Source organism: Mchenga conophoros, linkage group LG9 (assembly GCF_057382185.1).
Source record: "Mchenga conophoros isolate Kocher_MC1m ecotype Shallow Benthic linkage group LG9, M_conophoros_male_GT1.1, whole genome shotgun sequence".
NCBI classification, from domain to species: domain Eukaryota; kingdom Metazoa; phylum Chordata; class Actinopteri; order Cichliformes; family Cichlidae; genus Mchenga; species Mchenga conophoros.
In genome coordinates, this window is record NC_140534.1 from 32,627,178 (window position 1) to 32,882,453 (window position 255,276).

At 41.2% G+C, this 255,276-nt stretch overlaps 11 protein-coding genes and 1 pseudogene across 26 annotated transcripts in view; 4 read left to right on the forward strand and 8 right to left on the reverse strand.

The window, feature by feature from the left end:
- Nucleotides 1–1,183, reverse strand: part of LOC146567667 (uncharacterized) — an 11,104-nt gene extending 9,921 nt beyond the window's left edge. For 3 of the 4 annotated variants that reach the window (XM_085287627.1, XM_085287629.1, XM_085287625.1), the window contains exon 1: nt 1–33. This exon is cut by the window's left edge. The gene's annotated coding sequence lies outside the window, so the exon portion shown is untranslated. Of the gene's footprint in view, nt 34–790 lie in introns of those variants that run through there. The other variant, XM_085287626.1, reaches the window with a different exon arrangement.
- A 3,055-nt stretch (nt 1,184–4,238) lies between these two features.
- On the forward strand, nt 4,239–11,989 carry LOC146567668 (uncharacterized). Its single transcript, XM_085287624.1, has 3 exons — nt 4,239–4,388; nt 4,679–4,851; nt 9,698–11,989. The coding sequence occupies exon 3, from the start codon at nt 9,733–9,735 to the stop codon at nt 11,221–11,223; it is 1,491 nt and encodes a 496-aa protein (XP_085143750.1). The 5' UTR covers nt 4,239–4,388; nt 4,679–4,851; nt 9,698–9,732; the 3' UTR covers nt 11,224–11,989.
- Nucleotides 11,990–20,096: 8,107 nt separating this feature from the next.
- LOC146567669 (uncharacterized) lies at nt 20,097–25,348 on the forward strand. 4 transcript variants are annotated; one of them, XM_085287642.1, is made up of 4 exons: nt 20,097–20,255; nt 20,546–20,731; nt 21,749–21,808; nt 21,882–25,348. In XM_085287642.1, the coding sequence occupies exon 4, from the start codon at nt 21,917–21,919 to the stop codon at nt 23,171–23,173; it is 1,257 nt and encodes a 418-aa protein (XP_085143768.1). In that variant the 5' UTR covers nt 20,097–20,255; nt 20,546–20,731; nt 21,749–21,808; nt 21,882–21,916; the 3' UTR covers nt 23,174–25,348. The 4 variants fall into 4 exon arrangements, with proteins under 4 accessions (XP_085143768.1, XP_085143767.1, XP_085143766.1 ...); XM_085287641.1 differs by lacking the exon at nt 21,749–21,808 and having other exon boundaries at nt 20,097–20,317; XM_085287640.1 differs by lacking the exon at nt 21,749–21,808.
- A 12,997-nt stretch (nt 25,349–38,345) lies between these two features.
- On the forward strand, nt 38,346–43,489 carry LOC146567670 (uncharacterized). 4 transcript variants are annotated; one of them, XM_085287599.1, is made up of 4 exons: nt 38,346–38,486; nt 38,700–38,885; nt 40,327–40,386; nt 40,460–43,489. In XM_085287599.1, exon 4 carries the CDS (start codon nt 40,495–40,497, stop codon nt 42,535–42,537), a length of 2,043 nt encoding a protein of 680 aa, XP_085143725.1. In that variant the 5' UTR covers nt 38,346–38,486; nt 38,700–38,885; nt 40,327–40,386; nt 40,460–40,494; the 3' UTR covers nt 42,538–43,489. The 4 variants fall into 4 exon arrangements, with proteins under 4 accessions (XP_085143725.1, XP_085143722.1, XP_085143724.1 ...); XM_085287596.1 differs by lacking the exon at nt 40,327–40,386; XM_085287598.1 differs by lacking the exon at nt 40,327–40,386 and having other exon boundaries at nt 38,364–38,548.
- A 7,766-nt stretch (nt 43,490–51,255) lies between these two features.
- Nucleotides 51,256–68,268, reverse strand: LOC146567671 (uncharacterized). Its single transcript, XM_085287612.1, has 2 exons — nt 68,138–68,268; nt 51,256–54,443 (listed from the first exon to the last, which is right to left on the reverse strand). The coding sequence occupies exon 2, from the start codon at nt 54,436–54,438 to the stop codon at nt 52,765–52,767; it is 1,674 nt and encodes a 557-aa protein (XP_085143738.1). The 5' UTR covers nt 54,439–54,443; nt 68,138–68,268; the 3' UTR covers nt 51,256–52,764.
- A 2,209-nt stretch (nt 68,269–70,477) lies between these two features.
- On the reverse strand, nt 70,478–80,149 carry ssr1 (signal sequence receptor, alpha). 2 transcript variants are annotated; one of them, XM_085287569.1, is made up of 10 exons: nt 79,988–80,149; nt 76,577–76,704; nt 76,357–76,453; nt 76,154–76,257; nt 75,917–76,075; nt 75,672–75,748; nt 75,492–75,570; nt 75,172–75,265; nt 74,323–74,337; nt 70,478–73,317 (listed from the first exon to the last, which is right to left on the reverse strand). In XM_085287569.1, exons 1-10 carry the CDS (start codon nt 80,055–80,057, stop codon nt 73,250–73,252), a joined length of 891 nt encoding a protein of 296 aa, XP_085143695.1. In that variant the 5' UTR covers nt 80,058–80,149; the 3' UTR covers nt 70,478–73,249. The 2 variants fall into 2 exon arrangements, with proteins under 2 accessions (XP_085143695.1, XP_085143696.1); XM_085287570.1 differs by lacking the exon at nt 74,323–74,337 and having other exon boundaries at nt 79,988–80,147.
- Nucleotides 80,150–87,867: 7,718 nt separating this feature from the next.
- On the reverse strand, nt 87,868–163,643 carry LOC146567673 (uncharacterized). Of its 4 annotated transcripts, XM_085287571.1 has the most exons (77): nt 163,335–163,643; nt 161,445–161,725; nt 158,869–158,940; nt 155,223–155,324; nt 154,934–155,044; nt 154,653–154,763; nt 154,423–154,533; nt 154,100–154,210; nt 153,069–153,182; nt 152,661–152,771; nt 151,172–151,282; nt 150,868–150,978; nt 150,584–150,694; nt 148,957–149,067; nt 148,752–148,862; nt 146,906–147,016; nt 146,113–146,220; nt 145,649–145,759; nt 145,462–145,572; nt 144,965–145,075; nt 144,343–144,453; nt 143,975–144,085; nt 142,212–142,322; nt 141,802–141,912; nt 141,467–141,574; nt 141,080–141,187; nt 140,093–140,203; nt 139,784–139,894; nt 138,801–138,908; nt 138,438–138,548; nt 136,934–137,044; nt 136,143–136,253; nt 135,929–136,036; nt 134,931–135,041; nt 132,223–132,333; nt 131,341–131,451; nt 131,126–131,236; nt 130,930–131,040; nt 130,734–130,844; nt 130,451–130,558; nt 129,135–129,245; nt 128,299–128,409; nt 127,503–127,613; nt 127,288–127,398; nt 127,092–127,202; nt 126,894–127,004; nt 126,611–126,718; nt 125,859–125,969; nt 114,472–114,582; nt 114,244–114,354; nt 113,787–113,897; nt 111,632–111,739; nt 111,322–111,432; nt 110,996–111,103; nt 110,454–110,564; nt 109,449–109,559; nt 106,621–106,731; nt 105,047–105,148; nt 103,915–104,019; nt 103,670–103,783; nt 100,057–100,161; nt 99,573–99,677; nt 99,299–99,406; nt 98,368–98,478; nt 97,767–97,883; nt 97,578–97,688; nt 97,363–97,467; nt 97,166–97,270; nt 96,453–96,557; nt 96,154–96,246; nt 95,720–95,812; nt 94,999–95,103; nt 94,386–94,563; nt 93,690–93,782; nt 92,291–92,410; nt 91,891–92,021; nt 87,868–91,783 (listed from the first exon to the last, which is right to left on the reverse strand). In XM_085287571.1, exons 1-77 carry the CDS (start codon nt 163,357–163,359, stop codon nt 91,607–91,609), a joined length of 8,622 nt encoding a protein of 2,873 aa, XP_085143697.1. In that variant the 5' UTR covers nt 163,360–163,643; the 3' UTR covers nt 87,868–91,606. The 4 variants fall into 4 exon arrangements, with proteins under 4 accessions (XP_085143697.1, XP_085143698.1, XP_085143699.1 ...); XM_085287572.1 differs by lacking the exon at nt 92,291–92,410; XM_085287573.1 differs by lacking the exons at nt 92,291–92,410; nt 93,690–93,782.
- On the forward strand, nt 96,146–127,787 carry LOC146567674 (uncharacterized). The gene is made up of 6 exons (XM_085287653.1): nt 96,146–96,262; nt 118,787–118,918; nt 119,124–119,192; nt 119,432–119,512; nt 120,058–120,416; nt 127,618–127,787. The coding sequence occupies exons 2-6, from the start codon at nt 118,787–118,789 to the stop codon at nt 127,778–127,780; spliced, it is 804 nt and encodes a 267-aa protein (XP_085143779.1). The 5' UTR covers nt 96,146–96,262; the 3' UTR covers nt 127,781–127,787.
- A 53,427-nt stretch (nt 163,644–217,070) lies between the features above and the next one.
- On the reverse strand, nt 217,071–218,665 carry LOC146567675 (NACHT, LRR and PYD domains-containing protein 1a allele 5-like; annotated as a pseudogene).
- A 75-nt stretch (nt 218,666–218,740) lies between these two features.
- LOC146567676 (uncharacterized) lies at nt 218,741–223,886 on the reverse strand. Of its 2 annotated transcripts, none has more exons than XM_085287681.1 (2): nt 223,720–223,886; nt 218,741–220,125 (listed from the first exon to the last, which is right to left on the reverse strand). In XM_085287681.1, exon 2 carries the CDS (start codon nt 219,776–219,778, stop codon nt 218,744–218,746), a length of 1,035 nt encoding a protein of 344 aa, XP_085143807.1. In that variant the 5' UTR covers nt 219,779–220,125; nt 223,720–223,886; the 3' UTR covers nt 218,741–218,743. The 2 variants fall into 2 exon arrangements, 1 of the variants encoding a protein (XP_085143807.1); XR_014893967.1 differs by lacking the exon at nt 218,741–220,125 and adding an exon at nt 221,231–221,320.
- Nucleotides 223,887–225,025: 1,139 nt separating this feature from the next.
- On the reverse strand, nt 225,026–242,275 carry LOC146567677 (uncharacterized). 2 transcript variants are annotated; one of them, XM_085287682.1, is made up of 3 exons: nt 242,049–242,275; nt 238,114–238,149; nt 225,026–229,082 (listed from the first exon to the last, which is right to left on the reverse strand). In XM_085287682.1, the coding sequence occupies exon 3, from the start codon at nt 228,972–228,974 to the stop codon at nt 226,818–226,820; it is 2,157 nt and encodes a 718-aa protein (XP_085143808.1). In that variant the 5' UTR covers nt 228,975–229,082; nt 238,114–238,149; nt 242,049–242,275; the 3' UTR covers nt 225,026–226,817. The 2 variants fall into 2 exon arrangements, with proteins under 2 accessions (XP_085143808.1, XP_085143809.1); XM_085287683.1 differs by lacking the exon at nt 242,049–242,275 and adding an exon at nt 241,871–242,038.
- Nucleotides 242,276–246,531: 4,256 nt separating this feature from the next.
- LOC146567678 (caspase recruitment domain-containing protein 8-like) lies at nt 246,532–250,712 on the reverse strand. Its single transcript, XM_085285865.1, has 3 exons — nt 250,637–250,712; nt 249,354–250,478; nt 246,532–246,686 (listed from the first exon to the last, which is right to left on the reverse strand). Exons 1-3 carry the CDS (start codon nt 250,689–250,691, stop codon nt 246,532–246,534), a joined length of 1,335 nt encoding a protein of 444 aa, XP_085141991.1. The 5' UTR covers nt 250,692–250,712.
- Between the last annotated feature and the right edge of the window lie 4,564 nt (nt 250,713–255,276).

Consider the following 255,276-nt stretch of genomic DNA (forward strand, 5'->3'; position numbering starts at 1 on the left):
TCCATCCGCTCTTTTTTTCTACTTTCACCTGAAAAGAAATTGCCGAATCGTTTGACGTCATTGTCACGCTAACCCGTTACCCACGCGCTGCGCAGCCGTGACGATATGCGCTTCCGGTGTGAATATATCATAAACAAATCCACAGCAGAGTGAAGTACAGGAAGGTTTCCTTGTGTTCAGAGGCTGCTGAGCAGAGGAGGATTTAAAGATGTGCGTGAAATTGACGATCTGTCAGAATTATCTAGGCCAGCGTCTGGCTTTTATTGGCAGTGTGTAGAACAAACCCGATGACACGAACTGACAGAAAGCTAAAAGTCAACCAAACACATGCAACGTTGCAAAACCAGCTGTAAACCTGTGTGCTTATCACAGTAAACACAGCATCCTTTCTCTGTGTGTTTCGCATCATAAACTGACTTCTAAATAGATTTATTCTGAGCAACACAAACGATAAAAGATGGAATATTTTGCTGAAGCACAAAGTTTTCTGTCTTTAACCGTCTCAGTATTTTTCTTTCCTTGTTTTGCGGGATTTCTCCAAAACGTGTAGACCGCAGCTACTGACAGTCTGGTATAATAAGTAGTTTGTTGGGGTTGTGCAGGGCTCGTCTGCGTCACTCAGCAGCATCCATCAACATGTAATGGTAGCCGAAATGGCCAGTAGGTGTCAATGCGGGGATGGGTTTCTGATTATTTCAGACGGGTCGGATGTTGCAGTGTTTCACGCTTTGCACATTCAGGATCTACCCAAGACTAACCGAACTGACATTAAAGTTTGCTCAGTTCTTACCCTACAACCCACAAACCGAGAGAAGGGGTGAAGCTGGAAGCAGGGAGCAGAAACCCACGTGGTTATCTGTAGACCCATCCCATTTCCGGCGTATTCCACCGGACACGAAGCCAATAGCGCAGACAGGGCAGCACGAGAGTTGAGGGCAAGCACCAGAAAGAAGTCCCTCCTATCTCCTTTTCCTGATCACTTTACCTTAACACGGATGAAAAACGTCATGACGTGAAGGAAAGATGCGAAGATAGATAGATAGATAGATAGATAGATAGATAGATAGATAGATAGATAGATAGATAGATAGATAGATAGATAGATAGATAGATAGAGCCTCGCTACATGCTTCCTAACCGCGGCGGGGGATTGTCTGACCGGCTGGAGCGGCATCTAATAACAGACTCGCAAAATAAAGCAAAATAAAAACAAACCAACAAACACGAAAACACCAGACATTATGATACAGACTTATAATTTACACCGATGTTTTTTTTTTAATTCTATACACGTTAAGTGAGCGCGAGAGCCCTCGGTGCGCTTGCTTGTTGCTGAAGTCAAAGTAAACTTTATTGTCATCTCCGCTACATACAGAGAAACGAGACGACGAGGCTCCAGTTACAACAATGCAAGTAAACAAACAATAAATATAAGAAGAGTAAGAAAATAAATATACACATTAGGACTCGGGGTAAAGGATCAATAACAATTTAAAATGTATAATTTACAGTTTGATGATTTAAAGTCTCACACACAACCTGTTGAAGGGGGAGGGAGACCCGCTGCTTCCAGATAGAGCACATTTCATTCATAATGTTGTAAATGTAAGTCCATTATGTATTCATGATTTGCTCCTGGATTGTGCGAAGTCCCAGAAATAAACCTTAGACAAAGTGAATCTGTGAACTAAGGTGTAGGTCTGTTAGGTTATGTTGTGGTGATCCTCGTGTTGGGGGATTTGTGTTCATACTGGAGTGCAAAATTAAAACCAATGGAAGATGGAAAACCAACAACTTCCCACTACGATGAATCAAGGTTTGACCACATTGTTTTTGGAGCCAAATAAGGACCTCTTAATGATTGATAATTGAAGACCAAATAGTTTATTGATGATTTATATGATGATTATAAAATATTTGCTCTAATTTTAGCTAACAGACTTAAGATGGTTGTTGACTCGTTATTTATGAAACACAATCTGGCTTTATGCCCAAAAGACATATAACAATATCAGATTGGTTTTAGATATTCTGGATTATTCTGACCTAATAAATAGCAGTGGTTTCATATTATTTTTAGAGTTCTACAAGGCCTTCGACACGGTGAAGCATGAATTTATATTTCAAGCTCTAGATAGATATGGTTTTGGTACTTACTTTCTACGTTGATTAAAGCATTATAACAATAACAGCAGTGTCAAATTAACAAACAGTACTTCACCCAGATTTAACATACAAAGAGGGAAAAGACGAGGCTGTCCCAAAACAGGTGCCTGTACCTGTTTTAGTTAATTGCCCAACTATTGTTTAACCATATGAAGTCAAGCAATGTAAAAGGTATATCGCTAATTGGCAAAGATTTACACATAACACAGGTAGCTGATGACACTACATTATTCCTAAAAGATGAGTATCAAATTTCTATTGCTATTGAAACAATCTCCACATTTCTTAAAGTTTCTGGATTGTACTTGAATATTCCTAAATGTGAACTTATGGCAATAAAAGAATGTTCAAAAACAGCTTTGTGTAACCTTCCAATAAAACAAGAAGTTTGTTATTTAGGTATTTGAATAACCAAAAACCAGGAAAGAAGAATTGATCAAAATTATATCTAATTCTAGTGAAACTCAAACACAGATTTACTCTGTGGCTCTTAAGAGATTTATCATTAAAAGGCAGAGTATTAAAAACTAAAGCAGATGGCATCTCTCATCCTACATACGCTGCATTGGCATTGCACCTTGATAATAAACTCATAAAAGAGGTTGATAAGTTACTTTTCAACTTTATTTGGAAAAATAGGACACACTACATTTAAAAAAACAGTTCTTATGAACTCCTGTGTCAACGGAGGACTTAATATGTTAGATTTTAACACTCTAAATAACACATTCAAAATAAATTGGTTAAAAAAATCTAATTACTAATCCTACATCCATTTAGATACTATATCATGTTTTCTAAGTTAGGTGGCACTGATTTTTTCCTTACTTGTAATTTTAATATTCATAAAATCCCCATAAAAACCTCTGTTTTTCATCGCCAAGCTTTTTTTTTTTTAACATGGACTCTTATATAGAAGCAGAACTTTAGTCCACACAGTTATTATATGTAGAATAACAAGGATATCTTATATAAAAGAAAATCTCTCTTCTTAGGGAGTTGGTTTAGGAATAATATTGTTTTAGTCGACCAATTATTCAATTCCAATGGTATGCTTTTTTCCTATAAAACATTTTGTCTATATTTAATAATTTAGCTGTAAATCGTGATGATTATACAAAAACATTTGGCTCAAAACCATCACAGGTTTGTATGCTTTTTAAGAATAAACCTAACATCACTTCATTCCACAGGCCGTTGGCATCTTTATTATAAACTTTCGTTGGAAGATGTGCTTTTCTAAGAATTCTAAAAACAACAACAAATCTATCAGATCTTTATTTCAGGATAGTATAACCACAGAACCGTATGTAATTTTTTTTCTGGAACCGGTTGCCTGTCGATATTATGTGGAACGAAGTTTGGAAGACGAAGTTTTTAATTACCAACAAAGGTAAAGACATTTATTATAAATTAATACACAGAATTTACCCATCTAAAGATTATCTTCACAGCAAATTCAAATTAGACATTGATGCAAACTGCAGATTTTGTCAAAAGTGCAAGGAATCTACTATGCAGCTTTTTTGGTTTTGTAACCTTGTGCAAGACTTTTGGCCGAGATTATGTGTTTTTATCTCAGAAAATGTATTTAAAGGATTTGTACTGTTTTGGAACTATGTATTATTTGGTCTACAAAAACACCAAAGACATTTCAACATTGACAACAACAGATGTGTGATTAACTTGTTAATCTTAATGGCTAAATGTCATATTCACAAATCCAAACGTTTTGGAAGACATCCCTCTTTTTATGTATTTTCCTATGAGCTTGTGCAATATCTTAATTCAATTAAGAACTCTACTAACCCAAAAGCTATAAAAACTATGGTTGTGTGTAAAAAAAATGAAGATCCTTCAATCACTTTACTCTTTGCTTTGATCAGTTAAACTTTTCCCCCTAGCAGGTTCCCCCTGTAGGTTCTGAATAATGTTTATTTGTTTGTTTATTGTATACATTTTTTGGTAAGCATAACACCTATAATATAGTACTGTTTAACTCTAGTTTGTATTGTACTGATGTTTAAATAAAGGTTTGTAAAAAAAAAAGAAGAAGAAGAAGCAGCAGGGGGAGGAGACGAAGAGGAAGGAGGAGTGTGCGTACTGTGCTCTTTGCTGTGTCTTTCCGCCGTTTTAAAAATGGGCACTTTTTGAAGAACCCGCATCAAAGTATTGTGGAGAAGCGTCGTGTTAAATCTAATTGATGAACGGCAATTTGTCAGGTATGTATCGCAGCTGCGAAGACGAACGTACGTTCTCCTGCTAGGTTACAGCTGGTAGGAAGGTGCGTTCAGTGTCTCTTTGTAATTTTAAGTTTCCATATCAAACGAGATGAAAACAGTTATTTCTGGATGCGCAATTGTTCGCTGAGTTTGGTAAAAATGTGTTTTTGTAAACCACGTGATGATTTAAGTCATTTAATCTTTACAGAACATGTGAGCGAGGCTAAAAGAGCAATTTTTTATGTTTAGTAAACTGACGTTTCTAAATGTAACTGCTTTTATTTCATTAGTTCTGACGAGGACAGCTGAGTGATGTTGTTGGTGAGCTTGGATTAAATCATCTCTGTCCTCGTGGTGACTGACTTGGGGAGTGGAGGTCAGTGAGCCCATTGTCTCTGCTGGTCCGACTCCAACTACAAAGCCGGCCCGCTCGCCCCCTCCTGAGTCTGAGAGGAGATCCAGAGTAAGTCAGTTATAACTACACTGGTTGCTTAACTTTATCATTTTCTACAGGGTCTCTCTCTCTTAGCTCACTTTGGTTTGATTTCTGCCTTCTGTTTAGCCTCTCTGTTTGTCTGCCTCAGTACTTTAATGTTTTAAGAATAAGAATAGGAATAACTTTATTTATCCCGAGGGAAATTCTTTTGTCATGTACATGCTCAAAGCAGCAGGAGAGACAGACTTACTTTTATCATTTCAGTTAAACTCTTTGTTTCCCTTCATATGAAGGTGATGTCTGTGGAGTGATCTATGTGGAGATTGTGGGAAATACACATGTTGCAGTATTTCAATAAGTGTCAATAAATCAAGAAGCAAAATAATATTTAAACTAAAACACATTAAAAGAAGTGTTTTGCTTGTAACTGCATACGTGCCTGCACAGGGGCGGTTAGAACAGGATGTACTCAGGATGTGGCATACACGATCACGGGCCTCATAACGAACAACAGGAAACAGCTGTGGGTGAAAGGGTCTCGAAACTGCATTCTAAGTGTTGTAAAAAGCAGATGCAGCTAACTGTCGCTGATGCATGATATGTAACTTGCTCATGCATCTCGGGTGTGTACAACCCTTTAAATAAAGAAGTTCTCGTGCTTCCTCTTTTTCTCAGGGTTCCTGGGCTGTTGACCTGGTATTTTCAGTTCTTGTTCATTGTTTATCCTCTGCATGTTCTACTTCCTGTTTTATTGTGTTAGCCTTACTCTGTGCATTATGTTCTAGCTCCCTTCCCATTTATCATTAGTTCATTATGCTCAGCTGTTCTCTCACCTGTCTCTAGTCACTCATTTTTCAGCCTGTGTATTTATGTTCCTCAGTTCCACCAGTCCAGTGTCGTGTCATTGATGTTATGTTGTCGTTCCCGTCTGTGTTCAGTTATTTAGCCAGCCACTCAGTCTTTCAGTCAGCTAGTCAGTCTTGCCGTTGCTGCTTTGTCCATTCACTCGCACCAATAAATCCTCTTTGTTCTGCACCGTGAGTCCTGCGTTTGGGTCGTCTCTTCCACGCCTCCACACATCTGTGAGATCTACCCGACTACACTGAGGGTGGTATCGTGTACGTCTCCCACATATGTGCTTAATACATAATTGTTGTGTACTGGACCTGATCTGAGTCCAGTACACTTGTGTAAGCTGCTAACTCTTGTGATGGAGATTTCTTTATTTTATGTGTTGATCATATGTTTTGACAAAATGACTTTAGTAATATCTATAGTACATTTTGTGTGGCTTTGTTCTACATATAGGAAAACATCAAATATGTATTTCACAGGTTATTCCACACACAGATGGGTATTGTGAGTGAGTTGGACTGAAACTCCCAGGCACCATGAGACATGAGGCAGATAGTGAGACTCCTTCTCCTTATCTCCAGGGAGGAGGTGTTGAGATGAAAATATTTGAAGTGCCTCAATTCTATGCTTTATATTAACTAAAATGCCATATAAGCATATAGTGTAATATTAAGTGGCCCTGAAAAATAAAGACATTAGACTACGTGTCCTTGAGGGGTAGAATGCTGTAGACCAGCGGTCACCAACCTTTTTTGCACCACGGACCGGTTTATGCCCGACAATATTTTCACGGACCGGCCTTTAAGGTGTTGCAGATAAATACAACACAGTACTATTTAGATACAGAAACGTTTATATAATTATTTAGCCTTGTTGCACAAACATGCCTGCATAACTTAATAAATATAGAATTTGAAAAGTAACAAATGCTATCTAAAAAGATACACTAGCTACTAGATACATGTTCTGAAGAGTTTTGGCAAATAACCATTTGACATGTGCGTCTCACCTGCTCTTGTTCCATCTCTGTTCTGTCCTCATTCTCCTCTCCATCTCTCTCTCTGTTCCTCTCTCTCCCTCTTTGTGCTGACAATCAAGCCAAACACCAACATCATCAAATATACAGTTGAAACCAGATATTTATATACCCTTAAGATAAAAAAAAGATTTTTTAATTGTAACATCAAATCAGACTAAATGTTTATTTTTATAGATCGATAAATATAAAAACCATATTTGTTAACTTTAAGAGTAAAGAGAGAAACTATCTGTATTTCTTAATTGCAAATGGCACCAAATTGTATTCAAAATTGAGCCACACTTATGGAGCTCCACAATTATTTTCCTGGTGTTTTGGTTGACATCTCTTGATTTTCCCATGTCAAAGAAACAGGATCTGTGTTTTGCCTTATATGGATCCACAGGTGTGCCACCAATTTTCTCACATGGACTCTACGAACCAATCAGAAGCTTCTTCAGCTCAGAATAGAATCGTCTGGAGTTTTCTTATTAATTAACAATAAACTTAGTGCATATGTGCTCCTAAATTTGATGAAAGTGATAAAAAACAGAAAGCTCTGTCTCTCTTTATTCTGACATTTAACTAATTTAAAATATATTTCAATATTTATTTATCTAAAACAAAACAAGTTTACTCTAAATTGATTTTTAACAGTAAAAAAATGTTTTTATGTTTTCTCCCTAAAGTGTATCTAAATATCTGGTTTTAACTAGAGATGGACCGATCCGATATTACATATCGGTATCGGTCCGATACTGACCTAAATTACTGGATCGGATATCGGAGAAAAATAAAAAATGTAATCCGATCCATTAAATATCACGAAAGCACCTCACAAAACTTGCAACACGCCGTAACTCACCTCAGAACGTTAGCACGTCGGAGCAGTATGCATCACGTGATAGAGCGGCTGTGGCATGCGGGACCTGTCGGTGGTCTGGATAGCATGTGGAGCTTCGCTAGCAACCCGGCATTTCATCTCCGACAAAGTTATGTAAAGCAAGTGTGTAAGTCCATCTCTGAATGTTTGTAAAGCATTCCCACGTTAAGCTTAATAACCGATATATGGAGCGACTGCCTCTTCTTGCTGCTACTTCAATCATGAAACTGCTTAATGATCAGCTGATCGGCTTTTCTGTCGCGAGTCCGTGTCTCTTGTTTGTTTTTGGCCCACTTTGCACCAGAAAGAGGAAACCAGCGGCTGAACAACAGCAGCACGTTTAAGCTTGATCAGCTGTTGTTAGAATTTATTTAATATTACTTTCTACTCGAGGATCTTTTTCTACGTAGCTGACGCTGGTAACTGTCCAGGGGCGGATCTAGCAAAGTTTAGCCAGGGGGGCCGATAGGGCATGAACAGGGAAAAGGGGGCACAAAGACATACTTTTATTTCTGATTCTCATTTAAAATGTCTAGCTTTTAATAAATAATTATCTGACACCCAAAGTTTTATTCTGATGTAAAATATATAGAAGTCCAATACTGTATATAGTAACTATTAATTCTAATATACCCTAGTAAGCTATAGTGCTTTTTCCTTTGGGAAGGTACCATCTGTGCAGTCTGCAGTTCTGTTGAAGAAAGATGTTGAATCTATTTAATATTTCTTGAAAAATAATTGATTTCTGTGCATTTTTTTCACACTGCATCAAATTAAGGTTGATTACGTCGATTAAGCATCATGAGGTGGAGCGTGAGGGGTGGTTCCCTATTTTTTTATTTTTTTATTTTTGTTGTTGCTGGGAGTTGGAACCCTATTAGTTAGGTTGCTTAATATTTACGCTAAGTACTCTTTAAAATACCAGAATAGGGAGGATGGTGTAGGTTTAAGTTTATTAGATTGATCAGTATTGCTGAACTATGAAATATTTTTTTTGCATACAGGTATAACAGAATAGCTTTAGTGTTGTTGTTGTTTTAAACTTGATTATGAACTTATACAAAATGCAGCAAGATATTAAAAAAACAGTTTTATTGATTAAAAAATACTATATCGGATTCATATCGGTATCGGCAGATATCCAAATTTATGATATCGGTATCGGACATAAAAAAGTGGTATCGTGCCATCTCTAGTTTTAACTGTGAATATACTGCTGTGTATTGAAATTCCTCTTGTTTGGCATAGAATTATATTGAACAACATACACAGCATAATCAATAAGATAACATCTACCTAAGTTTTTTTCTTTGAAAGACGCCCCTTATGTCCATTGTTGTGTTCATCCGTACATAACTAAAAACAATTTAGAGTTATTTATTTAGCCGTGGAGGGTAACAACTAAAAATATGGAATAAACACACATGTAAGCTAAGACTCTCTAAAAAGAAAAACAGCATTGTTGTTCTGCTTTTCATTTTGCCATTTGTTGATTCACTCGAAGAGTGAGAAGCGTAATATGGGCCAAGTAATCAGTTTGATATCAATCTTTGGTGATACACCGTCATATTTACATTATTTGTACAATACGAGTGATTTGCTTTGGTACCTGGTTAAACTTAAGCTTTGCTCTGTCTGCAGCAAACTTGCAGGCAGCAGCTTCTCCCCCCTCGCTCACATGCGTAACTGCTGTCCTCAGCTAGTACCTGAGCTCGGGTCCTACCAAAATTAGGGGGAATTTACGACGGTGTGCAATGTGCTTCGAATGTTGTGTGTTGTTTTTGACAAGACCAAGAAAAAAGTCAGTCGAGACCAAGACCACGTAAAAGTTGTCTCAAGACGTCCAACTCTACTGGTACCTAAAAAAAGAAGATTTATACATGACGCACGTGAAAAGACCTAGGAAAACCGAGTTGACAATAAAAACGATAACAAAATAATGCTGAAAACCGATAAATGAGCTCACTTCAAATATTTACCACAGCATAGCGTCCCCAGGCACCTGAGACGTTTGGCAGATGGTGAAACTGTTTATCTTTGTGAGGTAAGAGGGGGCACTTGTGGATGAGCTGAAGGTATAGACCTGATGTCACTGTTTGGGTTCTTTGTCATTACAGGAAAAAGAAGTGAAAGCAGGCCGAAACCTCAGCACATGGATGACATCAACCAAAAACATCCAGCACCAGAAAGTAAAGATGAGCCAGCGGCGATCCCTGTGGAAAAGACTTTTCCTGCTATGAAGCAGCTCAGAAGACGCAAGTGCGCCAACAGGGAGGAGAGAAGCTTGAGCTGTGATCAGTGTGGAAAGACCTTTACTCAGATTGGTAGCTTAAAATCACATCAGCTGATCCACACCGGTGGGAAACCATTCAGCTGTGATCAGTGTGGAAAGTCTTTTACTCAGATTGGTCACTTGAAATCACATCAATTGATCCACACCGGTGTGAAACCATTTAGCTGTGAGCAGTGTGGGAAGTCTTTTACTCAAATTGGTAGCTTGAAATCACATCAGCTAATCCACACCGGTGTGAAACCATTCAGCTGTGATCAGTGTGAAAAGTCTTTTACTCAGATTGGTAGCTTAAAATCACATCAGCGGATCCACACCGGTGTGAAACCATTTAGCTGTGATCAGTGTGGAAAGTCTTTTACTCAGATTGGTAACTTGAAATCACATCAGCGGATCCACACCGGTGTGAAACCATTCAGCTGTGATCAGTGTGGAAAGACCTTTACTCAGATTTGTAACATGAAATCACATCAGTTGATCCACGCCGATGTGAAACCATTCAGCTGTCATCAGTGTGGAAAGACCTTTACTCATAGATCCAGCTTAAAAGAACATCAGGTTGTCCACAGCAAAGTTAAACCATTCAGCTGTGATCAGTGTGGGAAGACCTTTGCTCTGAGATGCATCTTAAAACAACATCAGGTCGTCCACACTGAATTTAAAGCTTTCAACTGTGATCAGTGTGGAAAGTCTTTTACTCAGATTGGTAGCTTGAAATCACATCAGCTGATCCATACCGGTGTGAAACCATTCAGCTGTGATCAGTGTGGAAAGTCTTTTACTCATATGTGTAACTTGAAATCACATCAGCTGATCCATACCGGTGTGAAACCATTTAGCTGTGATCAGTGTGGAAAGTCTTTTACACAGGTTAGTAGCTTGAAATCACATCAGCTGATCCATACCGGTGTGAAACCATTCAGCTGTGATCAGTGTGGAAAGTCTTTTACTCAGATTGGTAACTTGAAATCACATCAGCTGATCCACACGGGGGTGAAACCATTCAGCTGTGATCAGTGTGGAAAGTCTTTTACTCAGATTGGTAGCTTGAAATCACATCAGCGGATCCACACCGGTGTGAAACCATTCAGCTGTGAGCAGTGTGGGAAGACCTTTACTCATAGATCCAGCTTAAAAACACATCAGGTCGTCCACACTGAATTTAAAGCTTTCAACTGTGATCAGTGTGGAAAGTCTTTTACTCAAAAAGGTCACTTAGAGAGACATTATATGATCCATGTTGGAGTTAAATCATTTATCTGTGATCAGTGTGGAAAGTCTTTTACTGGGATTGATAGGTTAAAAATGCATCAGCGCATCCACAGTGGAGAGAAACCTTTCAGCCGTGACTAGTGCGGAAAATCTTTTACTGGCATTTGTCACTTAAAATCACATCAGCTCATCCACTCTGGTACTAAAAAATGTATGTGGTCAGTGTGGAAAGTCTTTCATCCATAACAAAAGTCTATTGAGGCATCAAAAGACCCACAAAGTGTCCTCCTGTGAGAAAAGGGGCAGACCAATGGGACATTACCCTGACAGGGTTCATTTGAACACAGTGGGAGAAACGGGGGTTCTGAACAAAAGTTCTTCTGGATGCTGCGTCAAACTTAAAAAGCTTGAGATCAGGCCTCACAGAATCGCAGCTTGTGTTCCATTTTGTTTCATGCATTTAATTGACTGGTGCATCTTTGTTGTCTTATATTTTGGCAAAAGTTTAGCAAGTTAAACTTCACTGGCTGTGTCCACAAACAGCATACAGACTTAACATTATTCCCATCTTCTGATAACAAGAAAAGGCTAAATGTCAGAACAGTTCACCTTCTGGGTCAAACTATCAGATCCGTTACTGTTTATTTGGCCATTCATCGTGAGGTAATTATCAGTGTCACTGCTGTGCCACTTCTGTTGCAGCTTACCAATGTGCAATGTGTTTTCATTGGTCCCTGTTGTCTTACAGGATGTGAGTCTGTTTTGATTCATGAAGAGACAAACCATGTTTTTTTTTTTATGTTGCACTGAAAATATTATTACTGTAAGTCGTAAATGTCTGTCATTTAACCAGGCAATATGTAAACACATTTACTTTATCCTATGAATAAAATGAATTAAGATGTAACGCATCTTTCTTATTGTCTGAAAAATTGCAGCCTGCGGTCCCAGCTGACTGTAACTTAGGTGTGGTGCCACCTTCTGGCAACACCATGGAGAATGTTTGTGGACCGTTTTGACCTTTTGATTCTTGTGTCTGGTCTTTTTGTGGGTCCCTATTCGCTTTAACAGCATCTCCAAGGATTTCAAACACCGATTCCTGCATCCTCAGGACATGTGGATTTGCTGAGGACACAATTTCTTTGAAGGAAGTACAGGAGATTAAAAGGATTTAATATAAAACACAGTAAAGATAAGGTTTATAGGGTATAATCAACGTAACGTTACAGGAAAAAAGTAGGCACAATTGAAAAGACAGAAATTATTATAGTATATAGAGACTAGTTGGACAATGTAGAAGAAGCAATTGAAGTGAAAGAGAAGAAGATTGTTGGGTCTGTGTTTCCACAAGCTCCACTAGTCTAGGGACTTATTCATCATGAGGAAAACAAGACAGTCAGCGATCGATCGATTTGCTTGCAAAGGAGGCCTCATCGGTATCTACCACAAAATGACCCCAAATCCGGCCTCCGCTTGCTGCCTTTTATTGCAAAAGCGCCTCCCACCGTAAACCCGCCAAATGGTTCTAAAACAAGACACTATGTGTCTGTATGTGTAAACATCTGTATGCATGTGCAAGAACGTGTGTGTGTGTGTGTGTGTGTGTGTGTGTGTGTGTGTCCATGACTTCCTGCTCACCAAAAGGATCATAAAAGCAGGAAACAACATCACAAGGAACAGATCTTCCAGAGAGAGTGCATCTGCAATAAAACCTCCCCCAGCACAGAGTGGGTGGAGACGTGGTCAGGATCAAAGGACTGGCTTGATCCTATAGATTGAACTAAGACCTAACAAATTTAAGAAACACAATGACAACATTCAACAATTAGACTTAAAGATATACAGTGGGGCAAAAAAGTATTTAGTCAGCCACCGATTGTGCAAGTTCCCCCACTTAAAATGATGACAGAGGTCAGTAATTTGCACCAGAGGTACACTTCAACTGTGAGAGACAGAATGTGAAAAAAAAATCCATGAATCCACATGGTAGGATTTGTAAAGAATTTATTCGTAAATTAGGGTGGAAAATAAGTGATTGGTGGTAATTGGTGGCAACAGTAGCAAGGCTGTTCATGCGGCCTCCCGCAGGTCCAGCAGCAGCAGCAAAACAGTTCAGGCAGCCTGCCACGGGTCCAGCAGCAGTGAAACAGTCTAGGCGGCCTGCTATGAGACCAGTGGCAGCAACGTTGCAGCTCAGGCAGTGACAACATAACGGCTCTGGTGGCTCTCAACAGCTCCTTAGCTGTTGGCCTGGAAAGTGGCCGGTGATTATGGGTCTTGGCTGATGGCTGGTGTTTTGCTGATAGACTTGGAAGCAGCGGTGCAGACCGTGCTGGATGAGGACGCGGCCAATCTCAAAGCATACTTTTCTGTCTACAGTTTTGGTGAAAGTTGTCTACTTGCAGGCCCACCTTGATTTTAACAAGATCTCGGAAAAATTCCAATATATTTTTAAATCACTAAATTGCACTGAGACTGCACTTTTAAGGATTTTTAATTATATTCTTTTAACTTTGGAATCCGGCAGCTGTCATGTATTTAATATATATTGCCCCTGTTGCCCTGGCAACAGACTTTAGAAAGGAGAAGTAAAGAAAAGAGGAAGTTCAGTGCAGAGCTGCACTGGAAATCTGACACAAAGAAAGAGGAACTGAGTAAACTGAGGGTGTGTGTGTGACGTAGCCAAACTAGACACATACAGTTTCATCTTATGATTTTTTCAGAGGTGTGGGTGCATGATAGCGCCTAACAGCTCCCCATTCCCGGGAATGCAAAATAAAGATCACTTTTTGAGTTAGACCACTTTGAGCCCGCCAAAAGAATGCAAGGAACCGAATTTAATACAGCCCTGCTGCCCTTTTATTGTTGGTCCTGTCAGCAGCTTTTGACACGGTCAACCATGACATCCTGTAATCACAGCTAGAATTTCATCCTGGACTAAAAGGATGTGCCCTCCAGTGGTTTCTGCCCTACTTGTCAGGAAGGTCTTTTTACATTAATATTGGCCTGGGGGAGATATAGGAGAGGTGGAGGAAGATCTCAGCCTTGGTGTCTATTGTCTTGTGTAGTCTGGAAGATGAGTTGATGACAGGTTGGGTGCAGTTTTCTCTGTGGTGGGGTCAGGTGGGCTGTCCCGGACTCTGTGGGGCCGGGCGGCGCTGCTGGGCCCAGGGAGGCATCCCCCTGGTGGGTTGCAGTGTATGGTATCCATACTCTGCAACCCACCAGGGGGATGCCTACCGGGTTCAGCGGAGGTGCTGGGCCCAGGGAGGGGCCACTTGCCCCTTCCTTCACTCCCCATCTCCAGCTGCCTCCCTCTTCTCGCTCCACCACAATCACCCACACATGCAGGGCCTTGGGGTAAAGGTGTGTCACCAGGGTGCAGAGGAGGCTACCCCCCCCCCCCCCCTTCTGTCCCCTTCCGGCTGCCTGTGTCTCAATTTTATCCCACAACTTAGACATTCACATTACTCACACTCTCATAACACATACATATAGGATCTTGGGGGTGGGCACGCTACACGGCATCCAGAAGACCATCAGGGTGTACACCTCACCTCTTGCCCACCTGTCAACTTTAAATACACATAGACATTGAGGGCTATCAGGAGGGGCTATGCGCTTACCTGCTGCTCTCTGGCAGGTAGCTCAATGCCCTCCTGGGTTTAAATGCACCTTAGAACACACATGCATCAACACTACGTATGAGTGGGCAGAGAGAGATTTGGAGTCTTCTCACACCCCCGTTCTCTGCAACCTGCTGGAGCGGGGGGGCTAGGAGGATGAGTTGGCCGTCCAATTGGGGTCTGGAGTGTGGGGCCTCCCTGCAGCTGCGGAGTCGGGGCGGTCTGCTTCTCTGCTTAAACCCCAGGGAAGAGGGTGTCACCACCTGTGCCTGGGTGCAGTTTCCACCTCCAAGGCAAGAGTACCTAGACCTGGGGTATAGAGTACGCTTGGGGAGTGTGATTGTGTGTAATGTGTCTATTTATGTCTGTCTCCACTTTTGGGTGAGTGTTGAGTAATCGCGTATGAGAGCATGAGGGTGGGAATGGATGTTTGTATCTGTGTGTGCCTGTATGTCTGTGTCGATATGTCAGGTCGGATATCAGATGCCACCTGTCTAGGAACATCTCAGGCCCTCCATGGTTTGGAGGCCTATCTCCCCCCACCACTTCCCCTGCCGGTGGAAGATCCCCTCAGACATCAGTGCATTGGTGGTTCTTTGTGTCCGGGGATGGGCGTCCAGGTACACACCGGCTCACTCCTGGTGGCTGCTTGTCGGGTCCTGGAGCCTGGGGCTTTTCTTTCACCCAATCATGTCTGTCCCGTGTGTAGCAAGTGAAAATAAAATAAAATAAACAATAAAAGCAAAGGTGAATCAAATACACCAATACGGCAAGGTGGGATGGTCCATTTGGTAAAGTAAATCTGTTGGGCATCTTCCTTTGCCTTTAGACAATAATTCTGATGGCAAAAGAACCAAACAGGACAGGCAGGGAAAAAAAGCAAAATATATGGGCCCCTAGCTCTAAAATAGCACCTCTTAAATATGTTGTACCTCCAGGCTCTTTTTTGGGTCCTGCCCTGTTTGCACTGTATTTGTTGTCATTGGGTTCCAACTTTTCGCGTTACAACATTTTATTCCACTGCTTTGCTGATGATTTCTAGATTTATCTGCCTTTAAAAGCAGGGTCACACCGTCCACAGCTTTTATTACGCTGCCTTGATGACATCAAACAGTGGATGTCTATAAAATTTCTACAGCTAAACCAAAACAAAACTGAAGTTATCATTGTCGGCAACATTGTCAATAATCACATCAATAGCACTCTGCCCCCTTTCCTCCAACTATAAGACACACATAAAAAACCTACCTTGTCTACCTCGATGTTTTTTTTTTAAATTGAATAAGCAGGTGAGTACAGTAGTCCAGTCCTGCTTCTTTCAGTTAAGACAGCTAGCCAAGGTAACACCGTACCTCCCCGCGAATGTCTTCGAACGTGTCATTCACCTTTTCCTTACTTGCAGATTGGACTACTGCAATTCATTGTATTTTGGTCTCAACCAGGCCTCCATTCATCGTCTTCTGATGGTCCAAAATGCAGGTACTCACCTGCTAACTGGTACCAAACAGAGAGAGCATATAAACCCACTTTTATTTTACCTACACTGGCTTCCTGTCTCCTACAGGATCCAACTAAAACTTTTACTTTTTGTTTTTAAGTCACTCAACGCCAAAGTCCCCTCTGACCTGTCTGAGCTCCTTTGTGTTTATGCTCCAGGAAAAACCATGTGTAGTCACTCAAGGTTAATGCTGCACATCCCACAGACTAATCTCAAATCTCTGCCATCTCTGTGGCAGGTCCCAGACTTTAGAATAGTCTTCTCTTAGATGTTAGATCTTCACAAACACTTGATGAATTTAAATCACTACTAAAGAAACAGTTTTATGCCCTGGCTTTTAACACACGGTCCCCCCCCCCCCCCCCCCCCCCCTCTTTTGGTGGTCCTCATCGGGTCCTCGTACTCTGGGGTCTCTGGATGTCTGGGGCCTGGATCTCCTCCATACCTGCTTCATGCCTTGGGGGACGGGGCTATGGCTCCCCACACTCCCTAGCAGATCGTTACATGGAGAAACCTTTGGAATACAAGCATGCTGATCCACACAGGTGTGCACACAGGTGTACACACGGGTGTTCACTAGTTTATTGTGATGGTGCTGCATTTATCATGTTGCCCTTTTTTTTTGTTTTCTCTTCTGTTTTTTTTCTCCATACAGGTGATCCAGGTGTTTTGTTTGTTTTTCTTTCTTTCTTCCCCCCTTCTCACCATCTCTTCTCCCCTTTGGTTTTCTTTCTCTCCCTCTCTTTCTTTCATTCTTTCTCCCTGTCCTATCCCCCAGTCATGTCTGTCCCGTTTGTAGCAACCGAAAATAAAATAAATACATAATTATAATAAAGGTCAATCAAATGGACCAATATGGCAAGGCCATGATGATCCACTTGGTAAAATAAATCCGCTTGGCATCTTTCTTGGCCTTAAGACAACAATTCTGATGGGTAAAGATCCAAATGGGACAACAACAACAACAACAAAAAAAGAATCTTCTAAATAACTCATGAAAGAATAAAGTTACGTTGAAACCAAAGGAAAAAAAAGTTTATGGACATTGAGAAGAGGGTTGAGAATAATGAAATGCTTACACAGAAATGTGACGAATACATTTCTGAAGTTGAACGCTACAACCGCTTTTCCTTTTCTGCCAGCAGAAAAGGAAAAGCTTCCCAAGATCTTAGACATTGCTCATCGAGTGGGGAAACCTAAACAAAATTACCGGAAACCCTTAGGGATCATCATCCAGTTCATGGATTGAAAGCTGCCAAGAACAATCCTTTCCTTCAAAATAATCATCTGCGGTTCACTGAAAACCTGATGAGAGAGGACAAAGAAAACAGACTGAAGCTGTGGCCCATTATAAAGAAAGCACGTGAAGAAGGGAAATCTGCTTACTTTGTTCAAGCAATGTAAAAGGCATATCGCTAATAGGCAAAGATTTACTCATAACACAGGTAGCTGATGACACTACATTATTCCTAAAAGATGAGTATCAAATTTCTATTGCTATTGAAACAATCTCAACATTTCTTAAAGTTTCTGGATTGTACTTGAATATTCCTAAATGTGAACTTATGGCAATAAAAGAATGTTCAAAAACAGCTTTGTGTAACCTTCCAATAAAACAAGAAGTTCGTTATTTAGGTATTTGAATAACCAAAAACCAGGAAAGAAGAATTGATCAAAATTCTATCTTATTCTAGTGAAACTCAAACACAGATTTACTCAGTGGCTCTTAAGAGATTTATCATTAAAAGGCAGAGTATTAAAAACTAAAGCAGATGCATCTGCTTTAGTTTGCATCTCTCGTCTTATTATGCTGCATTGGCATTTTACCTTGATAATAAAATCATAAAAGAGGTTGATAAGTTACTTTTCAACTTTACTTGGAAAAATAGGACACACTACATTAAAAAAACAGTTCTTATGAACTCCTGTGTCATGGAGGACTTACTGTGTTAGATTCTGACACTTGTGGGATTATAATATTACCTTATGCCATGTTAGACCCCTAATTAAAGATTGTGAATTATTATGTAGCTTTAGTTTGCATTATTCTCCTGAATTAGAAGAAGCTGATAACTATTACATTTGTTAAACTGATTTGCATTACATTAGACTGCTGATTTATTGTGAATGAATGATATTGTTTTATGATGCATTATACTGCTGAGTTATAAGAAATACTGTTCGCAGAAAGTCATCGCCTTATTTGTCTGATTAGAAGAGAACAGAATATATTGGAGTTTTCTGCCCCATCTCAGCAGGAGCAGATAAACAGGGAGCCAAGGTCGTAGCTTAGGCGCTGTGTGAGAGAAAGCATGTGAATGTTTAGGCTTTTATGATAAGGTGGGGGCCACTAGAGGCTATAAGAGTTTGATCAATGCTCCACCATTTTGAGATATGATGCTGTCTGCGTACGGTGTCCATCTCCCACGCGTGTGATCATTAAAATCATCGTTTGACTCAACCCGGCCGGACCAGTGTTGTTATTTTGGTTTTCCTCTTGTATCCATCCCCAATATTTGAATCCATAACACACTCTTAATAACACATTCAAAATAAATTGGTTAAAAAAATCGAATTACTAATTCTACATCCATTTGGAATACTATATATACCTATGTACATGTTTTCTAAGTTAGGTGGCACTGATTTTTTCCTTACTTGTAATTTTAATATTCATAAAATCCCCATAAAAACCTCTGTTTTTCATCGCCAAGCTTTTTTTTTTTTAGCATGGACTCTTATATAGAAGCAGAACTTTAGTCCGCACAGTTATTATATGTAGAATAACAAGGATATCTTATATAAAAGAAAATCTCTCTTCTTAGGGAGTTGGTTTAGGAATAATATTGTTTTAGTCGACCAATTATTCAATTCCAATGGTATGCTTTTTTCCTATAAAACATTTTGTCTATATTTAATAATTTAGCTGTAAATCGTGATGATTATACAAAAACATTTGGCTCAAAACCATCACAGGTTTGTATGCTTTTTAAGAATAAACCTAATATCACTTCATTCCACAGGCCGTTGGCATCTTTATTATAAACTTTTGTTGGAAGATGTGCTTTTCTAAGAATTCTAAAAACAACAACAAATCTATCAGATCTTTATTTCAGGATAGTATAACCACAGAACCGTATGTAATTTTTTTTCTGGAACCGGTTGCCTGTCGATATTATGTGGAACGAAGTTTGGAAGACGAAGTTTTTAATTACCAACAAAGTTAAAGACATTTATTATAAATTAATACACAGAATTTACCCATCTAAAGATTATCTTCAAAGCAAATTCAAATTAGACATTGATGCAAACTGCAGATTTTGTCAAAAGTGCAAGGAATCTACTATGCAGCTTTTTTGGTTTTGTAACCTTGTGCAAGACTTTTGGCCGAGATTATGTGTTTTTATCTCAGAAAATGTATTTAAAGGATTTGTACTGTTTTGGAACTATGTATTATTTGGTCTACAAAAACACCAAAGACATTTCAACATTGACAACAGATGTGTGATTAACTTGTTAATCTTAATGGCTAAATGTCATATTCACAAATCCAAACGTTTTGGAAGACATCCCTCTTTTTATGTATTTTCCTATGAGCTTGTGCAATATCTTAATTCAATTAAGAACTCTACTAACCCAAAAGCTATAAAAACTATGGTTGTGTGTAAAAAAAATGAAGATCCTTCAATCACTTTACTCTTTGCTTTAATCAGTTAAACTTTTCCCCCTAGCAGGTTCCCCCTGTAGGTTCTGAATAATGTTTATTTGTTTGTTTATTGTATACATTTTTTGTAAGCATAACACCTATAATATAGTACTGTTTAACTCTAGTTTGTATTGTACTGATGTTTAAATAAAGGTTTGTAAAAAAAAAAAGAAGAAGAAGAAGCAGCAGGGCGAGGAGACGAAGAAGAAGGAGGAGTGTGCGTACTGTGCTCTTTGCTGTGTCTTTCCGCCGTTTTAAAAATGGGCACTTTTTGAAGAACCCGCATCAAAGTATTGTGGAGAAGCGTCGTGTTAAATCTAATTGATGAACGGCTTTTTGTGAGGTATGTGTTGCAGCTGCGAAGACGAACGTACGTTCTCCTGCTAGGTTACAGCTGGTAGGAAGGTGCGTTCAGTGTGTCTTTGTAATTTTAAGTTTCCATGTCAAACGAGATAAAACAGTTATTTCTGGATGCGCAATTGTTCGCTGAGTTTGGTAAAAATCTGTTTTTGTAAACCACGTGATGATTTAAGTAATTTAATCTTTACAGAACATGTGAGCGAGGCTAATAGAGCAATATTTTTATGTTTAGTAAACTGACGTTTCTAAATGTAACTGCTTTTATTTCATTAGTTCTGACGAGGACAGCTGAGTGATGTTGTTGGTGAGCTTGGATTAAATCATCTCTAAACAAAGAGCTTGTCCTCGTGGTGACTGACTTGGGGAGTGGAGGTCAGTGAGCCCATTGTCTCTGCTGGTCCGACTCCAACTACAAAGCCGGCCCGCTCGCCCCCTCCTGAGTCTGAGAGGAGATCCAGAGTAAGTCAGTTATAACTACACTGGTTGCTTAACTTCATCATTTTCTACAGGGTCTCTCTCTCTTAGCTCACTTTGGTTTGATTTCTGCCTTCTGTTTAGCCTCTGTTTGTCTGCCTCAGGAACTTAATGTTTTATCATTTGAGTTACACTCTCTGTTTCCCTTCATATGAAGGTGATGTCTGTGGAGTGATCATGACTTCATTAAAAATCCTCTGTTTTCCTTTTCCACTTCTCTTCTTTCATATTCTTTCTGACGTCTTTTCTTGTGTAAGCTGCTAACTCTTGTGATGGACATTTCTTTATTTTATGTGTTGATCATATGTTTTGACAATATCACTTTAGTAATATCTATAGTACATTTTTTGTGACTTTGTTCTACATATAGGAAAACATCAAATATGTTATTCCACACACAGATGGGTATTGTGAGTGAGTTGGACTGACACTCCCAGGCACCATGAGACATGAGGCAGATAGTGAGACTCCTTATCTCCAGGGAGGAGGTGTTGAGATGAAAATATTTGAAGTGCCTCAATTCTATGCTGTATATTAACTAAAATGCCATATAACCATATAGTGTAGTATTAAGTGGACATGGCCATGAAAAATAAAGGCATTAGACTACGTGTCCTTGGGGGGTAGAAAGCTGTAGACTCTCGCCCACGCTTGCCTGTGAAAAACTAGATAACAGGGGACCATCTTCTAGTGGAGATGCATTATAACTCACCTGTGCATTATAATAAAAGGTGTTGATTGCAGCTGACAGTGTCTGCAGACTTTGATAACTGTGTGTCACCCTCGTGGTTAATCAGAGGGAAATCTGAGTCAGTGTGGATTTGGTTGTACAGCTCTCACACATACAACCTGAACTGCACATTGTAAGTGTGATGTTCTTCAGATTTGAACAAAGTAAAAACTAAAAAACTTTGAAGTCACACAAGCCAAAATTTTATTCACAATGTTGAACTTTTACTACTTTTATCCCCAAAATGAGCTCACTTCAAATATTTACCACAGCATAGCGTCCCCAGGCACCTGAGACGTTTGGCAGATGGTGAAACTGTTTATCTTTGTGAGGTAAGAGGGGGCACTTGTGGATGAGCTGAAGGTATAGACCTGATGTCACTGTTTGGGTTCTTTGTCATTACAGGAGAAAGAAGTGAAAGCAGGCCCAAACCTCAGCACATGGATGACATCAACCAAAAACATCCAGCACCAGAAAGTAAAGATGAGCCAGCGGCGATCCCTGTGGAAAAGACTTTTCCTGCTATGAAGCAGCCCAGAAGACGCAAGTGCGCCAACGGGGAGGACAGAAGCTTGAGCTGTGATCTGTGTGGAAAGTCTTTTACTCAGATTGGTCACTTGAAATCACATCAGCTGATCCACACCGGTGTGAAACCATTCAGCTGTGATCAGTGTGGAAAGACCTTTACTCATAGATGGAGCTTAAAAACACATCAGGTCATCCACACTGGATTTAAAGCTTTCAACTGTGATCAGTGTGAAAAGTCTTTTACTCAGAAAGGTCACTTAAGGAGACATTATATGATCCATGTTGGAGGTAAATCATTTGTCTGTGATCAGTGTGGAAAGTCTTTTACGGATAGAGATCACTTAGAGAGACATCAGGGCATCCACAGTGAAGTTAAACCTTTCACCTGTGATCAGTGTGGAAATTCTTTTACTGAGATTGATAGGTTAAAAAGACATCAGCTCATCCACAGTGGAGAGAAACCATTCAGTTGTGATCTGTGTGGAAAGTCATTTACTCAGATAGGCAATTTAAAAGTACATCAGCTCATCCACAGTGGAGATAAACCTCTCACCTGTGATCAGTGTGGAAAGGCTTTTGCTTACGTTAGTAACTTAAAAAGACATCAGCTCATCCACAGTGGAGCTAAACCCTTCAGCTGTGAGCAGTGTGGAAAGTCTTTTACTCACATTGCTGCCTTAAAATCACATCAGCTTATCCACTCTGGTACTAAACAATTTGTATGTGGTGACTGTGGAAAGGCTTATATTGAGATCGAAAGGTTAAAATCACATCAGCTCATCCACTCTGGAGTTACATCATTTAAATGTGGTCAATGTGGAAAGGCTTTTACTCACATGACTGGCTTAAAATCACATCAGCTGATCCACTCTGGTGCTAAACAATTTGTATGTGGTCAGTGTGGAAAGGCTTTTACTCACATGACTGGCTTAAAATCACATCAGCTGATCCACTCTGGTGCTAAACAATTTGTATGTGGTCACTGTGGAAAGGCTTTTACTCACATGACTGGCTTAAAATCACATCAGCTCACCCACTCTGGAGTTAAATCATTTGTATGTGGTCACTGTGGAAAGTCTTTCATCCATAAAACAAATCTATTGAGGCATCAGAAAACCCACAAAGTGTCCTCCTCTGAGAAAAGTGGCAGACCAATGGGACATTACTAGGGCTGCCACAAATGATTATTTTGATAGTCGACTAGTCACCGATTATTTTTGCAATTAGTCGACTAATCAGATCATGCATCCATTGGACGTAAAATGTACAGCATGCATCTGCTCTTATATAACTATCATGAGCTTACAGCTTTAAGTGTTTAAGGTCTGTGCTAACTAAGAATAGAGACAAGGTGATAGTTTATTAAATTTTAATGAAATGTGCAGATTGTTTCGGTGAAGTTTAATAAACTCCTTGCTAGGGATGGGTACCTGTATCCGGTGCCATGACGGCACCAGTTCTGACATAAACGGTAGTAACCAGACCGAAAAGAAGCGCTTATTTCGGTGCTTTTATTTTCCTGAGATGTCATACACTTTAGATTCTAGCCAATCATTTTACGTTTCTGAGGATAGTAGGCGGGTCCAGGTACGTACGTTCTTTTAGAGCAGGGCTACAGATTAAAAATGCCCAAGGCAAAGCGGTGAAAAGTCTGGCTGTACTTCACAGCAAAATATGCAAACTCAGCAGCCTGCAACAAGTGCTTTAAGGTGATACTTTGATACTGTCAAAGGAGGTAACACCTCGAATCCGATGAAACACCTGGCGACGCATAGCGTTTTTTTTTAAAGCCGAAAAATGCGCCGTATTTGAGAGCTTGCTGCGAGACCTCACACCGAGCACATCTACTGCGGGTGTGGTGCCTGTTATCAGACCCGGAGTTAGCAACATCCCCCAAAAACCCGAAGAGGGGAGTCCTGGCCCCTAGCCCTGCCAGTGTAGCAGAAATGATGACGGATGATGATGCAGCAGCAGCCGTGCTTCTCTGCATGAGTAGCTTAATGTTGTTCCTGTGTAATTTACGTTGAGTAGGCTAACCACATTATTACATTAATGCAGGTAAGGTGAACTAGCAAACATCATCATAGCTACATGCGGCTGTCCTCTTGTTTGATGGCAGATACTCCCTTCACCCTGGCCAAAAAGGCTAAAATGAACAAAGAAAAAGTGGAAAACAGTTAAACATGAGAGGTTTTTGGACCAATTTTGTGTTCTCCATTCTTTAAGCACCGGCACCGTTTCAAAAGTACCAGTTTGGCACCGGTATCGGATAAAACTTAAACGATACCCATCCCTACTCCTTGCTATCTAAAATATAACAGGACACCGGAGTATATTCTCGAGCATCTCACATTTCTGATAATCAGCTGTCTGCTTGATGTTTATTCAGCTGTGTAAAAACTATAACTTTAATCTCAGCCAAACCGATTTACTCAGGAACAAATAAAATACTGAAAAAAAGCCGAACAGTAACATTTTTAAGTTATCTAAGTGACTTATATATCATGTTTAACCTGAGTAGCAAAAGATGGCGGTGGGTTTGGAAACCATTTGCCGGGAGTCCGGTGTTCTCACCGGCTCCAGGGAGCCTGTAACCCCGGCTAGCTATCGAAGTCTCCGAAAACGTCGGAGCACTTTCAAAAAAATGTGGTGTCTTGATAAAGTGAGCAGATATTTGAAGTTTACACAGCTACATTCTCGCCTGAAAATATGTTAAACATTTACTTTGTGACCCAGAAAGAATGATAAGAATAAAACTGACTAGCTGCTGCCATTGTTGGAAACTGAGCTGGGCCACGCTATGAATTCTGGGACACAGCTTCTTCTTCTTCGGGGTTTAATGGCAGCTGTCATCCTTCTTCATGCAGTGCTGCCATCTTCTGTTTCAGTCCGTTATTACACTCTTAAATCCTACTACTTATTCCTGCGTCTTTTGGGATCTTACAAAGCTTCAAATGACGCGTTGACTATTAAATTAGTCGTTGGCGATTTTGATAGTCGACGTAATCGTGACTAGTCGACTAATCGTGGCAGACCAATGGGACATTACCCTGACGGGGTTCATTTGAACACAGTGGGAGAAACAGGGGTCTGAACAAAAGTTCTTCTGGATGCTGCGTCAAACTTAAAAAGCTTGAGATCAGGCTTCACAGAATTCAGCTTGTGTTCCAAGTTTAGCAAGTTACACTTCACTGGCTGTGTCCACAAACAGCATACAGAGCAAACATTACTCCCATCATCTGATCACAAGAAAAACAAAATGTCAGAACAGTTCACCTTCTGGGTCAAACTATCAGACCTGTTACTGTTTATTTTAGGAGTCCCCAATCCCAGTCCACGAGGGCCGGTGTCCCTGCAGGTTTTAGATCTCACTCTGGGTCAACACACCTGAATCACATGATTACTTCATTACCAGGCTTCTGGACAACGTCAAGACATGTTGAAGGGGATAATTTAACATTTTTAAATCATCTATGACGGATCAAGGACACCTCTAAACCCTGCAGGGACACCGGCCCTCGTGGACTGGGATTGGGGACCCCGTGTTTATTTGGCTATTCATCGTGAGGTAATTATCAGTGTGAGTGCACTTCTGTTGTAACTCACATGAAATGTGTTTTAAATGGGCTCTATTGTCTTACAATATTGTGTGAGTCTGTTTTGCTCCACAAAGACACAACCCCTCCTGCAATTTTTAATGTTACAGTAAAAAAAAAAAGGTAAATTGATAAATTTGTGTCATTTTTAAACGGGCAGTATGTGGAAAACTAAATATTTTCTTACCCATGTGTAAAGTTTTCAGTGGTCTGTGTTTTCTTACAGGATGTGAGTGTGTTTTGCTCCATGAAGAGACAAACCTACATTTTTTTATGTTGCAATAAAAATATTCTTATTGTAAGTCATAAATGTGTGTCATTTATGATAAAACTGACTTGCTGTCCCTTTGTTCCCGTGTACCTAAGTAATTGTGGGTAATATCTTGATGCATGCTCAATCATCCAGGTAAGGAAATCCCAGAAGTTGATTCTGTTCATCTGGACGTAGCGTTTTCAGTGGGACAAACATTTCGTCACTCATCCCAGATACTTCTTCAGTCTCAGCTGACTGCAGGTTTCTCCAATCTTATAAACACTACATTTGCATTGCAAAGAAAAGCGTCTGGACTTCTTTAAGTTAAGTCATCAGGGGGTCCTTTTGTCCCTCTGTGGGGGGTCACTCCCACTAGGTTTATATCTGGGACTCTCCACCATTTGACCTTAGAACTGAAGAAGCTTCTCGGATGAGAGGTGAAACATCTTCAAGTAACTTAAAGAAGTCCAGACGCTTTTCTTTGCAAGCTCCTTTGACTACGATGACCTGGATGACTGAGAACCTTCACAGACACACTACATTTGCATAATGAATGAACCCCCCAGCAGGCCTGAAGGTGCCTGGTTTGGGGGGGGGGGATTTCCAGGACAAAGGACTCAAAACAATATCAGAGCCTTAGTCCAAACAATTAAAAAACCCGGTTGCACCTCCAGCAGCAGCGGCACACAGTCCAACAAGCCAAGTTCTTGTGGCCAACTTGGTTGGTGGCAAATCCGGCAAGACCATTCAGGCGGCCTCCCATGGGTCCAGTGGCACCAAAACAGTCTAGGCGGCCTGTGATGAGACCAGTGGCAGCAGCATTGCGGCTCAGGCAGCTTGCCCCGGGTCCAGTGACAATGGTGTTACAGATCAACCGGCCTGCCCTGGGTCCAGTGGCAGTGATGACATAATGGCTCCGGTGGCTCTCAACAGCTCCTTAGCTGTTGGCCTGGAAAGTGGCCAGTGATTATTGGTCTTGGCTGATGGCTGGTGTTTCGCTGCTGGACTCGGAAGCAGCGGTGCAGTCGGTGCTGGATGAGGAAGCGGGTGTGCAGGTGTGGCAGGTATGGACAGCTCGCAGACCCCCGGTGCTCAAACCTCCGACTCAGGCAGAGTGGGACCATCCAGTGCGCAGATCCTCTGCGCTCAAACTTCCACCTCAGGTTGAGCGGGCACCTCTAGTGTGCAGACCCATGTAGCTCAAACCCCCAGATTGGGTTGAATGGCCCTCTCTGGCGCACAGACCCTCGGCCCTTAAACCTCTAGTTTGGGCTAAGCAGCCCATCTGGCACGCAGACCCCCAGAGCTCAAACCTCCAGCTCTGGCTGAGCAGACCCCTCTGGCTCGCAGACCCTTGACCCTTAAACCTCCAGCTCAGGCTGAGCGCTAATGCTAAGCTCCATTCCCAATCTGGATAGTTATCATCTGGTTATGTCTGGGGATTACAACCTGGTAATGGATTCTGTTTGGGATCGCTCTTCCCAATCTTTACTAAGACCTGTTATGTGACGGCTGTGTGCAGGCAGGAAAAAGACCCAAGGTGCAGACTCCGAAGACAGATGTGGCCCCTACTTACTGAGTGCTATTACAGACTGTAAATATGATCCAATCGTCATTTCTGATCATGCCCGGTTACAGAGGTGGGTCAAGTATCCAAAAATTGTACTCAAGTAAGAGTAGCATTACTTTGAAATATTATTACTCACGTAAAAGTGAAAAGTAGTCTTCAAAAAAGTTACTCGAGTAAGAGTAAAGTACTTGGTGAAAAGACTACTCAAGTAGCGAGTAACTGTTTGAAATGTCCGATTTATTTTATAAATGCTATCAGACAAACAAAAATAAATAAATATACAAATTTTAGTATTTCCAAAAGGAATATATGTAAAAACATCAACAAAATAAGGCACAACAATTCTAATTTCCAGATTTTCACAACATTTTTCAAACAAGCTTTTTTCACCAATACCTGCAGTAAATAATATAAATATATAAACAGTGCAAACAATTTCCAGTGACAAGATTTGCTGTAAACTTTATATTCATGTTTGCTCCAAATGCCACAGCAGCCTCAGAGAAAACAGAACGAGGCATCTTCAGCATATGTACATACAAGCCAGCTCAGTTTACCATAAATTGTATGGGTGTGAATCTATTTCTGCATATTTAGCAAAAATGTGCCATTTCTTCACTCAGTGAGGTGATGGTTAAGCTTCAGCAGCAGTTTGCTCTCAAGGTTCTTTCTGTGAAGCTGTGACTGTTTAGCAGTGAACAGGAGTCCTGCATGACTGAGAAGTCCTTCACAAGCTCCTGATGCAGGAAGAGCTGTATTGACTTTGATCGACAGCTTCTTGATGTGAGGAACGCCATACAATAGATCCACACCTCCAGTGAATGGACATGAAAGGTACCGCTCCAGCCCTGCTTCTGGCTTTCCTGACCCCATGGATCTATCATCTTAGTCGGTTAGGCTGCTGTTTGCGCTGGCATCATCCAGCTTTGTGTCTAGGTGATGTCTGATGAAGTTGAGACCTGTGGAAAGATGTATGGTTTTCAAAAGAATTGGGTCTCTTCATTATAGTGCTGTATACACTGCCAAGCTGCGGATGTTTGGCAAGAAGATTTGATCACACTGGAGATGTTTTTTTACTAACTCTTGTAGAAAAACAAAATCTTGTCGTTCATATCCCACACAAACAGTTTGCAGTGAATTCCAGATTAAGTTTAAAATAAGAACGCGTGCAAGGCGAAGCAGTGCTAGCCAATAGATCCTCCTGTTGGGCTGTTACTCTGGGAAAAGACGAGAAAGACGGTGATGGAAGCGTGACTGGAGCTGCGATGTAGCCTATATAATATTTATATTGTACGAACGTGATAATTCTGTATATTGTAATAATGTGATATTATATTGTTAAAAAACATGAAAGGTATATTGTTAAACAATATACTTTTCACTTTTCTTTTGCCTGGGTGGCAGCTCTACGCTTCCATATCCGAGGCTTTTCAATGTGGCCTCACAAAATTATCACGACTACAACAACCATGAAAAGAGTTGGATGGACATTGCTGCTCAATCACAGCTGCCTGGTCAGTGTTTTTCATTAGTAATTTAGCAAAGTTGACAGTGGTGGTGTGTGTCTGTGTGAGTGAGTGAAAGACAGAGAGGGAGAGCGAGAGATTGATTTTGTAGGATAAGCATTAGAGCTGGGCGATAGAACAATAACGAAATGTATTGCGAAATAACTTTTTCTCGATAGAAAAATTAAACTATTGCGATAGGCCTCATCTCTCTTGGACTCTTAAAAAAAAAGAGAACAGCCAATCCAAATTAAGTAGCGCAGAGAAGCGCTAATTCGTCATTTGGCTTTTGTCAGACTAAATTTTTAAAAGAACCAAGAGAGGCACTGAAAAGGATCTGCAACGGTGAGCTGTTTTGATTTGGGAGGATTTTCAAGCGGACCAACAGGGAAAGCCTGGCTTCCTTACTGTTGCAATTATTGGGTGCAGGTTCCTAGAAACTCAGTTTGGGTATTCTAGTGGGTGTTCTTCTTCATCTAAAGGCGTAAATATGATGTGGGGAACATGAACAGAAGCAGTGACTGCAACACTGCATGGCAGGTTCTAATCCCTACAGCATGTTGTGTCACCAGAAAGCAAAACTTTTCCTGTGATTTCTGGTAGATTTGGTTTGTTTGTTTGTTTGTTGGTTTTAGTACCAGGCTGATTTTGCCAGATAGGTTAGGGTTGTTTTCTTTTTGTAAGAGAAACACAGGTTTATTTTTTATATATATTTAGACATGTCCTGAACAAGGCCTAATATGTTTTGTTTGTAACAGTGCACTTAGGGGAAAAAAACCTGCCAGGTATCATCCCTCTGGGGGTGATATTTTGTGTGTTGATGATTTAAAAGCAGGCCTGCAAGATCGGGAGTAAAAGTGTTATAAAATACTTTAATTGAGAGCAAATATAAGGTGAGCTTCTCTAGATTACAATGGGCTTCCTAGTTCTGATGAGTTGACTCATGGGAGAGACCACGTGTCAAACGGAGGGATTCTAGGTTTAAACAATGTTTTCTATGTTTTCCATGAGTTTTTTCATGGTGTTTTTGTCCATGGCTTTTTACCGTGATTTGTGGGATTAACCGTTCATGTACAGGTATTAAACCTCTACAGGGGGGTTAAGTCCATGTTCAGATAAGGTTTTGATGATCTATAAGTAAACTTCACTGAACTGAAAGGAAAATGTGGTTTGAAGCCTCGCTTCTGTCAGTCTGCCCATGACTGTAGCTGCCTCCACCAGTGTGTGAATGTGAGAGTGAATGAATAGTGGCATTGTAAAGCGCTTTGAGGGTCTCGAAAAGTGCTATATAAATGCAATTCATTATTATTATTATTATTATTATGGTTGACGTGTTTTCTAAATGGTTAGAAGTTTTTCCTCCTAGTGAAGAGATACAGGTGCAGCAGCCAGAGTATTGCTGGAAGAAATCATCCCAAGGGTGGAATCTCCTGACTGAGTCTGCGTGCTGATCAGAAGTCTTCAGAGACCCAGCAAGAACAGGGACCATTCATAACAGAGCTGACAGCCCAGGCAGTGGTTAAGGTCAAAGGTCATGCGGTTTGGGGCCCTACTAGTCATCATGAGAAGATTCCAGAACCACAGCAATAACCATAAAGCTGCGTTGGAACGAGAGGGTGAGGGCTGAAAAGAGCCCCCTCCTCCAACAAGAGCGTGCTGAGCTCCAACTCAGCAACTGCAGAGTGAGACTCTGTGCCACCCAAGAGGGATCTGCGAATGAATGCAGATCACATCTGCTTAAAACAGCCAATCACTTTCCCTGGAAAGCTTAGTGTGTTTTTAAGTTACGGAGGTCGTTGTTGTGACGTTAATAATCATTTTATAAATTATATGCATTTACATGATTCTCCGAACATCACAAACTCTGTTAGAGTCCTGAGCATGAGTAAAAGTGATTGGAGTAATTATAGCATGCATGTTTTACAGCAACTTGTGTAGATTTTGTAGGGTAGGTAGACTGATTATCTAGCATGTCAGTTCCTGATGCGTAAGTGCATTAGGCCCTCATTGTCTGAGTAAACATAGTGTGGGATTATAATATGATCTTATGCCATGTTATACCCCTAATTAAAGATTGTGAAATCATTATGTAGTTTTAGTTTGTAGTATTCTCCTGAATTAGAAGAAGGTGATAACTATTACAGTTATTAAACTGATTTGTATTACGTTAGACTGCTGATTCAGTGTGAATGAATGATATTGTTTATGATGCATTATACTGCTGAGTTATAAGAAACACGGTTTTCAGAGAGTCAGGTCCTTGCTTTTTCTCATAGTGGAGGAGACAGAGAGCACATTCCACGGGAGACTACACCCCCACCGTTGTTGAAGGCAGACAAAATAGGGAGCCAAGGCCATAAGTCAGGCTCGCTAGGAGTTAGAAAGAATGTGAATGTTTAGGTTTTTATGACTAGGTGGGGGCCACTAGAGGCTATAAGAGTTTGAGTAACCCTCCACCAGTTTGAGATTTGCTGTGACCCTCTTCATGCATGTCTCCCCATCCGGATGGTTTGTGCTCATAAAGTGTTCAATTGTATGTAATAAAAGATTGTTGATTGAGCATTTGTACACCGAATATTGTCCGTCCTTCAGCCCAAAGATCGAAAGAATTGGGAGAATTTAACAATAGTAACAACAGTTGTGAGTTCTTTTGACATGTGTACTCAATTTTGACACATGTGACACCGTAAAGATTGGATTTTTGGTTTATCCCATTTCATTGAGGGATTTTGATCGGCCTCAAACATGCTGGAAGCACTAAAGAAGGAAGTCGTTCTTCCAGAGTTGTGGTTGTTTTGGTTTCCCCAATCACTGATGTGGGCACAGTAAAGATAATTGTAAATGCCTTGGAGAGGGTTCACACCTTTTAAACGGGCTGATGGCCCTACAATAGTAAAGAGTACAGTACGCTGCATAGACAGAGAGGAAAGATCTATAATTCTGTTGCAAAAAATCAATCCCTAATAACACTGGGGAAGAGGGTCTTTTACAGAAACAGTTAATAAATTGGGAGATTTAATGATAAAATAGGAAATATATCACACACCTAAAAACTTCCTTATCTTAACAACGGGTTCTTATGAGAGAGCAGCTTGATGTAACTAAGACATATAACCTGTCTATTTCATACATTCGAGAACAGTGGGAGAATGATTTGGGTGCTGTGGTGGCAGATTTCTTTTCTCATGTATTTATCACATATTTAATCATATCACATTAGTTATAGTAATATCACTTTCTCACTTTACTATAGTAAGAGCACTCCTGTCACTAGTTTACATGCATGTGGAAAGTTAACACAGTGAGGCCATTGTAATGGGAGACATTAAACAGATAGTGAGACTCCTTCTGCTTATCAGGGATGTAAATCCTTAGGTGACAGCCAAGCAGAAAACAAGGTCATAATTCTCTCTGTGAGGGAGGAGTTATAGCCCCCTGTGAGAGGGGCCAACATGTGAGGTTGTGGAATGTTCATTGTCTGTGTGGGCGGTGGCCACAATCCGGAGGTGGTCCTGGTGTTTCACTGGGATGCTCTCTCCACATCGCAATGTGTTTATTAAACCCACTTCAAATCAAGCTCGCTGGGTGTGTTGCAGGTTATTGTTAAATTTTCCACGACAGTGCCCAGCTGTCTGACAAAGAGTGAGATATGGCTCTTACCAGGGTCCATTCGTCTTCTATATGTTCAAGACACTCCCTAATACAATTCAAAGTGTTACACAGGTTACATTTTTCAAAAGTTAAACTAGCAAAAATATTTCCGAACATAGACATAGACCCATCGTGTGATAGATGCAAACAGACTCCAGCTACTTCCCTTCATATGTTTTGGTCCTGTCCGAAAATTGCTCTTTTCTGGTCATCATTTTTTGAAGTCATCTCTAAAGCCTATGCCTATAACATCTCGCCTCCCCCTTGGTGACAGTTTTTGGTTGTTTCTCTGGTATTGTGACTTCTGTTCCCCCTGCCCATTTACAGAGGGTTATTGCCTTTTTGTCATTATTAGCGAGACGCCTGATTTTATTTAAATGGAAGTCTACTACTGCTCCATCACACCACCGCTGGATAACGGATGTTATGCAAAATGTCAAACTGGAAAAAATCAGATGTACTCTGAACGGATCCATCGGCAAATTCCACACAACATGGGACCCTCTGTTAACATACGTCAACAATTTATCCGGTCTGGAACTGGAATCTTCAGTGTTTTTGTTTGCCCTAGAACAGTCCTGTAAAAACAATAGAGAGGTGCACCCCCCCCCCCCCTTTCTTTTTTTTTTGCTGTTGTTGCTGTGCTTTTTGTTTGTTTTTTTGTTTGTTTGTTTTTGCTTGTTTGTTTGTTTAGTGTTTTTGTTCCCTTTTCCTGTCTTGGTATTATCTGTATTTATGATCTGTGGGATTGTTGTTTTGTGGTTTTCTGTAAAATGATGCCCTTTATGTAAAATGATGCCCTTTAATGCCCTTCTAAAGAAGGGCATCAAAAAAGCCAAACACCATTACAAAAAGAAGGTAGAAGAACATTTCTCCAACTCCAACCCCCGACGCATGTGGCAAGGACTCCAGACCATCACAGACTACAGGACCACCAAACCTTCCCCCGCATCCTCTGATGTCTCCTTCCTCAATGAGCTCAACAACTTTTATGCTCGTTTTGAGCGAGGGAACCCCACAACCACAACCAAAGCAGACATGACGCCAGATCACCAACCTCTGACTCTCTCCCCCACCGATGTAGGAGCGGTGCTGAGCAGGATCAATGTCCACAAGGCTGCAGGTCCTGATGGCATCCCCGGGCGTGTTCTCAGAGCGTGTTCTGGGGAGCTTGCAGGAGTGCTCACAGACATATTCAATCTGTCCTTGGCCCACGCTGTGGTACCGGCCTGCTTCAAATCCACCTCCATCGTCCCGATACCCAAAAACTCCAACCCATCTTGCCTCAATGACTACCGCCCAGTAGCACTCACCCCCATCATCACTAAGTGCTTAGAGCAGCTGGTCCTAGCACACTTCAAATCCTGTCTCTCCCCCACCCTGGACCCCCACCAATTCGCATACCGCCAGAACAGGAGCACAGAGGATGCAGTCTCCATCGCACTGCACTCTGTCCTCTCACACCTGGACAACAACAACACCTACGCCAGAATGCTGTTTATAGACTTTAGTTCAGCGTTCAATACAATCCACCCCTCACAACTCATCAGGAAACTGACAGACCTGGGTATCAGTTCCCTCATCTGCAAATGGTTACTGGACTTCCTGACCAACCGCCCCCAACGTGTCCGGCTGGATAACCGCTGCTCATCTACAATCACGATGAACACCGGTGTACCACAAGGCTGTGTGATGAGCCCTTTCCTCTACTCCCTCTTCACCCACGACTGCAGACCGGCTGATGGTTCCAACACCATCATTAAGTTTGCAGATGACACCACGGTGATTGGCCTCATCAGTGACAACGATGAGGCCGCCTACAGGGAGGAGGTGGATCGTCTGGCTGAGTGGTGCGACACAAACAACCTGCTGCTTAACACCGAGAAGACCAAGGAGCTCATCGTGGACTACAGGAGGAATGCTGACCCACATCCACCCATCCACATTAAGGGGACAGCTGTGGAGCGTGTGAGCAGCTTCAAGTTCCTGGGAGTCCACATCTCCGAGGATCTCACCTGGACGACCAACTGCTCCAAGCTGGTCAAGAAGGCTCGCCAGCGCCTCTTCTTCTTGAGGACTCTGAGGAAGAACCACCTGTCCTCAGACATCCTGGTGAACTTCTATCGCTGCACCATCGAGAGCATCCTGACCAACTGTATAACAGTCTGGTACGGGAACTGCTCTGCCTCGGACCAGAAGGCGTTGCAGAGGGTCGTGAAAACTGCCCAGCGCATCGCCGGAGCACCACTTCCTGCCATAAAAGACATCTACAGGAAGCGGTGTCTGAAAAGGGCTGGGAAAATCATCAGAGACCCCAGTCACCCATCACATGGACTCTTCACCCTCCTGCCCTCTGGGAGGCGCCACAGGAGCCTTCGGACTAAGACCACCAGGTACTGGAACAGCTTCTTCCCCACAGCTGTCAGACTCCTGAACTCTGCCTCCTGACATCTGACCCACGTTAAACTCATGGACTGAACATACACAGACCCACAATGGACAACTGTACCCTCAAACACACAATAATAACATGGACTGAACCACCACTCACAACCACTAGCACTTTATATAGCCTCTGTAGAAACTATCCACACCCTCACTTATCTTAACTGCACTACTGTATAGCTCTGTGTAAATAATCATTCTGTACATTCGATAATCTTTAATCCTACAACCGTTTACAACTTGCATAGTTCCCATTTCTGTATAGCTGTATATCTCAGATTCTGTAAAGTTATTTATTTCATATTCTGTATAGTTTTTCATATTTATATCCTGTTCATAGCCTGTACATAGCTTGTACTCACTACAGCCTGTACATACTTATAGTTATAGAATATTCACAACATACTTCATACCGTGTACATTATAACATACCATAATAGACCCATTTCTGTAATATACTTACATATCTATACTATTGCTAATATATATTGTAATATATCTATATCATGGCTAAAGCACTTCTGGATGGATGCAAACTGCATTTCGTTGCCCTGTACCTGTGCATGTGCAATGACAATAAAGTTGAATTGTATTCTATTCTAAAATAATAAGAATGCTATGTATGATAATTGGGAAACTACAAGTGTTAAAAAAAAGAATTACTACTACATTGAAAGCTGTTATAGTACGCCTTAAACTCATAGACATTTGGAGATTCAAATATCCTCATTCCAAAACGTTTACTTAGTGCAACAATTCTAACTCGAGACATTCAAGGATAGACTTTTGGTTAGTTTGTGTCATGGTTCTGGGTCAGTGACCCAGTGTTTTTGATTTTGTACTCTTATTTTTGATAGTATGAATGATAACTGTTTGTGTTTTTGGTTTCCCAGTGTTTATTCTGTGCTCCCTTTGTTTTCTGTCGTCCCTGCCTGTATATCCCCTCTAGTGTAGTCAGGTCTCTGCGTTAAGCCTGCGTCTCTGAGTCTGTGTCTTTGCGTGTGTGTTTCCCGTTTTATTTTGAAGGTCCGTGTCTGATCTCAGTGTGTTCAGATTACGCTTCCTTGTCTCGTCAGTTCTGATTTCTCCCAGCTGTGCCCTCCTTCTGTGTCTCACACACTTCCCAGTGTATTTAAACCCTGTGTTTCTCTGAGTCAGTGTCACGTCGTTCCTCGTGCTGTGTGGAACTCCCTGTGTCTCCCTGAGTGTTTAGTTTGTCATTTTCCAGTTCAGTTTAGTTTGCTTTTGCTTTTGTATGCTTTTCCCGGCCAGCAAATAAAGCTGTGGTTTTGAGTTCATCCCTCGTGTCTAAGAGCCTGCATTTTGGGCCCAATTCCTGTCTGCCACACAGCGATTCATGACAGAGAAAGATGATGTGAAAAAGGATCTTAAAGAACTGATCTCAAACTATTGATCTAGAGCTCGAGAAAAATTAAAGTTTGCAAATAACTGGGAATTATTAAAATTTGAAATTGACAAATATTTAAGGAAGGTTGGCAGCCTTAACGTGAAATCGAAAAGATTAGAGGAAGAAAATACAATCTCTCAAATTGACACTAATTGAAGAGGATAAATTGAACCTTGCTAAATTACAAGATAAATTAGATGGCTTATACTCAGACAAAGCAAAAGGAGCTTTTATCAGATCCAGATCTTGAAGAAGGTGAGTGCAATTCCTATTATTTCTTCAGCTTAGAAAAGAAACACTCAAGCATAATATTAGCAAATTAATGATAAATGTGGTTATAACAGAGGATTACAGATTAATCTCTAAACTCTGTAGTCATTTCTATAAGGAATTTTTAGCTGTACATTTTCTCAGGAAGCTTCAGATCACCTCTTATAATTGCTGAATGTTAAATCTGTCAGCCAAGAAGATTCTATATTATGTGATCTACCCGTCTCATTAGAAGAAGTCACAGATGCAATTGGGCTATTAAAAATAATACATCTCCAGGCACAGATGATCATACTGCAGAATTATATAAAACTTTTTCTGAAGAGTTCTCTTCCTTTCTTCTTGAGGTTTTTGCTGAAAGCATATGAAACCACCAACTTCCCACTACGATGAATCAAGGTTTGACCACATTGTTTCTGAAGCAAAATAAGGACCTCTTAATGATTGATAATTGCGGACCAAATAGCTTATTAAACAATAATTAAAGAATACTTGCTCTAATTTTAGCTAACAGACTTAAGATGGTTGTTGACTCGGTTAATGATGAAAGACAATCTGGGTTTATGCCCAAAAGACATATAACAATATCAGATTGGTTTTAGATATTCTGGATTATTCTGATAAATAGCAGTGGTTTCATATTATTTTTAGAGTTCTACAAGGCCTTCGATACGGTGAAGCATGAATTTATATTTCAAGCTCTAGATAGATATGGTTTTGGTACTTACTTTCTACGGTGATTAAAACATTATAACAATAACAGCAGTATCAAATTAACAAACAGTACTTCACCCAGATTTAACATACAAAGAGGGAAAAGACGAGGCTGTCCCAAAACAGGTCCCTGTACCTGTTTTAGTTAATTGCCCAACTATTGTTCCTTCCAATAAAACAAGAAGTTCGTTATTTCGGTATTGTAATAACCAAAAACCAGGAAAGAAGAATTGATCAAATTTCTTATCTAATTCTAGTGAAACTCAAACACAGATTTACTCTGTGGCTCTTAAGAGATTTATCATTAAAAGGCAGAGTATTAAAAACTAAAGCAGAAGGTATCTCTCATCTTACATACGCTGCATTGGCATTGCACCTTGATAATAAACTCATAAAAGAGGTTGATAAGTTACTTTTCAACTTTATTTGGAAAAATAGGACACACTACATTTAAAAAACAGTTCTTATGAACTCCTGTGTCAATGGAGGACTTAATGTGTTCGATTTTAACACTCTAAATAACACATTCAAAATAAATTGGTTAAAAATATAATTACAAATCCTACATCCATTTGGATACTATACCTATGTACATGTTTTCTAAGGAAGGTGTCCTTACTTATAATTTTAATATTGATAAAATCCCTATATAAATCTCTGCATTTCATCGCCAAGCTTTTTTAGCATGGACTCTTATTTACAAACATGGTCTACACAAACACCAAAACCACAACAGATGTGTGATTAACTTGTTAATCTTAATGGTTAAATTTCATATTCACAAATCCAAATGTTTAGGAAGACATCCCTCTTTTTATGTTTTTTTTCCCACGAGCTTGTGCAATACCTTTAATATAGTGCTGTTTAATTCTATTTTGTATAATGATGTTTAAATAAAGGTTTGTAAAAAAAAAAGAAGAAGAAGAAGACAAAGAAGGAGGAGTGTGCGTACTGTGCTCTTTGCTGTGTCTTTCCGCCATTTTAAAAATGGGCACTTTTTGAAGAACCCGCATCAAAGTATTGTGGAGAAGCGTCGTGTTAAATCTAATTGATGAACGGCTTTTTGTGAGGTATGTGTTGCAGCTGCGAAGACGAACGTACGTTCTCCTGTTAGGTTACAGCTGGTAGGAAGGTGCGTTCAGTGTGTCTTTGTAATTTTAAGTTTCCATGTCAAACGAGATAAAACAGTTATTTCTGGATGCGCACTTGTTCGCTGAGTTTGGTAAAAATGTGTTTTTGTAAACCACTGACGTTTCTAAATGTAACTGCTTTTATTTCATTAGTTCTGACGAGGACAGCTGAATGATGTTGTTGGTGAGCTTGGATTAAATCATCTCTAAACAAAGAACTTGTCCTCGTGGTGACTGACTTGGGGAGTGGAGGTCAGTGAGCCCATTGTCTCTGCTGGTCCGACTCCAACTACAAAGCCGGCCCGCTCGCCCCCTCCTGAGTCTGAGAGGAGATCCAGAGTAAGTCAGTTATAACTACACTGGTTGCTTAACTTCATCATTTTCTACAGGGTCTCTCTCTCTTAGCTCACTTTGATTTGATTTCTCCCTTCTGTTTAGCCTCTCTGTCTGCCTCAGTACATTAATGTTTTATCATTTGAGATATGAAGGTGATGTCTGTGGATATTGTGGGAAATATACATGTAGCAGTATTTCAGTAAGTGTCAGTCAGTCAAGAAGCAAAAGAATATTTAAACTAAAACACACTAAAAGAAGTGTTTTGCTTGTAACTGCATAAGTTCCTGCACAGGGGCGGTTAGAACAGGATGTACTCAGGATGTGGCATACACGATCACGGGCCTCATAACGATCAACAGGAAACAGCTGGGGGTGAAAGGGTCTCGAAACGGCATTCTAAGTGTTGTAAAAAGGAACTTACTCATGCATCTTTAGCGTGTACAACCCTATAAAATAAAGAAGTTCTTGTCCTTCCTCTATGAGATCTACCAGACTACACTGAGGGTGGTATCGTGTACGTCTCCCACATATGTGCTTAATACATAATTGTTGTGTACTGGACCTGATCTGAGTATTGGTTGTTTGTTCTCAGCCCAACATAAAACAATCGGGACAAGAGGCTCAGCATGACCTCATTAAAAATCCACTTTTCTTCTTTCATATTCTTTCTGACGTCTTTTCTTGTGTAAGCTGCTAACTCTTGTGATGGAGATTTCTTTATTTTATGTGTTGATCATATGTTTTGACAAAATGACTTTAGTAGTATCTATAGTACATTTTGTGTGACTTGGTTCTACATATAGGAAAACATCAAATATGTATTTCACAGGTTATTCCACACACAGATGGGTATTGTGAGTGAGTTGGACTGACACTCCCAGGCACCATGAGACATTAGGCAGATAGTGAGACTCCTTATCTCCAGGAAGGAGGTGTTGAGATGAAATTATTTGAAGTGCCTCAATTCTATGCTGTATATTAACTAAAATGCCATATAACCGTATAGTGTAGTATTAAGTGGACATGGCCCTGAAAAATAAAGGCATTAGACTACGTGTCCTTGGGGGGTAGAAAGCTGTAGACTCTCGCCCACGCTTGCCTGTGAAAAACTAGATAACAGGGGACCATCTTCTAGTGGAGATGCATTATAACTCACCTGTGCATTAGAATAAAAGGTGTTGATTGCAGCTGACAGTGTCTGCAGACTTTGATAACTGTGACACCCTCGTGGTTAATCAGAGGGAAATCTGAGTCAGTGTGGATTTGGTTGTACAGCTCTCACACATACAACCTGAACTGCACATTGTAAGTGTGATGTTCTTCAAATTTGAACAAAGTAAAAACTAAAAAACTTTGAAGTCACACAAGCCAAAATTTTATTCACAATGTTGAACTTTTACTACTTTTATCGCCAAAATGAGCTCACTTCAAATGTTTACCACAGCATAGCGTCCCCAGGCACCTGAGACGTTTGGCAGATGGTGAAACTGTTTATCTTTGTGAGGTAAGAGGGGGCACTTGTGGATGAGCTGAAGGTATAGACCTGATGTCACTGTTTGGGTTCTTTGTCATTACAGGAGAAAGAAGTGAAAGCAGGCCCAAACCTGAGCACATGGATGACATCAACCAAAAACATCCAGCACCAGCAAGTAAAGATGAGCCAGCGGCGATCCCTGTGGAAAAGACTTTTCCTGCTATGAAGCAGCCCAGAAGACGCAAGCGCGCCAACAGGGAGGAGAGAAGCTTGAGCTGTGATCAGTGTGGAAAGGCTTTTACTCGGAGTAGCGACTTAAAAACACATCAGCTCATCCACAGTGGAGAGAAACCATTCAGCTGCGATCTGTGTGAGAAGACCTTTACTAAGAGATGGAACTTAAAAACACATCAGCTGATCCACAGTGGAGAGAAACCATTCAGCTGCGATCTGTGTGAGAAGACCTTTGCTCTGAGATGGAGCTTAAAATCACATCAGCTGATCCACAGTGAAGTTAAACCATTCAGCTGTGATCAGTGTGGGAAGACCTTTACTCAGAGATGCAGCTTAAAAACACATCAGCTAATCCACACCGGTGTGAAACCATTCAGTTGTGATCAGTGTGGAAAAACCTTTACTCTAAGATGCAGCTTAAAAAAACATCAGCTAATCCACACCGGTGTGAAACCATTCAGCTGTGATCAATGTGGAAAGACCTTTACTCAGAGTAGCAACTTAAAAAAACATCAAGTCGTCCACACGAAATTTAAAGCTTTCAACTGTGATCTGTGTGGGATGTCTTTTACTAGGAAAGCTTACTTTAAATCACATCAGCTGATCCACACCGGTGTGAAACCATTCAGCTGTGATCAGTGTGGAAAAACCTTTACTCAGATTTTTCACTTGAAATCACATCAGCTGATCCACACCGGTGTGAAACCATTCAGCTGTGATCAGTGTGGAAAAACCTTTACTCAGATTTTTCACTTGAAATCACATCAGCTGAGCCACACCGGTTTGAAACCATTCAGCTGTGATCAGTGTGGAAAGACCTTTACTCAGAGATCCAACTTAAAAGCACATCAGCTGATCCACACCGGTGTGAAACCATTCAGCTGCGATCTGTGTGGGATGTCTTTTACTCAGAAAGGTCACTTAAAATCACATCAGCTGATCCACACCGGTGTGAAACCATTCAGCTGTGATCAATGTGGAAAGACCTTTACTCAGAGATGCACCTTAAAACAACATCAAGTCGTCCACACGAAATTTAAAGCTTTCAACTGTGATCTGTGTGGGATGTCTTTTACTAGGAAAGCTTACTTTAAATCACATCAGCTGATCCACACCGGTGTGAAACCATTCAGCTGTGATCAGTGTGAAAAGAGCTATACTCTGAAAGGTCATTTAAAGGCACATCAGCTGATCCACACCGGTGTGAAACCATTCACCTGTGGTGAGTGCGGAAAGTCTTTTATTAAGAATTACCGCTTAAAAGCACATCAGCTCATCCACAGTGAAGTTAAACCATTCAGCTGTGATCAGTGTGGAAAGACCTTTACTCAGAAAGGTGACTTAAAGAGACATTATATGATCCATGTTGGAGGTAAATCATTTGTCTGTGATCAGTGTGGAAAGTCTTTTCAGGATAGAGATCACTTAGAGAGACATCAGGGCGTCCACAGTGAAGTTAAACCTTTCAGCTCTTATCTGTGTGGAAATTCTTTTACTGGGATTAGTAGGTTAAAAATGCATCAGCTCATCCACTCTGGAGTTAAATCATTTGTATGTGGTGACTGTGGAAAGGCTTTTACTCGTATGACTGGCTTAAAATCACATCAGCGCACCCACTCTGGAGTTAAATCATTTGTATGTGGTGACTGTGGAAAGGCTTTTACTCGTATGACTGGCTTAAAATCACATCAGCGCACCCACTCTGGAGTTAAATCATTTGTATGTGATCAGTGTGGAAAGTCTTTCATCCATTACAAAAGTCTATTGAGCCATCAAAAGACCCACAAAGTGTCCTCCTGTGAGAAAAGTGGCAGACCAATGGGACATTACCCTGACAGGGTTCATTTGAACACAGTGGGAGAAACGGGGGTTCTGAACAAAAGTTCTTCTGGATGCTGCGTCAAACTTAAAAAGCTTGAGATCAGGCTTCACAGAATTCAGCTTTAATTTCCTGAGAAAGTCAGAGCTTCACTGTCTTTGTAGATCTAGTGAAAACATGAAAGGGTGCAAAAAGAGGCACTGTGGTACTGCATGATGAAGTCAGAAGTGACAGAGAAGTATGTGAGCGTGGTTCAGGACATGTTTGTGTGGTAGCAGTGACTACCACACATACTTGGGTTGAAGGTGGGGGCAGGATTACATCAATTCTGAGCCCCTTCTTCCTTTTTCAAAGAGAGGGCAATACTCAGGAAAGGATGATGACAATAGAGCTGCAAGACAGGATGGAAAGAAAAAGAGTTTAAGAGAAGATCATGAATGTTGTGAAGTGATCGAGCCGCGATTACAAAATCTTAGCTTATGGAGTTAGTTATCCCAACACAAGTTTAGCAAGTTACACTTCACTGGCTGTGTCCACAAACAGCATGCAGAGCAAACATTACTCCCATCATCTGATCACAAGAAAAGCAAAATGTCAGAAGAGTTCACCTTCTGGGTCAAACTGTCAGACCTGTTACTGTTTATTTGGCTGTTCATTGTGAGGTAATTATCAGTGTCAGTGCTGCGCCACTTCTGTTGTAACTCACAGGAAATGTGTTTTAAATGGGCTCTATTGTCTTACAATATTGTGTGAGTCTGTTTTGCTCCAGAAGGACACAACCATTCCTGCAATTTTTAATGTTACAGTAAAAAAAAGTAAATTCATAAATTTGTGTCATTTTAAACAGGCAGTATGTGGAAAATTACACGTGGGTAAGAATATATTTAATGTTTTCAGTGGTCTGTTTTCTTACAGGATGTGAGTGTGTTTTGCTCCATGAAGACACAAACCTTCATTTTTTGTTATGTTGCAGTAAAAATATTTTTATTGTAAGTCATATATTTTCGTCATTTTATCCAGGCAGTATGTAAAAGATTAACTGAATCCTATGAAAAATAAAATGTAGAAAGATGTGACGTATCTTTCAGGTTTTTTTTTCTGAATAATTACACACTGCTTAAAATTAATTGCAGTATAATTATTTGTTTATTTCTTCCTCTGTAAGAAACTGACTTGCTGTCCCTTTGTTCCCGTGTACCTAAGTAATTGTGGGTAATATCTAGATGCACGCTCAATCATCCAGGTAAGGAAATCCCAGAAGTTGATTCTGTTCATCTGGACGTAGCGTTTTCAGTGGGACAAACGTTTCGTAACTCATCCCAGAGACTTCTTCAGTCTCAGCTGACTGCAGGTTTCTCCAATCTTATAAACACTTGCATAATTTTTGCATAATGAATGAACAATGGGCTGTGAGGTCAGTTCCTTGATCATTAGCATGCAAAGTGTCATGAACACTGATCACTAAATCCACTATTGGAGTGTACATTGTCCGCTCCATTTCTAGCTGAATGCATCACATTTACTTCTTCACATTTTGTACCAGAAGACTTACCAGCCTTTAGAAGACAGTGGTCCCGAACCAGAAATGGTAAAGTCGCTGTGTATAAGAGCAAGGATATTATATAGGGTCTATCTGACAATATAAATGGTACTTGATTAAATATTAACAGCAGTACTAAGTAGCAGCCTGACCATTGATTCAGATTGAATACATAATTTTCTCTGGGAGCAGGCCTGTCGTCTGGAACATGCTTTATATTTACAGCATGGAGGGCATCCGGGTGGGTCTTTATAAATTGCTTGCAAGTAGTCTTAAGATGACACTTTGCAGATCCCAGTGCCAACACTTCTCATAAGCCTTCACCCTTGTGTACTTCTGCTCTGTGCTCACTTGAAAAGTTGTTTCAGATATCAGAATACTTTATTAATCCTGAAGGAAATTAGGGTTACAGCAGGCTAATGGCGCATGCGCACTTACAAAGGAACCTTCTGACCAACTTTACACAAACATCACATTGAGGAGACATGTCAGAAAGGTAGGCTGATAGGAAAAAAAAAACAACGAAAATACATAACATGAGGTAAGAGGAGGAGAAAAAAACTCCACTCAGACTGAGCTCCTAGTGGGAGAACAGTTTGATAACAGAAAAAACACCTCAGCACAAAAAGCACATGACTATCAATACACCATAGAAACACAAGACAAGCAACAGGGGAGGGTAAAGGGTAAGAGAGCCGCTGTAGACAGCGCATCCGATCCTGCAGTGTGTCTGCGCTGGTCCAGTCGACTGCCATCTTCCCCGGTAGGGCACAAGCATCGAAGGCATTTGGAAAGGGAGGGGGGATGAGTGTGTGCATATCAGTGTATGTGTGTGTGTGTGTGTGTGTCCAGAGTTCAGCTGGGACAGTGTCCTTCGCCCTGCCAGGCTAAGTAAACAGTCTTCCAGCCAACCCAGGTGGCCTTGCATGGAATGGGGGGAACAGTCTAAACGCAGTCGTTATCAGGGTGTTTTGTTCAGCTCCAGCCTTGAGGCTGCAGCTGGAGCCGAAGGGGTCTCCGCATGAAGTGATGGTGGTTTTTACTTTAGTGCGAACAACTCATATGAATTTCAAAGCTGTTCTAACAGTCCAACACTAGTCTCTCAATTTCCCGTTGGAGAGCCGTGAGCTTTCTATGATGTTATCCAAACTTACATTCTGTGATGTTGTCATTCTTGTGGTCAAAGAGCAAGTTCTGAGAACTAACGACCGCAGTGCACTTCCCCAAGATGTAATCGAATTTGCGCTCAAAGGTGTTGTTCGAGCTAGCCCCTCCAGATGTAATCCAGTTTTTCACTCAGAGATCTTATTCTGAGTATTGACGGCAGCCGTGTGTTCTCCAAGATCTTCTCCGTGCTGCACTCAATGAGCCCATTTTGAGAAACTCACGCCTCGTCCCATCATTTCAATCCCAGCGGGCAGCCTTGTGGGGGTTTGAACAGCCGGTTCCGCTTCCTTAATTCTTCGATAAGCCAGCTCCGATCAGCAAGAACCCTGTTATCATGGTTCCAAATAGGTAGATATCTTCAGCAGTCAGGCTCACTCGAGCCCGGACTTCTCGTTGAGAAGGGGTGTCAATTGCATTCAGAGACCAGTTGATCAAATCCATAATTCATCTTTTAGGTTTTAGAGAACAGACTGTGAGAGAGTGTTCCAAGGAAAAGTAAGTAAAAACACAAGAGAAGACAAGGACATAAGAAGCTAAGCAGGGAAGATAAGGGCAGGAGAGGAGAAAAGTGCGACCGCCTTCGCTGAGAGCCAAAAGAGAGAGAAAAAAAAGCTAGTGGTCAGTCTTGGAGCAGTACAGTACAACAAAACAAACAAACAAAAAATATGCCTAGCGGACATAAGCCCAAAGATCCTGACTTTCTCTACATTTTTTAGGGCAGCATTCCCCAACCTTTTTTGCACCAGGGACAACTCAGACAATATTTTCAGGGACCGGCCTTTAAGATAAATACAACAAAATAAAACGATACAAAGACGAAAACTGTGGTATTTTGTAAATATAATAATAAACGCGAATTCAGCTGTGTAATTGTGTAACTTTATTAGCAGCGTCCTCCTGAAATGCGCCAACAACATTGAGAGTAACATCCTCCTCTCTGCTTCTTTATGCTCTCTGATCGCTATGTTAATGCTTAAATAGTTCTTTCAAAATAAGACACATGACTACAACATGGGAAAAGACCCAGGGAAACAGACTTAACGATAAAAACCCTGAAAACCATACACTTCACACCAGAGCCTTTTCTCTGAGTCTCACTTTATAAGCTAATTGTTCTAACAATAGCTTCCTCAAAAGTGCAAGTTTAGATGAAAGAACTTTGTGGTTGAATGTTTTTAACATTCAAACATATAGTTTTGTATGTTTGAATGTTAAAAACAGCATCAACACAGCCACTTTATCCAGTAAACTTTAAAATTGAAGTTCATTGAAGTCTCCCAGCAGGACAACAGAGTCTCCACAGAGCACCTTCCAGCACCCCACCCAGGGACTCTAAGAAGGCTGGGTACTCTGAACTACCACTCGGCGCACAAGCGCAGATGACAGTCAGGACCCGATCCCCAACCCTAAGGCGCAGAGAACAAACCCTCTCATCCACCGGGAAGAACCCCAACGTACAGGCAGCAAGCCAAGGGGATATTAGAATACCCACTCCAGCCCGCTGCCTTTCACCAGGGGCTACTTCAGACTGAGACAGAGTCCAGCCCCTCTCCAGGAGACTGGTTCTAGAGCCCAAGCCATCCGTAGAGGTGAGAAAAACTATATCTAGCTGGTACCTCTCAACCTCATGCACTAACTCAGGCTCTTTCTCCATGTCCCAATTGCCAGTCTTAGTAGCCAGGGATCGGTCTGCCAGGGCATCCGCTCCTGGCTGCCGCCCGGCATACAATGCGCCCTACCCCTATCGTACCACCCGCGGGAGGTGCCATAGGGGTCGAGATCGCGGAAACAAGCGCCAGAAATGAGCTTCCTCCGAAGGGTGGCTTGCCTCTCCCTTAAAGATAAAGTGAGAAGTTCAGCCATCCGGGAGGGGCTCAGAGTAGACTCGCTGCTCCTCCACATCGAAAGGAGCCAGCTGAGGTGGTTCGGGCATCTGACAAGGATGCTCCTGGGCACCTCCTGGGTGAGGTGTTCCAGGCATGTCCCACCGGGAGGAGACCCCGGGGCAGACCCAGGACACGCTGGAGAGATTATCTCTCGGCTTGCCTGGGAACGTCTTGGTGTTCCCCCAGACAAGCTAAAGCAGGTGACTGGGGAGAGGAAGGTCTGGGCTTCTCTGCTTAGGCTGCTGCCACCGTGACCCGGCCCCGGATAAAGCAGAAGAAAATGGATGGAAAGCAGTTCTGTTTTTTCCCTGCATTATATACATATATACCGTATTTTCACGCCCATAAGGCGCACTTAAAAGTCTTAGATTTTCTTTAAAAAGTACGGCGCGCCCTATAGCGCAGTGCGCCCTGTGTGTTGTAAGGAGGACATAGTAGAGAACACCATGAGAACGCTAAAGGGTGAAGTGTGGGCGTTGATCGTATATACCGGACAATCGCACATACCTGTCTAAAAGGACAGGTATGTGCATTATGTGGAACATCGTTGTTTTAACAACCCTGAAAATGGCAAAGAGACACGCTTATGAAGCACAGTTTAAACTGAAGGCCATCAGCTACGCGGAGGAACATGGAAATCGAGCAGCGGCGAGAGAATTTAAGATTAACGAATCGATGGTTCGCAAATGGAGGAAGCTAGAAAACAAGCTCCGGCAGGTCAAGAAAACGCAGCTGAGTTTCCGCGGACATAAGGCGAGGTGGCCCGAGTTGGAGGAAAGACTTGAGCGTTGGATCATCGAGCAAAGAACGAGCGGGAGAGGCGTTTCGACGGTCACCATTCGGCTAAAAGCGGTTTCACTAGCTGAAGAGATGAACATTGAACATTTCCAAGGAGGTCCGTCTTGGTGCTTTCGTTTTATGAAACGGTGCCATTTTTCCATCCGGACCAGGACTACGGTAGCGCAGCAACTTCCAGCGGATTATAAGGAAAAGCTGGCCATCTTCCGCTCCTACTGCAGCAAACACATCGGCGACAAAAACATCCAGCCCAGCCACATCACTAACATGGACGAGGTCCCGCTCACTTTTGACATCCCGGTGAGTCACACTGTGGAGAAGAAGGGGACCAGCACGGTAGCGATACGCACAACGGGGTATGAAAAGTCTTCTTTCACTGTTGTGCTTGGCTGCCATGCTAATGGACAGAAACTGCCGCCTATGGTGATTTTTAAGCGAAAGACTTTGCCTAAAGAGAAGTTTCCAGCAGGAATCATCATTAAGGCAAATGAAAAGGGCTGGATGGATGAGGAAATGATGAAAAAGTGGCTGAGGGAGGTGTATGTAAGGAGACCAGGTGGTTTTTTCCACGCATCACCATCGCTCTTAATCTGTGACTCTATGCGTGCCCATCTCACAGCCGATGTGAAAAAACTAGTGAAACAAATGAACTGTGAGCTTGCTGTCATTCCGGGAGGCCTGACAAAGGAACTCCAACCGCTGTACATCGGTGTGAACCGCCCGTTCACGAGCGGCCTGGGAGCGATGGATGACCGATGGAGACCACAGTTTCACCAAGAGTGGAAGGCAGCGCCGGGCGAGTTACGCCACAATTTGCCAATGGATTGTAGATGCTTGGGCTAACATGTCTGCTGGCACTGTTGTTCGAGCTTTCACAAAAGCCGGCATCATTTCCGAGGAGCCGCACGGCACGGAAAGTGACTCTGACAGTGAAGAAAGTGAACCTGGCATGTTTGATGGAGATTTAGCGCAGCTGTTCAATTCAGACACAGAGGATGAGGACTTCGATGGGTTTGATTGATGATAAAAATGTGAGTACCAAACTTTGTTTTGCTCCTGCTTTATTTTTAAATATGCACACTTGTATGCTTGTGTGTTGTTGATGATGACGATTACTGGTAATAAAAATGTGAGTACCGAACTCAGGTTTGCTCCCGCTTTATTTTTAAATACGCACACGGTACTTGTATGCGCCCTATAATCCAGTGCGCCTTATGTGTGTGTTAAATACAGTAAGGGCACACATAACTGAGACTGCGCCTTTTAGTACAGTGCGTCTTATGGTCGTGAAAATACGGTAATAATGTAGCATATGAGGTGTTGAAATGTTCTACAAATGGAGAACTGGGCCCAATTTGATTTAGTTACTTACCTCACAGCGGCTGCAGTTGATCGCTCTCTTTCCCTACGAGAAGCCTGGGTTCGAGCCCGACTATCCTGAAGGGACATTTCCTGCCGTATACACAATAGATGGTTGGGCCAAATGCCGCGTCATGTGCCTGGTGGGACTGTCAATTGAGGACATCTGAGATATTGACCTATAAGGAACTGTTACACCACAGCCCAGGGGAAACTGGCGTGCAACACAAGGAAAAAATTTTAAAAAAGGAAAATGTCCCCACACTCCCTGCTCTCAAGGAAGACGAACCAAAAAACAACGGTCACGGAGTTTGCAACAACCAGTCAGTTTATTAAGTCCCAAAAGGTAGCGGGTGTCAGGATGAGCATGGCCAAAACAACAAACAACACTCTAGAAATGAAATGCAGCTGGTTTACCTACACGGGAAACCCCAAAAGAAAAATACAGGTTTCTTACCTGCCTCCCTAACCAAAAACAGGAGAAAAGGTTCCCAAAGAAAAATGGCTTCTCACCCCTACAGCTACCGAGTCAAAAAACAAAATTGACACAGGACACAATTATGCGACCCTCTGGTGTGGCAGACCAAAAAACACATCAGAGGTGGGCAACTCCAGGCCTCGAGGGCCGGTGTCCTGCAGGTTTTAGATGTGTCCTTGATTCAACACAGCTGATTTAAATGACTAAATTACCTCCTCAACATGTCTTGAGGTTCTCCAGAGGCCTGGTAATGAACTAATCATTTTATTCAGGTGTGTTGATCCAGGGTGAGATCTACAACCTGTAGGACACTGGCCCTCGAGGCCTGGAGTTGCCCACCCCTGACCTAAACCCTTCTTGTAACGGATATTAATGTTAAAGTAAAGACCAGCTCATGAGGCGTTGGTTGCTGTTCTGCATCGGGGGGGGGTTATGGTCGGAAAATACAATGGTTGGTAGAGGATTGGACCCAAGGTACACTTCGAAATGCTGCAAGGCTAAAGCCTAATTTTCAATCGTGCTGTAATGTAGCTGGTGTTTTATACATTTTTTGAAAAGAAACAGATGGGATGGTCAACGTCATCTTCATCCTAATTGACCAAAATTAGCATTATCACACTAAAGAAAATCCCTTTGACAATTTGGCAGTACAAGTTATTGACGGACTTCTATCTGTCAATAACTTGTACTGCCTGAGATATTCATTAGAAACTTTTACTCAAGCTAACTTCCCTTTGTTTCTACTGCTCTCCATAACTGATAATCTTTGGCAAATTCTCAAATAGTTCCATACAGAAATGTAATCAGTTTTTGCCAAAGGATACAAAATTCAATCTTAATTAAGCATTCATGTGTATGAGCAGTGCATGTAGAGTGATCAAATTAATATGTTGCATACCAGCATTCACTGATACATGTAACACTGTCTACTGGACACTTAGTTACAATTAGTATTGCTTTCCCTCAAATCCCTCGTCAGCCAGAAGTGACTGGTCACAAAACACGAGCTACAGCTGATTCCCAAAGGGAGGACATGAAAATTCCTAGACACTCTGGGCTGGCTGTGTCTGCAGGTCTCGCCGCAAGAAACTGATAAGAGATTCGTCCTTTGGCAGCAATTACGGCTGATGAAAATTGCTTAAATATTACTACAAATAGCAGTGGAATTTTCTCGAAAGCTCAACATTATTCCCAACATACTGGATGTCAGTGTGGGCCTTGGGAGATGCAGGTCATTCAGATTGGCACCTTGGTGGCTGAATAAGCATTTGTCATTGTGGTATACCATATGGTGAGGCATGTACCAAACTCACCATCAGTGCGAGCAGGTGTTTCAGTTTGACCAGAAGGTAATCTGTTCTGACATTCTGCTTCTCTCTGTGATCAGATGATGGGAATAATGTTTAGTTTTTAAGATTACATGGATGTTTGCACAGAACAGATAACACCATTCATATAGTCAACATATTTTACATAATATTAACATGACAATATTAACATCCACTTTGTTCTGCGTGCATAGATTTTAACCCATGTTGCACCAGTGGCCTTTTAATTATGAGTTTTATTTAGACTTTTAGTAAATAGCCATGCAATTCATGAAACAAGAATCAGGAGGTTCTGGTAGAATTCTGTTGCTTTTTAATTGGACGGTTTGACTAAACTTAGAAAACATACAAAATTAATAACAGTTCAAAGGAAATCTTTCTACATGCTGGCTGCCAGCTTCAGACAGGCGTGTGAAATGCATATACTATTATTATATATTGTACATATATTTATTAGTTTCAGATGTAGCCATTCTTGTATTTTGTTTGTTTACATTATTGTATTTTGCACAACTCTGTTGCTTGTGAAGCTCGCACACAAGAATTTCACTCACATGTGCTGTACCAATGTACCTGCACATGTGATGTGTCAATAAAAGTGATTTGACTTGATTTTCCATGTCTTTTGTGAACATTTCAAACTGTGTAGCTCTAACAGGCGGTTGGCTAACACATACAGCACCACCTCATTACAACGATGAGAGGTTCCAGTGGAAAAAATACATACTGCAATAACAATAAAGCAACAGCACTTTTTCCAGTTGTTACACTTATATCTTTCATTACAAGCAATTCATGTTAGAATACTTACGGAATTAAGCACTGCTACTTTTAACATGGACATCATACTAAAAAGTGTTGCTTAGGTAACAAACAGGCAATTCACAGGATAAGTGTTCATATGGAGAGCCTTCAGTTTTCAGGCCCCTCTTCTGTGAAACCAGTTTCCAGTTTGAATTCAGGAGACAGACGCTATTTCTACTTTCAAGATTAGGCTTAAAACTTTCCTTTTTGCTAAAGCGTATAGTTAGGGCTGGACCAAGTGACCCTGAATCCTCCCTTAGTTATGCTGCAATAGGTGTAGGCTGCCGGGGATTCCTTTCCGGGAGTTTTTCCTTTCCAGTCACCTTTCTCGCTCACTCTGTGTTAATAGACCTCTCTGCATGGAATCAAATCTGTTATTAATCTCTGTCTCTCTTCCACAGCATGTCTTTATCCTGTTTTTCTTCTTTGCCCCAACCAGATGGCCCCGCCCCTCCCTGAGCCTGGTTCTGCTGGAGGTTTCTTCCTGTGAAAAGGGAGTTTTTCCTTCCCCCTTCGCCAAAGTGCTTGTTCATAGGGGGTCATATGATTGTTGGGTTTTTTTCTGTATCTACTGTACAATATAAAGCGCCTTGAGGCAACTTTTGTTGTGATTTGGCGCTATATAAATAAAATTGAATTGAATTGAATATGCAACACTTATGAGGTCATAACTGATCTAATGGACTTCCACACAGTAACACTGAACAGGAGATTAAAGCTGAATTCTGTAAAGCCTGATTAAGATTGACCCAGCAGAAGAGCATTGGTTCAGATCCCTCGTGTTTCTAGCTGTGTTCAAATGAACTTTGTCAGGATAATGTCCCATTAGTCTGCCACTTTTGTCACAGCAGGACACTTTGTAGGTTTGCTGATGCCTCAATAGGTTTGTGTTACGGATGAAAGACTTCACACTGCTCATATTTCAGTGGATTAACTTTAGTGTGGATGAGCTGATGATTTTTTAGATGATGAAACCTAGCACAAGACTTTCCACACTAAGCACAGTTGAAAGGTTTAACTCCAGTATGAATGAGCTGATGTCGTTTTAAGTTGCAACTCTGAGTAAAAGATTTTCCACATTGATTACAGATAAATGATTTAACTCCACTGTGGATGAGTTGATGTCTTTTTAAGTGACCAATAAAAGTAAAAGACTTTCCACACTGATCACAAACAAATGCTTTAACGCCACTGTGGATGAGCTCATGTTGTTTTAAGTCTCTTTTCTGATTAAAAGACTTTCCACACTGATCACAGTTGAATGCCTTGACACCAGTATGAATGACCCGATGTGCTTTTAAGTAACAAAGCCGTGCAAACGACTTTCCACAGTGATCACAGCTGAAATGTTTAGCTCCTGGGTGGATGACCTCATGGACTTTTAAGCTGTAACTGTGAGCAAAAGCCTTTCCACACTGACCACAAACAAATGGTTTAACTCCACTGTGGATAACCTGATGCGTTTTTAAGTGACCAATCAGAGTAAATGACTTTCCACACTGATCACAACTGAAAGGTTTAACTCCACTGTGGGTGAGCAGATGGACTTTTAAGCTGTAACTGTGAGCAAAAGCTTTTCCACACTGACCACAAACAAATGCTTTAACTCCACTATGGATAACCTGATGCGATTTTAAGTGACCAATCTGAGTAAAAGACTTTCCACACTGATCACAGCTGAATGCTTTGACCCCAGCATGGATGAGCTGATGTGTTTTTATGTGGCCAATCTGAGTAAAACCCTTTCCACACTGACCACAAACAAATGATTTAACTCCAGCATGGATGACTTGATGTCTTTTTAAGTGACCAATCTGAGTAAAAGCTTTTCCACACTGACCACAAACAAATGATTTAACACCAGCATGCGTGACTTCATGTCTTTTTAAGTTACCAATCTGAGTAAAAGCTTTTCCACACTGACTACAAACAAATGATTTAACACCAGCATGCGTGACTTCATGTCTTTTTAAGTACCTTTTCTGAGTAAAGGACTTTCCACACTGATTGCAGCTGAATTCTTTAACTCCACTGTGGATGAGCTGATGTGTTTTTAAGTCGCTTTTCTGAGTAAAAGACTTTCCACATTGATCACAGCTGAATGCCTTGGCACCAGTATGAATGACCTGATGTGCTTTTAAGTGATCAAGGCGATTAAAAGACTTTCCACACTGATCACAGCTGAATGCTTTGACTCCAGCATGGATGAGCTGATGTACTTTTAAGTTGCTACTCAGAGTAAAAGACTTTCCACACTGATCACAGCGGAACGCCTTGACACCAGTATGAATGAGCTGATGTCTTTTTAAGTTGCTACTCAGAGTAAAAGACTTTCCACATTGATCACAGCTGAATGCCTTAATACCAGTATGAATGAGCTGATGAGTTTTTAAGGGACCAAGTCGATTAAAAGACTTTCCACACTGATCACAGCTGAATGCTTTGACTCCAGTATGGATGAGCTGATGTACTTTTAAGCTGCTACTCCGAGTGAAAGACTTTCCACATTGATCACAGGTAAAGCTTCTGTTCCCACTATCGATGCACTGGCGTCTTCTGGGCTGCTTCATAGTGGTCAAAGGGACAACAACTGGATCTGTGCTTGCCGGCGTTGGCTGTTTTTTGCTGATGTCCTCAATGTGTTGAGGTTTTGGCCTGCTTTCCCACATCTCTCCTATAATGACAAAGAAATAAAACAGAAAACCAAATGCAGTTATGGTAAGAAGTAACCCATAAACTGTACAGATGTACACATGGCATTCTTAGAACCTTATTCAGATCAAAAGCATCCTCATAAATAAAATATCAATTTCAGAATTTTTAAAAAATATTTGTACTCCGCATTGCTTCTTAATACTTCTCCTTTAATGGTTTTTGTCTATTTCTACTACTATTTACACTGTAGATATATAGTGAAGATTAAAGACTCAAAGGGTTTATTGTCATATGTACAAGAAGAAAAAGCATTTCTCTGTGCAATGAAATTCTTTCTTTGCTGCCACACACACATGCCGGTTAAGTTAAGGGTTGAAAGAAAGTATGTATATATACACAAATGACACCACATAAAATATAAATAATACAAATAAATAAGTGAAGATAAAATTTAAATCTGAGATAGAAAATAAACCCCCACGTATAAGCTTAAAAACACTACAAAAGACCAAGGATAAAGGAGGATTAGAACTACCTAACTTTCAGCACTACTTCTTAGCCAACAGGCTTCAGTTTACCTCAGGATGGCTAAAACATACCCTCTTAGATGAACCTTTGCTAGATGTAGAACAAGCACTTTGCAATAATCTAGAGCTTATCAGCTCAAACATCCAACGACATGAATGCTTCAAAAGCGTCAACATCGGCTCTTCTCTGACAGCATAGTGGGAGTTTCTAAAATTGACGGCGTCTTCATTAATCCCATGCAAACGTACACCTATCTGGAACAACCCTGACATATTACAAAACAATAATATGAAACTTTTCAGCTTGGAGTGGTAAAGGAATCAAATATTTAGAACATATACTAGAAGGAACAGAATTTATTTCATTTGACAGACTAGTTACACAATATGGGATCAACAAGAAAAGATTTTTAGAATATCAACAAATTAAATCCATAGTAAAAAAGAAATTTAAACCGGGTCAAGTTGAACTACAAACACCACCAAGTGTGGTTCAATTTCTTACTCTTAAAACCCCCAAATTACTATCCAAAATATACAGAATGCTTTCTAAAATAGATGAATCAATATCACTTCCTATTGCAAAATGGGAAGCGGATTTATCAGTTAACTTAGACCAAAACTTCTGGTCTCAGATTTGCTTAAAAACCTTTCATCTAATTAGAAATCCCAGTCTTCAATTAATTCAATACAAAATATTACATAGAGTGCACTATACAGGTCATCGGATGTTCAAGATGGGCTTTACGTCTACCAACAACTGCTCACACTGTCAAACCAAAACACCGGACATTTATATCCACGCTCTTTGGTTCTGTCCACCAGTTCAGAAGTTTTGGTGCGAGATATGTGAAGACTTATCAAAGTGTCTGAAATGTAACATTCCAACTTCCCCCTTAGTGTGTTTGTTGGGCAGCTTAGATAATGTCACTTCAGATAAGAATATAGCCCATATGGTTTTCACTGCCCTATGCATAGCCAAGAAAACAGTCCTCATGAACTGGAAAAATAAAAATAATCTTAATTCTAACCAATATAGAAATTATCTATTAAAAATGGTAAATGGCCCGCATTTGTATAGCGCTTTAGTCAGTCCCTAAGGACCCCAAAGCGCTTTACACTACATTCAGTCATTCACCCATTCACACACTGGCAATGGCAAGCTACAGTGGGGCAAAAAAGTATTTAGTCAGCCACCGATTGTGCAAGTTCCCCCACTTAAAATGATGACAGAGGTCAGTAATTTGCACCAGAGGTACACTTCAACTGTGAGAGACAGAATGTGAAAAAAAAAAATCCATGAATTCACATGGTAGGATTTGTAAAGAATTTATTCGTAAATTAGGGTGGAAAATAAGTATTTGGTCACCTCAAACAAGGAAAATCTCTGGCTCTCACAGACCTGTAACGTCCTCTGTAAGAAGCTTTTCTGTCCCCCACTCGTTACCTGTATGAATGGCACCTGTTTGAACTCATCATCTGTATAAAAGACACCTGTCCACAGCCTCAAACAGTCAGACTCCAAACTCCGCCATGGCCAAGACCAAAAAGCTGTCGAAGGACACCAGGAAAAGTATTGTAGACTTGCACCAGACTTGGAAGAGTGAATCTACAATAGGCAAGCAGCTTGGTGTGAAAAAAATCAACTGTGGAAGCAATCATCAGAAAATGGAAGACATACAAGACCACTGATAATCTCCCTCGATCTGGGGCTCCACGCAAGATCTCATCCCGTGGGGTCAAAATGATCATGAGAACGGTGAGCAAAGATCCCAGAACCACACGGGGGGACCTGGTGAATGACCTGCAGAGAGCTGGGACCAAAGTAACAAAGATCACCATCAGTAACACACTACAACGGCAGGGAATCAAATCCCGCAGTGCCAGACGTGTTCCGCTGCTGAAGCCAGTGCATGTCCAGGCCCGTCTGAAGTTTGCCAGAGAGCACATGGATGATACAGCAGAGGATTGGGAGAATGTCATGTGGTCAGATGAAACCAAAGTAGAACTTTTTGGTATAAACTCAACTCGTCGTGTTTGGAGGAAGAAGAATACTGAGTTGCATCCCAAGAACACCATACCTACTGTGAAGCATGGGGGTGGAAACATCATGCTATGGGGCTGTTTTTCTGCCAAGGGGACAGGACGACTGATCCGTGTTAAGGACAGAATGAATGGGGCCATGTATGGTGAGATTTTGAGCCAAAACCTCCTTCCATCAATGAGAACCTTGAAGATGAAACGAGGCTGGGTCTTCCAACATGACAATGATCCAAAACACACCGCCCGGGCAACAAAGGAGTGGCTCCGTAAGAAGCATTTGAAAGTCCTGGAGTGGCCTAGCCAGTCTCCAGACCTCAACCCCATAGAAAATCTGTGGCGGGAGTTGAAAGTCCGTGTTGCTCGGCGACAGCCCCAAAACATCACTGCTCTCGAGAAGATCTGCATGGAGGAATGGGCCAAAATACCAGCTACTGTGTGTGCAAACCTGGTAAAGACCTATAGTAAACGTTTGACCTCTGTTATTGCCAACAAAGGTTATGTTACAAAGTATTGAGTTGTATTTTTGTTATTGACCAAATACTTATTTTCCACCCTGATTTACGAATAAATTCTTTACAAATCCTACCATGTGGATTCATGGATTTTTTTTTTTTCCACATTCTGTCTCTCACAGTTGAAGCGTACCTCTGGTGCAAATTACTGACCTCTGTCATCATTTTAGGTGGGGGAACTTGCACAATCGGTGGCTGACTACAACTACACATGTTTCTTACAACTACACATGTTTCTTTTCCAAATATTTATTTATAAGTGACTTATGTATGTATGTATGTATATATATGTATATATTGTACTATTCTTAGTTAGCGTATTGTCTGTCTTGTCTTAATGTTGGTTTAAAATGGAGCACTGTAACAAAAAATAATTTCCCCCAGGGATCAATAAAGTATTCTGATTCTGATTCTGACTAAATATTTTTTTGCCCCACTGTACATTGTAGGCACAGCTGCCCTGGGGCGCACTGACAGAGGCGAGGCTGCCGGACACTGGCGCCACCGGGCCCTCTGACCACCACCAGTAGGCAAACAAGGTTAGTATGCAGCCAGGAGGCAGCCTGGGATCGAACCACCGACCTTCTGATTAGTGGCTGACCTGCTCTGCCACCTGAGCTACAGCCATCGAGATTACATTAGTCTCGATACAGCCTCTGCCACCACATCAGATCAATTGCTCTGGGCTCCTTTGATTAGCTCCATCACCTAGTGGGGGTGGGGGGGGTCATAGTTTTGTCCCACCTTCGCTGTTGTGATTGGTGTGGGGGTAGGGACACGCTTAGGGCGTCGGGGGATTCCCCAGGAGCATCTTCCTTGGGGGGGCTCAACCCGGGATAGCAGTCATGGCCTATTAGGGGCTCTGTTGGCTCTTAGGTGACTGTTTCCTCGTGGCTGCGTGCAGCGGGGCTAGGGGAGGGTCGACACTGCTGTTCTGGGCCCCGGTCCGGATGGGCCTTCTCACACCCCCGTTCTCTGCGACCTGCTGGAGCGGGGGGGCTAGGAGGAGGAGTTGGCCGTCCGACTGGGGTCTGGAGTGTGGGGCCTCCCTGCTGCTGCGGAGTCGGGGTGGTCTGCTTCTCCCCACCGCAGGGAAAAGGGTAACACCACCTGGGTCTGGGTGCAGTTTCCCCCTCCAGGGGCAAGGGTACCTAGACCCGGTTCTTAGAGTACGCTTGGGGAGTGTGATTGTGTGTACAGCGTCTCTTTATGTCTGTCTCCACGTTGGTTGAGTGTGGAGTAAGTGCATATGAGAGCATGAGGGTGGGAATGGATGTTTGCATCTGTGTGTGCCTGTATGTCTTGTCTATATGTCAGGTTGGGTATCAGACGCCACCTCTCTGGGGACATCTCAGGCCCTCAAAGGTAAGGAGGCCTATCTCCCCGCACCACTTCCCCTGCCAGTGGCAGATGCCCTCAGACATCGGTGCATTGGTGGTTCTTTGTGTCCGGGGATGGGCGCCCAGGTACACACCGACTCACTCCTTGGTGGCTGCTTATCGGGGCCTGGGGCTCGCTTGGGCCACTTCGGGGGTGGGGTGCCCTCAGCCTCTCAGCCTGGGACTCGGTTACTCTGTCTTATCAGTGCTGAGGGTGAGGTTGTTGTCCTCATACCATGACACCAGACAGGCCACCTCTCTCCTACAAGCCGTCATTCCACATATTGATTATAACGTGGAATGACGTTGAGATGTTCAATGATTTGGTGCAAATTATGGGAAAAGTAGGAGTTAAATGAGTTTAGAATAAACCTGCAATGATACTTGTCTCTGTGATGCTGAATACTTTATTACACTTATGAGTTGTAGTTGGTTGCAAATGTGAAGTTGTTTTAACCTAAAGACTTTGTCTTCTAGGATACAGGCTCTGGGTGGAGCTGGGAGTTAAACAAGCTAAACATTTAATTACTGACTAATGTTTTTACACAGGGTTACAGGTTGGAGTGAAGCTGCTCCAAGTGGGAAACCCTGGAGATTGTTGCACAGTCTCCCTAAAACATTCTTTTACATGTCTCATTGGGGAGTTGACACATGGCGAGAGCCGTGTGGCACAAGAGGAGTGTCATTTTTTTTAATTTGCATATGTCGTGAGGTGCCATGACGAGAAGGAGTGACTGAGGGGATCGTCCACAACGTGGAAGCTGAGGCCAGGAGAGAGGCTTCAGGAGGATCAGAGATCACCTTCAGCACAGCAGACATCGCGCAGAGAGCTGTGCTACTGGGCTTCTAGGAGATCATCAAGAGGAGTCTTTGCACAGCAGACAACTATAAGGAGTGGAAGAGTTTTGACGTTGAAGTTGAGGAAGACAACTAAGGTGTACGACGTGCTCTGCCTTAAATCGTCCGGGGCATTGGAACATGAGAACCTGAGGGATGAAGGGAGGGTGCCAAGCTCCAAAAGTGACAGCGCAGAGGAGGTCCAGCGATGGACTTGTGGTTCTGTGAAAAGCACAAATACCAGGTGACTGTGAAATAACTAACAGCACTTTTTCCACAAGTGAAGCCAGTGACTTACTATCCTAAAAGATTAGACCTAGTTGCTTGTGCTTTACCTCCATGCGTGAGATCAGTATATGCAGCGGCTCAAACTGTACAATGTTCCGGAAAATAGTTTTATTTCACCCTTTGACACTGTTAGTTCCACACGAGGTGGATGTTTTACTACTGCATGCTAAAATGACCTTTCTGTAAGCTACAAGACACTTGTCTCTAATGTCACTATTACTCTCACAACCACACAATCATAAAATGGGGCACAATTCTGAATCCGTCAACCCTTTTGCCAATGAAAGAAGAGGGCACTGCTCATGAGTGTAGAGAGCACGTGGAGGAGGAGTGTAAGCCCAGGGATGACGTAATAGATGTGCCACTCGTTGAGGGAAAGGTTTGGTTTGTTGATGGTTTGAGCTTTACAACAGCAGAAGGACAGGCTAAAACAGGTTTTACTGTAGTAGATAGTGAGAAAGTTATCTGTGCAGGACAACTAGCATGTTTCATATCTGCTTAAGCAGCAGAGATAGTAGCTTTAACGGAAGCGTGTAAAGCTGCAGAGAGACAATATACACTGATGGCCAATATGCATTTGCTACATTACATTTCTTTGAAGTGCAGTGGGTGAGACGAGATGTGACAGCCTCTACAGGGAAGCCTGTAGAACACGCCAAACTCCTGCAAAATCTGCTGGAAGCAATAATATTGCCCAGTAGAATTGCCATTTGTAAATGTGTACACACATGTGAGGGAAAGATCCAGTTGCATTAGGGAATGCTTTTGCAGATAAGATCACAAGAGAGGCAGCTTTCGGAGCACATGGTGTTCACATTTTAGCGGTGCAACACCAACAGATGTTGCCTATTATACGAGATGTACTGGCAGACATGCAGGCCCACTCACCTACTGCAGAAAAACAGTTTGGCTCACAAAAGCAGCGAGCTTGCAGGATGGTGTTTATTGTCTATGTAATAACCCAATACTGCCTCAGAATTTGTATGACCGCTGCGATTTTGAACCATGGGCCGTGCCATGTCTCGACAGGAGGGATGATGGCAGCAGTAGAGCAACATTTTCATAATCTAGGATTTAATACTTTAAAAAAAAAAAATAAAAAAAATTAGGGCTGAACGATATATCGCATTTGCGACAATATCGCGACATGATCAAGTGCAATTTTCTAACCGCAAAGGCTGCGATTATACTGCGATTATATTATACAATTCATGGGCTGCATCCTCCTGAGGCCGCATTTGTAGACCGATTACGTCACAGCGACGTGCCGAAGGCTGTCCAAATTACTACCATATCCCAGAATTCATAGCGCGGCCCAGCCAAACTCCAGTTTCCAGCAATGGCGGCTGCTACTAAGTTTTAAAATTACTCATACTAATCTTTCTGGGTCACAAAATAAACTTTTAACATATTTTCAGGCGAGAAAGTAGTTGTGTAAACATCAAATATCTGCTCGGTTTATCAAGATATCCCATATTTGCAAAAGTGCTTCGACGTTTTCAGAGGCGTCTGCTACCCACCAGCTCGACAGCTAGCCGGGAGCTCGAGGGTTACTGATGCGGCCGAGAACGGCACAACTCCCGGCACATCATTTTCAGATCACCGCGGAGTTTCGCTGCTCGGGTTAAACGTGATATATAAGTCACTTAGACAACCTAAAAATGTTATTGTTGGGCTTTTTTCAGTGTTTTGTTTGTTCGTGAGTAAATCGGTTTGGCTGAGATTAAAGTTATTAGATTAGATAAAATAAAACTTTATTAATCCCCCGGGTGGGTTCCTCCTTGGTTTTCACACAGCTGACTAAACGTCAAACAGAAAACTTATTAAACAGAAGTATGAGACAGTCGAGAATTTACACCAGTGTCTGGTTATATTTTAGATAGCAAGAAGCAGACGGCCGAGTTTATTAAACTCCACCGAGACAGCGGTGACGCTAATCAGAACTAGCCTTCTGATTAGCTAATCAGAAGGCTAGTTCTGATTAGCTAATCAGAAGGCTAGTTCTGATTAGCTAATCAGAACTAGACCGTCCAATTTCACGCCTTTAAACTTTAAAGGCGTGTTTGTTTGTGTGTTTATACAATTGCTATTATGTTTGCACTTTATGTGTAATGTTACTGACTGCAGAGATCAGTAAGATGTGTGTATTTTTTATTTATTAGTTTTATTTATTTAATATTATTTTTTAATTGAATGACTGTCTAGTAGTTCACAGATGTCGAAAAACAGTGTGGTAAAGCCACTGATTTTGTTTATGTATATTTCTGCAATCTGCACATTGTACTGACTTTCATTTTAATGTTTACACCAGGGTTCCTTGTCAGCACTTTATGCTCAGATGTTTGTAAGCTAAAAATAAACTATTGTGTATGTTCAAATATACTGTTGTGATTGAAGAAGTAAAATAAAAATGTCAGTCATCAATTCATGCATCACCTCATGTCATCATAACAGAGGTCTGTCTTCCAGGAAAGAACAGTTTAAAATTAATGTAATATAGTATTGGCCAAACTATATGATGTATTGCTTGTCTTTGTTTAATAATACAGAAGACAAAGACCTTAAAAAATAATCGCATATCGCATCGCAATCGCAATATTGGGGCAAAAAAAATCGCAATTAGATTATTTTCCATAATCGTTCAGCCCTAAAAAAAAAAAAATTGCAGGTCATGTATGATATGTTGCAAGAACAATTCTCGGGGTAATTTGAGACCTAAGAGAGGGAAATTCCCCAGACCCAGTCACCCATTTCAAGTTATTCACATGGACTTTATAGAGCTGTCTAACTGTAATAACTATAAGTACTGTTTTGTGATAGTGTGCCCTTTTTCAAAGTGGGTAGAAATCGTCCCAACTAGGGAAGCAGATGCCATTTCGGTTGCCAAAGCCATATGTAAGAATATCATCCGGGACACGGGATTCCGGAGACCATTTATAGTAATAATGGTCCACACTTTGTAAATGAAGTGATTGGATTAATGGCACAGCATCTAGGGATAACACTAAAACATCATTGTTCATATCACCCACAAAGTGCAGGGTTGGTAGAGAGAACTAATGGCACAGTAAAGCTAAGACTTAGGAAAACAATGGAAGAGAAAGGCAGGACATGGTTAGACTGTATAGAATTAGTTAAGATGTACATGAGGATTACTCCAACAGAGAACGGTCTGACGCTTTGGGATTATATATGGTAGACCATTTAGAGGTTTAGTCTTCTGTAGTGATGATAGAAAAGCAGAAGAGAGAACACATTAGCAGATTGGATGCTTAAAATGTTTAAAAGTAAAGAAGTCATGAGAACAAATCATCTGCCAGATGATTCTGTTTCTCTGCAGGAGCAGAGTCTGAAGTCTGGAGATTAGATGCTCATTAAGGCCATGGAGAGGAAGTGCTGGCCCAGTCCACGGCGGGAAGGTCCCTATCAGGTGCTGCTGACGACGCCCACAGCAGTGAAGATTGCTGAGATAAACACTTGGATACATCAAGTGCACTGCAAGAAGGTAACACACTTCCTGGCCGACTCTGGGTAATGGTGAAAAGGCCAGCGGTACAAAGGGGGGAGTATATCTCTAGGACCTCTCGTCTCAATCCTGGTGAAGAAACCAATGGATCCAGAACCCAACTTAGAATGGCTAAGGAATGTGCTGTGCACCTTCTTGAGCCTGTTAGCCCTGAGTGGGTTGACAGGAGCGCACTGGGACAGAGCAAACCACACCCAGTACCCGCATGGGTTTTCAACCAACTGCTGGTGGCAGTTGAACACAACCGCTCACATAAACAACGAGACCAATGGTTATGCTTGTGATGCCACTGTCTACACATTCTTCTGGACTGTGGCCATATAGCCACAGAGAGCGAGACAGTTTGTTTGCTTGCCTTAGCAACACATCCAGGAGTAAACGTACTTGGAACACTGCCAAATTTTCAACTCCTCTGAACCTGAATGGATGGTTGATTCACCAGTAGCCGGGAAGGTGAACTGCTCTGGTAAGACAGACCTGCTGGCCTGACTCCAAGTATCTGACTCACTGCAGGACATTGAACAGCTAAACAAACTGGAAGCAGGCCAGTTACCCATGTGTATGAAGGGCAATGGATTAGTCCAAGTTGGAGATTTACCATGGAATTTGTGCAACATCACCCATTCTTTTTGTCCTCTGCAAGAAGGGGTGTAAACAGAAAAGAGTTTTGTCTACATTTACATCATGAACACTTCTCTAAGCTGGTTGAGGTTTTGAGCCAAGAAGATCAAAACAGCTTGATCTAATTTCCTTCTAAAAATCTTTTTCTGCAGAGACAACAGGAAAGGAGAAGTGTTGTAAATGCAGATAATTCACCAGTTGACTCTAACCCCCACAGGATGCCTACAGTGAGAAGATTTGGGGGGTTGATAGGAGTCATAAAAAGGAGTGTTGACCAGGCTGCAGCTTTGAAGTTAGCTGAAAGCAACATGGACCAAACAATAAAATCAACTGATGTGTGTGAATGCCTATGTCTGTATACAGTTGGATTGTAGTGACATATGATTTTTGAGAATGTTGATTCTTCTTGTTTGATTGTTGACATCCAGTTGTTTACTTGCAAGTTGTAGTTTACTGTGTATGAGATCAATGAGAAGCAGGTTAACTGCTTAAAAGAATTAAGTGTGATGTTTTGCTGCAATAGGAGGTGAATGACATGACAGAAGCCTGTGTATAAATGACGCCTGCGCTGAAAATGTCAAGCAACTGGTGCATGGCTGAGAATATACTACACAGGAATAATTTGGAGCATACAAATAACAAAACAGGAGGGAAATGTTAAAGTGAATTGTTAAATGTTGTCATTTTTATATTTACCATCTCTACATTGTTTCAACTCTGTGATGAAAGGAATAGAGATGGAAAATGTGACGTCATTCAGGGGTAAAACCGCAAAGGATTCTGGGAACTTGTGGCAAGAGGTACAAGCGCACGCAGGCTTTCAATTGAAATCAGTTACACTGTGATAAAAAGAAACACAAAAAAATGGCAAGAAGCTGCTGTATTATTAACTGCAATAGCCGGTCCCATGACAGCCACGGGAAGCCGACCGGTAAAGAGATCGGTTGTTATCGGATTACGTCGTTGAAGAGAAATTGTTCGAGCCATGTTTCCGAAGTAACAAAGAGGCGACTGGATTGCAGCCATTCAAAGACCAAATATAACGTCCCAGAACACTCCAGCTCACAGGTTAGTCTGCTATAAGCATTCCCACAAAGGTCAGTCTGCTGTTGTAGTTAATGCGTCATTTTTCATAACATAATTGGTGATATAGGTTACAAGCAAGTCTGGCGCTGAACAGAAATTGTCGCGCTATGCTCCTTTGTTTATTGTGCATAAATAGTGAATTGTCCTGACACAATATTGCGTTTCGCTTCTGTTATTACCATGGTACATTGACAAAAACATATACTTTTATTCACAGGATAAAACAGTTGTTTTCTATCACTAATTGCCCAGTACGATTACAGCATACAATATTATTGTCACTGCTACATTTCTGTGATGCGTACCAGAAATTATTTCCACTACTAATTAATTACCGTTGAGCTTAGGGCTGAACGATTATGGAAAATAATCTAATTGCGATTTTTTTGCCCCAATATTGCGATTGCGATGCGATTATTTTTTAAGGTCTTTGTCTTCTGTATTATTAAACAAAGACAAGCAATACATCATATAGTATGGCCAATACTATATTACATTAATTTTAAACTGTTCTTTCCTGGAAGACAGACCTCTGTTATGATGACATGAGGTGATGCATGAATTGATGACTGACATTTTTATTTTACTTCTTCAATCACAACAGTATATTTGAACATACACAATAGTTTATTTTTGGCTTACAAACATCTGAGCATAAAGTGCTGACAAGGAACCCTGGTGTAAACATTAAAATGAAAGTCAGTACAATGTGCAGATTGCAGAAATATACATAAAAAAAAATCAGTGGCTTTACCACACTCAGTTTTTCGACATCTGTGAACTACTAGACAGTCATTCAATTAAAAAATAATATTAAATAAATAAAACTAATAAATAAAAAATACACACATCTTACTGATCTCTGCAGTCAGTAACATTACACATAAAGTGCAAACATAATAGCAATTGTATAAACACACACACAAACACGCCTTTAAAATTTAAAGGCGTGAAATTGGACGGTCTAGCCTTCTGATTAGCGTCACCGCTGTCTCGGTGGAGTTTAATAAACTCGGCCGTCTGCTTCTTGCTATCTAAAATATAACCAGACACTGGTGTAAATTCTCGACTGTCTCATACTTCTGTTTAATAAGTTTTCTGTTTGACGTTTAGTCAGCTGTGTGAAAACCAAGGAGGAACCCACCCGGGGGATTAATAAAGTTTTATTTTATCTAATCTAATAACTTTAATCTCAGCCAAACCGATTTACTCACGAACAAACAAAACACTGAAAAAAGCCCAACAATAACATTTTTAGGTTGTCTAAGTGACTTATATATTACGTTTAACCCGAGCAGCGAAACTCCGCGGTGATCTGAAAATGATGTGCCGGGAGTTGTGCCGTTCTCGGCCGCATCAGTAACCCTCGAGCTCCCGGCTAGCTGTCGAGCTGGTGGGTAGCAGACGCCTCTGAAAACGTCGAAGCACTTTTGCAAATATGGGATATCTTGATAAACCGAGCAGATATTTGATGTTTACACAACTACTTTCTCGCCTGAAAATATGTTAAAAGTTTATTTTGTGACCCAGAAAGATTAGTATGAGTAATTTTAAAACTTAGTAGCGGCCGCCATTGCTGGAAACTGGAGTTTGGCTGGGCCGCGCTATGAATTCTGGGATATGGTAGTAATTTGGACAGCCTTCGGCGCGTCGCTGTGACGTAATCGGTCTACAAATGCGGCCTCAGGAGGATGCAGCCCATGAATTTGGACATGTCCAGAGTATAATCGCAGCCTTTGCGGTTAGAAAATTGCACTTGATCATGTCGCGATATTATCGCAAATGCGATATATCGTTCAGCCCTAGTTGAGCTCAAAGGTCCCATTAATAAACTGTTAACGAATGTGTATTTATGAAGACGATTTGTGAGACTGGTAAACTTATGATATGTACGATGGTCTTTCGTTCTACACGGTGCATTTCAAGGTCCTGTACCCATCCGTCGGTAAACTGTACCTGGGCTTGTTGCAGTGACCCGAAGTTACTAAACTTCACGAGTGTATGCACTCACTCCAAGAACGTATGATTATAAATATGAGCGTGGTGAAAGTTGGGCAGCACGCTAACGTCCTTTGTCCACTCTGTGTGCTCGTACGGGTCTAACCCTTTCACTCCTTTGATTTTTTCCTCGTATCTCTTCTTTGACTTTTCATCAAGTCTGTCTTTGTACGGACCGGCATTGTTCTCCTTTGTTTTGTACATACCTTTTTGGGGGCAAAGAAAAGCCAAGAAGGTATTGGAACGGGAGAATGAACGTTTTGCGGTGCTGCAAATGCTTGCGTTTGATGTGGTACTTGGATTGTTTTGCCACGAGTTCCCAGCATGCAATGCGCGAAAGTCACGTGGTCTGTCGATCTCTATACCTATTTTTCTCTAAACAATTTGAAATTTAGGCCCTGAAATACTCTGCAAGAAACCAAGAGGGTCTCCCACTCGGCAGGCCCTATTCTCCATTTCACCGAGTTAAAACAAATATGTCGTGGGCATTTAATTAGAAGAAACAGTAATAGTGTTTCACCCAGAGTTTTGGGCTTTCACAGCAAAACCTCACAGACGTCAGTGTTGTAGTTCACTCCGACTGGAGGTCCAAATGATTTCAGTGAATCCAAACTAAGAAATAAAATCAGAACAATCACATGTGAACACCATCCACCTTCAACCCACTATGAGCCTTCATATGAGACTAAATCACATAAACTACCTCTGAAAAACCATTGGATCTATTTGTACACATGTCGTATGGAGTCGTATTCCCCTCGTGTTATCACACAGCAACTAAAGCAGCTAGCAGCATGCTAAGATAACTAGCTAAAGGCTAGCGCCAGCTTAATCACGTGTTCAGTCACATATGCTGTGATGTGATGTACCCATAAAAGTGATTTGAGATTGGTTACCTGTGCAGGAGAAAAGACCAAAGACTAGTGATGTGTCCTGTGTGTCGACGCTTCGATACCTGTGTCGGGTAATCTCGGCGAGTTTTTGTGAAACGCGTATCGAGGCTCGCTTTGATTACGTATGCAGTGACGTTCGAGGCCTCGCGGGCAGTCCGTACCATGTGACTGATTCAGGAACTGGCTCGCCGGTTCGCGCCAGATTCGAAATAAAGTGGGCAGCAAAACACAGCTGATTTCCCATCACACTGTGTTGTTGAACCGATTACGTACGTGTTACATAGTTACTTGAGCATTTATTGTTCGATGGAACCAGCAAGGAAGAGATTTTTTTTAAATCTCATCTCTTCTAATAAAGTATGCACACAGTAATAAATATCACGAATGATTAGTACCATAATATAAATAAACAACACCACATATCCTATAATCTGATTTCTGTCTTTTTTTTAAAAAGTGAAGCGCCACACACTAGTTTGTGTCATTATCCAGATGTACATAAGCATGATTACAGTTACTAGGGGTGGGTTTTGATTATCGATTAAAATCGATACTTGGATAAAGTCATATCGATTCATTAAAATCCTGAATCATTTTTTTAAAATATAAATTCATTTTGCCCGAAATGCCAGAATCTCAGGTTAAACCTCACAAAATTTCAACAACCACCAAACAGCTAAAGCAGTAAATGAGAGCAGGAACACAGATTCTGCACAAAGACATAAACACAAAGCACGGAGCCTCCGACGGATCTCTCTCCAAACAATATTGAGCGAACCAGCAGCAAAAGAAGATCCAAACTACGCTTCACATAAACATCGTCATGAATTCACTCTGACTTTTGCTGTTTTGTTTCCACCACAATAAAATCACACTTCATGCACAGCTCTCTCTCTGTGTACTTCAAGAACAGTTTCCAGTCTAAAAATCTGTTTTCTGCATTATTCGCTTATTTGTTACGCACAATTCTACCGTTGTTTACAGGCTGTCGGCCGCTACTTTTTCCTTTTACTTAATTCCGAAAAGAAAAGCTAATTTCTGCCGTTCAATACTGAAGAAATTTAAAGTTTTTAAAATTATGCAAAATTACAAAACGCTTAGTTGTGTCTCTAATCAAACCTCTGTAACTTTGCTCTGCTTCACTTCAGCTGCATCAGGTAATGTTCATGTGTTGATTAATGGTTTTCTTTTGTTTTTTATGTACTGCAGAATATATTTTTAAAATCCAGGCCAAGAAAATCGCCTTCACGTTTTTCTGTGTTTTATCCTCAATTACTTTGACACAAAGGCATCTGCTGATGCTCACACCTTTGATAAAGTCTCCAAAGTGTCAGCTTTCTTTTTATATCTATAAAAATATACAAAATGTACTGATGCATGATCTGAATTATAATATTTCTGACTGTCTGAGGCAAAATTTCCCCACACAGCCCTAACAGTTACACAATCATAGCAAAACTGTCCTGATAGTTTCCAGTTTCTCTTTTGTATCAGACATACTGAGACAATATTCGGGATAAATAACCACGAACACAATTTATTTATTCAGTTTAGAGGTTTACACATCACATCATTATAATCACAGAGCCCGTTTCACTTGAATCGTCCACTTGATGGCGCAGTAGAGCAAATGAAAAGCTTCAGTTCATCACTAGGCTTCATCTCACCATCACTACCAAAGACTGAAGGGGAAGTCCGTGAAAAAGCTGGAGTCAGGCTGGCGAGGCCATGATGAGCTGGGAAGCATATTTAGCAAAGCCTACCAGCTGCAGGAGAGTGAGTTTTCAAAATAAAAGTTGCTTTCTTCTTCTCTGAGGTTTATGTCTTAACAGCGCATCGTGCCTCAGCGCCACCCACTGGAGCCATGTCGCCGTGTGATTGGCAGATTAGACAGTTGCGATTGAACAGGTGTGCCTAATGAAGTGGCCAGCCAGTGCACAGTCAGCGGGGGCCTTTCAGTCAGTTAATGACATCACCAAGGACCACGCACGTTTACACTGTGGTGAGCATGTTTCATTCTGCTTGCAGTGTGCTCATGCAACCTCTGTAGCTTTAACGTTCATACTCCAACTGTAACTGACAAACTTTGTTCTAAATATACTAAAATTAAACACGTGAATTACTTCGCATTAATCTGTAGTATTTTTTACTGTTGCCTGCGCTCATCTGTAAGATTTTTTCCTGCTCGTTTCATCTACCCAGTTTTGTTTTGACCATTACCAAACCTCATTTCTGCTTCCTTTGAACTCTGTAAAAACCTTCATTCTTCACTTTTCTGCACAAATGGAGAAAAGAAAATCTTACGCTTTCTTTTTTGTTAATAAAAACGACAGAAGCAGCAGCTCTACAGCAAATCCTCAGTTTATTTCCTGCACATTTAAAAGCAAATAAAAGAACAAGCTCAGATCTCTGAATTACAGCCCCCATCATTTTAGAAAAACAGAAACATAACAAAAACCTGTCAGCTTGGCTGCTTGTGGATGTGGGAGCCTCAGTGAACAGCTGTCAACTTCCATATCCACAAAAAGCTTTACAGGAAATGACATCTCTGCAGACCAGGAGCCTCATCTGATGCTCAAGCCCTGCAGAATCTGATGCCCCCTAGTGGTACAGTATACAAACCCCACCCCCCTCCCCTTTAATCCCAATCTTCGTCTTGAATAAATTAGCTCGGTAAATTTGCTCTGAAATCAGCATAAGTCAGCCAGTATTTACACCAGTGCTTCAACATTTTTCTGATCTGCACAGGCTGCTTGAGGAGAGAAGCCAGAAGTGAATAAAAACGTACAAACGGAAAAGGTAGAAAACAGGCACACGTGGAGAGGACCCGAACCGTTCAGTTTGTTAGATTCTTATGAGTCTTTACCCGTCATCTTCTGAGCCAGAGCCCGAAGCGAGCGCAACAGTGCTGATGAGTCCACCTGACGAGACACTCGGGTCTCCACTCGCAGGTCTGACGTAACATCACGATGCAGATATTTCACAGGGCGAGCCGGGAGAAACATAACATCCGATTTCACAAAACCCCATGAGTTGCGTCTCATATGTTAAAATACTCATGTTAATGAGAGAAAAGAAAGTTGCTTTCATGCATTTTAATGCTTAAGGCTGTAACTAGATTATTCTTGCTATCGATGAACCTGCTGGATGATGGTTACTCCCCTCAGAGGCTCCCAGAGACCAAGTTAACCTTTTCACATGATTTAAAGAAGGATAAGCAAAACATTTTCTGCCTAATGAACTTTTTCAGATTCCTAAATGAAAACTGTTCTAAAAACAGGACTTGGACGATTTTCGTTGACAATAACAGACTTTACGCTTCACAGCACAGAAAACTCAGAAGCCTTGTCGAGAAAGAACCATGGCCAAAAATTTAAGTGGCATAAATTTTGTGTTTCGCACATTTTCTTTATGATATGGTGAAGAAAAATCATAAGAACTAAATGAGTTTAGTTCCAACTAAATCAAATTCATGCAGACTCTGTGTTTACAGCGTGAACAACATAACGTGCTGGATATCAGCTTCTGAGCCAAATGCTGATTGATGGTGATCCGTTCCTGCCTCAGAGCTCCATATTGATCCGTTTCTCCGCTTCTGTCTGTCCACCTAACAACTGGCACACTTTCTAACATGATGGAGCTTCGTGTCACCGTTTCCAGCCCATGACGCTCTCCCGGCACCATGGGCTGGAAACTCTGGATTTTAATACAATTGAAAATCTCAAAAAGTAGAAGGACAAGCAAAAAACTCAAACGGATCAACTTCACGCACAAAGTCAGCAGCACATCGTCTGCTAAAATGATTTGGCTCAGAAGCTCAAAAGTCCAGCACACCACAGAACTGCAGGAGGTTCGTCACTGTAAAACTGAAGCTTTGCATAACTTTGATTTAGTTGCCAAAAAACCCCGTGGAACATGAGCATGACTGCTCTTCACTATATCACAGTAAAGTAAAACACGCTGAGGCAGCACACAGTATGAACGTTTGCGTCACAGTGACTGTGATGATGGCGGGCAGCCGGTCACAGCCTCTGTAGCACAAGAAACTCAGCAGCTGCTGGATGTCATGTCGTCCATCTGTCTTATCAGGCAGATAATCAATATCTCCATATTCTCTCTCAATAATTAGCTGCCTGCTGAAATACACGGTTAATCAATTACATAAGGAGAAACTAGAGATTAATGCCTGGTGAGTTTCTGGAGATCTACTTGTACCACCTCCTACTGGCCGCACTGCATTACTGCGGCCGGTTTCTTTTCTGTGCTGAACCAAAACAATATTTCATCATTGTTAGACAAAGATTTGGACCTTTCCTCCCTAAATATAACATGAGCATTGAAACGTTAGCTCAAAACGTCAGTTACAGTTTAAGAAGGACGGCGCTGATAGCTGACCGACGGGATCAGACCACAAAAAAAACTGAGTATCTGCAGAAGGGAAACTGAGTGACTGTGACTAAAGGGTGAAACACAGAGGGACAGCAGACAGAAGGGAAGCAGATTAAGTCTACAAAATCCCAACAAAACCAAAAATTATGTGCAGACAAAATCAACGAACAGAGAAAATATACAAAAATGTCAAAAACAACAAAACTGCATCTGTTACTGTAGCTCCTCCACACATCAGAGCAGGGCTGCAACTAACCAGTGTTTCTACTGAACCAGTAACTTGAAAGAAGAGTCGAATTAGACAAAAATGATCCTGATCGTTTCAGCCCTGCGTCAGTGTGCGAGGCAAACAACACAATCAATACTGTCTCACAATGATAATGTCAGCAGTTGTACTACCAAGGCTTAAAAAAAATCTGATCTTTGAAGAAAACCCATCAACCTTCAGAGAAAACAAACGGCCAACATGCCTGTTAGAGGATGAGCCTCCCCACATCTCTCTGTGACAGCGTCAGAAAAAGTAATCGTTAAACAAAAGGGGCTGCAGTGTATGTGTGTGTGTGTGTGTTCAACAGTTTTTAAGCTGAGCCAGCCATCGCTGTGCTTGGCACTGGTTAAAGTTCCTCAGCAGAGGGCAGAGTGTGCTCACGGTGGAGCTCTCAGCCCGTCGCCTCCTCTTCCTCCACGGGTGGATGAAATTTTTGTTGAAGTGACGTTTGTCAGCCGTCACTCGTCTGAGCCGGCCGAGCGTTTCTGGTTCCTCTTGCGAGGAGATCTTTTGGGAGATGCTTTGTCTGAAGGAGGAGAAGATGTTAAGAAGGTGAATTGTAATTTTTTTTCTGAAAACAGAGCGGTGATGCCACACACCTGCAGGTTTTATGTTCTCAGAATCAGGCCAAACATGAGGTCAGAACATGCTTAAAAAAAACCCCCAAAAAACCAAATGTGTCTTCCAAAAACATTTCACTGAAGCTTTCTCACACATGTATTATTTACAGTGGAGACTCCATCAACAGGTTTGAGGTTTTTATTACATCTGACAAGCAAACTAAGGAACTTTGAAATAATTACGTGATTCCAAAGAAACTTCCTTGAAGTTATTAAGGTCCAAAGAAAACTTCAAGCAACAAAAAAAAAAAAAGATGCTCCTGCTCAACTACTTTGTTATTTCTGCTACCATCAGGCAGCGACACCTGGTTTTGACTCTCTTCCTACAAGCAGTGTGTAGGGGGAAAATGACCACACATGTAATGTGCGACAAAGTATTTTACACCTGCAACTCGACTGACAGATAACTTGGGTTGACTGCCTTTTGTATAAAAATGACTGAAAGTTGTAACTGAAGACTTTAGAGGATTTTATAACATCTGTAACAGTAATGAAAATATCACAGGCATGACAAAAACAAGCAACGGGATCACTAACGTCTTCACATGTTTTCCAGATACTGGAGGAGTTTGCTGGGTTAAGTAAAAATGAAAGAAGGAAAATCATTTTTATAGCCAACATCCAACCAAGCAGCTGCACCACAACCCCGCTTACTGTGACCACCACTCTCTAAGACCAACTTTCACACACAAGGAAGAATGCCAAGAACCAGATGGTCTGATCACAAAACAGGTGAATAATGTGACGTGATGTCAGTGGGAAACTGTGTTTAGTTTAACTTTCTGCAGTTTCTCACTAACAGATCAGAACATCTGGAGCACCAGGAGTGGGAGAAGAACACTAAACACTCCAACATCAGGACCAAAGTTGTGTTACAGACACACAAACACACGACATGCAGCAGACCTCACCTCTGCGACTCTGCACTGAAGACGCAGGAAAACATGAGAGCAAGGAAAGCAGAGAGAGGAGGAGAAAGAAGGTGAGTGATCCTCGTGCTCAGTCAAGGATTAAGATCATTCTGAAACAGCAGGTGAAGCAGGAAGAAAGAACAGAGCAGCAACAGCAGCAAATATCCTGAACCTGTTCATATAATAAACTCGAAAATGTTTGGGTGCGGAGAGAAACAGCAGCTCTACAGACGTCTGCCAACCTCAAGAGCTGCACAGGAAGCAGAGGTTGCAGGGACCCGTGATGAAAGCTAAGATGTTTAACCTGGAGAAATCTATGAACCTAAAAGTAGTCCAACTCCCTAAACTAAGCATGTACTAAGAAATGAAATTAAACACCATCTGTGCAAGCACTGTTGAAACCTGAAATTTCCTCCTCCTATAATCAGGTTGTATTTTAAATATCACTGAAACGTGTGGCTCACTGCAAATGATGTCCATGTGGTCCAGTGCTCGTGTTACTTCACTCTAAAACAGCCAACATGCTACTGTTCTGCAGAGTCACTTCCATATTTAAATGGTTAAAGCTCGTGTAGTCTTTTGTTTAATTAAAGGAATTAAATGTAATTTTGGTGAATGTTTTCAATGTTACAAAAGATACACCTGCACGCGTGAATCAGCTGATTCTGTGAGGAAGAAAAGCTTAAAAGGTGCTCTGAGAGGGAGTGTTCGGATGAAGCTGACAATCTCATCTGAGACTTGTGGTGTATAAACAGTTGGATTTCTGTGTCTGCAGATAATAAAGTACATAAAAAAGAAAGCTTGTGTGCGAGCTGATGAGGTCACAGGATGTGTGCGAGGAGTACGTACTGATCTGGTTCAGTGTTTCTGGGGGGATCCAGCTCAGGTCGACGTCGTTGTGGCTCGAAGTTCCCGTTTCTACCTTTGGAGCTGGACGCCTCCTCTACAAACAAACACAGAATGAGCTGTCTGCTTCTTTTTTTTTTGCTAATGACACCAACTCAACCTCATATAGCTCATGCTTTGGCCAAAAGCTCCAAAGAGTTTAAGTCTGTGACAAACACCTGCAGATCCTGATGTAAAAAACACTAGCTAAACCATCAAAGGGTTTATTTTTCCCCTCAACTACCCATTTCTTTAAAAACAGTTTCATCTGATGGTATCTGCACCTTTCTGGACTCCAGCAGCTGGTGAAGGCCTACAACCACGAGCAGCCCAAGACCTGACAGGAAGACATACATGAAGATCCTGGCAGAGAGAGAGAGAGAGGGTGGGTTTATGGACAAATGCAGGCAAAGGGGGAGGAAAAAAGCCAGATTGGGTGTGTATATATATATATGCATGCTTACGTCTCTCCATCAAGCCCATCCTCTCTCTCAGTGATGGTGACAGTCTGGTTAAACACAGCATCCTGGAAAACGTTTCCCTGTAGGTGGGAAAAGAATGGATGAGAAATGTAAATAAAGAAACAAAACGCAATGGTGGAAAATAATGGCTACAGATCACTTTTTCCTACTTATTGTCCCAAATTTCCACACAGAATCTGATTTGTTACATCGCTGACATTAGAAGAGCTTAAACCAGTCATGCTTACACTGCTGTCCTTGTAGTTGAGGTTGATGACGAGTCCGAATGGCCGCCCACCCATTGGCTCTGCAGGGATGAAGGAGTACTCAAAGGTGGCCTGTCTGCTGGGAGGAACCACGGTGCCGAGCTGGAGAGCGGTGAAGTTCTGGATGTAGAACTGGTAATCCTGAAAGGGGACAACAGGACAAATTTAGAGAGAGATGAAGCTACAGCTATGAATATTTGTTACAGCTCATTTTCTTACCTGTGGGTAACGGAAAGAAGCATCCAGAGACTCTACGATGAAGTTCTCCGACCCTTTGTTAGTGAAGCCAAGAAGGAACTTAACGATGTCGTTGGCTGGGAAGTCTAGAGGAAGGATGGCATGAATCAAACGGGGGTTTCAATACAGGAAAATCTAGAAACTGCTGAATGAAAACAAGAGGGCGGATACACAAAGACATTCACCTTCTCCTTTGACGAACAGGATGGTTGTGTCAGCGTTGGGGGAAGCCTTCACCTCTCCAACCAACGCTTCCTCCTCTTCATCTTCTTTTTCTTCCGTCTAGATAAGCGCACAGGTTTAGGTAACGGGACGAAGAACAGGTTCACGTTTATCACGGTACAGTAAACAGCGAAAACTTGCATCATCTATGAAAACATTTCTACAGCCAATTTAATCACTTACCAGTTCTGTGTTATCATCATCTTCCACTTCTGCCTCATCATCCTCTTCGTTCACGTCGTCCACCACGTCTTCATCCACAGCCTCAGCCTCCTCATCCTCAGTCAAATCCTGGGCACTTGCCACTGGTCCTGACAGAAAGTATGGGAATTTTTACCAAGCCTATAAACAATCTTTATTTCATGTAATGGTTCAAAGATCCTGGAGCAGCTACAGAGGTCTGATATTTAAAGCACATCTTCAGTTCACCAATGAGCTCCGTGATGGTTGGAAAAATGGATGCAAGCCTAAAATTGACCACAACACAGATATGACTTTGTACTCCATCAATGTTCTTCTGGTACCTAAGACTACATGGTTCTCAAACTTGTTGCATGGTGTGCTTAAGAACAATCCAAGCATAGCCTGGAGAACAGATCCAGACCAAGCTAAACACCGAGCTGCAGCATTCACTACAACCTAAAAACTTGGAAATTACAAAGTCTACTTTTGGTGGTTTAAAGCTTGGGATGATAGATTTTGTTAAGGTAACATCACACAATCTTTCAAAGGTAGATACAAGCATCAAAGTGTCCATGTTTGTCTCTCTGAAGCCATCCATGTAAATAGGGCTGCACAATTTTGCATAAAATGAGAATCACGATTTTTTTGCTTAGAATTGAGATCACGATTCTCTCACGATTTTCTTTTCCAGTATAAATATTTATTGCGCTTATTAACTGCACATCAACTTCGTAACAGTTGAGACTGAACATAAAAACAATAAATAAACATAAAAACAACAAATGTCTCACGTTTTGTTGTTGCCGCAAAATGTTGTACTGCTTGAAATTCCGTCTCCACCGTTGCTCGACGCTGCGTGTATAGAGCAGGTAGTGCAACAATAGAAAAATAACACAGCACTGTGTAGCGTTTGTCTAGGGTGTTGATCATTTTCCTAAATCCCTCGTTTTGCACAGTGTTGATGGAGCCATATCTGTGGTCAGGTGATAAGTGATAGCCTCCGTAATTTCTTTGTGCCTGCGGGAGTTCGACGGGTATAGGGAAGCGCTGTATAAGGTTCCTGTTATTGATGTTTGGGTGGTTGACCGGGACGGATTTTCTCCTGTCACTTTCTCGTCATCCCTGACGTGCTCGCCGTTGTTTTTCCCCTGCTAATTTTAGCATCACACAGCACAGCTTCTGTATCACGTGGTATAAGGCTCCGCCCTTGTCATTTGTTGAGCAGGAAGAGTGAGCGCTTGTTTTCATGCAGATTACGTCCCGGATCAAATTGCGGTACAATCATCGTTGTCTTTTTTTTTTTTTTTTTTAAATCGTTGTCATTTGGAAATGAGATCGCACATAAGTATGAATCGAGATCGCGATTTTCTAACGATTAATCGTGCAGCCCTACATGTAAATATATTATAAACAAACAAAAACAGTTCTACATTTTCCAAGACGACCATCATCTCAGATCTAAGTCAAGTGAAGAAGGCAACTGGACTTCACTTATCACCCAAGAGCCATCTTTAGTTCTAGAACTAAACGGTAGCGAGTCACATGTATTTAAACCTTACTGGCATTTATGGTCACCACACTGGTTCACTGGTTGTATCAAGCGCAAACTGTAATATCACCAGATCCCAGTCATCGTTTACATGGAACTTGAAGGCACACTGTACTCGCCACAGTTCTCTCCTGAACAGGTCTGTATCAGTGCTGGTGTAAGTGTAGAAGTTTCTGCTGTTTCAACATCTGCTGTAATCAGGGAACCTTTGAACTGTGGTATTGATATACAACTAAAAACTTAGTTTACAAAAAACAAAAAAATCAAGTTGATCGAACAGTTTTCTCTTCCACCCAGCTGGCTGCACATGGCACATTACAAAAGTTAAGAGAAGCATGAAAAACTGAAATGATGCCAAAGTGTGGCACATGCCAGCAGTTGTGACGTCAGTTTGGGCTTGCATCGCGCAGAGAGATGACAATGGAGAGCATAACCTAGGCTGCACCACACCTTTCGCCCCATGACAGCTGGAACAGTCGTCTGTTGTCCAGTTCAGTGTGGATGGAGCCCGCGCTGAACTGGATAAAGAGTTAAGAAAATTGACGAATAACACTAGCATGCAAACATTTTTGAACATTTAACATTCAGATCTGCGTGAAAGCAAATACCTTTGTTCAGCTCATCAGTGCAGTCACACCCTGTCAATTAGGGTGCAGCTATCCACTTGTTTAAAAGCTTATCCAAATGAAGGCAGCATACCCCAGCTAACAGAGTCAGACACTGACACAAGATCATTTTAGAGTCACCCATTTGCCTGACATGCATCTATTTGGGCTGCAGACTTCTCCATCCAGGATGCTCCAACTCAGAACCTTCTTGCTGTTTTGCAACCATGATAACCAATGCACCACCATGCTGCCTAGTTTTATGACTCATGACAGCGACCCAATAACACAGTCAGGTTAGTCCCACTACTTCCCCTCACTCTGTCTGCATATACACAAGGCCAGGGATTAACCAACACATTAAAATGAAACTTGTTACAACATTATTAACCGTGATAATAATGATGTGCATAATATCCACACAACACCAAGTTCTTGGTTAGACTTTATGATTACAAATATCAATACCCTAATATAAAATTGCTATTGTTAAACTCTCTAAAAACGTATCCACAGGCCAGTGTTGTTTAAAAGAAATAGGAAGCCAACACGTCCGTTTCGTCATGTAAACGCCGAACTAACCCACAGCTTACAATCACAGCCAACAGGATACGATCCAGATAACTTAATCGGCCTCAAACAGCCGTTCAGCTGCACAGTGTGCAGACCAATTGAGTAAATAAGCCATACTCTTACAGACTTAATTATCTACTTACATTAATTAAGCGGGCATTTGAAGTAACAGTCACTCTGTGATTCAGTTCTGCGGGGTTAAGCTAAGTAAGCTAGCGTAGCAACAAAAGTAACTTTACCCCGTTTTTCAGCAACTTTCACAAGTTTTGTTGATTACATCATATTATGTGTGGCAACTCCGAGGCTCCGTTTACACAGAGAGGAAATAAAGGAGCTGAAATAAAGCAGCACGTTAACTGAGCCTCTTAGCTTCCCTGCTAACAGTAAGGACACGTCAGTCTAACCAGGCGTTTAAAGTACCTTGACGTGAGCTACCTTACACTAAATTACACGAAACAACAAGAGGCATTTGCGAAAACGAAATCCACCGTGGAGATATCCCTCTAATTGCCCCACATTTACGACGAATCCCTTCATTTTTATATACACGCTTCACTTCAACCAGCACGCTTAATGGAGAGCGGCCTTCCCCTTTCCCCACAGCAGCTACTTAGCTCGACAGCTAACACTTCTTTTTCCCCTAAATCGCTGCGCTTTTCTTCGTATCTTTACAAACAGACTCACCTTTGATAAGGAGAGTCGCCGGAAAGGCTAACAACACCAGTAGCAGAAGTTTCGGCAGAAATTTCATCATTTTGAAGTCGAAATCAATGCGTTCTCATTCAGCGTCGGTCAGGCTGTCTATGAGCGTCGCTGTACTGCTTCCGTTACTCTAACTATGACGCATGCGCAGAAGTCACGGTGGAGTTTGTGGTGTGGCGTCAGCCCCCGTTCAGGTCGCAGTTGTGTTGGTATAAAAATGGTTGGACACGGTTGAGATTGTTAAGAATAATATAACTTTTACAGAGAACAGCTGACCTGAGTTGTGGACTTTCTGCTCAAGTTGGGGAAGTTTAGGAAGCACGAATGCAAAGGAAACAAAACCGGAAGTGAACACTGCCGAGAAAAAAACAGAATAAAAACGAACTTTAATTGATCAAGTGCTGAAAGAATGACCTTTATTAAGTGTGCCTATGCGAAGGCACACTTATTACTATTGCTCGGATTTATTAAGTGTGCCTATGCGAAGGCACACTTATTACTATTGCTCGGATTTATTATTATTATTATTATTATTATTCTTTTTCCGCCTGAAATTTTGGACCTTAACTCGCCCCACAGTTTTGAGACAAGGTTCACATATGATATATCATTGTGTGCGGCTGGAGCTGGAATGAGTTGCTATGACTTTTGGTGTTTATTACTTCTATAGTTTTTTAAATATGAATATTTTAATGCAAGTTTTTTCCCATTGAAATGAATTGAGAAAAAGAAAACTTCATTTGTGGTGTGCTGGCTCACTCTAGTGGTATGTCGGGAGTAATGCGAGGCGGCCGCTGTGTCCCTGTGGACGCTTTTATTTTGTATAACTACCGGAAGTAGTTCCTGTATACTGACCCTAGCTGGGTAGCTAGCGCCGCGTCGCTTAAAAAGCAGCCGGGCTTGTCTTAAACTTAAGAGGCTGACACTCGCTAAACCACCCGATCGCTCGCCAAGCGACTGTTTCACACTGGACTTATTTTTCGTTTATATGGGCCGATGATGCTGGTCGATGAGGAAAAACTAACTGAGTTGTTTGGTGGTGGCTAACGCGGAGCTAGCTAGCCACCGGTATGTGTCTCTTTCCCCTCATATGTGGGGAAAGAAACATGCGAGGCGGCCGCCGATCGACCGGTTTTCAGGTGAGAATGTAGGTGTGTAAACGTCAAATATCTGCTCGTTTTGTCAAAACATCCCATATTAGCAACAGATTTCTCACGATGTTGCTGCTAGCCGGCTAGCTAGTTCGGCCGGCCGGCTAGCCGGCTAGCTAGCTCGGCTAGCTAGCGCCGCTTCGCTCAAAAGCACCCAGGCTTGGCTTTCAGTGAGGCGTCTCTAACTCCTTTCACCCCCGATCGCTCCGCAAACAGTCTTTGTCTTAGCTGGACTTATTTTTCGTTTATATGGGCCGATGATGCTGGTCGATGTGGAAAAAATAACTGAGTTGTTCATATACCGGTGGCTAGCTAGCTCCGCGTTAGCCACCGGTATATGTCTCTTCCCCTCGTATGCGGGGAAAGAAACACCGATCGACCGGTGGTGGCTAACGCGGAGCTCAGTCGTGGATAATGGAAACCCAATGCAGGAGAAGCAGGCGGCTGGTGAACTGAATTTCAGGTAAGACGTTATTAACTGCACTCTATTTGGGTCAGATATAAACCGAGTTTAGGTGTAGTTTATTTTCGTTGTGCTGACAGTTACAATAACTGTACTGCGTGCTAGCTAGCACCACGGAGTTTCTATACAGCTGTGCGCGCTAAGTTACTGATGTTGAACTTTATGACAGCCTCCCCTATTTTCAGGCGATAATGTAGGGGTGTAAACTTCAACTATCTGCTCGTTTTATCAAGAAGTCCCATATTTTATCAAGAAGTCCCATATCTCTCACGATGTTACGGCTAGCTGGCTAGGGCGGCTTGGCTGACACCCAGGCCGGGCTGACTGATACCCAGGCCGGCTCACGCTCTCGTTTCACCGCCGCATGGCAGCTAGCCGGCTAGCTGGCTAGCGCGGCTTGGCTGCCACCCAGGTCGGGCTGGCTGACACCCAGGCTGGGCTGGCTGACACCCAGGCCCGCTCACGCTCTCCTGTCACCCCTAGTCTTTCGTGATGACTCTTGGTTGACTGCTGGACTTATTTTTCATTTATATGGGCTGGTGATTCGGTATGAGTGTCCGGTGAACTGAATGTCAGGTAAGACGTTATGTATATTTAAGGTAGTGACTGGAATAAGTCACAAGGTGTCGCTGTTGAGCTGCATATATGTTGTAAATTTTAGCAATTTTGACCATTTGTCCTCTGCAGGACACCGTAGTTCAGATTTCTCGTTCGCGTGGGCGCCATCTTGGTTCAGTGTTTACTGTGATGTGCAAAGGTAAGCACTGTCAGTGGCGAACTGCATTGGTTTTGTTTAAAAATAAGTGTTCCACTGTGTAAAATAGCGGTTTGTCATTTAAGCCGAGCAAATATTTTGTTTATTGAGAGGTTCATGTATTGTCTGATGAGAGTATGAGACAAAGATATACTTTTCTTTCTTACTCTCATATAAAATATTTAGCTTTTATTAAATAGTTATCTGAATCTTACAACCAAAGTTTGTATAATAATACACAAGATTGGCTGTAGACCATTGTTAATCATTCACAACACTGTGTAAAAATAACAAAAAACAAAAAGTGAATGAAAAGTGCATAAATATTTATTTTACGTGTTTGATGTGTGCCGCTGCAGGGGAGGTGGACCCACCTCAGCGGCATCTGCAATCACGCCTCTCAGGTGTAAAGTCTGTGCTCTCTCTGCTTTTTTTTTTTTTTTTGTGTATGTGTCGGGCTATGAGATGAAAAGCTACAGCCGGCTGTGTGGGTACAGCAACTATGTGTGAAAAGTGGTCCATAACGTAATGCTTCAAAGTGTGTTCATGCAAACATTGTCGGGTCTGCTTATGAACCTCTGCGCACAGCGTCTACAAATTGGGGCTGTACGAAGTCACCTCATCTTTACACAAAACTGTAAGCTGTCATCTGTGAGGCGCGAGCGGTGTTTGGTTTTACCATAGTTCATGGTGGAGAATGGCTGCTCCGGTGAGTTTTGCTCTCTGTAGCCGTTTGAATGGCAAACTATACTGATTAGCGGCGGCATAGGCACACTTAAAATTTCTTCAGAAATTTTCGCTTTCTAGTTATTATTATTATTATTCTTTTTCCGCCTGAAATTTTGGACCGTAACTCATCCCACAGTTTTGACACAAGCTTCATATATGTTATATCATTTTGTGCGGCTGGATCAGGAATGAGTTGCTATGCCTTTTGGTGTTTATTACTTCTATAGTTTTTTAAATATGAATATTTTAATGCAAGTTTTTGCCCATTGGAATGAATGGGAACGAACGAAAGTGAAACTTAACTTACTTTGTGGTGTGTTTGCTCACTCACTTAATTTGTGGTGTGTTGGCTCACTCTAGTGGTATGTCCCCGTATTTGGATTACCATAATGACGACAATATCAACGGCGCGCACAGCGTCGGTGCTTTCAGGAACCATTGGAATTCTTAAGGTTGCACGAAGCATTGAATAGTTACGGTAACGGCAAGGGTGTATGCTTGGTGGAAAACTGCATATCCCACAATTCAAAGCACGCCTCTACCAGTCAAACAATGGCGGCTGCCACTTGGTTTAATATATTCCTCTTATTTGTGTTTCTAGGTCACAAAGTAAACTTTTAAGATATTTTCAGGTGAGAATGTGGGTGTGTAAACGTCAAATATCTGCTCGTTTTGTCAAAACATCCCATATTGGCAACAGATTTTTCACGATGTTGCGCCGCTTCACTCAAAAGCACCCAGGCTTGGCTTTCAGTGAGGCGTCTCTAACTCCTTTCATCCCCGATAGCTCCGCAAACAGTCTTTGTCTTAGCTGGACTTATTTTTCGTTTATATGGGCCGATGATGCTGGTCGATGAGGAAAAACGAACTGAGTTGTTTGGTGGTGGCTAACGCGGAGCTAGCTAGCCACCGGTATGTGTCTCTTTCCCCTCATATGTGGGGAAAGAAACATGCGAGGCGGCCGCCGATCGACCGGTTTTCAGGTGAGAATGTAGGTGTGTAAACGTCAAATATCTGCTCGTTTTGTCAAAACATCCCATATTAGCAACAGATTTCTCACGATGTTGCTGCTAGCCGGCTAGCTAGTTCGGCCGGCCGGCTAGCTAGCTCGGCTAGCTAGCGCCGCTTCGCTCAAAAGCACCCAGGCTTGGCTTTCAGTGAGGCGTCTCTAACTCCTTTCACCCCCGATCGCTCCGCAAACAGTCTTTGTATTAGCTGGACTTATTTTTCGTTTATATGGGCCGATGATGCTGGTCGATGTGGAAAAAATAACTGAGTTGTTCATATACCGGTGGCTAGCTAGCTCCGCGTTAGCCACCGGTATATGTCTCTTCCCCTCGTATGCGGGGAAAGAAACATGCGAGGCGGCCACCGATCGACCGGTGGTGGCTAACGCGGAGCTCAATCGTGGATAAGGGGAACCCAATGCAGGAGAAGCAGGCGGCTGGTGAACTGAATTTCAGGTAAGACGTTATTAACTGCACTCTATTTGGGTCAGATATAAACCGAGTTTAGGTGTAGTTTATTTTCGTTGTGCTGACAGTTACAATAACTGTACTGCGTGCTAGCTAGCACCACGGAGTTTCTATACAGCTGTGCGCGCTAAGTTACTGATGTTGAACTTTATGACAGCCTCCCCTATTTTCAGGCGATAATGTAGGGGTGTAAACTTCAAATATCTGCTCGTTTTATCAAGAAGTCCCATATTTTATCAAGAAGTCCCATATCTCTCACGATGTTACTGCTAGCGCCGCATGGCAGGTAGTCGGCTAGCTGGCTAGGGCGGCTTGGCTGACACCCAGGCCGGGCTGACTGATACCCAGGCCGGGCTGACTGATACCCAGGCCGGCTCACGCTCTTGTTTCACCGCCGCATGGCAGCTAGCCGGCTAGCTGGCTAGCGCGGCTTGGCTGCCACCCAGGTCGGGCTGGCTGACACCCAGGCTGGGCTGGCTGACACCCAGGCCCGCTCACGCTCTCCTGTCACCCCTAGTCTTTCGTGATGACTCTTGGTTGACTGCTGGACTTATTTTTCATTTATATGGGCTGGTGATTCGGTATGAGTGTCCGGTGAACTGAATGTCAGGTAAGACGTTATGTATATTTAAGGTAGTGACTGGAATAAGTCACAAGGTGTCGCTGTTGAGCTGCATATATGTTGTAAATTTTAGCAATTTTGACCATTTGTCCTCTGCAGGACACCGTAGTTCAGATTTCTCGTTCGCGTGGGCGCCATCTTGGTTCAATGTTTACTGTGATGTGCAAAGGTAAGCACTGTCAGTGGCGAACTGCATTGGTTTTGTTTAAAAATAAGTGTTCCACTGTGTAAAATAGCGGTTTGTCATTTAAGCCGAGCATATATTTTGTTTATTGAGAGGTTCATGTATTGTCTGATGAGAGTATGAGACAAAGATATACTTTTCTTTCTTACGCTCATATAAAATATTTAGCTTTTATTAAATAGTTATCTGAATCTTACAACCAAAGTTTGTATAATAATACACAAGATTGGCTGTAGACCATTGTTAATCATTCAGAACACTGTGTAAAAATAACAAAAAACAAAAAGTGAATGAAAAGTGCATAAATATTTATTTTACGTGTTTGATGTGTGTGGCAGGGCGTGGTCTGCAGTGCCGCTGCAGGGGAGGTGGACCCACCTCAGCGATATCTGCAATCACGCCTCTCAGGTGTAAAGTCTGTGCTCTCTCTGCTTTTTTTTTTTTTTTTGTATGTGTCGGGCTGTGAGATGAAAAGCTACAGCCGGCTGTGTGGGTACAGCAACTATGTGTGAAAAGTGGTCCATAACGTAATGCTTCAAAGTGTGTTCATGCAAACATTGTCGGGTCTGCTTATGAACCTCTGTGCACAGCGTCTACAAATTGGGGCTGTACGAAGTCACCTCATCTTTACACAAAACTGTAAGCTGTCATCTGTGAGGCGCGAGCGGTGTTTGGTTTTACCATAGTTAATGGTGGAGAATGGCTGCTCTGCTGAGTTTTGCTCTCTGTAGCCGTTTGAATGGCAAACTATACTGATTAGCGGCGGCATAGGCACACTTAAAATTTCTTCAGAAATTTTCGCTTTCTAGTTCATAACTTACATTTCATATTTAATTCTAAGAATGAATAATAGTACTGTTTCTTGTTGCAGATATAAAGAAACTGGGAGTTTCTACGAAATGTCAGAATAAATTAGCAGATGCAGCTAGAACGAAAACTTGTTTCTGATGCTTTAAAATGAATGTCTAATCTTTTTAAACTGTTTTCTATTAATAATACTAATTCTTTATTTAAAAGGGACAGTGCAGTTTAACGTTGTTGCTGTTGTAGCCACAAATTGCGTTCAAACACGTACAATTCAGTCACGTACACATCCAAATCACAATATGCAATATATACAGATGTTTTTTTCTTTGTTTTTTCTGTCAGTGCGCACTTTTCTCCTGTTGTATGTTCAGCGTTATGTTCCACAACAGATATGAGAAAAAGAATGATAAAAGTAAAGAAAAAATATTTTTTTATGAATTAGCAATATTATTTTAAAAAAACAACAACTGCTAATTATTTTTATTCATCATATTTTTAATGGCAAACTCTTAATCTGACTGTTTATAAGATTTATTACGTTTTAATGCCACTTATAAAAAATAATTTTATTTTTATTACAATTTATTTGAAATTCCTTTTCACTGCATGTTGTTTTGCTACTTTAGACTTTCCTCTGTTTTACTATCAGACTGTCAGTCATCTGTGCAGCACTTTGAACTTCACTAACCAGGATGAAAGGTGCTGAACAGTTAGTAAGTAAATTTTGTTTTATTTATTTCTAGATAAAAGATCACAACGTGCTTCACACAGAGATAAAGTATAAAACAAAAACAGATAAAAGTTAAAAAAACAAAAACAATACTACTACTAATACACTGTATGCATGTATATATATTCTGTAACCATTTCCACATCATCTCCTGGTACTTTAACCAGAAGTGAAACTCTTGACGTCAAGATTTATTTATTTTGATTTTTTTAAGAGTGTCCTTGCATTCAACTACCTCACACATTCAATGGCAAGAAAAACCAGAGCTCTTGGATCTTTGACCTCGTGTTTTGAGTTTTGTGGTTTTCACAATTTATTGTTGGGTTTATTAGGTAGCTTACATTCAAGTGTTATATTATTTAGTCTTTTGGGTATAGCATTTCCAGTGCTTCTGACTTAGGTATTTATGTTTCTTAGCTCCTTGTTTGATGTCTCCTAGTCTCGTTTCTGTGCATCTTCTGACCCTTTTTTTGGTGTTAGTCTTGTGTTCTGTTACTTCCTGTCTTACTTTCCTTCATGTTCTGTGTCCCCTTGTATAGTTAGATTCTGCTCACCTGTGCTTCTTTTCCCCAGATGTGTCCTCTGTCACTAATGACCTTATGTGTGTATTTAAACCCTCAGTTTGCTTCTTTGTCGTGGTTTTCAAACATGCTGTATGTCCTAGTGTTTCACACCTTTGATGGCTCAGCTTTATGCTGTATTTGCTGCACTTGTGTCCACATATTTAAAGTAATTATTCGGCTGAGCTGATGTCTTATTTTATTTATTTTTGCTCCCTCCCCCCCAGATTAGATGTAACACATCTAATACATTTTAAAAATCATCATTGCACATTTTTAGAAATATTTTTGTCCATGAAAGGTGATGTGACACAACAGCTAAATATCTGCTGTTGGCATCAGTAAACGTCTCACTTTCAGAGATGCAATAACAGGACCTGAGTCATATTTCTAAATAAGATGAACTTTTCTGTTGATTGTTTATTTGTTTTTTATTTCTCCCATATGGAACACACTGCAATTATCACATGGCAAAACAGGCCGAGATTGAATGATCTATAATTTCAAATAATATGTAAATAAATTTAGTAAAATCTGTGATGATATACTGAGTAAATAAGAAAAAAACTGTGACATTAGAAGCAAAAAAATCATCAAAGCATGAACCAAAAACAAAAGAAACAGCGTCTCTTCAAAACTTAACACAATCAACACATGAATATTCAGTAAATTATATTCTATTGCATCTATTTTTATGAAATAAAACATACAAAATGCAAAAATGGTTTCCAGCTAGAATGACAAATCATGGCTGAGTGAAGATTTATTCAGTACATGACTGGGATGCAATCCACACAGCAAGACAAGAAACCCCAAAAACACGACTTACTGGATACACACAAGAGTAAAATATAACTTTCCCAAACGTGGACAGGAGCCCGTGTATCAAAATAGTCTGCAACGTCCAGAAATCTCCAGTCCGACGTACTTAAACAGTCTCTTCAGATTTCAGGAAATATAAACTTTTACTGTGTGCAGAGATATTCAGACAGCATGACACGAGAAACAAAGACACAGTGTGTTAGTTAAGTCCTTTACAAACACAGAGGTTACTGCTGCTGTTTAAAACCGATGATCTGTCGGTGGTTTGTCGACAGGTTACTGTACATCAGAAGTCAAAAACAAAACCACACTCCCCTGAACATGAATTAAACCCGGGATAAATAAATGCTCAAACTCGAGGTTTCTAAACCTTGTTCCTGTTCGCCTGCCCCACTCCTTCCTTTTGGTTGCATCACTGCTAAGAAAAAAGTATTTTCTGACTTTTCATTCTTTCCTTTTCATTCTCGGGCTCACGTCTAGAGAGAAGACAGATCTAATTATTTTCATTCCTTGCTCCTCTTCTTCTTTTTCTGCATCCTTTCAAATGAAAGTCTGTTGACAATCTGTCGTTTTCTTAATGCCAACAAAACCCATAAAAAGACCAAAAAACCATCAGTGTCTCAATTCATCTCTCTGTGCTTTCTGGATTCCCTTCAGATCACATAAACGTGTCAGCATGTGACCATATTTGTTTCATTAGTGGCATCGATGGCTGACAGAGCAGTATTTGGGCTCGTCCAGGTAACTTTGGTTTAATCCTGGCTTTTCAGAACCACAGACCTGCTCTGGAGCAGGTCGTGTTCGACATTAGAGATCAAGAGATATCTGGAATGTGGAAAATAGTGTCAGGGAGGTCCTGGGAGGTCCCTCAGACCTCAGTGCGCAGATAATAGGGGGTCTGTTTCATGGGTGTCGCTCCCTGATGAGCACCTGCTGACTGTAAGAGGTCTTACAGCACTTATTCTTCTATGCATCTTAATAATGGTCCTAAAACAGGACAACTCGTTGTACTTGTTGACATCATATCAAATTTGCATTACGCCAACATTTGAATTCAGTTTTCATTTGTATTCTTTATTCTGGTGGTGCCAGAGTGAAGCAGTTAAAAAGATCCCCAGTTCAACTCCAGCCACAGACACAAAACCAGGAAAACCCTCCAAACAAACCCGCTACCTGCTGTGGGGAGCCTTCTGAATACGGGGGAAGCTGTAGGCAGCATTTTCCTTTTATTTTAAAGAATAAAAACTAAAACTGTCTTTCTCACATCTGAACACGAATTCAATAAGAACAGGAAATCCATCAGATCCACTCTGTAGTGAGTGAGTTTGATCAGAGCACAGGGACACCGCGTCTGATGAGAGGAAATTTGGTTGAGGGTGGAGAAACCTGCCGATGGAGCAGCCACTGTTGGACCTGCTGGACTTTTTTATTGATCTGTTTTTGTTTATCTGGGATTTTGTCTTGTGAGGGTGGAATAATCAACTTAATCTTTTTTTAGTTTGTTCTGTTATTTAAAGTCTTTTAAACTTAAAACATTTTGGAAAAAAATGCAAATTAAAAATGCAAACTGTAGAACGGAAACATTTCATAGTAGGTAAAAGTCACAAATGTAATCTGAATATTTAAAGAATGACCCGAGTAAGAACCTTTCTCAGATTTGTTTGCCTTTATGTTTAAGGAGCATCTCCTCTGCAGCGTGTCGATGTGAGCTGACTGCAGTGCCTGTTAGGATTATTTGCCAAGCAGTGACTTATATCATGAGTTATGAGTCTAATTAGCAGTTTTCAACAATGAACAAGAACTTTGATTCGGCTTATCACATGTTCATTTGAAGTATGAAACATTTATGAGTCTTTTATGTGGATGTAGTGAGATTACAGTGAATTTGTTGTGGATTAATCGACATGTGGAGCTGAAACGAGGCTTTGTGGTCTTTTCCTGGGCGTTGTTGGCAGTATTAAAAACACAGACCACACCCAGAGCTGCAGTTTAGGAGTCTTGTCTGAATTCCTGTTGTATTATAAACTAGATTAATCCTGCTCATTCCTTCTTCATTTCCTCTTCTAGTTTGTCACAGGTGATTAAAAAGTTACACGTTACTTGTTTCTAGTCTCTCTCACTGCTTCTCTTCATGCATCCTTCTGTCGTTCGCTCCTCTACTTCTATATTCTCATAAAACATGACAGCATGCTAGATTTATCCCTCCATCTGCTTTTTTCTCTTCATCCACCGCTCATCAAAAGAAAATTCCCCTTCAGGTCAATTATTACCTGATATCACCGGCTCATGATGTTCAGTGCATTGCAGCGCTCAGTGTAAAACTACAAAGGTTTATCTATCTTTTATCTATCTATTAATTTTTTTTTACACCAGACAGTTCTGCCCAATAGATTCTTAAACTTTTAATGCCTAAATTAAAAAATATATATTTCAGTGCCACCTAAAGAAGAACCATGAAGCTGCTTGTGGTTCATTTCCAGCTCAGATCCCAAACCTTTCGTTCGGCGCACTTTCACTCTGTTTCAAACCATATACAGTAACTTTGAGACGTGACCAGAGCCTCGAGGTTACTACTGATGCTGATTCTGCAGCTGCTTTCGGACGGACATGGATGAAACTCCAGGAGTTTACAGATTTGTGTTCAATGTAATAATTTAAGATCTGTGTCAAAAAAAAGTGAAATTGATTTCCATGACTTTGCACATATTTCTGGACAGTGCTTCATAATATTTTGTGTAGATTTTTTGTAAATTTCTTTTTTTTTTTTAACATAAATGCTAATTTTACATAACAAGAAGAATAATTTTGGAGATACTGTAGAAAAGGCCTGAATGGAGCTGAAGTAGATGTATTTTCCAATAAGCGATGGACCTGATAGACGTATCTGTGTCCATCAGATACAGGAAAGGCTTCCCCAAGCATTCAGACAGCCCTCTTTAATCATAGCGCACCCTGCTCCGCTGCACTGCATCCTGGTCAGTTTCCTTCACCTTTAAGTGCAGAAACTGCTCTTTGATTGGCTGTTGAGCAGATGTGTTTATTCTCAAAGAAGCTGCAGCTTTGTAATCCATCACGTCTAATTAAAACCCATTAAACTTATTTTTTTAAACATAATTTCCTGTTTTAAAAATTGACCAGAACAGTCTAACAATCTATCACCTGTCTTTCTCGTTTCCCATAACACTGAAAATGTAAATGAGCCCTGAAATGCAAAGAACATCACCAGCTGCTTTTATAACGCTGAAGGTGGATGTAACTGTGAATTTCAGGCCCTCTCTCTCACAAACTCGTCTTCCTCTCCGCTTTAGTTGCAACACTCCACGTAGTTTGCCGGCAGCATGCCGGACTTGCCGGTTCTCTGCACGGTGCCGTACATCCAGCCCTCGTCGATGGGCTGAGCGTTGATGATGACGTCGCCGTCCCTGAATGAGACCTCATCGTGATCTTGAGCCACGTAGTCATACAGCGCACGGTAAACACGCTGCAAAAAGACCGAGACACAGATTTCAGGGTTTCAGGGATTTTGTTCTCAGGGAAAAAAAACCTTTAAATTTAGACCAAAAAAAACTTTGTTTCAGAAGAGTGTACCATGGTGCCTGAGTGTGGAGGAGAGGTGACAGATCTGACAGATGACATGCTGGTCTGATGCATGTAGCCGTGATACTGCTGCTGCTGCTGCATCTGGACGCCCTGATGGTACGCTCCAGGGAGCACAGGAGCTGGGTGAGAGACACAGAAACACAGAGAGAGAGAGGCGTGAGAGCAAATAAGTTGAAAACTCTGTTCTGCTTTCTTGGAAAACTCTGCCTCTGTTGCTGTGAAACTCTTTGTGAAATGTTAACAATAAAACCCCCACAGTGACCTTCATGCACAATGCTGCGAGGAGACAGTGAGTTAGTTTAATCTGTGGATCAGAGACGGGAAACATAAGTCGGCCCATGCGTTCACCCTGCTGTGAGGAGGAAACAAAACCGAGGAGGAAAGATACCCGGAGTTTCAGCGCTGCTGCGGTCCCAGAGGTCAGAGGTCAGCGAGCTGACAGACTGAGCCTGGCTGAGGGTGAGCGACTGCTGGGAGTGCTGCCTGCTCAGCCTGCGGTCAGCTCGCTCTAACAGCCGGCCACCACCGGAGGGCAGCGCGGGACAGAAGTAACAACAGGAAAAACAAAGAAAACATCTCTAATAAGAACAAACACAGTGCGTAACAGCATGAGCATATCAGCTATTTCAAATTATAACTTATGGTTCTGTTAGTTTTCTTTTTTTGCTATTTTTAATTCAGTTTAGTTTCAGTTAGTTTCCAGAGGGGGGGTTACTTATTTCAGCATACAGTGTCAACACCGTCACATATGATTCTAGTAATAAAACGCTACATGCAAAAAATGTTTCCTTCCAAATGTCACCCAAATTATATTTTCATTTGGTTTCATAAGCACACATTATTTTTCCATTTAGCTGCTTTTTAGACATGTTTTTATTTCAGTAAACTGAAATGTTTGGGTGTTAGTTGCATTTCCATCAACTATATTTACTTGGATTTTATCCAATGCATTTTGCACAACATGGCAACGGCAAAGCTTCAGTCAGGATGTTGGCTAACAGGATCAACGTGCTGGTACTAACTATAACCAGACTCTTGCTTAAATGTATTTTTTGTTTAAACTCTGGAAAGCTTGAGTTGAAGGCAGCTGGACTTACTTTTAGGTGCTTCTGTCAGGGACCTGGATCTGGGTGGCTGTGGCTACAATGTAGCTGCCATCACCAGTGTGTGAATGTGTGTGTGAACGGGTGGATGACTGCATGTGTAAAGCGCTATACAAATACAGGCCATTTTACCATTTTAAATAATTTTGTGTTGCTGAAGATGACTTCAAACTAATTTAATGTAATGTTTAGGTCTTCAGGCTACTAAAAATTATGGTAAATGAAATGATATAAATATATATACACATATTATATTGAGTACTACAAAGGCTGAATGCGCCATCTTGTGGTTCAGACTGGTATTACACAAGAGCATATTTCCAGTTAATATCTCTAAATCTTGGACTTACAGTGTGACTGTTGACAGTTTTAGTATTTTTATTTTATTTTATTTTAACGTCACAAACAAAGACATTTAAAAAAGGACCTTTATGATAATAAGGATTTTTTTTAAAGTAAAGGCAGAACTTTCAACTTGATCAATGCAAGAGTGTGAACTGAGGATCAAACTTGCACACAGCAGGCTGGAAAATAATTTGTGAACATGTTTATTAGTGTGTAAAAGGGTAATGTGACTTTAAAAATCATTAATAGTAAAACCAGGGTCATGAGGGGTCATGAGAGATGTATGCAAATATGCAAAATATTTTAGTTTGAAAACATTTCTTGAGGATCCAGAGCTACCAGACATCCTGCGGAGGCTTTTGGACTGAATGTTGTCCTCAAGAGGGTCAAAGTCAAAGATGGAGCCTGGGTCTGCCCTCCACACCTTCAGGTCTTCAGACAGGAGGGAACAAGATTTGGACAGAAGCAGTGACTGAAACAATCCAACATTATTAAGTTGATAAATATTCCATGACTTCATTTGAACTGACGTTTCTCTGACTTTGTTCTTGACCGTAACAGATATAAACTCAGAGGGCTGAAGTAAAAAAAAAAAAAATTCCAAATCACAGCTCATCTGTTCACTTAAAAAACAAACTATGAAAAGAAAGTAACAAAGCGGAAAGTGGCTCCACTTTACCATAAAATAATACTTAAACCAGACTCAGCACGTCAACCACCTGGTCCAGACCTAAACCTTGCTGTTATTTCAGGGGTCTTTGGCTTCATGTGGAGGCTTTTATTGTGAAACACTATATGAATAACACATAACAGAAACTACAGGAGACAAAAGTTATTGATGAAGCATCACATTCTTTATAGGTCCAAAGTTCACAGTTAGAGCTAAGAAGAATAAAGAATTCAACAACTAAACAACATCAGATGATTGTGTCATGTGACTCTGCTGGCCAATCCCTTTCTTGGTGCAATACCACACAGCAGCCAGCAGACACACCAACCGCTGAATCCTTAACACACACAGGCTCTTTCACTAACCTACGATGATGCCTCCTGGTCGTCTGTCCATCTCTGTCACCTGGTGGTGCATGCCTTTGTTGTAGCCCGCCTCTCCCATCATCTGATTGGCTCTCTGGTAGCGCTCCATGCTGGGATCGTCCAACCCTGGCGTGAAGCCTCGACCGCGCGCCCGCTCAAAGTCCTCGTGGTACTTTGCCTGTGAAGAGCAGAGGAGTCAGTGTCAGTGACTGAGACACAGTTTAAACACAGTCTAGTGTTAGACAGCACAACACACACACACACACACACACACACACACACACACACACACACACACAGGTCAGGATGCATGTAGTCAGTGAGCAAGTGAACAAACACACACAGGGAGTGTTTTTAAATCTTTATTTGTGGACACACACCACACTCATTAAGGTCACTTGCACACACACACACACACACACACACACACACACACACACACACACACACACACACACACACACACACACACACTGCTCTGTCCTCCGTGCTGTCAGCTTGTTGGTGTTTGTTAGTATCCGTGCTGCGGTCCCACGCTTGGTGCCACGTCACTCATCACTTGTGTTAGCTCCTCCCACTGCACAGGTGGGAACCACAGCAACCAGGCTGCTACCATGGAGACCGAGTCCTGTGTCTTCCTGACACGTCTGTACTCAGGTGTGTCCAGCTCATTGCAGCTCCGCCCCCTCACCTCCTGCAGCCCGCGCTGGTACTTCACCTATTTAACACACACACACACACACACACACACACACACACACACACACACACACACACACACACACACACACAGATAATACTGTATTACTTACTTGTGTGTGTGTCTGAGTTTGTTGCAGATTTATGTTTCAGAACCTTCAGAGTAAAATTCCTCTCTACTTCACTCCCTGCACACTTTGGCCCGGTCATCACTTCTGCTCTTCTTTCATTCATCAGCTGTCCTCTGATTGAAGTGCGTCCTATCAAAAACCTCTGACCTCAGCGAGCAGTTGAAGAGACAATTTGAGTGTGGTGGTGGCAAATAAAACGTTTGTGTGATTCAGATCGATCACTAACACACCGTCTGCCTCCTTCCCACTACAACCAGGACGCTTCAGATAATCTACACTTTGGAGGAACTGACTGAGGGTTTGTTTTGGTTTGTGCGTGCGTGTGTGTGTGTGCGTGTGTGTGCGTGCGTGCGTGTGTGTGTGCGTGTGTGTGTGTGTGTGGCAAAGTGTTTCTGAGCGGTGTACCATAGGCACGAGAAAAGTTGTCGTACCATAGGCACAAGGAGTGTGTGTGTGTGTGTGTGTCTGTGTGCGCGTGCGTGTGCGTGTGTGTGTGTGTCTTGCCGAGCTGATGTTCTCCTGGTTTTGCTTGACTCTCTCCAGCTCTGGAGTCACTCCAACGCTGGTGGCCTTCACTGCACTCTGCTTGTATTTGACCTGGTGGCAAAATCAGAAATGTCAGGTCAGGTGTCATCAGGTTAGCCAGATCAGGTGGTGCTAAACTATTACTGTTATTAGCTGCTTATTTAACTCAAGCAGTGGACAAGCTGTCAGTCAGCCAGCACTGACTCCAACATGTAGTTAGTGTGTTTGAGACACTCTCTGAATGTATGATTGTTCTGTTCTATTAGCTGACTCGCTCACACTCTGACTTCCTGCTCCAGAGCCACACTCGGTCCTCACACTCCTCATCCCCACATCATGACCGTGCAAACGAACCTCACGACTCGCTGACTGCTGCCCTGCTCACTTTGTGAGGCCGCTGTCTGCGTACTCACTGAGCTGATGTTCTCCTGGTTACGTCGGACTCGCTCCATCTCAGGTGTGTCCATGACTGCGGTGCCACAACCCACCTCCTCCCTGTACCGGACCTGAACAGAGCTGGAGGTGAGTCATCTGCTGCTATAAAGGCTGCTTGTTGGTGGCGGTTACTTAAACTCCACTCCCACTCAAAAACACACTTTACTTCAGTGTTCTGAAGATTGATTCTCTGAGCTTAACATTCACTCATATAAAAAAAGCAAACTGTTTTTCTGAAGCAAGTAAACAAGTTTGTTGATTCCAACCGTAAACGTACGTCACTGATCTTCTTGGCGTTCTCTCTGGCGAGGACGATCTCTGGCGTCTCTGTGACCGATGACGTCAGGTTTCTCATCATCTTTGAGTCCCAGCAGTATCGCAGCTAAAAGGAAAGAAAACGCTGCTGTAACAAGTGTGTAAATAACACTTTAGAGTTATGTCGTATAACCTTTTAGACATATCACCGCCTGTGACTGCTGACTACAATGACCCTGCAAAACTTTGCTAATAAACTTCATCCCAGTCCTGAAAACGAAGAATTGTTTTATCTCTGAAATAGCAGCAATACAATCAATGTAGACTGAAAATGCAATGTCTGTTCCTACGTTTGCACACTTTGTTCTTGGTGTTTGTGGCAGTAGTGTAAGATTTTTATAGAAAAATACCGAAGAACAGACTTTACTGTGTACGTGCCCAAAGCCTGCAGTCTCGGATCTAAACATTTGTGCTTATGACTCATGAATTTCATTTTTAGAGAATAACATGTGCTCACCAAGTCATCATTACTAAAATGAGAAGAAAACGTTATTATGAACAACAATAAAAATAATAAAAAGTAGATTAAAAATGACAACAATCTTGTGCATTTACTACACTGTTTCATTGTCCTGAAGTTACATAAAAATCACAGGAACTAAAACTTCAAAGCTTTTAGCCGATCATAATTAACAGGAATACAGTGAACAGATGGTGGGGACACCGAGCACTCACAGAGCTGATGTGTCTCTGGTTGGCTTTGACCCTCTCCATCTCGGGGGTCTCAGAAACCAGACTGTAGCGTCCCTTCAGTCGCTCCGCCTCGTCTTTATACTTCTTCTACAGAGAGGGGGGGCGGGGGAGGTGGGGGGGTTAGATTGGAGGGATGAACTTGTCGTTTCACTTAAAGCATCTTGTTTTAACACACAGACCTGGCTGTAGACGTCTTTGAGGTAGGATGCGTGCAGCAGCTCAGGAGTGTCTGTAACCGACCCGTATGAGTGTTCTCTGAGCTGCTCCGTCTGCTTGTACGACTTCTGCATCAGGCAGACAGAAACCATCAGCTCAATGTTCGCAGGCTGCATGTTTTATAAGAATAAGATGTCCGAGAAAGAACTTCCATTTACTTTAATCCGGTGACACAAACCTGGCTCTGGATCTGTGAGGCTCTCTTGGCTCTTTGCATCTCCAGCACATCAGCACTCAGCTCCATGCCTTTCCCCACAATCTCCCTCTCCAGATCTTTGCGGTACTCCTTCTGTGAACACCACAGTTGGAACTCCAGTTCAGATCAGGCCACTTACACCTTTCAGAAATCTGTGTGTTTTTAGTTTACCTGGTTCAGTATCTGATTGGCTTTTCTGACCCTCAGCAGCTCAGGTGTCTCTTCAAGACCAACACCAGATAAGCCCCGCCCCTTCACCTCCTGCTCCAGGTCCCTCTTGTACTCTTTCTGCAAGGAAAGGGCGAAAAAAAAGAGCAAAAACAGGGAAACTAAAAATGAAAACGTAAATGATTTTTTTAAAAGTAATGCTTGATTGATTAAAGCCAAATGTTTGTTCTTTTTCTTTGTGAAGTGCTTCATTTCACATAAATAGATTAAAAATGTGTTGATTTCTTTGCTTCTCTCCTTAGAATCTGCCATATATTGTTTAAATAAGCAAAATACTCTATACATTTAGCTCCTCCTCTTATTAAAACTCTTTAAAACAAATATATGTGGGTTCACTGATTTTGTCTTTCAATCGTTCAGATAATAAAAGACATGAAAAGAAAAAACCAGAAAAAGGAACAATCACCAAAATCCACAACACAAGTGCTTCACAAGCCAAAAGATGTTGGAAATCAGTGGATTATCTGCTCTTCCAGGTTTGAGCACAGCTTGATCAAACCTCTAACGTGGCTTTAAATAGTTCATCCCTCTGAGGCTACGTCACCTCGCTCAGCAGGCTGCTAGCATGGCGCGCTGTCAGGTATCCAGGCGTCTGGTCGATGTCCACCAAGGCTTTGCCCTTCATCTGCTCCTCATAGTCCTTCCGATATTCCTTCTGTAAGAGACACACAGCACAGTGAGAGAACAACGACACACAGATAGACGTGATCAGCATTAATATTTGTAGCTTTTTAAGGCACAGGTGCACGATAACCCTCATACTTGTACAACCAATAATTGTAAACCCCCACAAAAGTACGATCGCTTCATCGTGCCCGAGCTTCACTGGTGTTTCCTTCAGCGGCTGATTTGGAGTCTAACTGGTCAAACTGTGGGGCACAGATCCACAGCAGGTGGCACACACTGATCTCAGCTTCTCTAAAATACAACAGATTTGTTTTCATGTTGTTAACGATTGACAGAAAAAGAAGTGACACCACGCTGCAGCATCGTTCATGATGCGAGCAGAGCGTTAATAACCTGTGGCTGTGCTGTGAACTCTCTCTGTACGACACTCATACACTTTAAACTCTGTTTTAAACAATATGATAGCTTTCCTTGATTTAAGCCCCTTCTGGAGTCGTATTATTATATGAGTTATGATTTATTTTAGGTTTAGATTTTCTCAGCTGTGAAATCAGTGTTCAAAGTTCTATAATAGGCAGTGAAGATATATGCTCGCTGTGTTCTGTGCAAATAAAAACACTTTAATTTCTCCAAACTCATTCACTCCAGTCTGCAGGCCAAAATATTGTTTGGATTATTTGCTACATGTCACATAAAAAGTTTAAAAGTTACAACCAAAGACGCACAACACGCCAAACCTGAAGTCTTCATCTGCTGGATCCAAAGCTCAGAGTGAAACTTCTGACTGGAGTGTAAAGCTAAAGAAACACATAAAGTCTGTTTCTGTCAGAGCTGCAGAGACGTTTCACCTCGCTTTGCATCTTCTGTGCTTCCTTGGACACCTTGTAGGTCTGAGTGTCTCCGAACTCCATCAGGGAGCGACCTTTGTTCTTCTCATACTCCTCTCTGTACTTGACCTGAAGACAACAAAGCACACAAACCCATCAGACGCACTTACACAATGTAAAGTTTAGAAATTATCAGACAATGAAAGCTTTTGCTTGTGTGTGTGTGTGTGTGTGTGTGTGTGTGTGTGTGTGTGTGTGTGTGTGTGTGTGTGTGTGTGTGTGTGTGTGTGTGTACCTGGCTGTGCAGCACTGCGTTCTCCTTGTGGTGGAGCTGTTCAGCCGTGTGCAGAGCTGTGTGGTAATGAGCCTTCGTCTGCTCGTACTTCTTCTTATACTCTACCTGATCACATATACACAAACACACACTATTATACAAGATGACTATTTATATAAGCACAGGCTTATTCAACAAGCAGAAGGCTGGCTGAATAAGCCCGAGTCCAGTCCAACAACGTCCTCACTCAACGAACTAAAATAAAATAAATAAAGACACACGAGCACAATGCAGGACTGTTATTGTAATTGTGTGTCGGTAGCAGATGTTAAACTCTTTATTAACTCCTGCAACATCCGCATGGGCTTTGCAGAGACTTTTATTTTGAAGGCTGCATCGTAGCACTTTAATAAAAATAATAATCTTTGTTATTATTCTATGAAACAGCTAGTTTTTCTCTGACAGTCTAACATATTGAATTATTGTCTAACAGCATGTGGCTTACATTGCTCTGAAGCTTGGTGGCGTGCAGGGCGTGCTCCAGCTGCAGGAGGTTCGGGAGGTCGGAAGAACCGTCTGGTTTCTGGTTCTGGTTGGTTTTATATTTCACCTGGAGACAGGAAAAATGCATATCAGCACTCAAGGTTTTCCAGGGGTTTTAAAATGATTTCAGGGCACATGTGATTCCTTTAAGGAATGGCGAGGTTGGCAATCACAAAACAAAGAGATTTATTTGTTCCCGTTCACTCTGGTTTTACTCACTTATCTGTGCAGCTTTAAGTGATGCTCTGCCAGAGGTGGCAGAAGTACAGACATTCTGTACTTAAGAAGTGCAGATACTTGTGTTAAAAAACACTCTAGTAAAAGTTGAAGTACAGATGCAACGTCTTTACTCAAGTACAACTGACAAAGTGCTCTGAAATGTCAAATACAAATCTCAAAGAAAGTAAGAAGTAGCTCTTTTGAGGGTATTTCTACCAGCTACTTTTTTCACAAAGCTAACTGAACCTCGCGCTATAGAAATGTTTAAGTCTAAACATGGACGAGGTTCTTTCTGGAGAAGCAGATTAATCATCCGGAGGTCCACCATCACAGTGACTCTGCAGACCATAGTAAAGAAGCACGACGTGAAAGGCCAGGCCTCGTTTACAGCTGGTTAGCTGTAGCTCAACTATCAAAATAAGAGTAAGGGGACTGTTATTAGTCATAAATCTGCAGAAGGTGGGATAAAAAACGTTCCCAAAGATGTTTTATTGTGTAAAGGTCTCAATCCACACCTCGTTTTTTTTCTTTGAGGAGCCAGACTTTCTTGTAATGAGCTCTCCAAACGTTCAAAACAGGTTTTTTTCACTCATTTTCAGTCTTTGTATCTGACCATTTTCAGATTTTTTTTTAAACACTGACCTTTGAAACTCCACATTATTGAAGTAGCGAGGGAACAAAATTCAGAAATATCCAAAGAAGACAGAAAGGTGCCTCAGGCTGTGCTGAACAAGGTGGCCGAGGTGGTTTGTTAGGTGAGTACAAACTCTGGTTCCACCTTATATACCATGTTTCCATGTTTGCATATGTTTAACCCTCTCAAGGCAGGCGTTGCCGATTTGCAGCAGTTAAAAACTAACAACCTGATTACCCCACATACATATTTTCTGAGTTTTTTTTCTCAGAAGCACCACTGCAGGACTTGGTTGTGCATTAGCAACAAAAAGTTTCATTTGAGCCTGAGAGGGTTAAAAAAAATCACTGTGCCATTGTGCTCGAGAACTACTGGGGCCTTTGGTATCCAAAACGGATCCAGCATCACAGTGATTCAGAGTGACGTGTGGTGATTATGTTTCCTGGTTAAAGGTTAAAGATGAGCAGACATTTTACAGACATTAATGTCCATCAGGGTCAGTCATTGTAAAGCTCTCTTCTTTCTCTGCCAAGTAAAGATGTTCTGGCTTCAGTTCATCATCATGCTGTTCAAACAGCAAACCCAATCTCAGGGTCAGAACATCACACGAGCCACATTTTCTACCGTCTGCAGAAACAGCAAAGTGTGAGAAGTATTAAAAAAACAGAAATTTCCCTTTGAGTTCCACATATAACACTTTACTTTGATGTTTTCTTCAGTTGTGTTGCCAAAATCGGTTCCAGTTTCAGCCCCCTTTTCAACAAGCTCTTCTACTAAAAACCTGCATTCAGAGATCCGCCTATGTATCATGATGCTGAGTCTCAAAGAGAGGCTTTTCTAAAAATGCAGCACTGTGTGAACGTGCAGCACTCCTGAACGCCGGGCAGCGTTCAACACAACAAGCTGTTATGTAATGCGGTGAAGTGGGGAGGCTCTTTCCTGCAGCTGTGTGGGCAGTGAGTGGACGAAAACGGCTGCCTCTGTGTGTGTGTCTATTTGTGCTTGTATGGTGCTTCTTTTCACTGTTCAGCTCTTATTTTCTCTTTTTGTTTGTTTGGAGTGAAATTTATGGTGACTTTGTAAAGACATCTGAACTCCAGGGGGCTGCCCGAGGTTCAGATGTAGTTTTAGGTTTCATGTTAGAGCTGGGCTCATATTTGGCTTAGATTTGTTTAATATTTAATAGTGATGATGGTGTTCAGAGCGAGAGAAAGAGGAATGCTTATATCAATAAATGTCCTCACAACTGCAGATAGACCAGCATGTGTGTGTGTAACCTCTTCAACTTCTCCAGCTTTCATCCCACAATCCCTCTCCATTTGCCTTAGAAAGGTTGCCATGGTTACGCCCACACAACAGACTGAATTTTTCGTGAGTGTGTGTGTGAAAGAGAACGACACACACACAGCTTTTTCCCTCTTCGACTTGATTATCTCAGTGACTAAAAGAAAAAAAATGTCTCCAGGTGATCTACGGGAAAAAATCAGATTATTCTGTAAAATATAAAAAAAGAATGAGTCATCCATCCATCCATCCATCCATCTTCATCCGCTTTGTCCGGGGCCGGGTCGCGGGGGCAGCAGCCTAAGCAAAGAGGCCCAGACCTCCCTCTCCCCAGCCACCTCCTCCAGCTTATCCGGGGGAATACCAAGGCGTTCCCAGGCCAGCCGGGAGATATAATCTCTCCAGCGTGTCTTGGGTCTGCCCCGGGGCCTCCTCCCGGTGGGACATGCCTGGAACACCTCACCCAGGAGGCGCCCAGGGGGCATCCTTGTCAGATGCCCGAACCACCTCAGCTGGCTCCTTTCGATGTGGAGCAGCAGCGGCTCTACTCTGAGCCCCTCCCGGATGGCCGAACTTCTCACCCTATCTCTAAGGGAGAGGCCAGCCACCCTTCGGAGGAAGCTCATTTCTGCCGCTTGTATCCGCGATCTCGTTCTTTCGGTCACTACCCATAGCTCGTGGCCATAGGTAGGGACGTAGATCGACCGGTAAATTGAGAGCTTCGCTTTTACACTCAGCTCCCTCTTCACCACGACGGACCGGTGCAGCGTCCGCATTACTGCAGCCCCAATCCGTCTGTCGATCTCCGGCTCCCTTCTCCTATAACTCGCGAACAAGACCCCGAGATACTTGAACTCCTCCACTTGGGGCAGAAACTCGTCCCCGACCCGGAGTGGGCACTCCACCCTTCTCCGGCTGAGAACCATGGCCTCAGATTTGGAGGTGTTGATCCTCATTCCCGCTGCTTCACACTCGGCTGTGAACCGTTCCAGTGCGAGCTGGAGGCCTTCACCCGATGAAGCCAACAGAATCACATCATCCGCAAAAATCAGAGATGAGACTCACAAAAACTCAAATACTCAGTAACTAAAAAAGTAACTAAAATGATTACATTAAAGCATAATGCTTGAACAACACCCAACTTTAATATAATGAAGCCCACAGAAGTCAAAGAGTAAAATATTGTTCCCACTCTGCACTGCTTTCCCATTAGGCATAAAATAAAAACAAAGAATTTTATAGAAAACTATGGACACACTAAACTACACAGCACACACATGCAGGCATTTTAACAGCTTTCCTTTGTGGTGCACTTTCATACTCACCCAGTTAGACTATGCTGACCTACATTCAGAAAAAAACCTGATGAACGATCATCACATGCTTTATTTGAACTTCAACCTGTGTGTGACTGATCATGTGACCACGGTTCACTCACCTGACTGGCCAGAGCAGCAGCAGCCTGCGTTTGTTTGAAGGAAACACAGTCCAGCGGGTTGTATTGAGGTTTCTGCCCCTTTAACTGTCTGTCAAAGCTCTCCTTATACTTCACCTGCAGGAGAGCGATAAACAGAGACATCAGCTGTTAAATGCAAGTGTATCTTTTCCAAGTCTTTTAACCACACATTATAGTGCTCACTTGCAAAGCGGCTACTAGTGCATGCTGGGAAGGCTATGTGTTACCTGGCTGGCCAGTTTTGAGACCTCTTTGGCGTGCTGGATGTCGGTTCTGGCCAGAAGAGACTCGTCACTGTAGACGGGCTGCTTAGTATTACTCTTATAGGTCACCTGTAGATGTCACAAACACACAAGAAAGACTAAATAAAACAAATACAAAAAGATTAAAACAGCTGTGAAAAGACATTTTAGTTAAACGTAGTTATTTTACTTTCAGTTTTTAGGTAATTTGATAAATCTGTGAACTTTACAAGCATCAGGAGGCGCCGGAGCAGATATTTATTGAGACTGAGACGTCTGAGTGGGAGTAAGGAGATTTAACTGTAATATCTGTTCCAAAATCCTTACATTTTGCCCTTGGCAGCATCATCCACATAATATATATTAACAGCATCTAATACTAACAAAACCAGGTAAAAAATAAGTAAACCCAACTGAAAACAATCAGAGACAAAGCCCCTCAATACAAACTAAAAACTGCTGCAGTGTATTAGGGCCACACAATGAATAAATTAATGAATAAATAAATATATAAATAATATATTATTGATAATTTGAGAATAAAGTCAAAATTCTATTTAAATGTTGACATTATCGTACAACGTCTGCTGTATTCTCCACAAACCCTCTTGTTAGTGAACCTGGTGCATCGTTGTCTGTGTACATTTGTTAGCACTGAATTAGCTGTTACTAGTTCCTGTTTGTAAAGTACAAAGAACGCTAAGTGGATGTTATTACAGCCGAACACATACTTTCTATTTCTAAGTCCAAACCCTCAAAGAGACCCCTGAAGGTCTGTCCCAAAGAGAGGACCGGGTCAAAATGTCCCCACTTTCCAAAACAAGTCCTCACAAAGACAGAAATACAAACACACACACGTCACACTTTCCCATAAAGCTACAAAACACTCGCACATAATGACAGTTCAGTGTTAAGAGCAGAACATTTTCTATAATTAATCAGCATTTCCACTCAGAGAGAAGCAGCTGAACAGGAACGTTGTCATGGAAATGAGTGTTGGATGGAACGTGGTTACATGTACACACACACACACACACACACACACACACACACACACACACACACACACACACACACACACACACACACACACACACACACACACACACACGCTTACATCGCTGGCCAGTTTAGCTGCGTTGGTGGCGTTCACGATGTCAGGTCTGTCTGGGATGGTGTTGTAGTGATGAAGCTCCTCTTTACCTTTCCTGTAGCTGACCTGAGACCAGCAGAGGAGGTTAAGGAGAAAAGGAGGAGTTACTCTAATAAAACCAACATAAACAAAAGGGCAGTGAAGTTCAAAATTAAAAACATAAATAAAACGCAGGTGTTAAACACACTGGTCATAAAAACAGAAAAAAACAGCTGAATTCACTGAAAGCTGCTGTCGGGAAACAGAAGGTCTACACTATGAGTAAAGCCACTTAGCTAGCATGATGATCACATGCACAGCTCTACGGTGTTCACTTTTAGCACAAAAATCATATAATTAAGTCCTTTCCCAGTCGCTCCTGTGTTCCCTTGTGTGTCTCAGATCTCAGTGGGGCTTTTTCCACTTGCACTCTGATGACAACTATCTTTGTTTGTCTCTGGTAGCTTTGACTCTTTTTCCTCCACCTTTTATTCCAGTTTATTATTAGCTCTGACAGCTCGTGGACTATAAATGGAAACAGACAAATCATGTCTCTTGCCAACATATTTATTCATGCAATCTATTTTACACATTCAACAGGTGAATATAATAATATTTTACAGTATTAACCTTTAAAGGACACTGTTGTAGAAAGACTAAAATAACAGCTAGTGGTCTAATATCATAGACTGTACATAGACTGCATTCTTTCTAATGGCCAGCAGGTGGCGCCTCCTCTGGTTGCAAAGATACTTCCAGTATCTAGAAGTTTGTTAGAGGTTTGTTGTTTCCTTGATGTACCTTACAGAACGTTTTCCTGATGACTTCTTGGGATTTCATACACTTGCTCTGGAAAAGCACAAATATTCGCCTCTAAAACTGACGGCAGCATCGTTTTAGAATTCAGAATAAAAAGATTTCATCCGTTTTCTCCAAGCGTTGTCCTTCCTTGCTTTAATAAGCTGATTGTCGGTGGTGTTTGGAGAATCTCAGCTGAGGTTTTTTGCGATGCAGCGTGAAGTCGAGTAAATTTTTGATCGACTTGTGCAAACGCTGACTCGCCTCTTTTCCCATCACCTGCTGTGAGTTTGTCTTGTTGTATTTGTATGTAATGATGCTGCACCATTGCTCAATAAAACACAATGTCCATTTTTAATTACAGTTCTCCTCGGAGTTGATAGAAGGATGGACCAGGTTACACATTCACTGGTTAACAACTCATTAATCAAACGTTGTGCTCTCAGTCGTCAGATCCAGTTTCAACACACAAATATGGTGATGGTGAAGCCACGAGTAAAATCAGTCGGCTCAGAGCTTCAGTATCAGACTTGCCTAACCAATCACAGACAGCGCAATGTTATGCAGCAGAGTACAGTAAAACATGTGAACAGTGGTTTGGCAGATGCACTGCAAAATAACTGTTACTTGTTGTGTTTTACTGTAATTTAATAGAGAAACTGTTAAGTTCTGCTGATGAGCTGCTGTCGGCACAGTTATACGAACAAACGTTACATAACAGCTGTTGTATCACTGATTCAGACGGACAGGTAAATATTTACTTCACTCTGCTTCTTGTTGACCTCCATGGCGTGCTCCACCTCAGGAAGCGTCTTCATGTTGGTGTAGCTGGACTTCCCCTTCTCCCGATTATATTTCTCCTTGTAGAGCTTCTACAGAGAGACAGAAGAGAGTCAAAAAGGACTGAGGAAGAAAAAATGATTAAATAAGTGAAGAAAAGGAGATGTGGAGGATTTGAAAAGAGAGACGCAGAGAAACAGAAGCCTGATAAATTTAGGGAGGAAAACATCAGATGACTAATTCATCCTGGTGCTGGATTGCGTCTGAAAGCGCACTCGTTCATTTGTCTAAAAATAAGACGAGCTGACTTCCAACTGTGAAAATGAGGAATTCACAGCGTGATGCACAAATGAATACAAAAACTGAGTGAAGTTAAAAGGCCTGCAGAATAAACCGGCCGCCTTCTGTTTGGATTTTGCTTTAATCGTGTTTCAAAAACCAACTGATTGCTAATGTGTCATTTCTTTATAAAGAAATAAGAGTCCTACATTTAAAAAAATGCTTAAGGTCTATGAATCTGTGAAGAAAATAATAATTACTGTAATAATAATAATTACTGCAGACAGTCAAACATTAGATATGTTGCATATAAACATAAAACAGCTGCATATCTGTAAACTTGTACTATAATATCAGGAGTACAAGGACAAACTAATGAGTGATGTATGAGTTTTAACTAGTTTGGATAAAACTGTTATTTAATTGCTTGTAAGGTCTCCTTGAGTGTCTTTACTGGTGCCTGAAAATAAAATGTTGTTGTTGTTGTTGTTAAATGAGGTGAATTTTTTTAGCTTCTCCTTTTCATTTTATTTTTATTGCGGCACATGTGGCGCAGCGTGAAGAACAGACAGACTGAAGAAACTGATCTGGCTCTGTTATTGGCCGCAAACTGGACCCTTTGAGTAGGAAGGTTAATAAACTGGTTTTATAGGAAAGAGCTGATACTGGAACCAGCATACTGGACGGTATTGTCCTGGTTTGTTCCTTCAGGGTTTTACAGACACTGGGATTGTCTGGGCTGCTGATGTAAAGGCGGTCTACGTTTCGCGCTCCAGTTAGCGTCGCATTGCTCGGTCAGCAGACATGAAACCAGAGGAGGATCAGGCCCGCGTCCCAGATTACCCAAAGCTTTGATTTTCTGCCCTCGGGGCTGATTGACACCAAACAATTCCCCTCATTTGTAACATCCGTACAATAAACAGAGAATTTCGTGTTCTGCACCAGCACTTCAGACAGTTTGAGCAGAATCAGGTCACATGTAGCACATAGCTGAAAACTGTCCACTTCACACACGCTGACATGCTGGGAAAAGACAAACAAAACAAACAGACAGGGCAGAGCATCCAGGAGGTGGAACACATGACGCCCACTCTGTAGTAGTAAATGCACCGGACCGTCACCTGCTCCACTCACACTGACACCACGCCAACGATGTGTCACGCCTGTAAAAAACATCACTCATGGTTACCAGAAATGAAAAACACCACAGAGTGGATTTAACTCTTCTAGACAATCAAAATTTCACTTTTGAGCTAAAGTGAACATATTTTCCTCCCCTGACTATTTCCATACAGCTATTTCAAGTGCAAGATGCAGCAACAGTTTGCATAACAATTTAAAGTCTTTGCTCAGCTTAATGTAGAAAATAGCAAAAGCAGGTCTCTGTACAATCATGAGCAATTACAAGTTTCCTGCTACCCTGCTGGTGGAGCTGTCTGTGAGCATGTGCAAATCAGTTGGAGCAGACAGGCTGTAAACACAGCCGGGACAAAGACAGGAGAGCAGGCTGCGTCATGCATTTTGTGCCAAATGTCTTTAGACAGCTACATCAGAGCTCTCACTAAGACCATGATTGTGCATCACATCAGTCACATCCTGAAGAGAATTTGAGTTTTGCACAGCTTTCAGTGATTGCTGAAGACCTTTCTCTGCTGCAGTTTGTTCATATCTGAAATAAAACCTACTTTTTAACTGTTGATGCTCTTTGAGTCTTTAACTCCACCTACACTGGTGACGGGGCAGGAGTCTAAGCACAGATGCCCTGTTGTCCTGGGAGGTGTTCCCAAGCTTACAGAGACACAACTTTTCCAGTGTCCGGAATCTGCCCTGAGGCCTCCACCCACCAGGACAAGCCTGACACACCTCAGCTGGGACATGGACAGGCCTTTAACCACTCAGCTGCCTCCTTCTGTTTTTAATCCTGACTATCTTTTTATACTTCCTCGAGCATCTTATCCATCTTGTCACAGGTGTCAGTTTCCAGCAGTGAGTCTGTGAGAAGTGTGTGCCTGTCCCAGTTTATCAGCTTCAATCTGCCACTGTGTGTGTGTGTGTGTGTGTGTGTGTGTGTGTGTGTGTGTGGTGGACAGTAGGTCAGTGTCTGTGTCCTCAGGCTCTGGAGCACCACACAGCTGCTCCCTGTTTTCACGCTTCTACAGACAAAATGATACCAACTCACAAAACACTTCCCATGAGCGTGTCTGTGTGTGTGTCTGTGTGTGTATTTGTGTGTGTGTGTAACACAGGACCGCGGGATGTTGCTGTTTAAATGCCTCCCATCTGCTCTTTAGTTAGAAATGTGAACTCCGAGTGGATTATAATTCCAGAGGTGTGACATCTGTCTAACCATGTTCACGTTTCATCGCTTTGCTGCTTAAAAACATGCAGAGAAGTTCAATATTTTTCTGTTGTTGCTCTTTCAAAAGCTCAGCTTTTATATCTCAAATTTGCTCCGTTTGCTCGTTAAACTGAGCGCGAATAGCGATTTGGTGTCTCTGACTTGATGCTGTGAAGGCGGCGTCACACTCACATCGCTCTGTGTCTTGCTCAGCTCTTTGGCAAACACGGTCTCGATGGTTTGGGGCATCTGGGCATAGAGACTACAGCCGGCTTCTTTCTTGCTCTCCTCCCTGTAAGCTTTCTGCGACACAAACACGTGAACCACATCAACAGACGCCGACCACATCAGGACGTCTTTTAAAAAAGCAGTGCAGCATTTTGCTTTGCTGTCTCACCAGCATTTATTTTAAAGTTCTGCATAATTAGAGATTTCATAATGAAATATTTATTATTATGAGGCTGATGCATTATAAATCTGCTCAAAAAATATGATCACAACAGTTGTGCGTGCTGAGGTCTAACAGAATGTAATGACGCCTGCCTGACTTACACAGTTAAGCTGATTTTAATGATTTTCATCTCTAAACTGGAAACACTGCACCGAGCTACAGACTGATTAAAAAACATCAGAAAGTGCAGCAGCACATGTGTACAGGTAAACAAATGGAAATGCCCTGTTGGTTTGCTGAACAGCAGTTGTTCCCATGTGCTGCTCCCTCGTGATCCCATGAGGCAAAAATAAAGCAAATCCTGCCTGAAAACTCAATGTTCAACCATAAAACTTTAAATAGATTATTTCTGTTACTACACAAACATCCTTTTTATAAGAAACAACACTGTTATCATAGCAAAAAACCTTCATGCCAATGATACTGTAATGCACAGAAAATCTGAAAAGCAGGTAAATCTCACTGTTAACTTGTTCTGCATTTGTAATAAGAATCTGAAAGGTAGAGACAGTCTCCAACCAGAGCTGCACAAACATTCACAAAACGATTAAATGTGTGTTATAAATACAACATCAGCACTTCTGTATCAAGACACCGGTACTTCAAAGGAAGTGCGTCGTGATATTTGGCCCTGCCTTGTTCAAAAACAGCAAACGGGAACAATCCCGCCTGTAAAGCGAACCTGCTGCTGACTCACAACATGCTCATGAAGGTTCAGAGAGCAGTGGCTGCATGTGTAAATGTACCTCGCTGTGCAGCTGGCTCTGCTCCTTGGCATGCTGAGTTTCTTTGGTCTCGGGCAGCAGAGAGTACAGACACTTCACCATCTCCTTCTTACCCGCCTCTTTGTATTTATTCTGGGTGATGAAAACAAGACAGGAGATTAATAACTGCTCAGTGACACTGAGCACACGCCTGCACCTCACACTTCATCTGATTCTGTCTGTGTTTGAATAGATTTGGAGCTTGCACTGACAGCTTTATAACAGAAGTATGCAGCATGCAGGCCTGGAGCACGGGGAGCACAGAATATACAGCTGTTTGCAGATGACACTCAATTCTAAAACTGAAAAAGCTGACAGAAAGAAAATCCAAATTAAAGACCTCCATATTTATGATTTTTTTACAGTAAGTTCATGAAGCCAGACGTTAGTAAAATGTTACCAGCAAAAACAGCAAACACAGAAAGCTTTTTTATTCCCCACATTCACAGAGTTGTATTTGATTTATTTTTATACATGCTTAATTTTCAATGTGCAATCAAACTGTGAACACACACAGCTCCCACCTCGCTGTGTGTCTCAGCCATCTCTTTAACAAACTGAGTCTCCAGAGTTTCAGGCAGCAGCGAGTACAAAGTGTTGGGCAGATCCTCTTTGTCCTTCTTGTATTTTGACTAGAAGAGCCAGACGCACAGAGGAAAAAACACATTGAGAGATATATTTGCTATATTTCTGAGAGAAGCAGTAAATTTACATACCATGAACAGAACAGTACTTGACATAAACATACAGGGCTGTTAGTTTCTAAACACTCCACAGTTTTGAAGCATATTTTGTCAAATTTGATCTAAATAGGTGTAAATGAGTAAATCTGGTGCATGCTGCAGCTCACCTCACTCTGAAGTTCTGAGATGTGCTTAACAAACTCCATCTCTTTGGTCTCCGGCATCTGATGGAAAACACTGCTGCCGATGTCCTGTCTGCCTTTCTGCTTGTATTTATTCTGCAGCGCACAAACATGCAGAGTCAGATGATGAAAAAGAGTCCAGAAAAAAATGAGAACAGTAAATTAGGATGTTGTAACAACATCAACACGATGAATCATTGGGATTTATTTTTTTTTAGCAATTTTATGACACAGAACAAGCTGCAGTGAAACTATTGGACCAACATGTTGTTACACGTTGCGGACGTCCGCCCACCTCACTCTGAAGCTCCGTCACTGCTTTAGCAAACTTGATCTCCTCTGTCTCAGGCAGCAGTGAGTACAGGTTGGTGCTCAGCTCCTTCTTACCTTCCCTGTATTTCACCTGGAGAGCAGAGACATACTCGGTTAATCATACACCGTAACAGAAAAAAATCTACATAAAAAAGTCAGAATTTGTTCTATCTACAGACGTTTTATATGAGCGGGAGAACGATCAAAGTCAAGCTCAATTAAAAAAAAAAAAATCGATGCAGAAAAAATGGTAGACACAGACAGAAACTACTCAAACTCAGCCGAACAAAAACGAAATCAAAAATGGACCCCGAACTTGCTGAAAAACAAACAAACAAACAAACAAACAAACAAACAAACAAACAAACAAACAAACAAACAAACAAACAAACAAACACACAAACAAACAAACACACAAACACCTGACAATTTAAACCCGATACCAAAACTTCAAACACTAAATCATCAATTAAAAGTGAAATTAATTAAATACAATTGTAAACAGATAAATACTGTATTAAATGTTTTAAACAACATTATTCTACATTTAAGTCATTATTTAATATTTAATTAATTAATTCTGATTTGAAATAAAAATTGACACATCTATTTGCATTGATGTGTTTATTTAATTGCACTCGTGGAGTTTTGAGGTTTTATTTTAGTACCTGGTTTTTGTGTGTGTGTGTGTGTGTGTGTCTGTGTGTGTGTGTCCGTGTGTGTGTGTGTGGAGGGGGTTCAACCCTTGTGCCCTCCTGAAATTTTGCACCCTTTTGACACCCTCGTGTACAAAAAAGTACACAAACAAAATCTGCCATAAAATCCTGACACAACAACATTATTTTTTAATTTTATTTCTTTTTTTCAGAAATCATTTCTCCAACTTGAGGCCTTTTCAAAACGTTTAAACATGAAATCATTTTCAGGACTTTATCCTTTAAATGTCAGTTTAAACGTCTGAACTACTGCAAAAAAAACACAATAATTATTTTCATATAAGAAACAGAATGGTGACGGGAACAAAACTGATCTGACTGCATTAATATTTTAGGTGTACAGTGATGCCAAATTTGTGCTTGTACATGAACATGTAGAAAAATGTACGTATTGACTTTCTTACTTCAGTCTTTTCCTCCTTTTTTCTGTGGAAATGTTTGTTGCCTCCTGTGGATTTTATTCCAGTCTTTTTGTTTTTCAAACCAAGTTTTCTGTTGTTTTCTTTCTTTAATAACTCTGTTTTCCTGCTGTTGTAACGAACTTTCCTCACGTGTCATTGATTGTTTTAACCTGCGTTCTTCCTGCGTCTCTTTGTGTAAGCAGTAAACGCTCCGATTCTTATATAGTGCTTTTCTACACTCCCGAGTACTCAAAGTGCACATTCATCCAATCACACAAGCACTTTCTTCTTTGCTTTTCAGTGCTTACTAACTACATTCACACACATTCACACTCCGATGGATGCATCGAGAGCAACTTGGGGTTAATATGTTGCCCGAGGATATTTGACATGCAGACTACAGGGAGCCAAGGATCAAACGACCGACCTTCTGATCAGTAGATGACCTCGTCTACCTCTTGAGCTACAGCCACCCCTCAAAGAAGCGTGTCGGCAGCCGTGTACCAGACTATCAATATTCTTGTTGAGGCGTCTTTATGTGCAGCCCTGTTTGTTGCTGTTATTCGCTCCATGTTTCTTCGTGTTTACTTCTTGGATATCTGTGTTACTTCACCTTCTGGACTTTGATAATTTTGGAACTTTTTTCTATAAACTGAAATAAAAGCTTGACTTCTGTTACTTCCATCTGCTTTGGTGTCTGTATTTGGCTCCTCACTCCAGTCCTCTCAAAACAGATGGATTATTATTTGGCAGAAACTGCAGTTTTTAAACATATAAAAACATCAAGCCCTGGGTGCCTGGAAAGGTGGATAAAATTCACAGATAAATGAGAATAACAGCACTGATATTGGTATGGAAAATATGTACTTTATAATACGTGTCAGCCTGTTGTATTCTTATGTATGTCAGGTATTTATCATGTGCCATGTGAGGGAGATTGCTATGATTTAATGATGCTTGCACAAAGTCAATAAAGAGTCGTAAATCTCTTGAATAGTTTTCTGACAGTCACGTCTCGTACCTGACTTTGTAGCTCAGTAGCCTCTTTAGCATGCTGAGTCTCCAGTGTTTCAGGCAGCTGATGGTACAGACAGCTGGTCGCCTCCTTTTTGCTCGCCTCCTTGTACTTGGCCTAAAGAAAACATCAGCCAGAATATTTGCTTGCAGGTTCAAAACAACATAACCGAACATTAAAAAGCCACATTGTTGCCATCAGTCTCATTGGCGGCTCACAGACCGTAAACATGGACACTTTTTGGACTGTGATTTACTTTTGAACCAGCGTCTGCAGGTGTAAAGATAATAACTACTGAGTCACTGATTCTTAGAAAGTTACATCCTCTGTGTTTATTGTGCAGGTAATAATAAAACACTTGGATGGATTTATGACTAAATCACTTTTAGTTTAACAGTCAAGAACAGACACAACAACTCTATGATCCTGTTAACTAAAAATGAAATGCTCTCGTTTTCCTCACCTCACTCTGCAGCTCAGACACAGTTCGTGCTAACTGAGTCTCGGCTGTTTCTGGTAGATGCGAGTAGAGACTCTGAGAGAGGCTCTTGATGCCGTTCTCCTTGTATTTACACTGCAGAGGGAAAAAGAAAGACCTAAGGCCCAGTGACCCCCAATCCTGAACTAATTCAGACACGAGGAGGAACCAGGAGCGAAGAAGAAACCGAGGGAACAGCAGCTGAAATCTTACTTCACTCTGCATGTCGGACATCTTGGCGGCGAGCTGCGTTTCGGCCGTCTGCGGCAGCTGAGAGTACAAACTGGACGACATCGCCTTCTTCCCGCTCTGCTTGTACTTGTTCTAGAAAGCAAGGAGAGCAAAACTAAATATCAAGTAAATATTTGAGATCGTGACTTTTACTCAAACAGAACAAGAACTCTGAAGAAATAAAGTTTACATAAAAAAAATCGTAATAAAGAAATATTTCCGTCTCAGCCCAGTTTGGTGGTTATTGTTGTTTTATCTTTTATTGTGAAACTGGAAACTCTGAACGAGCTGAAAGTGAGTGAATGAATGGACCGATGTCCATGAAGCCGTTTGTAACGAGTCCAAACCACTGATGGACTTCATTAAGTGTGCCTATGCCAAAAGGCACACTTATTACTATTCATCAGATTTATTATTCTTATTATTCTCAATCTTCCGCCTAAAATTTGGCCACGTAACTCACCCTGCAGTTTTGAGACAAGCTTCATATATGTTACCGCATTTTGTGCGGCTGGATCTGGAATGGTGTGCTATGACTTTTGGTGTTTATAACTTTTATAGTTTTTCAAATATTAATATTTTAGTGAAAATTTTCCCGCGCTTATGTGCCGCACAGTTTTGAGACAAGGGTTGCATATGTTATATCATTTTGTGCGGCTGGGTCTGGACTAGTATGCTATGACTTTTGGTGTTTATGACTTTTATAGTTTTTTAAATATTTAGATTTTAGTGCAAATGACTGAAAGATTAATTGGCTCTGTTTTGAGTTTTGTTCAAAAAGGAATGACTTCATATAGGGAAAAATATATATCACATGTGCAGGACACCTTAAACTAGTTTTTTAATTAAGCAGCAAGGCAGAAAAAAGTCAGGGCTGCATCAAGACACGAGGACTAAACCCCAATTCAACCAGACCCAGAACTGATCCAGAATTAAAACAGGACTACAACAGTTCGAAATCAGGACTATTTGGGACTTGACCAAAACAGAACCAGAATCAGAACTAGATGATAGTAGCACTAAAAATCATCATAGACCTGCACTACACTTATTTTTTTAATTCTACCAAAGTCCACTATTTAGATTGAGAAAAGTTTATATAATTATTTAGCCTTGTTGTGCAAACAAGCTGCATAACTTAATAAATATAGAATTTGAAAAATAACAAACCTAAAAAGAAACACTAGGTACGAGATACATGAGGACCTATGATACGGTGATACTTTTAGTAAGCAACCATTTGACTAACATGTGTGTCTCACCTGCTCTTGTTCATCTCTGTTCTGTCCTCATTCTCCTCTCTCTACCACTCTCTCTCTTTGTGCTGACAATCATCAAATATACATCAAATCAAAAAATAATTTCCCCCAGGGATCAATAAAGTATTCTGATTCTGATTCTGATTATACAGATATTTACAAACTCTTCAGATCAAAACACTTTTTTAATTGTAACATCAAATCAGACTAAATGTTTATTTTTTTAGATTGATAAATATAAAAAACATAGTTTCTCTCTTTACTCTTAAAGTTAACAAATATCTGTATTTCTTAATTGTAAATGGCACCAAATTGCATTCAAAATTAAGCCACACTTATGGAGCTCCACAATTCTTTTTCTGGTGTTTTGTTGACATCTCTTGATTTTCCCATGTCACAGAAACAGGCTCTGTGTTTTGCCTTATATGCATCCACAGCTGTGCCACCAATTTACTCACATGGACTCTACGAACCTATCAGAAGCTTCTTCAGCTCAGAATGGAATCGTCTGGAGTTTCTTATTAATTAACAATAAACTTAGTGTATATGTACTCCTAAATTTGATCAAAGTGATAAAAAATAGACAGCTCTGTCTCTCTTTATTCTGACATTTAACTAATTCAAAATATATTTAAATATTTATCTAAAACAAAAGTTTACTCTAAATTGATGTTGTACAGTAAAAATGTTTTATGTTTTCTCCCTAAAGTGTATGTAAATATCTGGTTACAAATGTGAATATCCTGCTGTGTACTGAAATCCCTCTTGGGCTACGTCCACACGTACACGGGTATTTTTGAAAACTGATATTTTCCGTTTTCGTTTTAAAAAATAATCCCGTCCACACGTGAAGGCAGAAATGAAGGAAAACGCTGCTATGAACATGCCAAAGCAGCAGGTGACACCATATTCCTAACCGTGCAGAAATGTTGGCCAATCAGAAGTCTAGAAGCCTCGGCAGGAAAAAGTAAACAAAGCTGGGGCATAGAAGCAGAACCGAGTAGTATGTGTGGACGGACAGTAACTGTGTGTATATGTAAGCATTTAAACACTGCAGAGAGTAGAATTAACAGTAATAGTATTGTAGAAATTCATTTCACCGAAACAATAACGTGGCGCACAGTGTGACGTCAAAAAAGGCGCACATCTTTGACGCTGCGTTTTCTCCGTTTTTCTCGTCCACACGTAAATGCAAAAACGGAGTTTTAGAAAATATCCACCCTGCCCGGAGTTTTTAAAAATCTCCGTTTTCAGTGACCAAAAACGCCATTTATGTGTGGACGAAAGGTGCAAACGCATAGAAAAATCTGCGTTTTCAAAAATACCCGGGTAATCACTTTCCCAATTACAATATACAAACTAGAGATGGACCGATCCGATATTACGTATCGGTATCGGTCCAATACTGATCTAAATTACTGGATCGGATATCGGAGAAAAATAAAAAATGTAATCCGATCCATTAAATATCACGAAAGCACCTCACAAAACTTGCAACACGCCGTAACTCGCCTCAGAACGTTAGCACGTCGGAGCAGTATGCATCACGTGATAGAGCGGCTGTGGCATGCGGGACCTGTCGGTGGTCTGGATAGCATGTGGAGCTTCGCTAGCAACCCGGCATTTCATCTCCGACAAAGTTATCCCCGAGAGAAGTAAAGCAAGTGTGTAAGTCCATCTCTGAATGTTTGTAAAGCATTCCTGCGTTAAGCTTAACAAGCGACTGCCTCTCCTGCTGCTACTTCAATCATGAAACTGCTTAACGATCAGCTGATCGGCTTTTCTGTCGCGAGTCCGTCTCTCTTGTTTGTTTTTGGCCCACTTTGCACCAGAAAGAGGAAACCAGCGGCTGAACAACAGCAGCACGTTTAAGCTTGATAAGCTGTTGTTAGAATTTATTTAATATTACTTTCTACACCAGGATCTTTTTCTACATAGCTGACGGCTGGTAACTGTGCAGGGGCGGATCTAGCAAAGTTTAGCCAGGGGGGCCGATAGGGCATTAACAGGGAAAAGGGGGCACAAAGACATACTTTTCTTTCTTATTCTCATTTAAAATGTCAAGCTTTTAATAAATAATTTGATGTAAAAGGAATAGAAGTCCATTACTGTATATAGTGACTATTAAGTCTAATATATATACCCTAGTAAGCTATAGTCCTTTTTCCTTTGAGAAGGTACCATCTGTGCAGTCTGCAATTTTGTTGAAGAAAGATGCTGAATCTATTTAATATTTCTTGAAAAATTATTGATTTCTGTGCATTTTTTTTCACACTGCATCAAATTAAGGTTGATTATGTCGATTAAGCATCATGAGGTGGCGCGTGAGGGGTGGTTCCCTATTTTTTTATTTTTGTTGTTGCTGGGAGTTGGAACTCTATTAGTTAGGTTGCTTAATATTTCTGCTAAGTACTCTTTAAAATACCAGAATAGGGAGGATGGTGTAGGTTTAAGTTTATTAGATTGATCAGTATTGCTGAACTATGAAATATTTTTTTTGCATACAGGTATAACAGAATAGCTTTAGTGTAGTTGTTGTTTTAAACTTGAGTATGAACTTCTACAAAATGCAGCAAGATATTTAAAAAAACAGTTTTGTTGATTAAAAAACACTGTATCGGATTCATATCGGTATCGGCAGATATCCAAATTTATGATATCAGTATCGGACATAAAAAAGTGGTATCGTGCCATCTCTAATACAAACTGTTATGGAACTTTACTTAACAAAGTCTTAAGACCGGGTAGTGACACTATCAATATGTCTATTTAAAGAAAAGAGAGATTTTTTTTTTGTTTTTTTTGTTCTTGTAGTCATCTTGTCTATCAATGTATCAGAGGGTTAAAATAACAAATTGCTGGTAAACATCAGAATTATTGATTTGTTTACTGTTTGTCCATTTACGTCAGTGTAAAATCTTTTGGCTACCAATGCAGCTACCTGGTTATTTTGCTTGACTTATAATGAAAGCTCGGTCTGTTCACATGCTTTAAATGCCAACAATTGATATTCTGTTTTTATGCTGACATTCTACCAGATGCCGAGAAAAAATAAAAGATCCCAGGCACAAAAGAAGCGCTGGAAACAACTTGACCTGGTCGATCCTGCTGTCCCAATGCTCACTGGCCACAACCAAGATGAGGCAGTCAGTAGTTTTCCATCTGACCAGGTAATGAAGATATGGTAGTGATCACAAACAGTTGAACAGTTTTCGAAACACGTTTGAGACAGTTAAGAACGCCTACCCATACAGTTTAGGATTTTTTGTTACAATATCACACAACTGGCATAATAGTGCATGGTATGCAGAGCATTTAAATGAAATGAATGTGTCAGGTCACTTAATGTCTTCTATACCCTTTTTCCTGGTTTAGATGGCACCAGCCAGGTTATCCTTGGAAACACAGGATAGACCCACCTCCTTATGTTCCCCAGGTATCAAGGTAAATATCAAAAAATATTCCTCTTATTAAGAATTTACAACAGACAATTACATGTTATAGACATATTAATGGTTACATCTCACCATTATGCAAACAGCAGGGATTTTTTTTTTATTGCTTTGTAAGTTTAGTAACCACTACTGTTTCATGTTTTCTTTAAAGTATCCAGTGTTACACTCTGTTTCAACTCTGTTAGTAGGTTTTATAATTTTGATTAACTGTATGTAACCCATTATCAGATTTCAGACACTCGTCCACCAGCAAAACGAGTCTGGGCAACTGATGATTTCCACACAGCATCAAATTCTCCACCTAAAAAGGTATGCCCACAAATGTCTATAACCAATTGGTATGCATGTGATCTTTGCTGTATAATCACCAGGGTTGATATTTAGTCTTTCACCTTACGTATGCTTGCTAACTCTTACTAAATATACATCTCAACAGCTATTTCTGTCTGTTTAGCTATTTCTATATATATTGTTCAGAAAAAACTTTTATACCATTTTATACTTAAAGCTTCAGATAAATTGACATCCACAGTGAAAAGCAGTGCAAATAAATACAAACATGGCTTTGTGACATCTTTTATCAAGATGGATGTCAGTGTATTCTGTTTGAATCACATTTAACCTGTAACTGAATTTTGTGTCATTTCTTTACAAAACGTAACACGACTATGAATTGTTTTACCATAGTTAAAAATGTTGTTACTTTACAAGAAAATCGAAATTTATACAACCCTTGCAACTTAAAAATGTCTTACATCATTGTACCAAGAGTTGCATATGTTTTTGCTCAACCTTGAAATGCATATCATTAAATACTAAACAATAACATGTCACCTTTACCATTCCTTGATCAGCCTTTCCACAACATCAATGAAGAACTACTGACAGAGGAGCTACAGAGCAATGCAGTTCAGCACTTCTGGTGTGTCAGTGCAACTCATTGTCAAAGTGATGAAAGGTACACAGAATTCTCTCGAAATCATCAGTGCACATGTAATGCCCTCACATTCCTGGCCTACCTTAATGAGGAACACCAGTTCAACACAGCCCGACTTGATAAGGTGCTTGAACAGGGAGATGCACTCTACTGTTGGATTAAAACAAATCTTCAGCAGGAGAGGTGTTATACACAAGATCATCTGACCATGGAAGACCTGCCCAAAGAAGTTCATACCGACATAAATGTCTACAGTGTGAAAATGGACAACATAAGGTATGGATACCTGAAAACACCAGACAAAACTTATCAAAGAAAAGAGTGGTGGTTGCCTCTTGCTAGTCGCCTTGTATGTCTGTCAACAGATGTGAACTATGCTTTGCTCATGGTCTCACCTCAGTGCATTGCAGTTTTCCGTGACAAATCTGGGAGGTATGGATTATTTGATTCACATTCAAGAAGTGCAGCAGGTTTATCTGAGCCAAATGGAACAGCAGTCATGCTCACTTTCACTCATGTGGATGACCTGATCACCCACTTGCATAACCTTTTTCAAAATCAAGGCAAGTATGCAAAATATGAGTTTGTGCCTGTTTCTCTCAAAAGAGTCAGCACTCACAACGAACAGCCTGCACAGTCAACAGGAGCAACAGCTACATCATCACCACAAAATGATGAACCACAAATCCCACTGTGCAAGTGCCTCAACCAGAATCAGCCCAAACCTATATGACAATGTTAGAAAATACTTCAAACTCATCACAAGACAAAATGGCTTCATGTGAATATCAGCTTGAAACATCTGTCGATCCAACAAGCAACATCAGGAAAGAACAAGAAGAGAATCTTGAACTTAATAATAAAAGAGAAACAACAAGGAATGTGTGCAAATTAAATAAACAACGACGTCGGAAAGCTATTCGTCGCTCAAAAAAAATCAGAGGCAGAATGTAGAACCTAAAGATAAATCTTCATCTGATCAAGTGGCAAAGAAGACGCACAAAAAAAAGGCACGAAAGGGAACGATATGCAACTTGTCACAAATTTCGAATGAAAAAATTACAGACTTTGAAAACTCAATATGCTGTAAACTGTCATTACCACAAACAAAAACTGTTATGAAACAGAAATTATTATGCAAATCCTCAAATTCAAGGAGTAATAAAAGCCCACAAGGTGAAGAAGTACCAAAGTGATCCTCATTTTCAACAAAAGAAGAGGGACTACATTATCAGAAGATATTCTACGGATCCCAACTTTAAAATCAGACAGAAGCAATATCTGGTCCAAAGGTACAACACGGATGCTGACTTTCAAAGCAGACAGAAAAAATACATGGGCCAGAAATACAGAGAGGATCATGTCAGAGAAAGGAAGAGGGCATACATAAGAACAAAATATGCATCTGATCCAAACTACAGGCACAAACAAAAAAAATCAATTCATGCCAGGTATCACAATGACTCACAATTCAGACTGCACCATATACAGCGCTGTACCCAGTACCAGAGACACAAAATGGCTACCACTGCATCTTTCACCATTTATAAAAAGTTGTGTGCACAGAGAATAAAGAAGCCTCTATGGCTGCTGTTGCGATCCCAGTGTGCCCCCTGTAGCTCTGTGGACGGTTTTTGATTTGTTTACATCTCACCCCAACCGGTCGCGGCAGATGGCTGCCCCTCCCTGAGCCTGGTTCTGCCGGAAGTTTCTTTCTGTCAAAAGTTTTTCCTTCCCACTGTCGCCAAAGTGCTTGCTCATAGGGGGTCATGATTGTTGGGTTTATCTATATACATTAATGCTTGTATGCTTTTCATTTATTCTTTTGCCTTACTCTTCGGTTCATAATATAAAGTTACTTGAATGGTTTCCTTTTTCCTTATTTTATGTTGCTTTGCTGTTTACCACAATCTAAATATCATGTTTAAATGGAATACATTATTGTAAATGGTATTTGTACAAAATATAATTTGAATGAGATAAGATACCTTTATTAGTCCCACAAGGGAAAATTTCAAAATTTGCATGTGGTATTTTCCCTTTTCACATTAAAATACCTTTGAAATACAAATTGAATACCGCTTAATGGACTTTTTTTTTTTCTACCAAGAAAACTTACTTTGGCTTACAATCTGTTAAACTGTTCACTTTAAACGACTCAAAACTGTAAAATCTAAATTGTAACTTCTCTTGAACACCTCAGACTTAAACATAATTTCTTTTATTTCTTTTATATCTATTAACTTCTTTTGTAATGGTGCAACTGGAGCATCTTTCTCTCATCTCTGTATGCTGCACTGCATATAGCAGAGATCACAATACAGCTTACTTTTCCTTAACTTGAAAATCAGCTGTATTCAATTTCCCTCCCCCTAGTGTTATAAATGGCAACCTGCACTAATTGCACCACATTAAAGGCAAACTACACTCATTGGCAGCGGCATAGGCACACTTAAAATTTGTTCTGAAATTTTCGCTTTCTAGTTTCTTTTTATTGTTCAATGTCAGTTTTCTGTGACATGCTCGCTGGTCTCAGATTGAACAGATGAGTAACAGCAGCAGCAGCTGGTGTCTCAGTTTTATGGAAATGCTTCATTTACACAGAACTGACCTCTGCGCTGTTTGTAAAAACTGTTTCACGTCAGGTCCTACAGAGCTGCTGATGTTGGATCCTGCCTGCATCACAAACACAGCTTTATGATCCAGAGATAATAAAACAAAGGCCCTTTAATTTAAGGATGACAGCTTTATTGCTGCACAGCTCTAAACGTTACAGCGTGACTCAGGAAACTGAACTCGACTAAAATAAAATGCAACCTGTTCATTTGTTGGAAACAAAAGAAGCAGCTGTGCATTATTCAGAATCTAAATAAAACAAATAAAGTGCAGCACCAGAGGGGGGCATACTGAGTGATTCATAATGATAATATTACAATGTGTGCAATAAGATAAAGATTAAAGTCCTTTATTGGTTATGCCCATGCAGCTCTATTCACTGCAGAAAGTACATGTAGGTAAGTATCCACCTGTTGCTCTTCTTTTCTCTTTCTCGTCACTCACAGGATCTTTCCCTTCAAAGGGACTTTTTCTCTCCCACAATCACAATGTGCCTGCTCACAAGGGGTCACTTGATTGCTGGGGTTCTCTCCACAATACTGTCGGATCTTTACCTTTCAGAATAAAGTGCCCCGAGGCCAACGTTGTTGTGACTTGTTGCTGATTAAAAAAACTTCAATTAAATTATAGAAACTACTATAAAGAATGTTTCAAACTAGTGACAAATAGACAGAAAACTCCAATAACAGAAAGACAACAACATAACATGAAGTCACCTTTGCCAAAAACCTGCAGTTCCTCTAGTGACCAGCTCATCTTGTAACCGGAAGGTTGCCGGTTTGATCCTCAGCTCTGTCTATCTTGTTCGTTGTGTCCTTGGGCAAGACACTTCACCTACGACCTACTGGTGATGGCCAGAGGGGCCGATGGCGCGGTATGGCAGCCTCGCTTCTGTCAGTCTGCCCCAGAGCAGCTGTGGCTACGACTGTAGCTGCCTCCACCAGTGTGTGAATGTGAGAGTGAATGAACAGTGGAATTGTAAAGTGCTTTGAGGGTCTCGAAAAGCGCTAAATAAATGCAATCTATTATTATTATTATTATTATTAATTGAAGCTGGCTCTATAAACGAGTCAGTCATAAGAAATGTTCATTTTACAGCAGAAACAGACGCAGCTGTTGAGGGTTTTTAACTCACTTGTTTAAACTTTATGAGTACTGAAAGTTATGTCGTTTTACAGGATGCTCTGGCTGACAGATGCGTAGCTGCAAGCTGTCTATGAGCCCTCACCTCGGCTGTGTGGAATCACTGAACTGGAGCCTTTTGGGGCTTTTTCATGCAATTATCTGATAAATAATATGGATGTGGTTCAGTTTATTTGGATGTTAGCAGTAACTAGCAGGTATCTCTATCTGTGCAATGCACCTGTACGGCTAGCTTGCTAACTTTGTAGTGTCAGTTAATTACTTAGCAGCCCATCCTGCTATTTAGATATAAGCACTTTTGTTAACCAAAAAATAACACTGTGGGAGCCAAAACACTAATGCTGAGGCTTCAGTCACTGGGTGACATCATAGTGGCTCGTCATGTTTGGAGGACGAAGAATACTGAGTTGCATCCCAAGAACACCATACCTACTGTGAAGCATGGGGGTGGAAACATCATGCTATGGGGCTGTTTTTCTGCCAAGGGGACAGGACGACTGATCCGTGTTAAGGACAGAATGAATGGGGCCATGTATCGTGAGATTTTGAGCCAAAACCTCCTTCCATCAGTGAGAACTTTGAAGATGAAACGAGGCTGGGTCTTCCAACATGACAATGATCCAAAACACACCGCCCGGGCAACAAAGGAGTGGCTCCATAAGAAGCATTTGAAAGTCCTGGAGTGGCCTAGCCAGTCTCCAGACCTCAACCCCATAGAAAATCTGTGGCGGGAGTTGAAAGTCCGTGTTGCTCGGCGACAGCCCCAAAACATCACTGCTCTCGAGAAGATCTGCATGGAGGAATGGGCCAAAATACCAGCTACTGTGTGTGCAAACCTGGTAAAGACCTATAGTAAACGTTTGACCTCTGTTATTGCCAACAAAGGTTATGTTACAAAGTATTGAGTTGTATTTTTGTTATTGACCAAATACTTATTTTCCACCCTGATTTACCAATAAATTCTTTACAAATCCTACCATGTGGATTCATGGATTTTTTTTTTCACATTCTGTCTCTCACAGTTGAAGTGTACCTCTGGTGCAAATTACTGACCTCTGTCATCATTTTAGGTGGGGGAACTTGCACAATCGGTGGCTGACTAAATACTTTTTTGCCCCACTGTATGTCCATCTTTTATATACAGTCCATGATCTCATCCCAGTATGTTCTCCACTTCTATCTTAACAACCCCGGAAAAAGGGGAATATCTTCTGGAAGAATCTCCTCCCTCTGTTTGACTTCCTGAGTACAAACTCTGCTCTGGCTGCAATGACACCTTCCTCTTGTTATTCCCCTTCATCAGTCACTGTCCTGCAGGACTGCACCACAGCAGTTCAAAGATTCACTCTAAAAGTTTGAAGATGGGCTTTGGCTGAGCGTCTGACTGAACTTACTTGCTATACTATGAAATGAAAACAAATTCAGCAGTGATTACAGAGATCTAACCTCCAAACCAGAGAATTAATCATAAACTCTGCTGTTTACAGACTCTCAGTTCTAACTTGTTGTTTTTCTGCTGAATATCTGAGTTTCTTTACAAAGACTTCTGTTCCTCAGTGACATCATGCAGACACGGTCTCACTGTTACAAACAGCATTGGAAATATCCCAGACATTCAGCTGAGCGTCTTCAAAGTGCAAAATATGACTCATTTATTAAATATTTGAGGAGTAACGCTGCACTCAGTGTCTCGGCTTAAAAAATGCAAGACAGCAGCGAAGACACAACGTTCTCATAGACCTGACTTTACAGGAAAAAACGTTCACGCAGTCGTCCTTAAACACATCTTTACAGCTGCCAGCAAACAGAGACGATGGTCACACCGGCCAGCTCTGACAAACTCAAACTAAATATTAGATTTTACATGGAAAGAAGGGAATAGCTCTCTAATGTTTTGGTGCTCTAATATTCCACTTCATGAAAAGTGGATAAGTGAATGTGAATAATGGATGTGTGTACCTCGCTCTGCAGCTCAGTAACCTCTTTAACGTGCTGCGTCTCCAGAGTCTCAGGGAGCTGGTGATACAGAGAGCTGCTGGCCTCTTTCTTCCCTGCTTCTTTGTATTTAACCTGCAGGAAAATGTTACGTTCATTATCACAGTTTTTACATTCTGTCTCGGACAGCATTATGGGAGAAGATGTGCTGTTGCAAAAAGCTTTTAGTATCACCTTTTCAGACTAATATTGTGCTTATTTTGTCTGTATGCACTGGATCTGGACTAACACCAGGTAAACAGGAAGAACTGGATGTTTCTTGTGTTCTTCAAAGAGAATAAAATCAGTCTGAATATGTTGCAGCAAAGAAGGAGGAGGGCAGAAAGGCACCCAGGAGCTCTGAATGTGATAACACTGATAACAAGACCAGAATAGACAACAGCAGCCAGTTTATCTGCCCTGTGTTAGCCTGATGGAGTGTCTGAGACAGGCACACACATATTTTAGACTCTAAGGACTTTGCATTGACATTCGTACGCTCCCTGCAGGCTGATAATGTCTCAGATACGGCCACGCCTCTTTATCCTTCTGTGGGAGAATATTCAAACTCTGCAGGAACTCTCTGGGTGGTGCTAACCACTCCACCACCATGCTGCACCGCAGGAATTTTTAACCTGGAATTTATACCTGTACCACAATTTTCTTTACCTAATGTTACTTTGACTGTTTGTTTAAAACCCAAATATTGCCTGGAACAACACTAAAACAGTTCCCACCTCGCTGTGCGTCTCAGCCATCTCTTTAACAAACTGAGTCTGCAGAGTTTCAGGCAGCAGCGAGTACAAAGTGTTGGGCAGATCCTCTTTGTCCTTCTTGTAGTTTGCCTTCAAACAAAAGAATGAAAAATGCTTTAATCCTACACGAAAAACTTAAAAACAGTTTTTTTTACTATAATACCAATAATAGAATTAGTGCTGCAAACTGTAGATTTCTTACAGACACAGATCCTCTGAGATCTGATGAAACTATACACCTGTGTGGTGCGTTCAGGGTCCTCACCTCACTCTGTATTTCTGACATCTGTTTGGCGAACTGTGTCTCTGCCGTCTCTGGGAGCAGCGAGTACAAGTTCTTACTGATCTCCTTCTTACCCTCCTCTTTGTACTTCACCTGCACACACACACACACACTGACTTTAAACAGCTGACACACAGCAGGGACACTTTCACATTCAGACTGTGTCTCTGTGTTTCTCACCTCACTGCAGATGTCTCTCAGCTCTTTGGCCAGCTGTGTCTCTGTGGTTGCAGATAGCTGATGATACAGAGAGCTGCTCACCTCCTTCTTACCGTCCTGTTTATACTTCACCTACAAAGACACCAAACAACAGGCAGAATTCAAACTGCAGAGGAACATTTGCTTGTGTTTTCTCTCTTGTCTGTGATGTGAGTACCTGACTCTGCAGCTGTGCCACCTCTTTGGCGTGCTGAGTCTCCAGAGTCTCGGGCAGCTTCGAGTACAGAGAGCTGGACACTTCCTTCTTCCCTGCTTCTTTATATTTGCTCTGAAAAACAAAGAGAGGAAAATAATAAATAAAGGCATCGAATGTAAACGCTGTGACTGAGGTTTGACCTTTAAACAGATCTTAAACACACGATGTTCCCGTACCTCACTCTGTATTTCAGATACAGCTTTGGCAAACTGCATTTCGTTGGTCTGTGGCAGCTGTGAATACACACTGACACTCTGGCTCTTCTTCCCACTTTCCTTATATTTGTTCTAGAAATGAAGACAAAGACGTGGCATCAGACGCTGGTCTCCTGTCTCTCAGCAGATATTACACCAACCAAGACAAAGCAAACGTGCAGATGAGCGGAATCAGAGGGATTTCCTACAGGATCCACTACAAAACTTATCTGAACTGTTTTCATCCTTCTGTGAGATGAGCTCAGTAATTGGAGGCAGCAGTTTCACAGAGATGGAAATGATATAAGGATCACTTTCTCTTCTCTTCACTTCCAGCTAACGCTCACAGCTGGACTCAGACACAATCCTTCAGTCCTTTATTACATATTCTGTATATGACATGTTGCATACAGACAGTCTCAGAGATCTTACGGCTCTTCAGCTTTGAAATGTTTGGAGTTGCTCACAGGCCCCGCAAGAACCCAAACTGCCAACGCCCCTGTAATTTTCTCCAAGCACCTTGGAAGTAGGTGCAGTTATGCCAGAGACCTCTACTCAAAACATCAAGCCCCCACAGGACACCCCCAGAGGTCCTCGGAGTCCTGAACACCTATCTGGGGATCTACACAATATCAGGCATGTGGTTTAATGCTGTTGCTCACTGGTACATGCTCTCTATTCTTTCTAATGGTTAATGGATTTTGTAGAAACAAAAAAGTCTAAACATCACATTAAGAAGTCTTGTATAGAAGATGAAAGATCTGCAGCAGAACTGTACCTCGCTCAGTATTTCACTCATCTCCCGGGCAAAGTGGGTCTCTGTGGTTTCAGGCAGCTGAGCGTACAGAGGCGACATCATCTCCTTCCTCCCTTCATCTTTGTACTTTTTCTGTTGGAAACAAAGAATTCAAGTAAAGAAAAAGAAACAAAAACTTTTCATCTCTGCGAACAAGAATAAACTCCACTGAGTCCCAGCAGATGACAGCTGTTTACAGCTGTTCCAGAAATCATTGGAAAGAAAAAAAAAACACTATCTTGACCTGCATTTAAAAGAAGCTCGTCGGCTCACCTGCTGAGCTTCTTTAGCTCGCTGTACTAACATAAAGCCAACACTTCACAGTAATAACAGAAACACTTTGGACAGTGGTGATTCGCCTCCATGCGGGACTTGATTCACTAAACTGAAACTGCAACCAGCTTTGTGTGAAAGAAGTGTTGGATGAGGTGTCGCCTGTGTGGAGAGAAGCCACACAGACAGGTCCAGACGCCTGGTGGATTTAAACCACAGATACTTTGTGCAGAGGCGTTGCACCACTGTGCAGCTAATTGTTCTCTTCTTCATTCGGAGTTTTCATTTTAATTCTGTTTTTAACATCTGTGTAACTGTTCTACCTGCTGTGTGTTTACGTGACTCTGGTTCGTTGTGTTTAGATTCCTGTACTTGATGGTATCTAATCAACTGGAGGCGCTGTAGGTCAGCTCCTGCTGCTTAGTGTTAAACACTGTACATGCACTGTTCTGTGTGTAATCACACAGTCTCACATCTCCAACCCTGAATAAATAAAAGCCAAATGAAGCGTGAGGAGCAGGAAACACACAGCAGGATTCACTCACTTCACTCTGCAGTTCAGTCACTTCTTTGACGCGTTTGGTCTCCAGAGTTTCGGGCAGTTTGGAGTAAAGAGACGACGCTGCGTGCTGCTTACCTGCCTGCTTGTACTTCACCTGTCAAACAAACACACACTTTAAATCCCCACAGAATCACACTCTCACAACTTCATCCTGCCTCAAACTGTTTCCCAGCAACTCATGACTGGAAATATCTCATCCTTCACTGAGCAGTGTTATCAGCTCTGCAGGCGACTGGTAGTTAATTTAGTAACCACTCTGTGACATCACCAGCTGCATCTATCCAATAGGATTTCAGCTTCGTGTCCTGTTTGACCCTGTGTAGCTAAGACATGACATGAATGTGGGGAATCGGACAGAGCTGATTGAATTCTGTTGGAGTTTATTTACTGTTGTAAGTTTATTTGCACCCGTGTGCTGCGGCTGGAGCTTATTAATGTAAAGCTGTTTAACAGGTTTAAGGTCAGAGTATCTGAGCCGTCCAACACGCTGCAGGACTGCGTCCACAGCAGCGCCCACTCTCACTGCTGCCATTGAAGGACCGTATCAGTCTCTGATGTGTTTTCCAACACGCTAAAAATGTTTATTGGTCTTCTGTTGTTAATGTTTCGTGTCCTAAATTTCCAGTTTGACTTAATAAATCCAGAACAGGACGTGTTGATATGACCTTAGAAACACAGCAGAGTGCTGGAAGCATCTAAACGTAGATGTGACATCACTCCAAACTCTCGGACACGGACATATTTATCAAGACTTATGAGCTACTTTTTGGATAACACCTGTATATAGAAGTTCATTGACAACAACTGAGTGACATGTGAGCTGTGACAGACTGGAAATGCAGAACTGATCCAAAGTGCCAGGATGCACGGATGACAGAGCTGGAAAAACAGGAGCTCCGTGTTGTCAGAGCTGACAAAAGCAGCCTCATTTCATCAATGCTTAGATGGCCTAAAATAGAGAAAAGACCAGCTTCACGTAGAAAACAATAAACGCAGTCCATTCAGTATTTATGCGTTTGGGAATTTTCATTGTTTTGGGAATTTTGAATTATTTGAGAATATCTGAATTTGGACTTTATTCTTACTCCAAGTGTTTGAAGTTTCAGAATTCTCTCAAGGCTGTTTATTCTGGGATTTTCGAGTGTTGTCTCCCTGCTTTATAAGGTCTCTGCACAATGCAGTGCTACTTCAGTACTTGATAGTCGGACACACCCTGCAGGCTTCAAACCCAAATATTGTCTGTAACAACGCTTTGTCCAAAAATGGCAGGACAGTGATGATCACTAAAACAGTTCCCACCTCGCTGTGCGTCTCAGCCATCTCTTTAACAAACTGAGTCTGCAGAGTTTCAGGCAGCAGCGAGTACAAAGTGTTGGGCAGATCCTCTTTGTCCTTCTTGTAGTTTGCCTTCAAACAAAAGAATGAAAAATGTTTTTAATCCTACACGAAAAACTTAAAAACAGGTTTTTTTTACTATAATACCAATAATAGAATTAGTGCTGCAAACTGTAGATTTCTTACAGACACAGATCCTCTGAGATCTGATGAAACTATACACCTGTGGTGCGTTCAGGGTCCTCACCTCACTCTGTATTTCTGACATCTGTTTGGCGAACTGTGTCTCTGCCGTCTCTGGGAGCAGCGAGTACAAGTTCTTACTGATCTCCTTCTTACCCTCCTCTTTGTACTTCACCTGCACACACACACACACTGACTTTAAACAGCTGACACACAGCAGGGACACTTTCACATTCAGACTGTGTCTCTGTGTTTCTCACCTCACTGCAGATGTCTCTCAGCTCTTTGGCCAGCTGTGTCTCTGTGGTTGCAGGTAGCTGATGATACAGAGAGCTGCTCACCTCCTTCTTACCGTCCTGTTTATACTTCACCTACAAAGACACCAAACAACAGGCAGAATTCAAACTGCAGAGGAACATTTGCTTGTGTTTTCTCTCTTGTCTGTGATGTGAGTACCTGACTCTGCAGCTGTGCCACCTCTTTGGCGTGCTGAGTCTCCAGAGTCTCGGGCAGCTTCGAGTACAGAGAGCTGGACGCTTCCTTCTTCCCTGCTTCTTTATATTTGCTCTGCAAAACAAAGAGAGGAAAATAATAAATAAAGGCATCGAATGTAAACGCTGTGACTGAGGTTTGACCTTTAAACAGATCTTAAACACACGATGTTCCCGTACCTCACTCTGTATTTCAGATACAGCTTTGGCAAACTGCATTTCGTTGGTCTGTGGCAGCTGTGAATACACACTGACACTCTGGCTCTTCTTCCCACTTTCCTTATATTTGTTCTAGAAATGAAGACAAAGACGTGGCATCAGACGCTGGTCTCCTGTCTCTCAGCAGATATTACACCAACCAAGACAAAGCAAACGTGCAGATGAGCGGAATCAGAGGGATTTCCTACAGGATCCACTACAAAACTTATCTGAACTGTTTTCATCCTTCTGTGAGATGAGCTCAGTAATTGGAGGCAGCAGTTTCACAGAGATGGAAATGATATAAGGATCACTGTCTCTTCTCTTCCAGCTAACGCTCACAGCTGGACTCAGACACAATCCTTCAGTCCTTTATTACATATTCTGTATATGACATGTTGCATACAGACAGTCTCAGAGATCTTACGGCTCTTCAGCCTTGAAATGTCGGAGTTGCTCAACCAGCAGTTGCGTTATTGCAAACAGAAATCACAGCAAACAGCTGGTATCAGTGTGACTTTCCTGGTCTTAAAAAGCAGGACTCCCTGGCATTCATGCAGATGTTACTTTGACGTGAATGTGACAAGCGCAAAGTGTAAACCTGGCCTCTAAATCCTGCAGATACAAATCCAATCCAACATCGGCGGGAACAGTAACGGGAAAATGTAATGCCACCTTCCCGTGTTTTCCTCCAAGCACCTTAAGAACAGGTGAAGTCAAAACACTGGAGGTCCCACATCCAAGCCCTGAACAGTGAAAGCTTTTGTGGGGCAAGATCAGGCAGCTGCTTTTAATGCTGTGGCCTTACTTACTACACTTTCTGTTCTTTGTAATCCTTAATGCATCATAGCAGCAGAACTGTACCTCGCTCAGTATTTCACTCATCTCCCGGGCAAAGTGGGTCTCTGTGGTTTCAGGCAGCTGAGCGTACAGAGGCGACATCATCTCCTTCCTCCCTTCATCTTTGTACTTTTTCTGTTGGAGACAAAGAATTCAAGTAAACAAGAGACACGCTGAGGTGAGCAATCGCAGGCAGCTCAGTCTGCGCAGGATTTACTTTTAAGGGAGGAGTTTTGTACTTTTTATATATTCATACAAATATATTTTCTTTATTCTCTTTAAATGTAACTTGTAAAGCAGTAAAAATAAGATTAAGGCAACAAAACAAAAGTTTACTTTGATTACACAAACATTATGTAGGTGTGAGTGATGGCTAATATTGATAACAAGTATGGAGAACCCAGAGCACTTTATACAACATGCCTCATTCATATAAACACTTTGTTTCCTTTGCTTAACTGCTTTCTATCAAACATTCACACACATTCATAATCGGATGGATGCATCGGAGCAACTTGGGGTTAATATCTTGCCCAAGGATGCAGTCAAGGATCGACTCACCGACCTTCCTATTAGTAGACCACGTGCTCTACCTGCTGAGCTTCAGCCAAAGCAAAGGCAGCAAGAAATATAGTTTAAAATAGCATTAATATCAATTTGACCTTCAGATAAATCTATCGAGCTTGAGGGAGAGGTCAGAGGTCAAATGTGACATGATATTTTAAAACAGTGCTTTCTGTATGTTGGCACATACAGCACAGCCTTTTGCTCCTCAGTTTTCTACCAATAAATCCTTCAGCTGACCTTGAAGACGTTGGTGGATTTAAGGCAAATGTTAATGGATTGTTAACATGACCCAGACAAAGTTTCCAGGAGTTCAGAAGGTTTCGTGTTCACAGACAGAACGACGTCCTCAGCAGATGTAATATAAACAAACAACAAAACACTGCAAGAAATCTTCATCTCAGGCAACAGCTGAACTCCTCACTGGCTCCCAGCAGATAACAGCTGTTTACAGCTGTGCCAGAAATGATTGGAAAGAAAAAGCATCATCTTGATTTGCATTTAAAAAGGGGCTCGCTGGGTTACCTGCCAACTTTCCTGTTTTACAACTGGCACAAACAGATCACTTCACAGCTGTTTCTGTGCTGCTTTTAAAATTCCTCTGAAAAGTCTTTAAGCATCAGTTCAGCTGCATTTTACTCTGCTGCTTACTGGAAACAGATAATAACAGAGATGACATAAGAGATACATCTCGATCCATGATTTCTTTCACAAAGCTGGTTTTCAGTTTCAGTTCATCTCTCAGAGACTATTATAAATGTTTTAGGTTCTTTCTTCTATACACATCAACCAAAAACACCATGTTCACCATTATGCTGACGACACTCAGTTTTATCTACTTGTCACATGTGACCTTCTACATTTGGGTGAAAACCCAACGTATTTGTATTAAATTATAGTGGAAATGGCAGTTTTGGAGCCTGAGCTCAAACAACATTAGCTCTGCTAAGTGTGAATAATAATAATAATAATAATAATAATAATAATAATAATAATAATAATAATAATAATAATAATAATACATTTTATTTAAATAGCGCCTTTCAAAGCACCCAAGGACACTGTACAACAGATATCCAGTTTGAACGATAAATGAAAACCTTACAGTTCTTGCGTACGGAGGGCAGCTTTTACCAGACTGATAAATTAAAACAGCTTTTATATCTTAAGCAAACTGTAGTTGATGCTGCTGTGACTTCCAGCCTGGAGTACATTTGGTTTGTCCGACTCTTTGGTTCAAAAGGCAGCTACTTGGCTTTTAATCGGTCCAGAGAAAAGACGACACATCACTTCAGTTTTAGCTCAGCTGCACTGGTTAGCTGTGGAATCAGGATTTATTTACATTTTATTTTTTGGATCAGCTCAGCTGTATGTTGCAGATCGAGTAACTCCACATTTTGCTGCCAGTTCACTGGAGTCATCCTCAGCAGTTTCCCTCAGTGCCCCCCCTCTAACCTAAAAACTGAGGGTGACAGGTCTCCTCTGTTCTTGCCTCCTGGCTCTGGATTAATCTGTCATCCCACATAAAGTCAAACAGCTGACAACTTTAAATCAGTTCCTGCTTCCAGTCAAGCCTGAGGTGCCTCACGGTTTGTATCAAGTGTATGTTTTTTACTTGTAGATTTGTTTAACGTAATAATTTTCTTATTTACGATATTCCAACCATATTTATTCAGTGTTTTTTCCTTAGCTTCACTTCCACCCATCTATCCTGGAGTATCCCAGGTGTCACAGGATGGGATACACAGAGAGACAGAATCACCAACTAACCTCGACACGTCTTTGTCTATGTGAGGAACCTGGAGTACCTGATGAGATCGCACGCAGCTACACGAAGAGCATGTAAAGGCCTCAGTTGGTCTGTGGACATGAATCATGTGTATGTGGCTTTTTTATTTTGTGCTTATAATTTCCTATACTTGGACTGGTGATATATTCTCCCCTAACTGGAACACACTTTGGGTTGCTGCCTGTTGTTTTGTGCTATATATGGAACTGCACTTGATGTAATCTTACAGTGCAATAAAACGAATAAGTGTTTTTCACCCAAACTACCTCTGCAACACTTAGAAGTAACGCTTTCTCCAACCTAAACTTGAAAAGTGTGAAATAATGGAAAAGCAGACTGAGGTAGAGCGATGGTACCACACACAGCAGGATTCACTCACTTCACTCTGCAGTTCAGTCACTTCTTTGATGCGTTTGGTCTCCAGAGTTTCGGGCAGTTTGGAGTAAAGAGACGACGCTGCGTGCTGCTTACCTGCCTGCTTGTACTTCACCTGTCAAACAAACACACACTTTAAATCCCCACAGAATCACACTCTCACAACTTCATCCTGCCTCAAACTGTTTCCCAGCTACTCATGACTGGAAATATCTCATCCTTCACTGAGCAGCGTTATCAGCTCTGCAGGCGACTGGGAGGTGACGTAGCAACTACTGTGACATCACCAGCTGCATCCAATAGGATGAACTGTTTGACCTTGTGTAGCTAAGACATGACATGAATGTGGGAAAACGGAAAGAGGTGATTGAATTCTGTTGGACTTCATTTACTGTTTTCTAGTTTACTTCTACTGGATGCTGATGATCGTTATTACCTGATAAATACAAAAGTTTAATGGGTTTAAACTGAGACTTATGGCTGAGCTGTCCAACACGCTGCAGGCCTGCCTCAGCTCGGACTCTGATTGCACACATATTATACTAGTCTTTGATATGTTTTTCGTACATGCTTAAAAAACTTTTTTTGCCCTATTTTCAATCCGTTGTGCCATAAATTTCTACAATGACTTAATAAATACAGCCATTAGAAAAAGATCTGCTGTTGGTATTTCCTTTTTTAGTCTGATTGTAACCATCTGTGTCTCACTTGTCTCATTTTTTAACTTCCCTGATTACTCTTTGTGTATAAATAGTCCTGTCTTCTCTTCGGTCTTTGTCTCTTTGTACTCCTGCAGTTTGATGGCTTGAGCCCAAATAAAGATTTAGTTCAACTCGTCAGCTTTGGTCTCCTGCTTTTAGACTTCAGTCAGTCTCAGCAAGGTGTGCAAATCTCATCCTTATCTCACCCTGATATTTCAGACATTCAAGAGGATTCACTCCAAGGAGAAAAATCTTTAAAGTCATGATGAGTGCTGCAGGTCAGTAAGCTCGGAGCTCCCACCTCGCTGTGCGTCTCAGCCATCTCTTTAACAAACTGAGTCTCCAGAGTTTCGGGCAGGAGCGAGTACAAAGTGTTGGGCAGATCCTCTTTGTCCTGTTTGTACTTTGCCTTCAAAGAGGAATAAACACAAATCAATGAACAGAAATAAGAGAACATTGAAATGCACAGGAGAATGGAAGATATCAGTGTGTGATGAGAGAGAACAGAGCCGCACCACGCTCTGGATCTCCGACATCTGCTTGGCAAACTGCATCTCTGGTGTTTCAGGCATGAGGTGGAAGAGTGAGGAGGACATTTCCTTCTTACAGCCCTCCTTGTATTTCACCTGCACCACAAACCAAACAAACACATCTCTGTTAATGTGCAATAAAACACTTTGCTTTCTCGGGGCTCAGCGTTGCCCCCATCCTCAATTTCATAACTCCACTTTAAGTTCAGACATTTCTGTCTTCACTTATTTTCAGCACAGCGAAAGTTTTCTTAACTTCGAGCAGTGATTAGAAGAAGTCTAGCTGAGTCAGCCTGACTAATGTCGTATTTTTGGAAAACCTTCCTCCTCCTCAGATAATAGAAGCTGCAGCAGAAACACTTTGTGACAGCTCGACAGGCACAGCATGAACTCGTGCACAGGAGGAAACCTTAAAGGTCACCAGGAACAACTGGACGTGCACTTCTATTCAGTCACATCATCAACAAGCACTGCAGGAAAATATGGACTGTATCATCTTAACGTTCACTTAGACTTTGAACTCATCTGTTATCCAGTGAGAAAGATTTCATGTTAAGTAAAATATCATTGAAATAGTTTCCCAAACTTTTTGTGCTTTTGCAGCAGCTTCAAACACCACAGTGTTTGATTCAGAGGAACTTCAGAATGAGTGTTCACACAGATCAGATTAAAGAAAAGGCCGATTGGGAAAGTTTCAGACTCGGACTTGAAAAGTTTCCTGCTGAATAAAAGCCTCTGTGTTGAGGCACAGCAGTGGCTGGATGAGTGTTTGTCACCTGACTCTGCAGCTCCGTCACGTCTTTGGCCAGCTCAGTCTGCAGGGTTTGAGGAAGGCTGGAGAACAAAGTGGACGACAGCTCCTTCTGCCCGTCCTCTTTGTACTTCACCTGCAGGGTCAACAGAACTGTTTTTATGTTCTTTTATTTTCTTTTTACTTTTATTGAAAACGTAAACTGAGTAGTGAAAAGGCATTCAGGGTTTGAGTCAGGAGAGTTGTTAGACACACAGAAGAGAGCATGTTTATGAGGAGAAAGGACTGGATCTGGCAGCAGGAGAGCACCGAGCTGCCACCATTCACATCCAGAGATGAATGATGTGGTTTGCATTAAACTATTAAAGTATTTCTTTACACTGAATAACTGTGGCCTGACTGTTTTGTTCTAGTTTTAGCTGAAAAATTGTTTCAAAATGAAAGCGATGCCAAAGTTGGAGACTTCACTGCACCATCTGTCAGCTTTGCCTCTCTTTCCATGAGGTTTGACAACTCATGGAAGGAGAGGGAGACTAAAACTGGTGACCTTTAACTCCTAAAACCTCCCATATTTAAAATCCCACTAAGCTAACAGATCCAAACACTGACTGCGTAGCAGGGTATAATGGTAATGATAGCAGGAGGCGATGGATGTGACAGTTTAGAAAATAAAGTTCACAATGCAGCACACAGCGAGACAATGACAGTTTGTATGCAGATACGAGTAAATTACACAAAGATTTTTTTTGTATTTAAAAGAACAACTTGCCAGTAACTAGTCTGCACGGAAAGAAGACGTGTGGCAGCTCAAAACCACTTAGAAACCAAATAAACTGTCAGTCAAATGTTTGGTACTTCAAAAAATGAAAGACGTTTGATTTCTTAATTGCATTCAATAATTCTCACTTTGTAAGACATGGTCTGAGTGAACTTTTATTGTACATGGACACAACTACCACAAGCATAACATATAAGACACAGATGTCCCTCATTCTTCTGTCCCTTTTCTCTTTTTTATTATTTTTTAAAGCTATTTTAAGGGTTTAAAATTGCAAAGAGTCTTGTAGGATTATAAACCTGTTTTGTGGATTTCTCAAAGTTGATTGGTTAGATTAGTGGGATATAAAATGGACAAGGAGAGCAAAAGGTCCAGAGTTTGAGTCACCGTGGGTCACATTTTGCTTGTTTTACACATTTCATTGAAGAAAGAGCAGAAGGATTCCCAGCTGCTATTCTGCAAATGGTCTCCAACATCAGCACAGCTTTCATTTTTGAACTATTTTCAGCCATCACTATGTTGATATAAATTCAAAATGTTTACAGTTTAAGCCTTTTTATGCAAATACATGTGAAAACATGAACACCAGGCTTTTATGATACAACAGTTAACTTAAAGTGTGTTGATTAAAAACTTGACGGTCCTCCGTTAGGCTTGGCAAGCCGCTGGACTTTAATAAACTGAAGGAATCTCTGGTGTGTCTTACCTCCTGACAATATGTTTCTTATCTCATAAAAACAGCAAACAGTACCTGGCTCTGTATCTGTGAGGCCTGCTTGGCGTGTTGAGTTTGCAGAGTTTCAGGCATCACAGAGTACAAACTGCTGCCGGTCTCCTGCCTCCCTGACTTCTTATACTTTGTCTGAAGATCACATAAAGAATAAGATCAGTTTCTTTACTGCTTTATTGGTTTGAGCTGTCAAACATCTAAATCTGCAGCATAAACGTTCACATTCTCAGTCCCAACGTTACTAAATTAGCTTCATCATGTTTGTCCAAATTAATTTAGGCTTTCACTGAAGAGCAGCTTTATGTAACACTTACAGCTTCTTTCTATCTTTCATCAACACATTTAAGTGTTTTTGATCATCCTCTCAAGTTTCCTTCATCTCACCTCGCTCTGCAGCTCAGACACCGTTTTAGCAAACTTTGTCTCAGCGGTTTCAGGCAGCTGAGAGTAGAAACTCTGAGACATGCTCTTCATCCCCTCCTTGTACTTTTTCTACAATCAAAACAGAAAACAGGATCTGTAACATGGGATTAAGAAAAATTGCTTTAGAAATGTATCTAAAGAAATTATTAGAAGACACATCAACTTCTGACCAATCAGAGCCTTCTTTCAGACTTCATTGCCATTTTATTCAAAATAATTTGCTTAACACTGTCAGTATTTAACTGTGCTGCTTCCGTTCTGTCCTCCTGATTACACCCTGAGGACTTGGCTGTAAAGTACGATGAGTGAAACAGCACCCCTCTAAATGCCACACAGTGAGTCCAATACTCCCACAGGTCTGCAGTGGGCCGAGTTGGCTTTCCTTGATTAAAAGAAATAAAGTAAGGTTGAAGTCATACCAGTACCACACTGGGATTAGTCAGAGTTATGCTGGGGAAGCCAATCATCACTCCACTCAAATCACAGTGTGAACGTCACTGAATAACTGTTAGTCATTTCATCCTGCAAAGCTACCAACTGAAGTGTGGATGGGGGAGTTTATTGTTTATTAAATAGTTAACTAAACTAACTAATGACTTATTTTACCATCTACTGAGCTCATCACATCAGCAGTGCTAAGCTGGATTTGTCTGCATATGTCTTCACTTAAGTAATAGTTTCATCATGATCACACACAGCGGGGACAGCAGTCACAGGGTTTGTACCTCATGTTTAATACATGCAGGTTATTGATACTTCATGACATGATGTCTGATCATGTTTTGAATTAATGCTTCTTTCAGTCGTTATTAGAGTACTATTGTGGTTAGTTAACAAGAGATGCACCAGACCTGCATGTGTAAGGCATAATTTTATGTATTATGACAGCTTTAAGAATTGAATCTGCAGGTTGGTCTAAAGCAGCCGTGTCTCTCTGCACCTACTTGGCTTTGCAGGTCGGTGACCTCTCGGGCAAACTGGGTCTCCAGAGTATCAGGGAGCAGGTGGTAAACTGGACATGACAAGTACTTCTTCACAGCGTCTTTATATGAGACCTACATGACACAGAGACAAAATATAGACATTCACAAATAAACTTTCGTGATTTTTTTGTGTACCATTTTTAAAGTAAGCTTTACCACCACATGCTTCTTCTCAGTTTGCTAGTTTGGATCTAGCTTCACGGTTGAAAGTTCATGTTAACAAAAGTTTTTAGACTTTTGTTAACAGTTTTTAGTCATATTCCTGCATACCTGACTCTGTAGCTGGGAAGCCTCTTTAGCGTGCTGTGTCTCCAGAGTTTCAGGTAGTCGGTGGTACAGAGATGTCGATGTGTCCTTCTTACTGGCCTTTTTGTATTTTGCCTGAAAGACACAATTTGCACTGGAGATTTAAGTGCAGTTAGCACTAAAAAAATCAGTCATGTGCAGTTAACTCTACACCGAGGTTCCTACCTACCACAGAAACATAAAGACTATGAAAATGTATACAAATTATGTTTTTCTCTTCCACTTTCTTGAAGGTAGTGTTAGCCTAAATTAGAGGGCAACTGGCTGATATGGGGAGAATTCATGTGGGCGTTTGAACCTAAAAAATCTTGTGACAGTTGGGGGCTTATCCGGGATATGTTTGTAGAATTAGTTGCGTCACTGTTAATAACCAACCTGGTTTGTTAACCTGGTTTGTTAAGCAAATAATAAATAGAGCTAAATATCTATATTTATTATTTGCTTAGCATTTGCTTAAAGCTACAAATATGGCTTTTATTTGGATACAGGCTGAGATGGTTGCCAGTTTTAGACTGATTATAATAAATTCCTGTAAATTACACTGACTATTTTAATTCTCCAGATGACGGTCATAAATACCTCCTCAGTGCCTTAATGAAATACATACAATTCTGGTTCCTTCCTATATTATTATCTATAAATGTAAGAAATGCTGAAATAGGTCCCTAACATTTTGAATTGTAGTATATAAAACCAGACACTCGTGGTCTGACGTGCATTTACCTTAAAGTTGATCTATGGCTTATTTGGCCTATTTTATAGGAGCCAGACGTCATGAGAGCTCATGCATCTTGACTGAACTCAGTATTTAATTCAGCTAGAAATTGCAAATATAAAAGAAATTGTAAATATCACCACAATCTTACATTTAATCATATTTGCATAAAATCAGCATCATCTCTGGGTTATTCTATGAGACCTGACTGCAGTTTGAATATTCAGAGCACTCACCTCGCTCTGCATCTCCGTCAGCTCTTTAGCGTGCTGGGTGTCGAGGGTGTCGGGGAGCAGAGAGTACAAGTTGAAACTCATCTCTTTCATATCTTCTTTGTACTTGACCTTGTAATGAAGCAAAGCAGAGCCAGCAGGATGAGAACAAAGAGTTCTTCATTCACACAGATATTTTTTATTATTACAGCAGGATCACATCATACAGACTTCTTGTCTATACAGGTCACGTTTTATTTGAAAGCTTACTGAACTGATCACATAATAAATCTGGAGACTGAATTCTCTGTTGAAGGGGAGACAAACGGACTCGCATACCAGAGCTGATCGAGGTACTTTGTTCATTGATGATGAAAAACATTTCTACCTAAGAGCAGGTAGAAATCGTACCTCACTCAGCATCTCTGTCTGCTGACGAACAAACTGTGTGTCGTTGGTTTCTGGCATCAGGTGGTAAAGGCTGGGCCCATCTTTCTTTAAAGGCTGCTTGTACTTCAGCTAGAACAGATGTAGAAGAACATTATTTACGATGTCTTTAATCGCTTTAATAAGAACATCCATATCCTTTTCTGCACAGGAATCCAGTTACTACTTAATAGTAAAAGTCCTCAAAGTTTGCACCATGTGGGAAAAGCAATTCCTCTGTTTATATATACTGGTTTGGACCCTATGACTAAATGTATTGATACCTCTGAGACATTTGGCTGATGAGTGAATTGAGGTACCTGACTCTGCAGCTCAGAAGCCTCTTTAGCGTGCTGCGTCTCCAGAGTCTCAGGTAGAGTTGAATAGAGGGCGCTTGACACGCCCTTCTTTCCTGCTTCTTTGTACTTCATCTTAACAAAAAAGAAGAATGAATAAACAAAATATAGGGCAGATTTCTCCAAATAGACATATCTCAATTTCCAAAAAAGCTCCGTCTCCATCTCTGTCCTGTGCAACTACATTTATTTTGTCATTTTAACCACTGAACCAAATGTGAATCAAATAAAAGAGTGAGTGAAACATAGAGTTTTGTTCCATCTGCATAGATGTAATACGTTATTATCTTGTAAACCACACATTTAAACATTTGGACATAATTTGCAAGGACCCCTGGGAAGATAATGCAGATAACGTTTGTAGAGACATTTACCTCGCTCTGCAGCCCAGAAACTGTTTTTGCAAACTGAGTCTCAATGGTTTCTGGGAGCTGTGAGTAAAAACTTTGAGAGAGGTTTCTCTTCATAGCCTCCTTGTACTTGTTCTGGAAAAGATGGACAAGTAATGTAAAATATCCTGAAGGGTTTTAAAAGGACTGAATGCTGCACAACCAGCCTTGAGCTATGTTGGAGAAATATTCCGCTTCCAGGTCATAGTCATGTAAACACTACTGTGATATTCTGTCATAAATCTAAGACATGTAGAATATTCTGACACTGATAAAGTTTTGTGAGCACGTATGCAGCACATTTAGAATATGTGTTTTACATGGATTTGCAACACATACGTGAAAATCCACATACTGTATACAGCCTACAGCTGCTCACAAACCAACCAGTCTGTTGTTTGCAAGAAAAGGTATTAAAAACACGTCCCACAGTCCTTTGACACCCACATATACGGTCAAGATTTTTCAGAAGGTGGTTGAAGGAATAATAAACAGGCTGTTTTTGCACAGTCGAACAAGTCTGCCAACAGTAAAAAGCAGAGAAAATGGCCCCAACACCAACACTTTTTCACATTTAAATGCGATCATGTACATGTTAGAGGATCGTTAATGGTGAAAAACTCAGTTTTATTAGCTGTGTAACTAACTTAGTGGAAATATTGACTTTTTTGAAACTGTAATAAGTGAGAGGCAAAAATGTCACTTTTATCTGAATCCTTAAAAACAAATGTTTCCCATCTTCCGTTGCTTACAGATCAGATATTGTTATTAACTCCTCTCCAGTACGTGCTGCGAACAGCCTGCGATGCTTTGATCCTGTTTCTGATGCTAATCTGCCCTCTGATGAGCGTCTAAGGTAGAAGCATCAGAGAGCGGTGAATAATCTGGGTAGTGATTATTTATAACTAATCAAAGGGCATTCTTACTGCTGCTCTCTCTGCATTTCCCTATTTTTGCTCTCAGTTCTCAGTTGAAGCACAGCCTGGATCCCTCCTGCATGTCGAAGCGCTGCTGTTTATTCGATCTCTCTCCAAAATGTCAGGCAAACAAATGACGAGACAGCATATTTGACCTAATCTCACACAAGACTTTAAGATCGGGACGTTGTTTCGGACGATGACTTTCATGTAATGATAACCTGGAAACCAGCGAACGGGCTAACCATGACGTTTAAATCTGCGCATCAAGTATATTAAAACCAGGTAACTATAGCAACAGTACTGATGTGTCACGTTTCCATCCATTATCCAAACCCATCATTGATTTTTTAGTAAAAAGTGCATTTTCAAGTGTGGAGAAATCAACATCTTGTGCTCTACAGTGAGTATTTGTGGCATGTTGGACTGAGTCACACTAAACGTTTGACATGTAACAGGAAACACGTCAGCCTGTGCAGCAGCACGCGTCACTCTCATGTTTTTAAAAGCGTTTGGTGGGGAAGCACAAAGAACATCTTCTACTCTAATTTAGTTTGTTCTCTTATTTTCAGGAAAACAGAGAAATCCTTTTTATACAAACTAACTGAGCAGTTTTGAAGTCTCACAGCTTCTTTTTAGCCAAAATGTGCAGCCGAACTCTGTTGTCGTCAGCTCTGGGCAGTAAAATGTTTGCTCTATTGCTGCAACACAAACGTTTTTATCTTGTTTCCTGTTTTGATGACTTTCCGTCATATTTCTCTTCTGAAGTGGTTTTAGATTCTGCTCTGGTCATCAACAGGTGACTGTGGGATACTTTGATGGTTTATTTACCTCGCTCAGCACGTCGCTCATCTCTCTGGCAAAGCTGGTTTCTGAAGTGTCGGGTAGAGTGGCGTACAGCGAGCTGGACATCTCCTTCTTCCCGCTCTCTTTGTATTTTACCTGCGGAGCCAAAAATGTTTATCATGCTACATACTTTTACTCTCTGACAGTTTAGCTTGAATTGCCGTGTGCTGGTCGCACTTCTTTGTACTTCTTTGTACTTCTTTGTTTCTGTCACGCTCATTCCTTCCTGCCAACTGTTCTCTTCCCTGTCTTCATGTTTGCTCATTGTCACATATGAATCTTTTATTTGCTCCTAATCATCCCTCTGTGGATGACTAGTCGTCAGGTAATGCTACAAGAAAACAACACATTACCTCACTCAGCAGCTCTGCAGCTTCTTTCGCGTGCTGCGTGTCCATGGTGTGAGGCAGGAGGGAGTACAGGCAGGCGGTCGCCTCCTTTTTACCAGCCTCCTTGTACTTGGTCTGCAATTTCAAATGAACCGTTAGCATCAGTGGTGGCTTGTGCATCACTCTCTGTAGCCTGTAGTTACTGCTTTACCCCACATGGAGCTAATCTTTGCCATTCATATGCTACGCTGCTGCCCGGACAGGTTGAGTAGTTATCTTGGTGCACGTCACACACAAAGCACAACAGTTGAACATGGAAACAACAGAATTAGTTTTAATGCTGCCTGCTGTTTACCGGTGTTTTAAGACATTTGCACATTAGGAGTAGATTCTGAACAGATTGTTATTTATGGATTTTGTTGGGTTTCCCCAAAGTTTGATTCTGTTCATCTGGACGTTTTCAGTGGGAGAAACGTTTCACTCATCTAAGTGACTTCTTCTGTCTCAGCTGACTGCAGGTTGCAAAAGAGTCAACACTGGCCTGAGGGAGGGGGGTTTAAAGCTACACTGAATAATAAAATAACAACTTATTCTTGATAACAAGCAGGCACAAATTTCAAGCCTTTCCTGTTTGAGTGCCGTGTACCTCACTCTGCAGCTCAGACAGCTGTTTGGCCAGCTGTGTCTCTGTGGTCTCTGGGAGCCGATGGTACAAACTGCTCTGAATCTTCTGCTTCAGACCTTCTTTATATTTCACCTGCAGGAGATGAAGAAGAAACACATGTTTTCATTTTTTGTCCAGATTTCAATGGATTAGATTTTTTTGCATTATTTAACAAACTGAGGCCAGACGTCTGTTTCGTGGTTTACTCCACACTTCAACTCACTGGACTTCAGATCACACAAAGATCTGCAGTCTTCTATGTTCAAACATTCATTTTACTCATTTTTTTATTTGGTGTGAAACACTTTGTAATATTTATCCTGATAAATAAAATCGCACCTTTACTTTCTTATTCCTACTTTTCTGTTTCTCATAAATTATTATGTGTACTCTTTTTTTAATTCGGAGTACTGCATACACAGGTTGTTTATCTTGACTGACGATGGAAAGAAAAAGCCATTAAAATGGGATTAAAGTACCTCACTCTGCAGGTTCGACACCTCTTTGGCGTGCTGTGTGTCGATGGTCTCGGGCAGCAGAGAGTACAGGTTGATGTTCATCTCCTTCTTACCGTCTTCTTTATATTTCACCTAGAAAAAACATTTGATTTAATCGGCAGCTTCTGCCCTTTAAAGTAATTCTCGTTTTTTTTCCTCTTCTATTTACCTCACTGAGCAGCTCGGAGACTTCTTTAGCGTGAGCCGTCTCTAACGTCTCTGGCAGGAGGTGGAAGAGGCTGCAGGAAAGAGTTTTCTTCTGGTCGGCCTTGTAGTTCAGCTGAGCACAAACAGGATCACATGCAGAGTATCAAACTGTCAGTGATGGTGAGCAAACTTCTAACATTGAACATTGTTCCTCAGGGTTCCACATCTGTCTGCCCAATGATGTGAACTATTCAAACCAGCTAACTGAACTCCTGCAACCTTTAGGATCCAACAAACACAAAATTGAACGACTATTTTATTCATTTTTATTTCATTTGAACTCATAACTGTATTTGAATTAATCAGCTGTTTTATGTATTGTGTACGCCTGCTCTGCCTCAGCGCTATTTACTGTAAATCCAAATATCTGTATGTACTGATAGATGTGTATGTTTAGTCTACAATCACAGCAGTGAAGGGTTTTACCTCGCTCCGCACTTCAGAGGCTTCTTTGGCGTGCAGCGTCTCCAGAGTCTGCGGCAGGGTGGAGTACAGAGAGCTCGACACGTCTTTCTTCCCCTTTTTGTACTTCATCTGAAAATAATTTGACGAAATTACACTTTTGCTTTTCTAACAGTTCAAGGAACAGACTTTGACAGTAATTCATTAAACACGACCTCAGTGGCCTTTCAGTTTGCATCTTCTATAGTTAAACTGACTTTTTGAATCTCTGTGATCTGCATCAGTGGGTTAAGTTCAGTTTAATGTTAAATTCACAAAAATATTAAAATTTCAACATCCACAATATCAAATAAACACTCTGTATATTTCCTATAGTGGTTTCTAGGCTCATGCTGTTTAAAGTCACTTCTAATGCAACAGTTCTTCCTGCTGTTGTTTCACATTAAAAGACTTCAAATGGAAAAATATAAGATGGCTTTTAGTTTGAAAGATTCATGAGGTGGACAGACAAAAATAATATTGATATTGAGAGTTGAACTTTTCTTTACTGTGTTGTCTGTTAGTGTGATTAACACAGACTGATGAGGAATTACTATAAACACAAACATTGTTTTCTCTTCTTCTGTGTTTGTGACGCTGCTTTGGGAGGAAGAATAATTGTATTTTTAACTGTGACAAAACTGAAATGTTAAAAATGTTCATTTTGCTGCTTTAGAATCTGTCGTAAATGTTTCATTTCTGCTACTTCAAGAGGAAGAAGTTGTTTTCTGCCGTGAATCAGCTGAAAACATTTCCCATAAAGACACCTGCTCCTCACCTCTCTCTGCAGCGCAGCAACATTTTTGGCAAACTGCATCTCGGCGGTCTCTGGTAGCTGACTGTAGGCACTCTTAGACAGGCTCTTCATCCCGCTCTCTTTGTATTTAATCTGTTAAAAGACAGCACATCAAAAACAGGAAGAGTTACTTCCTTCTATTCAGTGATGAACTCTTCAGATCTATTAGATATAAAGGACTCGAGCATCTGTAAGGCATACGGATTAGCCACACTTCTCTCTGTATTTATTTCTCTTTGTTGTCGTTTGCTTTTTCATCACTTGTGTTAAATGAACGCATATTTGTGCTTTCACAGATCAATAGTGACAGCGAGCCGAGCCTCGGCAGTGCAGACTGTATCTGTAATGCTAATTAAATGCAGCAGTGCAGATAAACCAACTAACGATGAGCTGACACGAGTTTCTGTGCAGGAACTGGAGACCTGATGCTGCTCCTGTTTCAGCCTCTTTACATGCTGTCCTGTTTATTTTACGATTCACTGACTGCTGCTGAGATAAGTCTTTGATAAACCTTTGACCTGTGCCCGCCGTAACATGATCGGCTACGTCGGCCCCTGTGCTTTGATCAGAGCTGATGTTACTGTGAGTATGCCTTTTTAGATGCTTCTTTAACTTTTCCTGCATTAAATCCTATAAGTCAGTTTTTCTCAGTCGTTTTTCAACCTGATGGTTTTTATAAGATTTGCTTTAATTTCCTGCCCAGTCAGGCTCATTGTCATTAATTACAGATGATAATAGCTGTGATTACTGAAGTTAAAAACACACCATGTTTGATTAAAAACCAATTAAACTTCTAGTCTGAGCCCCTGATTTGGTAAAAACACGAGTTTTAGCTTCTTAATTATTACTCAGACTTTATTTCCTTCAGTTTTATTTCTGTGAAATCTCGTTGTGTTCTTCACTTTTGTTCTCATTGTCGGGTGTTTTCTGCAGGAACCTCTGGCGAGCTTCCTGTGACGTCTTCATTTTCTGTGTTTCTAAACGATCGGCTTTCCTCTCTCTGCTGTTATCTCAGCAGCCTCAGCTGCAGAGTTTTCCCTCCATCACTCTCACTCTAGTGCATAGAGTGATGGGCGTCTACACTAAATGCTTTAAAGGTGTGGCCTTATTATTTAAATTATGCTGACATGTGCACTTTTATAAATAAATCTGTATTGAACTGCAATTAACTGAATGCTTCATATTTCTATGATTCACAGTTCAAAATAATACTTTTTTCTCTGATACTGGGCTTTTTGTGGGAGGCCCTCCGGAGCAAACCTCCCTCTGATTGGCTGCCCTTTGTAAACAGAGGGTTTGCACAGCAGGTGGGTGGGGCTTCTGTGCTCACAGCTGACGACACATGGGCCAAAAGATTAAAAAAAGAAAAAAACAGCCTGAAACTGGGTGTTTAGAGCTTTCTGAACGTTGACCTTTGACACACTGACCTCTCTCACCTAACTTGAACCTGTGAGCAGGCTAAGCATGAACATCCACCACTGTGCATGTGACAGAAATTCACATGAAAGCATGAAAAGTCCACGTGAACAAATCAAGCAGTTTCTGAGATTCTGCAGACAAACTGTTTGTTTTGCCACAGAGCAGAGATGTGCAGACAGCCTCCATTTGTCCGTGTGGCACATTCACACTGAGGTTTTTATTCAGAGAGAAGAACTGTCACATCACTGTTTTTGTTTTTAGGTTATTTTTCAGTGTGATGAGACTCAGGTTCATAATCAGAGTTTGTTAAAAAAGAAAAGAAGAAGAAGAAAAGCTCAACCTCCCAAAAACGACATGCTTTATCATAACTGATGGGAGACTGGAGCAGAGGTCATGACATCACATTTACCTCGCTCAGCATGTCGCTCATCTCTCTGGCGAAGCTGGTTTCTGAAGTGGCGGGCAGAGTGGAGTACAGCGAGCTGGACATCTCCTTCTTCCCACCCTCCTTATATTTAATCTGGTTAAATCCACAACAGGAAACACGAATAATCTTCACTCGTTGGATCTATTTTCTCATGTCAGAGCAACACAAACTGAAAGGCTGCTCTCACCTCACTGAGCAGCTCTGCGGCCTCTTTAGCGTGTTGTGTCTCCAGAGTTTCAGGCAGCAGAGAATACAGGCATTCGCTCGCCTTCTTCCTTCCATCTTCTTTATATTTCACCTGCAGACGTCAACAAAAACGAACAAATATCACTTCTCAGTAAACGACGGCCATCACTGTGACACTCCTCAGGATCGATGCGAATCAATCAAAGTGTCTCTGTGAAAAAGGCGACGGAGAAGAAAAAGTGGGATCAAATTAGATGTAGCTTTTTTAATGAAACGAGAATGAGACAGTTACATAGTCACATAACCAAACCCATATGCATCATATTATTAGACAATGCCTCTCTTCTTCGCACCTCCGACAGCACTGATGGATAACTGCAGCTGATCCCGTCAGCACCGTGCGTCCTGCCGTACCACAAAACTTGCGGGAAAAGCTCCAAAGATATAAACGAGTCCACGGCGCTGGCCTCGCCTCTGGTGCCTCTGCTGGATGCATCAGAAAGCACGGGACCCAAAGGATCCAGTGCCAGTGTCCTGTGCCAGACACCACACGACACCCCAGAGATCCCGTCATCACGCTCCGGTGGGTCAGAGCTGCTTGAGCAGCACTAAACACAGAAAGCAATAACTGTCTGGTCCAGATGTCCCGTATTTACAGTCTCCTTTGGGCTTTGACCAACACATTTGATCCAGCATCTGCCTCACACGTGGCCCACAAAGTCCAGCCAAGTCGGAGACTTTGAGCCGACACGTCACTCAGACTAAACCCAGACGTGTCCTCAGTCTGGGACAGGAGCTGTTAGTGAGAGTCCTCTGAATGACTTCAACAAACAAGAGATGACATGAACTATGACTTGAATCATCAGGCCGTCAGTGATCATGTTAATAGAAACTACAGTTCGCACTCTGCTGTTGGAGCGCAAGCTTCAAACGATTGAGGAGTGAAGCAGCTCACTCTCACAATGCAGCGGTATATTTAGCACAAGCCTCTTCATTTTTTAATGAAAATTCGACTTCACGCTGCTGCGCGGCTGATGCTCACTCACTGTTACTGCGACATCTAAAAAACGAGTGGAAAACAGATTCTTTTCAGCTCTAATTCACATTTTTACACATCAGTATCACGTCTAAGTTGCTTTTCCATTTTTCAGCTTTGATTCTCTGTCACTGAGTAAATATTGATTTAACTGAGAAATGAGATTTGAAATGATTTATTCAGTCTGTCAGGGATGTGAAAAGGTTTTTTCCTGCCACAGTTCAAGGAAAGACCCAAAGACTGAGAGCACAAGATGAAAGGATGGTTTTCATATCAAGAAAACAGGAAGTGCTGCACTGAAGTAGCAGGAAAACCAGAGTCGTCCGAATGTAAGGAGCCAGAACCGAACACAGAGGAGCGTGTCACCGAAAGTGCAGCAGCCGTGTCATGTTCTGGTGGACGTGGACGCTCATTTGGAAGTCAAGCTCAAATAGCTGACAGCCTCACTGATTAAAGGCTCCGTTTTTATTATTTTTCTTTCACTTTGAAACACTCCTCGCCCTTATTTTTGCTTCAAATCTTCTTTCTTACCTCAAACATCTTTCTTAGTCATACTTTAACAACAGTAAACATGTCATCGTGTGCCGTGTACCTCACTCTGCAGCTCAGACAGCTGTTTGGCCAGCTGTGTCTCTGTGGTCTCTGGGAGCCGATGGTACAAACTGCTCTGAATCTTCTGCTTCAGACCTTCTTTATATTTCACCTGCAGGAGACAAGACGAGGCTGAGTTCAACATTAAAGCTAACACAGTTTAAAGATGGCTGAAGAACAACAAAATGATCCTTGAAAATCGTATGATGATCATATAAATGTCTTTTTTACTAATAGTCTTACTCAGGTTTAAAGTTTTTTTTAAAAAACCTGGTTGTTGGGTACCTCACTCTGCAGGTCTGACACCTGCTTGGCGTGCTGGGTGTCGATGGTCTCGGGCAGCAGAGAGTACAGGCTGATGTTCATCTCCTTTTTACCGTCTTCTTTATACTTCACCTGTGATCACAGCAAAGTTCATCCACACAGAAAATACTTCTACAAAAATCTGCACGTTTCTCCTGAAATGATCCCAAATGTTACTGAAATAACTCGAACTACAAAATATCATTTAATTAAATAAGTCCAAAAAATCTCCACCTACAGATGTAATTTATTCCAACATTTCTCTGGCTTTGTACAGTTCCTGTACCTCACTGCACAGCTCCGACACCTCCCTGGCGCGAGCCGTCTCCAGCGTTTCCGGGAGCAGAGCGTACAGAGACGAGTTCACGCCCTTCTTCCCCGACTCCTTGTAGCGCCTCTGAAAACAAAGACAAATGTTAATCCAGCGTCAGCTCATAAAAGCCTTCAAACACGAACAAACATGAAATATAAATGTGCAGTAAAAGTCCACGTCTGTGCTCACAGGTACAACCTACAAAACTGTCGGGAAGCTAACTCCAGGTATCTATGTGCAACTTTCAGAGGTCAAAAAAGACAAATACGTGTTTCTGAGTAATTAAAAAGAGAAATCCAAGAGCAACACAGGACTGTTTATTTTTTAGAAAGGTGCAAAATCAGGTGCAGAGGTCCAGCGCTTAACAAATAAATGATCCCCCCTCCTCACAGCTGACCTGAATTAACACTGTTGGTAATTTTTAATGTTTCTGTAATTGTTAATCCATCAGCATTCACAAACAATTTAATTAAAATCATATTTTTTTATGTCAAAATAGAATTATTGTTGTTATCCAGGAAGTAAAGCAAGTTAGTTTAACCTCCTAGGACCTGGCGTCCACATCACATTTTGGGTTATTTAGACCAAAATACTCAATTTTGCTCTACAAGGGCCTGATATCCACTTACGAGAACATTATACTGCTACTGTTCTATCAAAGTTTTAAACGAATATCATCATATGTGGCTCTGATTTTCATAAAAACAAAAATAAGGTAAATTCTTTGTTTTTACATTCATCGGGCCCCAATCAGCCCAAATATCAAAGAGAAATTAAAAATGCTGCCGTGGAAGAGTTCAGGTCTTAAGATGAAGTGACAGTAACTCTGTATTTACTGAACAGTTTGTTTCAGTGGTTGATTGTTATGCTTGATTCATGTGTCTGACACACAGAGGTCCAGTGTGAAGACTCAGATCTGGGTCCAAAATTGAGAATTCAGTTTATTACATGTCTCATAAATAACAATATCATTTTCAGTTTTAAACAACTTTGTGACTGATTCCTAAAATATTTGTGTTTCCTCATTTTAATGACAGGTGGGCTAATAAATTGTTATCTCTGCACCAACTGATTTATGTGAAATGTTCAAATAATCTGCACCAAGAAAAAACAGGAAAACTGAAAGAGGAAAGTGTGCGACAGTGTGGACCTTCCCACTGGTGTTTATTCCACCCATATAGACACAGAATGAGACTTTTCATATTTCAGTAAATGCCTTCTGCTTAATTTAAAGGGTGCATTGAGCAGCGTTACAGGAATAAAACTTTGCCCACAGCTTTAATGCTGGTTTCTGTAAAACCACAGCGGCACCACCTCAGGGGACAAACTGCACTCATAAACATACAATGAGGCACTTTATTTTCCCACAGTGTGCACGTGAAACAACTAATTTTCCCTTTTTATAACTAATCACGCACGAGTTGTGATTATATCTGCACACGTAGCTGTGAGGCTGGCTCACCTCGCTCTGCAGCTCAGCAACTGTTTTAGCAAACTGGGTCTCGGCGGTTTCTGGGAGCTGAGAGTAGAAACTCTGGGAGAGGCTCCTCCTGCCGCCCTCTTTGTACTTACTCTGAGGGGAGACAACACAAAATAATGCATCAGATGTTCATGGTGGACCTGTGGGGATCCTGTGAGTCAGTAATGTAAAAACACAGAACAGAGTCTTGTTGTTTTTAATGTCTTATATGAATCTATCAAAGGAAACTTCTTCTTCTGCTCCTCATTCAACGCTGTGAAAACAAATGGGAACTTTCAGGTCTCGAGAATATTTCTGACATTTTGCTGCCGAGTCCGACAGCACGAGAGCTTGTGGAGAGTTTCAGCCTGTTTGCACACAGTATGTTGTAAAGGTGCGCCTGTGTCGTACCTCGCTGTGCATCTCAGTCATCTCTCTGGCAAACTGGATCTCTGTGGTGTCGGGCAGCTGCGAGTAGAGAGAGGCGGGAGCTCCTCTAACCATCGTCTTAGGGCGATAATTCACCTGGGACAGAGAGCGAGTGATGAGAGGCTGAGCTCAGGGATAAAACAGAGAAGACGACAACAGCAAAAAACAGAACGATTTCAGAAAAAGAGCCATCTGTTCAAACTCTGAGCCTCTGATGCTCGCTCAGTAACGCCCGGGATGGCTGCGAGGCCTTCCTTCTTTCCATCCTTCCTTCCTTCCTCTCTCCTTTCCTTACTGTTCCTTCTTTTGTTGCTCTGCTTTCTTTCCTCGTCTTTCCCATTCTCCTTTCCATCTTCTCCTCGCCGTTTCCTTTCTTATGCCCTTCCTTCCTTCTTTCTTTCTCGTTCATCCTTCCTTCCTCATCTATCTTTTTCTTCCTCTCTTAATTTAGTTCTCTTTATTTTACTTTCTCACTTTCTTTCTTCTTCTCTTCCTTTCTTTCTTCTTTCCTCTCACCTGTTTCCTTCCTGTCTTTATTTCTTTTCCTTTTCTCTCTCTTTTTTCCTTTCTTCATCTCACCCTTCCTCTTTCATCCTTCCTTCCTTCTATCTCTTTCTTCCTCTTTAGTTTCAGTCCTGTCTTTATTATTTTCTTCCACTTCCTTTCTTCTTCTCTCACCTTTCTCTTTTTTTCTCTCTCTTGTCCTTTCCATTCTTCCTTCTTTCCTTCCCTCTATCTTTCCTTCATGTCTCACTGTCAACTTTGGTGTAATTTTGCTTTTTCTTTGCTGTTTCTAAAAATGTATGTTACATATTTTGTTACATTTGCATTCACTCAAATCTGAAAGACCGAAGGTAGAAATGAGTCTCGAGCAGGCGCATTTAATCTTGCACTGACAGATATTTGTAAAAGAGGATCATGGATACAGTTTGTGTGTGTGTGTGTGTGTGTGTGTGTGTGTGTGTGTGTGTGTGTGTGTGTGTGTGTGTGTGTGTGTGTGTGTGTGTGTGTACCTCACTCTGCAGCTGTGACACCTCCAGAGCGTGCTGTATTTCTGGAGTATCAGCGAGCTGGGAGTAGATGGAGATGGAGGCCTTCCTCTTCCCGTCTTCTTTGTACTTTTTCTGAAACAGAACGACATCAGAACCAATCAGAATAGACCAGGAAGTAACAAGACACAAACTAGTAGCTCTTTACAGATTAACTTTAAAGTCAGTGTGGCGGACGTCTTCCGAGCTCTACAGCTGCATGAATCTGCCACAGTCAGCGTGAGCAGCTGTGATACGGGCTCAGCTGAAACATGTTGACACAGAGCTGCTGTACAACAGCCGAGTACCTCGCTCTGGAACTCGTGGACGGTCTTGGCGAGCTGCATCTCGGTGGTTTCGGGAAGCTGAGAGTACAAACTGCTGCTCATCTCCTTCTTTCCCTCCTCCTTGTACTTGTTCTGAGGAGCAGAGAGAGTTTCAGAGGGACGAGTGGTGCTGACATAACACTTCATTCACTCATCTTCATTTATTTTCCATTTTAACATTTAGTCTCAACAATCCATCCGTCGGGTCTGACCTCGCTCAGTATCTCAGACAGCTCTTTGACAAACTGGGTCTCTGTGGTTTCTGGCAGCAGAGAATAAAGGGACGAGGAAATCTTTGTCTTCACGTTTCCTTTGTATTTAATCTGAAAAACAAACACACGCGACTGTCAGTGCTAAAGCCAATGAAACATTTTTAATGGGAAATTTAACGGTCTTGTCTTCAGAGTTTCAGTCATACTTTCTATGAGAACGCTGTAAACGTGGCTCGTGTGGAGAAACTGACTAAAATCTGGCCGTGCTGAAGTTGAACTACCTCGCTCTGCAGCTCTGAAGCCTCTCTGGCGTGTTGCGTCTCGGGAGTCTCCGGCAGGATGGAGTACAGCGAAACAGCCGCCTCCTTCTTCCCCTCCTCCTTATACTTAGACTGAAACAGTCACATTTCAGCACAATGAGCAGACAACTCGATCAATGTTTAAAAGAGAGAGAACGAGTCATCGTAGGGCCAATTTTAGACCGTAAAGATGAGGAAATGTTAGACAAAGACAGCAGATCTGGCCTGGTCCTCACTTAACATTGAAGCACAAGTACGATGTGTGTCAGACCTCAGAGATCACAGCGCTGATGTTCTTGGCGTGGATGAGTTCGGCTCCGGGAACAAACAGACTCTGTCCCTTCATCTTCTCGAAGTCTTCTTTATATCTGACCTGGAGGATGAAACACGAGTGTTAACGTGTTTCTGAGCCGAACTTCTCGTGAACTTGAGCTGCGTCCCCACGAGAACCGTGTGATGTGTTTTTCAGCCGTGCAGACGTTTCATCCCTTCAGGTTGTGAGTTTCAGAATCTCTCTCTGCTGCCTACCTTTTAATTAGCATCAGAGGATTGAAATACATTAACTGCATTATGTAACTTACACTGGGGATCACTGACAGCACAAGCCGACCCCGTTACATGAACTCCAGGTGAAGTATCACTGCTACACCTTCTCCTGATTGGTTCCTGCCTGACTGAGCTCTCCTCTCTTCTGTTTGGTATTAGGTTTTATCGGGTGGGCGGGGCTTGTGTGTCTCCAGAGCTGCGTGGGCTCTCCAGAAAGCTGATTAATTGGTTGTACGTTTGGGGAATTTTGTGGGCTTTCACCATTGTTGTATACATATACGTATAAGTTTCATTATTTAATGGTTAAACAATGAAACTTATATCTACAGTTACTCTGGATGTCTCTGAATTTCTGGATTATTCTCAGTTTTATTCTCTGTTCAACAAAACAAGCTGCTTTTATTAACTTCATGATCCCAGACTGATTAAAACTATGCAAACTCTCTGTATTCTGGTGCTTTGCTAATGAAGTGACCTGCAAATAGTTCACCATATATTTTCACAATGTGCAGTTTGGTGTTTGTCTGAATCTGATTGGATGTTCGGTCCAATAACAGCCTGGCAGATTTTCTGTAGAGACTCTGGAGAAAAATGGAATTAATCCACAGACGACAATCTGTCACAGCCAATCTGTGACAGGAAGTCAGTGTGGGCAAAAAGCGACAGGTGCTTAAAGTACTAAATACAGCTTCGATGGCTTCTAACCAGGAACACGCGAGGCCGACTTCAGACTCAACACAAATAAGCAGAACAACACGTTCTCAACACCTCGACACAAACCAACGCTTGGTCAGACACCTATTCTCACCATATTTTTAATAAAGCGGCTCTCAAACAAGACAAACATAGTTCAGCCTCCAACAATTTTCTTCATTATTTATTATTAAAAATAGAAAAGGATGAAAGTTGAGTTTAAAGGAAATAAAGGTGAGCACAGTGCAGTCAGCAGACTCCTGTTTGTACACTGTTCTTACAAAACTTCCACAGCCGCTGTCCCGAGGGAAGGGGGACCATTAATCCTGTTTCAGTTTATTTACACCTCATTTTATGGTTTTTAAAACTCGTCCTTTTGCTGTTGTTCGATCAGGTTTAGCCATTACTTAGTTAGAGTTGGGGTTACAATACACTCCTACACCATGTTAAGCTTCTCAGACACGTCCTTGGTTACCGAGGTTAACCAAAGCCCCATTGGCTACCTGAGGCTTGCTATAAAAGTGAGCCAGTCTCCATATGGGATGGCTGTGGCTCAGGGGGTACAGCAGGCTATCTACCAACTGGAAGGTTAATGGTTTGAGCCCCGCCTCCTCTAGTTTTGCCCCTGATGTGTTCACTGAAGTACAAAAGTGTGATTGTTAGTTTAAAAGTGTTTAGATGTAGAAGTTGAAGAGTAGAAAAGCATTATTAGTTCTAGTCCATTAGCCATAAACGTCAGTATTAAACTGTAAAGCAGAACATTTTGTGCTTTCTTGGGCACATTTAACCTTTCATAACATCTGCAGAGAAACGTCTTCTATTCTTAGGGCTCAGTGCGAGCGGTTGGACCTAGCAGCGGTAGCTACATCTATATTTTAGAAATGGTCTGATAAATGTAGCTGTCTTCCTTCAAGTTATAGAATCAACCAAAGAAAAAAAATCTGATTTTTTCCACCATCTGTTGTGCAAATTCATTAAGATTCTGCCGAAGGATGGCAAAGTCATTAGTGTGTGTTACACCTCTTAAAAGGATGTTTGAGGGCAGGTTTTCTCCCATGTAGAGAGCGGCTGGAGGAATAAAAGTGAAAATGATTTCATCAGGTGGGTTGAGTTGCTTCCACTGTAGCTGATGACTCATTCTGCTGTTGCTAACAGCCAAGCTGCCAAGTTTGTCTCACACCAGGGAATCAATATCTCGCCCTCCCACATCCAACAGCAACATTCAGCCTCATTCAGCGTTTTACTCCAAAAGGCTGTTTTAGAAGTCAGAAAGCATTTTTTCTCCTTTGAGTATATTTTCTCTGCGTGTTGAATAAAGGGCAGCGCTGCACTTTGGTTACCAATGGCAACGCTCTTCGTGCTGGAAGAGAGGATGACACATTTCTGTCTTACGCCTCGAGAAGTTCACATTTTATTCATGAGTTACAAATCAGGCGACGCAAACAGCAGCAGGTGTTACGCACCACGTCGGACTTCACCGTGATGACATTTCAGCCCGAGAATTTAGCCGAGCTAGCAGCATGACATCAGCAGAGCCAACTGGGACCCCAACGGCTATTCTGCTGGTTTAGCCTGTCAGGCCTCTGCTGTGGGTGGTGCATATACGAGCCGAAGTTTCCACTTTTGCTTTTCTGTGACGGGAACATTTACAATTGCAGAGGCATTTAATCTTAAATCACATGATAATCATTGTCTGCATTTCTAAGCAGTCTGCTTAGAGAGATGGGAACATGATGACAACACTTTGTGTCATTATGTTCCCAACTGTCACATTGACAGCCATGAAACATTTCACAGATATTCACATGATCCTCTCTCAGAACTGAATCAATGATTTCAGAGGGCTGAAAACTGGAACATTCAGGAGCTCCCTCACTGCAGTGAACCTCATTAGTTCTGTTGAAATTAGCAGAATGATGTTGAATTAGATTTGAATATTTTGGCAACTAGTGCATGATTCTTTCTGCAAAAAGCAAAAACAGAGCAATAGCAATGGCCTCCATTTCCCCCGAAGATATTTAAAAAAAACGAATAAACAGGGTTTTTCTTTTTTAAAGATGAGGCTCAGTTGTGCTGTTGGTAATACAAAGAGTTCATGTGGGCAACAAAGTATTTCAAGGAAAGATCCTGTTGATTCGTACACTTCTCAATGTCACTGGACAGGAGCATCGATCGGATCAACGGTGGAACGTCACCTGGTACATTTACTCAAGTACAGTTTTATTGTTCGTGTAATGTATTTGAGCATCTTTATGTTCTGCTGATTTTATTTCTAAAGCAAGTATTTGAAACTTGAAAAAAAACCTGACCCTTGAACTATATTTTAATGCAAACATTGTGCTTTCTATTCCAAAACATTAGTTTGAAAGGTTTACTTACTTCTGATTTGTACATTTTAAAATATAGATCTACTATTGTAATTATGAATTACAGATCAAACCACCAGGCAGTTTATAAGTTCATAAAATCCTCTCCAGCTGCCTAAGAAGGAGAAAATGACGACATTATAGCTGCTGCACGCCGTTAGCGTGTTAGCGCACACGTGTGTTTGTGCATGCTGCTCAAACTAACTTACAGTGCTTACACTAAGTGCAGCATCACAGAGCTGTAGACACAACTGTAGACAATAAGCATGAACGGTGACATTAAAATAATGAGGTGACACTGAATGAACTCACGTCACTGGCGAGCAGGCTGCACCTCCTGTTAAACGCCGGGTCTGGCAGCGGAGGCTTCCCGTCAGACGAGGCCTGAAAAACACGAGACGATATATAAGAATAATTCTGACATTATATAGACAGAAACCAGGAAAAAACATTATTATCCTTGGATGTAGGAAAATTCCAGCATTTACATGAGTGGCCATTAAGCCTTTAAGACCTACCATAGAAAGAAGTCCGCCAGAGCTTATATTATATTTTTACATGCTGTAGTGCCATTTTTGGGAGCATTTCAAGTTGCTATACATCAATACAACTGTTATAGCCCATATTTTAATAATATGTCTGCATTAAGTCCATAGTATCTACATAAATGCAAAAAAGTGCAACAAACTACAAAAAAAAATTGGAAATCGTTTTTGTGGGTTTTTTTTACATACATTTCTACTTAGAGAAATTTAAGAGGTTTATCCCTCAAAACCTTAAATACAAAAAAAGTTGCAAAAAATAGTTTCCAACAACAGGAAATTTATTTTGAGTGTCTTCATAGTTTTATTTTTGACATACACCAATTTTTATATACTGCAGAATAAATGAAAATAAATCCTATAATGCAAATTTGCAAAGAAACCAGCAGGTGCATCAAAATAAACTATTTAAAGCAGTGCAATCTGAGTTCTAAGCATCCCAGAAACTATTCAGAAAAGCATGAAGTCAAACATGACTTATAAAAACACCAGTATAGGCTTTTAAGGCCTATAAGTAAAAAAAACGTCATTTTCCGCGAAAATGATGTCACTTCCGGTTTCGGACAGGTAATGGCGGACATGCGGTAGTTCGCACTGACGTCTATTTCAATGTAGGAAGTGTTACAAACAGCTGATCGGATCGGCAAAGCGTGTTTCTGGAATATTATGTTTTTGTTCCTGCAAGTGCTTTTTATGCAATGTTTGCAAAGCTATATGTGGAAGGAAACCGTGACTGAGGACAAGCTGGAGGCATAAGATGTAAGTACAACTCCTCTGGTTTCATATGCAAAAAAACATTATTGCGCTAGTTTACGTGGTTCTGGTTCTACAGGGGTTTCAAAAATAGTCGGAGCGTGCCCGCCCGGCTTTAAAGGGTTAATGCTAAAACTAACAGGAAAAATGCAGGTTTGATGATTTTATTTTTAGATGAAATCAGTTTTGCATCCATTGTTTGGGAAAGATTTTAAAAGCAGACAAGCCTGAGTGAAGACCATTAAACACAGTATCCAACATTTCATTTGCTTCTCACACACCTACATGATAACATGGAAACGCTTATAAACAACATGTGGTTTCAGGACATTCGGCTGTCATGCCTTTGCTTTATTTCACTTTTTCAGATGTGACTTTATGATGTCACATGGCACGGAAAATGGTCAGAGTCAGACACACGGGTCAGCTGTCCTCATGCAAAACCTCACAGCACAAATGAGAGCAACATTAGGTAGAAGTCTAGTGTCCTTCATGACACCTCTGCATGTTACCAGGCTGCAGACAACATGTTGAGCATAGAGTTTATTCATGCAGGTCAAAGAGTCAAGATCAGCCACAATCATGCCAAATTAGCTGATCTCTACAATTCTAATTGCCAATGTTTTGCTGCAAGCCTCTTTGCAACCCCACCATCCACTCCATGGGTATAAAACAGCAATGGAAGTCCAATGAAAAGAGCAATAAAGTCTTCCTGGCTGAAGTAGAAACTGATGGACTGACTTCACTAACGATCCAGAGCAACAGAAAGCTTTGAGTCAACCAGTGGAAACTTCCCTAATTCATGCACTGTTAATCCTTTGACTTTCTTAACAGGCTGTATTCAGCCCCCCAAAATCCCACTATCCAAGGCTAATAATGGCACATTTTCATTTGTAGTTTCACTAATCCTCTCTAAGCCTTTATAAAAACCTGCAGTGCCAGACAAAGGCCCGCGCCAAGGTCAACTGAAAGACTCCCACTCAGAGCTTAGAGGTGTGGGGGTGTGACTCCTCTTAACAAAATTTGCTGCTCTACAGACTTCATCAAAGAACGGGAAGATTCTCAAAGTGTTTGGTAGTTTGGGAACATGCTGCTGTAGTTAACAGGGAAATCAGTCAAAGAATAACCAAATAAGCACAACTTTTATGGAGATCTCCTGCTGCCTCCAGAAGCTGTTTCTCTCTGCAGAACAATTATGTTTGTTCTAATTAGACTGATGTTAAGACCATTAAGATTTGTAAAGAGATCAGATTTATCATGGAGGCTTTCTAACAATAGAAAATGGTGGGAAACTTTATTTATTTTCTCTCTTTTATGTTTGATGAGATGAGAGCTGCACAAATGTAACTCAGGGAAGCAGAATTTAGCCCTTTTTCCTGAAAAGCCTTGAAACTATTTTAAGATCCTCTTTGGTGTGAGCAGCAGGCTTCGTGTTCTCCCAAACGTTTCTGTGCTGTGATGAATTTCCTTCTGTTTTGAGTATAATTAAAGCACAAATCCAGGTTTGTAAAAGTTTCATCTCCTCATTTTGTGTTTGATGAGTTTGTTGTTTCTGATAGAGTTTATAAATCAGTCAAATTTCGAGGTTCTCACCTCTGACTCCCACGACACCAGCAACCTCTTTGCTTTTGTATCCTCATCTTCATCCTTTTCCTTTCCACCTGCCTCCACCTTTGCATCATCATCTTCCTCCTCCACTTCCTCTGCTGTATTATGACTTTCAGCCTCTTCATGCAGACCTTCAGCAGTTGTATAAGCAACCGTGCCCACAGTGGTCGCTGATGTTACCGTGGACTCCTCTTCATTTTTCTCCACTGTCACCACCTTTTTTGTCTCTGCAGCTGAAGCCTCCTCATTCTCCACCTCGGCCAGCTCTGAGGGAAAAAAGAGTTCATGTTGAACTCCAGAAGAAATAAACTTGAAATTATATTTATTTGTAAACACACAACAGGGACAAAAGGTAAAAAATGACAAAAGAAACACAAACATGATACCAAAGGTGGGGAACGACACTAAGTGACACACAAGGCAGACAGAAATAATAAACTCAATTTGTAACTCACACTGAATAAAAACCAAGTATTCAGAAAGTGAAAGTGTAAAACATCAGAGTAAGTCAAACATCTCAACAACTCCATCGTCTTCTTCTTTTGGCTGCTCCCTTTAGGAGCCACCACAGTGATCTGTCCACCACCCTGCACGCCTTCCAACAGTACATCCATCAGTCTCCTCCGTCTGAGCTCCTCCTCTTTCACTCCTGCCTGGAAGCTCCATCCAAACATCCTTCCTCTACACATGTCCAAACAGCTCAGCTTTGTCCTTGGACGTTGTCTCCAAACCGTTCGACCCGAGATGTCCGTCTGACATTTCTACTCGTCTCTGATCTTTTCCATTCTGGTCACTTAACATCTTCAGCTCAGCCTCCTGCCTGTTTATCAATGCTACTGTCTCCAAACCACACATCACCTTGTAAACCTTCCCTTTTACTCATCTCCACCCACTCAGCCCTGCCTGCACTCTGTTCTTCAATGCCTCAGCTCCAGCCTCCCTTTCATTCACACACATATTCTGTCTTGCTTCTACTGACTTTCATTCCCCTTATTTCCAGTGTATACCTCCACTTCTCTCTCATCCACCTGCTCCCTGAGGAACCAAGACTTAAATAATAAGTCCAAAAATAAACCTTGACATCACTAAAATCACCCTCAAAACAACAGGAATCCAAAACTAATAATAATCCAAAAACTTCAAGCACTGCGACGACGATCACAACCAAACTCAAACACAACAGAAAAGCCTGAAACCACGACAACTTCTGTGTAACATAAAACTGTAATAACAGTAATAGTTACCACTGGGACAGAAATAAATAATAACACTAGATATAACTCAGCAGTCAATGTAGCCTGTACCCCACGATTAGAAAGTAAGTAAAGCAAAAGTATTTGATTGGACTTTATTCATCATGAACTGGCTCAAAGTAGATGACAGGCAGAGAGTTCACACAAGATGTTCATTTAAATAAAAGATAATTTAATAAACACAAACTAGCCAAAATACAACCATCACAACTGGTCTGATTCCAGGTGGAGTGGAAGAAAAACACGAGCAGCTGATCTGGGTTTGCTTTTATAGCCAGGAAGACACATCCGAGCTGCGTTGGGTCAGTCTTCCCATGTCAGCTGATAACAGGCGGCCAGCAAAGACGAGCCTCCTGTCACAGTCCTCCATGTTACAGTCGCCCTTGATCTGGTGCTAACAGCTTCCTCAAAGTCATCCTCACCCTGTGATCAAGGTCGTCTTTTGTGCTCACTGGACAACAGGTTGAACTTTGGCTTTTCAGAATAAGATTACAGTCACATTACATTATAAGTCATCTCCTAATTCTGCAGGTTACTGTGTGCTGTTACTTTCATTTTGACACCAAAGATCTCCAACTTTACGTCCTCAGACCTTCACCTCACTCGCTCATTTTTCTCTCACCTTCAACCTGTGGCTGATTTTCCATTCTGTGCTCTTGGCTTCCTCTGCGTATGTCGGTCTTTCAGGTTTTACTCACTGCCTCTTATTAACCTTCTCCGATGTAGTGATCACTCAGTTTTGTCACTTTGTTCCAGCACTTCACTCCTCCACTCCAGGTCCTTTAAACCTTCTTTGCTGTCAAACTTTGAGCTTCTTCGACACTCAGTTTCTGTAATGTCGTGTTCGCCTCTCGTTTCTCTATATATTCAGTAAAACCTGTGAGCGTCTGCACTGCCTCGTCTAGCCTCCTGCGATGGCTGAATGTCTTCTCTGACTCATGTTGATCGAGTGCCTCTTATCATTTTTAGCTTCTACATTTAGCCCGCTACTCAGAATCTTATCACCGCCATGCCCCTCATCCCAGCCACGGTGCCAGCTCTGGTACAGTGTGTGCAGCCCAGAAACAAAGACAGAGGCACCGGAGCTGTGTGACTGTGTGACTGTGGTGTGTGTGTGTTCAGGGATGAAGGTGTCGTATGCTGGAAGGCATTCACCACTTACAAACAGACAAATATTAATCAGGTGCCTTGGTCCCTGCAGTAACTGATAAACTACAAGCACAGCGTTGACATATTCATTTTAAAATTTCTATATATGTTAAAGTTATTATTATTATTACCGTTTATGTTTAATGTTTTTTGAAGAGTGTAAGTCCAAGTTCATTGCTTCATTTAGCTTTGCCTTTGGTGCCCTGAGATAAAGATCCAACAGTGTTGCTGCTGAAAAGATCAAACAACCTCAACATCTCATCTCCAGCTGAGTTTTTTATTTTTCTGCTGAGCAGATGTGCAGCTTTCTGTCTGCAAACCAAAAGTAAACCCACGCAGGGTCAGGAAAGACCAAAAGATCTGAGAGTAGCTACACCACCAGTTTGTAAATCGCTTGATTAATTATGACATTCAAGTCATACATGAAAAAAATCAATATAAATCCACGATAGCAAAAATATCCATCCATCCATTCGCTTCCGCTTATCCTTTTCAGGGGTGCTGGAGCCTATCCCAGCTGTCATAGGGCGAGAGGCGGGGTACACCCTGGACAGGTCGCCAGGCTGTCGCAGGGCCAACACACAGGGACAGACAACCATTCACACCTAGTGGCAATTTGGATTATCCAATTAACCTATCCCCACAAGCTGCATGTCTTTGGACGGTGGTACCCGGAGGGAAGCCGGAGTACCCGGAGGGAACCCACGCAAACACGGGGAGAACATGCAAAGACCCCGGCCTGATGGTGGAATTGAACATATGGTTGAATTGGAAATATAATAATGTTATATATCACTGATTCCCAAAGCGTGGACTGCGGCTAACACCAAACTCTGCTGGAACATTTAAATAAGGCCCGCGTGGCTGCAGAAGTAAACAGCTGGACAACAAGAAGTCATTTCTGATAAATCAACACCAGAAGTGAGAGCCCACGTGTTCCTGCCTCACCTGGTGTTTAATGTCAAACAACTTAATGTCTTTAAATATTCAGATCTGGTGCTTCAATAGACCTTTGACCTGTCAGGGTGTATCCGTCTACACCTGTTAAACAGGCTTTGGCTCACTGCAATGCTAAACTGGAAAGTAATTAAGAAATTAAGCTCATAGATTAATATATCTGGAAACAAAGAAAATTAATTAAAGGTATGAAATTTAAAAAAAAAAGCATATTATTCTTCATTTTCTGCTCTATTTTTGATCAACTCCATCAAGCAGCTGTTCAGAATGAATCAGTGAAAACATAAACAAATAGTTTATTTGTGGTGTTTAGGTGATGTTCAGAGTTGGGAATGGGATCTGAAGGTCACAGGATTAAGTTTGGTGTTGACTGTTATATATTATATTTACATTTGAAGTTTTAATGCTGGAACTATTTTCAAAATAAAACAATCACTTACTCCCTAAAACGTATTACTGAACTATCATCTGATATTATGCACTGATGAATTTAAATACTTTATCTGTTTATGTTTTCTTTTGTACTCACAGTGTACACAGGTGCAGAATTAAAACACCCATTTCCTTTAAATATTCCAGCATCGTTTGGTATGAATGATTTTCCGATATGAAGCCAGAGACTGCAGGTGATCTGGCTCTGGGATGTGTCAGATGGCTGTCCATGTAAACAGGACGTCGACCTTATAAAGACCGACCGCGTAGGCGCCGAGTGACCATCTGCTCCCAGACTGCACAAAGACTAATCACAGCTCAACACAACAGCAAAGGGTTCATTTATCACCATTGACACCGAATCATCCACATATAACAGCAAACTGACTCTGAATTAAGAAAATACGCATATCAAGCAAAAAATAATAAAATGTGGATAAATGATTCTGATCGTGGATAATGCTGTTGTTGTTGATTATATGAAAAAATAAGCTTCAATAATCAACTGAAAGCTCATTTTTCTCGGTTTGGGCACTTTGGAAATGCACATTGTCCTGGTTACACAACAAATCTTACAAACTGTGACATATTAAAAAAAGTTAATTAATTAAAAAGATTTTTCCAGTACCTGTTACATCCCAAACTAGTAAAAACATCTGTGGACTGGAATGTGCACGGCTCAAACCTGGAAGGCTCCACAACCAGCAAAACCCAGCTCAGCCTGTAAACTATATGACAGGCGACTGTAGCCACACACACCACCCACGGCTTGTGCTCTGCTTTCTGAGGCTTTTACAGCGGTGAGCGTAAACTGGCTGCTGCATGTTAGGATTTAAGGACCGTGACTCGACACACTTCCCATTGTGCTTTATTGTTTTAATGACTTTGCACATAAACACTGTTTCCCAGGTTCGGCACAAGCGTCCACCAGCTTTCCAGCTGCCTCTGGTCTCTGACCTCACTATAAACAGGGGGAACCCTCATTACTTAGATCATGTCCACCTGTCCCTCTAACCTTGCTGGCGCTGGCCCTTGAGCTCACCGCACCACCCCTCCCCTGCAGCTGTGCCACACCTCCACCACGATTTTAAAGACAAAAGTGACCAAATTTACACGAGAAGGTGAGGAAATAAGCTTTCTGCTAACATGAGCAAGCCTGGTTTGTCGTGGTCTGGGTGGTTTTCCACAGCATCAGCTCCTCCCCAGTGGGTGGAGTCTTTGTTGTTCCTCACCTGATGGCAATCGTACCAGCAGTATTTATGACCGGCGCACTCAACTGGTCTTCGCCAGATTATCTGCCAACTTTAGTCAGTTCTCGGCCTCACGTCCGTTCCTTGGTGACTAATCGTGTGTATTAACCGTATCTCTGTTTTTCTCGTCAGCCTCTGAAACCCACCTACCAAGCTCTCCTGGATACCAGTTTGCTGCCGCCAGTAATCCCTCTCCTCTGTTTCAGTGCCCTGGCCCGCCACAGTTTCCCCTGCCCAGTACCTGCACCCAGTTATCCCTGCCATCTAGTTATCATCACAGTATTTTTCTCTCGCCTCAGACATCTAGTTTATGTTCATTGATTCTAGTCTGCACTTTCTGTTAGCCTCTGAGCATTGTAAAATAAAATCTCTTTTCGTTACACCTCACCCCTGGCCTCCGGTTTTGAATCTGCACTTGAGTCCATCCCATGTCCACGGGCCACTGCGCCTGACATGTTTAGGAAGCCAAAGACACACATATCTGCTAATTGATGCCACCATTGATTATCTTCCACTTATTAAGAGATTTGCTCTAAGTCATACAATTGATTTCCATGTATAAATGCATTAAAACAGTAAGACAAAGACAGCTGAGAAGGTGAGGTGAGGGTGAAAACACACTGCAGTGCAGTCACATCCCTAATTTTAAACTCATAACAGTCTCCAAATCATTGAGCTGTAACAGAATTCACGCAGCTTACTGTAGTTATGATGTTGGAAAGCATCAATAGAAACCAAAATCTTTTTTGAAGCAGGCAAACAAGTTTATTTCTGCTGCAAAGATTTTAACATTAAATGTCTATGAGGACTCGCTGATGGAGCCAGCCTCTTGTGGCCACTAGAGGACCTGCAGCCTTTGGTACTTCAGCTTCTTTTTCAGCTTTGGAGGTGTCCATTTATTTATTTTGACCAATCACATTAAAAAACTTAGATTTTAAGTTTTTATTGTGATCACTGTGAAGAAAATACAACTGCAAGACTTTACTATCGGATTTCGTTAGAAATCAGGATCAGTTCCACGGACGGATTTGTTCCAAGAACAGCATTTTCCTCCCACAGTTAATTGTAAATGTAAAAAAAAAAAAGAAATATATATAAATACATCAGTTACCATGACAACTGAATAATGTTGGCAAGAAAATGCACTGCTGACTTCTGTTACAGACCAGCATGCTTTCATAACTGGTGATACCATCGTCTTGGGGCACTTTCTCATTAATACTCATAATATTTATCCTTCTACTTGATATTTCTGTGCTCACCAGCACTCACAGAGATCCAAACCCATCAGGGGTCAAACAGTAAATCAGTGGTTCAGTGGCCTGAGAAACAGCTGAGTCCTGGCTGACTTTGGGCCTGCAGCCATCACAGCCTCACCCAGAATCACAGCAAACACGACTCTCTGGGAACGAGCTGCTTTGGTCTCTTCTTGAAGCTGAATTTGGAGTTTTTATAGGTGGTAAAAGAAAGAAAAGAAAGCCTCCTCACTGACCAGCTCTCTCTCTCTCTCTCTTTGTGTCTTTCCTCAGATCTTGTTAATGAATTCTGAAACACAAAGCTTTTCCTGGGAGAGGCCCTGTGATCTCGTCCTGATGTGAACCAGTGCTGCTGCCAGCCACAGCTCAGCAGAAACAACACATTTCTCTTCAGGTTTTCAACAGTTTATTTTTTAATGGAATACTGTACTGCACTACAGATAAACTCAGATCCTGCTGCTGTTACTGACAGTGGAAACTATGCCATACCAGCACTTTGAAGCTGAAGCGCGTCTCATCTGCAGCTTTTTGCAGATGATGTTTTTCCTTCTAATGAGCCTGCACTGTGATGTGTGGATGACATCGCTCTTTCTCAATTAAGCAAACAGAAAACCAGCTGTGTTATTTCCGGATGCTCTGACCTCGACTCGACTGCCAAGAAGTGGTTGTTGTCGAATTCTCTTATCCTTAATGAGAAGAAAACCGAGATTATGATTTTTGGTAGTAATGCCCTTCGTGCCAAACTCCGGGATGCCTTTGGTTTTCTTAGTTGTTCTCTCTCTGATACTGTCAGGAATCTGGGTGTCTTATTTGACAGCTCCTTTTCACTTGACAAACAAGTGTCTGCTGTTGTCAGATCTAGTTTTTACCAGCTTCGTCTTATCTCTAGGGCTAGGCGCTATATCCCGCATAAAGATCTCGAAAAGCTCATCCACGCCTTTGTAACGTCGAGGCTAGACTATTGTAATTCACTTTATTGTGGTCTCCACTCTTCCCTTTTACAGAGATTACAGACAGTTCAGAATGCTGCAGCTCGCATTCTAACTAAAAGTTTGCCCACATTACTCCTGTCCTTGCCGATCTGCACTGGTTGCCTGTCAAATATCGTATTCAATTTAAAATTTTGTTGTTTACTTTTAAAATTACTAACAACACTGCACCCAGCTACCTTAAGGACCTTTTAAACCCTTATGCTCCTGCCAGGGCTTTAAGGTCATCGTCACAGTTACTGCTGGCTCAGCCCAGATCTCGACTTAAGACTAGAGGTGATCGATCGTTTGCTCTTGTCGCACCTGTGCTGTGGAACAATCTCCCGATTGGCATCCGGGCATCTGATTCTATTCATTCTTTTAAATCACAGCTTAAAACATATCTCTTTAAACTTGCCTTCTCCACCTTTTAATTGCTGGTTTGTTTGTTTGTTTGGTTGGTTGCTGTGACCTATTGACCTCTTGTATTAATTCCCTCCTATCTTTCTATTGGTGTTTTTATTATGGTGGTACAGCTTTTATCTTGCTATTACCCATGTGCTGTAGTCATTCTTATTGGTAGCTTTTATCTATGAACATAACTCGTTATTTTTATTTATCCGTTATCAATGTTTGAACCTTTTATTGTTTTATGTAAAGCACTTTGGTATGCCCAAGGCTTTTAAATGTGCTCTATAAATAAAGATTGTTGTTGTTGTTGACTCTTTAAGGATCTGTTGCTTGCAAAGAACCTGCGAGTGATCGCTGACAACACAGTGTTTAAAAAATGACTTTCGTGGACGTTAAAGCACTGATGGAGGGGAAGCTCTCATTCAGCATGCCTTGAATTCATCCCAGCTCTCCCAGTACTATTGTAATGGTCTTCATCCAGGTGCCAGTCTGCTGTCGCTCAGTTTTTTTGAAGCTGCACCGAACTCTGCTGGGACACACAAGCAAGGCCAGATGTCACCCTGGTGGCGTCTGACAGTTTCCAATGATTTCAGACTTTATAGATGTTTCTTTTGTTCCCTCTACACTACAGAGCTGAGCTGATGCACCACAGAGGTGAAACTGCACAGCAGTTTCTCCTAAATGTTGGGATGGACGTCCCCTTTATGAACATTTTTAAATCCTTTAAAAAATATTTTCATTCTTTGGCTTTTAAACCAAACTGAGTTCTGATTTTGACATTTAGAGTTTTTAACACACTTGTAAAATAAACGGACTCATCTTAACACCACTGGACTTGCTTTACAGCACGATGTTGAAGATTAAACTGAGCAATAATCAGGCTTTTTCTATCCTTCTGTATAAATAGCTGCAGATTATTAATATCACCTGTTATGTTGAACATAATAACGGCACGGAGGACAGCAGGGTCGAGGTTAATCTCTGTTCGTTACATCACTTCCACTCTCCCACGTATGTCAGTGCTGTCTCACTACTTTAGTCTAATCATCTTCTTTTACCCAGTCAGCCTCCACTCTGCACTAAATCTCACTTCCTTCATTTCAAATGAAATGCGACCCCCCCCTCCTCCCCGTCTCCGCCTCTCTCAGCGCTCCATCCAAGCCTCCATCTTTAGGGAAAGGGTTAGGAAAGCAAGTCATCAAGTCAAAGCTGATGGTTTCTTACATGTAAAAGTCACTTATTAATTTAACACAGGTCTCAGACTGAATATGAGGTGAAACCTGAAGCCGAGGGGTGGCAGTCGGGGCTGAGACGTGAACCCTGAGTGGAACATGCTGGATGTGGGAGGTGTGACGACCTGTGTGACAAACTTATGGAGCTTCTCTAAAAATGGCCAGGTGGTGATTAGAGGCTGTCAGCTGGTGGCAGGGTGCTGGAGGGGTGTGATGAAGCAGGTGATATGCAGCAGGTCCAACTCACCACTTTTAGATGTGATGATTTCCTGCTAACGCGCTGGTGCCCGATCCCACAGGGGGGAGCTGTATTTAAGCTACAGGGTGGACCAAAGGCAGGGTCATAAAGTTTCAGCTCGTCAGAACTCCAGGAGTGACAGGATCTCCATCAGGGAATGAATGAATTCCAAAACAGACGCTCGCGCCGCCTTCGATGACAATTACTCTTCGTTAGGTGACAGCAGCATCAGAGCGGGTAATAAAAACCGAGGGAAGCTGAGGAAGAATTTCAAACCTCAGCCATACGACAGACACACTTCTAAGAGCAGATTGAAGCCTGACGTGAGGAACATAAAAAGTTCTCATTTTGATCACCGCAGCTACATCGTTAACATCATCTGGATTCCCACAGCATAGCAATGAGACTCAAGGACAGACGACGAACTACGACACCCGTCAGCGTGTCCGAGCGGTTAGCATGAAACATTTTTCCTAATAAAACACGAGCTGCTGATCATATTCAACTCAAACTGCTTCTCTCTGTCTTCGTCCACCTCCTCTTCCTCACACTTATCCCCCTCATCTTTCTTTCGCCAAGTCAACCTCGAAAAGAGCTGAGTAATAAAAGGTCTGCTGTTAAAGGTCACAGCAATTGAGCGAGAGAGCCAATGTGTGCGTCCTAATTAAAGCAGAGCGAGAGAGGAGGGAGAGTTTGTGCTAACGGAGCGGAATAACGCGATCACTCGGTCAGGTAAACAGAGGCGGAGCCCAAGATCGACAGGCTGGAAATGAAGAACCCAGAAGAGACGAGGGAAAAGAAACGGCTAAATATGTCAGCGTACGATTAACTCAGTCCAACATTGTTCAATCTCATTTTTATACGACTGAACTGTTTCCCAAGTTTCTCACGTGTGCTGGATAATGTGAGGGTCACGCTGCTCACACGTGTGTTAGTCCTGTGATCGGCCGAGGGCGGGCATACCTCACCTTTACACTTCCAACACACAAACAAATTAACTATGTTTTTCTTTTCTAATAAAGTCAAATTGTTTATAACCAGTGTTGGACCTAAACCACATGCCAGGATTCATACATGGTTAAACTGGCCTGAGCCCGGGCAGATTCTACATCAGGGAATCTGCGGGGTTTTCCTCTGCACAGTGAGCAGGTTTCCCAACAGACGACACGTCTCAACCATCTACTGTCAGTCAGACAGTTGGAAACAGGTCAGAAAATGACACTGAATATAAATCAATCTGATAAGTTTTTGCACACATGTCAGTTTTTACTGAATGCTGTTTAACCTCTTAACACCTAGCAGGTCACTGGCAGCCTGCAAAGAGTAAAGTTGGGTTTTGTTACATGCAAATGTTTCTATATGTTACATTTCAAATGATTGTTTTGGGTTTTTAGTGAGTTTTTGCATTCACGTGTTTCAAACTGAGCAAATCTGCACAAAACGATGGACCCAAAAGACTCAGACTCCACAGATTCAGTAATTCGGTAATCCCACAACCCCCGATTTCCAGGATAAAACATGGAATAAATACAATGGAGTTCCAATAAATCGACCATACAAACCATCCAAGATCTAATAATATACAAACCAAAATCACAAAGGTCAGCTCTGCAAATAGAAAGTAGAGAGGAATCCCTTTTCCACATTTTCCCAATTCCTAGTTTGCTCCACTTACATGAAACCAAACAAACTCCACACTGACTTTTCCCAGTGATCCACAAAAGCACAAAAAGTTCACTTCACTACCCCACTAACGACAAAACTCAAGAAAATGTCTAGAACAACACAAAGGCAAAGAGTCCACCAGTCTTCGAAGACTATATATAATTTATATGCTAACATATATTTGAGATAAAGAGAGATGTCAAGTCAGAGTACATGTTTTATACTTTATTAAGTATAAACACATGTACTGTTTAAGCTCATATTTGAATGGTTTGAATGGTTTTGAATATTTTGAATCGGTGGAGGAGATGCAGCGTGATAAACTGTAGATGCAGCAGTGCACGATGATCTTTGCTTTTTAGGGGCAGAAGTGCATGATCCTAACTTCATGACCAATTTCTAAAATTTCTCCAAGACTGCTGGTTTTACATGTTTTATAAAAGCAGAAATACAAACGTAAAACAATCAGACTGACGTAAAAAAAGAGACAGAAAACGACTACAGGAAGGAAACAAACAGACCTCAGCATCATCCACTGAGCGTCGTCTGGTCATCAGGACACATCTGTAGAACATCTGTGCGCACAAACACACACTCTCTCTCACACACCACAAAAAGAAAACAATCACAAAAAATAAAGTTCATTAAATGTTGATTTTAAATGATTCAACATCACAACAGTTGTAACTTCTGCATTTCTGACAAACTACTTTCTGGACTGAAATCATTCGTTTAGTGTAAAAACACTCAATAGTTTTTAATCTTTACTGGTAATAAATTCAAACTTCATTCAATTGATTCTACAACATTCAAACATCCACAAACTTCTAGCAGTAACTCCGTCCTCCCTGTTTACTAGCTTGTCTTGTTACTCGTGTATTATCGTTCTCCTCCTCTGGCCCTTCACGCTCCCCTTTGCGTCTGTTCTCTCCCAGAAACCTTTCTTCTTCTTCTTCTGTTGCCTTTCAGAAACATTCATAATGTAACCTACTTTGCCTACATTCAGTAAATAGAAGTCGTGATCACTTACACTAATGGTTGTAGAAGATGCTCCTCTTCAAACAGCTGACGTCAAAACGCTGCAGGGCTTGATGATGTAGACATTTTGTGTTTGTGTGTGTGCGTGTAAGAGACTGTGCTCACCGACCAGAGTGCATCCTCACACATACACACACACACTCTCATATACAGAGCGACAAACAGTAGCTTGGTGTGTATCGTGTGTGTGTTCATACGTTGCTGATCTGCTCCTGAGTCCTTCTGAGTCTTTGCATCTCCGGAGTGTCGGACACGATGCTGAACCCTCGACCTTTGCTCTCCTCAAAGTCCTTCTTATACTTCACCTGCAGGAGAAGCAGAGGGAACGAAACACTTCATGTCAAAGGGACAGTCACACTATGAAAGCGTCTCTGTGGCAGTGTGAGGGACACAACTCGATCTATATTTGATGTGCTGCAATATTTAGCTCGTCCACGTCTGTCACACTGTTGCACAAAGACAAACACCAGCTCGGCGTCTCCAGTCGAGTACTTCCACGCTTACACTCGCTATTTTCAGTGCACAAGCGTGTTCACACTGACAAGTGCGGCTACATGACGAGCACAGCAAGGATGAACATGAAATGCTGGAGCTACACTTCTCAGCCTCAATCGCTGACACACCGAAGAATCGTGGAAACCACTCAACTATTTTCAGCCAGCAGGAGGATTACATTAGTTTCGACTTCAGTTTTATGTGGTCAGACACCCGACAGGTAGCAAATGTCTGCAAAAACCAGCAGCTGACTCAACAATTAAACAGTTAAAAGGTGCAACACTCTGTTTTTAACTTATTTTATTCTGTGGGACAAGTTATCCCCACTTAGCTTTAAAATGTAACTTCTGTGTTTCACATTGCAAAAAACAAAACATGAAAAATATCTTAAGTTTGTGCTTTAAGGCTTTATTTAGTTAGACAAGACAGGAGAGGTGGGAGAAAGACTGGCAGTAAAGCGCCTCGGGGCAGATTCAAGCTCAGGCCTCTGCAGCCGTACAGCGTGAGACTCACCTGCTGAGCCTCATGAGCTTTACCAGCACCCTGAAAGAAAGTTTCAACAACAGACCTTATTTTACGCATCCAAGCAAAAGTCTATTCAGAAAACTGACACAAGGGAGTCACAACTCAGAACGTATTCCAACAGTCCTTTCCAATACCTGCACACTGCGTGGAAGTGCACTAACAGAAGTATCCAAACTCAGAGACAGTGTATAACATTATGCAGTAAGGCTTTGAGAAGAGCAGTGGTTCGGTTTCCTCTGGGTGAAAAGACGGATGAGGATCCGCAGACAGCTGCGATCACGATGTGGTTCAGGAACTAATTAACGACATAATTCAGCTACGGTCTCATGAAAGCAACAAAACCGTGATGACGTGTAATGATATCTGAAGGTGGATTTCACCTTTAAGTGAGCCCACACAGCAGCAAGAAATAATTACACCACTCAGTGCTCAGATACGCCACGGCAACAATGAACCTCACACGGTGTGAAAAGGACTTTAAATATGCTGTAATTGCCCCGCGTACGTTTGGAACTCGATCTGCAGGATATGAAAAGTAAAGAAGTTTTTATTTCTGGCTTTAGAAGCTGATTTTCACTGCTCGACTGTTCTCGCTCCTCACAGAGTCCAACAGAGGCAGTTTGGTTAATGATCTGGAAAAGTTATTTCAGGCCCACACCTATAATAATGTTTATGTGACTGACTGATGGTTATTTATTGACTGAAAGTGGAGCTGCTACTTAGTAAACTTCTTTTAAAATTGCCTTGTGCTGAGACAAAGCTGCGGATGACACAATAGTGAAGATTAGGACATTATGGCTCCAAACAAGTGGAGATGACAAGATTATTATCCAGAGTGACTTCGTCACTTCATGGATCTCTTCTAAAGCCACAGCTTCCACTGAGAGGTTGATAAACAACTCATGAATGAAAGTCAGACTAACAGAGCCCAGTCTGCAAAAAAGTGAGAGCGAGACGCTGTGAGAGCTGTAAATAAAAACAGAATGCAATGATTTTTGGGAAGAGGCAACAAGAGACTGGAAAAGTTGTGCAGAGCTAAAAAATAAAAAAGCGTGCCGACACTGATGGTGTTGATTAGTAAAATGACAAAAAAGAGACTGAGACTATCAGAAGGGACGATGGGGAGGAGTTCACCTCTCTGTGACAGACGGCATGTTCAAATCGTTCAGCGATTTAACAATCAAGCTTCTGATGTAAGATTTCATCATCTGTTACCATCAAAGATCCAGAGAAGTGATGTTCAGGCCCTCAGGCAGAACTCAAACACACCTGACTCTGTGCTGGAAATCACTGCATGGGCTCAGAAACACTCCTAAAAACCACTGTCAGTGAACTCATCGCTGCATCTACACAAAGTTTGAACTCGACTGTGCAAAGATCCAAATCCAGCAACACTGTTGCCTTTTGACTCCAGTCTGACCAATCACAACAAGCCGTGGAATAAAGAGAGGTGGGACAGAGCCTGTATGACAGAATGAGGGGGCGTCGGCACACATGCACAGGGGTAGCTTGTGCATCTGTGGAGGCCTCATTAATGCTGAGCGTTTGGAGAAACATGTGCTGCCATCCAGACAACATCTTTTTCAGGAAAGGACTTGCTTATTCCACACTGACACTTTTTCCACATTTTCCAACAGCACAGCTGTTAAACCGGTCCGCCTGTCGTCCGGACCTGTCACCCAGCAGCTGAAATCGAGCAACAGGAATAAAAAATCTGGGAACTCGGGAGACCAATGCTGTAGTTTTAAAAGGCAAACACTTGCAGGGTCTTGTTAAAAGAAGAGGTGATGCAACTCAGCGGTAAACATGCTCTTAACTCAGCGTTTTTGAAGTGCGCTGCTGTCATTTCAATGAGCGGACATGTTTCAAAAGAACGATTTCTTGTGGTGTTTCTGTTTTATCCTTAGATACAGACTCTAAACGGCTCTTTTACATTTTAGTTTTGAATCATGTCGTGGGCATGTTCAGGATTCTCCACACGTTTAACACATTCACTTTGCAGGACACTATTTCTCTATGAGGGCAGACTGATCACAGATCTGTAAATGAGTCAGGGTCAGCCAAACCAGTACTGTGTCCCTGCCAAGCAGCAGGCCGAGTGGATGATTTAGAGCCCACAGACAACAACGATAACAAGCATGCGGTCATTTTTACTCCGGTCCCGCCCGCACTTCAGCTCGACCTTCAGAGGAAACACTCTGCAGCTCGTTTGGACCTAATGTCATCCTGCTGGTGCCTATCAGTCATCAGTAACAGTCCATTAGCCCTCAGAACAGCGTTGCATAAGGCTATAAAACGCAGGAGTATGACTCATAGCGTTGTGTGTTCTGTTATTCTGCTCTCACAGTGATTGCCCCCATTCTCATTACAAAGCAGATTAAATCCCCATTCATCAGTCCGAGGCTCCCTGCAGAGCTAATATGACAAGCTAATGAGGTAAACTACACACACCCTCTCTCTCACACACACTCGAGAAACTGGACAAAAGTGGACCGTGGGGGTGGGGCTTGCATGGCTGACCATTTCTGATTGGTTGAGTGCATTGGCTCATTTTCTTTTTACATTCAATTAATTTAAATTATTTGTTGATGAATTTGGTAAGACTGCCTACGTCTTCTCCACAGTTATGACTGTAGACTGTATATAATAAAACTAATGTGGCTTCTACACTGAAGTCACCGTGAAACTAACGATGAACAAAGGACGATTCGTTTGGTTTCAAAGCAAAGTGTGACTGAATAGAAATCTAAGAACAACCATCAGTTGTCATCATCAATCTGTGGACTCGGAATACTTTCCTGATGAGTTTACAGTCTCGATCGCTGGTTTCACTTTGGATAAAAAAGTCTCTGTGAGTCTCTCACCTGCGCTCTGACGTCTGACGTGAAAACACTGAGACGGCGGAAAAGCATCAATCTTTTACAGAGTTTGTGGATACGACTCAGTGATCTCATCTGCAAAGCACTAAATCACAACTGACAGCAGCACAGCTTCATGCACTGTTGATTGTCCTTTGCTGTATGTGGAGACTTTTTTTTTGTAGTCTTCAACATTACCTCCTCCTCCTAGACTGGAGTGGAACAGTTTTATAGTTTTATATGGTCGTGGTTGCTTCATCTGCTTCACTGGTTTCAGGAAGTTGCGTGGTTGAACACAGATCTCTGCGTCCTGTATGAGTCCGGTTTGAGGGGACAGGGTTTCAACTATTACTTAACTATTATAAGGAGAACTTCACTGATTGAACAATCCTCTACTTGGCAGTGAAATGAAGGAAAAAAACTTTTTTTAACAGGAAGAGAAGTCCAGGCTCAGGGAGGGGCAGTCATCTGCTTCAGCTTTCAGGGCGATGAAAGAAAGACGAGAGAGAAATGGAGCATGGAGAGACCACGAACAACAAACTGGACAAAACAAACTCCAACAGAGAGAAGACAAAAGCTGAAAACAGGGAGTGAAGATGCATCAGGGTTTGTCCCATAGCAGCCTGAACCAAAGCAGCATAACTAAAGGATGATCCAGCCCCCAAAATAAGCTTTAATCAATATTGGATGTTTTAAGGCTAATCCTTGAAGTACACAGGCTACACAAACTGGGAGCTGGTTCCACTCATCCCAGTCTACTTTTAGAAAGTCTAAGAACCACATGGAGGTGGCTGCAGCTCTGGAAGCAGAACAGCTCATGATAGGAAGCACTTACACAGAAAAAACGTAGACAAAAGTGCTTGTGTCAATGGGTGAATGAGGCATGTTGTACAAAGCACTTTGAGTGGTCGAGTAGAAAAATGCTACATAAGAACCATTTACAAGTCAGCCCGTCTGAGAGCAAAGTGCTCTATTAGGTTGAAAAGAAACTATGAGGTGTTTAAAATGTGCTGATCATTCAGGACTGTGTGAGATGGTCTGTGAGGCTGTTTAGGTTTTGATGGTCTGAAGGATGAAAAACTGCAGTTTCAGAGCAAATAAAATAAGAGCTGTTTATTTGATCTCACAATGACTTTTAAATAAAACCGAATGATTTTAGTTTGCAATGAAAAATCGTTGTTTTTTATTTTGTGACTTCTCTATATGTAATCCACATGCTTGAGACAGACAGCGCCAACCATAACCAGGTCACACGATCATGTCTCATCCTTTCCTCTGTGCCTTACACAACGAGGTCAGTGCTGAACATATGCGGGGTTTCCCAGTGTGTGTAATGTAAGCACACTAATGCTACACAGTGTCACTGTCTGTTACAATCAGCTTCCTGAAGGAGAACCTGTGAGTTTCAGAGCAAATATAAACAGACTTATACATGACCTACAGAGAGAGCAGGCGAGTGGGCAGGAAGTAACTAAAGAAGAGGAAGAAGAGGGTTTGTTTCCACCTTCTACACGGCACAAGGGAAGAAAGCCTCTTTTACAAAGACAATGCTAAAAATGACACATTAGTCATTTTACATCTTTATTGATGCTGATTTAAGTTTATTCCAGTTCTATTTCAGCTAACCTCCACACCCAAAGAGGAGAAGATGCAAACGCACCACTGTTGAAATTTTAGGGATGCACCTTCTTTATTTGAGTGGTTCCCACTCCACATCTGCCTGCTGTGTAGATGTATGATATGTTAGTGGATCTTTAACCCATTTCTGCTGATATGAATCCAGTGTACAAACCATGAAGACTATAGCACAGCTACACAGACCTGCGGGGTCTGTAAAGCTGTACAAAATAAAACATTTATTTTCCCCTCAGTCGATGTGGATCTATGTCTTTGGTCTGTTGTGGTTTTATGATATTGACAATGTTTTTGTATGTAAAAGGCCAACCAGTGCCAAGAGATGGAAAAGTGTTGATTTTGGTTTGGATGGTTTGGTTTCACATATTCTGCAGCATGCTGTTCATGTGAAAGTGTTTAGACCTAAATAATAATAATGATAAATAATAATAATAATTTAGTATTCTTATGGAAAGTGCTCACAGGATGTGCTTTATTTTGAAATAGAAGGAAGTGCCCTACTCTGTCTCTAGCTTTAGTGATGCCTGCTGCATGCAGCTGTGTGGTGTTATCCTGGATGAACAGCTATACTTCCTGTGCAGCAGCTTCATGCTCTGGACTGAACCCAAACAGCATCTATTATAATTTTGACATAATAATTACTTTTTAAAAATGTTGTTATTATTATTAAAATCGGAAGAAATAAATTAATCTTTCATTTTCATAACTTTAGGAAACAAAGACATTTTTTTATTTGAATCATAGTTTCCTAATCCTGTGGTATTACTGAGCGTTTTGTTTTTATTTATGTTTTTTTTAAGTGCTGAATTTGATTTTTTCCGTCCTGTGTTTGGTTTCATGTCCTTGTTCTGTTTGTAGTGGTCTTACTTCCCTCCGTGCTTCCCTGTTGTTCCTCCCTCTGCCTCATCTCTGAGCTTGTCTCTGCTGTCGTGTCTGTGAGTCTTGTTTCTGTTTTACTTTGAAGTTTAGCGTCATGTTTTTTATTTCTAGGTTCTTGGTTTACTTTCTGTCTTCTTCCCCCTACATGTCTGTCAGCCCACCCCTAACTGTTTCTACCTGTGTCAGTTACACTCAGCTGTACCTCCTTCCTCACCCTCTGCGTGTACATCCAGCAGCCACTGTATTAGGTAGACCGTGCTGATACTGGCTTGGACACTCTTCTGCTTTCAGAACTTCTTTAACTGGCACAGATTAAACAAACGTTCTTTGTGTTGTGTGTTCAGAGATGCTCTGTTGCATACCACGCTTGTAACGAGTGATCATTTGAGTAGCTGCCTGGTCTCTCCTCTCACCTCTGCCATCAACAAGCCATTTTTGCCCAGATCATGTCTACATGCCTCAACACGCCGAGATGCTGCCATGTGATTGGCTGATTAGATATTTGGGTGAACAATTGAGCAGGTATTCCTAATAAAGTGTCTTTTGTCAGTTTCCATTATGCTTCTCCCTGTGCTACCCTGTGTGTTCACCTGTGTTTCTGGATTAGCTTAACATTTTCCACTTTGCTTACTGCCTAAATAAACATTCATCTTTGACTGGATGTCAGCCTGCTGAGTCCTGCATTCAGCTCTGACGACACCAGTGTATACTTCAAAGACTCTTATTGTGAAAGGCAGAGTAGGAAGAAGCCTTTCTCACATGTGTAGGAGAGTTTGGATCTCCTCATCAAAACAACATTGCAACAGTGATGATGTCAGTAGTCTGCACTAACAGGGCATTAAAATCCAAAAGATCACCGATGTAAAATATTTGGTTTTTACAGTTTCCTGAAATCACAGCAGAGGAAAATGAGTGAAAAGAAGAAACGGAGACGGGACAGAATACATGAATGTGTGAAACTGGTCTGTAAATGACAAATATTTACTGGCACAGAGCAGGACACAGACACACATAAGCATGCCAAACAGCATGCCCCCTCCAGCAGACTGCTGAGTGGACATCTGTCCTTTTGTACTGCAGTCTGCTGGGCTGAAACACACACACACACACACACACACACACACACACACACACACACACACACACACACTGGATGAGGACATATGGCACAGATAGCTGGCTGATTCTCTCACATGTCCATTGCATCAGTTAGTGTCAGTAAATCGGCACAGTGACTCATCTCGCCTTCGGGAAGCAGAGCTGCCAGCACAGCTTCTACCGGCTCACCTGAGCGTTGGTTTTCATCTCTGTGCCATGCCACAGGGGAGGAGACATGAAGCTAAGAAGGTTTCAAATACATCAGGGCATCAAACAGTGTGACCTAATCTACGAGGATCTGTCATTTTAAAAACAAAAGAAGTACTTTTATTCAAGACCAAGCTACACAGCAGCCTCTGCTGAAAGAATAACTATGTTTCTTGACTTGATGACTGAAGTGGATCTGGGCAAGCAGGCAGATTTTTTGCGGGGTTTCAGCTGCCAAGTTTCCATCCAAATGTAGCATAAATTTTAACCCATTTCCAGAAAATAGGTAAAGAAAATGTGGACCATAGGGTTTGGCACACTGAGAAAAGAAAAACTGAAGAAGTTAAAGGGGAAAAAGCTCCAGTGAAAACCTAAACTGACTGAAAGGTCACAGTATGAAGCCCTGATGTTGGTGAAACCTTCTTAGCTTCATGTCTCCTCCCCTTTGGCACGGCACAGAGATGAAAACGCTCAGGTGCACAGCTCTGCTTCCTGTAGGCGAAATGAGGAGAATGTGATGGAAGTTTGTCTATTTATACACTGCATCTGGCTTTTACATACATTTTTTTTTATCGCAGTCAAAGTACACCAGTGCGAATCAGAGCTGTGGGGAAAACAAGGAGGCTGCCTGGCATCATTCAAAAGGAAAAACCAACCAGACGAACACTACATGGCATCATCATCATCAAAGCAGGTCAGAGATGATGGCAGCGCTCCTGCATCGTACACACATCTGAGGCCTGGTGTGTGTGTGTGTGTGTGTGTGTGTGTGTGTGTTTACCTGGCTTTGCAGCTCGCTCTGCTGTCTCAGTCTCAGGTTCTCTGGAGTGTCGGCCACGATGGTGAATGACGTCTTGGGGTAATGTCTGAAATGAGACAGAGAGCGTGGTCATGCATGAAAGGTGAAAGTTCATGACAGTACAACTATGGTTTGTTTGAAATGGTTCCCAGGAGAAAGCCTCTTCTCTCTAAAAAGGATACTGAAGCACATCGTAGGTTTGCAAAGTTGCATGTGAACAAAACAGAACACTTCTGGAACTGTATCATTTGGACAAAAGAGACCAAACACACAATATCAGCAAACACCAGCTGTCTGTGAGGTGATGGTGGGGTGAGGATTTGAGCACCTTGCAGTCACTGGGTTGACCGAGAACTCCTCTGTATAACAAAGTTTTCTAGAGTCTAGTGTGAGGCTGTCTGTCTGACAGATAAAGCTGAAACTGAGTCATGCAACAGGACAATGATCCTAAGCACAGAAGGAAATCTACAACAGAATGTCTGAAAAAGGAAAGAATCGGATAAGTGACGCATGCACGTTTTAGAAATCCTTAAAAAGTTTTGAGATTGACTATAATATCTGAAGTACTCTGACAAAAGCCAGAACTACATGGCATTTAAAGGTCTTGTTAAAGGTTGTTGCCTCAACAAACAGCCATGATGCTAATACAGAAAATTCACAATAATAAATATTTGAGTGCTTAGAAGCAGCAGAAATGCTGTAAACTCCCCACTGACACATTTGCACCTGTTAATGATACATTTCTACTGAATGTGCTCGAAGCTGTTTGTTTATCACCTGTAGCTGTAACCACTCACATCTTTGTTTCTCTCACTGCGAAGAACATTTTAATACAAATGTTGAGCCCACTTTAATAATAAAGGCAATGGGCTGAAAAATGTCAGAGCCCTTTGTGTCCTGTGAGTCACCTCAATGAGTTAATGACCCACCAGGACGGTGACATTAGCAGAAACAATGACCCATTAAGAGGACGTAAAATTAAAAAGCAGCACTGTGCTATTACTCTAGTTATCTCACTTGACCTTTCCATCTCTTACTAATAGCCTTTGGTGCATTCATTTCTCCGCATCTAAGAACAGAGTTTGAATTTTAGCTTTTGTCTGCAGGAACCCACGGTGTGTAGGACAATGGATTTCAGTAACTACCGTATGAGGAGAGTGGATGGGAGACGGAGGTGGAAAACACTCCCACACACCACCTCCAACAACCTTTGAGGATATATTTTTAGTATAACTGGCGTTTAGCCCACAAAGAGAAACCCTCTGTGAGCTTTTAAGGATAGTTTTGCAAAGGAAGGACCAGTGAGCATAAATGTAGTGCTTTAAAATCTCAAATCGCCCTCAAAACCTTGAGCCTTCTCTCATCTATGGACGGAATATGTAATTTTTATTGGAAAAACTCAACAAATCCCCCCACAAAACAGAGATTTCACCCTCCTACACTTGATATCAAAAGTTTCGTGTAACAGCTTTTTCCTCAAACAAATCCTTGGACATTTTCAACCAGCAAGTTTCTCTGTAAAGGTCATCGATCATCGACCTCGTTCCTCTTATTTGAAGCAATTCATGTTTTGGCTTGACTTGATTTTTAACATTTTCTTTGCTACTGTTTCCTCATTTTGCATCTTTCATGATGAATGCACTTCTAAAAACAGGATGTTATTTTTCTATGAAACACTGAATGTTTGTTGCTTCTGGATTCAAAGTGTGATCCAATGTCCCGGGAAGAAAAACGGTAGATGCTAAAGTCACAAACACTGGTATAACAGTCTGAGAAGGAAAACTAACAAATCCAAAAGCAACAAAATGGGAGAGACTGGTGCCCAGAGCCAGCTGGGATAGGCTCTGGGTCCCCAAAACCTAGTTGGACAAGTTGTTGCCCTCACTTCTGTAACATTGGTGCTCTTTGGTGTCTGTGTTGTTCTACTTTTGGTGACATGTACAGTTCAATTTAAGAGGCTGGAGGGGAGATGGTGTCAGAATCTTTACAATGTCCTGGTTCATGTCCTGTTTCGTCCTTTAAGTTCTTGCTGATTCGCTTAGTTTGCTGGTGTAGGCACTAAAATCTGCTCGATTTTGTCATGGACCTTGAAATGTTAGTTTTTTGTTCTCATTTGTATTTCTAGTTCTCATCTCTCTATGCCTCATTGTATTTGTACTTCCTGCCTTTGCTTCCTTTCCACATTATCAGCTCCACTTTGACTGCTAAAACCTGTGACTCATTTTTCAATCCGCGTGTACCTATGTGTATAAATAACCTGGTCTGATAGGTTTTTCCCCTACAGCTTCCATCATATGTAAGGTTTTTGTTGTTGTTTGTGTTTGTGGCTTTGTCCTATCATGGTTTCAGTTAAAATATGCCCCTTCCCCTCCATGTTTTGGATCACTGATGAAACTGAGAGGAAATGCTCTGATATTAAAAGGAAGATAACTTTTGGGCAACTAATTATCAAATATATCAACCATTTTCCAGTTCAAGTTTTGTTTGATTACTACGGTACTGTTTCCAGAAAAATGGATCAAGTTTGTGGCTTGTTTGAACTTCACTGAGTGACCTCGTGCCACCTAAAAGAAACTCCATCAAAACTGTTGACTGTCAGCAAACTGTCACAGCTGTCTCGTGCTGATAGCTGCTGCTCAGCTCGAAGGCTCAGTGGTGGAGCTGCTTTTGTAACGCTGAGGCGCAGTGGGTGGAAGAAACCAAAACACGGCATGAAAAACGACACTCAGCACACAGAGAACTGAATCACGGACACGAAGGCCACTAGGCAAACATGATTTTAAGATGTCTAAGGACATTTCTGAAAGCTTTAACAACATTTTTTAGACTTAAACACTGCGGAGGAACAACACGCCAACACAAACTAAACAATAACACAAACTCCAACTTAATCAGCACCTCTGACAGTTTTACAAAATATATTAAACTGTTAAACTGAGCATTTGATACAAAGCCTGAGTGTCCTGAACCTGATCACACACTCGACCCGCTGTAAGAATCACAGACTGAACACTGAATAAACAAACTACGTAACAATTAGTCCTTCATAGATAACTTTGTAATTGTTGGTTGAATAAATCATTCAAGCTAACTTTTAAAACACCAGTTGAATCCTGGCATCTATTGAATATTTTGTTTTGTCTGACCAATGATCCAAATTAAAATACAATAAAAAGATTAAATAAATGTGGTCAGTGCCAGCTCACATCAGGTTTCTACAAATCCAACTTGAAAAAAATGGGTTAGCCATTTAAACTGCTTTAACCTGACTATACAAACCACTTTGCAACCCACCTTCACCACCTCATCATTTTCATTTTGTGTCTAACTTAAACTCATATTTGTGGTCATCGATGTCTTGATCTCACAATCAGCCACCAAACAGATGTTAACCGCTGCTCATGGTAATAGCAATCCTCCGCTGACAGTGGTGGTGCTGACAAACTCTTGTAGCTTTACTTGATATTTCATCATTCTGTTATTATTATTATTATTAGTTGGGGCGATCGTGGCTCAAGAGTTGGGAGTTCGCCTTGTAATCGGAAGGTTGCCAGTTCGAGCCCTAGCTTGGACAGTCTTGGTCGTTGTGTCCTTGGGCAAGACACTTCACCCGTTGCCTACCGGTGGTGGTCAGAAAGCCCGGTGGCGCCAGTGTCCGGCAGCCTCACCTCTGTCATTGTAGCCACAGCCACCCTGGGGTGGCTGTGGCTACAATGTAGCTGCCATCACGAATGTGTGGATGACTGGATGTGTAAAGTGCTTTGGGGTCCTTAGGGACTAGTACAGGCCATTTACATTTATTATTATGTATCCTTAAAGTTATTAAAATACTCTATGAAGGGAACATCATTTTATTATGATTGTATATTATTATAAAAATGAGAAATCAAATTAAACAATCTGTAAGTGCAAAGATGAGTCTAATCTATGAAATCCAATTTAGATCATAGCTACTACGAGATCAACTTCAGCCAAGATGAATCAGATTAAAGTGTGGAACACAGATGCCTACATGTGACATGCTAACATGTTAAACCTGCTGGTTCCAGGAAGAAACAATATTTCTATTAGAGTGGTGCGGTTTTGTTAACAGTTTATGGTTATACAGACATTATATACACTGACTATGTTTTTAAAGTGTATACAAAAAATGAACATATTTCCGGGTGAAGTGCCACGGCCTGCATTCTTTATATCAGTCAACAGAGGGCGACTCCTCAATCGAAGTCAGACTGTAGAGAAATCAAGTGGAACAGTTGAGTGGGTGCTTTAAGGTGTGGCTGCTCCTCAGTGACCAGTTTTCTCAGTCAGACCATATACAACTGGTGTCCATGCTTTATATGCAGTCTGTGGTAGAGCAATAACAACATAACGGTTGTCTCTACGTTCAGTCCAGGTTCAGGTAATGTATCTGCCGTTGACTACAGCACCCTGCGAGCAGGCTGGAAACCCCGGAGGAGCCCAGCGACCAGTCGATCTGCTGATTCAGAGAGAAGCCTCGTAACTCTCTTTGAGCGTGAGTGAATCATCGTTGCCACCAGCGTATTCAGCAGCAGAGTTTGACCACTTCAGCGAACTGTCCTTCACTCCTCTCTTCCTCCTACTTCACCTCTTTCTTCCTCCCACTCTCATTTTCTCACTCCTCTCCCACGCACTCTCTCTCATATCCAGATAGAGCGAGCCTGCTCGTGTTTTACACTCCTCACAGTTATAACAAATGTCATTTTTAATGAGTCCATCAGTAATTGAAGCACAGATAAAGTCTTGTGAATCCTTTAATGCATGTTTGCTGTTTGTTTGATATAAATTTAGTAGTTATACTAAACTGTTCAGTGATATACACATGATACGCTTATTTCCCCCTCTGTGTTTCTGCGCTGTAGTTGAACAACATGAGAAGCATGTTGTTGAGTACTGAACAGCATCACTCTGTTTCTGTGTCTCAGTTTAACCTTGTAATTACAGCATAACTGTGCTGTGGTCTGAACAGGGACATAAACAGTCATCATCTTCTTTACTTAGAGGGCTTTCTCACTGTGTTTTCTTCACACTCAGAAGTGTAGCACCTCTATGAATCTAAAAGCATTATTTCGAACCTGTCACTGCTTCTGATTCTTTCCTGTCATTTCATTTTCTTTGTCTTACTTTCTGTTTTGTCTCTTTCCTCTTAAACTTCTGTGACATTTGAAGTCTTTGGCTCCATGACGGTACTGCACAGGATTGTTGTTCATTTTCTTTTTGTTCGATTGTGTGTGTGCTTCAGAGCAACACCTCAACTGTTTCAAGAATGCATTTAGTCCTCACATTGGTCCTCACATTGATCTACCAGATCCTTGGACTGGTGATTGTTTCTTTTTAAACATTTTCTCCCAATTTGTTTAAAAAGTCCCAGTCTCTGAATCTATTGGCTACTCTGCTGACTTATGGGGGGCCACACAGGAAGCAATTTACTCATTATGCATCACTTTGTTGCTTACAGTCCGTCGCTAGTAGACATTCCAGGTTCTGGTTGCCTAGGTAACCCTATGATTTATTTACCACCGCCTCACAAATGAATCAGTGGTATTCTTCATTGTAACTGGCAGTTACAAAATTTAGTTTGGGAACCGCCCACTCCGTGTTGCAAAGAGGCTAACTACATTTGACCGTACGGCTTCCATGGTTTCTGTTCACTAGACAGGAAGTAAGAGGTTTTAAGTAACGGCTTGATTACCTCCACGTTAAAAGCCTGTGGTATACAACCCAAAATTAAAACTGAAGAATTACTTAACTGTGAGGTGTCTTTGAGTGGTTTTGTGGGAATGGGGTCTAAAAGGTATGTTGATAGTTTAGAAGAAGACATTACTGAAGTTAAATTGAGCTCAGAAAGATGTTTAAGAGAGAAAAGAGTTAATAAAGTTAATGTACTTAATGATATATCTACAGAACTGCTTGATTTTTTTCTCTAATGACTTCAGAAATTCATAAAGTCATTGTTATTTAAGATTAAATGAATACTTTGCTCAACAGAGTTTTGACCTTTTCTTTTCTTTTTGAGGAATATTGAGATGTCCTAGCTTAAAGAAGGGCAGTTAAAAAAAAGTATCAAAGTATTTTTTCAGGTCAGTGCATGTTTTTCTTATATAGATCTATTTGGATGGATATATTTCTTATATAGAGAGAAAAATGCTTTTTTTAGGGCTTAGTTTGCGAAATATACAATAAAAACTTTGGTTTTAGGATTAAGCTCTGTGTGAAGGTCAAGAACAGGATTGGAAAAGTAGCTGTAAAGATGTCTGGTAAGGCTCCAGGACATCACTGTAAGGCAAACGAATGATGCCTGAACATGGTTGTGTGTTTCACTTCTGCTTCTTTATTAATAACACACACACACACACACATTTCGGCATTAAGTTTCACTTCACCTGCTCCCGTATCTACTGGCAACCATGAATGCTTTGTTCATTTGGCGCAACCCAATCCTTTGAGACAAAGACTGGCTCTGTGGGATATCTTACACACACACACACACACACACACACACACACACACACACACACACACACACACACACACAGCTTCTGGCTGGACAAGCAGCTCAGGACAAAAACTCTGTTTGTGTGAAGTCATTAACAGCCAGCGGACATCCAGACGCCTGCAGCAGACAAGCAGTCTGCTCTGTTCTACACATAAGCTCTGCTTTTTAGTAAAAAGTAAAAAAAAACAAAACAACTAAAGATACTAATAAATAAACTTCCAATTCAGTGTAAATGTTTAGAATACTAACCAGTTACGACACTCTACACCAGGGGTGTCAAACATAAGGCCCGGGGGCCAGATTCAGCCTGACAAAGAGTCCTATCCTGCCAACTGGACCTTTAATTATATATTTAAATGTTTTACAGCTTCTCCTACTCTTAAAGACCGTTCATACACAACATAACTATGTATGACCCACTATCTGAAATGACTTTGACATTACTGCTTTAATCATCCCTCACTGCACAGCTTCAAGAACACCTGTTAGATTTTGGGACCTACATCAGCTGCAGATGATTTGCGATATATACGAAGTCCAGATAAGAGAATTAGAAGATAAATAAATGTGGATGCAAAACTCCAGATTTTTATTTGATTGCACTACTCACTGTTTAAAATCCTTCTTTATCTGATACTGGGGCATGATGCAGCCCCTCAGCTCATCTTCCATCTAACTCCGCCCCTTTAAACTAACTTCCTGATTGGCTGTTCCTCATAAACTGCATTTATTAGCAAGCAGGTGGGTGGAGCTTCTGAGGCTGTATCAGGGATATCCCCTGTTTTTCTCTGCAGAACTCAGTGGCAGTGATTTAGTGAAGTTTGGCAAGAACGGCCATGAGACAAAGGTGGAAATGCTGAATGAGTGGATGTGTTTCTCTCTTATTCACAGATACACAATTTTCAGGATAACAACAAACTACACGCAGTGCTAAACAAACAGTGAGGTGTTTGTGCCGCTCTCGTCTACGTGAGGACTAAAAATAATCTCTGCCACATAAGGAAACACACACACACACACACACACACACACACACACACACACACACACACACACACACACACAGTGTCCTTTAAACTGTTTCCAATAATACCCTCAGACACATCCTGCCTTTCTGTTACTGCTCTGTTAAGATACCACATTTACAGTACACCGGTGTGTGTGTGTGTGTGTGTGTGTGTGTGTGTGTGTGTGTGTGTGTGTGTGTGTGTGTGTGTGTGTGAGATGCAGTGGGTGTGTTGTGGATACAGATTTAGATTTACCATTGTCTATGATGTTGCAGTGGCATTTGCCAAACGACAGTCTCCTCACTCTCCCAGCAGCAGTGACGCACACGACTCTAACTCAGCATTCAGACACAGTGTGTTTGTGTGCGTCTGCGTGTGTTTGAGCCCCATAAAGAAACACTACATCATGTTCTCACATTTAAACACAAGGACTGGGGGTTTATTTATTGCACACACCTTTTTTTGAAGTGTGATAGTTTCACAAGAATCGTTATTTGACGTCATCACACCGACATCGACACAAAAAGGTTTATCTTCATTTACATATAAATCTCGGTCCTTGCACCATTACATAAAACTAAACGAGTATAGTCTGTGCTCTCAGAACGATGCCCCACTTTTCCTTGAATAATCTACAGACTGAGCTGAAGTGTCAGCGATCGTTATCACAGATTAGGTTGATTTCTTTTTTAACATACTGTTGATAAGTGTGATTACTTATGAAACATGATATCTACTATTCTTTCCTTGGACTTTCATCTGTGCAACATTACTAAACTGAGGAACATCCTGTGAAAGAGTGAGTCTGCTGTAATTCTTTTAAATCAGGTGGTTGAGTGGTACCACACCCAGGACACGAGTAACACAGCAACGTTCTCTCTCTGGACAAAACTGCTCCCCGTAGCTACTCTCGTCTGGTTCTCTGTTTAATCCAGAATTTAAAATCCTTCTCTTCACATGCAAAGTCCTGAATAATCAGGAATTATTCTTAAATAATATCTTAAAGACTTCATAGCATCATCTTATCCCAACAGAACAGAACTGCAGGCTTAGTTGACGCCTCGACCTCTGAGATTAGGGATCTCAGGATGCACTGAGCACTTCTGCTCCTCTCATCTTTTTCAGTCCTGATATTTTATTTTATTACACGATTACGTTTCGCCGTCCGTCTCCTGTAGTTTGTGTTTTTGTCCTGTTTCTCTTCTCCTAATCCCCTCCACCATCCAAATGGTTGCAGCAGATGGCTGCCTCTCCATGAACCTGGTTCTGCAGGAGATCTCTTCCTGTTGAAAGAGCGTTCTGCCTCCCTACCGTCACCAAGTGCCTGCTTACAGTTTATCATCTAATTATTGAAGTTTTCTCTCTAATATTGTCGGGTCTTTACAAACAGTGAAAAGAGAGCAGAGGACATAGCTGTTATCAAGCCTGCTGTCACTGTAGCTCATCCAGGCTTTCTGCGTGATGAGGGTGAGCCAGGGCTCCACAGTCCTCAGCTGCCCCCATCAACATCAACAACACAAACAACAAATGGACAGGTGGGCGGAGCCACGTGATCACATACTGACAGGTTAGAAAAGAGAAACTGAAGTTTCTGTCAGAACACTCTTTTTTCAGTGGAAGCGAGACAGCTGAAGAGGAAGAAGACGGGGCAGGGTTGACGGCTGAATATGTGTGCACGCTCGCCGCTCAGCCTGGCCTCGGTCCACCTTCCTGCTTAGGTGTTGATGAAACTCTCAGTGTGGGCTCAGGACAGACTTGGCTGCTGCAAACCTCGCTCAGTGTCCAGCAGCATAAAATATGCACTGCAGGGAAAATACTGTGCCTGCTGTACGGTGAGTTACTGACTGCACAAAGTGGCACAGACGGGAAATGGAGAAAGTTTGGGTTCAAAGTCAACGTTGCAGCCAACTCGTTTCCAAGGATGCAACGTTTACTTTGAAGGCAAACTGCCTCCCTTTCCAGTTTGTGCCACACTCAAGGTTTACAAGTGATCAGCTCCTTCTTTGCAAACGACTTAACCCAGCGAGAGCCACCAACCTCCACAAACCACTGCCAACCAGTAGGTGACTACTCACGTTTCCCTAGCAACCAGCAGTTGTATCACATCCAACACCGTGGACAACTCTGAGTAATGTGCGTATGATGTCACATGAGAAACCTCAAGACACAAAATATGATGGCCAGAGTACAGAGCTTCAAACGCTTCAGCTTGACAAACATTAAAGCAAGATAAAGATGTTATAAATGTATTTTCAATAATTAAAAACATTAAATCAGTAAAACAAAACCCATCAATATGAACACACGGTATATCTTACTGTCTTTCTTGTAGATTCCTGGAATGAAAATACTCTGAAAAATGCAAAACTTGGAGAGGAGGAAGCTCTCTCTCTCTCTCACTCACACACACACACACACACACACACACACACACACACACACACACACGCTCCTCTTCATTACATCCAGGTCACAGACAGGTCACAGTCTGAGGTGCTGCAGTGTCATCCTCCATAAACAGCTCCTCTCTGAGCTGGCTCGGCTCGGCTCGGCTCAGGTCTGAACGCCACAGCTCGTCTCATGTTGGGAAAACCAGCAACAGATCTACTGAAGGACTAGTCCACCGATTTCAAACTCAGATATCCACATCCATGAAGCTATGGGGGAGCTTCACCTGACTGATATTTAAATGAATACTGAATATAAATTAATCAATGTTTAACTTTAATCAATGTTAAGTTGGTATTAGACTTTTAAAAGACACCCTGCACTACAAACCTGCAGTGAGGCACTAGGACATCTTATCACTTCAACATGAACGTTTTTATAAAATTTCACCCTTTTCAATTAAAACCTCTGAATAAACTTGGAAATATCCATCAGACATGTTTCTGCCACATTATGTGCTTTGTACATATATGATGCCACCAACCAGTAATGGCGGTCTCTGGTGGTCTCTGGGGTCAAGTACATGAGAAAGTGGGCTAAAATCAACTTGAACTATTAAATGATCACAAGCAAAAGGCAGTTTTCCAAAGCTTCCCAGTTTCAGGCTGAAACAGACATGCTTTTTACTAAAGTGATGAAAAACGATGCAACATTGTTCTGCTGTTAGAGTATGTTTGAAAGCATCAGTGTCACTGACTCACTGCTGTAAGGCAGTAATTCACCGCTAATGTAGAAAGTGGAAGTAAGAATAAAGACGGGCATGGAGAGTTGCTGTATTTCAAACATCTCCCATGAGACGAGGCTGTTTTTATTTATCTGGTTTTTTTTTGGCCTCAAAATTGTGAAACTCAAAAGTGTCAATATCAGGATGCATGAACAAAATAAAATTCATAGGAGCATGGGGGTACAGCAGTTAGCACTGTTGCCTCACAGCAAGAAGGAACTCAGGACCTTCTTGCTGTGAGGCAACCCCACCAACAGGCCGGGGTCTTTCTGTGTGGATCCCACAATCGTTTATATCTTTGTAGATCTAACAGTTAAACTGAGCACCGAACTGAATGTCAGATTATGATCGTGTGTCACAACAAGATGTATCACCTACTTCAGACATTTGAGGAGTATAGGCTGAAACTGATGCCTGGATGAAATAAGATCACAACATGCAATTTAAGACTTTTGTTCTGTGTTGAGTGTTGATTAAATGAGACAATATTCATTTAGTTAAGTATGGAGACTAAACAGCCGATATAACAGCCGTTTTTGGCTCTGAGTTGGACTTTTGGGGTGTTATGTATGATCACTAGAATAATAAAAATATCCTTTATGGTTGTGTAAATGAACCACAAAGTAAAAATCTTTAAATGGCTTTTTTTGGCATCCTGGGCAGAAATGTCTTTGGCTCTGAATAAAATCACTTTGGAAGGTTCCACAATTCTTTTATTCAGTAAAAATCTGCATAAATAAGATAATAAATTGCATAAATATGAAATTCAACTTCAAGAATATTTGGAGGATGTTTAAATGTCAGCGATGTTGGTTGGCTTTTGGGAACCAAAGGAGCATTAGGACCCAGAAACAGATAATGTTGTCACTCAAAAAACTGCCACGACCCGATGGACACATCATGTGGAAAGGTGATGGGCCAGCAGCTTTGACAAACTACCATTACTTCAACAGGCTGGCTTCATAAAGTTCCCCCATTGTGTCACTATTTAAGTAGAGTTAACCTGAATCTTCTCCTACAGCGGAGTGATAAAGCTGCTGAACCGTAGCTTCTGCCGACTTCAGTTTAATTAGTTCACCTTCATTGCCACCATTTAACCACCCCTCATGGCTTTGTGTTGGTGGCAGGCCCAGATAAAAGGCCATGAGAAATGAGGGGAATTTATTCAGGCTGCGCTTATTTAAGTAAGAGATACTATCAGTCAGAAGATTTAATAGCAGCCTGCCGGGAAGATCCACAGCTGAGATGAGCAGAAGTCTGAGTTTAACACTGAGGGCTACAGAGGAAGATGTAAAAAAGAACTAATGATGGATGATTTTAGCCTTTTCTTTCTAGGAGAAATCACATATCAACACACACCAACACCACACACACTCCCACCACCAACAAAATCACCACCAACAACACCACACACACTCCCACCACCAACACCACACACACTCCCACCACCAACAAAATCACCACCAACAACATCACACACACTCCCACCACCAACACCACACACACTCCCACCACCAACAAAATCACCACCAACAACATCACACACACTCCCACCACCAACACCACACACACTCCCACCACCAACAAAATCACCACCAACAACACCACACACACTCCCACCACCAACACCACACACACTCCCACCACCAACAAAATCACCACCACCAACACCACACACACTCCCACCACCAACACCACACACACTCCCACCACCAACACCACACACACTCCCACCACCAACATCACACACACTCCCACCACCAACACCACACACACTCCCACCACCAACAAAATCACCACCACCAACATCACACACACTCCCACCACCAACACCACACACACTCCCACCACCAACAAAATCCCCAACAACATCATCACATACACTCTCATCACCAATAACATCAATGCTACCACCAGTGTTACGTTTTTGGGCGACCGTGGCTCAGGGGGTTGGGAAGAGCATCTGTAACCGGAAGGTTGCTGGTTTGATCCCCGGGCTCTCTGTCCTGGTCGTTGTGTCCTTGGGCAAGACACTTTACCCTACCGCCTACTGGTGTTGGCCAGAGGGGCCGATGGCGCGATATGGTAGCCTGGCTTCTGTCAGTCTAGTAGCATTGTAAAGTGCTATATAAATCTAATCCATTATTATTCTGTAAGTTAAAAATTGTTTTTTTTATCATCAGCATTTAATAGAGTCTCTGATTGGAAAAGGTTGCAGTCACCAGGTGTCCTGCCATGTGTGAAACATCCGTTTTTATGTGCATGAACGTTCAGCCTGTTGTGTTACCTGCTGTCTCCAGCTAACACAAAGAAGTCTTGCTGTGTTGAACGTTCTTTGTAGTGCATCCCTCTGGTTGTTGTAGTTCACTAAAAACAAGTTGAAGCCTTTTTGCAACTAAAAGAAGTCTCAACTTTCTTTATGGTCGACCTAATGACACCTTGGAAAATCTTTTTTTAATTCACAACAAAACTCTGTCTGACTCGGGTACAACAAGGATTAAGAATAAATGCATTGGTGAGAACCTGTACCAGCTTCCTGATCGTTGATCTCTCCACCAATAAATATCATAATCTTCCAGATTAAAGTACCCACTCTAGTTTCCAGGAACATAACTCCTGCTTCTGCCTTCACCCACAGAGGAGCGATCTGTGCCACAAATTTTGGTTTAAAAGTTGCAAACGATGGCAGAAACTTAAAAAAACCCGTCGCCGTCATTAAGCGATACTGCTGTGTAGACAGGACCTTTGTCTCTGGTTCATGGAGATGAGTCTCAGTCAGCAAATGGTGGCGTTTTATATCTTTATTAAGAAGCTGACAAAAGACCACGCTGTCCTCAGTGGCTTTAACACTACATCTTTATTATGCTAAAGGAAAAGAGGAGAGGAGCAAGGGAATAAAAGAAACAGGAAGAGTAAAAAGAATGAAATGTAAAGAAGCTGGACAGCAAATGAAAAACAAAAGAACAAATCTGGGAAGATGAAGATAAATCAAAAGGAGATGGGATAAAAGGAAGAGGGAAAACACAAAGCAAAGAGTGAAGACAAAACATGTAGGTGAGGGAGGACAGGAAAACAAACGTAATATAATAAAAACGTAAAAAAATAAGAGGGAAGATATTTACGATTTTAAAAGAGCAGAAAAAGAACGTACAGCAAGTCTAACTCAGCCTCCTGAGAGCTTTTTACTCTCTTTGTATCGTGACACAGCTTCTGATGAAAGCACAACAACAACATAAACTGCAATGCATTCAGAGCTCCATCTCATCACAAGGCTGTTTATAGAGCCGGAGCACTTCTAGCACCCGGACACTGTCTCTACTCATCTCTCTTCACTGTCCCTCGTCTTTCTGTTCACTCGTTCATGCGTGACGTTCTCAGCCGGCCTTCAATAGAGCCGTTGCTCATCCCTCTGTCTTCTCTTCCTCTGATTTTATTTCATGGCGATCACTGAGCCTCCCAGTCGCCCCCAGTAATCCTTCACATTTCTATTGATTTATTTTCTTAAAACTGTCTCTAACTCGGTCTTTGTCTCGGTATCTGCCTCTCTTCTCCTGTGCCGTTCCCCTCCTCGTCCCGTCTCGGCAGACTCTCGGGTCGAACCATGAAAGATCAGACGGAGGGTTACATAAGTTTTGTTATATCTTTTCAACAGCTTCGTCTCTCAATGAACTGCACTGACGTCTCTGTTTCTCACAGTCGGATTTATTCTCCCCACTCTCTTCTGCTTCTCTCTCCGAGCGACAGACTCGTTAGTTTGTGTCACAACACTGAGCTCTCTGCCCTGTTTTCATGTGTATTGTGAATTTGTGCAGAAACCCCAAGAGAAGCACAGAAATTGAGAAAAATATTCTAAAAATACTGTAAAAAGAAAAAAAGTATGTCCATCCTGTGTTTCGTTAGGCTGGAAAGTTTGTGTAATGATGGAGCAAACAGGAAACAGATGAACTTTCTTCCAACATCAGTGACTCCAAAGGTTCTTTGTCCAAGCTTTTATTGTGAATATAGTTCCACTAAAACCCCATTAAAGGACTTTATATGTTAACATAACCAAATACCAAGTGAGAAAGAAACTTATAAAGTGGTTCAGTAGGTTTGAAGCCACATGCTTTCATGACCTCACCACCTCCACCTGGATTGTAAAGTGGGCCTCATCACTGTGGGAGCTGGAAGCACTTCAGGAACACTTACATGGATCATTTTAAAAAGCGCCTACCACCTGCTCACGTTTGTGACTGCAAACCATGTGTCATCCAGAGAGTGAGGCATGCATCTTCACTGTTTGATCTCAAATCCGTGGTCGTCTAGAGATCTACAAAACTACAAACAACTGTCATTGTCCAAATACCAAAGGACCAGACTGCACATGTCGTATCGTGGATGACATTAGCTCGTAAAGCAATTTGTATGAAAACGTAACCAGCCAGGTGTAAGTTACGGAGCCCCGCAGGGGACATGGGAGAAAAAAAAATTAAGGCGGACTTTTGCCAGATCTCGCAAAACAAACTCGGATCTCGCAAAAGTTTTAGCAGCATTCTTCGGACGGAAAGCGGTGTTCCTCCCGGCTGTAGTAGGTCTCGACCTCCCGTTAACGGAGGTCGAAGGCCGAAGAATGCGGCTAAAACTTTTGCGAGATCCCGAGTTAGTTTTGCGAGATCTCGCAAAAGTCCGCCTTAATTTTTTTTTCTCCCATGTCCCCTGCGGGGCTCCGTAGTAAGTTGACTACACTGCATGAATCGGAAAATGATTTGTTCATACAGTGAGCTGCTAAAGTAACTGTGCTTAACTTTATCCACTGAGTACAGTTTACTGCATGACACAGCTTGCAGTTTGTCCACATTAGAAGGAATTAACCAGACAATAGCCAACTTTTCATTATGTTCCAAAAAATGACACGATGCCTCCATGAGATGAATGTCCTGCTGATTTGTTTTCACGTACTGATGCAGACAAATTACTCGATACTCAACTAAACTGCTACAGCTTTTTTAACCTTATGTATAATTTTATTTTGCTTTGTTTTATTATATTGCTACTGTTATTGTACTATTGTAAGGTGACCTTGAGGGTTTTAAAGGCGCCCATGTATTATCATTATTTTTATTAGTAGCAGTATTATTATGAGTAAAATCAGCTTGCTTGTTCACAACAATCTGTTCAGGCAGTCAGTTAAAAATCTTAAATATATGATTAAAAAACATATAATCTTCAGCCTGTGTTCAGTGAGTCAGTGCGAAGCTTTTGCACAAATAACATTATTAGATGTCAGTCGTTATTTGCCCCATTCATGTGTTTACGCCGTTCACTCTTTTGAAAACTCCCCACTTCCAACAGTTATTTAACTCTTGTAATCTGTGGTGCACGTCTCTGCTCCTGCACTCAAATTCAAAATTAATAATGCACAAACATCTAAAAACAGAGCAGTGAAGCTTTTAATAGATCTTAAAGGAAGCATTTCCTTCTGTGACTGATTTCTGCACAAACACCTGGAGGAGATGCTCATCATCTACCTGCTTACTCTGTAAACTCGGCTGTGCTGAATAAGATGCATGAATTAAACAGAAGTTGTCTCCGTTTTACTTTCATTTCCATCGCCTCGGTGAAGCAGAGACAGAAACGAACAGTGTTTTCTCTCTGCGCTGTGAGGAGCACAATAAGACTGGAGTATGTGGGTTATGTGGGCAGTTGCATTACATAACCACACAGTCTTAACCACAATTATCTGAGCTGATAAAAGACTGTTAAGATGCACACACGGAGAATAATTTGACTAATGTTTACATTAAATACATGCACAGATCAGAAACACTGATGAGAGGACGAGAGTGGATGAGAGTCGTTGGGACTTCAGTGTGATCTGTTCCATGTGTCTTCTTGTTCAAAGGAGCAGCTGGTGTGCAGTGTTACATAACCAGCTTTGATTAATACTAATTTGCATAAAGGATCATTTAATTAAACAGAAATATCTCATGCAGGAAGATTCCTCCCACAAACACAGTCAGCGGACTGTTTCTGCTGCGATGTGCAGGAAATCCTGGAAGCGCGTCACTAATTTGGTCTTTAATCAACTGCGATATAATCTGAGATTGACTCAAAACATTGAGGGTGTAAAATATATCTTCACCTGAGACAACACACACACTGCCCGACCAGAAAGGTAAATACTGAATATAACTCAGCAAACAGGTGAGAGCCTGCTGGTTGTTCTAAGTTCATTTTTTTCTGAGCCAGAAATGAATATTTGAGGCAAAGTAAAATTCAACAGTTTAACATAGAGTCTGCAGTTTTGTTCAAGCCCTATTTTTAAAATGTTCATGTTTATGGCTGCTACAGAAATGGTTTTGGTCTCTGTGGAAAGTTTCCCCTTCACAACAATAGTTCTGAACTACAGCCATTTATACTGACAGCTGGACACCAACACAGGAAGCTACAGCCAATCAAGCTGAGACCTTATAACTTCCCTGAACTCGACCGCTACATCTTCAAAGGAATATTTGGACAAATAACACAAATAAACCTTCCAAAAAGTTTGTGCTCCAATTTTAGTAAAAAGAAATTCTGATATTTTACATAGTAAGTAGTACATGTATGTGGCACTTTTCAAGAACAAAACATGCAAAATGCTATACCATATTAATGAAATGAAATTATGTGATTAAAACAGTGATGATTAGAAAGATGCACCGTGAAACTTACACCTCTATTCAGAAAAATAAGATTCATTGAGATTAAAAATAGCAGAGAGGCTTTATAAAAAATGCAAGTGGTAATTACACGATGTCCAGTAAGACGATTCAAATCAGAAGATTCATTAAAAGAATACATTTATGGTCAGAAATAAAATGTCCTAAGAGGAGAGACGGTCAATACTGAGTCTGAAAATAAGACTGTAAAAGCAATCAGGTCTCATAACAGACTTTTACTTAAACATAACAAATTACTTTGTGTTGAATTTGTTAAAAAAAAAGAAGAAAGAAAGTGTTGTGTAGTGCTAATTAGCAGGTACCTGAATTTGTGCGTTATGCTGCTACAATTTATGAATGCAACTTGTTACAGTGAGCATCAGCCTATAACTCGACACTCCATGTTCTCCATGTTTACATTGTCTCATTTAACATGATCCCAGGTCTGGTTCATGGTGGCTACGTGGGTACAGTCTCACTGACTGACTCACTCTTGCAGTCTGCCTCTAGTGGCCATTAGAGGAACTGCAGTATTTTTCCTGAAGGTTATTGCAGATACTAATAAACAAAAAAAGAGCAAAAAATCTCCACATTTGAACAGAAATAAGAGAATGTGTTGTGTTTTAATTGTGCAAAAACCAAACTTTCCTCTTGTGTAATTGCTTGCTGATGTTTTTTTTAAATATCTAAAGCAAAGACGGCTATTTGAGCCAGAGCAGCAGTCATGCAAATTTAATTACCTTGCATATAAAGCTAATGATCTGTCATGTAGCGCATGTGAGAATTAAAGAGACAATTTAATCTGACAACGCTGACAAACGATGACTCTCAGGCCCTGCAGACAGTGGTCAAAGTTCGGCGTGTCAGAGCCTCGTTAATGAAACAGCTCAGAGGTCGTACGCTGTCCTGGTTCAGACACAACAGATTAAAACTCAACCCATGACCTGCCACAGGAATCCATGCGTGTGTGCCTTTGCCTGAAGAAAACACTGAGCCCTGTGTGTGAGAGGCGACAGCTTGAGGTTTCTCTGCAGCATTACTGCTTGTGAAAGCTAGTTTCTGGTTGCATTAGTCCATTAGTGACGTCAGTAGGCATTGCCTGTTAGAGTTTTGGCTCTCATGTGCCTCTGTAATCCTTGTCCCTACTTGCCCCCCTGTTCTTTTTTTTGTTGCCCCCCTCGCCTTTTGAAGTGTAGATAGGATTTTGGAAAGCACGGGACTATGGTCGTTAGATCTGCAGACCTTTAGTTTCCCTCTGAAGTGAAAAAGAGGTCAGTTGCATCTGTCCTCACGTCTAACATAAAGAATCTTTATTTATACTCCAATAATAATTAAATATAAACGTTGTCCATGTTAAAAAGGACATATGTCATGGTCCCGAGATTTTTGTTGAAATTTGGTATTCTTAATTAATATATTTGAGTTTTTGGATTCTGCATTTATATTTTTGTCTTTGTAGACATTCTTTAGATTTGAACTTTATTTATTTTATCATCAGATGCAAAAAAAAGGCTGACTTATTATTGAATGTTGTGTCCTGCACTTTGGCTCCCAGATAAGTGAACAATCAATGCCAAACAATCCACACCTGACAGTATCCCATGTGTCTGAATTAGACAGGTGAAGCAAGGATGTCAATAAAGCACATAAAAGGACTCTTTTCAATAGTGCATCAATTCAAGGTTGAAGGTTAAAGAATTTTCAGCGGTGGCCTCTTTATCCCTGTGTAATACAGATTAAATGTGCATACTGTCTCACATCAGCAGCACACACATTCACATTATTATCCATTTTTCTACAAATATTTTCACATTAGCCAAACTGTCAATTCAATGTATGATGTGCGTTTTTCATGTTTGTCATGTGTATCATCATATTTGAATATCTGTAGATTTGGAAATCATGCAAAATATTCAACTCATAAAACGCTTCAACTGAATTCCACTAGATGTACATCTAATGTAAGAAACCTATTAAACCTTTACACCAAGCATCATGACATTAAAGTTAACTCAGTTCACCCACGAACTGGTGAGTTTTTGCTTGTGTTGGTGCCACTGCCAAAACCTTCGGCCACAACTGTTGTGGATTGCAGCAGTGACGATTCTGAGGAGGTGGTGACCAAAATTGGTATCAATACAGTGATTAAAATCTCAGGATCCTTGGCATTAAAGCCTTATTAGCTCACTGAAGAGTGACCATAGCACTGCTGACACACATTTCAAGTTAACAGCCTATCTGGGATTGGGTTAGTCTTGCAAAAAAGCTGCAAAACTGCATGTGGATGGAAGCTTCAGTGAGGGTGGGAAGAAAATACTTCTTTAACCTTTAAGGCTATGGAACTATTGCAGTGTTTTATAGCAATGAAGCTGATATTTAATGGAAGAAACTGTAAAATAAGTGCAAACTCAAAGAGCAGACGGGTGCTTAAAAGAAACTGTCAGGACCAAGGTTATTATCGTTAACGAAAACTAACGAAATAACGAAAACTAGAAGTGAAAAAACATTTTCGTTAACGGGAATAAAAATAAAAACAAAAAAAGGAAAACTAAAACTGTAATGAGTGTTCACAAAACGAACTAAAATTAACTGAATTTATAGCAAAAATGTGTTAGTTTTCATTGATGTGTGCGTGTCATACAATAGTCAAAATGAAGTTTAGTTTCCAGATTTTTTTCTTGCTGTGTCTCATTATGCCAGCAGGTGGCAGTACGTTAGTCGAGTCGTCTGTGTCGCTGCTCCGTCCACGCGCAGAATCGTGTCAGGAAAAGTCGGGAGAAAGCGCCAGAGTCCAATTTGGGATTACTTTGAATATGACTGTGTTTTGGATAAAGCAAGTGTCTTGTAGTGGGAAGAGACAAATTATGAGGGACATTTCTAAAGGGAAAAAAATCCCACAAACCTTAAAGTGCGCTTGAAAAGCTCACACAAGAAGGCTAACCTAGCTTACCTTGAGAAGGTAAGGGAGCACACTCAACCCTCATCCCCAGAAACAGAAGCTAACCCCAGGCAAGGCAGCGTGATGCATCCCGGGACAACAGGACGGGGACATCTACATAACTGTGTGAGTCAATTGCCTTCAAAAAGTTTATCAATTCACTTGAACCAAAATTACAAACACCCAGTGCTGCAAGAGTTAATAGTCTCATTGGGGCCAAGATATACATTTTATAGTTGCCTGGTATCAATGGTTGTTCATCTGCCTTTATTTATTTATGTATTTATTTATTTATTTAAAGAACCCATAGGTGGGAATGTGAGTTGTCTGTCTCTGCGTGTTAGCCCTGCGACAGACAGGCGACCTGTACAGGGTGCAGGGTATGGTAGCTGGAATAGCAACATACCCAAGGATAAGCAGAAGAGAATGACTGATATGATGAAACTGGGATTTTGTTGCACTTAATTATTGCAAACACAACTAAAACTATAACTGAAACTAATCAAAACTAAACTGAAACTAAGGATTTTCAAAAAAATAAAAACTAAACTAGCAAACAATTGGTAAAAACTAATCAAAACTGATATAAAATTTAAAATCTGAAGTCAAAACTAAATAAAAATAAAAAATAATGAAAATTGCAAAACTATTAAAACCCTGGTCAGGACTCAGCATTGCCACTGACTATAAATACTCTCTGTACCCACTTTAAAGTCTAAAGTTAAAAACTAGCATTTATTCCATTTCCTCCATTTAAATACTTCAATAAGGAAGTCTAGATTTAACTCATTTTAATGATCAAACCTGCTACTTTGCAAAGAACATCAAGAATTAAATGAGTGATAGAAAAAAGCTAAAAATAAGAAATGAGGCCATCAATTCAGATGTTATTGTTGTCACCATAGTGTTGACTTCAGCCACAGCTCAACAATGGTGAGGGATGACACAAGCAGCCAAGAAAAACATGGCTGCCGGGCTTTTGCACAATAGACAGCAGTTATATACGGCAGCACTAAAAACAAGGCGCGTCAGAGTCGCAGCCTCACAGAGACGCTGTAATTACAGGATGCTGGTTTGTACACTGAGCGCTACATGTAACAGTGAGGTACAAAAGCAAAACTCTCACTGATGAGTAAGAACTCCCTGCAGGAAGTCTGCAGCCACTCTCTGCACAGTAAACAAACCTGACAGAGTAACAAACAGACAGAGACAGCCGGCCAGGCAGCAGTGGAAGGAACTAATCACACACAGCGACTCAAAAAACTGGCAAGAAAGGGAAATATGGCTCCTTCATCTTTTTCCACCATTAACCTCCTAGGACCTGCGCCCACATATGTGGACATCACATTTTGGCTTATTTAGACCAAAATACTAAATTTTGCTCTACAAGGGCCTGATATCCACTTACGAGGATATACTGCTACTGTTCTATCAAAATTTTAAACGAATGTCCTCATATGTGGCTCTTATTGTTCTTAAAAACAAAAATAAGGTAAAAATTCTTTGTTTTTACAGTCATCAGGCCCCAATCAGCCCAAATATCAAAGAGAAATGAAAGATGCATGCAGTGGAAGAGTTCAGGTCTTAGGAGGTTAAGACTTTTGCAGGAACTCTGTATATTTTTAGGCTGCAGTTATAAATGTTTGATTTTTCCTGCAGTTAAAGACAAAATTAATACAAAAGTTGAAGTTACCATGTTTTGAGACTTTGTGCTGAGAGACGGAGCTTGTTTTTTGTGCCCCATACACCGCACAGAAGCAATGGTTTTATTTACTTTGTAACAACAACCCTGGACATTACATGCTGACTGGGACTCATTGATCACTACACGAGTCTCTGTCACATGACCTGTTAATACTTAAACCTTTACACAAACAGACACCTGGCTTTTTCTTGTAAGTTCTCTTTGACTTTTTGCTTTTTCCCTCCCATCAGGAGACAGTTGATAATACGTTTATTAGATCTGATCACATTAAATGAAACATTAACAACAATCGTACCATATGCCTCAAAATGAGCAATGATTTAATGCATTTAAAGCAGCTTCTTTAGTGGAACTATCTGTTGGTATCCAACATTGTTAATTTTTATGCATTTTCATTAAACCCTTGGAAACAAATGATGTACATCATTACATATGACATCAACAGAGTAAGACATTTTGCAAAAAATAAACTTAATTGAATATATCCTATAAAAAAAAAAAATCATAAATTGCTTTGCTTTGGAAAACAAAAAATGCAAATCATCTCCAAAAAGAAAATACTGTTCATGGTGTTAAATGAAAACAAAATGTTCCTGCCGCTGCAAGAGGGAGGACTTTTATTGGACCGTTGCTTGGAGTGCTGTGGGCATCATTTTCAAACTCTTCTAGTCATTAATCGTTTATGAAATAACAGCCGTGTGATGGACTGGCAGCGTGTCCTGACTGTCCCACCCTGATGGATGGAGATAACTATGCCACAGCAATGATTTACATCCTGTCCTTTGGACCTTCAAGTACAAATAAGGGAAAAACAGAATGTATACAGACAGATCCAACACTTGTCAGGTAATCAGTCTGCAGGCTGAAACCATTATCCAAGTAGAAGCTTAGATTCTACCATCAAATATCACTAAGCACAAGAATGAACAGTTATAAAGATTAAGAGAGATGTATTTGCTCAATAATCAGACTTGGACTTGGGCTACGCCATCATGGATGTGAGGTAGATAAAGCCGATAAAGTTTGATGTATGGTTGCATGTTGCTTGTAGTCTAAAGTTTCTATTACTAACTGTACATATATGGTAGATCTAAAGGTAAACAGTTTACAGGTATTATGGTCTGGGTTTCTATGTCATATCAAATGTTTTAACTTGGTAAAATTACTAAAAAATAAAATCAACTTTTCTTTCCACTTAGGCCAGAAATCATTCTCATGTGTTTGTTCCCATAGTCTGAAAGGTCCTCCCAGGCCAGGAGAGGTGAAATGTATGATTGTGAGTTAAGTTCTTTCTAATTAAAATACCAAAAGCACCGAATGTGGAACGATAACATGAAACCTCAGATATATGTACGACTTTAAAGCTGCCGTGGTAAGTGGACCAATTTAATGACTGACCTGCTGTGACTTTCTTCAGCAGAGAGCAAACACACTCTAATGTGTTTTATGGGAAAAACACACACTAAAGCCATTAGAGTGTGTGAAAGTGGAGTGAGGGCTGACCTAAATTAACACACAATGTTACAGGCAGTGGTTAAACTCTATGCATACAAGTTATATGACACAAAACATAGACTTGGCTTTTTGTGCAGCAGAAACTTAAGAGGCAAAAACAGCTTAAAGGTGCTTGTAGAAAACAAGTGTGAGTCATTCTCATTTAGCAAGTGACACAGCATTTGTAAATCTCATTTCAGTTGATGGTGAGTAGACATGGGGGCTATCATGAGATAATGGTATACCAGGGTATTTAGAAATCCCAAGGCCATCATTTTCAGTACTGTAATAAAATAAAGACAAGGACCCTGAACTGACATTATTTACTGCATTTGACTACAGAGCAGCCTCAGCTGTGAAAGCAACAACCACTTAACTAACAAGATAAAAAACAAAAGGTGAACCAGCGAACATTTTTCTTTAGATTGGCAGATTTAGTGCCCCACTATGGGACACTATTGCTACGTCCTTGATCCCCGAGCCCAAAGGCATCAAACTCCAGGCCTCGAGGGCCGGTGTCCTGCAAGTTTTAGATGTGTGCTTCATCCAACACAGCTGATTTAAATGGCTAAATGACCTCCTCAACATGTCTTGAGGTTCTCCAGAGACCTGGTAATGAACTAAACATTTGATTCAGGTGCAGGGCTCGCAAAATCGCTAGCCCGACGTCACAGCAAGTCATGTTGTTAGTGAGTCCATTAAAATTCTCCAAAAGACACCAGCAGCACACCCACACATAACTGAGAAGGCCCTGTTTAAAGACCAGAAGCTGCCTGGGCAGGGACGCCTGTTAATCAATGCAGCCGTGTCCCTAATCCAGTTATCCAGGGGCCCAGCTGTAAAACATCCACCTGACACAGTGGTTTTGAGGGGAAACAACCCACCGAGGGCAAAACCAGAGTGTTTGTTTGACATTGTAACATGTGAGTCTACAGGAACTGATTCGTTTTAAGAGTGCACCTCAAGTGGTGCCTGCAGGAACTGCAGTTTTTGACACTTGAATTTTTAGCTCTGGGTGTTTCTCTGTACTCATGAAGTGTTTAGAAGATATTTGCAAATGACTTTTCATGGAAGAAAATACTGCCAAACCATGCTGGTTTTACCAGATGTTGTCTGTCACACTCGTTTACAACATGGAGACGTTAGCATGGACAGAGCCTGGAGCTCCTTAACCATGCTGTTACTCAGTGTTGTACATTACTCATACAACAATAATTGGATCAGCCACCTGATATTTCTGTTTATGTGGTTATCTGATTGCACTACAACGACTTAAGTCACGAGTATCTAAGCTTTAACGTATTTTTAACACAAATGCTGTGACAGAATTGTACCACAGAGTGTCAGGAAGGGATGAGGCCATGAAAAACAGAAGGATACCACCCACCCCAAAGATGAAACACTTTCATAGAGTAAGACGTCTGAGTGAAAAAGCCACCAGTGTTATCGCTCTAAGTCCCTTTTAAGCTTAAAGTGCTGTTTGTTTACAGGAGGAAACACTGACCAGGTCAACACCAGGAAACATATTTTTAACCACAGTCAAAGGTCGATTTAATGCCTCTGACTTTAAGCCCTGTTGTGTGTTTGTGTGTGAGGCCAGTAAGTCGATGCGGTGGACAAAGTGTACTTGTTCTCTTCACAGCTGGCTGCCATTCAAAAGATAACTTTCTGATAAAGCTCCTACAAATATTCAGCTCATTTCAGAGACTTTGCTACAAACACACTGATACCTGCTTCCACTATATAAATGCATCAACCAGGTTCTTGTTGTTTTCTGCTAAAAGCTTTTCTTACTAGTTTAGTAAAGTCTGCAAGGACAGTAACTAATGGTTACACTGTAATACAACAAATGAATGAGTTGGCAACATCACTCAAAATCTTCTGGACATCGTCCAAATATTTACCTGCTCTTGTACATTAATACATCTGAGGGGTTTTCTTGTTTATTCTCCTACTTGGAAACTTTTAACTTGACTGTTATTAAATTATCACGATTACAGAAAGTATTAAAATTGACAAACCTGTGGAGAGTTTTCTAGTTTTCTGCTTTAATAGATGTTAATTGTTGCAATGTGTAGTTAAAAAGACTGTATGCCAACAGCAGTGGTACCAGTGCACATCTGGCTTATTGGAAGAAAGAGAGACGCCGTGTCATCAGGTCACCACCATGACCTGTTCAAATGCATCAAAGGTCTACGGTGTAGTCTCAGGCGTGATTACACCGTAAACAATGCTCTCTGCAACAACAAACATAAAACACTTATAACAGCTGATGAGTGTGTTGAGTTTAACAGCCTGGAAGTCGAATTCAAAAAAACCTGCAGCTAACTTCAGCATTTCTGCTGGCAACATATAAGAAGCCGCACAACGTCTCTGAACCCTCGGTATGTAACCAGTAATAGTCCACTACTACTCTTTAATTCAGAAATGTGACATCCTCAGCATTTTCACTGAAAAGTTGACCTCAGAGCTTCAAGCATTAGTCCGTCCTGATTGAGGAAAGTCTCGTCTCCTTAATCTACTTTGGAATCTGTTTAACTGTCAACAGTTTAAACAAAAAACACCAAACAGCTGCACATTTAGCAGGAAGCAGTAGACAACAGCTGAGTGAATAAATGGAGTGTTGCATTCTTATTTTACTGGTCGATGCTGTTTGTTAGAGCAATCTGCAACAAGGACAGACACTCAGATCATTGAACAACTAACAGTAACAGGGTCAAAGGTCAAAGGCACAACCTCCCAATAAGATACTACAACAAGGTCTGCAGCACAAGCTGTAATTTACTCCCATCATCCATCAAATGCAGATCCAAGTCTTGAATCCTTGGAGAGTTTGTAATCTCGTCTGTGAAGGTCTGGCAGCGCACAGTAAGTATCCTCTACTGGCAACAAACAGCAGTGTTGTGTCTCAATCGGCACAGATCATAACAAGCAGAACATGCTAACAGAAAAGTGAAATGCTCTGTGGGAGAAGCAACAGTAGTGGAGTGAAGTTGGGCTGGGCTCGCAACCAAAACCACTGAAACCAACCAAAAACTGAAACCACCGCTGCTATAAAAACCTGGAAGCATCACCACACAGATATGAGCCGCCTGCAGATAATAACACAGCAGCTACAGCCAGGCGATGCTGTTTATACTCGCACAACGTTCGTGGACGTATAATCGTCACACTTGAGTCAAGGCAAGGTTAGATAAGCACTCTGCAAACCTGTCATTATGCAGTACAACATGCAAAACGTTGGAGAGTATTTGAAGTTATTTATAATGTACAGAGAGAGAGAGAGACTCGGGACTCACGCGTTGCAGTAGGGTTTCTTATCATAGCCTTTGTAGTTCTTCATGTTCAGCGTCATCTTGCAAACTTCGCAGTGGAAACATCCTTTGTGCCAGTTCTGAAAACACACAGATTCACACTCGAATCAATAGATTCAAATGCTTCCATAGTTCAGTGATACCCTCGTGGAACCATTAAAGCCCAGTAAGCATGCTAAGATGTCATCTACAGAGATGTACAGGAAATTGGTGAACTGGAAGTATATAAATGGTAAATGGCCTGTATTTATATAGCGCTTTACTAGTCCCTAAAGACCCCAAAGCGCTTTACACAACCAGTCATCCACACATTCACACACTGGTGATGGCAGCTACATTGTAGCCACAGCCACCCTGGGGCACATTGACAGAGGCGAGGCTGCCGGACACTGGCGCCTCTGACCACCACCAGTAGGCAACGGGTGAAGTGTCTCGCCCAAGGACACAACGACCGAGACTGTCCAAGCCGGGGCTCGAACCAGCAACCTTCCGATTACAAGGCGAACTCCCAACTCTTGAGCCACGATCACCGAAGTATATCAGAATAATTACTTTATGATGATGTGGTCTGTTTGTCATTTAGTGTGTTTTCATCCCCTCAGAAGAAAAACTGAGGTTTGAACTGATCTGTGTTTGTGCAGAATTAGTTTGGAGTTTGTGTCTGAAATCTCTGCGTCCTTTTCATGGAGACTTTTTCAAGCTTCATTCTGTGGTTTTCCTCATTGAACTTCCTGGTTAGTACAGTAATGGCTATGATGCATTAATGGTACAAACGATGGCTACAGCCATCACCCATTGTTTTATGAAGTCACATGAAACCTCAAACACCACATTTTGCCTGTCTTGGTATTTTGAAACTGGACGTGAAGACGCAGTTGTGGATCATGTTTCTGTCTGAAACTTGAAAATGACTAAATCAACTACATTTTTCATTCACTGTGACATGACACAAACCACCGAACCTGTAAACTCACCTGTAAAGTTGTTACAGAGGTCAGGGCATTGATTTCAGAACCACAGTTTTCACCCTCCCTGTGGGCATTAAGAGTGCAGGTCTAAGGCACTTCCACATTGCCTTCCCTTTGTGTTAAATCCTTAAATTAGAGCACGACTGATGTTGAATTTATAGGACCAGTGCAGATATTTGGGCATTTAAAAATAAGATCTATCTACGTCTTTCAGACACACCAAACATAAAGAGATTTACATAATATTTGTTATGGGAGGTTATTTATGAGTCTTTCTGTCACAGCAAGTCATGGACGCTACTTTCCTGCCCAACTCTGTAAGGATCAGCTGGCTGTTGTGTTGGTAGCAGCCCACTCATGCATGTTTCCAGTTGGGATGTTGCACAAGCATATGCAGACAACTTCTGGTTCTCCCATCTCTTGCTTACTTTTCAATTTTAATGTATGACGTATTATAAATGTAGATACCAATATAATCGTCAGATAGCTAACATCGGCCCCACCAGTATATCGCTCAGGCTCTACTAATATCTGTGGTTAGTTGCTTGTAGGAAGTTCTGCTCATGTAATAAGACGTGGTTAAAGGCAGATGTTAGGCATGGGTAGGGATGCATTTGCCTATTTATTTGCTTATTTAAATGTGGAAATGCATATCAGCTCAGCTTGAGTGCCTGAAGTCCTTCTCGCTCACAGGTGAGCATCACACTTGAGTCACTTTGTTTCTAGATTCAGTCTGTTTTTGTAGCTCTTTACCAAATTTCTTTAAAAAAAAGTTGCTAATCAACAGGCTTGATCTCGGCTGCTAGCACTGCTCTGTTTTATCACACAGTGAGAGAGCAGCTAGTGACCACAGCTATATATAAAAGACACATGCAGCTATGATAATGTCACCCAAACATTTGCAGTGTCCAGTTTTTAAAGTCTTAAGTTGAGCATTTTGGTCATCATCAGCTTAGCTTTTTGAAACCAGTCAGTGACAGGACAGATCCACCCTAAAGCTCTCCACCCTTCTTTCTTCTGCTTTTGGATTCTGATGAAGTTTAATATACAAACTAAGCATCATAATGTATTAAATAACACTGAAAACTGAGTCCGCTGGGAAGTGTTTACTGTGGTCACGCTGGTCTTTATCATAGACTTCTATAGCCACACTTCCTTGTTGCAGCCACAGTACTGACCCCATGCTGCTCAGAACAGGTATTTGTTTTTATTTCCTGCAGGGTCATTTTGTCAAGTTTTGAAAAAATCAAGCACCTCCAACCTGCTCGGTCTCTCACTTTTGGCTGTTTAATTACTGATGAAGAACCGGAGCCTTCAAATGGTATTCGGTGTCGCCCCGTTCTCAGGCACTCAGGCGAGAAATGCCTCGGGTATGTGAGTGACTCCAGGTCACTGACTCTTGACCCCTGAAAGGTCGCTGGTTTTAGTTTGATGTTTGCATTCAGCTAATTTTGCCTTTGTTTCAGCTGTGAAGGTCTCCTCACACTACAAGTCACATCTAAGATCTCACACCTCGTCTGCACAGAGTCCTTTTGCATGTGCCAAAATCTGAGAGTCCCAGTGGGAAGCTCCTGCTTCTTATGCCACCTGTTATCACAACACTATCAATGATTGATCTCATGATAACAACCACCAGTCTACAAACACTCTGATTGAGCAGCTCCACCTTATGTTGCTACAAAAATCAGAAACTTTTCTACATGACGTATGAAGCTGAAAGCAAACTGATATTTGTTCAGAAGAAAATGTGACAGATATGATTCTGTTTTACTCGTTTTAATATCCAGCACAGATCGTCCTCCATCTGTCCCGCTCTGGGATTAGTCAAAGTCAAAGTCAAATTAGTTAGAAAGCGACTGCATTTTGTGTTCGAGATGTCAACATGGTCATATGACTTCCATATTAATCCTCTACTTAAGTGCAGTCAAAGAGCAGGATGTGTTGAAATGCAAATCCTCAGTGAACCTGTAACAAGTCAAACTTTTATTTTCCACTGCACAGAGCACACACTCAGTTTCAGTAAAGGAAGAACTAGAAATGGACTAATGCACACTTAGGCTGATATTTGACTCTGTGTCAAGCAATCAAATATTGTATCTGTTATCTTTACTACAATTTTTGTACTTCAAGAAGATTGGCTAAACAACAGCTGGAGCCATTTTCAAGAGGCTTTAAGGTTTTCCGTCTTTATGTTGCAGATTAGCATCCGCATGGACAGTCACACTTTCAATTCACTTCCTGTTTTATTTTGAAAGTCAGTTGCCTTCCCTTCTTAAATGGTTTTCTTTTTAAGTTCACCTGTTCCTTAGTTTCCTCCTCCTGGTGTGTATTTATGTTACAACATCATCTCTCTTCTGTTCTGTTCTTTTGTTAACTGTCCGCGTAGATTTTTTTAAATCTTTCTGTACAAAGTATTTTGTTAAAAATCAGATTAAAGTTTTTTGTTTGTTTTTCCTGCCAAGACTGTGAGCTGGGACATGCGTGATGCAACCATTTGCAGTATGTTCCCTGGGATACAATAGGAAAAAAATGTGTAGTAAACAGAGAACTCAAAGAACCAGAGAAGCAAAGCTGCTACAGAGGTGCCTTAAACCTGCTTTCTTTGTAACAGCCACTAGGGGGCGACTCCTTTGATTTGACTGTGAATGACATTAAAGTACAGAAAAGACTTCCACACTGAGCTTAAATCTTAAATTTACCTTTTTTATTTTGATTTTAGTCCTGTTAATATGCTAATAACAAAACCCAGTTCTGTAAATTTAAATTGTTGGTCACATTTATTTAATTTTTTTTTTTAATAATGTAAGTAAATCAGTGTTTAACTCAGCCCTGATGTTGCCTCACACTTCATGACTGGTTCCCAGTCTCTTCCTTAGTGAGTAATACAGCTTATATATGTATATTTAACACTGGTACTGGATCAGGATTTGATATTAACAAATGACCAAAGACGAGGTCTCAGAATCACATTGGATCTAGAAAAAGCTGCTAACTCTGAAATACTCTTCATGGCAAGAACAGGAACTGTGCGCTAAAACATTTCTGCTGTTATTTTTAATGCTGATCCTGCAGGAACTTTTAATTAAAACACAAATGATAAACAGAATCCTGGATTTCTTTTTTTATTTCTTTAGTTTTATTTTCAGACTTTGAGTCAAAAATGTAAAATGAGTGTCACCTGTGAAAACGTCTGATTAAAGGTTATTTTGTAAGGGACAGCAGGGACGTGCTTGAATAGCAAACATCTTTATGTCCCTCGACCTTCTTTTTCTCACATTCTCCTTAAACTTCTTTCTTTGCCTGCGTCCCTCTCTAAATGACTGCCTCCAACACTGCCTTTAGTTCTATTATAACCCAGACTTTCAGGTAGCATTTGGTCCAGCCTGCTCTCTCTTTATAAACCACACTCTCCTCATTGCTGAGCTCTTTTAATAAAGTTGGATCCACATATTTTCTTCTTACTTCTACAATCAAAAACTGTTGATCTGCTGCTGATTCCTAAAACAAGAGTCTTTTGTGATGAAGACGAGGAGCTAATATTATGTGCGCTGCTGCCTACATGCTGTTGTGTCATCTGATTCCACACAGGACTGACAGTGAATGCATGAGGCTGCTGAAGATATTTTAATAATTTATCACCATTATGCAAGCGACTATTACAGAGGTGTTACCAGCAAATGCACAAATTAACAATGTGGTTTTACGCCGGAATTTAAGAGCAAAGATGGTCCAAAACATTCCTGTTACAGCCATTATTCATCATATCATTGGGCCATTCGAGCACTTATTTAAAAGAAGTCTGCGCTATGTTAACAGCTGGTTGTTACAATATTTCTTGATCTGTAATTGTGACACTTTAACAATTTTACTTACAAAAATATAGAGAAAAACAACTGAAGTGAGCTGACCGATGACATTAAAAAACTGTAAACTGTGTTTATAGCAAGCTGGGTTTAATCTAAATGAACAGAAATATATTAATTTGTTTGTTTGTTTTAGATAAATTTAAATAACAGAGGAAATAAATTTGGTAAATTAAACGGCACACCCACACATTTGGTCTCTACAACGGTGTATCACAGCTTTTGTCACTAGACCATCTTAAATAACCCACACTAGCGTTGCACTCATAAGGTAGTTATATATAATGATCCAGTGTTTTTACAAGCATGAAGCTTAAAAAGGGTTTGAAAGGTGAGTTTTCCTCACTTCACCGTTCACGTGACCCACCTCCAGTTTACACGCATTTCTGTGTGTTAAACTGTTTTCATCATTTTGTTTAACACACAGAAACGTCTGATTTGTCCCCAAAGAAAAGTTCCCACCTTGTCCAGGCAGCTGACTTTCTCCGTCGGGTACACGATCTTGCCACAGCGGGCACACGGGGGGTTCATCTCCAGACCTCCGCTGCGCTCTCCTCCAAAGCTTAAATTCCGCTTGTTTACGCCGGGATGAAATGTTGTAAAACGAAGCTCCGAAGCTCCAAAAAGGCCAAAGTTCTGTCAGCGAGGCTGTAAACTCTGTGAAGAAGCTGAACGACAGAGAGCGGCTCTGCTCTTCCTCTCACAGGCGTGAAGGCTGGATGCTGAGCTGGGACCGATCACTCAATCTGAGAGCGCAAGCCAGCGGCAGTCAGAGCGCACACAGGAAGCGGGTTTACGATCCTTTCAAAGTCAAAGACACCGTTATAAAAGTGAAGCCAGGGCGGAAGTGCCTAAATTTATATTCAGTTTTTTATATATTGCACTAAATTGCAAAAACAGTCGGATCGAGGCGCTTTATACTGTAAGATGTAGATTTTATGAATTTGAGAAACTGTTTTCTTCCACCACATGAATATTAATTTAAACACAACAAACATCAGCACAATGCACAGTATAATGTAAGGTAAGACTGAAATATGTTTAATAAGTCAACAAAGTAGAAGCAGAGCCAAAAATGTCTTTGTAAATGCAGCAAAAATAATAAATAAATCAAGCAAAATAAAGATGACATGACACTGAGCGGTTCACTACAACAGTGCCATCCATCCATCCGTCCATCTTCTTCCGATTATCCGGGGCCAGGTCGCAGGGGCAGCAGCCCAAGCTGAGCCCCACCCGGACGGCTGAACTTCTCACCCCATCTCTAAGGGAGAGGCCAGCCACCCTTTAGAGGAAGCCCATTTCTGCTGTTTGTATCCGCGATCTCGTTCTTTCGGTCACTACCCACAGCTTGTGGCCATAGGTGTGGGTAGGGACGTAGATCAACCGGTAAATTGAGAGTTTCGCTTTTACACTCAGCTCTCTTTTCACCACCACGGACCAATGCAGCGTTCGCATCACTGTGGCCGCTGCACCAATCCGTCTGTCGATCGCCCGCTCCCTTCTTCCGTCACTGATGAACAAGACCCTGAGATACTTGAACTCCTCCACTTGGGGCAGGAACTCATCCCCAACCTGGAGCGGGCAATCCACCCTTTTCTGGCTGAGGACCATGGCCCCAGATTTGGAGGTGCCGATTCTCATTCCCACCGCTTTGAACTCGGCTGCGAACCGTTCCAAGGAAAGCTGGAGGCCATCACCCAATGAAGCCAACAGAACCACATTATCTGCAAAAACAGAGATGAGATCCTGAGACCACCCAAGTGAAAGCCCTCCGCCACTTGGCTATGCCTAGAAATTCTGTCCATAAAAACTATGACCAGAATCAGTGACAAAGGGCAGCCCTGGCGGAGTCCATCACCTACCAGGAACGAGTCCGACTTACTGCCGGCTATGTGGACCAAACTCTTGCAAAGGTTGTAAATGGCCCTTAGCAATGGGCTAGACACCCCATACTCCAGCAGCACCTCCCACAGGACACAGTCATATGCCTTCTCCAAGTCCACACAACGCAGGGGGAACAATGCGGCTTTCGTCCTGGTCGTGGAACACTGGACCAGCTCTTTATCATCTTGAGAATTAAGACAACCAGACTGGTTGGGAAAAACTCCCATTGTTAAATGGTAAATGGCCTGCATTTGTACAGCGCTTTACTCAGTCCCTAAGGACCCCAAAGTGCTTTACACTACATTCAGTCATTCACACACTGGTGATGGCAGCTACATTGTAGCCACAGCCACCCTGGGGCGCACTGACAGAGGCGAGGCTGCCGGACACAGGCGCCACCGGGCCCTCTGACCACCACCAGTAGGCCAACATGGGGTTAGTATCTTGCCCAAGGATATTTGGCATGCAGCCAGGAGGCAGCCTGGGATCGAACCACCGACCTGATTAGTGGCTGACCTGCTCTGCCACCTGAGCTACAGCCACCCTCTCCTGTATCCGAGGTTCGACTAAGGGACGGACTCTCCTTTCCAGCACCCTGGCATAGACTTTCCCAGGGAGGCTGAGGAGTCTGATTTCCCCTATGGTAGGAACACACCCTTCAACTCCCTTCTTAAAAATGAGGACCACCACCCCGGTCTGCCAGTACAACAATCTGATGATTATTAAAGCGAATGTTGAGTGTTGTGAGCGCAAGTTGAATAAACAGTGTGATGCATCAAACTGAGTGTTTCGAAAGACGTCCTGTAGGCTGTCTGTCCTTGTGGAGATGAAACTGAATCAGTCTGTTACATTCTCAGACATCCTGGATTTAACTTATTCAGATTTATGTAATATAAGCCATTCTATAGTGGGCTAACCAGTCAAATGATATACTGACAGAGAGTGCTTGCACTTTAGGTTACTGTCGAAGTTTCATGTTAAATATTGCTTACCTTATCATGTCTCAATAAAATGAGCTAAAACAATACAAACTGCTCACCTGGAAACAATCAGAAGCTTATTTTTAAACCTTTCCTTCTGCATTTGATGCCAGCCTGTAAATACTGAGATCAAATGTTAGTTTGGTTTACTCACAATACAGCATTAATGTGGACACCAGAGTGCAGCTGTAGAATAATGTAGTATTATATTTCACACATACAGACACTAACTTAGGGTGAAATTTAGCTGTCTAAAGATGTGAGCACAGATTCTGTGATTGTCCTGCTTTTGGTTTCCTTTGTGCAGGATATCAAACCGTGGCTTCATCAGGTTTCACCTGCAGTGAGTTTAAGAGCACTCTTATTAAGCAAATGCCTCCCCCTGCTGGCTGATGAAGGTACAAACAGTTTAAAGGAAATTATCTTGTAACACACTTTCAAGTAAATTTAATTAATTTGATACCTCGTTAAAGGCCGTCTTAAAGCTAAAAATTGTTTCACTTTACTTTAAACAAGTTAAATAACCATGGGGACAAGTTATTATAGTTAATAAAGCAAACTAGAAACTGAAAATAAAAGTGAGAATAAATAATGCTGAAAAACACCCTAAAGAGCAGACTAAAATCTAACTCACATTATTGCATAATTTCAAAACAAAGCAGGAATTTAAAGGTAAATGTGTTTAGCTGTTTAGTTTCTGTCAGATTTGTTGAAACAGATTCAAACACACACTAAAGACACTTTAATGTTTGTTTCCCTTTATTTAAACTCAGACTAGGATGTTGAAATCACTGTCATCATTCAGCTGTCTTTACAAAAAGTGCGTATGTGGATTTTTAAATCAGAAACCTACAGAGAAATGTGTGCTTCCTGCCATAAATAACATGTGAGATCTGCAGTAAAAAACAATTTATAAACATTTTTAATTTTATAGAACTTCTTTGAAACAAATCAAAATTGATTTTAATGCAACTTTTTTTTTTTAAAGAATTATCTTCACCTGTCAGATTTGGTCCACACAGTCACAACAACTGAACAGAAGAACTCTAACGTCTGTGACAAAGTGCAAAAGTGCAGAATAAAAATAAATGCAGCCGCAATATTTGATGAAAAGTTTAAATTATATGGTTTCAGAATAAAATAAAAAAAAAATGTCTTTCTTCACTCACTTCAGTTGTCAAAGAAAGATAAAAATGACTTTGGCATCATTAAAGAAACACATTATGATCCATAAAATATCCATTCAGTTTAACCTGAGGTGCTGACAGAGGATGTGATCATTCTCATGGAGAAAGTGAACTCACTCCTCACAGTGTCAATAACAAAACGAGCCTTTTCCCTTTTGTCTTGCTTCGCATCTGCTGCCTCCCTCTCTGCATCAGTTATCACCTTTTTCTCCAGCAGTTTGTCGATCAGGCTGTTGAGAACAGGTCCTGATATCCCTTCAATGAAGCAGCTTCGTGTGTTTAACAGCCTCTCAGAAGGAGGACGACTCAAAGTTCCCACTGTAGGGGAGAAAAGACACAATTTTCTTTCCCAAACACAGGTGGAGCTGCTCTCATCTTTCAGACTGAGGTCAACATCTGTGAGGATTCTTAAAATCACCTGGAATGTCGTGAAGTAGCTGTCGTGGTACTCATCATCAAAATCAGCTTCTTTTGGTTGAACTTTAATCAGATCATCCTCAGGAACAGTGGACAGAGTGTAAACCTGCTTTGGATGCAGTTTGCAGTGAGGAGATGTATCTATGTACCTCTCATCTCCATTTAGTTTCCTCCTGGTGCGCTGTACATCACGGATCACGATGTTCCTTGGAAGCAACAACACACTGAGGATGGATCTGGGATCAGGATCAACTGGGAGTTTGTAGAAGAGCAGAACCAAAGCTTGGACTGGGTCAGGAGGAGAGTCTTCATCCTGAGGTGAGGATTAATAAACTCGATGCCTTCGTCATTCACATGAGCGACCTGCAAGAACTGACCTCCACCTGTGGAGATGAGCTCACAGTGTGGGAGATGAAGCTGACACACAGACTGCTGCTGACATTTGATGTCAAACAGGGGTCCTGCAGGCTTCTTGTGGTGTTGGGCCAGCAGCCTCCTGTTCCAAGGGACAGTCCTGTAAAGCACGTCTCCTTCTGCCTTCATTAAAAACACCAGGCCGGTCACACTGCACTGGTACAGGCAGGTTTCATCATTAAAAATCATCATTAATAACAGGTGTGAAGACCTTTAACAGCATATCAGGTGAGCTGTTTACTTGTGCGACGTTGTTTGCACAGGGTATTTTGCTCAGTGAGACCATCCTGTGAGAACAAGGCAAGAGGCAGGATGTCCTCCAGGGTCCACTGAAATTACTGGAGAAGTGAAAGAGAGGATAAGCTGAGAGTGGAGCAGATTTTCATTAAAGTTTATTTAATCATCATCCAACACAGTTTCCGACTCCATATTAATGCGCTTCATGACTTCTTCATAGTCAGAACTGCTACCTGCTGCTGATTCGTCAACAAAAGGTGAACAAGTGTCATTAAGACCATCTCGTGTTGCCTGAAGAGGCTGACGGATATCTGGTCTTGACCCAAGGGCATCTTGTGTCGCCTGAAGGGCATGTTCTGTTGCCCGAAGGGCATCTTGCGCTGCCTGAAGGGCATGTTGTGTTGCCCGAAGAGAATCTTGTTTTGCCTGAAGGGCATCTTGTGTTGCCTGAAGAGAATCTTGTTTCGCCTGAAGGGCCTCTTGTGTTGCCCGAATGGCTTCTTGTTTTGCCTGAAGGACCTGAGAGGCATGTTGTTTTGCCTCGAGGGCCCGAAGTGCATCTTGCTTTGCATGAATGGCATTTTGTTTTGCCTGAAGGGCATCTTGTTTTGCCTGAAGGGCATCTTGCTTTACCTGAAGGGCCCGAAGGGCGTCTTGTTTTGCCCGAAGGTCATCTTGTGTTACCTGAAGGAGCCGAAGGTTATCTTGTGTTGCCTGAAGGACCCGAAGGTCATCTCGTTTTGCCCGAAAGGTATCTTGTGTTGCCCGAAGGGCATCTTGTGTTGCCCGAAGTGCATCTTGTGTTGCCCGAAGGGCGTCTTGTTTTACCTGAAGGGCATCTTGTGTTGGTCGAAGGAACCGAACGGTATCTTGTCTTGGCTGAAAAGCCCTAACGGCATCTTGTGTTGGTCGATGGGCCCTAACGGCATCTTGTGTTGGCCGAAAGAACTGTACAGCATCTTGTGTTGGTTGAAGGGCCCAAACGGCATCTTGTGTTGGTCGAAGGGGCTGAACAGCATCTTGTGTTGGTCGAAGGGGCTGAACAGCATCTTGTGTTGGTTGAAGGAACCGAACGGCATCTTGTGTTGGCCGAAAGAACTGTACGGCATCTTGTGCTGGTCGAAGGGCATCTTGTGCTGCCTGAACTGAAGTTAGTTCAGCTCTTGCTGTTCTATTCCGTGTTGGACTGTACATCTTGTTCTAATGGCTGTTATGCACCCAGGTATGAACATCCAATGATATACAAGAGTTGAAAAACAAGCTTACTGAGAATTTAGGGATGAACTTCTAAAACACTGGTTTAGAAGCTGAGACACGGGTTTATTCTGGATCATTAGGTTACGATCTAACTTCGGAGTCTTCTTTTTCTCCTGTGCTTTCGCTTCCACTCGAAGTTTCACTTCTTGATTTTTTTTGTTAAGCGGTATATCCAAATTCCTCCATCAAGGGAAATTGAGCTTGCCTTTGTTTTCAATGACCACTGAAAATGTTATGAACTATTCAAAACATTTTACAGCGACTTTGGCTGTTGGAGTTTTCCCCTGGTGGAAAACACAGAATAAAATTCATTAACTAATTAAAACTCTTATAAACACAGTGCCTCACAGTGTTTATTTTAATGCGACAATGGTAAATGATTTATTAACTGTGTAACCTTAAAAAAAAAAAAAAAAAAAAAAAAAAAAAAAAACACAACAAAACTTTCAATCAACAGTATAGACCAGGGGTGTCGAACTCCAGACCTCGAGGGCCGGTGTCCTGCAGGTTTTAGATAACACCAGTCAGCACACTTGAATCAAATGATTAGGTCATTACCAGGCCTCTGGAGAACTTCAAGACATGTCAAGGAGGTAATTTAGCCATTTAAATCAGCTGTGCAAGGACACATCTAAAACCCGCAGGACACTGGCCCTCGAGGCCTGGAGTTCGACACCTGTGGTATTGACCAGCGGTCCCCAACCTTTTGTGCGCCACGGACCGGTTTGTGCCCGACAGTATTTTCACGGACCGACCTTTAAGGTACTAGTACCGAAAAAAAAGATTTATTCATAACACATGTGAAAAGACCCAGGAAAACAGAGTTAACGATAAAGACAATAACAAAATAACGCTGAAAACCGATAAAAACCCTGAAAACCATACATTTCACACCTGAGCCTCAACTCTCGCGGCCTGGTACCAAGCGACTCACGGACCGGTACCGGTCCAAGGCACAGGGGTTGGGGACCGCTGGTATAGACAATATAAATATAACACAGCCCATAGAAAATACTACAAATACTTGAAAGTTACAGGTGAAAATGTAAATGGCATGTGCCATCTTAATTCTGTTTAAACTCTGAAAAATGCATACATGGCTTGCAAAGAAAAACATGTAGCTTTAGCTGGTTCTTGCATTTCCATGGCACAAGTCAGATGTCCGTTTTTATGCAGATTTTCTCTGGGGATGACCCGTTTATGTGAATGAGGAACAGTTTTACTTTGATTTGCTTTTTGTATTTCTATATTAGTTTCAGGCTTTTTTTTTTAATTTAGCATAAAATATATATTGTTGAATAAAGTAACATCATGTCATTTGTAGGTGCATGTTTTGTCTAACAAATATGTCCCATAGCCAATGAAATGCATTTTATTTCTTATATTTAACTGCTGTGCTCCAGTGCAATTCCTTTCCAGCCTCCTGTTTGGAAAATCCCGGACCGCAGTAAAACTCGCTCCATCCATCACTTATCCCAGCTGAAGTCATTTGAAGGCAATAATAATACAAATTGATTATACAGAATATTAAACACACTTTGATAAGTTATTAGAACTCCTTGTATTTTTACTCAGTTGTATTAAGCATTTGTATTCTATTTTTACCCTATTGTATATTTTATTCTATTTATTCTACTGTATATAGTATTTTATTCTATTCTGTACAGTTGTGTACAGTGTTTTATTCTTATTGTATTCTAATTTTTGCTATATAACTTTTGCACTGTTCACTTCCTGCTGTGACAAAACAAATTTCCCACATGTGGGACTAATAAAGGTTATCTTATCTTATCTTATCTTATATTTATGTTATTCATGCAAGGCAAGGCAAGTTTATTTATATAGCACAATTCAACAACAAGGTGATTCAAAGTGTTTTACAGAGACATTAAAAAACAAAAACAATTAAAAAAAAGCACGATTTAAAATTGATTAAAAAAAATAACAGTCGATAAAATCATGAACAGCTGAGAACAGGTGAGTCTTCAACCTGGATTTAAATAAACTGAGTGTTTCAGCTGATCTGAGGCTTTCTGGGAGTTTGTTCCAGATATAAGGAGCATAAAAGCTGAATGCAGCTTCTCCGTGTCTGGTTCTGACTCTGGGAACTGATAAAAGACCGGATCCAGATGACCTGAGGGATCTGGAAGGTTCATACTGGGTCAGGAGGTCACTGATGTATTTTGGTCCTAAACCATTCAGAGCTTTATAGACCAGCATCAGAACTTTATAGTCTATCCTCTATTAAATTATTCTGTTATTATATGTTACCTTATATATGTAATCAAAGTAGTTGAATTAGAATACTGCTGTAGATCATATTATACCCTTTAAAATAGAGTGTGTGAGCTGTATGTAGTTTAGTTCTCATTATACTTTTGAGTTAACAGAACATATTCACATATTAGTCCATTGGATAAATGTGCATCACTCTGTATCCTTGATCTGCTGGGAATGTGTTACACTGTTTTCTTGACATGCTTAATTGTTGAATCATGAAGAGAAGGTTGTAAGCAGGAGACTCTGTGTCTAAAGACAGGGGAGATAGATAGACCACATTCCACACCCCCACCTTACAGAAAGCAGAGAAACAACTGCCGAGGTCATAACTTAGGCGCTGTAACAGAGAAAAAATGTGATGTTTTGGCTTTTACGACTAGCTGGGGGCCACTAGAGACTATAAAAAGCTGAGCAACCCGTCACCATTTTGAGACATGCTGTCGAACCTCTGCAGGCATCTCTCCCGTCCGGACGTTGTAATGCTCTTATTGTTGAATTGTATGGAAATAAATGATTGTTGATTGAGCATTTATACACCGAGTATTGTCCTTCCTTCAGCCCAAAGATTCAAAGAACTGCGTATTTTCAACACCTCTGACGGACAGGCAGCCAGTGTAAAGACCTCAGAGCTGGACTGATGTGGTCCACTTTTTTGGTCTTAGTGAGGACTCGAGCAGCAGAGTTCTGAATGAGCTGTAGTTGTCTGACTGATTTTTTAGGTAGACCTGTAAAGATGCTGTTACAGTAATCAAGCCTACTAAAGATGAATGCATGGACTAGTTTTTCCAGGTCCTGTTGAGACATCAGATCTTTTATCCTTGATATATTCTTGAGGTGATAGTAAGCTGACTTTGTTATTGTCTTAATGTGTTTTTCTAAGTTTAGGTCTGCATCCATCACTACACCCAAATTTCTCGCCTGGTTGGTGGTTTTTAGATGTATAGATTGAAGTTCTCTGGTGACCTGTAATCGTTTTTCTTTGGCGCCAAAAACTATTACCTCAGTTTTGTTTTTGTTTAGCTGGAGAAAATTGTGGCACAACCAGTCATTGATTTCCTCAATGCATTTACCAAGAGCCTGTACAGGGCATGCAAAGCAACAACTGAACAAGAAGCAGAAACTAAAGACTACTGCGCATGAAACATGCTTTAAATAAAAGAATCAGACGATTTTAAACCGAAACTGAATGACTTACGGGGACGTTATACTACTACTGTTCTATCGAAATTTTAAACGAATATCCTCATGTGTGGCTCTCGTTTTTCTTAGAAACAAAAATTAGGTAAAAAAAAATAAACAAATAAACTGCTAATTCTTTGTTTTTACATTTATCGGGTCCCAATATGCCCGAATATCAAAGGGAAATAAAAAATGCATGCCATGGAAGAGTTCGGGTCTTAGGAGGTTACATTTCCTCGCTTTCTGTCTGTCACACCAGATCTGCTCATATTAATCAAGGCCTATGTTTCAAATAATCAGGTCTACAGGTAATCCGTGTAAACAAACCCCATCGAGACCCTTCCTTCAAAACTTTGATACATTTTAAAAGTGTAACGTTTATAGATAAATTTGCTAGAGATGCTCTCGTGTTTCCTTACCTGCTGCTGGAGCTCCCATGGTAAATCCAATCTCGCATTTCCTCCTTCGACTCGAATAATTAAATAAATAAATTAAAAAAGTGCGAGTTACTCTGTCGATGTTACTCAGGTGAAGATGTACACGTTTGTAATCTTTTCCAGTTATTCAAAAACTCCGCTAATGAATAGTCCCGCCCACCTTTTTTTCAGGTGCGTCTTCTTTTTCTTCTTCTTCTTGATATTATTTATTGATGGTTTGCAAACAGCAAAATAGTGCTTTACCGCCACCAACTGGTTGGAGTATTGACTGAAATGTGAAAATCAATCAAATCCTCTCAAACAAATGCGTCAGCCTTAACGTTTGCTGGATCTCTATCAGGATGTCAGGTCTGCAGTCTGAGTGACTGTCTTGTAAACTGGCCAATGATGAACTCGAGTCTGAGCATAACACAGATCTCAGCGGGTTTGCATCTTCAATCCACTGGACAGCTAACAGTGTTGAAACCATTTCTCCTGTTTCGACTGAATCATCACTGATCCTTTTCCTTACTTTGATATTAAACTCATATGCCCGCACTGTATGTGAGTTTATTTTATTCCAGATTCGATTTTTTTTAAAGTAGACCAAACACTTTATTTAAACATTATCCATTTCCTAATTTAGAAAGGAACTCCTGGCTTTAAAGGGTGTGTTGATACTTTTCTTTGTTGTTTTTTCAGGTTGTTTATTAAACAAAGGATAAATTAGATTGTTGAATGAAGTAGTACCATAAGACATCTTACGTATTAACGTTTGCGGCCATGTGACCTAGAGAATATGAAACAAAGAAAAAATATGTCTGTTAAGTAATACACAATATATAGAGATATACAGTAATATAAAACAAACGTTATTTATATTCTGTTTTAAAGAGATTTTATTCATTTTCCCCAAACCACGTAGAACTATCACAGCAGTTGGGAGATCTTTGTGATGCTTGCCTGATGGGAATTACACCTACATGAAGAGAAATACTGCATCCGAAGTCTGTTTCCCAATCATAATAATTTGACTTCAACTGAGGTTAATGATGATGCTCTACAGGGTTTCATGCTGGGACCATTTCTATTTATATTATCCATGCTTCAGAAGGCATATCATACATGTTCACAAACTTTTAATGCTCATTATTATGTGCTTCTAAATTCAGATAAAACTGAGGACATCGTACTGGATGTAAAATTCTTAGTAACACTGTGACTAACAAGATCCTTACTCTGGATGGCATTGCCTTGAGCCATCAATTGTAGTTATTTGGCACATTATAAATAAAACTGAAGCACACAATCCCATCACACAACATCAACATTTATTTATATACAAAAAGAAAAAAAATGCTTTTTTAACATACAAAAATTGTTACTTAACAATTCATCACCATACGGGACCAAAAACCAATTACGTGGGTACATAGGGTAACCCATAGTGATTCAAGTGATTTCTCAGGGCCTTGGATGGGAGGCCATGCCCAGTCTATGTCATCAATGTTGGGAGAGTCGCCGAAATATTAAAAAAAAAATCTTCAAAGTAAATTAATGTAATTTAAGGTACAGTAAATACATCTTAAATTAAATAAAAAAACCCATTTCACTTTACTGTAAACAAGTTAAATAACCATGGATACAAGTTATTATATTTAATAAAGCAAGCTAGAAACTGAAAATCTAAAAATAAAAGTGAGAATAAATAAACAATACTAAAAAGTAGCCTAAAGAGCAAACTAAAACCCAATTCACAATATTGCAATACAGCTTCAAAACAAAGCAGGAATTTAAAGGTAAATGTGTTTAGCTGCTTCTTTTGGTCAGATTTGTTGAAACAGATTCACTTTATTTAAACTCAGACTGATGTTGAGTTTAAATACTGACATGATGACACTGCCATCATGTCAGTATTCAGCTGTCTTTACAAAAGGTGCGTTTGTGGATTTTTAATCAGAAACTTCCTGCCATAAATAACATGTGAGATCTGCAGTAAAACACAATTTATAAACATTTTTAATTTTATAGAACTTGTTTGAATCAAATCAAGTTTAATTTAATGCAAATTTTTTCAAAGAATTATATTCACCTGTCAGATTTGGTTCATTCCACACAGTCACAACAACTTAACAGAAGAAGTCTAACGTCTGTGACAAAGTGCAAAGTTTCAAAGCAAAAAGTCACTGAAATGACCAGTTTGACTGTGTGAAGCCTAAAATATTGGTCATGCCATTGTTAGTTATATCGTGTTACTGTAAGGTAAAATAACATAAGGAAGCGTACAAAAGCATCGGGCAATTTTAAAACAAAAAAACAACACAACTGATGGTCCCAACCCCATAAAGAAGGCAAAACATTTCACCAATGAACCCTGACAGGCACACCTGTGATGTGAAAACCATTTCAGGTGACTACATCATGAAGCTCTCTGAGAGAAGTCCAAGGGTTTACAGCGCTGTCAACAAAGCAAAGGGCTACTTTGAGGAATCTATAGTGTAAGACATATTCAGATAATTTTTTCTTTTCTTTGCTACATGACTTCATATATTTTGCTTAATATATTTGATGTCTTCAGTATGCATCTACAATGTAGAAAGTAGTAAAACTAAAGAAAAACCATTAAATGAGAATGTGTGTCTAAATTTTGACTGGTTGTGTATATTTAAAGTGTGTTATCAAATTATTTTCAGACCAACAAACTGTTTTTTGTTTTTACCTCTTAAAATATTTGCCACCATATGCTGACCCTACACATATGGTCTTGTAACCGGAAGGTTGCCGGTTCGAGCCCCGGCTCCAACAGTCTCGGTCGTTGTGTCCTTGGGCAAGACACTTCACCCGTTGCCTACTGGTGGTGGTCAGAGGGCCCGGTGGCGCCAGTGTCCGGCAGCCTCGCCTCTGTCAGTGCGCCCCAGGGTGGCTGTGGTTACAATGTAGCTGCCATCACCAGTGTGTGAATGTGTGGATGACTGGATGTGTGAAGTGCTTTGGGGTCCTTAGGGGCTAGTAAAGCGCTATAAATACAGGCAATTTTACCATTTACACACAGGCAGGTAATTGCTTCACTTTCTCCCCACAAATGCTACAAAAAAATCTGTTCAGTTTAACCTGAGGTGCTCAAAGAGGATTTTGTCAAGCTCACGGAGAATGTTAATCAACTCTGAACTGGCAGCATCACCTTTATTCCTCACAGTGTCGATAACAAAACGAGCCTCTTCCCTTTTGTCTTGCTTCGCATCTGCTGCCTCCCTCTCTGCATCAGTTATCACCTTTTTCTCCAGCAGTTTGTCGATCAGGCTGTTGAGATTAGGTTCTGATATCCCTTCAATGAAGCAGCTTCGTGTGTTTAACAGCCTCTCAGAAGGAGGAAGATTTATAGTTCCCACTGTAGGGGAGAAAATACATAGATCTCTTTCCCAAACACAGGTGGAGCTGCTCTTTTCTTTCAGACTCAGGCTAATATCGCTGAAGACTATTCTTAAAATCACCTGGAAAGATGTGAAGTAGCTGTCGTGGTACTCATCATCAAAATCTATCTCTTTTGGTTGAACTGTAATCAGATCATCCTCAGGAACAGTGGACAGAGTGTAAACCTGCTTTGGATGCAGTTTGCAGTGAGGAGATGTATCTATGTACCTCTCATCCCCATTTAGTTTCCTCCTGGTGCGCTGTACATCACGGATCACGATGTTCCTTGGCAACAACAATACATTGAGGATGGATCTGGGATCACGATCAACTGGGGGTTTGTAGAAGAGCAGAACCAAAGCTTGGACTGGGTCGGGAGGAGAGTCTTCATCCTTCACATTACCATAACCAGAAAACCCTGTGAGGTTTATAACAACGTGACTTTCCGTTATCCGCTGAGGGGTGATGAACTCGATGCCCTCCTCCTTCACATGAGCGACCTGCAAGAACTGACCTCCACCTGTGGAGATGAGCTCACAGTGTGGGAGACAAAGCTGACACACAGACTGCTGCTGACATTTGATGTCAAACAGGGGTCCTGCAGGCTTCTTGTGGTGTTGGGCCAGCAGCCTCCTGTTCCAAGGGACAGTCCTGTAAAGCACGTCTCCTTCTGCCTTCATTAAAAACACCAGGCCGGTCACACTGCACTGGTACAGGCCTGGACAGGAGCACTGGAACGTGTAGTTTTCATCATCAAAATCATCAGTGATAACTGGTGTAAACTCATTTAACAGCATATCAGGTGAGCTGTTTACTTGTGTAAAGTTGTTCTTTGCACGGGGTATTTTGCTCAGTGAGACCATGCTGTGAGAACAAGGCAAGAGGCAGGATCTGCTGGACAGCCCACTAGATCCAGATGTTCCTCGAAGTTTATAATCGTATGGCATGGCTTCTAACTTCATAATACTGTGTGTCATGATTTCTTCACTCTCAGGACTTGCAGTGCTGCTATCTGCTGCTGATTCGTCAACAAAAGAAGTCACAGAAAAGGAGCAGGAAGGAGGATATTTAGAGTCACTTGATTTTGGAACTCTTCTGATGTGATTAACATCACCTGGAGATGGACCTGGAGATGGAAATTTTTCTCTTATTTCCCATGTAGGCATGTATACGCAATGTTCACAAGTGTTAGAAAGGAAGCTTCCTGTTATTTCTGTCTGCGTTTGCTTGTGTTTAGCTCGAGTAATTGACGGAGAACCCATTAACATCCTCCTTTTTTTCCTTCGTAACATTTCTTGTATTTCAGAAACTCTTACATGATGATTTAACATTGCCGGGGTAAAATCTGAATCAAAGCTGGGCACTCGAACCTTCCAAGCAGGAAGGTTCATTTCAGAATGCAAGTTTGTCATTTCTGATTCTTTTTGTTCATTTTTTTGGTTTTTGATCATTTCTGACAGTATGCTTTCTGTCTTTTCTCTTTCATTTTGCTCGTGTTTACCATGAAGGAGTAAATCAGAGCCTTCCAACAGTCCTGTTTTGTTTGCCTTTTTTCTTCCCTTTCCCTTCATTTCATACTCTTGTGGAACAAGTGACGAAGTAGTTATTCCAGGTGCTGGATACGGGTTGCTGTAATACATAGAGGCAAGGGGGTAAGGGTAAGGGGCAATGAAACCTTCTCCTGATTTTAACTCTCTTTTTAGAGGAGAAAGGCCAAATCCTCCATGAAGCCATTGAGGTGTACTCTGGATCTCTGAATGATGTATACTAACATCTGAGTCTTCTTTTTCTTTAGTGCTCCCACTCCTGCTTTTGCTCCTTGATTTTGTGTTTAATGGTATATCCATTTTTTCAGTAACACTGCGTTTTATCTGGTCTCGGTTTTTTCACTGCTTCCTGTCAGATGTTTTGAATTATTCCTTCATGACCTTTTTCGCTCTTGTAGTTTTCCCCTTCTGGAAAACAGAATAAAAAAAACCAAACAATTAAAACTCTTGTAAAATAATCAATTCAATTCAATTCAATTTTATTTATATAGCGCCAAATCACAACAAAAGTCGCCTCAAGGCGCTTCATAGATACAGAGAAAAACCCAACAATCATATGACCCCCTATGAGCAAGCACTTTGGCGACAGTGGGAAGGAAAAACTCCCTTTTAACAGGAAGAAACTTCCGGCAGAACCAGGCTCAGGGAGGGGCGGCCATCTGCTGCGACCGGTTGGGGTGAGAGAAGGAAGACAGGATAAAGACATGCTGTGGAAGAGAGACAGAGGTTAATAACAGATATGATTCAATGCAGAGAGGTCTATTAATACATAGTGAGTGAGAAAGGTGACTGGAAAGGAAAAACTCAATGCATCATGGGAATCCCCCGGCAGCCTACATCTATTGCAGCATAACTAAGGGAGGATTCAGGGTCACCTGGTCCAGCCCTAACTATATGCTTTAGCAAAAAGGAAAGTTTTAAGCCTAATCTTAAAAGTAGAGATAGTGTCTGTCTCCCGAATCCAAACTGGAAGCTGGTTCCACAGAAGAGGGGCCTGAAAACTGAAGGCTCTGCCTCCCATTCTACTTTTAAATACTCTAGGAACAACAAGTAGGCCTGCAGAGCGAGAGCGAAGTGCTCTAATAGGGTGATATGGTACTACAAGGTCATTAAGATAAGATGGGGCCTGATTATTTAAGACCTTGTATGTGAGGAGCAGGATTTTGAATTCAATTCTGGATTTAACAGGAAGCCAATGAAGGGAAGCCAAAACAGGAGAAATCTGCTCTCTCTTTCTAGTCCCTGTCAGGACTCTTGCTGCAGCATTTTGGATTAGTTGAAGGCTTTTCAGCGAGTTTTTTGGACATCCTGATAATAATGAATTACAGTAGTCCAGCCTGGAAGTAATAAATGCATGAACTAGTTTTTCAGTGTCACTCTGAGACAGGATATTTCTAATTTTAGAGATGTTGCGCAAATGGAAGAAAGCAGTCTTACATATTTGTTTAATATGAGCGTTGAAGGACATGTCCTGGTCAAAAATGACTCCAAGGTTCCTCACAGCGTTACTGGAGGCAAAGGTAATGCCATCCAGAATAAGAATCTGGTTAGATACCATATTTCTAAGATTTTCAGGGCCGAGTACAATAACCTCAGTTTTATCTGAATTAAGAAGCAGAAAGTTAGCGGCCATCCAGGTCTTTATGTCTTTAAGACATTCCTGCAGTTTAACTAATTGGTGTGTGTTATCTGGCTTCATGGACAGATAGAGCTGGGTGTCATCAGCATAGCAGTGAAAATGTATGCTATGTCTTCTAATGATGCTGCCTAAGGGAAGCATGTATAATGTAAACAGAATTGGTCCTAGCACTGAACCCTGTGGAACTCCATAATTAACCTCAGTTTGTGAAGAGGACTCTCCATTTACATGCACAAATTGGAGTCTATTAGATAGATATGATACAAACCACTGCAGTGCAGTACCTGTAATACCTACAGCATGTTCTAATCGCTCTAATAGGATATTATGGTCAACAGTATCGAATGCTGCGCTAAGGTCTAGCAGGACAAGCACAGAGATGAGTCCACTGTCAGAGGCCATAAGAAGATCATTTGTAACCTTCACTAAAGCTGTTTCTGTGCTGTGATGAGCTCTGAAACCTGACTGAAACTCTTCAAATAAACCATTCCTCTGCAGATGATCTGTTAGCTGTTTGACAACTACTCTTTCAAGGATTTTTGATATGAAAGGAAGGTTGGAGATTGGCCTATAATTAGCTAAGACTGCTGGGTCTAGAGATGGCTTTTTGAGTAAAGGTGTAACTACAGCCAGCTTGAAGGCCTGTGGTACATAGCCGATCATTAGAGATAGGTTGATCATATTTAAGATCGAAGAATTAATTAATGGCAGGACTTCTTTGAGCAGTTTTGTAGGAATGGGGTCTAAAAGACACGTTGATGGTTTGGAGGAAGTAATTATTGAAGTTAACTCAGAAAGATCAATTGGAGAAAAAGAGTCTAACTTAACATCAATGGTACTAAGAGTAGCTGTAGATAATATTACATCTGTGGGATGATTATTGGTAACTTTTTCTCTAATGATAAAATTTTATTTGTGAAGAAGTTCATGAAGTCATTACTAGTTAACGTTAAAGGGATGGTTGGCTCAACAGAGCTCTGACTTTTTGTCAGCCTGGCTACAGTGCTGAAGAGAAACCTGGGGTTGTTCTTATTTTCTTCAATCAGTGATGAATAGTAAAATGTTCTGGCTTTGCGGAGGGCTTTCTTATAAAGCAGCAAACTATTTCTCCAGGCTAAATGATGATCCTCTAAATTTGTGACACGCCATTTCCTCTCCAGATTACGAGTCATCTGCTTTAGAGTACGTGTTTGAGAATTATACCACGGAGTCAGGTACTTCTGATTAAAGACCTTAGTTTTCACTGGAGCTACAGTATCCAGAGTCGTACGTAGTGAGGAGGTGAAATTATTAACAAGATAATCGACCTCTGTTGGGGTAGCGTTCAGATAGCTGCTCTGCTCTGTGTTGGTACAGGGCATTGGAGATGATAACAGTGGGTGGATTATATTCTTAAACTTAGTTACAGCACTTTCAGAAAGACATCTACTTTGATAAAGTCTACTCTTCACCGCTGTGTAATCAATTATTGTAAATGTAATGTAAATGTTCAGGAAATGATCAGACAGGAGAGGGTTTTCAGGAAACACTGTTAAATGTTCAGTTTCTATGCCATATGTTAAAACAAGATCCAGAGTGTGATTAAAGTGGTGGGTGGGTTCTTTTACATTTTGAGAGAAACCAATTGAGTCTAATAACAGATTAAATGCCATGTTGAGGCTGTCATTTTTAGCATCTACATGGATGTTAAAATCACCCACAATAATTATTTGATCTGAGCTCAGAACTAAATTAGATATAAAGTCTGAGAAATCAGACAGAAACTCTGTGTAAGGCCCAGGTGGACGATAGATGATAACAAGTAAGACTGGTTTCTGAGTTTCACAGCTGGGGTGGACGAGGCTATGCATCAGGCTTTCAAATGAATTAAAAGTCTGTCTGGGTCTTTCATTAATTAATAGGCTGGTGTGAAACATTGCTGCCACACCGCCCCCTCGGCCTGTGCTTCGAGATTTCTGGTAGTTAGAATGACTCGGGGGTGTTGATTCATTTAAACTAACATAATCATCCTGCTGCAACCAGGTTTCTGTAAGGCAGAGTAAATCAATTTGTTGATCAATTATTAAGTCATGTACTAACAGAGACTTGGAGGAGAGAGACCTAATATTTAATAATCCACATTTCACTGTTTTACTCTTTGGTTCAGATGTGGATACTGTATTGTTCTTTCTTTGTGATTGTTTATGTTTAAGTTGTTTGTTGCTGGTTTTTAGTTTGTGCTTCATGATTTCAAACACAGTCCCTTAGTGTTTGTTTTAATGTTACAATGGTAAATGTTTCATTACCTGTTAGTGGTGCAACGGATCAAAAATCTCACGATTCAGATCGGATCACGGTTTTAAGTCACAGATCGGATCAATTTTTGGATCAGCAAAAATAGAAAAAAAATTCGGCAAAAATTCGACTCACCATTTACTTATTTAAGTATTTTTTGCCTATTTAAAATCATTCAACTCAAGACTCATTCCAGACACTTATATAAAAACAAATTAAGGTGCAATATGGACATTATGGACCATGCTGGGCAGCCTCTTCATCCTCTGCACACGGCCATAAACAACCAGAGGAGCCTGTCAGTGACAGGTTGCTTCTCCCAAAGGCAAAGACCAGCAGACTTAAAAAGTCCTTTGTCCCACACGCCATCAAACTGTTTAACTCCTCGCTGGAGGGGAGAGGGAGGGGAAACGGGACAAAGGAGGGGGGAACAAGTAAGCTGTAGTGCCTTTTCACTGTGCAATAGTTTTTGTTAATAACCAACGGTGTAATAGACTCACAATACTTGTATTCTTATTCCTATTTATTCTTTGTATCCCTTTTGTATTCTCTGTATTTATATAGGTGTAAATATGGTATATTTCTGCTCACATTCTGCAACTTCTGTCGGTGCTGTGCTACTGGAAACTGAATTTCCCGGAGGAACCCACCCGAGGGATTAATAAAGTTCCATCTAATCTAATGTAATCTATAGGGCAGTGCAGGGCTTTGTATCTACCACTCCGCTGTGATATAACGAGCGGTCACGGTCACGTGGCTTTCCGTTGCCCTGGAGCTTCACCCATTTGTAGTTAGAGCAACAGAAGAAGCCTGGGACAGTTCAGCCATAACTTTAAACTTCTCCTGCTCATACATGCTTGGAACCATCTTGTCACACTGAAGTGGATGCGCAACGAGATATCATAGCGTGGCTCAAGCACGTTCATCACAGTTTAAACCGCTTGTTTTGCACAACGGAATACGGCCTCCTGTCTGCAGCTAAACACCCCAATAGCTTTAGTAATAGCTTTAGCCCGGTCGGATTGGGCAGCAAAGGGCTGCTTGAATGCCGCAAACTCCTCTGCTCCGCCACTTGGACCGCTAGCGCTGACCATAACTAGCGCTGACCATAACTAGCGCTGACCATAACTACTGCTTGACAGACTGATCACACGCACCATACACATACTTTTTTTTTCTTTTTCAAATCAAGTGCGTACCGAACCGTGGAGTGGGATCGGTTTGGATTTCGGATCAACCGTGATCCGTTGCACCACTATTAACTGTAATCTTAAAAGAAATGAACATCAATATAAATCCGACACAATACTACAACAATGTGACAGTTACAGCTGAAAGTCTGAATGGCATGTGCTGTCTTTACACTGCTTAAACTGCAAGGCAGGTATTCATTCTTCAAAGAAAACTCTATAGCTTTAGCTGGTTCTGGTATTTCGACAGCACAAGTCATTTGTCAGTTTTAAATGCAGATTTCCTCTGGTGATGACTTGTTTATGTATAAGAAGAGGAACAGTTTTACTGCTAAACTTTCCTTTATCTGTGCATTTTGGCTTATATTTGTGTAGAAACACCACAAAAGTCAGAAAACCCTTCAAAACTCTACCATGACAGATATTAAACTTATATGAAGAAAAATCTATATTGTAGCCATTTCCCACAAATGAGAAGAATTAAACATTTTAAAACAGCTGTATGAAAAGAAGCTATACCCTGAGGCTTCAGTGTCATTTATAATGAAGTTAGGTTACTGGATCTTGCGGCGTTCCATTATGTCAAAGAAGGACCACAAAATGTGCATCTTAAATCACCAGAGAGTGTTCCAACCCTGCTGTTTCCCTTATGTCATACTGGGACCATTTTCTGCCACTTGCTTGTTTTAAATTCAAACCATTTCCACTGTGTTGAATGGAATATAGCCAAACTTGCCAAAGCATTTTTTTTTCTTCAAATTTTGGTCTGAGTTTCTTAAATTAGCTGAGCAGCAAAAAATATGAAGGCATGCCGGCTCGGACGTCACCCGGATCAACAAGGTCCGCGTCAGGTGTTGAGGAACCAGGGCACCCTGATGAAAAGTGGGCTACTGGAACAAGAAGGCATCGGTGGGCAAGAGATGAAAACAGGGCGTTGTTGGAATGCTGCTACGCAAGTAACCCCGGCGGAAGGGGCTACATGAATAGGATGAGGGACCTATGGATTCTTCGATACCCAACATCCACAATGACGGCGAAACAACTAGTAGCTCAGTGTTCCAACATTCGAAAGAAGGGACTGCTCTCACAGCTAGAGATTGACGAGGTACAACACAAATGCTACGGCAAGGAGGAGTCAGGACGCCAGGTCAGGGGGGAGATATCATCACCCCCACCCGAGATTGGGTACATAGCCCCAAGTGCGATAGGAGAAGGATCGTTGAGTGCGAGAGGAACTGACCTGAAAAATAGGATCATGGCCAAGCTTGAAACCTGAATCCCCCGTAGCCGGTTACCAAGATTACGTGAAGTACCCTCAGAAGGTCTGCTAGATGATGTTAATGCAGCACTACGGGCAATACCTACAACCACGATTACCGACACTAACAAGCTGATCTACAATACGGCAGCAGTGATTATTGAGATGCTTGGCTACAAGTTGAACAGCCACAAGGGGCAGTACCCTCCATGGAGAAGGAGGCTAGAGGGCAAGATCAAAGTAGCACGGAGGGAGGTTAGCCAACTAACGGAGTTGCAGAAAGGTGCGGCAAAGAAGGTGCATAAGAAATACAGCAAGCTGTCCATACCTGAGGCCTTGGAAACTGCCAAGCAAAGACTCACAGCCTTGGCCAGCCGCTTGAGGAGGTACACCAGAGAGATAGAAGGCAGCAGAATAAACCAGCTGTTCTCCACAGAACCAGCAAAGGTGTACTCTCAGTGGCAAGGGAACAATAAGAGAACAGCATCACCAAGGCTGGAGACGGAGCAATACTGGAAGAGCATATGGGAGAAGGACGCAACCCATAACGGCAATGCTCAGTGGCTAGTGGATCTGAGGGCAGACCACAGCGACCTCCCTGAACAGGGTCCAGTAACCATCACAGTGGCAGATATCCAAGAAAGGGTCTCCAGTATGAAGAGTTGGACAGCACCAGGCCCCGACATGGTTCACGCCTACTGGCTAAAGAAGCTGACTGCACTCCACGAGCGTCTGGCAGCACAAATGAACCAGCTGCTAGTTAACGAGAGACACCCGGAATGGCTAACCGAAGGTCGGACGGTCCTGATCCCCAAGGACCCCAAGAAGGGACCGGTCCCCTCCAACTACCGACCAATAACCTGCCTCAGTACTACATGGAAGCTCATGGGTCAATACATGAGCGGGACACAGAAAGGAATTGGCAAGAATACCAGAGGCGCAAAACACCAGCTACTGGTAGACAGAACAGTCAGCCGAGACTGCAAGACCAGACTGACCAACCTGTGCACTGCCTGGATTGATTACAAGAAGGCCTATGACTCAATGCCCCACAGCTGGATACTGGAATGCCTAGAATTGTACAAGATCAATGGGACCCTAAGAGCCTTCATCAGGAACTCAATGGGGATGTGGCGTACAACACTAGAGGCCAACTCCAAGCCCATAGCACAAGTCACCATCAAGTGCAGGATCTACCAAGGAGATGCTCTGTCCCCACTGCTGTTCTGCATAGGCCTGAACCCCCTCAGTGAGATCATTAACAAGACTGGCTACGGATACTGACTACGGAACGGAGCAGTTGTCAGCCACCTCCTGTATATGGATGACATCAAGCTGTATGCCAAGAGTGAACGAGATATCGATTCACTGATCCACACTACCAGGCTATACAGCAATGACATTGGAATGTCGTTCGGACTCCTTGCAACATGGACCTCCCCCACCCTCATTCAGATCTGGCGTTTGGAATTATTTTGGTTTTCATGTGACGTATGACCCTGAAGGTAAGCGAGTCATGGACTAAAGTAAAACAGTATGTTGGATGTGCCATGCAATGCTCAATTACATGGGTGGGAACTAGTGTGTTAGCGCAGTTAGCTCGTTAACGTGTTGGCCGTCTAGCCCCATGCACGGGGCGATCGGCGGTAGCTCGTTAACGGAGATTTGCCGTGTTGTGGCGTTAAGGTCATTTCAACGAGATTAACCTGAAATCACTAGTGGGAACACAACGAATATGACTGCACATTTACGCCGACATCATCCTAGTGCAAAGACAAGTGGAAGCAGACAAAAACAAGCAAGCATGCTACTAACTTTAGCCGAGTCATTTAGACAGCTGTTAGCACATGATTCTCCTTATATGTTTAATATGCTGCTGAGAATATAGCCCAGAAGAAGCGGATAGTATAGCTTTTATTTTGGAAAGAGACATTTCTCTGTAATAAACTCTCTTTTCCAAAGATGAGTGATTCCTCAATCAGATACAGGGCTCGCAATATCGCTAGCCCGACGTCCCGGGGCTAGCAAAATCTATCTCTTCCCTGCCCGTCGGGCTATTGTAGGAAGGAAAAATATATGTCAATGCTTTTGCATTCTTTCAGAAATGTAGCTGGGTAATTATGTCATTGGCATCGGTGAGCCACTGTCAATATGTGACATATTGAATATATTGAATATCGCGTTTGAATTTGCTTTCACTTTGCAATTGTGCGAACTGTGTATAGAGAGCGACAGCACTGATCTGTGAGTGATGATAATTTGTGCACCAATTCCTCTGACATCGTCTTATTAATCGTTAGCTTACTATGCAAACATGACAAGTGAAATCTCCCGCAGCTTAAACATGTGAGAGGTTGATCGCGCAGAGAATCGCTGAGCTTATGTGAGTGCGTGTGTAAAAGCAGCAGGATATATATTTTAGTTCTGCTGAGCCAAATAAGACAGGTCAGGGTGAAGAAGTGACCGCCAAAGAAAAGCTTACCACAAAACGGAGAAGTTATGACAAATCAGACTATAAGGCAAAAAGAAAGTGCAGCTTTATGGTTTCATGGACAAAAGAATTTCTGTGGCTGCAATATGACGAGCTAAATAACCGGGGCTGCACATAAGTGGTCCGCAGGTGCGCATTCGCTGTCAAAATAAAAAACACGCACAAGGGTTAGGGTTAAATTTAAAAACTGTACTTTTGAGTTAAAATATATATTTATAATCTTATAAAATGACAAATTAAAAAGGGATGAACATTTTTTTTGTATCGAAAAAATCGTGACACCAAAGTATCGAACCGAACCGAACCGTGAATTTTGTGTATCGTTGCACCCCTAATATATACATATATATATATATGAAAATGGTAAATGCACTGGTTCTCATATAGAGCTTCTCTACACCACCTGGACACAAAGCACTTTATACAACTAGTGGTCATTCATACAAGCACTTTGAGTTAGTATCTTGCCCAAGGATACTTGGCATGCAGACTGAAGCAGAAATCACCCTAATAGGTAGATGATCTACAGCCACTCCCAAAGGTGTAAAGTTGGTTGTACGACAAAAGGAGTGTTAAAAACGACTCACCAAAGGTCCCACAGCTATTGCCTTATCCTCGGTTCACTGCAATGAACAAAAACAAAAACCAACAAACTTTAAGTCACAAAAATCAAATAGGACATTTAGCACCAGGCTCATTATTCACAATCAAAGTACAAAATCTACTCCAAGCATATAATAATATGAAACACAGAACATATTGCAGCAATATTACTTGTGTAAAAGTACACAAGTAATATACACGCCACAGGTGAACTGTCACCTGTGCTTGTGATGGTTGTCATGACATTTGGTCCTAGCGCAAACACTCAAGAAAGGAGTGTCGTATGGAGCGAGTCGAGTACAAATATCAAAAGTAACTGAACACCAGCAAGACACACAATCAAACAAGCCAAGTTTAGCAAAACAGAACTGTGGGCATACCAAAATAGCAGCTTCTGTAGACATTTTTTCCCCTGTCGTGGCCCTTCACTGACAGATGCCAATAAAATGAAATGCATTTTATTTTCTTATATTTACCCCTGACACTCACAAAAACACATAATACACACAAACATATCAACTCACACCAGTCTAAGCACTATTGAAAAAATGGTGTGTTTTCAAAAGTGACTTAAAAACAGGAAGTGAAGATGCCTGTCTAATAGCAGCGTATTCCAGAGTTTGGGAGCCATAATTGAAAAAGCTCATTCTCCTAAGTTTCAGCCTAGTTTTCAGGACAACGAAAAGCAAAAGCAGCCCATCAGCTGACCTAGGGAAGGAATATATCCCAGATTTGTGACATGCTGTTTGATACATGACCCAAGCCAACCACAATTCCCAAGCGGGTTGCATGAGATATCATTAGGCCTGAATATAACTACCTCCGTTTTTCTCTCATTGAAACTCAAAAAGTTCAGAGCCATCCAAGCTTTGACATCTTCAAGGCAGTTGAGAAGAATCTAGATGGAGCCTGGGCCATTAGGTGCTAAAGGCAAGTAAATTTGGCAGTCGTCTGTGTAGCAGTGAAAGGATATTTTGTGTTTTCTAAGAATAGACCCTAAATGGAGCAGGTACAGTGAAAAAAAAAGAAGAGGACCAAGGATTGAGCCCTGGGGCACCCCCACAAGAAAGGGGGTCTGAGGTGGAAAAAACGTTTTCGTTCTGCAACTCAAATAGGAACGAAGCCAATCCAGTGCTGCACCTTTAATCCCAACCCAGTGTTCCAAACGGGAGATAGGAATATTGTGGTCAACAGTATCAAACGCTACAGTAAGATCTAAAAGCACAAGGATCACGGAACCCTTACAATCATTTGCTAAAAGGATGTCATTAAAAACCCATAAAAGTGCTGTTTCAATGGAATGTGGATGTTTAAAACCAGACTGAAAAACCTCCATAATACCATTAGTATCTAAAAACAAGTTCAGTTGCATAAAAATATTTTTTCCAATAACTTTGAAAGGAATGGGAGTTTTGAGATTGGTCTAAAATTTGAGCAAAACTGAAGGGTCAAGGTTTTTGTAATAAATTATGTACAATTGCATGTTTAAAACCGTCAGGAACCACACTGAAAGTAACACTGCTATTTATAATAGCATGTCCTCAGATTCCAGTCGTAGGAAAAACCTCTTTAATGAGCCATGCAGGGACAACATCCTCATTGAGAATCCTAATTGAAACAGGCTCAAAGTGGTGTAAAGAAGCTGAGCAGGGAATAATCATCGATGGGTCAACTGTAGGAAGTAATATTGCTGACCTGATAGACTCGACCTTGTTTACAAAGAAAGAAAGGAACTAATTACATGTGTCAGCAGAGCCTTTCAGGGTGGTAGACTGGAGCACATTTAGGGCAGAGCTGATAGTTTTAAAAAGAACATGAGGATTATGACAATTTAATGTAATGACGGAGCAGTGTTAAGATCACTAATTTCCCGAGATTTTAGGAGAAGCTCAAAGAAGAGGCACGAAGCCTGAGGCACAGCTGAGAAAAATGTCAGTTTTTTTTCTTTTTTACTGTATTCAGATAACATTTCCAACAGTCTTTTAACATTTCAAAATAAACCTGCAATTTGTCTTTCTTCAACTTTTGCTCTGCTCTCCTACACTGACGCCTGACTGCTCGGGTGGATTCATTTGACCAGGGCTGAAGAATACGTTTTGGGCATCTGGTTTTTAAATGGGGCCACAATGTTTAGGATCTGAATACAGGTTTCCTGGAACTGCTAAAGCAACTCATCTGGACTAAGGCCAAAAGTGACCTCAGGGTCAATAAAAATATTTTTTTCCATAAAGGTTGAGGAGAAGAGAGCAGCGGTGGACGAGTTACACATACAGCAGCGCCTGGGTGGAGCACAAGCATTAAACTCATGCACAAGAGAAATGCCAATGATCAGAAAACACTGAATCCCTAATTTCCAAGTTAAAAATAGATCAACCATATGAAAACACCAGGTCAAGAGTGTGCCCCTGCTGATGTGTAGGGCCTTGTACAGACTGTACAAGGTTAAAAGAATAATTATGATTTAAAAACTCCTGAACAAGTAGTCCATCAGGGCAACAGACATGAATATTAAAATCACAAACTATTAAAATCCGATCACAGACACACCACCACCATCAACTTTGTTAAATTGCTAATGAAAAACATTGATCAGGCAGCTGTGATTGAGCAGCAGTGTAAATCCAACTACTTTCACGGTTGTTGTGGTCGTGATCATTTTGTGAGGCCACATCGAAAAGGCTCGGATGAGCTTTCCAAAGTTCTACAAGTTGTGCCTCCATCGCTTGTGTCCAGATCACACGCTGCCCTGCTGTGCTGTGCCGTCTTTTTCGCTGACATTTGTGTTTGCGCGTGCGCAGTGTGACAAACTGCGGTGACACCCTCACGACGGTCCTCACGACCAAGCGATTGATGATCGGGAGCTCGTCGTGAGGTGTAAATCGCTTCTCGTTACCCCACGTATACTACACGATGCACGACGCACGATGAAGGCCAAAATCGGGCCGATCGCCAAAACGGTCGCACGACTCAAAAATCGGCTCAAAATGGGCCAAAAATCGCACAGTGTAAGCCCAGCTTAACTGGAGCAGCCGCTGAAGAAAAAGTAAACGCGACTGAAAAAAAAAATTGCACAGTGTAAGCCCAGCATAAGCTTAAAGCTTCACCAGCCGACCGGGACGATTACCCAGCGTCTATGGCGGTGCGTGCGTAGGTGCAGGAGGAAGCGCACCACGTAGCAAGTAAGCAGGAACATCAACCAGAGGCGGTGGATACCCTGTTCTTTGGTCCTTCTGATTAGTGGCAAAATATGGAAGATTCAAAGGTTTTGGTCGTTCATACACCAGTCGTGAGTTGATTTTGGTGGCACAAATTGTAAGAAACAAAACAAACAATAACACAATTTACAGAGGCAAACGGCAAGCCACACACACCACACACACCGGAGCCATCTTGGACCAAAGTCAGCCTTTAGAAGCAGAAACTACAGACTATTGCGAGCCAATTTTAAACCGAAACTGAACATAACGACCATATTTCCAAGTCGGAAACTCTGACTTTCAGCTCGATAAGCCATTAATGGTACTTCATAGTACACCCATCGAGGTTACACTTCCTTGTTTTCTGTCTCTCACTCTAGATCTTAATGTTAGGATTAATCAAGGCCGAAGTTTCAAATAATCAGGTCTACAGGTAATCCATGTAAACAAACCCCAGTTAGACCCTTCCTTCAAAACTTTACAATCTGAAAGTGTAAGGTTTACAGGTAAATTTGCTAGAGATGCTGCTCTCTTGTTTCGTTACCTGCTGCCGAAACTCCCATTTTAAATCCAATCTCGCATTTCCTCCTTCGACTCAAATAATTAAATAAATAAATTTAAAAAGTCCTAGTTACTCTGTCGATACTACTCAGGTAAAGACGTACATATTTGAAACCCTTTCCAGTTATTCAAAAACTCCGGAAATGAATAATCCAACCCACCGTTTTTTCTTCTTCTTCTTCTTCTCGCCTTCCTTTTCTTTTTTAAGTAACCCAAATCTTTATTTAAACATTATTCATTTCCCAATTTAAAAAGGAACTCCTGGCTTTAAATGACGTGTTGCTATTTTTCTTTGTTGTTTTTTCAAGTTGTATATTAAACAAAGAATAAATAAAATTGTTAATAAAGGCTGTGTCTCAACCCAGCGACCGCACGCTTCGGAGTACGCGCAGTTTGCGGAAGTGAGAGGCTCGTGAAATGGGACGGTCTAGCCTTCTTCGCGCTGCGAGAAACGTTTCATACAGCTTTGTTTGACAGAAATGAAGGAGAAAAAATGTGTTGTTGGTCATTCATTTTTTTATGACATCACTTTGATTAGTTGAGTATCTGAGGCTGAGACCACGGGACTGTAAAACATGATTGTTGGGCTTCATTCCTGTACTGAACAGTCATTTCAAGATTATTTAGTAAATAACAATTAGCTCATGTTGTTCATGAGACTAAAGTCATCTTACTTTGGTAATGTAAATATAATATGGCCAATATTAAAGTTAGCATTATATTAATCATGATTAGTTATCACAGCAGTGAACTTGAACTCTGTCAAATACTGAGCTTCAGTAAAAATTCAAGTTGCAGTTACTTATATTTCCTATCACCTTAAATCTTCCCTCAAAGACAAGTATCTTTGACAGTGTATATATAGATGTATTATACATAAGAGACAAATATTGTTAGTTTAATATGTTGGCATTATTACATTTGGCTCAATGCTTACATACATGTGTAAAAAGGAAAATGTACGAGCTGTGAAAACTGTTTCTGATAAAATGAAGAGTAGACTGATATAGTAAATATTCCTTTATTGGGTGAGAAAATCAGACCATGTCATAACTGCTTTAAGTCATACAGAATAGATATCAGAGCCTTAAACAGGCTGACGTCTGCTAAATGGGTCAAACTGGGCAGAAAGTCTACAAACACATAACATCCTTATAGAATATGATGTAACACTATAGATCAACTTAGCTCAGAATATATAAAGCATATAAACAATTACAGCAATATGATGCAACAAACACAGCAGCTACTGATCCAAAATACTCAAAGCTTCATAGAACTGAGTTCTAGGTGGTACAGTGGACACATGTGTTACTCCTGTGATTAAAGCATCTTTCTTTCAGCTTAACGAGTGAACCGTCAGCTCGTTCAAACACACGTTAAAGTGCGTTTGGCTCGACACCACCGAACAGAGGCAGCAATATAACACAGCTAACATTAACAGTGCAGTGGATCCTGCTTGTGCCGTGATGTTCAGGACTGCAAACCGAGCAGCATCACTGACTTTCAGCTTGTTGTGTTTGTGGATATATGACTGACTTTAATTATCCATAAAATCATCAGATTCTCTGTAAGATTAAAGTCAACTATTGAGCGGCGTATATTTTAAAGTAAAGGCTTTAAAACCAAGTAAATGCTGAAAGTACAAACATCGCTAATGTCACATAACTTTGCCGACATGTGGCCAACAGTAATGTTTTATTGTTCTTCATTATTCAACATTCGCACATAAATAAGTTACATAATATTCAGTATTTACTTTTGAAAGTTTACTCTTTGAGCGCTCCGCTTCATCCATCCGCCGCTTCTTTCTGAAAAAATATCCACACCCACCGCCGTGCTATGAATTGTGGGATAAATGGGACCACGAAGCGTGCACCGGGTTGATTGCTGGATTAGGACACAGCCATGGTTTGCTGGCCTCTTCATAAGGCAAGGGCACTGAGCTACTCGTTGCTGGAATTTTGAGTATCTTACATTAATAAAGGGATGGCTCAACAAATATGTGTTTCTTTTTGTGACTGCCTTGAAGTAACATTCATTTCTGTGTAATTATTTAGTAATTATTTGAGTTTGATACGTTGAAATAAATGTCTAAAATGTCAACGTATGTGTTTTTGTTAAATGAAGGTATGTATTTACATCATCTCAGACAAAAAATTCGGTATGTGGTTCACAGAATACCTTCTTTGCATGTACTTAATATTTTTTCTTTTTTCTTTTTCTTTTTTTTTATTTTTAAGGACAACTGTTTGCCTTTCCTGGACTGCGCTGTGCACATTGACGAGAACGGCAACCTCAACATCGAAGTTTACCGGAAGCCCACACACACGGACCAGTACCTCCTCTTTGACTCCCATCACCCTCTGGAACACAAACTTGGAGTAATCAGGACCCTACACCACCGGGCAGAACATGTTCCCTCTAAGCCTGAAGGAAAAAAGAAGGAACACACACATGTAAAGGAAGCACTCAAAACGTGCGGCTATCCTAAATGGGCGTTCTTAAAGTCAGCAAAGAGGCACAGAAAAGAAGACCAGACACCAGCGAGGGAGGATAAGAAGGACAGACGCAACAACATTGTCATCCCCTATGTAGCCGGTGTATCAGAGAAACTCAGGAGAGTTTTCTCCAAGCATGACATCCCAGTGTATTTCAGACCCAGCAACACACTCAGACAAAAACTGGTTCACCCGAAAGATAAAACGCCAAAACACAGACTTAACAATGTGGTGTATGCTGTACAGTGCAGCGAGGAATGCCCAGACCTCTACATTGGAGAGACCAAACAGCCACTTCACAAGCGCATGGCACAACACAGAAGAGCCACCTCCACAGGACAAGACTCAGCAGTCCATCTGCATCTTAAGGACAAAGGACACTCTTTTGAGGCTGCCAACGTTCACATTTTGGACAGAGAGGACAGATGGTTTGAAAGAGGAGTGAAAGAAGCCATCTATGTCCACTGTGAGCGACCATCTTTGAACAGAGGCGGGGGTTTACGACACCAACTCTCTGCCATCTATAATCCAGTTTTGAGATCCCTTCCCAGACGCCTTAACGCCCACTCACATCCTGGGCCATCTGATCTCAGGAAATCACATGACAAGGTAGGGCCAGGTTACACAATGAACTCACACGAAACTCTGGCTGATTGGGACCCACACCCAGTTTCACACCTTGGCTCAGGCGATTAGAGGATCATCAGGGGGTCCTTTTGTCCCTCTGTGGGGGGTCACTCCCACTAGGTTTATATCTGGGACTCTCCACCATTTGACCTTGCTGGGAGTTTGCAACCCTATTAGTTAGGTTGCTTAATATTTCCGCTAAGTGCTCTTTAAAATACCAGAATAGGGAGGATGGAGCAGGTTTAAGGTTATTAGATTGATCAGTTTTGCTGAACTATGAAATATTTTGGGTGTAGTATATTTTTTGCATACAGGTATAACACAATAGCTTAAGTGTTTGTTTTAAACTTGAGTATGAACTTATACAAAATGCATCAAGATATAAAATAAGTTTTATTCATTAAAAAACACACTATATATCGGCTTCATATCGGTATCGGCAGATATCCAAATTTATGATATCGGTATCGGACATAAAAAAGTGGTATCGTGCCATCTCTAGTTACAACACAGTCATTCAAACCTGTGATTATAAGATGCAAACATAAAACCCAAAAGTTACCTGAATAAATGTCCTATTCAGGGATGAACGGTGCACAACTCTCATACACAAGTTTCCAGAAACCTCCTGATGAACTCAAATTTCAAGTGTATTTCATCACAACTGTAAGAAGAGCAAAGCACGATGCTTACAGATTTAATATGTGTGGAGCTTAAAACTTCAACTTACACCCCACTGTGTAACTTTGTGTGGGGTGCAGCTGAATTTCAGACAGCTGTTTAGTACCACATAGTGATTCACAAGTGTTTCTAAAGGCAGACATTCGAGTTAGCTGCTTGATTTTATACAGGTGCAAAGAAAAATCAAGTAAAATCACAAAAACAAAATCAGATTATGTAAACTACACTTATCTAACTAACCTACTCTGAGTTAATGCAGATTGTGTTCTTATCTTTGGTGGGGAGAGGATGGATGAGCACTACTTGACTCAAAGATGAGTTTATCATATGTTGATGATAATCACCCAACAGGAAAGCAGCTGCCATTCAGTGGAAATCAATTCACATGTTGGCCTATGGGGGGAGCCATAGGCCAACATGTGGACAAACAGTTGAAAGTTCTGCTTGAACTTTCAACTGTGAACCTCTTAGATCCAATCTTCTGAACTGCTCATCTCACAGAAGACAAAAGTGAAGAACCCAGAATCTCTTCTTTACCTCAATTTTATACCTGCTTACACTTTCGCTTCCATCACTGAAGATCACATCTAATCATTCACTGTCCATACACAACTTATCTATTTGTCTCTTTCCAACTTACAAAATTTAACACAAACTTTTAAGTAAGTTCAGTACATTTTCTTTGTGATCATTTTTATTAATAGATTTGTTTATTTTTGTTTATTTTCTATATACTCAGCAGGAATGTTGAGTTGAAATCAGCAGCTGTGCACGATTCTTCAGCTCGATGTGGGCTAATTGTGTCAAGATGGCCGAGCGGTCTAAGGAGCTGCTTTCAGGTCGCAGTCTCCCCTGGAGGCGTGGGTTCATATCTCACTCCTGACATTGAGTCTTCACCTTTGCTGTCAAATTCCTGGCCTGGAGTAAGTCCACCCTTGCTGATACCAGTGAAACTGTTCCAGTACATGATGTACTTCACTTCAAGGTAAACTGGACAAGATGAACAGTTGTTTCTGTTTGTCACATGATGTACAAAGATCAGTCTGTCTGCACAGAAAATCTGCTGGAGCTCAAAATGTACAAATGTACACGACTTAGTTTAGAGTGAGTGATTCCCTCAGGTAGACTGGAACTTAGAGTTCCCCCACGAGTCTAAGCTCAGAGATTAAATAATGTCACTGTAATGGAGCGAGAAAGGCAGCAATGTTACATCACACATTTCTGATAGCGAATCTGATACTAAAATATCAGAACATAAGTCTACTCAAAGAGCTGTGTGCCACGTAAACTGTTTGATAACTCAGGGGTTTTATGTAAGACATATAATATTTTGTGTAAACAGAGACATGATGCAGTTTTGTGTTTACGTGAAACTTTCTGAAATCTTTACATTTTTTATATGAGAATTTAAATGTATTAAGTGAAATGTCAGAAAAGTGGAGAACATGAAAGCTTTTCACCAACAATATGATTATACGTAACAGCAGATGACATAGTCTTTCCTTCAGTTTCATTCATAAGTCACATGATTGTTTTTTTCACTGTGAAAATAAAAACGAAAATATATGTCAATATTGCGCTTCTTTATTTTTCTGTTATTTCCTCAAACGAAATGATAAAAGTGTTTGTAAAACTTTTATCATTTTTTAATTCATCAAGCAAAATTGTCAAACTTCAAAAACGCATCATGTTGGGCGATGATGGTGGTGGTTGTTGTTATTTTGTACACCTTTGTAGACTTATTACTGGAGACTCTCACAACCTCTCCACACTTGTTCATCAGACTTGATGTTTTTGAACAATTGCATAATTTTCTCCTAAAATATCAGAGAGAGACTGCCATGTCCCACCGGGAGGAGGCCCCGGGGCAGACCCAGGACACGCTGGAGAGATTATATCTCTCGGCTGGCCTGGGAACGCTTTGGTGTTCCCCCGGATAAGCTGGAGGAGGTGGCTGGGGAGAGGGAGGTCTGGGCTTCTCTGCCTGGGCTGCTGCCCCTGCGACCCCGGATAAGCGGAAGAAAATGGATGGATGGGTTTCATTCAGGTTTTGTGAAGGGATTCTGTTCTTGTTCTATATTGGTTTTCTTCATTTCTGTATTATGTTATTTTGGCAATTTGGAGTGTCTGTTATTTGAGCGTTCATCTGATAACCAGTAGAAGGCAGCAGGTGGGAGAAGTTCATAGTTTTATTTAGGAGTTGAAGCTGAATCAAAACTGCTTTCAGGCTCCGCGGGGGTTTAAGTGTTAATGGGACACTTTGAAGTCTTCTTGGCAAAGTTGAGATCACATCTAACGAGGCAGAGAAATAATTTCAGAGATGACCTGGAGCAGCGTTTAGCTGTGTGTCTGATATAAATTGTATTATTTAACTGTTTCTTCTCGTTGTAAGTTCAGTGTTGATGCACATTTTGATTCACTTGTGCAGTGATCTGATTGATGAGATCTGTTAAGCTGGGAAAATTGAGCTTGGTTGGTGTTGGTGGCAGGCAGTTGGTGTGAACGGCTGCATGAAGAACAGACAAATAATTTTGTAAAGTTTGGAAGTAAATTTATATGTCATTTAATACACAATGGAGTGTTTATGAGGATTACAGAGCTAGTTATGTAACCATTTTATTTTTACATTTGATGGTTACATGTTTTGATATTTACATATTTACATATTCGAATGTTTACACATGCACTTTCAAAGCAGTAATAAGTACGTACTGAATGCTGCAGTTACCTGAGTCTAGGATTTCCTGGCTTCTGATTGGCTAGCGAAGTCTCATGGGGGCTGCACACAGGAAGTGTTGTTTTTGTTGTGTGGAGATTAAAGGTGCTGCTAAGAAAGTTATCCATCTTCATCTTGCTGTTTCTAATAGTTCAGAGAGATTCAGAGCCACATAACGAACCGTCATGTTGCATTTTTAACACCTGAAATGTTCATATTGGTCGAGCGTGTGAAGGCCTTCAGTGTCATTGTGAGGAAACTCAAAACAAACTTCATTACATGCACAAGTAATTTATTTTCATTCTTTCTTTTTAATTACAGGGCGATCGATTCAGATAGACAATACATAGCATTTAGTACTCAAAAAAAGTTGGATTCAAGTCAAATTTACGGTGAATACTGAATCATAAAGTGAACAAATCTTTAGCAAATATAAAATATTTTAAGACTTGACAACAATAAGCAATCACATCAGATCATTTTGGCCCAACAAGATCAAATTCCTGCTGTTTGTTTTAGCCTCATTAAAAAAAAATCCACAAATACACAACAGAGATGGATCAAATATATACAGATACATCAGGAAATTACTGCACAATAACAATTTTAGTTTATTTTTTTTAGCTAAAACACATTAAAGTTGCAAATATGTGTTTAATATGAGGTTAAAGTGCAGACATTTACTTTTAAAAAAACTAAAATAATGGATTAACTGTTGGAAATCTTTTTTATACAATCTTGTATTTCACATTAACAATTCTGTTAAAAGCTGTTTCAAATTATGAAGATAAAATGTGGTTTGTGTTTGCACTTTTTTTACTCACTACATCCAGTCAAAGGAAATCTCAGTTTAAACTAAAGATATTATTATTATATGTTAATTGTTGTAATCAGCCATGTAACATTAATATTAATAGCCAGTTTCAGTCTAGAGAAAAAACGAGCTCTGTCTCTTCTGTTTTGTATTACGATTGCTTCCTCCCTCTCAGCATCAGTTATCACTCTTTCCTCCAGCAGTTTGTCCATCAGACTGCTGAGAACAGGTCCTGATATCCCTTTAATAATGGAGCTCCGTACATTTAACAGCTTCTCATTTGGAGGGAGACTCAATGTTCTCACTCTGTTGGGCAAAAGACAAACCTCACTTTTCCAGACACAGCTGAAGCTGCTCTGGTGTGTCACACTCAGGTTAACATCTGTAATGACTCTGTTGAAAATCACCTGGAATGATGCAACTGAGCTGTTAAAACACTCTCCATGAAACTCTGCTTTATTTGGTTGAACTACAATCAGGTCATCACCAGGAGCAGTGGACAGAGTGTAAACCTGCTTTGGAGATAGACTACATCTCGAAGGTATGTCTATGTACATCTCTTCACCAATTAATTCCCTCCTGGTGCGCTTAACATGACGAATCACTACATTCCTCGGCACCAACAACACACTGAGGACAGACCTGGGATGAGGATCAACTGGAGGTTTGTAGAAGAGGAGAATCAAAGCTTGGATTGGGTCAGGGGGAGAGTTGTCATCTCTCAAAATACCATAACCAGAAAACCCTGTGATGTTTATAACAACATGAGTTTCTGTTATCTGCAGAGGGGTGATAAACTCGATATCTTTAAGCTTATCCACATGAGCGACCTGCAAGAACTGACCTCCACCTGTGGAGATGAGCTCACAGTGTGGGAGATGAAGCTGACACACAGACTGCTGCTGACATTTGATGTCAAACAGGGGTCCTGCAGGCTTCTTGTGGTGTTGGGCCAGCAGCCTCCTGTTCCAAGGGACAGTCCTGTAAACCACGTCTCCTTCTGCCTTCATTAAAAACACCAGGCCGGTCACACTGCACTGGTACAGGCCTGCACAGGAGCACTGGAACCGGTAGGTTTCATCATCAGACTCATCAGCAGTGATGATAGGTGTAAACTCTTCAAAGCAGCTTTGTGGCTTCATGTCAGGTGAACAGGTTGCTTGTGTTAAATCCTTCTTTAATGTTGTTCTCAGTGACGGCAAGTCCTTAGAGCGATTCACAGAGTTGGATATTTCACTCGGCTCATGGAAATCTGCAGAGAAATAAAATAGAGGATTCAATGACAGTGGGACAGTTTGTAGATGGGACGCAAGAGGGCAAATCAGCCATCTGGAACAATTCCCTCAGAAATCTGCTTTTGGGTCCAGATTTTCCTCATCATCACACAAAGTAATCTCTACACTCTCTTACTTAGACTTGGATCCTCCCGTGCCGATTGGCACATCGGGTGACAAGGGAACGCCATCGAACTCGGTCCGTCGCAGCACTCTCTACCACACAGCAATTTAACAAAATATATGATCAACAACAACAACAACAACAACAACATCAACAACAACAACAACAACAACAACAATAATAAACAGAAGAGTTAAACGGTTTCAGTGAAAGAACTCTGTTAAGTTCAATTAAGAGTTAAGAAGTTCATTTCTGGTCTCTGCTGGATTTTCTTATTGGAAACAGGAAACTTGTATTGTTTTTATGTGTTTTGTTCATTTATTTATTTTTGCCTAAACCTACATGCAGGACAGACAAGAAAACAAGAAAAACAAAGATCTGACTTACCCAGTGAGTTGTCTATTGGGTTCTCATAACCCAAATCTTTCAAACAGATCGTCAGATGTCTTTTTATTGGATGGATGGGTTGGCTGGATCATGTGAGTCCTTTCTCCTTCCCACCTGAATGTCGTGTCATTTGAGAGTTTTTCAGTTTGCTCTAGCAAAACAACTTCCCACAAGTGCCCACAAGATCCGCTGTAAAATCAGAATTTCAGCTGGCTGTGTTTGACCACTGACCAATGGTTTGAAGCAGAAGAATATAGAAGTCTAAATCCACAGAAAACTTTCGAATCATCAGCAGCAGCAAGTAATCTGATCACAGTCTGCACCGAAAATCTGCTGGAGATCACAGTACAAAATGTACACCATGTAGTCTAAAGTGAGTGATTTCTCCAGGCAGACTAGAACCGAGGGTCCCTGTACGAGTCCAAGGTCGTAAATGACCTTAAATAATGTCGCTGGACCGAGGAAGCCAGTGATGTTACATTATTTCTAAAGGCTTCTGAAGGGAATCTGATATTGAAATATCACAACATCACTTCTCAAAGAGCTGTTTACCATTCAGTCATTTAAGTGTTTGATAATTAAGGAGTTTAATTTAAGTGATGTAATATTTTGTGCAAATAGAGACGTGATGCAGCTCTCTGTGTATGTAAATGTTTCTGAAAAGCTTTTTATTGCTTAAATTAGAATTTAGCGTATTAAGTGAAAAACCAGAGTTTTTTTTTAAACTCAGTTATTATAATTTACAACATTGCAACTTGTACTTGTCAATGTTCGCAAGTAGGACAGTTACAGGAATAGCAATGCAGAAGTACAGATTAAAATAAAAACTGCAATAGGGAAACACAAACAATACTGGGAAGCCAAACAAAACAAAACACAAACAAACAAACAAACAAGAAGAAGGAAAAAAAAACCCAAAACTTAATGTAATACTAAATAACATGTGACAATCTTAATAGCCATAAATAAACAAAAAGAAACAGACCTATGCTAAATTATTGAAACAGTAAAGCATGTATGGGTCGCCAACGCTCAGTAAACAATTCTCTCTGAATCCGCAGAGCAGATGTTATTTCCTCCATCTGGTAAATCTTTCTTACTTTATCAAGCCACATATTGAAGGTGGGTCAAGATTCAGCCATTTAATGGTGATACACTTTAGTGCTGCTGTAAACAAGATTCTTAAGAGATACTTTTTATCATTTCCCGCAAAACCATTTGGTAAGACTCCTAAAATGGCTCACTGTTGGTCCTTTATTAATGGTTGTTAGAAAACTGTATTGAGAGCTTTATATATGTCATTCCAAAATTATTTTTATTGATGTGTGGATTAAGCATCCACACAATTGAGTTCCTGTTTCTCTTTATACTTTATTCTTATTCTTCCAGTTGCTTCCATACGTTTTTTGGACTTTAACTACTTTCACAATTTTTGTGCTATTTTCACCATTCAAATTTCACAATATTCTGCTATTTCCGGAGATGGGTGCTTTGACTTTAAGTATGACTATTATACTTTTTAAAATATTAAGCTCTTTATGCAATTTTCTGTCCCATTGAAATCAATGGGAAATTTCCAAAATTCTGCTAAAACTTGCTTGTTTTTGAAACTTAACTACTTTGTCATACTTTCATGTAGAACAACCAGTCAAACTTTAAAATGTTCTCAAATTTTTGGGCTATTCATGTATGATTCAGCTTTTTCATATCTGTTACTGTTTTAATCTTATCCCTATTTAAGTTTTCAGCTTCATCTTTATGATTTTTCAGAAAATACATGTGTTGATATGGTTGCTACGCAGGTGGCTTTGAGTGGCCACTGTACCTTTGTGAATCTCCTCTTCATGTCTGAACAACTTCTTGCTACTCGATCAATTTTCACTCAACCCTGACAAATTATACATCAAAACGTAGGTATTTTTGCTGGCTTTCAGAAAATGTCCTCAGACCAACACAAAGTCTGAAAACTCTCCATAGAAAGTCAATGGAGAGTTTGTTCAAAATCACCGCTGCATTTCTGTAATGAGAGGCATTTTCGAATCGTCATATCTCCTTAACGAAGCGAAGTTAAGACATGAGGCTTGTGCCAATATATCTTCAGACACTCCTGACACTCACAATTGAAGAATTCTTTTATCACCTATTACCGTTTTGAGATGAGTTACTTTTGTTTGAGGGTAGGAAATTCGTCCTTCGCTCAGATTTCTTCAGATTTCAAACTCTGGAAATGAGGCACTTTTTTCTCTTGTCATATCTTTTTGATGGATTTCCACAGAGACCTGAAAATTTTCATGACTGTTCACCAAAGCCTGCTGTCTCTTACGGTGAAAGAATGATATCGATGCTCCATATAGATTTAGACTTACAATAGGTTGTTTGAGGGCAAGTCAAGGCGGTTTTCGCTTCGCCTCTACTCAGTTATGGTGCATTACAAGTCATATATCTTTAATAATTCATATTTAAATTATCAATGGTCAACACTTGAAGATTTCCCCATCTCTTCTGAACAAAACGGTCTAAGAATGACCGTTCTAGCCCCTATGGTTAGGAAATTATGGCCATTTGTTTGAGGGGAATCCTCAATATGAGAAATAGACAGCAAAAAGCCGGTCTCTCTCTGTGCCTGTGTGTGTAAAAGGGCTGCACTGGTTGACTGGCATAGATCCTGTGTGTGTATGTATGTCCATATTTGTAATTGTGTGTATCTGTTGGCCGGTCTTTCTTGGTGTTGTTTTTTTTAATTCATTTTTATTTCTTTATTTTCTTTTCACAGGCAGACAACAATTAGTTTTCAGGGAACTTAACCATGTTCTGTTTTTTTTTTTTCAGCTGGTCATTTTACTTTTCTAATCTTTGAACTTAAGTTATTACTATTCTGCTTAATCATAGTATGTAATCTAAATCATATTAATTAAGCTATATCATAGTATTTCTGCTAAATTATAGTATTTTTACTAAATTACATGTTTTTTTTCTAAATATAGCATTTCTGCTATATAATGGTATTTCTGCTATGTTATAATATTTGTGCTAAACCAGAGTATTTGTGCAAAATTATAGTATTCATGGTACATCACAGTGTCTCTGCTAAATCACAGTATTTTTGCTATGTTGTAGTATTTTTCTAAATCATAGTATTTCTGTAATGTTTAAGTATTTTTGGCTAAATATATTATTTCTGTTATCTTATACTATTTCTCCTAAATTCTTGTACTTCTTATAGTTATCATGTTTCTGCTAAGTTACAATATTTCTGCTAAGTTCTGCTACGTTATTGTATTTCTGCCAAGTATCATGTTTCCTCTAAGATATTGCAGTTCTTCTAAGTAATTAAACCTTCGCAAAGTTCTTCGGTTATGTTTCGGCAAAGTTTTTACAATTTCTGCAACTTTTCAGCTTTTTCAGCTAGTTTTTGCAGACAGCTTCAGCTTTACAGCATCCACACAGCATTTTCACAGGAAATGCAAATTTTTCTAGCTGTTTTTTGTGTTTCTTCAACTACACCTGCTGGTGCAGGCTAATTGTAGTGGCTTTTTACTGGTTCATGAACAGCAGTGATACACTCGTCAATAACAACATCATGGGTATATATTTTTCTTGTTTTATTTTGTTTTTTACTTTTGTGCTACATTTATAAAAAAATAATAATAATGGAGTAATTGTTGTTATTTTGTACACCTTTGTAGACTTATTACTGAAGACTCTCACAATGTCATATGCCGTGGGAGTGTCTGGTCGGGTGTGGTCCAGTTTCCTGTTGCCCGTCCCCTGGGGTAGAGTTGGCCAGGTCATCACCTGCTTCCAATTTCCGGTCCTCCATCTGGAGGGTTTTTAAGCTAGCGCTGCCTGCCACTCCTCGCCAGTTTGTCCTGCTACCACTAGTGTTAAACTTGGCCTGCGCTGTGTTTGGACTCCGTTTGCCTGGATTGTGGGTTAATGTGTTCTCCAGATACATCACCCGTCGTGCTCATCAGCAGCGCTGGTTCCGTTTTCACTCCATTCTCCAGTCTGCCTAGAACCCTAGGACTATACACTCACCATCTCCTCGGCCTGCCCTCCTGCCCATACTTCAACGGTGGATCCCTGCCTCCTGGACACCCTGGAACCTGGACCAGCTTCCCCGTATTCCCAGCCATCCCTGGGACGCTCCCACAGCAACCCCTCCTCTGCCTCATAGCCGGTGTTTTCAAGTAAGCACAAGACTCTCCACTAGTACCACTCACCTCAGCCCTTTAATTGTTTTCAAGATCAGTAAAACCTGTCTC

Excerpts from the sequence above, each read along its gene's own strand:
- LOC146567668 (XM_085287624.1), top strand. The coding sequence starts at position 9,733 with ATGGATGACATCAACCAAAAACATCCAGCACCAGAAAGTAAAGATGAG.
- LOC146567669 (XM_085287641.1), top strand. The coding sequence starts at position 21,917 with ATGGATGACATCAACCAAAAACATCCAGCACCAGAAAGTAAAGATGAG.
- LOC146567670 (XM_085287599.1), top strand. The coding sequence starts at position 40,495 with ATGGATGACATCAACCAAAAACATCCAGCACCAGCAAGTAAAGATGAG.
- LOC146567671 (XM_085287612.1), bottom strand. The coding sequence starts at position 54,438 with ATGTGGGAAAGCAGGCCAAAACCTCAACACATTGAGGACATCAGCAAA.
- ssr1 (XM_085287569.1), bottom strand. The coding sequence starts at position 80,057 with ATGATGAAATTTCTGCCGAAACTTCTGCTACTGGTGTTGTTAGCCTTT. Across the intron at positions 76,454-76,576 it reads ATGATGATAACACAGAACTG|ACGGAAGAAAAAGAAGATGA; the intron begins GTAAGTGATTAA and ends GCGCTTATCTAG. Across the intron at positions 75,571-75,671 it reads GATGGGCTTGATGGAGAGAC|GATCTTCATGTATGTCTTCC; the intron begins GTAAGCATGCAT and ends TCTCTCTGCCAG.
- LOC146567674 (XM_085287653.1), top strand. The coding sequence starts at position 118,787 with ATGCCGAGAAAAAATAAAAGATCCCAGGCACAAAAGAAGCGCTGGAAA. Across the intron at positions 119,193-119,431 it reads TATGTTCCCCAGGTATCAAG|ATTTCAGACACTCGTCCACC; the intron begins GTAAATATCAAA and ends ACCCATTATCAG. Across the intron at positions 119,513-120,057 it reads CAAATTCTCCACCTAAAAAG|CCTTTCCACAACATCAATGA; the intron begins GTATGCCCACAA and ends TTCCTTGATCAG.
- LOC146567673 (XM_085287571.1), bottom strand. The coding sequence starts at position 163,359 with ATGGAAAATCAGCCACAGGTTGAAG. Across the intron at positions 154,211-154,422 it reads TCCACGAGTTCCAGAGCGAG|AAAAAGTACAAAGAAGACGG; the intron begins GTACTCGGCTGT and ends GTTCTGTTTCAG. Across the intron at positions 96,558-97,165 it reads ACCAGAGACACATCAGCTCT|CTGCGATACTGCTGGGACTC; the intron begins GTGAGTGCTCGG and ends CTTTCCTTTTAG.
- LOC146567676 (XM_085287681.1), bottom strand. The coding sequence starts at position 219,778 with ATGTACAGTCCAACACGGAATAGAACAGCAAGAGCTGAACTAACTTCA.
- LOC146567677 (XM_085287682.1), bottom strand. The coding sequence starts at position 228,974 with ATGGATATACCATTAAACACAAAATCAAGGAGCAAAAGCAGGAGTGGG.
- LOC146567678 (XM_085285865.1), bottom strand. The coding sequence starts at position 250,691 with ATGGCGTTCCCTTGTCACCCGATGTGCCAATCGGCACGGGAGGATCCA. Across the intron at positions 250,479-250,636 it reads ACGGGAGGATCCAAGTCTAA|ATTTCCATGAGCCGAGTGAA; the intron begins GTAAGAGAGTGT and ends ATTTCTCTGCAG. Across the intron at positions 246,687-249,353 it reads AAACAGAAGAGACAGAGCTC|TTTACCTTGAAGTGAAGTAC; the intron begins GTTTTTTCTCTA and ends CATCTTGTCCAG.